General features: G+C 46.6%; 5 protein-coding genes, 2 long non-coding RNA genes and 1 pseudogene across 15 annotated transcripts; 3 read left to right on the top strand and 5 right to left on the bottom strand.

The window, feature by feature from the left end:
- The first annotated feature begins 7,585 nt into the window (after positions 1–7,585).
- LOC116660299 lies at positions 7,586–7,681 on the top strand (annotated as a pseudogene).
- A 13,056-nt stretch (positions 7,682–20,737) lies between these two features.
- ACAN (aggrecan) lies at positions 20,738–81,853 on the top strand. Of its 4 annotated transcripts, XM_032468992.1 has the most exons (19): positions 20,738–21,094; positions 47,758–47,834; positions 49,604–49,987; positions 50,926–51,100; positions 52,695–52,822; positions 53,608–53,901; positions 55,193–55,597; positions 57,458–57,632; positions 58,178–58,305; positions 59,381–59,674; positions 61,573–61,788; positions 62,593–66,951; positions 67,795–67,908; positions 74,651–74,764; positions 77,850–78,008; positions 78,439–78,521; positions 79,352–79,496; positions 80,312–80,494; positions 80,912–81,853. In XM_032468992.1, exons 2-19 carry the CDS (start codon positions 47,765–47,767, stop codon positions 80,986–80,988), a joined length of 7,503 nt encoding a protein of 2,500 aa, XP_032324883.1. In that variant the 5' UTR covers positions 20,738–21,094; positions 47,758–47,764; the 3' UTR covers positions 80,989–81,853. The 4 variants fall into 4 exon arrangements, with proteins under 4 accessions (XP_032324883.1, XP_014421408.2, XP_032324882.1 ...); XM_014565922.2 differs by lacking the exon at positions 67,795–67,908 and having other exon boundaries at positions 80,912–81,852; XM_032468991.1 differs by lacking the exons at positions 67,795–67,908; positions 74,651–74,764 and having other exon boundaries at positions 80,912–81,850.
- Positions 81,854–83,358: 1,505 nt separating this feature from the next.
- On the bottom strand, positions 83,359–94,871 carry HAPLN3 (hyaluronan and proteoglycan link protein 3). The gene is made up of 5 exons (XM_032469471.1): positions 94,718–94,871; positions 89,686–89,868; positions 87,754–88,122; positions 85,055–85,357; positions 83,359–84,332 (listed from the first exon to the last, which is right to left on the bottom strand). Exons 2-5 carry the CDS (start codon positions 89,807–89,809, stop codon positions 84,046–84,048), a joined length of 1,083 nt encoding a protein of 360 aa, XP_032325362.1. The 5' UTR covers positions 89,810–89,868; positions 94,718–94,871; the 3' UTR covers positions 83,359–84,045.
- A 3,084-nt stretch (positions 94,872–97,955) lies between these two features.
- MFGE8 (milk fat globule EGF and factor V/VIII domain containing) lies at positions 97,956–110,944 on the bottom strand. 3 transcript variants are annotated; one of them, XM_006192566.3, is made up of 9 exons: positions 110,782–110,943; positions 108,106–108,231; positions 107,572–107,703; positions 105,157–105,338; positions 104,597–104,752; positions 103,787–103,931; positions 100,131–100,315; positions 98,901–99,056; positions 97,956–98,778 (listed from the first exon to the last, which is right to left on the bottom strand). In XM_006192566.3, the coding sequence occupies exons 1-9, from the start codon at positions 110,852–110,854 to the stop codon at positions 98,641–98,643; spliced, it is 1,293 nt and encodes a 430-aa protein (XP_006192628.1). In that variant the 5' UTR covers positions 110,855–110,943; the 3' UTR covers positions 97,956–98,640. The 3 variants fall into 3 exon arrangements, with proteins under 3 accessions (XP_006192628.1, XP_032325359.1, XP_032325360.1); XM_032469468.1 differs by lacking the exon at positions 108,106–108,231 and having other exon boundaries at positions 110,782–110,944; XM_032469469.1 differs by lacking the exons at positions 107,572–107,703; positions 108,106–108,231 and having other exon boundaries at positions 110,782–110,944.
- A 6,077-nt stretch (positions 110,945–117,021) lies between these two features.
- LOC116660218 lies at positions 117,022–126,739 on the bottom strand. The gene is made up of 3 exons (XR_004315623.1): positions 126,547–126,739; positions 126,034–126,148; positions 117,022–117,070 (listed from the first exon to the last, which is right to left on the bottom strand). It is a non-coding gene; the product is annotated as an uncharacterized LOC116660218 (long non-coding RNA).
- A 13,180-nt stretch (positions 126,740–139,919) lies between these two features.
- On the bottom strand, positions 139,920–177,897 carry LOC106730676. Of its 3 annotated transcripts, XR_004315539.1 has the most exons (6): positions 177,768–177,897; positions 176,790–176,964; positions 147,124–147,173; positions 143,736–143,818; positions 141,910–142,103; positions 139,920–140,448 (listed from the first exon to the last, which is right to left on the bottom strand). It is a non-coding gene; the product is annotated as an uncharacterized LOC106730676 (long non-coding RNA). The 3 variants fall into 3 exon arrangements; XR_001367127.2 differs by lacking the exon at positions 147,124–147,173; XR_004315538.1 differs by lacking the exon at positions 147,124–147,173 and having other exon boundaries at positions 139,920–140,354.
- A 128-nt stretch (positions 177,898–178,025) lies between these two features.
- On the top strand, positions 178,026–267,823 carry ABHD2 (abhydrolase domain containing 2, acylglycerol lipase). Its single transcript, XM_006192568.3, has 11 exons — positions 178,026–178,263; positions 200,852–200,956; positions 203,042–203,241; positions 225,624–225,799; positions 228,908–229,075; positions 244,046–244,229; positions 253,160–253,252; positions 256,065–256,175; positions 258,314–258,383; positions 259,900–259,984; positions 261,941–267,823. Exons 3-11 carry the CDS (start codon positions 203,048–203,050, stop codon positions 262,135–262,137), a joined length of 1,278 nt encoding a protein of 425 aa, XP_006192630.1. The 5' UTR covers positions 178,026–178,263; positions 200,852–200,956; positions 203,042–203,047; the 3' UTR covers positions 262,138–267,823.
- Positions 267,824–271,381: 3,558 nt separating this feature from the next.
- Positions 271,382–280,915, bottom strand: RLBP1 (retinaldehyde binding protein 1). Of its 2 annotated transcripts, XM_006192569.1 has the most exons (9): positions 280,664–280,763; positions 279,705–279,708; positions 279,132–279,214; positions 278,729–278,857; positions 277,329–277,533; positions 275,541–275,719; positions 273,319–273,477; positions 272,278–272,388; positions 271,382–271,946 (listed from the first exon to the last, which is right to left on the bottom strand). In XM_006192569.1, exons 3-9 carry the CDS (start codon positions 279,141–279,143, stop codon positions 271,788–271,790), a joined length of 954 nt encoding a protein of 317 aa, XP_006192631.1. In that variant the 5' UTR covers positions 279,144–279,214; positions 279,705–279,708; positions 280,664–280,763; the 3' UTR covers positions 271,382–271,787. The 2 variants fall into 2 exon arrangements, with proteins under 2 accessions (XP_006192631.1, XP_014421420.1); XM_014565934.1 differs by lacking the exon at positions 279,705–279,708 and having other exon boundaries at positions 271,423–271,946; positions 279,132–279,211; positions 280,656–280,915.
- Between the last annotated feature and the right edge of the window lie 5,352 nt (positions 280,916–286,267).

Raw genomic sequence — 286,267 nt, 5'->3', positions numbered from 1 at the left:
TATAGTTTACCTTAAGGTTTATCAACCGTGTTGGCATTTGCACTGATGAAATAAAAACAGTGGTGGGTTAAACTGCTGAGGACTTAGCACCTGTACTGATACCATTGTTTGCTCAGGTGACATGCTCTCCCGGGATAAAAAAAATAAAAGCCAGTTTCACTTTAGGATATCCTTGACAAAGAAGTAGAATTATTAACTTTATTAAATCTCAACATCTTTTTTTAACATGACATTTTAATATCCTATGTGCTGAAATGAAAAGTATGTATAAAGCATGCATGATGTATGAAAATGGTTGTCCAGAGAAAAAGCACTAGTACAATGATTGCATTGCAAACTAAACTAGCAGCTTTTTTTTTCAGGGAACATTATTTTTATGTGAAATGACAATTGCCAAACTATAGTTATTCACACTTGTATATTTGGCAGACATTTTCTCAAAAATGGACAAAGTAAGCCTGTCATTTCAAGGAAAACAACCAAGAGTGTTTGTGGCCAATGATGACATTCAAGCTTTCATACAAAAATTCCAATTTTGGAAAACTTGTGTCTGACGCCGTGACTTTGGCAGCTTTCCAACAGAAACTTTTCGGTGGTGATATTAACAAATGTGATTTTATTTTTTGTTGTATAACAAAATGCGTCAACATTTGGAATGTGTGTGTGCTTAGTAAACCAGTATTTTCCAAATTATCACAGATGTGTAGAAGATCCACCCACAGAGAAGGTCCACCAATAGATTTTCCTGCAATAGGATATGAAAAGTTCATTGACCTCATTTCAGATATCACATTACAACTAACCTTTAAAAAACCACCTCCAGAGGGGAGGGTACAGCTCAGTGGTAGAGAACGTACTTTGGATGTATGAGGTCGTGAGTTCAATCCCCAGTGCCTCCATTAAAAATTTAAAAAATAATAATAAATAAACCTAATTACCCCCCCAAAAAAAAACTTTAAGAAAAATAAAATTAACTGTTTAAAAAGAAATCTCTTGTTGAGTTTTAGTGTAGTAGTATCAAAGAAAAATATCCAATTATATGAAAGGGCTATTCAAATACTCCTTTCTTTTTTCTTTCTTTTTTCCCCCCAACCTTATTGAGGTACGATTGACAAAATAAAAATTCTGTTAAGGATGTATAATACAATGTTTTGATACAGGTGTATATTGTGAAATGATGCAACTGAGATAATCAGCGCATCCATCAACTCACACAGCTATCTTTTGTGCGGTAAGATTTACTCTCTTAGTAAATTTCAACTATACATTACATGACTACTCCTCTCTTTTGCAACGAGATACTCTCATGAAATGTTTTTGTATTAGAAAATATACTAATTTCTCATCAAAACATATTATGTTAACATGTAATAGGTCTATTGTTATTTTTAAAAGAATTAATAAATAATTTTTTAATTTTCAGCTTTAATTTCTAACTTGGTAATATTAATTGATATAACACATAGACAAAAACTTGTTAGAGGTCCTCAGTTTTTAACCATCCTGAGACCAAAAGGTCTGAGAACTGCTGGCTTATGCCCAATCAAGATTCACTCTCTGGTGTCCAAGGGTTGTCCAACCTCCCCAGAAGCACATGGCTGCCTTGGAAGTGGTCTGCTACAGCGGCTGCAGAGTGAATGCTGACCTGGACCAGGGACTCCTGGGACACCTCTGGCCAGCAGGACTGCGTGAAGCCCAGTACATGCTGTGGCCAACGGTTGGAGTAAGAGACAGGGGACCTTTCTCCTGAAGCACAAGGAGGCTTTGTGAGGCATGAGGCATCTGCCCTGCAGTGCTTCATGACCTCTTCTGCAAATGGGCAGCCCACGGGCTGTGCAGGCCCTTCTCTATGAAGTGCAACTATGTATTTCGACTCTCCTTACAACACCTCCTCATCCCATCTTTTCACCATGTTTGCAAAGCAAAAAGCCACAGCCAACAATTTAGTTCTCCTGCCTAAACATACAATCATATCACTTACCCATTCAAAACTCAGAAAAATCCAGTGTGTACAGAATAAAGCCCAAATTTTTAACATGCACTTAAAGATTTCCACATTGTGGCCCTGGACTGTCCTTCCAGATTTTCAGAGTAAGTTTAACCTAGTGGTTAAGAGCATGCACTTGGGAGCCAGGCTGTCAGGGTTCAAGACCCAGGCCTACCAACCACTCACTGACCGAGTGCCCTAAGCTGCGATACCGGTGAATGTTTAAAAACAACTGGCTCTCAGGTGGGCTTGACGCCCTGACCTGTAGCATTTGTCAGTTTCCATGGCGTTAATACTTCCACTATGGCCAGTTTTAAGCTACCAACGTGACATCACTAAATTTAGAGTTGAGAAGAGAAGCTTATAATTTGCTCTCAAGAGCCAGTGCAAGCCAGCTCCAGCAGCTCTCTGGACCTTGTGTAAGTTACCTACTCACTCTGAGACAGCTTCCCCATCTGGACAGTGGGGATAATGAGGGCCTAGCTATGGCATTGTTGTAAGCATCAAATTGTATGGTGTAACGGGTCTCAAGCTTTAGCATGCATCAGAATCATCTGGAGGGCTTGTTAAAACACAGATTGCTGGGCCCCACTCCCAGAGTTTTTGATTCTGCGTGTCTGGGTCAGGCTCAAGGGTTTTCATTTCCAACAAGTTTCCTGGCAGTAACATTTTGAGAACCACTAGTTTGAGAACCACTGAGCTCAGTCCTAGCACAGAGATGTACACGCACGTCTCCTCTGTCTGATGCATCCCCACGCATCCCCCACTGTAGCTACCCTGAGCCTCCTGTCTTTCTCTGAACCCACAGTACACTTTTTGCTGCCCCCTTCTCCCTGAACCTAAATGTCATTGTCTCTGCACCACCAATGCTTTTTAAACACCACCTCTCTACTAAAGCCTTCCTTGGATCTTCTACTTAGAAATAACTGTTCCTAACTTGTCTCCAAATTTGCAGTCTCTCTTATTCTTCTCATCAAAGTCTGCCTCCTATTGGAATGACTGCCTCGATACTATTTCTCTTACTCAAGTGTAAGTCCCTGCTGTGCAAAATACTGTCACATCCATCCCTGTCTCCCTAGCCCAGCATCTTATATATAGAAGGAACTCCAACAATGGTAATTACTTTCAATCACCTCCCTGTGAACAAGACTCTTCCCAGCGAAGGTAGGTGCCCTGTTCAGGGATATATGACCCATCTCTCAAGCTGCAGGCTTCCTCATGTTCAGCAGAGTCGTGCTAAGGGAGCTCTCAGGCATCCTCTGGAGCTGAATCAATGATACATACATAGAGATAATAGCAAACAAATAAAAATGTTCTTAAGTTAAGGGAAAACAAAAAGTCCTGTAAGGAAAGAAAATGCATGACAGTATTCTACATGGCTCAGCTGTGAAGCACATTTTCACCTTCACAGTAATGCCCTCACTGACATGTCCAAAAGTATGATTTAACTCTATTAGGCGGATGACGGGGACAGAGGGTGTGCGCATATTGGGAGACGGTGGTGAAAGAGAGTTAAATCTTTATTGTCAACACGCTGAGAAGTCAATAGATAATTCCTAGGACCTAAAAACTAAGTAGCACTATGTTCATATCACTTAAGGATATGGAGATGAATTCCAAATGAAAAAGATAAAAGAGTTGAAGTGGTTACCTCTGGGGAATAGAAAACAAAGACGGGCAGGGTCTGATGTGAGAGGCAGGGTAAAAAGCCTTAAAGTATAATTGCCTCTTTAATTTTATTCATGCACAGACGCAAACATCTGTGAAAAAAATAAAAAACTAAATGTTTTTTTTAAAGTGACAAAGAAGAACTTATTACAAATCTATGATAAGCAAAACAGTGTGGCACTGTCATAAAGAGAGACACATAGACCAATGAAATAGACTAGAGATCTCAGAAACAAACATGGTCAAATGATTATCAATAAAGGTGCCATTCAATGGAGATCATTCAACAGAGAAAGGATAGTCATTTCAACAAATGTTAGGAAAGCTGGATATCCACATGCAAAAGAATAAAGTTGAACCTTACATCATACACAAAAATTAACTCAAAATAGATCAAAGATCTAAAACTATAAACCTCTTAGAAGAAAACATAGTAAAAAAAATTTCATGACACTAGGTTTTGCATGGATTTCCTGGTTATGACACCAAAAAAAAAAAAATAGGCAATAAAAGAAAAAATAGGCAATAAAAGGAAAAATAGACAAATGAGACTACAACAAAATTTAAAACTTCAGTGCATCCAAGGACACAATCAGAGTGAAAAGGCAACCTATAAAATGGGGGAAGATATTACAAATCATATATCTGATAAGGGGTTCATAATCCAGAATACATTTTAAAAAATCTTATAACTCAACAAAAACCACAAATCCCCCAAATAACACACTTTTAAAATGTGCAAAGGGCTAGAATAGATGTTGCTCCAAAGAAGATATACAAATGGCCAACAAGCATATGAAAAGATGCTCGACATCACTAACCATTAGGAAGATGCAAATCAAAACCACAATGAGATAGCACCTCAGATACATTAGGATGGCTGTCAAAAACAAACAACAACAGAAACAGAAAATAACAAGTGCTGGTGAGGATGCGAAGATATTGGAACTCTTGTGCACTGTTGGTGGGACTGTAAAAATGGTGCATCTGCTTTGTAAATAGTATGGAATTTCCTAAAAAAAAAATTGAAAATAGAACTACTGTACAATCCAGCAATTCCACTTCTGGGTACTTATCCAAAGAATTGAAAGTAAGGTCTCAAAGAGATATTTACACACCCATGTTCACAGAAGTATTATTTATAATTCAGTGGTTGAATATACGAAAGAGACAAGGGATTACCAGCATGAGGTCCTGAGAAGACGACAGGTTAGGGGGTGGTGCACAAGCCCCCCAGGTGAGCTGGAGGGTTGGCCTCAGAGAAGCCGAAGGAGGTTCCACTCTGGCAACAGGAAGTTGGCAGAGAGGGCAAGTGAGGACACTGTCAGGCTTGGAAGTTGCAGAATGTTAATCCACAGCTTCACCTCTCTCTAGGAAATATGAGGGCGGTGCAGGAGTTTAGGGGGCTGCCAAAAGTGGTACTGAAATGATAGGCTGAGTAAGAGGAAAGGAGAGCACTGAGGGCCAGGAAAAGGCGAGATCCCAGTGACGGTGTCAAGGGATGGGGGCCAAAGGTGTGCAGAAGGAGAGAGCGCTGTGGTCGGAAAGCAGGATGCTTGGACTAGGGGTTTGTGCGAATGATAAGCCCAAGGTGAGAATCAGGGAGTGAGAGGCGAGGTGGGCACAGGAGAAGCCTAAAAATTGAGGCTGCAGCCACCAAATGAACCAGGTCTCATGAATCACCACCCTGCTCCATCAGTCATCACCAACCCTAAGGATCGGTGCAGCACACCGAGAGCTGAAAACACAGAGCCAAACAAATCCCATGCCCTTTGCACCCTGTTCCCCAGCCTGAGGGAGTATATGCTGTACCCAAAAGGTGATCTTAGAGCTAGAAGAGTATCAGTCAAAGCTGGAATAGAATTTAAAGAAAGTGGGGTGATACTCCTGTACTTTTAATAAAAAAACAAGAGACAGTGGCATGCTTTGTCCAGGAAGGCACGTCTACCTGGCTGCTTTCAGACCCGCCCCCCCCCCCCCAATCTGCCTCACCTCGTCGCACTGGTGTTGTTCCTTTAGCACAGCTGTTCTCACCCTTTGTAGCATGTTGGAATTACCTGGGGAACTTCACAAAAACCATGGCCCGGGTCCCACCTCCAGAGATTCTGGCTGAATTGCAACTTCAGAGCTGGAGCAGCTGCCTCCCCCAGCACCCAGGCGACACCCACTTCCAGGGCACAGCCAGTTGCAGGAGCAGCCAGTTCTGGACCATTCTAGAGAACAGCAAATAGGCTTCCCTTCGCCTTTCAGAACTGCAAGGCTCTAGCCCAGACCAGAAAGAAAACAGCATAAAGCTGAGTTTGGTTAATGCCTTTGGGGCCTAGATACCCTGCTGGGTTTGTACATTTTGAGCAATCAGGCTGGACAACGTTCCCCAAAGAACTGATCAGGTGGAGGAGGGCAGGAAGAAAGGCCAAGTGACTTCAGGAGTGGTATGAAATTGAGCAAGAGGGACAGTCAATCCTACTAGGAGAAGTGACCCAGACGGCAAACAAACAGGGCAGGGTGGACTGAGACCAAGTAATGCGGACAGCTCAGCGGTCACAGAATGCACCAGAACCAACAGAGCTGCATTCTCTCCGCACCTCCAGAGACCGAAACTTTCCACTAGGGACAGAGCATTTGGAGACAGCATGACGTGGCCATCCCAAGACAAAGCCAGAAAGTCAACGAGTATAGGGGACATAACATACAGTCTTAACCTCAGGAAGGAATTCATGCTTAGGCTCGAACCAGCACAGGGGTGGAGCCAGACTTCATGGGGGCTTTTGCAGGGCAAAGGGAGGCCTCCCTGTGTCCCTAACTGCATCATCCACAGTGGTACCCAGGACCACCAGATTCACTCACTCCTCCCACAAGGCTCTGTTGGCCACCATCTGCACCCCACACATGGCCTGTTTGCTTATCTCTGCGCCTCCCAAACCTTGTTCACTGAGGCACCTCAGAGCCCAGCAAAAGCGTCAGTCGTTAAGTTCCTAAGGAACACATGAATGAGGAGAGGATGTATCCACTGTTCTTAAGCAAAGAATCAATAGCTCTTAGTTGGGGGAAGTTTTTTTTGGGGGGGGGGGTTACTCCAGAACTGCTAAAGCAGACCCTTTGGGTGATTATCACTTATATTCCTAGTTAGGAATCACTGCCCTACAATCGAAGGGTCTCATAATTTAGCCAGTATAAGAATCACCATAAGTGCTTGGTTAAAATGCAGACTTGAGCCACAGACTATTTGGGAAAAAAACCTAAAAAATAATATCCAGTAGTATCAAAAATACATGATCCATCGGGTGGGTGAGTGGATAAACAACCTACATGTTTATTTTCAACAAAAGGACCAAGGTAAATCAATGGTGAAAAACTAGTCTTTTCAACAAATGGTGCTGAAAACCTGAATATCTGTCAGAAAAAAAGTTAACCTTAACTCTTACCTCACACCACACAAAAAATCACTCAAGATGTATCATAGACCTAAACATATAAGTTAAAACTATAAACTTTCTAGAAGGAAACAGGAGAAACTCTTTGTGACCTTGATAGGTAAAGGTTTCTTAGGATACCAAAAAACACCAACTATAAAGGAAAAATTGGAAATCTGAACTTTATCAAAACTGAAGACTTCTGCTCTTTGAAAGTCACTGTCAAGAAAATGAAAAGGGAAGCCACAGACTGGGAGAAAATATTTGCAATACTTATATTCCACAAAGGACTTCATCCAAAATGTACAAAGAACTCAAAGTTCAGTGAGAAATTCAACCACACCCTGTACATACACAACGGGCAAAAGACTTGCACAGACATTTCATAAAGAAGATATACAAGTGACCAACAAGCACACCAAAAAAGTGCTCAGTATTAATCAATTAAGGAAATGCAGAATTGCAACCACAGTGAGGTGCCTCTATACACTCATTTAAATAACTAGAATTTAAAAGACTGACAGGCACACATACAAAAACTGGAATGATACAGAGATTAGCGCGGCCCCCGCGCACGGACGACATGCAAATTCATGAAGTGCTCCGTGTTCTGATAACAAGACTTGGGCTGGTAGAAATTGTGAAATAACATTTTGAAGAATTATGTCTGGTTTTCAACGCTTAAAATTTTAGAAAATAAAAATGAAAGATTTCAATACGTCTACAACTTTACACTTGACTAAATATCTACATTTTATACCAAATATCATTTGGTTCATATTTAGGTATCTTCAGAAATAAACTGCTCAGTTTCTGATTTTCCAGTAATATTAGAATATCACCTTTGTGCATGAGCTTGTCATGAACTTTTTGACTTTTTTGTTTTAGGAAAAAAAGCATTTTTTTAACAAGTAAATTTTTTAGTTAAAGTTAAATATATATGTACGTATATAATATATATGGCCATAGGTACATATATATTATCTATACATATATATTAAACATAACCCATAACTCCAACACAAATACATATATTTATTATACATTATATATTTTTAAATTAAAGTTAAACTATATATTTTTATTAATTATATATACATATAATACATATTACATATATAATAAATAAAAGGCTGACAAAATCAAGCGCTGGTAAGAATGTGAAGCACCTCAAACTCTCATATATTGTTCATGGGAATTCAAAATGGTACAACTACTTTGGGAAAGTTTTTGATTGTTTCTTATTAAATTGAACATATGCTTACAGTATAACCCAACAGTTCCACTCCTTGATACTTACCCAAGAGAAATAAGACACAAGTACACACACATGAACATACACACAACTTGCTTGTAACAGCTTTATTCACAATATTCTGAATCTAGAAACAATTTAAATATTCACCAACAGGTAAAATGAATAAACAAAAGCACCTGCTCTAACTCTGATTTCTCTTAAAGCCGTTACCTGTTTTCCAGGTGGGCCCTGCCCTGCACAGCACAGCTACGGATGATCAGGCCTTCTCCTATGACTTGGCCCTTGATCCCCACCTCCATTCCCCATTCCTGGCTCTTCCTAGGTCTTGATAGACTTCCTAGACTCTCAGGGATGGACCCAGGCCAACACCCCATGACTTCCCTGGACCAAAAATGAAACAATTTGAAGCTTCTCAGGCCCTAGTCCCAACACAACACCCTGGATTTTGTTATATGGGCCTTGCCTAAGGAGACAGCTTGGAATCTCTTAGCCTGTATCCTCCCCTTGTCCCAATAAGCCAGGAATTATCTCCCTCCCTTGCTGAGTGAGGAAGGGCAGGCTTCCTGGAGCCAGGCCGAAGCCACAACTGGGAAAGCTGAGCCCTGTGGCTCCAATTATGCCTCCCTGAGTCCTTGCTCTCACCACAAGAGCTGCTCCATTCTTTTCTTGTAATCATACTCTGTTTGTATCATCTTTAGGTATCAGTAGAGCTCCTCAGTGACCAGCTGAGCAGGTAAGCCTGCAAGGGGTTCCAAAATGGGAAGTCTGTAGCCTGCAAGACCACAGCCAACTCCAGTGATGCCTCCACTTTTGGAAAGCCCAGTGGTCTCCAAAATCTGATCCCAGAAGACAAGGAATAAAGCCAGGAGGAAGGAATGGGGCCTTTTGAGGAGCTAACAGTCCTAGAGCCAAGAGGACACCTCACCCTGGCAAGCACCTGAACCCACTGCTTTGTGTCAAAGACTTGAGCACATCTTAAGTGGGGCCTCCAGTCCCCAAATGCCCAGGCAAGGAACACAGGGAGGAGGTGGCTCTCCTCTCTTTCCAAACAGCAGGCCTAGACCACAGGCAAATGGCTAAATGTTCCACCAAATGTTCAAGACCCCTATCAGAGTATGAAGGCTGTTCTGGCAACAGGGATCCAATGATGGGCTCATCCAGGACCCCCAGTGCAACATATCACCCTCATCTATTCTGGGAAACATTCTGACACCTAAAGAAGGGATCCCAGTGATTGAAATAGCCAGATGGAGCCCAAACCTTACTCCACCACTGAAAGATTGACTAAAAGCAGTAATTATGCCTTTCACAATATTCCAGCTTTTCATCCACCTGGCACATAAGATTACATTTTCTCTCCCCCAATAGCTGGATGGGGTCACATGACTAGTTCTAATCAGTGAACTGCAACCGGAAGTGACATGTGCCAATTCTAAGCTGGAGTACTTGATTGCTGATATACGACATTTTGGAACTCTCTTTTCCCTCTGCCACAGAAACCAGCAATGTTCCAGATGGTGGGTGCTCCGTCAGCCTGACATGAAGGATGACAACCTGATGCAAAGCACCCAACTATTCACAGCGGACATGGGCAGAAACTAAATCTTTGTTATTTCAGGTCACTGAGATTTGGACACTGTTGTTACTGCAGCATAACCAAGCCTGTCCCAACTGAAACATGGGCCAAAGGCCAACCAGTACAGCACAAGGTCAATATCACTACTCTCTATGACCCACACTGCCTTGTACTCCAATCATCCACTTTAAATTTTGGGTCCAAGTCAATACCTTAGTCTTAACAAAATGAAAAAATAAAGATGCCATAGAATCCTGCCCAGCTCAAAGACTCCAAGTCAATGATCTCTGAGCCAAAGGTATCAGCTCTTCAGGATTTGGTAGATTCTGGTGGAAGGTTAGGGTCAGGGTTAGGCAGCTACAAGTGGCAAAGCTAAGGCTGCCGACCAAATACCAGAAGTTGAACCATGACGTGTGAACGGATGTCTGACATCAGACTCTGGAGCTTGAACATTTCTTGCCTGATGAAAGTAGATGACTCTACCTCTTCTGTGGTTTCATCTTATTCAAGGAGAACTCCCATCTGTGGGTCCTGGCTTGATGGCCCTGCTAGGTCACCATCCTCAGCTTTATGTTCTCATGAGTCCTAGCAGTGCTCCTGCTCTCCCATCAATTTTCTAACTTGCTATTTCATGGGATTTGTAGTTTCTAGCCTTTCTTTGCTCTCCACCCTTGCCAAGTCAAGCCCCAGGCCATGGCCTTGGCCTGTCATCACCCTTCTCTCCCATCATTTAAACATCTCCCAACCACACCATCTCCAGGAAGTTCTCCTTACTGATAGCGGCTGACTGGTCAGTACTGAGGCCTCACCCCACCCACCCTTACAGTTCCCATCCATTCCTGTTCGTGATTATATACTTTACACATCTTTACTGTCTTATAAAGCTCTAATTTGACCCTTTCAATCAAGTGGGCAGGGAAGGGGAAAGAATAAACGGAAGTTTATGAGTCTCTGCAATGAGCTAGTTGCTCTCTTTCACTCAATCCTCATTCAGGCAAGATTGTGAGAGGTTAAAGTCACAGTCTCTGGAAGCTAATTGTCTGGCATTGAATCTGCTCTGCCTTCCACTTGCTATGATTTAGGGCAAGGTGCTTGACCATTTTTTTGTAAAACAGGAATAATTTGTGATGGCCATTAACAAATCCTAAGATTACTATACTTATTAAATGAGTTACTAGACATAAAATGCTTAGAACAAGGCTTAACACAGAGTGCTCAATGCATGTGAGTTATTATGATTCACTTATAGAGTCTCTAAATGTGCCAGACACAGGAGACACAAAGGAGAACAAAATAGACCTATTCATTCATTCAACAAATATGGATTGGGAGGCTGTGTATGGGCCCACACTGTGGTGGGAGCTCAGATGTGTGTCCCTACCCTCATGAAGCTCAGAGTCTGGTAAGAGAGGGCAGTGGACACTATACAAGTAAACAGCTCAAAATATACACCAGCAAGCAGTTGTCTAGACCAGGAAGGGAAGGAATGAGATGCTGTAATAGAAACTGGGGGAGGCAGAGAAGTTGAGTGGTCAGGGAAGGCCTCTGTGACATATAAAGTACAATCTCAAGAAGAAATGGAGCCAAAACACAGAGGAGAAGCACAAGGTGACTTGTGGGGAGATGAAGTGAGAGAGGCAGGACTAGGTCATTCTGGCACTATTGGCCATCGTGTCCTGAGCGCAACCAGAAGCCACTGGATGCAGAGAAGCAGCAGGAGCCCACCCTGCATCTTTCTATGGGATACTACCATTCCTCTTTTACTGAGGAGAAGACTGAGGTCCAAGGTCACATCGCTGGTAAATGGTGCAGCTGGAACTAGAACAGGTCTCATAAGCCCTAGTGAACTTGACAATTCACCCTGCCCTGCTTACTCACTCCTGTCCTGTACAGCAAGAACCAAGTGCACAAGGTAACAGCTTGTTACTTCCAAAAGCCCTTCACCTGCTCGTAAGGTCGTGGTGCCTGCCTTGATTTAAACTCACACCACACCCAGGACTCCGCCATGTGCAATTGGGTGTCCACCAGAAGTCTTCATGCCAATGGCTTCGGCAAACGAACTGCTTCCCCGCACCTCTTCCCACCATTTTTTCCATCCCCTGCAGCCACCAAGAGTTGACACCCAAGCCAATAACCACAGGTAAACGTGTTTCTCCCTGGGACACAGAGTTAAACACACAACCACAGAGATGAGTCTTGGGCCCAGAATGGAAGGGACCAAGGTGCCAGGGATGACAAATCCCCCGAGAATCCAGCTCGAAGCTCCCCCGAGAGACACCCCTCCCCAAAATAGGCAGAGGGGTCAGGAACACCCATACAAACAGCTGATCCACAAAACCCCACTGAACCCACGGCTTTCCCCACCTCAGCCCCTTCTATTTTTATCAGGAGGGTGAGAGGGGGTTGCCAGGCGGGGCTACACTGCTGTTTATGTCTGAAATTTGAAAAGATGCACAGTGTACTTGGGAGAAGACGTTTGCAGTTAAAGGAATTTCGAAGGAGAATTTCAAACCCAGCGGGGTGAATAGGTGCCTTGTGTTCTGGCTTTTGACTCTGGAAAAGCCACGTTTCCAACCCAGGCCTGCAGAGGGGCCAGGAATGAGGGGGGAAAATGCATGGGTGTGAGATTTGGACAGGCAGTGGGACCCAGCTCATCTGGGCACAGGCAACAACTGATTTTCAGACTGAGGGTGCTTGGGGTGGAAGCTTTCTGCTCCTCCAGTGTAATTTCTATTTACTTATCCCCCGGGTAATTCATAGACTTTCCTTGCCCTCTTGGTCTTCCCTGATTCACTCCACTCAGTGCTAAACTTTCTCTTCTCTGCATCTATCATCTATTTCCTCTTGATCAGTGAGTTTTACCAAGTATTAATTTTTATATACATATATATATATTTGTTTGTTACGGCTTTAAGTCACTCTAATTTGTCAATTATCTGTTTCCAAATTAAATTGTAAGCATCCCTTTGGTAGCTACTAATCTTCTGACACACACACACACACACACACAACTTAGGACCTGATCGAGCATTTTATAAAACTCTGTAGGCACAATAGCGGAACTCGATGGCCCTATTCCTGCAATTGTGGAAAATGGGAAGCAAGAAAGAGAAACAATTAAGTGACACCCCCACCCCAATAAGCTGAATGAATTTTATCACGTCTCTTTTCTCTTCTTCATCCCTCAAAGGTTAAACTGGCTCTGACACAGCTCTGTGGAGAACTTCTAGCCTGAATTACATAGCCTTTATTAAGCCAGGGATCTTCAGGAAGGCTGATGTGACTTTTGAGGGGTTGAAAGTCTGACTTGATCTGGGGCCTACGGTTGACTTGGTGCCATGGTTCCATGATGAGACCTGGCCAGTGTATATAAGAAGATTATAGCTGTTGATCTTATTTCTTTGCACCTAAGGGTAATGCCACAAAGCACTAGCCTCATATATGTGCCTATGGCTGCAAAAATGCAACATTAAAAATAATTCATTAGCCACAAAGCCACAAAATGCTGTTGCCATGCAATCAAACTCTAGCTCTGTCTACACCTGACAAAAGTTCATCGCTTGACACTTGTCTACATTTCTTTTCCTCTAGAACTCCCTTGCATGCATCACTTTTCCTTGGTGTCTCAGGGTCTCTGATATTCCCTCCCTGTTTCTGAGTATCCTTGCATTTCTGTACAGCAACCTCTCTTCTTCCCCCTTTTCTGTCCCTTTACTTTCTCCCTTAATTAGTTAGAGAATGCAATTAAAGCATTATTTTAGCATTTGTTGACCCAAATTTAGCGTTGCCTATTCTTATACTAAAACCAGATGCGTGGAATTGCAGGCTGAGCATTTCCCCAAGCCCCAGCCCCACGTTTCCCTCTGCCTGCTGGCCACCTCTCCCTGGATGTCCCTCCACCTTGGAAAACCCAACTTGTCTACAAGGGACTCGCTGTTTTTACTCCCCAATCCAGCTGCCCTTCCCGACTTCCCTGTTGCTGACAGGGACTCCCCATTCCCAGTTATTCAGCTTCAGAAGGTTGAGGCCATATTTGATTCTTGCTTCTCTCTCTCTCCTTCAAGATCAGTGCCTTTGATTCTTCCTTTTAAATGCCCCTTTCTGTCCATTCTCACTGCCAACATTGTAGTATTTTCCCACCTCCCATAGACGGGTTTTGCCTATCCTTCAGTGTTTTGACACACATTATATTTTAAATTTTTAAATTAATCCTCATTTGATATTTCATAAAAATCTAGATATTTGGCTTCTCAAGGAAAACAACAATAACTACTGCTACTACTGTTACTACTGCTAGTCCCTGATCCAACAACATTAAGCCTGAACTTCTGAATGGCGACATTCAGTTGGAGCTGGCTAGCGGCTGTCCCTTTGGATGGGGCACACACTCTCCAGTTTGCCTCTGGTTTGAGTGAAAGAAGCCAGACAAAAAGGAGTACTCGTGGGAAGATGACATTTCTACCAAGCAAAAAATAGATAAAACTGGTCTGTCAGTGAGGTCAGAATAGTGATCTCCCCGGGGTAGGGAGGGGCTGGGGGATACAGACTAGAAGAACCTTCTAAAGAGCTAAAAATGTTCTACATCTTGATTTGGTTGCGATTACAATGGTGTTTGTTGATGTAAAAATTAACTGATTGTATACTTCAGATGCACTTTATTCTATGTAAATTGTATATCAAAAGAAAGAAAGGGAGGGGGGAAATGTTGGTAGAGTACCTAGCCTAGTACCAGGCACATAGTAGGTAATCAGTAAACAGCTGATATTAACATTCTCTTTAAGTATGAGGGCTCTGAAGCCAGGTGGCCTGGGTTAGACGCCTGGTTCTGTCATTTAGCAAATACATGAACTTAGCAGCTTATTACCTTCCCTGTCCACAGTTTCTTCAGCAGTGAAATGGAGCCAGCAAGACTTCACAGGGTCATTGTGAGGTTTAACGAAGCACTCAGCACAGGGACTAGCACATAGTACGTACGCACTAAGTGTTACTGTGAAATAGAGAAAATTCTGACATATGCTGCAACACGGAGGAAACTTACAGACGTTATGCTAAGTGAATAAGCCAGTCAATAAAGGATTAATACTGTGTGATTCCAGTTATATGAGGTACTTAGAGTAGTCAAATTCATAGAGACAGAAAGTAGAATGCCAGTTGCCAGGTGCTGGAGCGACAGAAGGAATGGGGAGTTAGTGTTTAATGGGTACAGCGTTTCAGTTGTGAAAATGAAAAAGTTCTAAAGATGGATGGTGGTGATGGTTGCACAACAATGTGCATGTACTTAGTATCACTGAACTGAACTGTGCACTTAAAATAAAATGATAAATTTTACGTTATGTGTATTTTAACACAATAATGAATAAATAAATAACAAACAAATAAACAATAACTATAACCATGATGATGAGGCTGTGCTAGCCCATGAAAGAACTGAAATTCTATTTTCTTAAACTTGGGATTTCGAGGCTAGACAGAGAACCCTACAGCATTTTGATAATGCCTATTTTTGATGACTATTTCAAGATTAAAATGCTAACAAGTAAATGTCCTAAAAATAAAAGATAATCAATCTGCTTAAATGTGGATTTTTCCCTGTATATATTCTGGGTTTTCTCTCCGTAAAGGAATGTTCATTAAAAGAAAAAAAAAACCGAATAAACCAAGAGCAGCAACTAAAATGTCAAGACGACTGTTCCCCAGCACTGCGTACCAAATGAGTGCCCAGTTTTGTGGGGGAAAAGTCACGCCCGTGTCTTAGCAGATCACTTTCAAACTATGGGGTTGCTGTCTATCCCTCTTATATTTCATATCTAGCAAGCGTTTGTTTGTGGGACACCATATTTGTTCATTTTATATGCATTCTGTATCTAACCACACTGTATAAAAATCTGAGACAAAAATTTTTCCGAATGACCCAATGTTTATCAATGAAAGAAAATAAAAACATCAAGCCAATGTGACAAGGGCTGAGAGGTCCATCCCAAAAGACTGACGGCTGGAATAAAGGAAAGAGCAGGGAAGAGCCAGCTCAGGTCTGGGGGTGGGAGGCGCCCTATAGGATTCAGGGTCAGAAGAAAGAAGGTGAGGAGGCTCCCAGGAGCGTGGCTGGGGCTGGGGCTGCCTGGGGAAGCATCCTTCTATCCCTCCTCTTACCCCAGACCTGCTTGAAAAATGTTGTAATTGGTGACGATGATGAAGACGATGACAACTATGATGATACAAGCCAACACGGTAACACCCCACTTAGCATCATTCCCTGCGTATTCTCACTGATAAAACACAAGTGAGTCACACAGTAACAAGTAAAATGCTTGCCATCATTTCCTTTTTTATAAATGGCAAGGTTTATTGAAAATAGAACCTGTGATGAATTCAGGGGGAAAAAAATCAAACTGAATCTTCAAGAAAGGAGAGTTTCCATAAATGTGCCCTTCAGTTTCCATGTCTTAAGTGACACAGCACTTTCCTGTGACCATACGTCATTCTTCCACACAGTCCTGTGTGGAATCATAAGTGTTTCATTAACTTACCCCATGCTTTTTATTATAGAACACTTCCTTCTGAGTTTGTCTCTCGCACAGTGTTAAAGAAATAAAATGGTACTTTTCAAATGTTCTACTAGTTCTCAGAAGACTCCACTCCCCAGCCCAGTTCTGCAATAAGAAGGCTTTTCTATATCATATTTCTATGGCCCTTTGCTTCCAGAAAGGATCACAACATTTTTCTACACACATTACATATAGTATTAATCACCGCCAACACTCCTATGAGGTGAGTATTTTTAGTTTCTTTTACAAACTCAGAAACCAGCGTGCAGAAGAGAATGTACTTTTTCAGGGACATCGAATTACAGTGGAAGGGGGCAGGGAAGAAAACACCTTGAGCCAGATCATTTGCTAGGTGCTGACATCCCAGCTCTTATTCTAATTCTCACAACAATTCCATAAGGTAGCTCTGTTTCACAGATGAAAACACCAAGACCCAGAGAGGTTACAACACTTGCCCAAGATCTCTGTGCCAGAACGGGGATTCACATCCAATGCTCTTGAGTACACAGGAAACCTCCCCTTCCTCAACTCTGTCTTTCTTCTTGAGAAAGGAAGCCCTTTCCTGGTGGCCAGCATGAACACAGTCTGATGGTTTCAATTGTTCACAAGTTTCAATATCAACCAAAAGCTTGACGTAGCCCTGAAACTCAACAATCTTTGGCAGCACCAGCAGGAGTGAAATGCCCAAGTTGTGAGACGGAAGGTTGTCCTGGCTCCACCCTGGTCAGGGCACAGCTGGGCTTGAGCATCAGGTGATAGGAGTTACATGTTAGAGGGGCATCTACAAACAGGAGTTTCCAGAGAGCGAGGAAGCCAGAGGAAACACCTTTGGGAAATAGTTGAGGGACCTACAGGCATTCTGCTGTAAGGAGAGACATAGAGGGGTGATATGAGAATCCCCTTTGGCTAAATGAAGGCTGTTCTGCAGAAGTTGGGACACAAGTGTTGTCCCAGAGAGCAGGCTAGACCACTCGCTTGTACAGGGGTATTGGAAAGATGCTTTAGAGGAATTCTGCAATCATCTTGTACTGGGGCTTAATGAGACACGCCATGGTGATACAGTTAGACAGACTGGGAGACTGGCCATCCTCTAAGAGTCAGTTTAATGGAGAGTGGAAGCCAGCCTCCAAGATGCCCCCCAGCAATCCCCTCCCCCTGGTTTTCACATCCTTGTATGTCCCCTCCCGCACTAATTCAGGGCTGGCCCTGTGTGACAAACAATACAGTGGACATGACAGTGTGTGACTTCCAAAGCTAGGACACAAAAGCATTATGGATTCCCCTTGGCTTCATGTATCACTCACTATGGTGGAAGCCAGGCATCATACCATGAGGCAGATCCACTGGCAGGCACCGTATGGTGAAGAACTGGGCCACTGGCCAACAGCCAACACCGACTTGCCAGCCAGGTGAGTGAGCTACCTTAGACATGGGTATTCAAGCCCCAGTCAAGCCTTCAGCTGACCGAGCTACAGCTGACATCTGACTGCAGCCCTATTAGACAGCCCAAGCCAGAATGCCCAGGTGAGCATCTCCCAAATTCTTGACCCATAGAAACCATCAGAGATACTAAATGACTCTTGCTGTTTTTAGCCAATAAGTTTTGGGGGTGGTGTGTTACACAGCTATAATAACTCCATAATACTACGGAGCCATGGCCGTAGTGGTGAAGGCCGTCTCTGGTGCCCTGTTCTAGAACACCATCCCAGGCTGAGAAAAGACACAAGAAAAATTGTCCTCAACATTGTCTAAGAGCCCTCCCAGCTCTGAGATTCTCTTCTTCCGTAACTTGGTGATTGAATGAGTAAACCTGCCGAATGATGCCAGCACAGTGCTTCCCAAACATCAGCAGGCATAGAAAACACCTGGGAGATCGTATGAAAACGCAGATTCTGAGTCAGGAGGTCTGGGGTGGGCCTGCGAGGCTGCATTTCCAACAAGCTCCCAGCTGACAATACTGGTCTGTAGACACTTTGAGCAGTGAGAGGTTAGAACTTGCCCATGACAGCAGACCGGATCAGGAAGCCTGGAAAACGCAGTGGGCAACTACAAAGTATTCAAGCAGAGGAGAGATGCCCAGGATCAGAAACACTACACAAGGAGTTCCTTGTGTAGACTCCTGCATTGAATGGGGAGCATCCATATGCCACCAAGGGCCTTCTGACACTAATGTCCTTTGAGTCTCTGAACACAGTCTTTAAAGTGTCCAAATGCTTCCCCATCACACTGGGTTTTCAGTAGCCTGTAGGGCATGCAGTGTGGAGTCATGCCAACCTGCACTCATTCGCTACCTGGGTGGCCTCTGAGTCTCAGTTTCCTAGTGTGTAAAATGGGAATAAGAACCACCTGCTAGGCCGTTGTATCAAGTTGTGTCTGGCACATAATAGGTGCCTACTATATGCTTCTTAGCCTCATTACAAACTAGATGATCAATAAACATCCTCTCCCTTTATTACAAAGATTAATTATCTAATTAATATTTGTCCTTAAATTGAATTGTCCTTCACTAACCCCACATGTCCTGGGATGTATGTCAGATATGACCCCATTTTACAGATGAGGGTGTGGTTTGTTCTTACCTAGAGCATCAAGTGAATAAATACTGACATAAGAATCCATGACCCTTCTGTTGGAATTTTAAGAACTGTTTCTTTTCCTAAAGGATCATTTCCCCTGGTCTGGACATTGGGGTCAGTAACTAATAAGATTTCACCCCATCTGTTTGTCTGAGGAAAGACACTGTTTCTCCCTGAGGGGCTCTGGTCACCATGATGCCAGCAGTACCCAAAGTGCTCTGACTTGGAGACCTGACTTGGAGACACCAGCAGACTCAGGTAGAACAAGGGTCAAGCAGAGAACTGGCAAGCGATGAAACACCTTAGCCCCAGTTCCTGGGCCCAGTGGGTGGAGTGGGCATCACGCCCTTCCCAGGCTTCACTGCCCTGTGCAGGGAAGAGGGGCACTCCAGAGAATATGCTGGCCCAAGGCCAGTCCTGTCCCCCCCAGCAGAGACAGCTAGTAAAAACCCACACAATTCCAGAGTCGTCACCTTGGGGAAACTGAGGCACTCTGGCTCCTCTTTATCAAGGAAAAGCTCAGCCTGTTATCTCTGTAACAGGCAGCCCACAAAGATCCTATTTCTTGCCCTTCATTCAGTCCTGCCCAACGAAGGGTCAGGCGGCTTCTCCCACACTGACCAAGGTCACTAAATCTTAATGTCAGTCACCAGCAGCTTCCTCCATAAGGATCCTGATGGCCACCAGCCAGCCTAGGTCCCCCCAAAAGTGCTGCGGCTGAACTAGCAGCTTGTGTAGCAGAGAGAGCATGACCTTGGGTCTGAATTCAGACCCCACCTTGAGAGGTAACTCCATCACCCTCTGAGCCTCAGTTTTCACATCTTTTGCGGTGGGGGTGGTTGTAATATTTACCTCATTGGGCTCTTTGAGAAAATTAAATGAGACATTAATGTATGTCAAGCAACAAGCTCAAGAGCTGTAAGTTCTTTTATTCTTTTGCCTGGAAACAAAATTATTGAGGAGGGTGCTCCCTGGAGCTACAGAAGTACTGGAGAATTCCTCCTCCGTTTGAGACGTCCTTGGTCTGTCCTGGATTTTGAAGACCCTCACTCAGCCTTTGGCCCTGAGGCTCCCAGCCCCCAGCACTACTCTCCGCTGCCCCCTAACCTCCTCCGCTGCCCCCTAACCTCCTCCTCTCCCCGCACTACGCGGCCAACTCGGCGCACTACATTCCCCAAAACTTTCAGCCAGCTCTTCACGAGGGTCCTTCCAAATCGTGGCCTGCGGGTAGAGGACCGCGCCCCTCCGGATCCCGTCTTGCGGGGCATCAGCTGCAGACCCCGCGCCGGCGCCGGGAAGCCGCGTCCGGCAGCGACGACCGCGGAGCCGGGTCCGCCAGGGCTGCTGTGCGGGTGCAGCCTTCCGGGGCCCCTCCGACTGCGGAGCGGCCGACCGCATTGCAGACGCGGGCCCTCCAGCCCTTCCCGCGCCGCCGTCTCCCCGCGGGCCCTGGAGCTGGCGGGGCCGCGCCGCGCAGGGAGCGCTCCTCTCGCGCCCTGCGCGCCCGGCGGCTTCCCCAGCGGCGCGCCGGTCCGGAGCCGGGGTCCAGCGCGCTCCAGACGCCTCTGCCTTCCCCTCCCCCGTCGGCCGCCCCAGGGTCCCCCGGGGGTGGGGTTTCCCTTCGCGCTCGCCCCCTCCCGCCCCCCTCCCGAGCCCTCCCCTCCCCCGCCCGCCCCTATGTATGTGTCACCGCGCGCCGTGCCCGCCCACCTACCTTCCCGCCGCTCCAGAGGGGCTCGCAGAGCTGAGGACGCGCGCGGCGCTGCTCAAGGTCTCTCTCTCCGCACCCTCGCCGGCTGGCATCTGACGCGGCTGTCAGGGGGCTCCGGACGCCTTTCAGTGTCCCTTCCCTCAGCCGGCCGGGACTCCGCAACCCAGACGCTGCCGCTGCGGCCACCGCCCGAGGGGACCTGCGGACAGGACGCCGGCAGGAGGAGGGGTGCGCAGCGCCCGCGCAGAGCGTCCCTCCCGCGGCGCACCGAGACCCGGGCCTCCCGGCCCCAGAAGCCCCCGCCGCCTCGCCAGGTGTATGGGACTGAAGTTCTTGGAGAAGGGAGCCCAACTCTTCAAGGTAAATGTCTCTTGCTCTCCAGAGAGAGGGCGCCTGGAGAGCCAGGAGCGGTGCTGCGGCTGCCCCCTCTGTGCGGGAGGCTGCTCCGCCTCGGTCTCCCCAAGAGGAGGTGTGTGCTGAGGGCTCCGACATCCACCAGCTGCGTCCGCAGTGAACTTGAGCAAACTTTCTGGCTGTTACAGGCAGAGTGAATGGGGTGAAAGAACACGTGAAGAGGGCCTCTTGTCTCCTGGTCCCCAGAATTAAGGAACAGAGAACAAGGCAGCCTTCACTCCAAACTCTCTCCCGTGTGTTTTCAAGCCCCAAAGTTTGGGAGGAGCCATAGCTGACAGAGTAGTGGCTTCAGAGTGCGGGAACCGTGAGTTCAAATCCCACTGTACTACTTTTGAGCTGGAGGAGTTGCTCCATCTTCCTGAGCCTTGTCCTGCCCTCCATCAGTGGAGAAGGAGGAGGCCTCCTTGGCAGAGTGGAGAATAAACGAAATGACACAGGCAGTGTGTCAGGTACCTAGCAAGTGCCTAAGCAGTGGCTAAGGGAACCCTTTGGTCCCACTTCCTTGACCACTGGGCACCAGGAGGGGAAGGGAAAAGCCAAGAGAAATTGGCAGAACCTGGGACAGGGCTCCTGAGCTGCCAGCAAGGGAGACAGGAGCAGTGCTCTAAACTTGCTGCCAAGAAGGGGCAGTTCTCAAGGAAGAGAAGGGAAGATGAGGACACATGGCCATGGGTAGCCTTTCTATTTCTGGGTTCCTCTGCAGATGAAGCCAGTGATGGTGGAGTAGGAATCCTTTCTACCCCTGGGGTTAGGTGGGTGGTTGTCAATGTCAGCGGCACCCACATTCTAAGCCAGAGCAAACTGTAAGGATGGGGTCATCTTCTGTTGGGGGACAGGATCCAACTCAAACTTTTTCATCATTCTCTTCCTTGCAGTCATAAGCAGGGTTCTGCTGGAGTTCTTCTAGTGTTTCACCAAGAAGCTCTGCATTTTGATGGATGCATAAATTCCAGTTCTGTGGGGGTGGCTAGCTGCCAGGAGAGGAGGGAGGAAGATGCAAAGCTGAATTGGGTTAGTGTGGCATTTCAGATTGTGGATGCTGCAGTGAGTGGGTATCTGACAATCTGGGGGAACCCTGAGCCTTGGAAACACCCTCATCTCATCTCACAATGAGAGAAAGTGAACCCAGAAAAGTATGATGATTCACTAAAGGTTGACTGTGGCTTATGAGCAGGAGTAGGACTAGAATCTAGGTTTTTCTGAGGCCGTTGTCAATCACTAGTCCTGATTGAAGTTTCCAGAGGTCTGGGCTCTAATCCTTCTCTCTCTTCCTTGTCTTCTGGATTGCCAAGGAGAATGGGCCATCAGGTTGCCTGTGCTCCTCGGCAAGGAAGCTTAGAAGGCTCTGTGAAGATGGATGTGGGAGTATTGGCCTGTCAATCACCAAGCCAGGAAGAGACTGCCCCCCATGGAAGGGCAATGGGGGAGAAAACCCAAAGGCCTGATAAGAGTGGGAGTGTAGGGGAAGGAGAGATGTTTCTAACTTGAACGAAAAAATTACAGAACAAAAATCCATCCAGTTTATAAAGTTTTGGATGAATGAATTACCAAGGGTGGAAAATATCTCTCAGAGAAATACTGAATTCCTTAGGTTACATCGACTTGTGTTTAAATTAGGTATATTATGTGCCATTTCTAGCTCAACACCTGGTGTGTTCATTCATTCTCTGACATCTATGAAGTGCCACCTAGGTACCAGGTCCTGTGCTCAGTGCTGGCCCACAGCAGGTCATAAATGGTAGCTGTGACATGACCTAAGCAAAGCCTTTAGTACAGTGCCTGCCACCGGATAAGTACCCAAAGCTGTTTGATATTATTTTTTTTTATTAAGTACTTTTTCTTTTCCTAGAATTTTCAATGAAAATCATATTTAAATTAGGATTCTTTCTTTATTATTTGAAAGCCCCCTGCAATACAGGAGCAAAGAATTCAGAGGGGAAAACAACAGATAAATTATTACTTCTTTGGAGGGGGAGTCTCTGTGTGCTTGAGTGGTGCTTGAGATCTAGCACTGTCTGGTGTGAGCCACACCTGACCTCACACCCATGCACACATTTTGCCCCGCTAGCTGTCTCACACACACACCCTCATCCCAGCCTGCACCCCTACCTGCCAAGATGGGGCACTCTCCATCCTCAGGTACCAGAAGGGCCTGTCAAAGTCCCCAGGCAGAGAGGAACTCCGAGAAAGAGCTCACCTCCTGAGCTGGTGGAGACGGGGAGAGCCACGTGGGCAGGCAGCCTGCCGGTCAAGGCAGACCCGGGATGGAATCCCAGCTTGGCCAACTACTAGCTACATGACTTAGCCTCCCTGAGGCTCAGTTTCCTCTTCTCTGAAAAGGAGAGGAAAACCTCCGATTGGGGATTTTTGTGAGGATTAGAAGGCATAATGTGGTGCCTTGCTCGACTCTCAGCGGGCACCACAAACCTGAGTTCCTCCCCTCCAGTGGGTTCTGTCCTCCACAGGGTCACAAACCCTAAGCTCAGGATAGCACTAATTTAGAACATTCTGTCTTAGTAAAAGGCTGTGGGTCCTGACTTTTGGGGTGGATTTTTTTCATTATCCCTTCTAGAACCTGGTACTGTTCAAAGCCCTTCTTGTTGGGCACTTAGGAAGACCTCAGCTGAGCCAGGGGGAGCCCACGGCCCCTGCCTGGAGTAGCATTTTTAGTCAGCTCCCTCAAGAGCGTCTAGCACAGGATTTGTTCAACTGCCAGTTTTGAAACCAATTTAGTGGAGGTTTAATGACATAGGAAAGAGTAATCTCATAGTGCATGTCATATTGTGAAGGTAAGTATTGCTTCTGGAAACTTTTATGTCTGATATATATTTTGCAGTTCTATATGAGTGTACATGTGTTGATAATATATATGTATATTCACAAATAGACACAAATTTGATCATTGTATATTGCATTTTTTCCTGCGGGTTGTGATCAAAAGAGTGTGAAAGAGTCTAATCCTGTCCCTGAGAAATTCCTGCTGGTAGGCGCTGGGGCACCCTTGCTGCCCCTGTAGGAACATACCCTGAAGTATCTTGGGAGTGGTGGCAGCAAGGGATGGAAGCTGGAGGTGGGAGTGAAAGGCAAGTTCCAGGAAGAGGACAGGTCTGCTCGCAAGTAGAGCAGAAGAGGAGACAGGACCTACGGGCTGCCCTGGGAAAGAGGGTCTGTGAATGGGAACACATCTTGAGCCGTCCTCTCCTACTGTCACTAGGCCATCTCTTGGCCATGCTCTGAGCCCTGATAGGAGCTTCACTGCCCTGCTCCATCCTTAAGAAAGCCCTGTTCCATGGGGCATAGATTGGGCTGTCTGTGTGGCATCTCCCCTGGGGGGCTGCTTTCCCTCCTCCCAATGGGACAGGACACTGCCATCCCTGGTGGGTGGGAGACAGAATGGAGACTTCAGGGGAAGGGCTGCTGGGGGTGGGGCCAGGGTAGGGTTGAAGGGAGGGAGCGGGACTGAAGCAAAGGGAGGACCAGAGAGAGGGGGAATTTGTAGGGAAAACGGTTCCTTTTTCCAAAAGTTGAATCCAGGGCAAGAACGGAAACGGTAGCGTTTACTTTTAAAAACTCAGAGCCTTCTTGTAAGCGGCCGAGGATGTGAGTGTGTGTGTGTATGTGTGTGTGCTGGGAGGGCGGCCCTGCGGGCTGGCCTGGGTGTGTAAGAGGCGACTTTTCTCCCTCTCAATAGCCTTACAGTGTATCCTAAAGAAGCTTTTTGTTAAACTCATGAATAGGTGGATTCGGGGTGTGCGATGCTGGGCATCACGATTTGGATATTTGGTTACCTTTGAGGTTACATGTTTTTCCTTTTAAGACACACACCCAAAAAAAGGAGCCACCTCTGCTGCATAGGGTCTTGGATGGGAGGGGTGGGCATTTGCCTGTCCTGTCTCCCTGTAATTGATTTGACTTGAGCAAAGGTAGGAAGGAGAAGCTCAAGACTGGGCAGATCTCAATGTCTAGCCTGGGAGACAACACCCCTCCTCTGCCCCTGGACTCAGGGCCTCTGAGGTGGAATATGGCAGTTCCCAGACCACAGATGTCCAGGGCCTCAGAGTCTGTGAGGACCTTCATTTAAGAGATGGCAAAGAGGACCGAGGTCCAGAGAGGAGAAGGCATTGTGCCCCAGGCCAGCCCAGTGCAGGTTGGTGAGGATCTGGACTGGAACCTGGGCCTTCAAGGCCCTCATCCTGAAACATACTACAGCTGCAAAAACCATTCATTCATATTCATTCATTCATTCATTCATTCATTCTTCTTTAGTAGCACTTGCCACATGCCAGGCACTGCACTAGGCGTAGGTAACACAGCGGCGAATAAAACAATTCAGTCTTCCTGCCCTCCAGCTGCTCATGGTCTAATGGGGAAGACAGGCTAATCAACTTCACTCTGACCCCTCATTTCTCTAAAGCAGTGGTTCTGAACTGACACTGCTGGCACCTAGTGGGTGGAGACCAGGGACGCTGCTAAACATTTACAACGCACAGGACAGTGCCTCCTCCTCAACAGGAGAGAATTTTCTGGCCCAAAATGTCAATAGTTCCAAGATTAAGAAACCCTGCCCCAGATCTTCATTTAGTCATTGGGGCAGGCCATAGCCAATTGTGTACAACAGCAGGAGGGTAAGCTGAGGGTAGGAGGGTGAGAAGGGAGAGTTCGGCAGACAATAAAGAGCAGACAACAAATGAAAAAAAAAAAAAGTCAGGGTCACAGAGGTAAAGTAGAAAGAACTTGGACTTTGGTGGCCCCAATCCATATTGAAATCCCAGCTATGAGCACTTGGTCAAGTCATCCTCTCTGAGCCTCAGTTTCTGCATCTGTGAAATGGGACTTGTGGGACGTTTGAGAGAATTCAAGGTAAAGCAAATAAAGGACCTGACGCAAAATAGACCTACAATAAATAGCAGCTGTTATTTTTATCTGAGGCTATTAGAGGTCCCACTATGGAAAGTTACAGCATCAGCAGGTGTGGACATGGGATCAAGGTTGCTGTTTGGGACATGGTTGCCACAGTAATGCCTTCTGCTTGTAGGAGTGGGGGATCAGCACCTCCTCACACACACAGATCCCAGCAATGGGTGAGAAGATCCAGGAAGGGTTTACTCCAGCGAGCAGCCCAATGTGTTCATCCTCCAGTGAGTGCAGTGGGAGGAGCACTGGACTTGGAGTCACATGAACTGGGCACTGACTGGCTGTGTGATGGGGGAAGTTGCTTTACCTCTCTGAACCTCAGGGTTCCTTATCTGTAAAATAGAGATACTAAGGCCTGCCCTCATAGGTGGAGGTCCAGTGTGAAATTACTGTCCAGGGAAGTGCCTTGTAGGGGTGCCTGTGAAGCCCAAGTAGGAACCTTTTGTCTCTGGTGTGCATTGTGCCTAAGCCAGTGCCAGGCACACACAGCTGAATGAATGAATGAATGAACAATTCAGTGGACCATTGCATTATAAATTCCTTTCAATTCTTGACAAAGAAAGTGCCGGCAATACCCAGATGGGCATCCTCCACTTTGCCACGCCCCTATCCCAAGAAAGCCAGAAGCCAGGACCTTTGGTTCCCGGCGCCTGCTAGGGTCAGGTTACTGCACCAGGCAACAGCGCCCTCTAGAGGGAACTGTAGATACAGCAATTGAGCTGTGACAGCCCCAGGGCAGGATCCCCAGGGGAGAGGGAAGTAAGAATGGGACTTCAGAAATGAGGAAGCTGCTAAAAAAGAAGGCCATATCAAGATTAGAAACCAGAGACTTAGTGCAGGCACGTCACTGAATACCTTTATTTTCTGTTCTGTAAAATGGAGTCGTTACTTGACCTCATGGAGTTGAAATCACAATAAAGTTCTAACTGAAAACCACTAGCTGAATAAGTGGGTTTGGGAAGTCAGCAAGCTTCCCTAAGCCTTCTCAGAATCATGAAGCATCAGAGCAGAGACAAGAGTTAGGGGACACTTAAATCACCTGCCTTCTCCATCATGCAGGTGAGGAGACTGAGTCCCTGAGGGGGAGGGTACTAGACTGGGGGGACACAGGCTGCTCTTGGCAGAGCCACGGCTTTAATCAGGCTGCTGAAGCTCCACCCTCCACATCACCCATCATTCAAACCGGTAAAACAATGTGGCAGATCACAGTAACACTGTGTCAGCCCATCAGACCCCAACTGTGGACACATTTTGTCCTGGAACCACCCATTGCCCACCTTCGAGCCACCTTCGGGCCACCTTCTAGCTCCGTCCCTCCAGATCCTTGCTAGTCCCAGGGCTACTTTGGGGAAGAAAGCCCTTTAGAAGAGAAATGTCCAGTGCAAGGGGGAGTCCAGCCTCCCCCTCCCTCAGAAAACCTGGGCTTCCTTGTCCAGGCCACCACCCTGAGTCATATGTGGAATTATTTACCCCAACAAAGCCTGATCTTGGCCTGACCTTCCCCCAACCACTTCCCTTCCCCATCAAGGGTGCTCCCTTCCTCCCACCAAACCCCCTCACTTTTGACCTGATTATCCAGTGGCTGGGGGGAACACCTGGATTTTAAGGATGGCTCAGGAATGTAGCGGATGTTTGTCACTGAAAAAGGGGCCTGGAAGCTGTCACCAGAGGTCGCCTCTGTCCCTAGAATCAGAAGCATTTGAGGAGCTTTTGAGAAGTGTGGATACCTGGGCCTTAGGTGCCCCCAGAGATTGTTTGCGGGGAGGGGGACAGGATAGGAATCTGTGTGTTTCAAAATCACCCGAGGTGATTGTAATGCAATCTGGTTTCTAAACCCCTAGTTTAAAGCCCCAAACTGTTCCTCTTGTGGCATTTGGTTTTAAGCTCCTCCCTCTAGCCCTGCCTCTCAGGGTGACTTGCCCTCCTTTCCCTGCAGGCAGAACTACAGCCTCTGCCCCCACCTTTGTCCTTTAGGGGCGTGAGAAGGTGAAGGCCTGCCTCCCTGTCCCCCCTCTCCTGCCTGAGACAGGGGCCCTTCTTCCTTGACACAATTGTCCTTGACCCTGGATTAAAGTACATTTGTCCCAAGAGGCAGAAGAAGCTATGCCAAGGCTCCCAGAAGTAGATTCTGCAGCACATTCCTTCCAGAGGTGTCAGTAGGCATTGCATGTAAAAAGAATCTCATCCCCAAGGGTTAAACAGAATAAAAAGTGCCTCTTTCCTGCAGGACTTCTCAATGTTCTAATAGGCGTTGGAAATCGCCATCAAGTACCTCACATTGAATTGGACCAGAGAGCTCTTCTTCCCTAGAGCAGATTGAAGGACTCGGTCTAGAGATGCTGATCTAGACAGTCAGCCAGGTCTGATCCTGCAGCAGAAATGAGGCTGCTGCACCAGGGCCCCGGGGCCAGCCCAGGGCAGCGGAGACCCCACCAGGGAGGACCCTAAATCACTGTCACTGACCCAGGAAGCCCTCTCTACCCTCAGGACAAGGCTAGACTCATCCTCTCCTTTTCAACCTCCAATTGGCCACCTTCTTTTTAAAGATTGGCCACACTGGGAGCTCATTTTAGTCCCTTTTTCCCCTGGATTTAAAAAAAATAAAATGAGGAGAGAGGTAGAGCATTCAGTGTGGTTTACTGAGGGGCAGGGGGCCCAGCTCCTGAGCAGAGTCCTCCCTCTGAACGTGTTCCCTCTCTGGACCCGGCTGCCCCCCAACCCCCAGCCCACGGGCCGCAGGCCTCACCCTGTGTGCTCCACTCGCTGTCCGACTCCAGGGGGAGCCAGTCTCCGGGAAGTCTTTGAACGGCGCTCTTAAAAGGGGAATGGCGGCCCCAGAGCTGAGCAAGGAGGTTCCCTGTCTACCTGCCTGTCTCTGCTGCCCCCAGCCTGCCCTCACAACTCCGTCTGTGGCATCACCCTCACCCAGGCCCACATAGCCCTACCAGGGGGCCTCTTGGTCCCTTTCCTCAACAATTAATTCCTCTTAGGGCAGCTCCTTCTGGGATTCCCACTTGCTTCCCAAGCCCAGCCTGCAGTGGCTTCTGCTGTGACTTGCTGTGCTGCTGTTTTAACTGAGAGGGTCCCCCTGGTGTGAGGGAACCTGATTGCTTACATCGTCTTCACACCCATTCCTGAGTGAGGGCTGTGCTGTGTAGCCAGGCTGGGGTGGGAGTCGCTCTGTTAGTCAGGGAAGGTCCTAGCACTGGCTTAGAGCCTCGGCCTCCTACTGCCCTGTTGGCCCACCTCGGCCTCCATCACTCCTCTCTCTGGGAGCTCCCACTGCCCATTCAGGGCCTCAGGGGCCCCAGGGCTTTACCCACAGGGGTCGGTCAGACTCTTATGTACACCAGATAAGGCTCTGGCAACTCCAGTGGCTGGAAGATGGCAACTAGTCTGGCTCCCTCCTTAGTCACTGCAATATGTGTGGAATGACCTACCCTTAGGTGCAGGCAGGAATCACTGCCTCCTCAGCCCTCTGGGGATTGCAGGGGCTCTTAGACCTCAGAGATATGGTCCTTTCACACTTAGAATAAAGCCCAATCCCCATTTTTGGCCCACAGGCCCCCAGGAGCTGGTCTCCTTCCCCCTCAGCCACCCGGATTCACTGTCCCCTCACCCACCACCCTCCAGCCCCTGGCCTCCCACTCCAGTCCCACCTCAGTGCCTTTGCCCTCGTGGTCTCCCCTGCCTGGATGCTCTTCCCATGTGGTTTTGTGCAGCTGGCTCATTCTGGTCATTCAGGTCCAAGTGTCACCTCCTCCACGAAGCCTTCTTTGACCACCCAGTTTAAAGGAGGTGAACACCCTCGCCCCGACACCCCAGCAGTCCTGTAGTTTATCACTGTCTAAAAGTTTCTGGTTGGTTGTTTTCCTTGGTAGTTGTCTGCCCCTTCTCAGCCCCTCCAAGAACAAAAGCTGCGTGGGACAGGAGTCCTGTCTGTCTTTATCATCTTCCATCTCCAGCACCTAGAAAATGTTTCGCATGCAGTAGGTGCTCAGTAAAAGTCTACCGACTGGACGAATGACTTCAGTCTGGTGCTTTTCAAACCATGCTCCAGGGAGTCAGAGTCGGGGACAGGTGTCTCTGACACCCTACAGGGGCCGCAGAAGTAAGTAGAGAGGGACAATGGTTGTGGGGGGGGGGGGGCTGTGTCAGATTCTATGAGAACAACTCTGATTTTATGTCTTTTGAAAGCCATTGTCTGGTGACCCTGCTCTTGTCATAGATATGAAAGCTGGGACCTAGAAAAGAGTGTGTCCTGCCTGGTGCTGTGGCCCTGGATGCTGTCAGAGCTGGAACCAGGGCCCAGTTTCCCAGCTCCTAGTGCTCTATCTGCTGAACTGGGCAGCTGTCTAAGAACAATCCCCACCAGCCCTGGGTACCTCAGCATCCCTGTCCCACCCTGGCCAGAGTCAGAATGGCCACCACTTGGGCCAACTCATGTTCTGCCAACAGTGGGACCCAGCTGAGGAGAGGAAGGAGCTCGCCCTCCAAGCCGCCCCCAACCCCGAGTAGTTCATGATGACTCAAACATCATGGGGAAGCAGCTGCTTTTAGAAATAAATTCACATTTTTAGGTTCTGCTGTGTTTGGAGCCACAGGTTCTATCACTGGGCTACCCAGCTCGGGCCATGGGCCATCTTTCATCTTATTTTCTGTACCTCTTTCAAGCTGCAGGGCCCCAGCACTCCCCATGACATGGTAGGAGGCAGGCCAGGCACCAGGCAGAAGATGGAGAATAGGACGTAGTACCCCTGGTCTCAGAGCTTAGAGTCTTCATGATTCTAAGACCTCAGTGGGCAACTCCTCTCAGTCTTCCCCGTCCGCATGGAACACCATAGCCCTCCAGCTCTACGCCTGTGCGCTCAGGCCCTGCCCACGGAGGGCCCTCCCTGGACCACCAGCTCCATCTGGTCTTTCTTTTGTGATAGAGAATCTAGCACGTAGTCACCTACATTTTATTCCCAGCTTCCTTCTTGATGACATCTAGCACTTGGACTCACAAAGGAATCCATCAAGCCATTGTCTTCCAGGAGTGGAGTCAGGTAGAAGGGCTCCAGGTCTAGTTTGGCCAATCACCAGCAGTAGGACCTTGCCAGAGTTGATAAGTCTTGCATGCCTCAGTTTCTTTATCTGTAAATTGGGTATAATGACTCTCACCTTGTAAATTTGTTGGGAGGATAAAACAAGAACATAGCTAAACCAAGGTACCTGGCACAGAGCAAATGCTCTCAAAGCAGTAACTTCTATTCATCATGAACATCCCAGGCCCATTCCTGGTGTCTCAGAACCTGACATTTTGTAGAGATGGGTTGGATGTAATGTGACTGCCTCCTCTTGCCCCAACTGAAGTTCCTTGACTGCTTTCCTACCCGCTTATGCTCTCAAGGTAGTCATACAAGCTTGGAGCAGGAAGGGACCTGAGGAATGCAACAAGAGCCCTATGTTTTCTGCCACCTTGCTGCGGGCGCAGGTGTTCCGACACACCTGGCAACTGCAGCAAGCCCTGTTGTCCGATTCTAATGACCTCATCTTAACTTGATTGCGTCTGCAAAGATTCTGTGTCCAGATGAGGTCATGGTCACATTCATGGGTACTGGAGGTTAGAGCTTCAACATATCTTTTTTTTTTTTTTTTTACTGGGAGGTGGTGAGAGAGACACAATTCAACCCATAGCATCCTTTATTGACTTGCTATTGTATTTTAGATACATGCTTCATTTGTAAGCTATAAAGGAAGATTTATCAGGGAAAGCAGATTAAATAAATGATGAATCCTCCAATAGGTCAGTGCTTTATGCTAACTAGGGACTGAGCGAGGTGAGTAGAAAGGATATAAACTCCCTCCCATGACATGAGCCAAGCTCCCCCCATACACGCATTTCGTGCTGAGTCAGCAGAAAGCTCTATGAAGCAGGTCTAAACTAAGTGTCTCTGTTTTATATATAGTGACACTGGGGCAGAGCTGGTAAGCGGTAGGGCCAAGAGTTGAACTCACGGTCGTCTGATTCCAAAGTTCATGGTTTCCCGGCGATTCCATGCCCTGTGCCCTGAGAGAAGACCCTGTCATCTAGCATAAGAAAGGAAAACAGTGGGGCTTCTCGCTCAGCCTGGGGCCCATCCTTCAGGGTGTGTGTGTGTAAAACCCTGTTTATTCCTGCACATCATGCCCCTGAACTTCATGGAGATTCCTTGGCTCAGAGTCAGGGCCACTTCCATGAAAGAGAGCCATGAGCTGGAAAGACTTTGGTCCCAGAGTCTGTTGAACACTGTGATAGAAGAAAATTCTGTTTCCCAGCAGGTTCTCAAGACTTTTAACACATAGAGAACTTTCTCTCTCCTCCCTTCTCCACTAAGACACTCCTCTCCACCCTCCCAACCCCAGCTGGCTGTCACCTTGGTCACTGGGGAGTCTGTTGGCTTTGACACACAAACTTCAGTTCTCCTAATGGCCTGCCAGGACTGGAGTTTACTTTCTCCTGTAACTATCTTGAATGTAGATATTTTTAAAGGATATAAAATTTCACTTTATTTTTAGAAGCAGTTTTCCTTTGAAAAGTAATAAACGTAGAAAGTTTAGAAAATAAAAATGCTCAAAATGGAAAAAATTAAAATCTACTATAAACTTTCCATCCAAAGATAACCAGAGTTAAATTTTCTGTATATCTTTCTAGTCTTTTTTTTCCAGGGATAGATATACATAAAAGTAGAATGGAATCGCGTTCTACATATGATTTTGCAACTTGCTTTTTGTGCTTCATAATACAGGCTGAACTCGTTTCCAAGTCAGTAAACAGCTTTCCATAATTGGAATATTCTACACGCCAGGCTCTCTGTTGGATATGGTAGGGAATACAAAAGGAGGAATGAAAAGTGTTCCTTGACTTTCAGGAGAGCCCACAGTCTAGGTGGGACAGAGAGCGTGATGTCTACTGGTCAAGTGATGCAGAAAGTGAAGAGAGCCCGGTTCCCTGCCCTCGTATTGCTGCTGATTGTGCAGCTGTGGGTGAATTTTTCCATCAGGGAAAATTGGCACAGCTGCTCCCATCAAGCTCTGCTGGGTTTGAGGCTCAGCTACAGTGCAGTGACTGGTCACTGAGAGGGAACATACGTTAGTGAGAAACTCAGGCACAGGCACTCCGCTGATGGGTCTGCGTCCCCAGAGAGCCAGAGAAAATGGGCTCAAATTTGCTGCTCCCAGAGTTGGCCTCACAGTGTGAGCATTTTGAGGTAGGTGCCAAGCATGTATCTAGTGTTTGATGACACGTATTTCTCATACAACATGGCCCTCCTAACAAGCCAACTATTTATCTGCTGCTCAGATAAAGAAACAACATTCCCACCCAATAATGGGAGAAAGATGATTGTGTTCAGCTCATTTGGAGGGAATGTGGGAGCCTCCACCATGACACCTTCTTAAGAGATTTCCAAGGAAAATTTTGATCATACCTGGTTTCCGTCTTGCGTGCGGCTTTAGAGCCCAGCCCCATGAAGGTGCCGCTCCTCTGTGGGGTATGTGAAAGCATCCTAGGATGCCTAAGCAAAGCGGTACCAAGGAGGGCCCTGAGTATTCGAAAGCCTCCTTGGATATACAAAACATTACAGAAAAAAAAAATGGAACCTGTCCAAATTGGAATAGCATGTAAAGATCTCTAGATATTGTGCCAGATAGGGATATAGATTTGCCTGCTCAAAAAGAGAGAGAGAGTTGTCCAATTCATAGAGACAGAAGGTAGAATGGTGCTCCCCAGGGGCTGGGGGAGGGGAAATGGGAGCTATTTAATGGGTACAGAGTTTCAGTTTTGCAAGATGAAATGAATTCTGAAGATGGATGGTGGTGATGGTTGCCAAACAATGTGACTGCACTTAACGCCATTGAACTGTAAAATATATGAACTTAAAAATAGTTAAGATGGTAGATTTTATGTTACGTGTATTTTACCCAACTTTTTTTTTTTTAAGAATCAGTTTTTTTTAAAAAAGGAAAGGTAGCTTTTTGTGAGGACTGTGTCATTGAAGAAAGTGTCAGTGGGAGGAGCTGGAGGCAGCAGACAGCATGAATCCCTGGAAGGAGCTTTGACGAAGGGCGCTGCTCTGGCATCCTGTCGGGAGGCCATTAGGCACCATAATCCTGACAGTCTTGCAAGGGACAGTCGCACAGCCAGGAAAGAAAGGCTGGCAGAGAACGGAGGACACGCTGGAGACAGCTGGAGAGGGAGGAAATGCGAAGAGAGGGCAACCTTCTATCTCGTCAATGTTTGTAGCTCTTCACCGACTGTTCTGGAACAAGTCCAAAGTCAGAGGGATCCGGGAGGGGCTCAGAGAGCACACTCTCTGCTCTCATGGGGCTTCAACCTGATTCTACAGCCCCGAGGTGCCTTGATACTTTGAGTCAAACCTTGAAGCTAAATGCAGTCGCTGTGAAGACTCCCTCGTAGGAGGCTCACCACTGTCAGTTCATTGAATTCGTGCGTTAAAGCTGAGGCCACAGGTTGTCAAAGGTTTCTGGGTGACAAAAACAAACCCCAACAGGCTCTATCCTTAGCACCTACCCCCATCCCTGGCACAGACGTGGGAAGCAGGGAACTGGTTAAGAGCACTGGTTTTGGAGTCAGACTGATCTGGGTTTTTGATTTCTGGCTCTGCCATTTCCCTGGCTGTGGGGTTTATGGTAAATTATTTACCCACTCTAAGCCTCTGTATTCTCTGCTCCAAAAGTAGGACTAGTAACAGTGCCCCTCCCAGGACAATTGTGAGCGTTGATTGAGATGATTTGTTTGTTCACACTGCTGCCGGGCACCATGCCGACCTGGGATCAACCTTCAATACACGGCTGTTTTTAGAGGACTTAGTTATGATAGATGCTCAGGGATGAAGGAGACCTAAGGGTGAGCAAGCCCATGCATACCCTGGTAGGCACAGTCTCCTTGCAGAGGCTTGATAAATGCTACAGGCAGCGTGTGCTCCTGCTGTGATGGAGGAGGGCGACCTCAGTGGTGATGGGGACCTCACAGAGCAGGGGTCAGCCAGCAGAGATAGTGGGGGCCGTGGTTTCCTCCTGACACACACCTGACATCAGGTCATTCCCCAAACCCCCAAAAGCCCCCCATCACCTATAGAATAAAGCCCAACTCACTGGCCCAATGGAGGCTCTTTGGTAACTGGCCAGTTTGGTTTTTAAGTTTATTTGATCCTGCACCAGCTAGATCTACTCCATTATCCATGCCTTTGTTCATGTGATCCCTTCCTCCTAGAATGCCCTTTCCCTACCTCTGCATGCCCATAGTGTCCTTGTCTGTCAAGGCTCAGCTCAAAAGCTACCTCTTCTTCAAAGGTCTCCCAGGTTCCCCCACAACTGGGGTGATTTCTGCAACTTCTCAGTTCTCGGAATCCTCTCATTGAGAGAGGCTCCCCTCTCCTATTGTAGGATTTAGTCACATGTCTCATCTCGCATCCCACACAGTGGCGGGTGTTTGACAGAGGAAACGAGGGAGGAAGGAGAGCCAAGAAGCACTTGGAACTTTTCCAGATGAAAGGCAATTACTCCTTCCACACGAGGGCCAAAAGAGAACGCTCTGCTCTTCAGGGCACATGCGCCAAGAAGGGAAAGTATTGCCGTGGGATGAAGAGGCTTGTTCACTGTCCACTCAACCCACACTGAACCACCCTAGGCAGGACAAGCTAACCTGATGGAGCAGTAAGGTGCAGTTTCAGGAGGTCTCCAAGACCACCTCCTGGTCCAGTAATTCACTGGAAGGACTCCTAGAACTCAGCAAAGCTGTTACACTCACAGTTACAGTTTGTTACAGCAGAAGGATACAGATCAAAATGAGCCAAGGGAAGAGGCGCACAGGGCAGGGCCCCAGACAGACCAGTCACGCGTGGCCAGCTGCGCTCCCCCAGGGAGTCGTGCGGACAACACTTCCTTCTCCCAGCAGCAGCGGGTTACAACAAGCACAGAGTATTGCCAACCAGGGAAGCCCACCCGAGCCAGGCTGTCCAGGGTTTCCTTTGAGGGTTGGTCGTGTAGCCGTGGCTGACCACCCACTTGGCTGACCTTAGTCTCCAGCCCCTCCAGAGATCAAGCTAGTACCATATGACCCAAGACGCCCACTTTAAGTCACAGTGTTAGCATAGACTGTTCCAAGGCTCCCATGTCAATAAGAGCTTAGAGATGGCTTTCTGGGAGCCAGGTCCACAGCTCCCATTGGCTCTCAAAGAGAAGCATGACCCCAAAGGGGACTGAGTGGATGTTCCCCATGAAGTCTTCCCAGTCCGGGAATCAGGGCCTGCAAACTAGAGTGAAAAGAATGAAGTTTGATTCTAAGTGGCCCATCTTCTTTCTTACTCCTGACTAGATCCCAGGACTACAATCCAAGAACATCTGCCCCCAAAGTTTACGGGATTGGGCTAGGCACCCCTTGCTTCCTTTCAGCTGCATCCCAGGTGCCTCGCCCTCTGCTTTGCCCAGGAATCTGGCTGTAACCCCAAACGTCTGGTGGCCCATTCTGGCCAGGACCTTCAGCTTCCAAAAGCCTTTACTGAAGATCTTTTTTGAAACCTGGGCTCAATTCCCACCCAGGGAGGCCACCGAGGAGTCATGCTGAGTCCCCCAGCCCCCTTCCCAAACTCCTACAGGAAGGAGCGCTCTGTCCTGCCAGGTTGGCGGTCAGCACCGAGTTAAGGGAACTCAGTTCTTGGCCCAAGATTCCTGCCCCAGGAAAGGTACTTGTGCCTGATGGAAACTTTGGACTGAAGGATACTCTTTTCCAAAATCCTAGGTCTGATATTTACACAACGTCTGAAATTAATGCAGAGAAAACCTCCAAGTGCCTGGGCTGGAACAGAAGGCTGAGAACAGGAAGGGGCAGGTCCCAAGTACTGGGTTTTTTTCCACAAAGAGAACAGGGCAAAGCTCCACATCCCTGGGCGAGTGAATCATGAACCATTAATCCTGCCATGTACCTCTCCACTTTATACTGGTTTTACTGCGATTTTGAAACCTAGAGTGAGGAAAAGTGGGAATAATGGGGAAAGTTGATCGTGTTGAGTTGAATTCTTCCCTCGGGTACCCACCCTGGACCAGTCATATGCTTCGGGGCCAGGTTTGGCTGCAGCCCCACTGAAGGCAGCACCATCAAGGCCAGCCTTCCTTCTCAACTTCCTTCTTAACTTGGCTCACTCCCAGCCCCTTGGAAATGCAGCCTTCCTCAGGCTGCCAGCATGGCTCTGAGTTTGTCCCTGGATGCTGTCTCTGGAGTTACCCACCACTCCCTGCTTGGCAGCCTCCAGGCCCATCTTGTCCACTCCTAGTCCTCTCCTAGCAGGAGTGGAGGGTGAATAGGTCTTTCCAGGGGCCACGTGTATGCTCCAGGCAACCCCTGACAACCGTACTCAGAGTTACCCTCCCTCCTAGGGCTTCTAAAGTGTTCCAGAGCTGAGGAGCTTAGAAATCAAGTGACTTGCAACCGTTATGATCAGCCTTAAGCTTCACACTCCTTCCATTCCCAACTTAATCCAGAAGGGACATAGCCCATTCATTAAGCGCCGTTCTTTCTTTCATTCAACAGATATTTACTGAGCACCTACCATGTGGCAGGCACCGTTCTAGGCACCTGAAGTATAGTAGTGAGCAAAGCGGACCAAAGTCCCCGCCCTCATAAACTGCATATTCTCTTGGGGGAACAGACAATAAATGAACAGAAAGGGGCAATATTTCTAATAATGATGATGATATAAATAAACAATAATAGGGTGACATGCCAGGGAGGCACCAGTAGGGGTGAGGGAACAGGGTAGTGAGAGAACAGGGTGGTGAGAGAAGGAACATTTGAACTGAGGCTGGAGGATGAAAAGTGGCCAACTAGGGAAAGATCCAGAAATGTGTACCAAGAAAAAGGAAGAGCAGGTACAAAAGCCCTTAGGAGGAAACAGATTTTTATGTCCAAGAGTGTGGCTGGGAATAAAGGTATGAGATGCAGTGTGAGTAGGAGCGAGGGCAGATCATGTAGGGACTTGTAGGTAATGGGAGAGGGTGGACTTTACTCCAAAAACTTTCATCCTGTTCTGCCATGAAACATTGACTAAGATTCCTTGTGCTTTAGCCATCCCTTCTGACCTGAGTTAAGCATCCCTGGCTCTTTCAAGATTCCAATGTGATACAAGCTCCTTTCCTCCCAGCTCCTCCTGCCACCCCACCCAACAGGATCAGACTACTCAGAGGACACAGGACTTCTGTTTGATGATCTAGACGGAACAAGAAGAAGTTTAGAGCAATCTGACATAGGAATCATCATTTCCTGCCTCTTCTCCTAACTGGAAATCAGCAATTTCCAGAGGCCGCGTTCATGGGTATTCTGACCAGAGCTGCCAAGAAACTTGCCCAGATAGCATATGATGGGTCCAAGCTATGAATTCAGATTGTATTTCTAAGGTACCCACCTTCTCCTGTACTGTATCATATCCCAGGAAAGTGAGAAAAGGCCATTTTAGGAAATTGCATACCACCTGTGTTCAAAGTGGACCCCAGAGAGAAGACGAAGAACAGCATATTTCTTGTAATAGATCCAAGTCACAGTTATCACTAACAAGGACGTTTATCAGAGGCTGAAAGGGAATCAAGACAGAAAAGCTGGCGAGAGGAGAAACTGAAGTTTTCTAAAGTATTTAATGTTCTCCGTGCCCTGAACCAGGGTCTGCTCCTCCCAGTTTCTCATTGTGCTCATCACCCACCTCCAAAGGCAGGGTCTTTACCTTCAAGCCCACGTAAGCCTTCAGCAAACCAAGGCCAGCGCTGTTTTTATTGTGGGACCAGCATCCTCCAGGCCCCTGGTAAAGACAGTGAGTTTGGCCACAGATTGGCAGTGGCAGAAATAGCTCACTGAGCTGATGTCTGAAGCTGAAATTCAGAAAGGGCTTCCTTCCTTTGTCTCACCTCTTCCTGCAAGGAGTTGGCTGGCTCTTCCAGCTGCTGGAGGCAAGGGTTCTCACATGGCAGGGCGAGACTTTAGAAAGGTCCAGAAGACCCAGCCCAAGGGAGGGCTCTACTGACTTTTCTGGTGAGTTGACTGATAAGGAGGCCAATTACTCATGAACAAGTGACGTTCATGCCTTTGCAGATACTGGCTGAGCCATGGTTCATTCAATCAGGAATGACTTGATTGAAGCTCTTTTAAAAACTGGCCCTAAAAACCCCTGGAAAGAAGTTAACAAGGACCACCTACAGCGCTGCAGAGCAGAAGTGGATTTGTGTAGTGGCCATCTTTTTTGGAGCCCTCAGGCAATTTACATGAAGGACTTGGGGGAGAAGCCAGCCACCATGTTGGGCGGCAGGGGCCAGTCCTCCATTGGAAAGATAGGACTTGGAGCTCTAGCCAGGTTCTTCCCTGCTGATGGAGAGTCCAAGAGTGGATTAGGACTCTTGGGAATTTGCCTCCTCCATACTGGCCTCTGTGTTATTATTAGATACCCCCAGCTCTGCCCACATTCCAGGCACCCTGTAGTCCTGGGCGGAGCTGGAGTAGATGTTGGATTTCTCTCTTATGAACTAATTAAGGATTCATGTTACCCTCTACCAACCCCTAAAACCCTCTGGATCTGAAATTCAATGAGAACATCTCCCCTCTTCCCTTTAAATGAAATATTTGTTGACTGAAGAATGGAATGAATGAGTAAAACTAGGATGTAGAGAAGCTGGGAATGTTGAGGAAAAAACATGGAATTTATAACCATAAGACATGGGTTCCCAGCCAAATTTAGCCACTTACTATCTGTATGACTTTCGGCAAGTTACTTAACCTGAGTAGTCATCTCACAATCTGTAAAGTGAGGATAACAGTACCCATCTGTGAAAGACTGTTTTAAGCATGACATTATGTACCATTGTGATCAGAGCACAGTTCCTGGCACATAGTAGGTCCTTCATAAAGGTAGTCTTTAGATTGTCCATGAAACCACTGTATAAGCTGATTCCAACTGTAAGATGCTAACTCTTGCCTGAGAGTGGAAGGGGGATGGCTGCTCTCACCCAGTAACCATGGAGAAGCTCTGAGAGTAACGAGTCTTACGTCACTGGAGAGGACACCAGCAGCATTAGGATCTCACTTACAGTCCAGAATTTTATTTGAATCCATATACCCCATGCAGGCTTGGGTGAACACAGGAATGAGCCCTAGGTTAGCCAAGTTGGTGGCGGAGGCGGTGGGGTCGTCCATTGCTATAATTGTAGATCAAATGATCATCCACAGGTAGGGTGTCATTTAAATTAGATCTAAGTATAAACTGTATTCGGGTGTAACTTCTTATCAAGCCAGCATGTGCAGGTTGAGGGGCTACTATGTGCAGAGCCCGGTGCTCGGTGCCCACGGAAGGTGCTCAGTGCGTCTACACTAGATTGAATGCAGTGATGAGCGTAAGTGATGCAGCTGTTCTCCTTCCTTAACGAGGGCGGATCCAGTTGGACAAGATTTAGGAAAGGAAATGGAATTTACTGAGAGCCATACAGTGTCTTTTATTTAATCCCCACAAAAGTCCTTTGTTGTTATTTGATCAGCACTTTAGAAGTAAGGAAATTGAGTCTTCAAGAGGTTAAATAATCGGGCCAAGATTTTATGTTCACGTGTAAGTATCAGGGTTGTGATTTAATAGGATCTACATGACTCCAAAACCATGATTTTCCCACTAGCAGCCCTGCACCCCACCCTTGTCCTCACCACTTCCCCACCCACACACCCTCGTAAGTGCTGGGCCTGGGACTTTAAAATAACCATGGGAAAGAAGTCACAAGCTGGGATGTGCTGGTTTATTAGTTGGTGGTAACAACAAGGACTGACAGGGGCAGAAGGGAGATGGTTTCAGTCTGGGTTACCTGGGGGAAGTTCCCGGAGGTGGCATTTGCACTGGGTTCAGAGAAGGCCATGATTAGGTCAGAAGCAGAGCTGTTCTACAGATGTAGAATCTTCTGGAAGGAACAAATTATGTGAGCAAAAGGAGGGAGGGGAAAGGGCAGGGCCAGACCCAAGCCAAGGGCACTGCTGGGAATCAAACGTACGGCCACGTTAGCAAAGGGTCTTGAGTACCAATGTGGTGAGTACGTTCGGGAGGTATGACTCCCTCTGGATCTGTGTCATTTCTGATTTCTTTTTTTCTCCCAATTTCTCCACTTGAGCCTTGCTCTTCCCTTCAGAGCCTCCCCTAACTCCTCTGAGACTCAGATAGGACCCTCACAACCTCACAGCATCTTTGCATCCCCCCACCCCTCGCTTCTTCCCCAGCACATCAAGAGCACAGGGGCATCTTTCCAAGTGGGCTTGAGCCTTCCCAGAGAATGCTGACCTGGGTGCAGGAGCAGAACAAGCAAGAGATAAGCTGGGCCCTACCTGTGGGGGAGGCTGTGATGAGTGAGATGTGACTCACTCTGACCTTGTGTCAAGTGAGTCTCTCTTCTGCACTGTGTGGAGCTCGTATTTAGAATCTCAGAGAACTCCAGGGCCAGTTTTCCCACTCTGCTCCATGTCAAAGATGGAAAAACTGAAGCTCGGGGTCATGCAGCCATTCCAAGCAGGGTCAAGGCTAGGACCCTGAGCCCACTCACTCATGTCTGCTATCTCTGCACAGGTTTATCTCCACATTCGATAAGCAACTCAGGGGAAAACCCTTCCTCCCCCTCTCACCGTGCCCCTCTGTCTTAGCACAGCCCTGCTCAAGGCCAATCCTAGACAAAACTGTGGGCTTGAAAAGTTTATCTGCAGCACCCCCAGCCTCCTGCCAATAGCCTTTCTCGGTGGACCCTCTTAATTGCCTAGAAAGCAGAAAAACATCTGCAGTACTTAACATGCTTTGGTGATGACAGAGCCGTCATAAAATAGGAATAAGAAAATAAACAATATGGGAAAAGACATAGAGAATAAGGAAGAAGGGGAGAGGAGAAAGAGGAGTAAATACAAAGAAGTGTTAACATCCCCCCAAATTATCTTCACTATGTTCCTGGGGTGACGCTTGCATTCTGATTCCAGTGTGCAGATGGGAAAACTGAGAGCCTGCATGAGTTCCCGTGGAATCAGTTTCCTGGCTCCCCCTTTTCCACACCCTTTCATGTGTCTGTTTAGAATATGTAGAAAATTAGCAGCTGCAGTTAGGGTCACTCTAGCCAGATGTGTCCTTGGTGTGGGATCCCTGCCACTTTCTCTTTGCTGGATTTAAAACCAGCCTCAAGTGCACCTGCTTTTATGCACAGATCCATGAATGATAAGAGACGAGGTACGACTGGGGGATCAGCCGGCAAATAAGTGATGTGCTGGAGGCTGGAGGCTGGAGGCTGGGGGGATGGCTGACCTTGATCCTTTTGAATCCCTCCCCAGGAATTAAGTCACAGACACAGAGCCCCTTGGGTACTGGCAAATCTTACTGGTCAACCAGTCTGCTGAATTCCAACATCCACCAATTCATTTGACAAGTAGATGTGAAATACCATTGTTCATTGTAGCCCCCACCCCCCTACCACCACCCCTGCACTGTGTGAATTAACACAGGAGGACTTCTTTTTTTTTGACTTAAGGCTTGATTTTAAACCTTGAGGAAGTCACAATCTGCAGGATAAGGCCAAGGTAGCCTATAAAACAACAGAAAAATTAGACGCCTAAAAAAGTGACCGTAGAGGCAGTCACAGTTGGGAGAGCAGAACCGAAGGGCAGGGCCTGATCAGCTTCATAGAGAACACAGGAGCACAGGGTCAGGGAAGGGGGAATAAATCCATCCACTTATCCAGCAAGCATCTGCTGAGTCTGTACTGATGTGGCTGTCTGGCTGGGCCTGGGCATCTGACATGGAGGTGAATGTGACCCTACCCTGCCTTCAAGCTGTCAGACTGGCCTTGGTTTCAGGGTCACCTTCAGAACTTCTGCAGGACAGCAAAATGAACGAAGAATAAGTCTTCATTGGAAAAAGAGAAGTGCCCATTATCCTCCTCCTTTTTCTTTATTACTATTAGTAACTTCCAGCAATGTGCTGGTAAACCCACTCTCAAAAAAGGAAAGAAAGAAAAAAAAGAAAGAAAAGCCCTCGTCTGTAGTGTCTCCTGATTTCCAGAGTGTTAATACCCTCATCGTGACCATTTTCAAGCTGCTGATGTGACGTCACTGAACATGGAGTTGAGAAGAGATGCTTAAAATTGGCTTCAGCTCAACACTGGTTCTCCCTGGATCCCTGGGAAGGGAAAACCCTGGGTGTCACACTCCTCACTGCACATGGACCATGACCTCCCCAAGGTCACATGTTGTACTGCTGTGCTAGCATTAGCATTGCTATGTGCATCACAAGCAAGCCATATATGTCCCTGGCTGAGATTTATTGACTGCAAACTGGGAGTGGCCTTACCTCAAAGGGCTGTACCTCTCATGGGTGCTCGACAGATGTTGTCCTCCAGGCCCATCCATCCTCCCTTGGCCTAGAATTGGAGGAGGTGACTTCTAAGGTACTTGGGCCTCCATTTGTTCATTCATTCATTCAGCAGGTATTTTCTGATGGCCCTCCTTCTGTGCTGGGCATTTTGCTGGGGGCCAGGGAGAAAGTGAGGAACAAGACAGACAAGCTCGCTGCTCTGTAGAGCTCACAAGCCTGGGATTATGACTGCCAGTCCTGAGAACTGGGGACCAGAAGTCTGGTCCTGACTCCATCTCCAACCTACCATGTGGCCTTGAGCAAATAACTTACCCTCATTGGGCCTCAGTTTCTTCACCTGCAAAATGGAAGCACTGGACTTGATGTTCGCCAAAGTCTAGCCCAACTCTGACCTTTTGTGGCTCCAGGGAGGGAAGAGAGGTCTGGAAGCCATGTGAGGAAGACTTGAAGGAACTAGGAATGTCTCCATAGGAGAACAGCGATGGGAGAGCAGATCAGACCCCTGGAGGTCCGGCAGGAGTCCCATGAAAGAGGAATGGCCCCTGAGGGTAGAACTCGGGGGTGGAAATTATAATGAGGAGGGTCATCTTGACTCTGTCTTAGAAGATGCTGAGCACAGTTGGAGCTGCCCAGCAGTGGTGGGGGCTACCCTATTCAACCAGAGGCTGAAGACCACTTGCCCCAGCCACATAGACAGGATCCCTGGCAGGGAGGTCGTGATTGTAAACCCCAAAGCAATCAGTTTTGAAGAAACCACCCCCCAAAAAAGTCATTTGGTCCACTGTGCTACGTGGAAAAAGCAAAAAGGACACCAAATGATTACAATTCCACAGAACACAAGTGAATGCCTAAGGAAAAAGACCAGAAAGATAATTATCAAAACATGAATAATGGTTGGATTAGGATTGAGGATTAGGATGATTTATTTTCTCTAGTTCCCTATTTTCCAAACGTTTGGTAGCTTGGTGATGTTATTTTTGAAACAAAGGCAGTTTTATCCTTTATGGAAAGTCATCTAGTCCAGCCCTCATCCCAGGGCACGAAGCCTCCCTGTAACCGCTAAACTCTCTTCCAGTCCCTTCATTCTGAGAGGCTCACCCAGGCCTGACACCAGCGAGGTGGGGGGAGAGTGGTGCTGATGGATGCCTGCTGAGTGCCAGACCCTGGGCTGGGTACCGAGCCAGAGACACAGCCCCTGCCCTCCAGAGGTGGGGGGGTGGGGGGCCCTGCCTGGCATGTTATCTCGCTCGGCCTCTGAAACAGCTGTGGGGGTGAGTCTTGTGCTGTTAAAGCAGGAGGTGGCTGAGCCAGGACCAGGGGATCCAATGCACGTTGCTGGAATAGGAATTCAGGGCAGGCAGGTCAGGTGCCCAGTCAAGCCCCTCAGCTGATGGAGTAAAGGCCAAGGCCCCGGCAGGGCTGGCAGGCATGGGACAGAGTCTAGCTGACGGGGAGGTGGAGGGAGTCCCTGTCTTCAACTATAGATCTCTCCCTCTCTCCCTCTCCCTCTCTCTTTCTCTCTCTCACACACCCACAGCCTCACTCAGGTTCAAAGCACTAACAAAGCCGCCATCAGGCCTCCTAATATTTCCCTCCTGAGAAAGCCAGTTCCTTGATGATGAATCCAGCCCCACAGAAGTGCCACTCACACACCTCGCCTTCACCCAGCATCCGCGTCCTGCTCCCCAAAGCTCCTCTTCCCTTAGTTTCAGGCGCCCCCCTTCCCCTTCCACCAGCCCAGCTACCCAGGCCCCTCGCCACCTTTGCTTCCCATGGAGAAAGGCCTCCCTGTTGACAGGCCTGGCAGGACCCATCTCCTCACATAAAGGCTCAGTGAGTCCTGGAGACACTTGGAGTCCAGACAGAATGGAATTTCTCCCTATTTTCTTTACAGCTGAGAAAACACACACAAACACAAGAGCATATTTATTGCAATATTTCTATCCCAAAGTTTGTCTTAAAAAAAAGAAGAAATAAAATTAGTTTCTCTGCCCACATCCCCCCCACCCCAACACACACACATACACACACACACACACACACATACACACACACACACACACACACTCCCTGCCCTTTTCATTGCTGGCCGAGGCCAGGGGAAAAAACTGAGTGGGCCCAGGCCCCACAGAGAACCACTGCGTCCCGGACAATGTTGGGCTTGTTCAGAGAGGGAGGGAAGAAACACAACTCCAAAAACATACACAGAACTGCCCAGTGAAGGGTGTTCTGAAGGAGAAGAACAGGCGGGCCTTGTGTCTGGACGTGGTTTCCCTGAGGCTCTGGGAAGAGAGTGGCCTGGGAGACGAGCCCCCTTCTCACTGTGGAGACTCTTTCTTGGCTGTCACTGCTCACACTGGGCCTGAACCAGAGGCCCCTCAAATGCCAGAGCCTGGAGCCCCAGAGATTTTTTTTTTTTCTTTGGAAGACAAAAAAAATCCCTGAGGAGAAGCAAGGAGCTACTTCTTAGGCCTTCGGGATTTTCCAGACTTCCTACAACATGAGGGAGACAAGCCTCAGACGTTCATGTCTGGAGCCCAGCAGCGCCCACACAGACAGCCCTTTCCTCACTCTGGGGACCGGCGTATGTGGAGTGAATGGAGGATAGTGGTGGAAAGACCACTCAAACGACAGGCCGGGGTCACCCAAGAGGGTCCCCAGAGTCCTGGGTCCTGCCCGCTCCTCCCCCACACATTCCTGAGAGGAGGACCCCAGGAGCCCCTCATCCTTAACTCCATCCCGCCGCAGCCAGTGGTGACCGAGCCAATAGCGACGCCTGCTGGGCCGTCCGATACTGGCCGAGTCAAGGTCCCAGAAGCGGGCGGCCTCAGCTGGGCACTACTCTCAGCCACAGAAAGCGCTGTTCTTGTCTTTAGTTCCCTCCTCCTTGCGGAGCATCTGTGAGGCAAACACTTTTTAAACCAAGACTAAATGCTCACAGACTGAGAGGAGGGCAGGGAAGATACCAATGCAAGTCTGTCCAACAGAACAACTCAGTAAACATCCTCAAGTATTCGCCATGGGATGCACAGGTGTCTACGGTGGGACTGCGTACCCTCTAGGCAGTGGTGCCCCATCCTAGGGAGCTTTTAAAATACCTGAGGACCGCTGAAGCCCAGATGATTTCAGGGAGCAGCCAAGACTAAGAACCAGCTCGCTGGTTGATCTCTTGTAAATTCAGTTGGGTCTTCTGGGGGTCTACCTGCACTGGCCCACTTGGAGTCAGGGTCCCATTTGTGCAGGAGAAGCCCTTTACAAGTCATTGTCACAGATGAGTATACTTAGCATGACAGTTTTCCAGCAGATGACAATAAGGAAGGTTTGTTTCTCTAATTCACATGAAGTCATTGTTTGGGCCAGCAGGAGGGATCTAGGGGTCCAAGGCTTTCATTTCTCTCCTAAATTATTAATCTGTCCATCCCACAGTCTCCTCAAGAACTCTCTGGGTGAGCATCCTTCCCTTGACTTGAACCAGGCCTCTGAATTTTGCCCCAAAACTTGGAGCAATCTCCATCCTAAAACACACAAGATCCCTGAATCTGAAGTTGGTGGCAGGTCCAGATTTCATCAGGGATGTTGGGTAACTCACATCACTTCTCAGGGTCTGGGGGATTGTGTTAGTCAGGGTTCTCCAGAGAGGCAGGACCATTGGGATATTTGCATACCTATAGAGAGAGACTTATTATAAAAATTGGCTCACACGACAATGAGGTATTTGGCAAGCTAGAGAGCCAGGGTTCCAGCTGGAGTCTGAAAGCTTGAGACCCAGGCAGGAAAGACTATCTCTTCTTCGGGGGTGGTTCAAACTTTTTGTTCTATTCAGGCCTTCAACTGATTAGATGAGGCCCACCTGCATTAGCAGGGCAATCTTCTCTATTCAGTCTACCAATTCAGATGTTAATCTCATCCCAAAACACCCTCACAGATGCACCCAGAATAACAGTTGACCAAATATTTGAGCACCCCATGGCCCAGTCGGGTTGACACAGAAAATCAACCATCACAAGCATCCTTCAGAGTGAGCCTTTGTTGGTTGGAAAATGAGAGGTCTCCTAGAAAAGGTAGCAGAAGGTTTCCAGCCTCACATCTGTAATGAAACTAAGAATCTGTGAAGGTTTTGTGAGGAGGGAATTCTTGGAGAAGATATCTCCCAAATCAAATGCAACTTCCTTACCTTGGTGTGATTTCAGATCCACGGGTGTGGAGTTAATCTCACTCGTCCTGTGACAAATGCCCTCAACTTCACTGTAGCTGAACTTCCAAATAACACCTCTGCTTCTGCCTCCCCTCTTCCAGGTGAACTATGACCACTCTACTCTTGGTGTTTGTGACTCTGAGGGTCATCGCAGCAGCTATCTCAGTAGAAGTTTCAGGTGAGGACACTCCCACGCATGCCCCATTTAACCAGCAGGCACTGAGGATTGGACTCTGGGGATGGAGAACCAAGCCTGGCACTGCTAGTCCTGGTGCTTGCTCTGAACCATCACATCAGAGAAGGGACGCCCTCTGATCCTCCTCCAGCCCCAGTTCTCCCTAAAGGATGAAGAGTCTGGGCCAACAAGACTTGTCCACTCAGATCTGTGCTCCCTCTGGGTACCCAGGATGTCCAGAATTCCCTAAAAACTGGACCCAAGTCACTTCCAAGGCTGCATGGGTCTCTCCTTTGAGTCTATCCTCTCATGAGGGGACCACACCCCTGGTGTGAGCTGCCCCTAGGACGGAGGGAGAGTGAAGGGGTGGCTGTTCGGGTGTTGACAGAGCTGGGATGTGAGGCCCGGGATAAACACCGACCTCTCACAGTGCAGAGCAGTGACGGGACGACAGGCGCCCTGATTTCCCCTCCTCCAGCTTGGCCACCACCTCCCAAAGCAAAGCTCTAAGGAATCCAAGAATTCTAAATTTGAATCTGGCTTTTCATTTTGAAAGGTATCACTGCCTAATAAGAAGATAGAATGTATTTTATTCAACAAGCTGATTTATAACTTTTAAATATTTAGACATACAGCCTATGGGTCTCCATTTGTACTCTTGCTCTGGGACCCACAAATATTCAGCCCCGGGCTATAACCTGGGATGGCTTACCCACACAGGCCAACCAGTTTGCTTGAGAGCTTTAAAAGCTGCAGAGCTGGACACTGCTATCACTTTCGGCTGTCCCCAGAGAACTACCACCCACTAAAACCATGCTACTTCGTCGTGTGCTAGGACTGAGCGTTCACAGGGAGATTTGTGTGGAAGGGCCTCGTGGTGACCGCCCAGGACCTCAAAAGGTTAGGGCTGGACCCCTAACATTCCCAAATCTCCATTCCTTGCTTTGTTGTGTATCTTCCACCCACAAATATCTGAAACATTTTTATTTTCTACCTGTAGGCTTTCCTGGGAAAAAAGTTTCCATAAGTATATAACTCTCTGTGAAATGTACTGTTTTGTGAAAGCTGTTCCCTTCCCATTGCAGGGAGATCTTTGCCTTCTAACGGGGTTTGGCAAACATGCTGCCTCTTCCCTATCAATGCCCTACGTGAATTTTGGTGGAGTCTAATCATATCCCAACCCCACCTCTGTCTGACTCTTTGAAGACTTCAGTGTCATCCTCTCTGTTGCTTCTCCAGCCAGACCCCAATCCCCCAATAGCTGAAGAGAATGACTTGTCCCTCTGCCAGATCCTGATGGAGCCCAAGCAGACCTCCTCAAGTGGGACACATCTTTGACATTTTTGTATCTTAGCTTTAAAAGTTGTGTGGATTTTCTTTTCTTCCCCATAATAATTTTTTTGACCTCCAAATAATTTTTCCACAATCTTTGAGTCAAGCAGTCACTCCAGGAAGATGCCTCCTGTTTACCCTATGGCTTGGCATCCCCTAGGGTACCCCAGTCTGAGAAACAGAGAGATGGTCTCCCCTCTGAAGTTCCCCCTAGTCCTCTGCAGCCTCTACTGGCTCCATAGCTCCTGTCTTGAGGCACAGAGACCAGGGTCTTGAGGAAGCTGCTCTGGAAGGGAATCCATGTGGCACAGGAACGTCCCTCAGCACAGACACACACGTGTTCATGGGTCATTGTCATTTCCAGAAGGACTGACAGGGAAGCTGGGTGGTCCTCTCCAGGCACTAACAAGTCTGTCTCCCACCCCATGTCTCCCCCACAGACCCTGACAACTCGCTGAGTGTCAGCATCCCTGAACCATCCCCCCTGCGGGTCCTGCTGGGAAGCTCCCTCACCATCCCCTGCTATTTCATCCACCCCGTGCACCCCGTGACCACCGCCCCCTCCACCGCCCCTCTCGCCCCGAGAATCAAGTGGAGCCGTGTTTCCAAGGAGAAGGAGGTGGTGCTGCTGGTGGCCACCGAAGGGCAGGTGCGGGTCAACAGTGCCTACCAAGACAAGGCCACGCTGCCCAATTACCCGGCCATCCCCAGCGATGCCACCCTGGAAATCCAGAACCTGCGCTCCAATGACTCTGGGATCTATCGCTGTGAGGTGATGCACGGCATCGAGGACAGTGAGGCCACTGTGGAGGTCGTGGTGAAAGGTGAGAGCCTCCCACAGGGACGCTGCTTCACCTGCGGATGGAGCCAGAGTGGCATCCTCACTGGTGTGCACCCAGGCTGGCTGGCTTTCAATCCCAGCTCCTCCCCAGCTGGTTTGCACCCCAGTCAAGTTACTTAACTTCAGTTGCTTCCTCTGTGACACAGAACTGGTAATATCACTCTCTCTGGACTTTGGGGAAATTAAATACTCCCTGGTCATATTCACACTTAAATGACAGTCTTTGCTTCCTAACAATCCTGTGACTCAGTGACCCTTGTGATCATCCCCATTTTACAGACAAGCAAACTGAGGTTCAGTTACTGCCTGAAGTTTCCCTGGAAGTGAGCCAGAGCAATCTCCCGACTCTCCATCCAGTGTCTTTTCCCTCCCCCACCTCCAGTTCCAGAAGCCAAAGAAAGGGATGGGGACTCCCTGGTTCCCTTTCCCTCCATTGCCCAAGGAAAATGCTTATGTCCTTGGTTGGCTTCAGAACTTCAGTCAGCACTAGATTTTTCCTGTTGGGAGGCTCTGCCACAGATGGTCCACTCCTGTGAGAGCCTTAAACAGGACTCCCACTAAGAAGCCCCTGGGCTTAAGGTGCGTGAACATCTAAGTGTCTCTTTCCCCAAAGCAAATATGGGGTCCTGGAGTGACAACAAAAAATTATAAGGAGACCGATTTTAGGTCAAGTCAGAGAAATTTCTGATGGTCAGAATTATCACAAGTATTCCAGTATGTCTTGTGGGGTAGTGGAGATGAGTTATGGGAGATGTTCCAGCAAAGGCAGAAGGACCACGTGAAGACGTGGAGAGGGGATCCTCAGGGAGAGGCCAGACCAGATGTCTCTAAGGTCTCCATGACCATCGTCATAATTCTGCGAGGACCTCCATGGTGAGAGGCTGTGCCTGACCTGCTGTCCCACCCTCACGTGTCTTGCAGGCATCGTGTTCCATTACAGAGCCATCTCCACGCGCTACACCCTGGACTTTGACAGGGCCCAGCGGGCCTGCCTGCAGAACAGTGCCATCATCGCCACGCCCGAACAACTGCAGGCCGCCTATGAGGACGGCTTCCACCAGTGCGATGCCGGCTGGCTGGCCGACCAGACCGTCAGGTTAGCCCCCAGGCCACCGTCAGAGTAGGGTGGGCAATGGGTTGGAACGGTGACCAGCACTGAGCTGAGACCAGCCTGACACCGTGGCCAACCCAGGCTGGGGCTGGAGGGATGCCTTGGCCAATTCTAAGTCAGACACCCAATGACCTGTCCCAAATCCTTGATCTTCTGTCCTGCGGTGGAGTGAGTAGCCACTAGCAACTTGGCCCTACATGAGCATTTTCTCCATGGAAATTACACATCATTATTCTTCCTACCCATTTTTTCCCTTTGCCACCATTTCTGTGCTTACTTCTTCTTTAAACATGGGTGATTACATATTTTTGTAAACCACTTTACATCCTGTTTTTTTTTTCCTACAAGTACAATTTCTTTATTAGGATTTAGGATTTTGATTCACATGAAAGGCTTACTTTTTTTATTTTTTTAAACATTTTTTATTGATTTATAATCATTTTACAGTGTTGCATCAAATTCCAGTGTAGAGCACAATTTTTCAGTTATACATGAACATACATATATTCATTGTCACCTTTTTTTCTCCATGAGCTACCATAAGATCTTGTATGTATTTCCCTGTGCTATACAGTATACTGGGATTTCAAAATTGTAGAATACATCCTGTTTGTTTTTAATAAGGCAAGACATACATAAATTAAGCTTCTTGGCACATTTTTCCCTGAGCACAGCTGCTGAGGGATGGGTTGCCCACAGGACAGACAGAGCCCTGCCTTCTAGGGCTCTCAGTCATGTGAGTGAGCCTGTTAAGGCAAGATGAGACAGTTCATTCGGGGTGGATCAGAGCCCTGAATGCAAAAGCCAGAACCACAAAGCCACAAGAAGAAAACAAAGGAAAATATCTCTGTAATCTTGGGGTAGGCAAGACATCTTAGGACACAAAGCCCATCAACAATTTTTAAAAGAGCAAAATGAGACAACAGCCTGACATGGTGCAGAAACCCACACCTCAGCCTCAGAAAGAGCTGGGCTCAAACCCCAGCTCCGACACTTGGAAACTGTGTGACCTTGAATCAATTGCTTAACATCTCTGGGCCTCTGTTTCTTCCATTTAAAATACAGCAATTATAGCACTTGCTTCATTAGGTTGATATGAGACTCAAATGGTACAGAGCAGGGTTCAGCAAACCATGGCTCATGGGTCAAGTCCAACTTACCCTTTGTTTCTGTAAATAAAATTTTATGGGAACACAGTCACGCCTATCTTTTTAGGTTGCTTTGCACCGCAATCGCAAGGTTGACTGGTCACAATGGAGACCCTGTGGTCTGCAAGATCTAAAATATTTACTCTCTGCCCTTTTATAGAAAAAGTTTGCAAGCCTCAAATAGAACATGCTTGGCACCAATAAATATTCAGTCAGGGGAGCTTTAATTACCAGTTATGGTGAAAACATATATCTCAATAAAGCTGGGGTAAAAACTGTAAAAGCAAGTAGCCCACAGATCTAGGACAGAGACTGGCAAACACATCAGTAAGTCACCAGTTTCCTCCCACAAGAGAGGAGGATACAAGGGTACAGTCTCCCAGCCCCCTCTGTGCCCTGAGTGTCACACCTCTACTTTGGGTTCCTGACAGGTACCCCATCCACACTCCGAGGGAAGGCTGCTATGGGGACAAGGATGAGTTTCCCGGCGTGAGAACCTATGGCATTCGTGACACCAATGAGACCTATGATGTGTACTGCTTCGCGGAGGAGATGGAGGGTGAGGCTGCCCGCCCCCTTCCCCAAAGCCCCCCGCCCAGCCCCTTCATCCTGCTGACACTCAGGATCACACAGGCCTCCTCGGGGCAGGGCACTATCCCAGGACACCACACACTCGACCCCCCTCTGCCATGCCCAGCTGGGTGGGGAGGGAAGAGTTGGGGAAGGAGGGGTCTGGCCCCCTCACTCTCCCCTTTGACGAAGGCCTCAGTGGCCCCAGGCACCTGCAAAGGTCTGGCCCACCACCCCACCCCTCCCCCAAGCACAACCTTGTTAGGTTTTCAGAAATAGTTAGAAGAGCTCACAGGCATCCCTAACGCCCCTATGGACACTTCGGGGCCTACAGACCCCAGTTTGGAAACCACTGCTCTGAGGGTCAAAACCTGATGCTTGCTTTTCCCATCAGAATTTGGATTTTTTTAAAGGATTGCTCAAGTGGACAATGTTTGACTCAGGAAAGACGCCCTAGTGGTGGGAAGTGCCACAGCAAAGTGCGGGCGAAATGCTTTCCAGCAGGAGTTTCCATCCGGGCTTCACACTGCTCTGAGCTTTCCTCACTTCTTTGCCTTTTCGGCGGTTTTTTCTTGGTTCCCCTGTTTTAGGAAACCAACGTCACCCTGCCCAAAAGCCCAAAGGAAGTGGAGGGCAGGATCTGAGATACGGACCTATGGGACCAGGGCTCTGAGAAGTTAGAGGCCAAGCCCCAGGGAACGGTGTGGATCTCCTTGGGGATGTGGGGCAGACATGGGAGGGAGCTCCTCACCCCGCCGGCTCTGTCTTTCACAGGTGAGGTCTTTTATGCAACATCCCCGGAGAAGTTCACCTTCCAGGAGGCAGCCAACGAGTGCCGGCGGCTGGGCGCCCGGCTGGCCACCACCGGCCAGCTCTACCTGGCCTGGCAGGGCGGCATGGACATGTGCAGCGCCGGCTGGCTGGCCGACCGCAGCGTGCGCTACCCTATCTCCAAGGCCCGGCCCAACTGCGGGGGCAACCTCCTGGGCGTGAGGACCGTCTACCTGCACGCCAACCAGACGGGCTACCCTGACCCCTCATCCCGCTACGACGCCATCTGCTACACAGGTGGGGCTGGGTCGGAGTCCGGAGAGGAGCTCCAGCCACCGTAACTGGGGCTCAGAGGACAAGATCTTAAAATGGGGGGTTGGTTTTTACTTCCATTAAGGGACCACTAGGTACCTGAACCCCATGCCTTAGCACCTCCCTATTTTCACTGGTTCCTAGAAGAGCTAAGATAGAATCACTGGAGGCTGCTGAGCACCCAGCCCTGTCTCCTCAGCCCAGAACAGAGAGGGAAAAGCATGAGATTTTTAGTCTGTTTTCTCAGGTTTGAATCACCCCTTTGCTGCCAGCTACCGTTCAGCTGTGGCAAAGTCAAGGCCCTGAGCCTCGCTTTCCTCCTCTGTCTAGTGGGAAGATGGTGGTCCTGCATGGAAGATGGGGGAGAATGCTGGCTCTGTCCTTTCAAATTGAATACACTTCAAAAGGAGAACAGAAGTGTTATTGAAAAGGGTGGGGGAAAGTTTTGGCAGGGACTTTATTTTGAAAATTTGGACTAAAACTTTTAAAAATAAGGTTTTTATCTTGTATTTTACACAGTCTAGGTTATAATTAGAATTAACTGCTAATTCTTGGAGGGAAAAAAGCAATGAATAATATGGAGGTGCATAAATTTTATCACAAAATTGGTGCTAGCACGGTGACATAGCTCATTTCACGTTTAACTTTCACAGCCCTATCTTACATAAAGAGGGTTATTTTTGCAAAAATGATTAGGATTTTCCCCCAAAGCCTCTCTTAACCTTTCAATATTCTCACCACCCTGTCTGAAGTAGTAGCACCTTCATGGATGTTCTCTTTATTTTAATTACTAAGTGGCTCGTTTCTGCCAGACTCCCGTGTGTTCCTGACTGAGGCGGGCAGTTCTCTCCTGTCAGTTTCATCGATTTCATGAACTTCTGCATCTTTGGGAAGATTTTTCAGGTTCTCTTTGTAATTGACTTATGTTAGCCATTGGCTAGTTACAACATCACACGGCCACAGGATACTCACAAGATAGGTAAGGAGGCAGCTGGCATTGATCAGGAAGGGATGTTGGAGCAGGATGCTTTCACAAGCACTGAGCTGATTGGTCAGTATCCTGGGCTGTGATGAGTACATTCTCTTTTAATCTGGAAACCGTGGGCGCCATTATAATAAATACTCAAATTGTTGAGGGCCTCTGAAAGGGGCCCGACCAGATGCCAGACACACAGTGGGTGCTTTCCTTCCTTAGCAGGGGAGGAGGTGATCTGAGGCTCATCTCTGAGCCAGCCCCAGGCTGAGCACTAATGCGTGTCTTTGTCCCCTGCCCCAGGTGAAGACTTTGTGGACATCCCAGAAAGCTTCTTCGGGGTGGGTGGTGAGGAGGACATCACCATCCAGACGGTGACCTGGCCTGAAGTGGAGCTGCCCCTGCCCCGAAACATCACCGAGGGCGAAGCCCGAGGCACCGTCATCCTCACGGTGAAACCCGTCTTTGATGTGTCCCCCACTGGCCTGGAGCCTGAGGAGCCTTTCACATTTGCAACTCACGTAGAGACCACTGCCTTCCCAGAGGCTGAGAACAGGACAGGAGAGGCCACCAGGCCCTGGGCCTTTACCGAGGAGTCCACGCCTGTCCTGGGCTTCCCCACGGCCTTCACCAGTGCAGACCTTGTTGTGCAGGTGACCGCAGTCCCAGGTGCAGCTGAGGTCCCAGGGCAGCCACGACTGCCGGGGGGTAAGTGCCCACCCCTCAGGGGGCTGCAACGGGGACTGGTGCAGAGAACTTGGCCTTTGGGTTTCTATGCCTTCAACTTAACCTGGGACCTGGGACCAGCCTCCCTCCTCTCAGACTTGGCTCTCCTCTCTTGTGAGGCAAGCGGGATGGACCAGACCAGTGATGCCCATGCTAGTGTGTGTGTGTGTGTCTCTTTCATTACAAAGCATTTCCTTCCAATGAAGTCACAGGTGGAGACTAGTGTATGTATCAACAGGTAAAGGCGAAGTGCGGTGGAGAACGGGGGCTCTTCTTTACAGGGGCCCACCTCACCCCATCAGGCACTTCCACAGAATAGAGCTGCTTGAAAACAGCTGCATTGGGTGACCCCTGGACCCCTCACAGCACTGAGCCTCCAGGTCAGAGGTCAGCAAACCACGGCCAGTGGGCCAAATCCAGCTCACCACCTGTTTTATACAGTCCATGAACCAAGAATTAAGAATAGTAGTAAGAATCTTTTTAAAGAGATGAAGGGAAAAGACAAAAGAAGAGTAATATTTTGTGACATATCATGAAAATTATATGAAATTCACATTTTAATGCCCACAAATAAAGTTCAGCTGAAACAAACCCACATCCATTTGTTAACATGTTGTCCGTGGCAAATTTAGGGCTATCATGGTAGGATTAAGTAGTTTTAAGCCACAAAGCTTACAATGTGTTCTGCCTGGCCCTTTCCAGAAAACGTTTGCCACCCTTGTTCTGGGATGATGGTATTTCAGGTGGCTCATAAGTGTCTGGGGAACTGGGGTGTCACATCACAGGGAGCTCAGCTGGTCCCCAAGCTCACGTCCATGAACAGGAAGGACATTCTGGGGCCTCCATCAGGGCTTTGGTGATGTCTCCTCCTGGGGGAGGGGCAGATGGACGCTGCCATCCACCATCACACCCACAATGCCACCAAGTGGGGTTTTAGCCTGAACTGCCCAGATAAATACAGTATGTTGAGAAGGAAGAATTGTTGAGAAGTTTGGGGTAACACCAATGATGTCTGGGTCCCAGGGTGGGTCCAAGGCTGAAGGGACCCTCACTCTCTCCACATGGCCACCACATAAGAAGGTGCCAGTGGACAGATGAGCGTCTAACACAGGATAGGACAAAGAATGTGGAACAGACTCAGCCTGGGGATCCACAACTGTGACATAAACTGGCCAGTCACCCAGGGAAGTGTCAAAAACAAGTGTGCATCCAGCTGAATGCAGTGGGGAGGCGGAGTAAGTAGGGGCTCAAGGACAGGCTGTGTGGACCCCAGCCCCTTTGGGAATCTGGCAAAGCTATGAGTCCACTCCCCAGCAATAGTGCCTGCTGCACCCACACAAACTTTACAGCCACTTTCAGGAAGGCCACCCACCCCTTGAACCCGGGACTCTGGGCCTGGTGGAGGAAATGCCACTGATTGTTTGGTTTCTTCCTTCTCCTTCTCTATTGTTTCCACATGCTTTGTAATGATCGTTTGTTCTTTATACAATAAGAAAAAAAATGCATTTGTTCTAAAGAGTAAAGGGACAAATGAGCACCCTGAGAGTAAGGAGCCCAGGAAGGAGGGTTGGGGAGGTCTATGGCAGAAGAGTCCTAGAAGGCTCCCTCAGAGGTGGATTTCAGGAGCAGTTTGAACAAGCAGAGAAAAACCACTCGGCTGGGAATCAGATCAGGAGTAGGAAAGGAAGAGGGATGAGAGGAGGTCACTTCTCAAGAAGCCAGGGCTCTCTCCACACCCTCAGAGCCTCGAGAATCCAGCCCCATGAGCACCAGCACTGTGGTACCCGGTCCATGCCCTGAGCCTGCCCTGTCTCTCCTTCTCTCCCTCTCCTCCCCACCCAGGGGTTGTGTTCCACTACCGCCCGGGCTCCTCCCGCTACTCGCTAACCTTCGAGGAGGCACAGCAGGCCTGCCTGAGCACCGGGGCCGTCATCGCCTCACCGGAGCAGCTCCAGGCTGCCTATGAAGCAGGCTACGAGCAGTGTGACGCCGGCTGGCTACAGGACCAGACCGTCAGGTGACAGACGAGCTGGGCTCCCCTCCCAGCCCAAACCCAACCCTGAGAGATCAGGCTTGGAGAATGAGAGCCTGCGGCAGCCAGCACAGAGCAGGCACCTGCCACACTGTGGGTTAATTAATTAATTAATGGCTCATGGTCACTCCTTTAATTTCTCCCCTAGACAAGATATATACTGAGACTGTGGGGAAGGGCCCTGGGTGACATTAACTCATTGGTCATTTCCCCCCCTTAAAAGACATAGAGAAGGAGAGCCCCTCCTCAAGCCCCCAGTGCCCTCCAGTTTGACCTCGTGCCCTGCCTTGCCATGGAATCTGTTCTGAAGCCAAGAATCCCTCCCTCCCCACCCAAAGACCCCCAGACCCTTTCCCTCGCCATGCAAGGAACTTGCTGCATGAGAGGTTCCTTCCTGGTTTGAATCCCATTGGACAAGAGAAGACACACCTGCCTGAGTCCTCAAGTGACCTTCTGGCCTCACCCTGGGGTCCTGCATCCCCCAGCCCCCAGAACAGGCTTTCATCCATCCCTCCCACCCTCCTCTGCAGATACCCCATTGTGAGCCCACGGACCCCATGTGTGGGTGACAAGGACAGCAGCCCAGGGGTCAGGACCTACGGTGTGCGGCCACCATCAGAAACCTATGATGTCTACTGCTACGTGGACAGGCTCGAGGGTACAGGCCACATTCTCACATTTCGGGTTCTAGACAGCAGGGGTCTGACGGGAAGCCACAGAGGAGGGGAGTTACCATCCACCTAGTCGCATTCCCACCTGGGCGGGAAGCGGGGGGCAGAGCGTGTTTAAGAAAGAAAGCCCCCCCAGCTCCTCTCCCAGGTCAGGCCCCTTCTCTCCCCCTCAGGTGGTTCACGAGGACTCCCCAGCATTGCAGGAGAGCATTGTTTTCTTTAAAAAGCAATGAGTTCTGTGGATAAATGAATCAATTCACTTATACCAAGAAGTGTTATATATACCAACTGCTTCATAGAGAATCTCAATGCACATGAACAAATCAAAGACTCTAAAAAGTCCTTCAGTAAGAAAAAGTCTCTAACTCTGCTTAACCAAGCATTTGACCAAGCTTATTTAAACACAGACCCTTTATTTGGTTTTATTTTATTTCTTTTCATTTCAATTAAAATCACCAAATTACTGTTTCACTGAACCCAATTTTGGAAATGCTGGCATTCTGGAAAGATTTCAGCATTGCCATTCACTTGTTTTGGAACCTGGACAAATTACTTCTCTAGGCCTCAATTTCCTCATCTGTAAAATGGGGTTGATTTATGCTAATACCAGAGACTTTTTTTGAGTATTAAATGAGATGTCCATGAAAAGTGCCAGGTATAAGCAGATGTTCAGTAAATGTGAACTTCCTTCCCCTAAATCAGACAGGGACCTGGGTAGAGTTCGAGGTGCTGGGACCCAACACCCAACAGTGGCAACGGGACCCACCGCCTGCCCTCCATGAGTTCACAGGGTGGGGTGAGGGTTGGGGTGGGGCTGCAGGTCCACAGCATTCGGTGCTTGATGATTTCATGCTGTGGTTTAGAGGAACACAGGGTACCCAAGGGAGTACCTCTCCTAGCTGGAGGAGGGGGTGCCTAAGTGCGACTGGAGAATCTAGAAAGGAGGGAAGGAGGGGAGAGTGACCACCTCATCGTGATTCAGCTGCCCTGCCCCTGGGTGAGCAGAGGCTGCTCTGGCCATGGGGGTGGAGGATCACACCTGCCACCTGCCTCTGCCCCCAGGGGAGGTGTTCTTCGCCACACGCCTGGAGCAGTTCACCTTCCAGGAAGCCCAGGAGTTCTGTGAATCCCAAAATGCCACACTGGCCTCCACGGGCCAGCTCTATGCTGCCTGGAGCCGTGGCCTGGACAAGTGCTATGCCGGCTGGCTGTCCGACGGCAGCCTCCGCTACCCCATCGTCACCCCAAGGCCTGCCTGCGGTGGGGAAAAGCCAGGCGTGAGAACCGTCTACCTCTACCCTAACCAGACAGGCCTCCTGGACCCATTGTCCCGGCACCACGCCTTCTGCTTCCGAGGTATGTGTCCTTACCTCTCTTCCAGCTCCCCTTCTGTCTAGGGGGAGTGACTCCCCTGGGTTCACTCCTCCTGACCTCTGTCCATCCATCAGAGCAAAAAGAATAGGCTTTGACCCCAAGGCAAGTGCATCATTCTAAGGTGCCCCTAGAGGCACATAGAAAGAAATGAGTAAGAACTTGGGCTCTAAAATCAGACAGACCTGAATTATGGCTTAGTAGCTGTGTGACCCTGGGCAAGTCACTCAACCTATCTGTTCCTGTGCTTCATCTTTTTTTGTTTTGTTTTGTTTTTGTGAAAGAGGTAATTAGGTTTATTTACTTATTTATTTTTTAATGGCAGTACTGGGAATTGAACTCAGGACCTTCTGCACATTAGGCATGCACTCTACCACTGAGCTATACCCTCTGCTCTGCTTTGTCTTTAAAATAGTGATATAATAGTTCCTACCACAAAGACTTGCCGTAAGGATTAACTGGGATAATACATGCAAAACACTTGGTATAGTCCCTGGGACATTGTAAATGCTCAATAAATGTTAGCTTTATTGTGATAAATAAATGGCATATATTAAAAGGTGTACAAATTAAAACAGTATATATATTCTTTTAATTTGTACACCTTTGTCAAATTTTACGCCCACTTCTAAATATTTTTGTGATGAGTTTAGTCAAATTACTCTATTATTCTTCACTAAGCACCAGAAATTCACATTTTTAATTGACCCATGCTGAGGACTTGATGCCATGTTACCAAAGGTCTGAGAGGGATGTCAGACAATTCAGTGGGCCTGGCCAAGACCTCACTGGACTCTGATTGGATGAGTTCTCACAGGGTCCATGAGTCTAGATGCACTGACTAGAATGTAGATTGCAGTAATGGCTTGTGCCACATTTAACATATTATACATCAAAATGCAGTATATTTGTAACTTCCTATGAATTTGTAATTATTTCAAAATAAAGTTAATTAAAAAAAAACCCCTGAGTGTCCACAAGTTTCCCAGACTTCCAGCATCACCTTTTAAAACCTAATTCAAAGTAAGTTCAGTCCCACTCTGCCAGTCCCAAGAAAGCCAGTTCCCTTCCAGAAAGTTTGATGAGACTCTTGCCCTCAAACCCCTCTCCCTGCTCTGGGCATCAAAAGCCCAGCCAGTTAGCCTCCCAGTAAATTCCCAGCCATGCAGAGGCACCATCCATCCACGACCCTCCATCACTCAGCCTTTCATATAACTGCCATGAAGTTTGGCTTCCTTCTTCATCAAGCCCACTGCTGTTCACCCCTAAACTAGAACAGTTACCCTCAGCCAATGAATCCTGCCTTTGTCCCTCCAGTGTCAGGATGGCTTCATGCATTTTAAATAGCACTCTCCTGATTTTGACCCAGACACACTTAGTATATAATTTCTGTCCCCAAGAAAGGCAGCATCGTGCAGTAGTTGAGAGCAGAGTCTGGCACGAGATACTTGGGTTCAAAGACTAGATCTACCACTTATAAGCCACTGACACTGAGCAAGTCACTTAACTCTGTGCCTTAGTTTTCTTATCTGTAAATGACATCATAGTTTGTATCTCACATGGCTGTTACGAGATAAAATGATTTTATATACATAACACCTTTAAAGAGTGCCTGGCATATACAATACAGTCTGCAGAAAAAGTGCCCCAGATCGCCCTGAAATAAAGTGCTGATGGTGTGTGCATATTGATATAGGCCATGCAAATGGCTCTTATTAATTGGAGACAAGAGCCATCTCACTGGACTGGGTAGGGGTGGAAAGTCGAGGACCAGCAAGGTTTGTACACAGGTCTGGCCCACCCCAGAGTCACCTAGCTCCCCTGAAGTATGGGGATGGGTCACACTGGTAAGAAGGAACCCTCACCATCCACATCCCTTTTAGGTGTCTCAGTGGCGCCCTCTCCAGGAGAAGAGGAGGGTGGCACAGCCACACCACTCCCTGGCGTGGAGGACTGGATCGCTACCCACGTGGAGCCCGGTGTGGCTGCTGTCCCCGTGGGGGAGGGGACGACTGCAATCTCAGAGTTCACCACTGAGCCAGAAAAGCAGACGGAGTGGGAAGCCCCCTACACCCCAGTGGGCACTTCCCCACTGCCAGGTCCGTGGGGCTTGGACTCAGGGGCGCGTCTTGATGCTTCACGTGCCTGCGGGCCTAGGGTGTGCTGTAGGGGGTGGTGTGGTTTCTTTCCCTGGGACCTGTGCTCTGTTTCCCCAGCTCTGTCACTAGGCACCTCAGCTGGCCTCTAGGACCAACCCCCACGGGTCTTCTCTTTTTCTCTATTTTCCAAATCCTCTGTAATAGGGCTCTCAGAATTAAAATAGTTGGTGTATTTTTGCAAACACCGCCTGGCCCTCCCAGCCTCAGAGGGATGGGTTCCAATGAACAATTCTCACATCCAAGGAGTATCAGCATGGTCGGAAGAACTTATTAAAACACGGTGTGCCGGGTCCCACCCCAGAGTTCCTGATTCAGTGGGACTGGGGTAGGATCTGAGAATTTGCTTTTCTGTCAGGCTCCCAGGTGATACTGGTGCTGATGGTCTGGAGACCACACTTTGAAAGTCATGGGTTTAGATAAATGAGATGATACTGTAGAATTACTTGAAAGGTGACCTTGATTGCCTTCATTTGGCAGTCAGGCCCCCATATCCTATGGCTTGTATGGATGGCACCCCCTAGAGACTCACAAAGCACAGCGTGAGGGTGACAGGGAGTTTCCTGGTCCCCATCCTTCCCAAGAGGCTGTGTGAGGTTCCTAATTAGAAAATGTCTGGACACATCCCTGAGCTCTTGAAAGAAAAGTTTTACTGTGGAAGGAATGGAATTCAGTTTCTCTGCATGAGCTTAAAATGGGGCAGAGTTACTAAATCCACATCTCATCTTTCTTCTTCCTTTCCTCCAGGGATCCCTCCTACGTGGCCTCCCACTAGCGCACCAACAGAGGAGAGCACAGCAGGCCCTTCTATAACAGAAGTGCCCTTCACCTCAGAGAAGCCATTCCCCTCAGAGAAGCCATTCCCCTCAGAGGAGCCATTCCCCTCGGAGAAACCATTCCCCTCAGAGGAACCATTTCCCTCGGAGAAGCCATTCCCCTCAGAGGAGCCGTTCCCCTCAGAGGAGCCATTCCCCTCAGAGAAGCCATCCACACTTTCAGCCCCAGTGCCCAGTAGGACCGAGCTGCCAGGCTCTGGGGAGGTATCTGGGGTACCCGAAGTCAGTGGTGACTTCACAGGCAGTGGAGAAGTTTCAGGACACCTGGACTCCATTTGGCAGCCCTCAGGGGAAAGTGCAAGTGGACTGCCCTCTGAAGACCTTGACTCTAGTGGGCTAACCTCTGCAGTGGGCTCAGGCCTGCCTGTGGAAAGTGGACTGGCTTCAGGGGATGAGGATAGAATTATATGGCCCAGCACTCCTAAAGTTGACAGGTTGCCCTCAGGAGGTGAGGTACCAGAGGTCTCTGCTTCTGGAGTAGGGGACCTCAGTGGGCTACCCTCTGGAGAAGGTCCAGAAGTCTCTGTTTCTGGAGTAGAGGATCTCAGCAGACTTCCTTCTGGAGAAGGTCCAGAAATCTCTGTTTCTGGAGTAGAGGACCTCAGCGGACTTCCTTCTGGAGAAGGTCCAGAAGTCTCTGTTTCTGGAGTAGAGGACCTCAGCAGACTTCCTTCTGGAGAAGGTCCAGAAGTCTCTGCCTCTGGAGTAGAGGACCTCAGCAGACTTCCTTCTGGAGAAGGTCCAGAAGTCTCTGTTTCTGGAGTAGAGGACCTCAGCAGACTTCCTTCTGGAGAAGGCCCAGAAGTCTCTGCCTCGGGAGTAGAGGATCTCAGCAGACTTCCTTCTGGAGAAGGTCCAGAAGTCTCTGTTTCTGGAGTAGAGGATCTCAGCAGACTTCCTTCTGGAGAAGGTCCAGAAGTCTCTGCCTCTGGAGTAGAGGACCTCAGTAGACTTCCTTCTGGAGAAGGTCCAGAAGTCTCTGTTTCTGGAGTAGAGGATCTCAGCAGACTTCCTTCTGGAGAAGGTCCAGAAGTCTCTGCCTCGGGAGTAGAGGATCTCAGCAGACTTCCTTCTGGAGAAGGTCCAGAAGTCTCTGTTTCTGGAGTAGAGGACCTCAGCAGACTTCCTTCTGGAGAAGGTCCAGAAGTCTCTGCCTCTGGAGTAGAGGACCTCAGTAGACTTCCTTCTGGAGAAGGTCCAGAAGTCTCTGCCTCTGGAGTAGAGGATCTCAGCAGACTTCCTTCTGGAGAAGGTCCAGAAGTCTCTGTTTCTGGAGTAGAGGATCTCAGCAGACTTCCTTCTGGAGAAGGTCCAGAAGTCTCTGCCTCGGGAGTAGAGGATCTCAGCAGACTTCCTTCTGGAGAAGGTCCAGAAGTCTCTGTTTCTGGAGTAGAGGACCTCAGCAGACTTCCTTCTGGAGAAGGTCCAGAAGTCTCTGCCTCTGGAGTAGAGGACCTCAGTAGACTTCCTTCTGGAGAAGGTCCAGAAGTCTCTGTTTCTGGAGTAGAGGATCTCAGCAGACTTCCTTCTGGAGAAGGTCCAGAAGTCTCTGCCTCTGGAGTAGAGGACCTCAGCAGACTTCCTTCTGGAGAAGGTCCAGAAGTCTCTGCCTCTGGAGTAGAGGATCTCAGCAGACTTCCTTCTGGAGAAGGTCCAGAAGTCTCTGCCTCGGGAGTAGAGGACCTCAGCAGACTTCCTTCTGGAGAAGGTCCAGAAGTCTCTGCCTCTGGAGTAGAGGATCTCAGCAGACTTCCTTCTGGAGAAGGTCCAGAAGTCTCTGCCTCTGGAGTAGAGGATCTCAGCAGACTTCCTTCTGGAGAAGGTCCAGAAGTCTCTGTTTCTGGAGTAGAGGACCTCAGCGGACTTCCTTCTGGAGAAGGTCCAGAAGTCTCTGCTTCTGGAATAGAGGATCTCAGTGGACTTGCTTCTGCAGGAGAGCGTCTAGAGATTCCTGCTTCTGGAGTAGAGGACCTCAGTGGACTTCCTTCTGGAGAAGTTCTAGAGACCTCTGCCTCTGGAGTAGAAGACTTCACTAAACTTCCTTCTGGAGGTGAAGATCATCTAGAGACTTCTGCTTCAGGAGTAGGAGACCTTAGTGGACTTCCTTCTGGAAGGGAAAGTCTGGAGAGCTCTGCTTCTGGAGCTGAGGATCTCAGTGGGTTGACTACTGGAAAAGAAGACTTGATTGGTTCAGCTTCTGGAGATTTGGACTTTGGCAGAATACCTTCTGAAACTCTAGGAAGTGGACAAGCTCCAGAAGCAGGTGGCCTTCCCTCTGGATTTAGTGGTGAGTATTCTGGAGTGGACCTTGGAAGTGGCCCATCCTCTGGCCTTCCTGACTTTAGTGGACTTCCATCTGGTTTCCCAACTGTCTCCCTAGTGGATACTACGTTGGTGGAAGTGGTCACAGCCACCACTGCCGGTGAACTAGAAGGAAGGGGAACCATTGGCATCAGTGGTGCTGGAGAAACATTTGGGCTGCCCTTCAGTGAGTTGGACATTAGTGGGGGAGCAAGTGGACTCCCTTCAGGAGCTGAACTCAGTGGCCAGGCATCGGGGTCTCCTGACATTAGTGGGGAAACATCTGGACTCTTTGATGTCAGTGGACAGCCATCAGGGTTTCCTGACATTAGTGGGGGAACATCTGGGTTTTTTGAGGTCAGTGGGCAGCCATCGGGGTTTTCTGGGGAAATATCTGGCGTGACTGAGCTTAGTGGACTATCCTCCGGACAACCTGATATCAGCGGAGAAACTTCTGGAGTTCTTTCTGGCATTGGTCAACCATTTGGCATAACCGACCTGAGTGGAGAAACATCTGGGATCCCTGATCTCAGTGGGCAGCCATCAGGGCTCCCCGGGTTCAGTGGGACAACATCCGGAATCCCTGGCCTGGTTTCTGGTGCCATGAGTGGCAGTGGTGAATCTTCTGGCATTACATTCGTGGACACCAGTTTGGTTGAGGTGACCCCAACTACATTTAAAGAAGAAGAAGGTTTAGGATCCGTGGAACTCAGTGGCCTCCCTTCAGGAGAGGCAGAACTCTCAGGCACATCTGGAATAGTGGATGTCAGTGGACTATCTTCTGGAGCAATTGAGTCCAGTGGGTTTACATCCCAGCCTCCAGAATTCAGTGGCCTGCCAAGTGGAGTAGCTGAAGTCAGTGGAGAATCCTCTGGAGCTGAGACTGGGAGCAGCCTGCCCTCAGGAGCATATGACGGCAGTGGACTTCCATCTGGTATCCCCACTGTCTCTCTTGTAGACAGAACTTTGGTGGAATCTGTAACCCAGGCTCCAACAGCCCAGGAAGCAGGAGAAGGGCCTTCGGGCATTTTGGAACTTAGTGGTGCCCATTCTGGAGCACCAGACATGTCTGGAGATCATTCAGGACTTTTGGACCTAAGTGGGCTTCAGTCTGGGCTGGTAGAACTCAGTGGAGAGCCATCAAGCACTCCATATTTTAGTGGGGACTTTTCTGGCACCACTGATGTAAGTGGGGAATCCTCTGCAGCCACAAGCACCAGTGGGGAGGCCTCAGGTCTCCCAGAAGTGACTTTAATCAGCTCTGCGTTTGTGGAGGGTGTTACTGAACCAACTGTTTCCCAGGAACTCGGCCAAAGACCCCCTGTAACGTACACCCCCCAGCTTTTTGAGTCCAGTGGAGAAGCGTCTGCATCTGGGGATGCACCAAGGTTCCCTGGGTCTGGGGTAGAAGGGTCATCAGTCCCAGAATCTGGCAGTGAGACACCTGCCTACCCTGAGGCCGAGGTGGGGGTATCGGCTGCACCTGAGGTCAGCGGAGGCACTTCCGGGTCCCCTGATCTGATTGAAACCACCTCCGCCTTCCACGAAACTGACCTGGAGGGAGCCTCAAGCCTGGGAGTGAGCGGCAGCACCTCAGCCTTTCAGGAAGTCCCCAGGGAGGGCTCAGCCACCCCAGAAGTGAGTGGAGAGTCAACCACCACCTATGATGTGGGCACAGAGGCATCGGGCTCTCCGGCCACTCCCGTGGCTTCTGGAGACAGGACTGAAATCAGCGGAGACCTGTCTGGCCACACCTCGGGGTTGAATGTTATCATCAGCACCACCATCCCAGAGTCTGAGCGGACCCAGGAGACCCAGCGCCCTGCAGAGGCGCATCTAGAAATTGAGTCCTCAAGCCCCGTGCACTCAGGAGAAGAGACCCAAACAGCCGAAACAGTCACCTCCCCGACAGATGCTTCCATCCCAGCCTCTCCGGGAGGAACAGATGAATCAGAGGCAACCATGGCAGGTATTGTTGGGATTGTTTTCCTTTAAATGGATTTGGGTCGTTCAGACTGTAGCATAGTGGGAAGCAGTGTAGATTCATGGTTCTGAGCACAGCTCCACCACAGATTAGCTGTGCCGCCTCAGGCAAGTTTCTTAACCTCTCTGAGCCTCATCTGTAAAACAGGAATAGTACCAGGAAGATTAAACAAGATATAAATAGATAGAGAACAAGCACTTAGTATCATACTTTGCACACAGTACACACTTATAGATTAGTGATTGTTACTGTTACAGGGGAGTTACATCACTAGAACATTTATATGTGAATTCAACCACCTCTACTCGGCACAGGAAGCACTATTTAGATAGTGCTGGCGATCCTGCTCATGCCCCTTTCCCAGTGAGTGAATGTGAGATGAGAGAATGAATCTACTTATGACATGTGCACTCAAACAATTACTTTGTACCAGGTTAAAACCTGCACAATTTAAGGAATTTTGGCTATGCCCTGCCTTTAGACCCGTGTCCCCACCCCCACCCTGGTGCAGGTGACTCATCTGTACTGTGATAATTGTCTCACTCCACACAGCCCCAGCCCCGAGCACCAGAAGCTGATGATTTTCCTTTGCTTTTTGCTTTGGGATCCCTTGCATCCCTCTGTGTGCTGAGAGACCTTTCCCATTCAGAGAGCACCCCCACCCAGATGCTGGGGTTTTGGGAGGGACAGAGTACCCAGAATCATGTTGACCCAAAGCCAGCCTTGTGGGCTTCTGGGGCCCTGGGCCCTGACCTCAAGGTCTTGGAGGCCACAATGCACCCTAGGCGGCTATGTTCTTGATGTTCAGCCTCTCCCTGGGGGTTATAGCCCCTGCCAGGTCCTGTGCCGAGGAGCCCTGTGGTACTGGAACCTGCCAGGAGACGGAGGGACACGTCATATGCCTGTGCCCCCCTGGCCACACTAGCAAGCACTGGGACATAGGTAAGACCCTCATCAGCCATGGGGGGCACAGGCAGAGAGGACCCCTTCATCCCTAGGAAGAGCCGCAGGTGGAAGGTGGCAACCAAGGTCAATGGAGGCACAGGCTTCGCAGACAGGGAAGGAGAGGTCCACAGTGATGCGCTGGGGTAGCAGCCATAGGTAAACAGGGCATGTCTTTGTGGAGAATCTGTTCTACACAGCAGTTTAGGAGAAAAAAGTAAATTAGAGAAGTAGTTTGGGTTTTCTCAAGCCAATGATTGTGTTATGAGTAGAAAGGAAAATGTGCTTAAATTTTGAAGATAAAACTTGAGGCTTCATAGAAATGTTGAGCTAGAGTATGTACTGAAGAGAGCCAATCACAGCCCACAGTCCCTGGGAGGGAAACGGCAGGGGCGGTTGCACCATGCAGTGTGAACCTCTTCAGGAAAGTCCCTACGGTCCCCTCTATGCTTAGGTCTGGGCAGGGTTTGGGACCACTTCATGCCCCAAGGGAGATAAAACAGACAGTGCTTGTCATCCCCAGCTCCAGGATTCATCGCTGCAGGTCAGCTGTGACCCAGCAGTGCCCCACCCCGGGATCTCTGTCCTTAGTCATGGGTCAAGCAGGTTGGGGGATGAGTGAGGAGCCTGGGGGGTCTGCTGATGGGAGGTGGCCCCCCAAACGAGATGATTAGAATCTGCCTGTCACTCCCTGAACACCTTGAGGCCTGTGGCCAGGAGGACATTTCAGCTCACTAACATCTCCACTGTTGAGGAAAGAAATGTCCAGTTTCCTCCAAGCTCATATTCTTGGGTTAGCATCCACTGCCCCTACACCCTTACCCCCTCCTCTGACTGAAGTCAGGAACCAGAGACCCAAGGCCTTTCTTAAAAGCACTTCATTCCTAGGACATATATAAAATGCCTTTACATCGTGTACAAAGAAGGATTCCGTGTTTACAGATATTAATATGCAAAATAATACCTCATGGTATATTATATATTCATATAATATAAATATGCTGTATACTTGGCACTTACACAAGAAATATATATTTATATATAAACCAGGCACTAGGGTGGGTATCTATTCACTCTCTTCCCCTCTGGGGTCAGCCTCTGTGGGAGCCATGACTGAGACCACTATGGGCCTCCATGGCCAGAGAGGGTGGGCTTTCCTAGGAAGGTCCTGGCCTTAGTATTTCCACTGGACCACAGTGACCCAGGGGTTGTAAACACAACCCCCTGTCATCCACCCCAATGGGGAGGGCAGAGCACTGCCTCGTCGTAGGAGAGGCTGCCCCCGATGAAAACCTGGAGGAGCCCTTGTGTGCTTTCGAGCAAGCGGGACTGAGTCCTCAGTCAGCAGTGGGAGTGGCACTGTCTGTTCCACGAGCAGCGCCCCTGATGGACATCTGGCCAGGTGTGCATACACTTCCTCCCCTCTGGCTGTGCAGGAAGAGAGTGGCAGGGCACCCATCTTGAGTGAAGCATTATGGAACTCAGCTCTGTTGGCCAGCTCAGCCTGGGGCAGCGAGGAACAGACGCAGAGCCCAACAGGACTTCCGGGAATGAGGTAGTTGCCAGGACCAGAACCCCTTTGCCCCCTTTTAGTGTCTTCTGACACCTCTCTCCATTCTTAGCAACTCCTTCCCCAACCTGATACTTGAAGCAAAAATGTGACACTATATCAGAAGTCGCAGCCAGGCTGGTCTCCTGGCACCTCTGAAATTAGAAGTAGGTGACAATGGATCTTAACTAATCTGCTGTAAGGATGGCTTTTCTCTGATCGTGTATATTTCCAAACAGCTTCCTTTCCCACGATTTCTTCCCAGGGAGCTCTGATAGCTTGGTAATTATCTCCATTTGAAAGTGCAGCACAGAGGTTAAGTGATTTGCCTAACTCCACTGAGTGAGTCCAATCAAGAATTGAGGTCTTCACTGTTTAACACACTTGGCAAATAAGAAACCCTGTCTTGAACATAATAACCAGTTACTGCTCTCAAAGAGCTAGAATCCGAACTTCAGAAGGACCAGAGTGAAGAGCGACTGTAGAATTGGAATTGGTCCAACCAGACACTCACAGCCAAGTCCTCACTACGTCATTTGTAAGTAGGGTCAAAGGTAGTGGTTCTCAGCTTTAAAAAATTCGGATGCCTGGGTCCCATTCCCACAGATTCTGATTGGAATGGTCCTGTGCCTGGCACTGGGGTTTTTTGAACTCCCAGGTGACTCTAATGTGCAGACAGAGCTGAGAAACACTGCTGTGAGGATTAAGATCATCTGTGTACATCTGACCGGTTCCCCTTCCCCATCTCTCATTCCATGGATTATGAAAAGCTATGTCATTTCTAAAGAGCAGGTGGTAAGAGCCATTGAAGAGCCCATGACTGTACCGCTAGGGTCCCAGGTCCCTCCTGTTCAATTTAGCTTAAGACTTGGTACTTCCAAAAGGACTGCAGATAAGTGTCCAGTATTCACAGATGACCCACCTGTCTGTCATCTTGCACTAGAACCAGGAACCATAGGTCGTTGAAAGACTGCATACATCAGTGTCATCTTGTTTAGTCAGTGTTCCATAAACGAGTTCCATAAACAAGATTAATAAATTACTAATCTGTACTCTTCACATCAAAATTAACATGTTTAATGAATATTCAGATTCTTTAGCAATTAAAAGCAGGACTATCCTATTTGGATGCACTTGTAAAGCAGAAACATCCTCCCACCTCCTTTGCAATTTCAGTATTTCCTGTGGGGATTCGATTTCTGATTCTGAGGTTTCAATCCTGGCTACTCCTTAGAATCACCTGGGGTGCCTTTAAGAAGCACCACACCTGGATCCCACCCTGAGCTATTCTAATTCAGTTGATCTGGAGAGGGACTCTGGAGTTGGTACTTTTTAAAAAATATTTAAATTAAAAAAAATTTTTTAACTACCATTGTAATTCTTATGTGCAGCTAAGGTTGAGAAATACTATTCTATTCAGATTTCACATCAAATTTCCCAGGAGTCACTGGCGTTGCATGGATTTCTCTAAACTTCTTGGTTAGAAGGGCATGAACTTAAAATTTAATCAGCCTTTTTTTCTGTTTTACTGACATTTTTCACTTTGTGGACTTGGGGTTCTGATCTGTGGTCTTTCATTGTCTCCTCCCCTGTGTTGATGTTTGAATTCCAGTGAAACATTATCCCTCAGGGGTAGGGGAAATGCTTTCAAAACAAGTGAAAATACAGGGTTACAAGTGAAAATACAAATTACACCTTACTGACTTGATTTAACCAAGTTCATGGGCAGATGTTAACAGGTAACCAACTGAATTTGAGAAGTAGGATATCAAAGTTACATTCAACATCAACCTTTAAAATATAAAAGACTGGATAATCTCAAGAACTATAACATTTTAATTTAATCATGTTTGTTTTCAAAGCAAATTGGAACTGATAAATATGTTCTTATAATCCTTCTATCAATTGTGATACACCAGAAAGTGAGTATATTTACTCAAATCTGTTCATCCTGATTGACCCTAAGTCTTTGCAGGGTGCAGAGCATCTATTGAGTTAAGAAATTGTCTTTTTGCTTCTTGAGGGGATTTTTCTCTATCCTAGTCCAGTAAAGTTATGTTCAAGATCACCACATACAGCTGCACAGGTTGTGCACTGAACAATTTGAGGAGTCTCATTCATACCATAGTCTTTGAGTGCTAACCCTTTTAGTTGGGTATTACTTGAGTAAAAGCACCAGCTGTCACTCTTCATTCAGGCTTTTCTATGCGCCAAATTAACTTGGAGGTCCTGGGCTCTGACATAGGCAACAGCTGGACAAGACCTATTCAGGGTGGAGGGCTGAGGTCTCCAATTCAGAAAACAAAGTGATTGTTTGCAAGTATCTTTATTCCCCTTGCTTGTATCAGGAGGCTCTCAGTTATTTTCTCCCTTAAGTTAGAGATATCACAAGGGCCTTCCTTGTTCAAGAACACACCATCCCTTTTGGTTAGAGTAGTGGGAACAGGACTCAGAGTTCTAATGCTCCCTAGAGTCCCTGCTCAGTAATGACAGGTGAGCCCTCAGCTGGTGCAGCAGAAATGGTAATGACATGCTGACCTCATGATCTAATTCTCTCCTCCTTCTCCTCCAATCTGTCTCCCCCACTTACCAGTGTGGACAAGTCACCTCATTTGTCTCCTTATCTGTAAAATGGCACAAGATGCCCATGCCATAGGGCCGTTGGGAGGATAACATGTGTGTGAGACAAAGTGTTGGGCTCAAAGATTCTTGAGAGATACTCGCTCCCTCTCTTTCCTCTCTTCCTTCACACAATTTGCCCAGAACTCTTCCCATCCTCCATCTGCTGTCACCTTGTCTGAGGTCCCCCAACTACTCACAGCAGGTCCCAGCCCACTCTTCTCATGATTCCAGAAGACAAGCAGTATCCTAATTGCCTTCACAGAAAGAGGTGGGCGATTTAGGGCTGGAGCAGCTCTTCAAGCCAGAGGAATAGGAGAGGAGGCACCACAGGCCTGAGTGACTAACAAGAAAGCCCCACACAGGATGCTCAGCCTTCTTCCTAGTGCTGAAAGCCTTTCTAAGCTGCCCCAGTGCCACTCATAGGCTCTCAGGTCTTCATGATTGTGCCCCTCCCTTCCCCCCTCATCTGTGACTCCAGGGCCCTGCATAAAACAGTCCAGGAGCCTGGTTCCTTAAGTTTCAGTCCCTGCAGCCTTCTTAGATTCTGGCCGAACACCAAAGGAAAACAACACTGCCCCTGGACTTCAGGCCACCTAGGGGGATGAGTGATGTGAAATAAGCCCCTGGAGCAGCTGGAAGCCACCTGGCCTGACCTCCCTCAGGGCCTCTCCCTCCCGCCCTCTCCCCCATGGGTTGGCCAGAGGCCCCAGAGTTCATGTCTGGCTCTTCTCCCCACGGGCCACTCCTGTCCCCTGCTCTATACAACTGCTTTAGCGCCTCCATTTGCTTAATACCCCCTTGCCCAGTGCTTCCCATCTCCCATAATGATGCTAATGGACGAAAGAGAACAGTAGCTTTTCTGAAGCAGGAGAGCCTCCCCCAGCTTCCGCCCAGCCCACCAGCCTGACCTATTGCTGCTACTGCTGCTGCTGGGAATCCTGGTGCATGCTGGGAATCCAAGTGCATGCTGGGATTTCAGTCTGTTCCTCCATGCATTTTGGGTTTGCTTGGAACAGTTTCAGACTTGAAACTGTTGGTTTCTAGCCCATGGTGTACAGTCCCTGAAATGAAGTTAAGAATTTTGTGGGAAGAAAGAAATACCTGAAGACTTGAGATTTCCAGGCCATCCATTGCACAAACTGAACCCTGCTCTAGATAACATCTGTTACGCACTAGTGAAAAGGATCCAGAAGAAAGCGCTTTTACCTTCTTCCCAGAGGATTGTCTTTAAGATCTGGTCTGCTCTCATGAGAGGTAAGAATGAAGTCCTGGAACATTATTTGGGACGCTGCTTAAGTGGAGACCACCCACAGACACATCGGGTCCTGAAGGTCGTAGGAACACAGTTGCACATATTATGCTGCCCCTCGAGGCAGTGGAAACCATTCATTGCAGAATTGTATTGATCTCCTGGGAAGAGGAGCTTCACAGTACCTTTTATCATGCTCCCAGGGGAAGTAACTCAGAAAAAAAACAGCAGGTGCCTTTGAAGAACAAATAAGACAGTAGAAGAGAATCTCTAGATCTCTGACTTCACTGAAAGATGCAGAGAAAACAGATTAGGAGATTCAGTTCTCACCTTGGCTAATGGGTGAAAATTTGAGGCAAAGGCCAATGACTTACCAACATAAGTCCCACAAAGAAGTCGGCTCACAAAGAACATCTTGGATCAGAAGGAAAGAAGAGTCCTCTGGGGAACAGAGGCTGCTGGGGACCTGCCTGTATCCCCGACTCATGCTGGTGGATGGCCACTCATAAAGTGCCCTGTAGGCTTCAGACACTGGTCTCCCACGATGCAGCCCTTCTAGAAATCGTGACTCATTGGAAATGTCCATGTTCTGAGGTCTTAAGCTGGAAGATTACATGGGAAAATATTAGGCTGGGTTTCTGTCCCTCCTCGTAAGAGAATGATGTTGGCTTCATCTTTAGAAGATATTCTAGAATCTTATTTACTGAAGACAAAGAAGGTGTCTGCAACCCCCCAAAATCTAACGAGTCTCATGTGAATATCCCATGCTGCCACTTTCTCATGGGCCTGTACTCTGTGAACCACTTCTAGTTTGTCTGTTCAGTATTGCACAACCTTGTCCTTTTTCCTTGGTTCATAACTATAGAGAAAGCTCGGAAAAGAAAGAGCTCTAACCAAGCTTCAAGAACTTGACTTCCAGTGTCCTTGCTCACTGCTATGTTCAGAGCCAATTCAGACCCCAAGGCCTCTTGAAATATTCACAAGAGAAGGCATCTTGGAAAAACTCCAACCTCACCCTCTCAATAGACATTTGCCTTCAGAAGCACCAGATCTCTTTACCCACTGTGAAACCTGGCTCCAATGCTCCAAGCTTGCTAACCAAGAATCACACACATCCAAGAAAACCCTTGTTGGATCTTTGGCTCAGCACTCCAAGATGGCGGCAGCAGCAGCAGCAGCAGCAACAGTTCTTAGGAAATCCAGCCACCCCTCCCAGGGCTCTGGAGAGCAGCAGGGTTGGCCACCCATAAAGAAGCTGCAATGCAATTGCGAAGCTGGAGTTGCCAACAGGAGTCCTAATGGTGGCCCTTGGTTTCTTGCAGACATTGACGAGTGCCTCTCAAGCCCTTGTCTGAACGGAGCCACCTGCCTGGACGCCATCGACTCTTTCACATGCTTATGCCTTCCCAGCTACCAAGGGGACCTGTGTGAGATCGGTACGACCGTCTCGGCTTCAGCTAATGTTACTAACGCTGCACCCCCTCTTCCTCCCTCACCCTTCCCTGCTAACCACAGGTTCTAGGCCCTGGCTGGGGCCCCAAGATCCATCCAGACAGCCACTTCAGGGGCCACAACTGAGAAGTCGGCCCCACTCACTCCCACTCCTTCTCTTGCTGTTCCCTGCGGAAACCCTCCTCTGGGGCACTGGCTGATCTGACCGCAGAAGAGACATGCAGGCCAGACCAGCCTGCACTTTGGAAGGTGGGGCTCTGGGGGCCTTTAAAACACTAACTTTCTCCAGGGCTTCCAGATGCCACCATCAAAGCTGGTGCATGCATCAGACTGAGAAGACAGAGTCAATTCCATGCATTTGTCTTGAAGAAAGCTGTGGGTGGGAGTCACTGGTTCTTGCTCCGGATGACAGCCACGGATCTTCCCAGCATGGTCATGGGCATGTGTCTGCCTGTTGTATTGCCCATGGGACCTTTGTGGCCCCTCCATGGCCTTGGGAGCCACTGTGCCACACAGGCCAAGCTGCCTTTCTCTTCCTCTCTGGCAGGAGCTATGGTTTGTGTGTCTGAGAGCTCCCATGTCATCAGCATGCTCAAGTCATGCATGCCCAGGGACTGCTGCGTGTCACTTGTCCTCATCACCACTGTGACAGCTGCCATGTCCATGCCACTCCTGTCCATGCTTCCTTTCTCCCCCGACCCCTTGTGCAAGGCAAAAAGCTGGCCAGAAAGAACAGAGCCTCATTGCAAGGAACAGGGGCTGCATTTCCCCTCTTGGGCCTTGCCAACCCCTCTGCTTCTGCCCCTGGGCCAGGCCCTGCCAGGGGGAGCTGTGGGCCAGAAACTTCCCAAGACCAGACTGAGCCTGCAGCTCTCTCACCTATGATGTTTCCTAGCCTCCCCATCCTCTTGGATCTCAGGACCAGCCCAGCGCAGAAAGGGAGATGGGGCTTGCGGTCACTGGTAGCAATGGTCCGTGCCAAACTGGAAGTGTTCAGGGGCTCAAAGCCATTTTCAGTGAGCTCTCAAGTTAGAGATCCCAGAAACTTCCAGACAGCAGCTGAAACTCCTAAGAAGTCTCCCTTTGATCCTGTGGGGAGGTAGTTTTGGATTGCATGTTCCTTGGAGGCATTGCCAAGGTTACAGACTAGAGGAGGAACTCAAGGCTTCTGGAAGAAAAAGCCTGGACCCTTCTCCTTCCCTGCAGCCTCCCACCCTCTACCTTCACTCCAAGACTCCAAGAAATCGGTGCATGGGATCTTGCCTGGGATGGGAGTGGAGAGTTATAAGGATTTTCTCTCCTGGGTGTGATAATAGTTGCCACAGAGAGAAGGGTCTGGAATGTCCACGCAGACAACAGTCCTTGGGGGCCAGACTGGGAGAGGAGGCGCTCTGCCGGAGCCCACACAGCGCTCTGCATTCTGATGGAGCAGAGAGAGGGTGCCGGAGTCCCCCAGCTGGGCCCTGGGCCTGGGCGCCCAGCTGAGCAGGGTTGTGTCTCTCTTTCTGTTCTAATCCTGAACGTTCACCACCTCACAGGCACTTCATGCCTTGCCTCTGGCCCTGCTTCTTCCAGTCTTCCTGGAATTCTGTTTCCCCGGAGCCTCCATCCTGCATGGCCCTGGCTCCTCCCAGCCCAGCTGCACCCTCCAGCTGCAGCTCAGCCCTCAGGCACCGAGGTGGCCCAAGAACTGACCCCAGAAGTCAGCCTGGGATGATATATCTGGTCTCCTCAGGCACTCAGCTACCTCTGAAGCCTCTCCACCTTTCTTTCCGAACCGTTGGGGAAGGCACTGGCAGTGGGGGACCAACGGCTTCCTCCTTAGCCCTCCTGCCCCTCTGCCTCTTTCCTCAAAGGCTGCTGGCCTCTGACTCTTCTCTCTCTCTGGTCTTCCCAAGTGTCTGCCTTCCAGCCCTGCCAAAGCACCCACCCCTTCAGCATACGCATCCTTCCCCTCAGGTGCTGGTCTTTCCTTCCTAGAACAACCAGACCGGGGAGTCTGCCACATGGCCTGAGGGGTTCGTAGCCCTACACTCAGCCCCAGCGCCCTGGGGGACCACCCTTCACCTGGGAGGCACCAGGGGAAGAAGAGAGGGTCTTGGAAATCCCTCTCTCCAGAGTTGTGCTGGCAGATGTTTAAAACTGGCTCTCAAAGAGGAAGGAGGAGTCCTGATTTGTAGCACCCACCATTTTCTGCGGTGTGGCACTCCCGCCAGGGCCAGTTAAAACTACCGATGTGATGTCACTGAAGGCCGAGCTGGGAAGATACACTCCTGAGGGCTCCCCCAAGCCTGAGGAGCCAGCTCCATCACGCCCCTGCCTCTGTCTGTCCCTCTAGGTGGCTCCAAGAGCTCCAAACCAGTCCCTTCTCCTGAACTCAGAACCCATTACCAGTACAGGTTTGGGTGGAAAGAAGCCCCTCCCCTCTTCTCATCTGCCACCAAGAAATAAATGAAAAGCCAGAGTCCCTGGGCCATAAACTTTGAGCCAGGTGTTATGTGCTCTAGAGGCAGCTCTGAGCAGTAGACTTAGAGCTCTGTGTCTTATTTCAACCTAAACAGACCAGTTTCTGCTCCTCTGTCCCCACCCAAGTTTCCATCTCACGCCCCCAGCGCTGCCTGCTGCTGCCTTCACACACTTCCCCACAGCTCGCTCTCTCCCTGGAGCCCCTCAGAGCCTCTGAACCATGTTTTTCCTTAGGCCTAAACACCTCCTATCTGACCTCCTCTTTTCACCTGGCCTGCTGAACCCAGCCAGCCCTGCAGAGCCGGCATCAACAGGAGAAAAGCTTTTTTGTGTGGGGGGAAGGGGAGGTATCAGGAAAAGAAAGGGTCCCTGGCATTTCCCAGAGGGTGGGAACATGCCCAGGGGCTCCTGGGGGTGGGCGGGGGCAGGGCCAGGCCTCTTGGCTTCCAGCTTGAGCCTCCATCCAGTTGGGCCCTCCCTTCCTTTGGGGTTGTGATGTGGAAGGCAGGGTGAATGCGGGAATCCCTGCTAGGAGACTGGCAGCCGCCACCATCCCCAGTTGGCCTCCAGGCCCTCTCTTCAAGCTCCTGACCTGTGTTGCAGACCAGAAGCTGTGTGAGAAGGGCTGGACCAAGTTCCAGGGCCACTGTTACCGCCACTTCCCCGACCGGGAGACCTGGGTGGATGCCGAGAGCCGGTGCCGGAAGCAGCAGGCACACCTGAGCAGCATCGTCACCCCAGAGGAGCAAGAGTTTGTCAACAGTGAGTGCGCTGGGGCCTCGGGGCCTGAGAGGAGAATGGTCACACAGGCAAAGGGCCCCCCTCGTCAGAAGTCAGCAGACTTGGGCCAGTGAGGCTGCAGGGCTGGGGGCAGGGAGGGAGGGAAGGAGGGAAGGGCATTTCCACAGCCTGAGGGGCCAGCGGCTGTGGCTGCACCCAGGACAGCCCACTGTCCATCAGAGCCAGCCCCACACTAACCCTGTGGCTGTCACCAGTCCCTGTCAGCTCTGGGAGGAGGTTCAAAGTGCACTCCAAACATTCATGTGCTAAGAGTCCTGTCAGGACCTTAGAAGCAGGTGGCACACTCCTAGGAGCCCAGCCAGCTGCTGCCACCCCTCCATCCCCTCTGCCTCTATGAGCTCAAGTTTCTCAGACACCCTCAGGGTGCCCAACGACCACATTCTCTCTGCAGACAATGCTCAGGACTACCAGTGGATTGGCCTGAATGACAAGACCATCGAAGGGGACTTCCGCTGGTCAGATGGACACTCCTTGGTGAGTTCTGCTGGGGACACCCGGGACAGTTGGCAGCCCGGAGGAGGTGAATAAAGACCCCCCAGAGAGAGACACATTCAAACCACATGCAGACGTTGACTGAGCAGCTGCTGGCCCAGGAGCCCTGAGATCAGGGATTGTCTCGTTCATCTCCCCTTTAGAGACCAGCCCAGGGCTGGACAACTGAGTAGTAGCATGAAGGGAAAGGTGGGGGATGAGGAAGGCAAGGAATGAATGAAGGCAAGCCACCAAGAGGCAGAATGGAAGCGCTACAGGGTTCCTTGCCCACAGAGGCCTCGAGTCTACTCAAGGAGACTGACAGACAGAAACATAGGGGCCGGATGAACAGTATACGTAGTAAATGCTAGAGGTCAGCAGAGCCCCTCAGGGAAGGCTTCCTGGAGGAGGTGAATGTGAATAAGGTCATGGGGGAAGGGAGCAGATAGATTAGAGGAAAGGGGACTCGTTTGTCCCAGAGACAGTCTACAGGGAGAAGCCTGGGAAGGCAGAGTCTGGACTTGGGAGCCATGTCTCTACCACCCAGTCCTACCCACGCAAGGCAGCCTGTGTGACCAGCCCCATCGGCCCATGTGGAAGAAGAGAGTGGCCTCAGCTCATTAACAGGGACTGTGAATCCCGGAGGCCCTGAGTTCCTGAGAAGGACCCAGCCAAGCTGCATGACCTGTTCCCTGGAGGGCCTATGGGTTGCACGGCTCCTAGGACAACCCTGACTGGACTCCTGGCAGTCTTGTGCCACTGCCAGGAAGGGGCTGGACGGGGGCCGTACTGCCCCTGCCCTCTCCTCACCTCTTCCCCGCTCCCACCCACAGCAATTTGAGAACTGGCGCCCCAACCAGCCTGACAACTTCTTTGCCGCTGGGGAGGACTGCGTGGTGATGATCTGGCATGAGAAGGGCGAGTGGAATGATGTTCCCTGCAATTACCAGCTGCCCTTCACGTGTAAAAAGGGCACAGGTAGGCAGCAGCCTGGGAGGGGTCCAGCGTGGATAGAATCAAGACTCCAGGCTGTGTGACCTGGGGCGAGTCACCTTGTCTCCTGGCTGCTGATGTCACCTCACCTGCCCACAGGCCGACTGGAGCTGACCTGGGGGGCTGATCCCAGTGCCAGCATCTCAGAGCCACTGGAAAGGGCCAGCCGAGGTGGGGGGAAGGAGGGATATGGGGGACCATTACAGGGAGAGGGTGAAGGTCACAGGCTTGAGAACTGACCCCCACTCCACACACACAGTGCCTTGGATATCAGCACAGAAAGTCACCCACGATGGCACGTGGGGTGGGGGCCTCCCTCTCTGGGGTTCCCAAGTCCATGAGTCAGAGTTGTCAGGTCCTGATCCTCAGTTCTAGGTCTGCGGACATGGAGGTGCAGGTAGCACTCCTCACCTGCTTCTGGCCTTGTGCCCCCCGCCCTGCCCCCCAGGCCTCCTTTAGTTCCCACTTTCCCCCTGCGCTAATGTTTTCATAAAGAAGTCACAGAGTCTGCCGGGCCCTCACCCTCCTTCCCCATCTTTCTCGCTTTTGTTCCCTTCGTGCTGCTCTAAATCACTGGGGAACCCAGATGTTAGAATCAGGTTTCTAGAGTCTTAGCACAGCAGGAAAGCACCCCTCGGCCGGCAGCCAGGGGTCACAGCTGGGTGTCCAGGCTCCGTGTCCCATCCTGGGGCTCTGAGCTGTGTCATCACAGCCAGAGTGGGCCACAGCAGCTCATCACCAGCAAGAGTCATTACAGGAGGCCCTCTGAGAGCCCTTTCTGAAGGATGTTTGCCCCTCAGTGGCCTGCGGAGAGCCCCCCGTGGTGGAGCACGCCAGGATCTTCGGGAAGAAGAAGGATCGGTATGAGATCAATTCCCTGGTGCGGTACCAGTGCAATGAGGGCTTCATCCAGCGCCACATGCCCACCATCCGGTGCCAGCCCAGCGGGCAGTGGGAGGAGCCTCGGATCACCTGCACAGACCGTGAGCAGCGCCCCACACAGCGCCAGATCCCGCCAACACGTCCTCTGCCCTGTGCCCGGAGCACAGCAGTGGCCGGCCCTCTCCCGGGATCCTGAACTCCCCCCGTCGGCACCATCTGTGGGCTTAGTCATATCGCCGTCCCCTGCTCCCGGGGAGGGCTCACTTTCACCAGAGGGATGAAGGTGAAAGCAGGGTGGCCCACTTGCCTTTTCAGCACCAGCCCGAAGCCCCTTAGCCCAAGGTGGTGCCAAGAAAAATCAAAACCAGGAAGTGGGTAAAGCCTCAGGCTGCCGTCACGAGCCTCTGATTTCAGCCAGGAGGGGAGCTGGCGGAGAAGGGGCAAGATGGGGAGAGGCTAGGCTGGCCCACTTTCTTCTCAGGGTTCACCCAGATTTTTCTATTTCCCTTTCACCCCAGCCGCCACCTACAAGCGCAGACTACAGAAGCGGAGCTCCCGGCCCCTGAGGAGGAGCCGCCCCAGCACAGCCCACTGAGAAGAGCTTCCAGGACGTGCCCAGGATGCTGAGCCCAGGAGCCTCGCCAGGCTGACATCCCACACGGATGGTGTCCTCTCCTTGTCGCTTTCTGTCATATAAGGAATTCCATTAAAGAAGGAAAAAAAAATCCCACATTGTGTATGCACCCGCCCACCCCCCAAATCGCCAAAACTGCATCTAATTTTCCACCCAAATGCCAAAGCAAAGCAAACGTATTGTAACCCGTGGACTGAGTTTAGAGACATTTCTTCAATCTCCCGTCGTGCCTTTCCAGGGACCAGCGCAGGGATAGGGGGAGAAGGGGAGGGGTTAAGTTAAATAAAGAAGATTATTTTTTGTTTCCTGATTTTATCCAAGAGCAGTGCAATTGTTGGTTCTTTCACTTCCAGGGAGAGCTAGGGAGGAGGGAGGAAGGGGCAGAGGCCTGAGGGCGTGAAGAACTCGGAACCGCAGCTGAATGTATCGGATGAGAAGGAGTTGGAGGGCTGCACCATCGGTGTTGGGGAGAAGCCTGGGGGAGGGGGGTTCCGGCTGGCCATGGGTGAGCGTGCAGGAGAAAGCCATGGAGGGGTCTTCTGCTGCGTGGGGGCCGGAGTCCCTCTGAGGGTCCCTCTTTCAGAGTCCTCTCACCCAGGTCTGCCACCCTAGCAGGTATCCATCTCGGCAGGACTGGGTGGGGGGCACTGCCTTCCAAGTGGGAGTGCCCCCCACCCCATATCCCTCCTTCCCCCACCCCCGGGACCGTGCAGGCACCAGGGTTCCGTGCACCTATTTATATTTTTGAAACCTAAAGATTATGATAATTATAATAATAATAAAGACATTGGAAGAGATCTATTTCTTTTCTTTTCCCTTCTTTGTCTAATTTAAAGAGAAGGCCACCATGGTCCAGGGTCTACTGAAGGGGCTGTTAGGAATGGGGGCAGTGATCAAATGGCCCCAAATGCATGTGACTCCTGTTTGTTCAGAAAGCTTAGGAGTCACACTTGTGGTGCTTTATTGTTATGAAGGTGCCTGTGTGTATGATGGATTCTGTGTGTGTCTGTCTGTGTGTGTGACAGCCAACCGGTGCTTGTCTGGCTTTGCCAGTTGGCACACTGTCAAAGAACATCTCCAATGAGGCATCTGGCCACTTACCATAGTTTGGCCCTTTGATTTACACTGTTTGCTCACATAGGAGGAGTCGATTGGTAGAGTGAGTCCAAAAACAGGCAAAATCAGGATTTATAAGAGGGAAGAAAAAAAATGCAGAAAGCCTGGGAACCGTGAATCTTGCTTACACATTTTTGGGGTAAACTGGATAGCTAGCCACTAGCAAAAAGGTCTGGGAATCCTGCCCTTAAGCAGGCTGTAGGATATCAACAGAAACAATTTTGATTGTTTATGGATTCTCCCAACTGACCTTGAGTCGAGCTGGAGTGTGTGTGCCCAGCAGTGTCCTTCCACCAGCCTCCTCCTTAGGAGGCCAGGTCAGCGCCACCCCATCATCACACTTACTCACCTGGCATCGGATTTGTGTTTGTGAAGGTGTCTGGGTGTTTGCATGTGCCAGTGTGAGTTTGCTGGTTGTCTTTTTGTGGTTGCATGTGGCTGAGTATTTGTTGGTGAATATATATATGGACTCAGGTGACCTATCTCTGGAAAGAATGAGTGGGTAAAAGTAGAGGGTGCAGAAATGGCCACATAGCAGGAGCTCAAGAATTATGCAATTTATCAATTAATTTACTGATTCATTGGGAGCATAACTATGTCAGTGGATTTCAAACCTGAGCTTGCATCAGAAGCGAGGGGGTCTGCTGGGGCCCACTCCAGAGTTTCTGATTTGGATGTTCTGGGATGGGGCGCAGGAATTTGCCTTTCTAACATGTTCCCAGGTGAAACTGCTGCTGCCGGTCACAAGCCAAGAAGCACTGGGTTACATGAAAAACTGGCTGAGTAACTGATTGTGGGTGACGGGGATGCGCCTGTGCAGGGGCACAAGGTCTGGTTTCCTGAGATTGGCATGGGGTTGGGGGCAGAGGGTGAGGCACTGGTGGGGCACAGCCTCCTCTCGTCTCTCAAGAGGCACCAAGAGGCATCCCCCCACTCCTGTGCCAGGCCCACACAGACACACAGCTGGGGCATGGGAGGGTAGGAAAGCCAGACGGGGCCTCCAGCTGCTAGACCAGCACCCAAGGCAGCGGGTGCCACAGGGCAGGCAAGGCCAGACCAACTCAGCCTGAAGGGCCAGCCCCTGGAGTTCCCTGCCCACCCCAGTGGACAGACCCAGCCAACCTTTGACACCTGGGACAGAGCTGGCCCTCCGTGCCCACTGGGCAGGGAGCTGGGCCCTGAGGACAGAGAGTGAGACACAGAGGGGGCTGGGGATGGAGAAAGGGGTCACAGCACCATTTATTGTCCAAAAAAGGTACACACAACCTGAGAACACCCTCCCTCTCCAGAAAAGGGAAACATAAGAACAAACTACAGATTCTTTGGAACCAAGATAAAAGGAAAAAAGGCGAGGGAAATGTCTCTCTTCCCTAGGATCTCACACAGAAGCCCAGGGGCCGGCTTCCAGCCCTAGCTCCTCAGCCATGCCGATTTGGGCCAGCTGCTTCGTGAGAAGCACGATGGGGCAGGAGACTGCAAGGCCCAAAGCCCAGCTCCAGAGGCCCCCTGGGTGCCCTCGCCCTCTCCCTCCCCCAGGGCCACCGTGCCCTGGCCCCTTGTGTCACTGCCAGCTCTGGGCGCCAGCGGCTACCCAGCAGGAAGAGGGGCTGGACTCACTGGCTCACAGGCACTGAGCCTCTGTGAGCCTATGAAGCTCACGTGGCCCAGAGGAGAGGGGCAGGGGGACTCCTGGAGAGGGAGGGCCTTGGGGTGTTTACCTGAGTAGAGGGGGGATTGGGGATCTGTTGGATTTACCAAAAGATGGTATTTTAAAAAACCTTTAAGTTGCAAAATATAAAAACAAAATGAAAATTGCCCCAACCTGCAAGGGAAAATGAACTGCTCAATAAATACAGCCTGCAAAGGAGGGGCAGGGGTGGGTCCAGGGCTGGGGCCCAGGGGCTAGCGTGGGAGGTAGCAGTAGACACCATACTTGCGGCTTTGTGGGTCTGGGAAACCGAAGTTGCGGATACCAGGCTCCAGGGACCCACAGTGGGGACGTGGGTGAGCCACAGGGTAGCGGGCGCTGCCATCCGCCAGCCAGCCAGCATCGCAGCGGTCCAGGCCACGGAACTTCCAGGCAGCAAAGAGCTGACCCACCTTGGCGATCTGGGCACCATCTTCCTGGCAGGCTTCCTTTGCCTCTGCCAGTGTCAGCTTCTCAGGGTGCTCCAGGTAGTACACCTGCCCTGTAGGACGTGGGGTGTGAGGGCTGGGCAGGGGTGGGGACAGCCAGAGAGGACAACAGGGCCTGGAGCAATGCTAGCCCATCCAGACCTCACCAACAAGCTCCCAAAGACCTGACAGCTATCTAAGCTGAGGGAGCCCCCAGGCTGTAGGCATCTGCAGTGGATAATTTTGGGAGCTAACTGCTCAGTCCTCATCCCCTCTGAGAGTTCCATCCTACCTGCCATGGAGCTAGGGTCCCTCCAGTCACCACTGTGCTCTGCCCCAGCTTTCCCTAATTGCACCCTGTGTGGGCACTCCACCTCTGCTGGACCAGTCAGAGTCTCTCTCATCCACTCAGTCATTTCTTGAGCACCTACTATGTGCCAGGCACTTTTCTAAGTGCTTGGGATATAGCACTGAACAATTTTTGTTTTTATTCATCTTCTCATGAAATAAGCTATTTTCTGAGGACAGGCTGTATTTAATTTACCTATGATGTCCAGAGCTCAGTCTTGGCCCCAGCACATAGTAGGCATTCAGGAAATGTTTGATGAATGACCAAACCAACGATTGGTGTGACGCAACAGCAGCAAAACCCTCAAAACTCAGCTGGACGTGGCTTTAACGTCCACAGGTGCTCCAGACCTCCAGGTAAAGGTGCCAGCAGGGGGGCAGAGAGGTCTGAAATCTCCCCAGATACTGCCCTCCCACCTGTAGGCTTATGTGCGGCCATTCCACTCACCCTTGAGGGCAGCAGCAAAGCAGAACACATCATAGCGGTGCAGGCGGCGGTGGCGCGGGCCGTAGCTGCGCACGCCCGGTGCCAGGCCCGGGCCACCGCAGGGGTGTCGGGCCTGTGTGATGGGGTACTGCACCGAGGCATCCTGCAGCCAGCCTGCGTTGCACCAGTCCAGGCCCTCCTCCCAGGCCCGGAATAGCTGCTCAAAGGAGGCCACCACTGCATCCTGTTCCTCGCAGGCCTGCTGGGCCTCATGGAAGTTGAACTGGTAGCGCCCGTGGGGGTGCTGGTAAGGAAAGACCACACCTGGGGAGGGAGGAAGGAGGGGCTTGAATGGGTGGGCAGGGGCCCCGCTGGTTGGAGACCCACCTCCACTGGGACAGATGCTCTTCCCAACACACACACATACACACACAGTCCTTCAGAGAAGCTCTGCACACCTGTCACCTCCTGTCCAGTGTCAAGTCCAAGGCAGCGTCTATATCTGCTTTACACCTCCCTCCCAGGACTAGCCTGGGTGCACAGCAGTACTCAGAGAACTATTAGCTTGTTAAGGTAATGGATTAATGAGCCAACAAATATCCTCAACTGCAGAATGGGAATAGTACCTAATTCACACTGCTGTTGCAGGAACCCCAGTGCTGTGGTCTAATGGGTTCCCCCAAACTCGTATGTTTAAATCCTAATGCCCAATGTGATGGTATTAGGAGGTTGGACCTTTGGGAGGTGATTAGGTCATGAGGGTGCAGCTCTCATAAATGGGGTTAGTGCCCTTATAAAAGAGACCCCAGAGACCCACACACACCCAGCATTTTCCATTTTATGAGGACATAAAAAGAAATCTTAGAGCTGGCAGAGGGCCCTCACCTGACCATGCTGGCACTCTGATCTCAGACATCCATCCTCCAAAACTGTGAGAAATGAAACTCTGTGGTTTATAAGTCACTCAGGCTATGGTATTTTGTTACAGCAGCCTGAACTAAGACACCGGCAAGGAGGTGCTGCCGTCTACAGGAGACAGCGCACCCCTGGGCTCTGGCTCTCCCTCTCAGTGGCTGAGACCTGATCATCTATATCAACGCTAACATTAATGGGGAAGCCTCTTAGGAGAACGCAAGAAACCTCCCACGTGTGACAGATGATTTTCAGGGGAAGAGGAGGGATGGTAAAAGGTCTTAATAAAGGAGGCTCAAGGTCAGGGAGGTCTTGGGCAGGTGCCAGGGGCTGGTAGGGGCCACAGGCTCCCTCCAAAGTCATCATTCATGTTTGAAGTTTTACCATAATAAAAAGGTTTTTTAAACACCCGCGATTCAGTATCTCCCAAATCAGATGAAATCTTAAGGAGAAGGGGTGTCCCCAGTGCCTGGGACTAGTGTTGTTCAGAAGCAGGGCCTGGAGTCCTTGGACACTCTTTCCTGTGGCCGGGGAGGCCTGAGAACATCCTGGGCCCCACACTCCCAACTTCACTGGAGGCAGGAAGCCAGGCACCTGGGTAGAGCCAGGCTGAGGGGGCAGAGAGGCCCATGGGGCCCAAGGATCAGCACACAACCTCCTCATGTGTCTGCTGAAGGCTTATTTCATGCCTGATTCTGTCTCAAATTCTTGCCTTTCTAGGCCCGGGAATGGAGTGAGGGCTTCTTGTTTCTCTAGGGTGCCCCTGCGGTTCCCAGACAAATGACTCTCACAGGCTCTCACCCATCCCCCAACATTCCCAATGTCAGGGACGAAGCATGTGGCAGCTCTGGGCCACCACCTAAGCCATGTGGACAGGGAAGGTGGGTGCTGACAGCAAAGGTCTGCCATTGACCGACAGGCCCTTGACCCACACTCTATCCTCATCCCCTCAGAAGGAGGTGAAGGAGGAAATACCCTTATCCCTCATTTTGCACACAAGGGGACCGGAGCTCTGGGCCTGAGGCACTGGCCGGGGAGGGTGCCACAGCTGGAAAGGGGTGGATGTGGAGTCAGACCAGCTGCCTCCCTAACATGTAGGGAGCTATAAGGACACACAGCTTCATCCTAGGGACAGAGAAGGTAGAAGTCACTTAGAGATCGCAACTGGGGCCACACACAAGATCTGGCTTGTGGGGTCTAGCTGGTTTGGACAGCAATGGGGTTTTTTAATTAGGAGACTTCTACATAAAGATCCAGAGATTTCACATAAACATATAAGCCTCTGTTGTCAAGTCAGAAAATCTGGCTGTACTGGGCCTGCTTCTGGTGTGGCATCATCAGCTGGGCCTGAGTAGGGCAGCTCCCTTCGGAAGGGACAAGGGCTCAGAAGTGTGCCCCAGCCCCCACCACTCCCTATCACTCACTCTGGGCTGCCACACTGGTGTGTGTTGCCTGCCAGACCTGCTTGAATCTCAGCTCTGACTCCAGCTGTGTGATCAGCTCCTATCTCGCTCTCTCTGAAAAGGATGTGAGCAAAAGGGAGTAAAGCATAGTGAATTCTGGAGCCTAACTGCCTGGGGTCAAACCCCTCCTTTGCCATTTATGCGCTGTGTGACCTTAGATAAGTGACTAGAGCTCTCTGTGCCTCAGTTTTCTCATCTGTACAATGGGGGTGAGAATAATAGCAGCTTCCTCCTCGGGTTGTTCTGAGGGTTAAATGTTTATCTGCCCAAAGCACAGAGGCCTAGATGCTTTCTCGGGGCCCCCTCCCCACAGCCCCCAGGACCCAGCCCCAGTCCAGGTCTCACCCCGCAGCTCCAGCTCCACCAGGCCGCTCTCATCCTCCAGCCCATCAATGACCTCACAGCGATAGCGGCCGTAGTCCTCCAGCCGCAGGTCCCGGATCTCCAGCGACACTTCACGCTCCCTCTCCTGCCGCAGATGCACTCGGCCTTGGTAGTCTCCGAAGGAGCGGTGCCTCAGCCCGATGGCCACCAGCACATCCTGCTCCAGGGCCCCATTCTCCGACAGCTTCCACCATTTGATGCGCACGGGCCGCGGAGAGAGCAGGTCTGGCTCGTAGTGGTAGTGGCAGGGGAGGGTCACATTGGCCCCTCGGTGGGAAAACAAGGTCTCCTCAGGCGTGTCAACCACCAGCTTCACTCCGTTGAAGAGGCCTGCAGGGAGAGGTGCGGTGCAGCTGGGGACCTGCTGCAGCACAGCTGTACCCCTGCAAGGGCCACCCCCCTCCCTCATGCCCAGCTCCTGCCAGGCTCAGGAGTTGTAGATTGCAAGAAGGGCCACGATGCTGCCTGTCTCCCTGTATCCACGCACTCTGCAATATGACTTTACATCTCCTTCCATCAAGAGGTGACTCTATGCCCCTTCCTCCTTGAATCCGTGCTGGCCTCGCCACTTGCTTTGATCAAATGAATGCGGCAGAAGTGACCATTCCATTGTGCCCGTCCTGAGCCAAGGCTCCAGCAGGCCCGACTGAGGCCACTCTTTCTCTTGGAACTTTACCAACCACCATGAGAACAAGCCTGGACTCACATACGCTGGAGGATGAGAACACACAGAAAGTGGAGACAAGCCATCCCAGCTGAGGCCATCCTAGACCAACCAGCCCCTGGCTGACCTGCCCACCAACCGCAGACACAGCCAAGGCTGAAGAAATGGAGCCCAGCCCAAAATGCTGAGCCATGGAATCACAAGCGAAATACACGACTGCGGCCCTAAGCCAGTAGGTTTGTTATGCACAAGAAGCGGACTGGTGCAGCAGGCAGCCAGAGCACCTCCAGCCGGGCGGGTAGCTAGGACTCGGATCCCCCTGAGTCTCCTTCCCTGACACACTGGCCACAGGAGGGCACAGTCTGCCCATCACTCTCCAACAGTCCACCATGACTCTTCCCAAATACCTAAGAAGCACGGGTGAGATGAGGCCAGGACTTCTAGAGAAGACTACAGTCAGGGCTCAGGGTACAAAGAAACACAGAGCCTAGCATGCAGCACAGGAAGCAGGTGTATGGGCTAGGGCTGGCTCATCTCCAGCTTGGGACCCCCTGTGGGGCCTCATGGTCTCGTGACCTTGGGTCTGGACTTGAGATCTTGGAAGCACACAGGGTGAGGGCAGGGAGTAGCATTGGCGTTAAGCAGGAGACAGACAGGGAGGCTCCCTGCAGAGGGTCTCATGCTGAAAAGGGCTACACCTAACAAGCCCTTGCGTGTGTCAGGGTTTCTGTGAGGATCACATGAGGTAATGAATGTAAGGCACCCAGAAGCGTGCCTGGCGCATAGTAGGTGCACGACAACCACAGATTAAAAAGTCCACCTGCCCAAAGCCACGTAGCTAGTAAGTGGGAAAACTGAGATTCAAACTCAAACATCTCTCCTAACCCCTAGCCCCCTTTCCACTGGGGAGACCAGGGGAGGTCATGTTTAAGCTGGATTTTTAAAAATTGGCAGGACTTTGGAGAAAGAATAAAAAGCAAAAGTGATCATCCTCCAGTGTATTCGGGTCCGTGTCTGAGGGGCCAGCAAACACAGAGTAACTGAACTACCTTTTCTGCTCATCTTAGAAATGAGGCTGGACCACTCACTGCACGGGTCAAGATGGGAGAGGGGCTGCTGGCTTCATGCCCTGGCCCTCGTCCCAGCCTGGAACCTGCATATCACAGCAGGGGCCAGGAGAGATTTTGGTCACCTGGCCAAGCAAAAAGCCGACCCAAGAGGCCACCAACCTTCACCGTGGCCATTGCTTGGGTTCCGGCCGTTGGGACTGTTGGAGTAGTAGAAGCCATTGTAGAAGGGCAGTCCTGAGACGCAGCACAGCAGGAACAGCAGGACCGGGAGTGGCAGGTGCATGGCGTCACACTCAGTGGCAGCGCCAGGGTGTCCCGAGCAAGGCTGGAACCCAGGGAAAACTGGGAAGAGGAGAAAAACAAGCCAGTGAGAGAAGCCCTGTGGCGGGGGGCCAGGCACCCCTGGGTTCCAGCACCCACTCATTCACGCGCAGGAAATTGCAGAGCATCTTCTGTGCACCAGGCACCGTTCTCCAGGCTGAGAGGACAGCGGTGACGAGCTAGATGAGGTCCTTGCTCTCAGGGGACTGCACCCTGCAGGCAAGATGGGCGACAAGCAAGCCAACAATTCCTAAGCAGTAGTTAGGATGCAGCAAAAAGACCGTGGAGAAAATTGAACAGGACAGTATGACAGTATCAACAGTTTTCAAACTGCAGCATAGAATTGGAAAGGATGTGAGCAGCATTTTTTAATGACATCGAAGAGACTAGACCAGACTAGAATATACCAGGGTGCATTCGTGGTTAGTGAAGATGAGTTCTGCACTGCAAAGCTTTTGTTTCAGTCCAGAAACATCTGTGGGAATGAGGTGGAAGTGGGTCATGATGTGAAATTTATTTCTTATCCTGGGTCAAGTTCAAAAAAAATTTTTTTAATACCATGCTAGACTACTTCTGGGTTTTTTTTTTCCAGTTTTAATGGACACTCAAATAAAATAGGCAGCTGGCCCATGGACTGTAGTTTGTTGATTTGATTTGTTTTTATATTGCATCAAAATAGTATATCTTGATTATTGAGTTTTTGGCACACACACTTCCCCCCTTAAATCTGTACCCAAGGCTATGCCTCACTCACCTCCCCCTCATCCCTGCCCTGCTTATCACCATTTACTGAGCACGCACAATGATTAAAAGACCAGGTCACACCTTGGAGGCGCTCAGTCCAGGTGGGGGCAGAGTCATAGGCAGGAGATGTCCTGTGGGGAGTCCAAAGATAAGGTACAGAGTACTAAAGACACATGAGGTAGCCAGGTGGGAAAGGACAGCAGGGGCTGCCCAGCAGGGGGGCACAGCAAATGCAAAGGTGCAGGTGGGGGAGCCGGGTGTGCCACAAGTTGTCCATCTCTGCCCTTCCCCGCCCTGCACAGATCCCTGTGTGTCACTTCTCCCAGGCCCTCAGGCCCTCTGGCTTCCAGTTGGATTCTGCCAATGGGAAGCACACACAGGAGCTGGGCCGGAGGGGAGAGAGAGAAGTCATTTCTGCTGTGCCTACGTCCCCTCATGACCACAGCTCCGCCGGGCGGCTCCTCTCCTCCACACCTGCTCTCATGGGCTCTGTAACACTCTTTCCTCCCTTTTCCTCTCGAGGCCTGCTTGTCTCTCACTGACACCCTAGCTCGTTGTCTAAACCTCCTCTCTAGATACTGTCACTAGAGTCTCTTTATTGGAAACATCTAGGGTGAATTCTGCTTCCCACCAAGGCCCTGGCTGATATAGGGGAGAGGAGGAGAGCGGGGTTGACAGGACCAGTGTCTAGATGCCCCTGGGTGTCCTTTGTCCCCCAGGCCCTGGAGTGCCAGTAATGGTTTTAAGCAGGGGGGCCACAGGATCAGATCTACATCTGAGAAACATCCCTCAGGGGCTGAGTGGAAGGCGGACTGGGGGGCAGCAAGACCAGAGTCGACAGGAGGCATCTGGACATATAACTATGATTATCATGCAGCAACGTGGAACATGCTTAGGGTGTAATTTAAAATAGACAAAGCAGAACACAGAATTGCCACTCTGCTCTGACTGTAAGTATGTGGCCCTAAAAATGCCTGTGTTGTAGGAACCAGAAGAGGGGGAGGGAAACGGCAAAAAGAAAGAAAGGGGGAGAGAGGGAGGGAGTGGAGAGGGAGAGAAGGAGGGAGGGGAAAAGCAAAGCCAAGCGAAGCACCGGCCTGTAAGGGTGGTGGGATTGTGGAGAAAACATTCTTGTTTCCAAATCAGTTAGGAGCTCTTGCTGGAGAAGGAGTGGACGTGGAGGAAGCTGACAGGTAGAATCCACTGTTCCTTTAGATGTCTTTGCAGAGCTACTGAGGCCCAGGCTTGCCCTCTGTGCCATGCATTTCAGAAGGATACTGTGAGCCTCGCCTTTTGTCCAAGAGGAATCCCCAAGTGACACCTACAAAGCCTCTTGGTGACTTGAATCTGGGCAGCCCAAGTACAAACAAGCTAACACAGAATGTGGGGGCAGGAAGCTCTGGGTTCAAATCTCATCTCCACTACTTACTAGCTGCATGATTCCAAGCAGGAGTCCTCATCTGTGAAGTGGCAATAATAAAACTCACCATGGCATATCTTTCACCAATATGTTCTACTTTTCTCCCAGAGTGAGCGAGTTCTAGACAGGTGCATGACCAGGCAGCTGAAGGCTGTATTTCCAGCCTCCCTTGCAGCAGGGAGAGGCCATGTGACTCGGGACTGGCTGGCAGCAGAGAGAACACATGCCACATGCAGGTCCTATACCTAAAACAACCTGCGATATTCCCCTGGTTTTCTTTCCCTGACCCTGCTGGCAACCAGAGCAGCCCCCTTAAAGTCAGAGATGGAAACTACAGAATGAATGGCAGGGCCACCCTACCATCCCTGGACCTCCTCCACCTACACTGCGTCATGAGAGAAAAACCAAGTCCTAGTGTATTTAAGCCACCACACTTGAGTGTCTTTGTGAACGTAGCATAGCCACACACAGCCTAACAAATAGCTCACTCCAACAGGGTTGCTGTGATCAGCATTAAAATATTAACAGAATACTAACATCTGAGTTTAATGAGCACTCACTGTCTCATTTAATCCTCACCACAAACCCTAGAGGTGGGACATAATGGTATCCTCATTTTAAAGATGGGAAAATCAAGGCACAGAAAGATTAAGTTATCTGCCCGAGGTCATCCAGCTAGGCAGAAGCAGAGCCAGGATTTGAACCCGCTCCAGCTCTAAATAACGCCTGGAACCACCATGGCAAACTCAGGAAAGTGACATGTAGAAAGTACAGAGCAGGCCCTCGTAGGAGTCAGTTTCCCTTCCCTTCCTTGGGGTTCCGTGTTTGGAAACAGGAGGGAAGTAGAATGAGGACAGAGAGGCTTATTGGTGCTGAGCTGGATGTCCCAGGGTCCACCCTGTCCCTGGGCACCCAGAGCCTCCTCCTTGAGTAGACGGGCTCTCCAGCCTCTGTCTGCAGTGTTTCCAGCCTCTTTGCAGCAGCTCATCCGGTACAGATGCTCCCCAGTGACAAATGGCTTCCCCACGCTGAGCAAATGCAGGCATTTCTGCCACAAAATATTTGTATGCCTGGAAAAAAATGTGTATTTTTTGCAAAATCATGCATTAAAAAACAACAAGGTTAGATGAAAAACAAGTATGAGGCAGACTACTCAAAAACATATACAACTCTCACCAGAGCACTAACAAAAGCAAGGGTGATCCTAATAAAAACCATCATCACCATTAACTCTCCGCTGACACTGGTACCCGTATCCCATCAGTCAGTCCTTTGCAGCCTTCACCAGCAGGGGAAGTACTTCCTCATTCAAGATGTAGGTCCTTGGGGGCATTGGATTTCAATAAACACTAGATTTATCAAAATTAAAAATTAGACACAGAGTGAAGTTATCTTCTTTAATCATTTTTTTAGCACAGAGGAAATGTCTTTGCAACTTCTTCAGCTGGTTCCTACTTTTATCAAAAAACTTCTAAGTTCTGTTAAGCAACTATACCTGTTATACCAGTATCCCTCCCATGCCAAATCTATTGCATCCTTAAGCTGGGATGGTGAGAGTTTGGGTGTTGAGAGTTTGGAGAATCCAGGTAGGAAGGGATACTGTGTTATCCAAATCCACCTGGTTCCTGAGTATGGGACAGTGAGTAGGAAGAATTTGGAGCTCCACCGACTATCCTGACTGTCCGATGGGGGAGTACACGTCTCCCAGACACCAGCAGAGGGCAGCATCGCCATCCAGGTCTCCACCAGCCCGGCTGCCCGAGAGGAATTTGACTTCGGTGCCCCTGGATGGGCAAGGCTTATTAGAGCCTTTGAAAACTGCGGTTCCCGGAAAGTGGAAGCCGGAGGTGTTTCCTACCAGCATTCCCAGCCTGCTGGCCCGAGCAGGGCCGCGGTAGAGGGGCCAGTGCGCCTCTCATTCACTTCCCCCTGCTGCAGAGGGCAAAGGCACTCCAGAGGTCAGCACTGGACACCACAGTGCAGACGGGGTCACAGGAGCTGGGTCCAAGTGCCCCGCACTGTTTCCCTTCTGGCTGCTCAAGAGCCCAAAATTCCTCCCTGAGGGACCCCATTTCCCACCCAGGGCTCTACCCTCCTCCCTCCCTAGCCCTCTGGTCTGCTGTCCCTAAGGAAGGAACCCCAGTGGACCTGAGGCCTGAACCTGACGGGCGTTTGCCCTGGGATGGCCAGAGCCGGCCGGCAGAGGCCAGGGGCGCAGGTCCGCCCGCATGTTGCCTCACGAGTTATCCCCAGCCGCTCGCAGGGTTCCTGTGGCCCCCGGAGCATCCGAGCCAGGCAGAGCCGGGCACGCGACACGCTGTGCAGGAAGAGAGACAGGATGTGACGGGAAGGGACCCGGTGGCTCCCCGTGGGAAACGGGCTAGTCCCGGGCGGTAGTCTCGGGGGCCACGGGTTTCCCTCGGGATTTCTTCCTCGCCGACAAGGGTCTGCGCAGAAGGATCCCGCGCAAGTCAGCCCGCGCCCCGCGCTGCTCTCAGCCCACCTGTGCCTGGGGCGCCCCCCGTCGGCGAGCACAACCCAGCCCCGCCCCAGCCCCGCCCCAGCCCCGCGGTGCCCAGCTCACTCCTCTAGCCCGCTTCCCCAGACCCTGCCCCCGGAGGCGTGGGGCCTGCAGGAGACCCACAGCGGGAAGGGGAATCGGCCCACGGAGGCCCCCAGGAGCCTGGCCACCCCTGAGCCACGTACCGTCCCCAGGCGGCTCCTCGACGGCTCGCCGCTCTGGGCTACGGGCTGACCGGGCTCAAGGAAGCAGGCGGCTCTGGGGATCTTGAATGGCCAGAAAGAAAACGGCTGCGGACACACTTCCGTGCTCCCGCCGGGCCAGCCCCTTAAAGGCGCACACGTCCCTTTCCCTCCCATGGGCTGGACCCCAAGGGAGGAGGTGCTACAGACTTGGGTTGTCTCCAGTCTCGGCCGGAGACCACCCCCAACCCGCGGAGCTGCTGGCTAAGCTGCGAAGGGAGTGTCCAGGTGTTGAGGCTGTCACATCTGCGGGAAGGAGGTGAGGGAGGGTGGCAGAGGAAAGTTTGTAGAGGGGGGATCTCATTAGAACACATTAGGTTCACCTAAAGCAATGGGACTAAACAGGAGGAGCCGCTCGCCACACTGCAGGCGGGCTATGGCTGCCCCCCACCTTCAGGAGAGGGCGGGGTGAGCATTCTGTATGCCTGCCTGTCCCCCCATAGAAGGCAAGGGGGCACTGACGTCCCTCCTGCCCCTGAGTTTGGAGGTCATGAAACCATCAGCCAGCCTCTTAGCGTCAGGCACAGGGATGCTGCCCCAGTAGGTGGGGCTTGAATGAGTAGCCCTGGGGGAAGGCAGGGCCCAGGAAGCAGGCTGGTGCTCCCAACAGCCTGAAGGGACCCTCAGGCTTCTGACTGGTCCTCCAGCAGGGGTGGAACCCTGCCTTAGAATCCTGACATCTGTTAACAGCCATCCAGCAGCCGCCTCCCAGGATGCCTGTGTTTGGACAGACCAGCAGGAGGCCTGGCCTGTACAGCCCCGTCTTATCCTCAGCAGCAAAGCCCAAGGTGGTCCTTCAGCCTTAGCTGGGAGATGGGCCAAGTGGTCACTGAACCCCGAGCCTCTCCCTAAACATACCTTGACAGCCTCTGTGTGTGTGTGTGTGTGTGTGTGTGTGTGTGTGTGTGTGTGTGTGTGTGTGTGTTACACACGCACAGCCAGGAGCAAATCACAGCACAAAGAGCTGCAGTGGACAAGGCTAAATCGCACCTAAAGTGAATGCCAGCTTGATGGGCAAAGGGAGCCAATGAAGGTTCCTCCAAAAGGAAGAGAGACCTGTCTGAGCCCCGGGTGCAGGATGGATTGGAGCGGGGGATAAACAGGACACGAGTTCCAATCAGGAAACTCACACAAGCTTTTCTGACAACAATGATCAAAATTTTTGAGGCCTTTGATGGGCCAGGCTTTGCATCAGAATTATATACCTTCTCCCCATTAGTCCCAACGCCATGGAGTCTGTCCTATTAATTGCATTTTACTGATAGGGAACTGAGACCTAGAGAGATTTAAGTCAATTGCCCCAAGTCACTGAAAGTCAGGATTTGAACTCAGGTCATCTGATTTGAAGCCTTGTGCTCCTAATCCTCCACTATATTTAAACCAGGAACAGAAAGAAGACTAGACTCCTGGTGGGGGGGGGGGGTGGTCAATAGGTCCCAGTGCTGACAGCCACACGTGTAGGGAGAGGGATGGGCAGCAGGGGAGGTCAATTGTGTTACAGAGAAGCAAGTTTAACATCCCAACCAGTGGCAGGTCTGGCCAGCAGGGGGAATCTCAGAGCCGGCTCTCTGGACTGCAGTCAGGAATAAAAAAGTAAATCCATGGAGGTGATGGTGAAATCTGTGGAAATGGAGGAGGCTGCCCAGGGAGAGGAGCCAAGGACAGAAGGGGTCAGGAGTGAGGGGGTGCCAGTCCAGGGTCCCAGGAGGGGGTACTTTCAGAAGGGTGTGGCTAACACATCCAACACAGCAGAGGTGAGCAGAAGGGACTGAGAAGTGGCTTAGGAGTTACCCTGGGTCTCCTGGACCAGGCAGGGGGCTTGTGACTACTGTCCACCAGCCCACCCGGCCAGCCTGCCGAGACTGGCCCGCAGAAAATATTCACTGCCCCCAATAGGGGCAACTCGACAGATGGGAGAGAAGCTCTGTTCCTCCTTCTGCAAGTGGGAGTACGGGATTCTGGCCAGGCTCAAGCTACAGTTAGTTATTGGGGAGGCAGAACCATCCCAGATCAGAGATGTGAGGTGGGAAAAGATGCTTCTTTCATGGTCTGCTAGTCCCCAGGAGAGGCCAGACCAGGTCTGGCGTAGGAAACACTCCCAGGAGGGACTCCTGAAGCCAGCAACCACCCAGTAAGACTGACGACAAACCAACCCATGCAGCTCCACGGAGGAGAGCTCTGTAACAGGGAAGGGTAGGCCAAAGGACCCCCGGGGTGGGGAGCCCCACATATCTAGCTCATTCAGAGACCACAGCCCGAGACTGTTATTCTGTCCCTGCTCAGCCAAGAAGCCCTGGCAACGGGAGCTCTCAGGGAGGAGCCACTTCCAGTCTAATTTCCCTGACGAAGATCCAACAAAGCCACACCCTCCTTCTGGCAGCCACATGGCCAGATGTGCTGCCCAGAGGCGCCTCTGTGTATTAGTGTGGCTCTCAAAGTCTGTTCTGGAAAATTCGTCGTATGTCTCAAGGCATTGAATAGTAGGGTGGTTTCATATGCCCCCTTCCCAGCTAGTCAGTCCCTTCTCTATCTGCCAGCCCCCTTCCCGGATCATCAGGGTGCTGGCCTGCACTGCCCCTCCACTGGCCACTTCCTGATTGCCCCTGCATGTGGCAGGTACGGGGATGGAGAGGGGTACCCATGGGACTTTCCTCCCAGCCCTAGAGTGAAGATGACAGTGGCCTCCAGGAACTAGTGTGCTCAGCCAGGAGGCCTCGTGCCCACTTGGCAGAGGCCTGACCCCTCCCATCCCACACTGCACCCCACCCTGGGGTCCCCTGTAGCTCTGAAAGCAGCCCAAGTTCACTGAGTTTCTAATAGTTTCTCCAGCCCACTGCTCCAGTTGCAAAGAAAATGGAAATTGCCAAAGGGGAAAACCAGCAGCCTCTGTCTGCCCCCCTGGTGTGGGAAGGAAGCAAAGCCATTCCTGAAGAAAACCTCCGTGCAGGTCCCCTGGGCCCCTCACCTGGCAGCAGCCATGGAACCCAGGGCTGCACAGTCTGGAGCGAGAGAACTAAGGGCAAGAGTCCAGACCCCTCCAGTGTGACCCCCCTGAGTCTCCTCCCTCTCTGCAGTCAGGCAGGGGACACAAGGATGCTGTAGCTCGGGGAGGCCTCAGGGTGGGGACACTTGCCCAAGTCAAAGCTCATCTCGATGGAGCAATAATGAACCACAGCAAGAGTTCAGGGGGTGATATAAATATATTTTGGAAGCTACCCGTGTCCTCTGGGGTGAAGAGCCAGCACAGAGGGCCCCCCACGCCCACCCACCTCCTCCCCCATCTCTCCACAGACCCATCCCACCCACTTCTGTCTCTTTCCAGGCTTCAGGGCAAGGAGTAAGAGGGGTCTCTGGGGAGCTGAGGGGGAAGTGTCAGGGGACCGGGTGGCAGCAGCAGGAGTGGCAGCGTCATGCCTCAGAGCTGAAGGGCATGAGACTGTTCTTTCCAGCCTGGGGCCCCAGGGCCTATTTCTCCAGGGCCATGGGAATGTGGGGTGTGGGAGCAGCACTAGGGAGGTCATAGAGGCCAGAATCAGGGACCTGGGGAGGTGCAGGTAACCCATGCTCCCTACTTTGCCCATCCAGAACTACTTGTCCATCCCAGAACTACTCAACTCCCACAGTGCCTAAGAGAATGGGATGGCATGAGGGTTGGGCATGCAGGAGCGGGAGGGGGAGGGAAAGGAGGAGGGAGGGAGGGGGAAGGGTGGGAGGGAGTGAGAGGTGACTGAAACCCCGCCCCTAGGTCAGCTACAATCAGGAGGGCAGGAATGGGTGGGGAGGCAGCAGGTCCACTGAAGGCTGGGAGGACCAGGGAAGGGGCAAGTGCCCTACAGCCCTTCCAGTCACTTCAGCCGGGCCCACCACTAACAGCCCAGGAGCTCCACGCGCAGGGTGATGCGGTTGTGCCAGGCCACGGGCAGGATGCGCACAAAGCGGGCCAGGAAAGGCGTCTCAAACATGTTCTTCTTGTGCGAGTTATTATCGAAGTTGCCAGGGAAGATCTAGAGGCACAGAGGGTGTCAGGAGGACTCCAGAGCCAGCCCCCCCTCCCCTCGGAGCCCCAGATCAGACTCACAGGGCACTCCTGGAGTGGTGAGGGCAGGACAGCTGGACAGACACTCACCTTGCCTTCCACAGCCCCCTGGTCCCTGTATTCAGTCCAGTTCTCACCATCATCACTGTAGGCCACCCTGTAGGCTGCCACATACTGGATATGGCCAAAGTCTCGGGCCCCCTGGGTGATGATGCCGGTCACTCGCCTCAGGGAGCCTAGGTCAATCTATAGGAAACAACCAACCACGTTTTCTTTATTTGGACCAAATCCAGTAAGATAGAAAAAGGCAGGCACATAGGGGCACACATTTGAGTTTCAGGAAAACTACTTCACTTGGCAGAGCCTCAGTTTCCTCATCTATAAAATGGGCATAAATAATGCTACCTACTTTGTCAGACACCATTAAACACTTCACTGCAATGAAGCCTAGGTTTCAAAGCCTGGGCCCTGACCAACCCACGGCCAACCCTTCGTACAGTGAGAACAGAGACAGAAGAGACCACAGCCTACAGGGGCAGGAACTGCTCCAGAGGGCCCCTGCAGGGCCGTCCACAGCCTGACACCGTCCTGGGGAAGTCGAAAGGCTGGCAGCTCTCCCGGAACCCGGCCCCACAGGCTAATGTGCTCCCCGCTCCCCTCCTGACGCCTGTCCCTGCCCATCCCAGGGAACCTGCCACCTGCCCCTGGGCAGGCAGTGCCAAGACCCAGGCTGCAAATCCAACTCACTGCCAACCAGTAGGGGAGCCCTAGGCATGAATCCTCACCCTGGCAGAACCCCGTTTCCTCATCTATAACATGAGTGGATGCTTTCATTTCCCATGACTCTCCTGATATCCAAGGGCTGTCCCATGGCCTGTTCTCAGACAGCGAGTTAGAGAGTGTCTGCTCTGAGCTCAAGCAGAGAAATCCCGAGGTGCCTGGGTCAGGCATGCCTCCTGCAACCTGCCCTGCTGTCTACGGGCTCAGCCTTATCACCCTGCGGCAGCCGATGGAGGTAGCCTTACCTCTAGACACACATGGGCGCGCACACTCCCACACACAGACATTCACACCACCTGGGGCTGGGGGCCTTGGTGGAAGCAGCACTAAGCTCCCCCACTCTCCCCCCTCTGAAGTTACATAATCAGGAAAAAGAGGGGGCGTGGGGGACATGAGAGGGCAAAGCCAAACAAAAACAAGGCTATGCAGAAACTCCCTCCTGGGGAGCAAAAGCCTGGGCTGGGCCAAGGTCAAAGATCTGGCAGTCCCACCCAATCCTAGCCTACCCCAGCCCAGCATCCCAGGAGGAGCCTGACCCACCTGCAGCCACTCAGAGGCAGAGTTGGTCTGGGCGGTCCAGGCGTTGAACTTGCCCTGATTATCCAGCCGTGCGTAGAACGGATACCAGCTAAAGGCACTCAGGCCCCAGGTCTTGTAGAAGCTGGAGGCTGTGATCTGCTTGTCGGGGATGGTGCTGTCCTTCAGGCCTAGGGGTTCGGCGCATCCTGCCAGCAAGGGGGGGCTGTCACCTGGATTAGGGATCCACAGCCTCCCAGGGGTGTGAGCACGAGGCAATGAAGGGGAAAGAACTCTGTGGCTCCTGACCCATCCGCTCAGACGACAGATAGAAGCTCCTTCTGCCTTTCAGAGCCAACCGTCCTACTTTCTTACTGCCAGCCCCACCCACTCCTAACCTCACCTCCCACTCCCAGCCTCACGTGCTCTTCATGGATCACCCACCGCTCTTCACCCTCCGCACTAGCACAGGCCCTGATCCACCACCTCTCACCCACCCTCAAGGCCTGACTCGTGAAACACCTCCTCCCAGAAGCCTGCCCGGACCACCTCACTTGAGTGGGACTTCTCCCTCCTCCAGACTCACAGCACTTCCTCTGTCACTCCTACAGCACAGCCGCTATCCACACCACTGAGTCCTGGCATTACCAGCATCTCACTGATTCAGTGCTTACATCAGTCATTTAATCTACCACACAAAAACCAGGACAAAGAGGAAACCAGTAACCCCATTCCAGAGATGAGAAAATTGAGGCTGAGAGACATTAAGCACTGTGACCAAGTCCACCCCCTCTAAACACACACACACACACACACACACACACACTGCTAATGACCATGCCACTCAGTGACAATTCTCCACCATTTCTGCACCCACCAAGAGCCAGGAAGGCCTGCCTGGTGGTGACCCAGGGATGAACAGGAAAACCTCCTGCTGTGGAAGCCAAAAACTCAGAACTGCTGGGGCTCAGGACCGACCCTGTATCCCTGCCCAGCAGCCCCTCCCAGGGAGTTCACACACTCACTACTCTGCGTGCTGTCAGACAGGCCTAGGAGGGCTGCCTGAAAAGCTGGCCTTGGTTTGACACAAGCCTGCCCAAACACTCAGGAATGTGCCGGGCTGCTTTGTCCTCATTGTCTGCACCTGCAGGTGTCCAGAACAGTCAGGGACAAGCAGGGGATAACCTCCCCGGAGAATGATGGGCAGATCTTACACATGGCAGAGTCCCCACTCCATTTCATCTGTCCCTTTGCAGAATCAGGGGTGGAGGAGTGGGCCTGGAAAGCCGTGGCTCCCTCTGGAAGCAGACTGTAGTACACAGCGCTCCACACCACTGTCTCCCAGACACTCGCATCCTTGCCACTAAAGACATCTGCCTGCAGAGTGTGCTGATGCCGACCAATCATACCATCTCCCCGTGCGGGCGGTGCACCAGGTAGCCTCCACCCTCCTCCCACAAAGAGAGGCCGCTGGGCTGGGAGGTGGCTCATCTCCTGGGCCAGGCCTGGAGGGCGTAGGCCCAGAGCCCTCTGCAGAGGACTCCGAGGCATCGTCTGCTCTAGGTGGACCCTTCTACAGACCGTCTGCTTCCAGCAGTTCATCCCCCCGCCCCTCACTTCTGGGCCCCACCCCAGGAAGTCAGACTGCCTTCCAGATACAATGCAGTTGGGTGGGGCACCAAGCCAAGGGCAGGGCTCTCAGCTCCAGCACTTGCTATGTGACGCTGGGAGCTCCCTTCCCCTCTCTGGTCCTCAGACTGTAAAATGAGGTACAAAAGCAGTGCGCCTCACAGATCAGCTGGGGACCTTATTAGTGTAAGGATTCTGTCTGTGCAGGTCTAGGGTGGAGCTGGGAGTCTGCACTTCTACAAGCTCCCCGGTGACACTCATCCTGCTGGTCCACAGAGCTCACTGAGTAGAAGTCTCTAATCCATCCACTCCATTGACCCCCCACCTTGGTCCAAGCCACCTTATCTTCCCACACATCCCTTGCCTGGAATGCTCTTTCCAAGTTATTCACATGGCTTGATCTCCATCATTCCAACCTCTACTCAAAGGCCATCCCAACAGGGCAGTCCCTCACCTCACCCCAAATCACCCTCGTCACATCACCCTCTCGTGTTTCCTTCATAGTTCTTACTGCTATGTGAGCTTTCTTTCATTTGCTCCCTGTCTCACATCAGCCTCACCTATTAGAATGCAATTTCCATGACCTCAGGGATCTCACCTGTATCATTCTCTAGAGCCAGGTACTCAGAAGGAGCTTAATAAATATCTTAATAAATGTCTATTGAGTTGAATAACTAATCAATTCATCAAGGACACCATGCCCACCAGCGAAGAGGAATCCTGAGGCAGGGCCTGCCCAGAAATGCCTCGACCTCAGCCCCACACACGTGCACACGTGTACACACACAGGCACACAGCAACACTCTCCAGCTGACTGGAACGCCTCCAAGGGAAAGGAGGTGGTCCAGTCCTTGAGCCAAGCAGACAGGGAAGCCTCACTTCCTCAGCTCGCCAGTCTCGCCTTCTCTTGGCTTTAGAGGGGACCAGCTGTGATAGACTCAGGCAGGCAACGTTAACAGCCAAAGGCTTCAGATTATGACAGTGAGCAGCGAGGGACTCCAGGGAGAGGCGCCCAGGGTGGGGGCCCCCAGACCTGTCTCTGTCCTTCACAAATTGCCTGAATCTCCTTTTAGCAGAAGTCAAAGTCTTTACCTCTCCCACTTAAAATGATTAGGCTCAAAAGGCAGTGACCCTGAGAGTAAGAACTGTGGAAAGGGGGCACAGAGGGTGGGTGTCGGAGAAAACAAGAAAGGCAGAGCGCCACCTCTGCTCTGCAGCTCTACCTAGTGAGCCCTACAGTTCTGCCAGTGGCCAGCAGGTGGCACTGTAGCTGCAGAGAGGGAAATACCAGGCCTCAGAGAAAAGACTGGGCTGGCCTGAGCTGAGCAGTGACAACGCCCTCAACCCAGCGCCTGCACCCTGACCACTCCAATGGCCAGTTTTTCATGGCTCAGCAGAAACCTGTCCCTTTCTGGTCCCCTATCCTTTAATCCGAGAATGTCCGCGGAAAGGACAACAAGAAGCACCAGCTCCAGCCCTATGACCCTAGAAGCCCCCATGTTTCTCTTGAATACAGACCACAGGCTTCGGGGAAAAACTGTGGATGGGTGGGTGTCAGAAGCCCAGGGATCTAGACCAAGTTTTAATACCTACCAGCTGTATACCCTTGATAAATAATTTATCTGGGCCTCACTTTCCTCATTCATTCATTCATTCACTCACTCACTCACTCATTCATCATTTATTGAGCACCTATGATCCAGGCTCTGTTCTAGGCACTGGGAATGCAATGGTGAACAAAACAAACTCCCTGCCCCCAGGGAACTGACATCTGCAAAAGACAACTAATGCTACATGTTCTAGAAGCTAAGGAACCAATCAGAGTAAGTGAAAATATTTTGAAAACTGAAGTGGTATCTTTTTCCTCTACCAACCAGAAGAGAGCAAACACCTGGGCAGGGCTGCTGATGGCCAGGTGATCCCTCTAGTGACCATCTCCTGTGTGAGCCCAGGTTCCTCCGCCTTGCTGCCACCCTACCAGCTCAGCATGGCTGAGAAAAGAGGGGGCAGGGAAAGCAAGCCCCTAGGATTACACAGCCCGCAGCACTCACCATTCAACTCACAGCCAAGGAGCTCAAAGCGGAGGGTGCAGCCCCGGTGACAGATGACGGGCACCAGCCTCACATACTGCACCTCCAGAGGGATGTCAAACAGGTTGACCTTCAGGCCGTTGTTGTCCATATTACCCACAAACACCTACGCGGGAAGAGGCAGGTTGCAGGAGTGGGTCAGCAATGGGCAGCCCCACTTCCTGGGGTTGCCTCCTCTTCCTCTTCAGGCAGGAGCTCAGTCCTTCCTCTGGCCACCTCACAGCCCTCAACATGATTCCCCTTCTCAGACCTTCCGTGGTCTCCATGGGGCCTGGGCATAAGCTCCCATTTTTTACACAGGGCCACCTATGACCTACAGGGTGCCTCTGTGCAAATTAGGAAAAGGTACTCCTTTCTCAAGACATTTTATTCTAACAATTGTCCCACAGAGAGAAGCACACAAACATCTGATGTCTATATTGTAAGTGGTGCTTAGTAATGACATCTTTGAGCAGTGTACAACACGTACAACTGTACACAGTATCCTTGGAGGCTCTGAATGCATCCCAGCTCCACCACTATAGCCACTCTCAAGTCACTGAACCTTTTTGAGTTTCACCCCTCTTATCTATAAAGTGGGGCTGTTACCTGTAATCATAGGCCACAGGCACAATCTGGGTTTCCCGATTTCTGCGAAGCAAGAGGCATCTGAAAACCCACCTCGTGGCCCATTACCCAGGGTACCCTCCCCTCACTGGGGGCCCTCAAACAGCACTGGAGCCCCAGGGGTTGCTGATCACAGCCCTTCTTTAGGACTCCAACAAGCCTCACCTTATCTCCTGAGCCCTCTGTATTCTGGACGAACTGGAACTTGCGCCCATCGACACTATAGGCCACCTTGAAAGTCTTCAGGTACTCGGCACTGCCTGCGCGGCTGGCACCCTGCGTCACCACACCTGTGACCCGCATCTTCCGCAGCAGGTTCACCTGGACCAGGGCAGGGAGGATAAAACCCTTATCTCCCAGGTTCTTTCCACCCCTACCCTCTCCCCTCAAACCAGCAGAGAACAACCCAAGCATGACAGAGAGGGGCTTTCTCATCCGGGCTTTGGACCCAGCACACTAACAGGGACAGGTCCCCAGAGGCCTCATCCAGTGCCAACAGCCCCTCCACAGCCTAGCGTTCGCTCCCTCTCATCCTGCCCACCCACTCCAGGTGCCCCAAAGCTGCCTTCCACTTAAAGATGCTTCTACCTATGGGAACCTGCAACCTTGCTACCGGGACCCCAGGTATGAACCTTGCTACTGGTGATCTCACATGGTGACCCCCAAATGTGGGCGCCCTCCCCTCACCTTCTCCCTTCCCATCACACTGCCCACCCCTTCCATACCTGGATCCAGGGGTTTCTGTCATAGTTGCTGGATGTCCACGCATTGACGATGCCCGTGCGGTGCAGGCGGGCCAGCTCCGGGGCCCAGCGCTGCAAACCCATGAAACCCAAGTGCAGGGACGAGGCGGAGATCTGGGAGTCGGCGATGGCGCCCGTCTCCATGCCCAGTGGCATGGAACAGACTGGGGGGGGGAGGGAGCAGTCAGAAGGCCACCCAAGCAGGTGCAACCCAAGGGACACGAGAACGAAACAGTGTGGCCTCTGTCAAGGACCTGGAGCAGAGACCACGAAGGGACCATGAGGGCTGAGGAATAGGTAACAAGAAAAGGTGAGTGGGAGGAAAAGAGGGGCCGGGCAGAGTCGCGGGGGGTTGGGACCCAGGGCTGCCAGGAGGTTCCGAGCCAGGCCAGAACTCACGGCACTGCCATAACTGGCAGTCGGAGTCCCTGCCCGGCTGCAGTAGGTGGTCTCATTTTTACAGGGCATCGAGCAGCAGTTATTTCAATATGGAGGCTGGGCTGGTGAGAGAATTTCAGTGTGGCCTCCTCTTCTTCCATGTCCCCACCCCACCAGGAGGACCACCCCATCCAGCCCAGCCCCTGGCTTCCTCAGGAGGATGGTTTTGGAAGAAAGGGAGCCTCAGATGGCGCCTCAGAAGGGGCGCCTCATATGTTCAGTACACATATGAACAGTACGTGTACTGCACATAAAGGGTTGAGCACCTCTGCATGGAGTTTTCTAGAATCCCACTGGCAGGAGTTTTCTGGGTGAAGTTTGAGTGCCATTCTGTTTTCTCTCATTCCCTTTGCCTCTTCTAAGTACTGGTTCTGACCCAGCCATCTGGGAAGCTGTCCCTAGCCAGGGCCCATTGCCTTCACCATTACCCCAGCGACGTGGCCCTTGGGAGCCAAGCCTGTGCACCTGGACCTTAGCTCCAAGGTCCTCAGCAGAGAACGCAGGGACAGGTCCACTCTTACTCCATTCCCCCGGGCTCACGTCGAGCTCAGTGTACAACACTCTTGCAGGGAGAGTGAGGCACAAAGCGAGACCATACGCCCCAGATCAGAGCCAGCCTGTGGCTGAGCAGAGATCTGAACCCAGGCCTGCACTGTCCCCACCCCCATATGTCCACACCCAGATGGCCCCACATGTGCATTCTTTGGGTCTGTGGGGTCCTTGTGGGCTCCAAGGAAAGACACCACATAACAAATACGGAGGGGCTGCAAAGAAAAAAAGTGGGGCAAGGGTTGGGGGAGTTCCTCCACCTTTGCAGTCGCCCCTGCCTTCTGCCCCAGGTGTTACCACATCCAGCCCAGGACAGACCCCAGGCCGAGAAGCAGAAAAGAGGCTAGATGAGTAACTCCAACTCAGGCACACCCAGGGTTACCTGGGCTCCCAGCCCAGTAATTAGTGGGCCCACTTGGCCTCACCAGGGCTCTGTCGGTCTTGGCAATCCCCCTCCAGACATACACATGCTTCCTCTCCCTAGTATCTCAGATTGGCCTCAGCCCAAGGCCCAAGGCCCTCAGTGCTGTCTCCTCTGATGTGAAGGGGGAGGCAGACACTTTACCTGCCCTCCCCCAGAGGCTGGCTCCCACCCAGCTGGCCCAGCCCTCCCCCTCCTCCCAGAGACCATCCCCACATCTGCCTACAGCAGAACTGCCTGCCCCCTGGCCATGATGCTCAGTGACAGACCAACTGGACTGCAGAAGTCTGCCCCCCACAACCCCACTCCACCCACCCTAGGCCTCCACGTGGACAAGCCCACCCCACAGCAGGTTAGAAAGAGTCCTAGGCCAGGAGGGAGGATGGTGCGGAGAGCCGCTGCTGGCCAGGCCTGCTTGGTTATCCACTGGGCCACAGAATGGCCCTGGGTGGGTGCCCAGCAGGCCAGGCTGGTCAGCCCCTCTGCGCACACCGGGCCTCTGACCACCTGACCGTGAGGGGACGGTCCCGTCTGCCCAGGCCTCTCCCTCCTCCCTGAGCTCTGCGATGAGGCCAGAGGTCAAACCTGGGCCGGAACTGTCAGACCCTGAGGCCCAAGCCTTATAAACTGACCTCCGAGGCCCCCAAAGACTAAGAATGTGCTGGTTTTCTCCTCTTGGTAGAAAATTCCCAAGACTTAACCCTAATACTGTGCGTCTGGTTCATGGTGATCCAGAAAACAACACTCCCACGACCTCTGGGGTCACCACCGCCCCTCACTCCCCACAGGGACGTCAGGCCTGGCCCGCAGTCCCAGGAGAGAGGGCCAGACAGGAAGAAGCCTGAGGGGGAACAAGCCCCCACCCCCGCCTGGCTGGGGCTCTGTCCCACCCCAGTCTACCCAGAGGAGGCCCTGACACAGAGGTAAGGCCAGCACATGGCCTGGGCTGCCAGGACTGTGGCTCAGGGTCTTCCACCCCAGACACTCACCTATCTCACAGTGGATGCCTGTGTGGCCATGAGGGCACTTGCAAATGTACTGGGTGAAGACATCCCCTCGGTGTGAGTCATTGATCACCTGGCATTCGGCATCATTGTGGCAGGGATTTGGGAAACAGGGACCTGGGGGGATGGGGGGCAGGAAAGATGGGACAAGGAGATGGGTAAGATGGGTAAGAATTAGCTGGGGACAGAGACAGGCAGCAGCAGGTGGGCCAAGCCCAAAAGGACCCTTTGCCCAAACTCAGCTGACTGCCCACCTCCCCCCGCCATCTCCTCCTTCCCTCAATCTACCCAATGGGGCCTGGGCCAGCCTAAAGCCAAGGATAGTCCTGTGTAGGTGAGTCAGCGCAAGTGAAGGAAGCATCCAGAATTCCAAGTGGCCTGGGAGCTTCGAGGGAAAAGCTGGCAGACAATGGGAGGGGTGCTGGGGACCAGCACCTGCTTCGGGATCAGCTCAGCCCAGCAGCCTGGGCTGCAACTGGGAGCCAGTGGGGAGCGGCAGGCACAGCCCAGGGCAGGTACCTTTCTCAGTCTCATTGCATATAAGGCCCGTGAAGCCTTCAGGGCAGAGGCAGTAGAAGTTGGGTTTGTCCTGGTCCAACAAGCAGGTCCCACCATTCAGGCACTGGCTGGAGTCACAGAAGTCACCTGCAATGGCAGTTCTGACTCAGGAACAAGCTGTTCATTCAGTAAATATCTGGGGGGCCAACTACCATGTATGTCCTGCGCCCTTGAGACAGGGAAGTCAGGTGCAGTCCAGGCTCAAAAAGCCAGGGGAAGGAGGCGGACAAGTCACCAGGTTATAAAGAGGCACCGTGAGCTCTGACAGCTGCCCGCACATGGGGCCAGTGGAGGATGGTTTCTGCCAGGGAGCTGGAAGTTTCAGAGGTGGGGACATTTGAGCTGGTCTAAAAGTCAGAGTGGGAGGGTGCCAGACTGGGGAACGAGGAAAGAACTTTCTAAAGCAAAGCAGAAGCACAGAGGACAAGTATGCTGGAGAACAGTACGACATCACTGAAAAGGTAGGTTGTGGCCAGACTGAGAGGGACCCTTGAGAACAAGTTTAGACTCTTCATCCTGCAGAACAGGGGCTCTTAGTCTTCCTTCAGCCTCCCCACCATCGTCCACCAGGGAAAAATAATCAGAGACTCTCAAGCTTGAGGTGGGAGTGGGGAAGCCATTTCCAACTTGGGGAAGGAGAATGTCAAGAAAAGGCCACCTGCAGAGATGCAGATGGGCTGCCTTGGGGTAGGGAGGCGTCTGGTAGCTACACAAAGATCCCTCTGGCTGTGTGCAGAACTGTGACTGGAGCGGGTGAGAGAGGAGACCAGGAGGGCATCAGGGAGGCTGTCACAGGCCTCCTGGTAAGAGAGAAAGTCAGGCGAAGGGGTGAGGAGGAAGGGCAGATTTGAGAAACACTGGACAACGACTAGAGAGGTGGGAGGAGGGCTGAAAGGACATCACAGCTTCTGGCTAGGGGCCTGGGTGACAGATGTGCACTGTTAGCCTGACCCCAGTCCTGTGACTCGGGTGAACCTCAGCCCACTAGGTCAGCCAGGCCTGCGGAGCATCTTGTAGCTGACCTTAGCATCCCAGAAGGGCATCCCCCCCGACCCCATACCCAAACCCTTCATTTGGGGTAAGACATGGGAAATCTCTTCTCTTCCCCACGGAGTCATGCCGTCCCAGGCTGGAGGGCCCTCCTGAAATCCCAAAGCCCCAGAGAGCTGGGTCTGGGCTCCAGAGAAGGAACACCGTTAACGAGTGATGGAGGCCTCGGAGCTCCACCTCAGCGTGGGCCTCGAGAGCTTAAGGCAGCTCCCAACGAGCTATTAGTCATTGGCTTTAAATAGCAGGTTAATCCCCTCCCTGACCTGACAGGCGGCGGGCAATGCTGCGGCAGAGGCTTGGGAGTAGCCAGAGTCCTGGGCTCCCACCCTATCAAGGTCCAACCCCCCTGTGTCCCCTTCCCAACCTCACCCCTGCCTACACTGCTCCAGGGCAAAGCAGCGAATGGGGAAAAAAGGAAAGTGAAAGGTGCCCCTCCCTGACAGGCCCGTGACTGACTCACCTGCGCACTGCGGCGCTTCCCCCTTCCTGAAAAGCCAGACCACCCTCTACAAAACAACCTGTGGGATTTCAGGGTCCTGCCCTCTTTGGGAGATTTCCCCAGGGACATTTTGCCAGGGCTCAGGCTGTGGGGACAGACAGGAGTGGAAAGGGACTTTGAAGACCCAGCCACCAGTGCCTCCGGGAGAGCCTGGTGTGGCCTTAAGGCTTCCGCTCCAGGCCCAGGGATCAGACTGTCACAGGATGGCAGAGTCAGGGCTCAGCTGTGACCCTCCCCCCAACCTTGCTTCAGTCAATCTTATTTCTTTGAGAAAATGATGGTGGGGGTGCCTGAAGTCTTTGCCATCTGCCCCCATCCCATGGGCACCCTTTCCTCAGCCCACTGTGAAGGGGATGGGACATCCCCATGACCAGCCTGCTGGAGGCCCAGCTGTGAGAAGGCCTCCTGGGCGGGGGAGGAGGACCAAGGAAGATAAAGCTACAGGCCAAGGCCATGGGGGGGGGGGGGTGGACGGTGTGTCAGGAGCTGCCACCTCAGGGAGTCCTTTTCCAAGTCCCTGCCCAGGCTCCTGGGCTCCACCTGGAGCCCCATCCGTTCCACCGACTCCCCAGCGCTCCGCTTCTCTGATCAGACACCTTCTTTTAAGCGGAGGACAAAACTCCAGTGAACCCACCAGCAGCCAGGGCTTGAGAGGGAGTTACCAGGGAAAGTTGGCTGGAGAAGACTTATCAATACAAGAGTCCTAGAAACTTCCAGGTGAAAGGCGAGCGCGAGTCAGACACAGTTCAATGGCCTCATTTTACAGATGGGAAAAGAGAGGCCCTACACAGCGGATTCCTTTGTTCTGTGTAAGCCACATCCCTGGGGGAGGCTGGGCTGTCACCCAATGTCCCGAGTACCCGCCCAATGCTCAAGCTTCCAACACCGGTCAAAAACACCCGGCACGGAGACAGCCGAGCGCATCCCTGCCTCCCGCCGGGGTGCGGCGAGAGAAGTCGCCCCTCCGCTCGGCCCCGGCTCTTTGACCAAGTTTGTAAACAGTGGAGGCAGAGGGAGGGCGCGGCGGCGAACTTCCGAGCCGGGCGGAGAGGAGGCGCGGGGGCGAGAAGGCGGCGCGATCCACTCACCCGAGGCGGCGAAGAGTCCCGAGGCGCAGAGGAGCGCGCCGCAGAGCGCGGCCAGCAGACGGGAGCCTGGCATGGTGTGCGGACGCGGGCGCGGGACCCGGCGCTTCGGCTGGTCAGACCCGCGGGTTCTCACTCCTTCTCCTGGACGGGAATAAATCAGGCAGCTCAGCACCTCCCACTGGGCCACGTGCTCCGCCCAGGGCGGCCAGAGGCGGACTCGGGGCGGGGTTCCGCGGCCGGGGAGGGGAGGGTGGGGAACCGAGGGGTCCGCGGCCGCCACCTCCTGCCTGGGCCACGCCCAGCGTCCCGCGTGGTGCTGGTGACCGAACCCCCAGTCCTGGGTTGACTGGGCAGGAAAGGGCTCAGAAGGAGTTGTTTGTTTTTTGCTTTTGGGTTTTGTTTTTTTTTTTAATTTTAGGCTTAAGAAAACCTGCTAAACTTTATTCATAGTAAGAAAAATGCAAATTAAAAGTACGACTACCATGTTTTCAATTATCAGATTGGCAAGTACTGAATTAACTAGCGCACTGTTAGTGCGTGGCTGTGGGGAACAGACTCAAGCATGCATTCTTGGAGAGGCTGTAAGTTGGCTCCACTTCTCAAGAGAGCTGTATGGTAATATCTATCAAAATGAAAAATGCTGAGACCCTAAGATCTAGCAATTCCGCTTACAAGAATTCATTCTACCGAAAGTCACACGTATAAAATGACATACACACAAAGCTATCATAGCAGCATTCTTTGAAGTGGTTAAGACTTTAAAAAAAAAAAAAAAGGAATCAGCATGCTTTCTCAGTAAAGTGCCAGATAGAAGGTATTTTAGGATTTGCAGGCCATAAGGTCTCTGAGGCAACTCTTCATCTCTGCCCTTGCAGCAGGAAAGCAGCTCTAGACAATATTCCAGGAAATGAGCATAATGGTTGCTTAAAGGGAAGGTAACCAGGGTGTCCAGGTGGGAAGAGACTTGCTTGTCATGGTTGACTTTTTCCTAAATGATTCTTTTTTTATCATGTACAGGGATTACCTATTTACAAAACAAAACAAAACAAAACAAAACAAAAAACAAACAGAAAAACTTAATAATTGTGGTCTAGTCAGACTAGCCAAAAAAAAAAAAAAACAGAGCGGCCAGATTAGGTATCTCCCTATCAGTTATGTTGAGACCTAGGTTGGGACTAGAGTCAGACTTTACTGGCTGGAGACCCTTCTTAAAACTATTCAGAAGGAAAAACACTACATATGATCAACTCAATGTCCACAGAAATAGCATTTGGTAAAAAATCAACACCCTTTTGTGATAAAACAATCAACAAACTAGGAGTAAAAGGGAGCTTTCTCACCTGATAAAGGATATCTATGAAAACCCACAACTAATACCACGCTTCATGGTGACAGACTGAATGTTTCCCCTACAATCAGGAACAAGATAAAGATATCTGCTCTTACTCCTTATATTCAACACTGCCGTCGAGGTTCTAGCGAGGATAATTAGGCAAGAAGTAGAAATAAAAGACATCCAGGTTAGAAAAGAAGAAGTAACACTCTATTTACAGATGACACAATCTTACATATAGAAAACACTAAAGAATCCACACACCAAAAAAAAGAAAGTCTATTAAAGCTAATCAATGAGTTCAATGAGGTTGCAGCATAAAAGGTTAATACAAAAATCACATGTATTTTTTACACTGGAAAGGAACAATACAAAAATATAATTAAGAAAACAATTTCATTTACAATAGCATCAAAAAGAATAAAATACTTAGGAGTAAATTTAAAGAAGTGAAAGGCTTGTATACTGAACAATACAAAATATTACTGAAAGAAATTAAAGAAAACCTAAATAAATGGAAAGACATCCTTGTTCATGGATTGGAAGACTTATATTGTTAAAATGACAATACTCTCCAAATTGATTTACGTGTTCAACACAATCCCTCTCAAAATTCCAGCTGTCTTTTCTGCAGAAATTGACAAATTGATCTCAGAATTTATATGGAAATGGAAGGGACCCAGAATGGCTAAAACACGTGGGGTGGGAACAAAGTTGTAAAACTCACACTTCACAATTCCAAAACCTACTACAAAGCTACAGTAATCAAGACTGTGCAGTACTGTCTTAAGGAAAGACATACAGATCAGTGGAATAGAATTGAGAGTCCAGAAATAAATCCATACATCCATGGTCAACTGATTTTCAACAAGAGTGCCAGGACAATTCAATCAGGAAAGAATAGTCTTTTCACCAAATTGTGCTGGAACAACTGGATAGTCACAAAAAAATAAAGTTGGACTCCCATATCACTTTATACAAAAAACTAACTCAAAATAGATCAAAGACCTAGCTGTAAGAGCTAAAACTGTAAAACTCTTAGAAGAAAACAGACATAAATCTTTATAACCTTGGGTTAGGCAATGGTTTCTTAGACATGAGAACACAACCAACCAAAGGAAAAAAAATAGATTCATTGAACTGCAGCAACACTTAAAACTTTTATACTTCAAAGGACACTTTCAAAGGTGAAAAGACAACCCACAAAACAGGAGGAAGTATTTGCAAATCATTTGTCTGATAAGAGTCTAATATCTAGAATATGTAAATAACTCATAACTCAACTACAAAAGGACTAATCAATTTTTAAATGGGCAAAGCATTTGAATGGATATTTCTCCAAAGAAGATATACAAATGAAAAACATACATGAAGAGATGCTTAAGATCATTGATCAGCAGAAAAATGAAAATCAAGATCAAAAGCATGTGACATACCACTTCACATGCCCACCAGCATGGCTATAATCAAAAAGACAGATAATAAGTGTTAGTGAGGATATAGAGAAATTAGAACCCTTATATATTACTGATGGGATTGTAAAATGGTGCGGCCACTGTGGAAAACAGTTTGACAGTTAAACATAAAGTTACCATATGACCCAGCAATTCTACTCCTAGGTACATACCCAGGAGGACTAAAAACAAGTTCATACAAAAACTTACACATGAATGATCATAATAGCATTATTAATAGCCAGCAACTGGAAACAACTCAAACGTCCATCACATAATGAATGGATAAACCAAGAGGCAGATCCACACAATGAACCATTATTCAGCCATAAAAATGAATGAAGTACTGATAATTGCTGCAACATGGATTAACCTTGAAAATATTACACTAACTGAAGGAAGCCACACACAAATGGCCACACACTGTATAATTCCATTCATATAAAATGTCCAGAATAGGCAAATCCATGGAGACAGAGAATAGAGGAGTGGTTGCCTGGGGCTGGGATAAGCGGAGAATGAGGAGTGGCTGTTCATGGATACAAGGTCTCTTTTTGGGATGCTGAAGATGTTCTGAAATTAGCAGAGAAGGGGATTTTCTTTTATGATCTGACCCTTGTAGAGATCAGTAGGATGGAATCTCCTTGGCCTGAATGTGTTCCTTATCCAGTACTAGAGCATCACAACATTACAAGATTTGGTTGGATTTTTTTGACAGTATCATAATGTGATCATTTTTAACAGGTAGTCTACATTAAAACTTTCAGATTTTTGTTCCTATAGGTGACAGGACACCAGGTATATCTTTATTTTTTAGACATGCCCCTACACGATCAAAAAACATAATTTGTGTTCCAGAAACTTAACAAGAGTCAAGTAAATTGACAAAATTCTAAATTAATGGGGCTTTGGGGGAATAATTCTATTCATACCTAATTGGTGGACCTACAAGTTGATTCAGTCTCTCTGGATCGCAGTCTGACTGTAGCAAGACTTACAAAACTTGACCTGGTATCTGCCTTGGGCAAATTCACTGCAAGGAAATTACCCAAATAAAAAGTAATATATAGAGATGAGCATAGCATCATTATTTATGATTTTGAAAAATCACTGATAATCCAAAATGAATTGGCAAAGTGGAATACTTGCCAAAAGCAATGTAATTTTTCAGTAAGAAAATAAAAATGTAACCAACTATTAAATATCACTGTAGACCTACCGGAATGACTAAAATCCAAAAAATTTGATCATACCAAATGTTGACAATGATGCAGACCAATAGGAACTCTCATTCATGAGGATGGAAGATGGTACAGCCACTTTGGAAGACGGTTTGGTGGTTTCTTATAAACTTTAACATAGACTTACCGAATGACCCAGGAGCAACTACACTTTAGCTACTTACGCAAGTGAATTAAAATGTATGTTAACATAAAAACCTGTACACAAATGTTTAGAGCAGCTTATTTCACAAACAAAGACATCATGGTTAGATGTCTTTCAGCAGGTGAATGGGCAAACTGTGGTATAACCATATAATGGAATATTTATCTGTGATAAAAAGTACTGAGGTATTGATTCACACAATAACATAGATGAATCTTAAATGTGTTTTGCTAAGATAGAGAAGACAAACCAAAAAAAGCTACGTGTTTTATGATTTCATTTACATAACATTCTGGGAAAACTAAAACGTATAGGGATGAAAAACAGATGAGTGCTTGCCAGGGGCATGGGGAAGTGGGAGTGGTTAACTGCAAAGGGGAAGCATGGGGGAATTTTTAGGTGATGGAATATTCTGCATAATACTGGGGTGGTAGATACATGGTGCTACCCAACTGACAAATCCACAGAACTTTACAAAGAGTGAACTATAACATATGTACATTTTAAAAATTCAACTAGGATGCTAGGGAGCCCCAGACTGTGGCCAAAGAATCTAATTTTATTGCAAATGTATGACAAAACCTCAGTGCAAGTAGTTGGTGGGGGAGGAGTGAAGGCGTATGGAGAGAAACTGACCTAAGTAACTTTGAAAAACAGTGTTTTGACTGGAAACCATAAAGCTAAAGACAAAAGGAACTGTATAATCCTTGAACCCTAGTCAGTAAAGTCAGTAAAAGTAAAGTTATTTTTCATGGGGATTCAGGTTAACATGTGCATGTACACTGGGCTTAAACAAATGGGTAAACGGATGGTTGATAGTAGGAGTCAGGTTTCTCACTGTTGGAGAAGGAAGCTATAGATAAGCAAGGAAGGAGGCTGGAATAAATCACATGGTGTTAGATTAATCAGAGATATTAATATGAATTCATGTTTAACAACCAAATACAGATGGATAGGTACAGAAATAATTATAGATATGTGTGTATACAAGGGTTATAATACAAATATTTATTTCCTAGCTCTGTCTGCTAAGAGGGCCTAGAAACAGTGATGTAGCAATGAGCACCTAGGTGTTCAGACTTTGGTCTCTAATACCATTCTCCAATTTAAAAAGATCAGAGTTCCTTGGAGAAATGGCTGATTCTAGGGCAGGGAGAATACAGGATAAAACTGAAACATCCAGAACATGCTCAAAAAAGAAACCGGTGCTCTCCAATGATACCAGCTGTGTATGCGTTGGGAGACTGACTGCTGTTGTGGAGGGTGGGCTTCCTGTGACTGGAGGGATTTAGGCAAAGTGCATGTGTGATCTCTGAGGTCTACACTATCTCTAAGATACTGGCTTATATTACATATTTGTCAACACTGCCCAACTCCATCAATGTGGAAAGGAAGGAAGAATTTGTTCGGTCTAGCCCCTTGTCTTCTGCTCTTTAGCATCTGTGAATGCAGGCATCACGTGACCTGGAGCAGACTGCACAACAGCCCCACACTCACACTCTCTAAACGCACACCCCCTTCCCCAGACCAGTTGCTCTAAGCACACATCATGATCTGCGAGCAAACATCCCAGCCCAGGGACTGAACAAACTCCTTTTGTTTTTAAGCCAAAGGCCAAGGACCAGGGGCCAGTGCTGGGGAATAAATATGCTTTCAGTTTAAAAATGTAAAAGTGTTTTCTCACTGAAACCAAAAGGGTGGGCCAAATTCTGAGGTTCCTTTATATGATTTTCCTTACTTCTGTTGGGGCTTCTGTTGACCACTGTCCTCACTAATTTCCCTGGCGACTCCCTCCACCCTAACTAATTTCCCCCTCTCTGAACTCCTAAAGCCCTGTCACTCAGAACTCCTGTTCACCATTGAGTGGCGCCCTGAGATGCCTCCTCACCGGTTTTGTCTGCTCCTCTGAGACAGGCAGCTGGGTGTTGTACAGAAAGATTTAGACCTGGGACCTGGATTTAAGCCCCAGCTTCACATCTTACCTGCCTGGTGACTCTACCAAGCTGCTAGTCAGGCACATTTATTTTCTTCATTCGAAGTTTGCCTCCTTCCCAGGAGGTAACTGGCATCAAGGGAAGTTGCCTGGCTGGCCCAGAGCAGTTCTAGGAGTCAGCATCTGGTGTGGAAAAGAAACACACCCACACCTGGGTCAGAGATTGGGTCTGCAGAGTAGAAAGGATGTGGAAGAAATGCCTTAGAAAGGTTTGTTTATATAGAGCTCTGCTCAAAGCCTTTCTAACCGGGCCAGCTGGACATCTGGACAACCCATCTCCTGCCTGAGTCCAGAGCAAGGCCATTTCCGGAAGAACATCAAGTCCATTCTTGGAAATCAAATCCAAGGTGGGGGTTGGAGCCAGAGCCCAGGTTGGGCAGGGTCAAGGGGTGGTTAGTAAACCACAGGCCCCAGAGGGTGTGTCACTGGCTAACCCCCCTACCCCCCCCCCACCCAACGCTCTCTCATCCTCCAGCTGGAAGGGCCCCCCTTTAAGGATACAGGCACCTATGCAAAGATCCCTGACCTGTCTTCTTTCTCCTACGACTGCCCTCCTTTTCAAGCCAGCAGCCCAGGAGAACTTGTCAGACACTCATTTTGCCATTTCTCCCAAGAAAAAATCAACCTTCTTGTTAAACAAGAAACAACAGGCCCAAAATGGAACCACTTGTGTTAAAGCCCCACCTTAGCAAACCAAGAATTAATACCTAACCTAATTGCAGTTACAGTCTCCCCCCAGAATTGTAATCTTTAACCAACTTGAAATTGTTTGGTCAGCACTAATGAGATATTCCACCCAAAAGGCAACCTTGCCTGAAACAATGCATTTTCTGGCTAATAATTTCCTTTTCCTGTCCCCCCTCCACCTTTAAAAATCTTTCTTTTTCTCCAGTTCAGAGGAGCTCCTTTCCTCTTGCTATGTGGGATGCTGCCCAATTCATGAATTGCTTAATAAAGCAAATTAGATCTTTAAAATTACCTGATTGAGTTTTTGTTATTTAACTCTCAATGAACTGAGTAGCAGGCTTAAAATTTCTGATTTCTTGCTCCAAACCTACAGCTCTGTAGCTCTGGCCTCAAAGCCTCTTAGAACTCAACTCCCAAGTACTAGCAGATGTCAGATGAATGTTTGTAAACTCGCCAGGTGAACAAGTTGGTCTGCTCAAACTTTGCCAGATTCCAGATATGCCGCTGAGCCCAGAGGGAGCCCAGCTTGGCTGTATGGGGCAACTTCCTCACCAGCGGAGGGGAATTTGGACCACATCTCCTGCCCCAATCCCAGTGTCACATGTGCGGCCATCAAACAGCCTCCCTATCTAACTCCTACTCTGGTCATTCATTCATTCACAAATATTGATTGAGCCACTGCCAAGCTATGTGATGTAAGGACCCACTCAGAACCCCAGAGTTGGTATAAAGATTTTTTTTTTTTTGAGCTGAAGACATTTGAGATACAATAGATGCAGAAGAAGCCTTCTCAGAGTTTCCCTGACCCAAAGCAGAACATTTTGAGAAATGAGGATTGCCATAAATTCCTTCTTTGGGGTGGGTTTATTCCCAGGAAAGAGACCAAGATTAAACCTACCATAAACCCCTCTCTGGAAGAGTTTTAGGGCCCTAAAGAAGATAGAAAGCTCACTCATACATTTACACACAAACATTATCACAAACATTCTTATGTCCCCTTAGTTCTCCTAGAGAAATCTATTCCTTCCACGGGAGCTTTTTCCCGCTCTCCCCTTTCCCCTACTGAGTTAGATCTACAAGCCCCTAATTCTATCCCACTTTGGATTACTCATTATTTAGCACTCCTATGTGTAAATAAATTCTTGTTAATCTGTCTTTTGTCAGTTTAATTCACAGGCCCCCAGGAACCAATCACAAGAGAATGGAGGAAAGGTTTTTTTCCTCTTCAACAATGGGTTTTAATGAATTTTGTTTTACCCTTCAATTCTCAACAAAGCCTAGAGCCCCTCACCTAGCGCTACCAACCTCTTGATCCTAAGACATGAAATTCTTCTCACGGTGCTGGGGGTGGAGGTATGCCAGTTCCTAGCCTTGTCCCCTCCTGTCCTCACTCTCCAAGGTGTGCTAACCTCAGCAGAGGAACTCGTTGAGACACGGGCCTTGAGCCAGAGTCCACTCCTTCCCCCAACATATCCATAGGTCTATTTGTCTTTCTATTTGTCTTTCTAGAATTTAGATTCTAGAATCTGTTTGTCTTTCTAGAATCTAGAATGTTGATTAATGCGTTGGGGACTTCTGTTTGACAGTGTGGTGGCCTTTGGCTGGGGGAGCTTTGGCTCACAAAGCCCAGACCCCTTCAAAGTCTCACCAGTGAGATGACTTGCAGAAAAGCCTCTTCATTTTCCCAGTAATCCAGCTCATCATTGCTGAATCTGAGAACCCCATGCTTCCAAAGGGCAAACGTTCATTCTCAGAAATAGCACCACCTAACCCTTAAAGAAGACGGAACAATGTTCCTAAGGGCCCTGCAACTTGCGAGGCTGCCTCTCAGATGCTGAGTTAGCATTCACACCATCCTGCCCCCAGCCCCCTGAGCTGCCGGGAACTAGAAATGGTCACAGCAAGAACAGACTCCCTAACGGCTGCTCTCAGCTACACACACAAAGACCCAGCTGATGCTTTGAAATGACCACTTTTAAAGGCGCAATTGCATTCTTAGCCGAGGGGGGCCCTCCTCCTCCTCCTTTGCCCCTCAGTCTGGGGGTGGTGGGTGGAGAGAGGTTGTTCTTCCGGTGATCTTTGCATTTGGGAATGTAATGCTGAGATGTCTGAGGCATCCAGGAAGCTGGCAATAAAGATTCTGGGACCCAGCTGATCCATTCAGATAGAGGTGTGAAAATAGGGGCGCTCCCTTGGGAACCTGTGTGCTTTCGCCTCCTGGCTCTGCAAAGAAGCTCTCCCTCACCTCGGCCCAGCCCCCCTGGATACTTGAAGGAGAAGAGGCAGGAGGGAACTAAGAGGTTTTGAGTGCCTACTTGCCCTAAGGCAACATTAGGACATGAGAAGGCCATGGAGTTTTGCATCCTCCGAAACAGGATGGAACCTAGCGCTGCCATTTTTGCAGTGGGGTAATGAGGACTAGCTACATAATGTATGGGGCCCACTGCAAAATGAAAGTACAAGGCCCTTTGTTAAAAATTATTAAAAATTTCAGGATGACAACAGCAGAGCTCTAAACCAAGCATAGGTCCTTCTAAGTGAGGGGCCCTGTGAGATGATACAGGTCTCACACTCATGAAGCTGGCCCACCTTGGGCCAGTCCCTTTCCTCTGATTCTCATATTTCTCAAAAGGTTAATATTAAAGGAAGAAGTTGTAACCCACAAGGGGAAGGCACAGAGAAGGAGCTAAAGTTGGTTTTGTTCCCATATCCTTTCTTTATCCACAGGATTGTTACTTCCTTGAAGGAAATGATGCTCTTTGCCATCTTTGTGATCAGTGCCTGGCGTACAGTAGGTGCTCAGTAAGTGTTACAGAAGCATCAAGTCCTCAAGCTCTTGCTATACCCAGAACCTGCCTTCCTTTCAAAGAGGACTAGTCTGCCAGCTGCTTCACTCATTGTCCTATTTCCTTGCTCAAGTCATGGGGACCTTGGGCCTTGACCCCCCTGACCCCCACCCCTTCCCCAGGGATCAGACTGCTCACTTCTCTAGTTTTCTTCCACTGATGAAAGCTTAGCCATACACTTGGTACTTTACCCTCTAGTCACAATTCTCAAGAAGATGTTATAGATTCTGCCCTTTACCTGGAAAACAAATCTTATTAGTTAATTATGAATTTCATTGGATGGTGCAAAACATTACTTTTCCTGTAAGGGCATACTTGGACAGAGACTCAGGCAGTCCTTTTCCTCTCTGGTGTCACTTCCTTTCCCCTTTTCATCTTCTCCACCCACTCTGCAAGCCTGACTCCACCCTGGCAGCTGCCTATGTGGTCCAGAGACCTGGGATATTGTTCTTGGTTCCATCCGAGGCGGGTGGGAAGGGATGGGGGCTCTAGAAGTCTCAAATCCTTAGATTCATCAAGATGAGAGTCAGCTGCTCAGGCAGACCTTTCATGTTGCCTCTGAACTTGATTTTGCTGCATTATTATACTAAAATACCTCTTTCTGCTAGAATGGGAAAGGAAGGAAGTGAGGTGAGGAGGGATACAGAAAACCAGCTGGACCTCTCAAATTACAAGCCACAGTTGATCCAGATTACTTATCCACGCTTGCAGAGTGGCCCTAGAAAATCAGATGATTCATTAAATTCACCATCCTCATAATATGCATTTAGCATCTGCCAGGCCTGGTGCTGAATGCCAAAGCAACATAAAGGTGACCAGAAGGGGCTCAAAGCCCAGTGGAGAAACAAGTTCATCCAGGGCTAACAAGGCAGACGGCAACACATTCTGACACATTCTGACACAATCTGACAGAGACCACAGTGTCTCAGAGACTGGACAAATGATGGGAATCACACACTGCACCCTCCATGCCTCTCTCCATTAGGCTTTCCAGCAGCAGCTCTAAAGCCTTCAGTGCCAGGGACCTCAGCAGAACTGTGAGAACCCATTTGCTCCTTGAAGTAGCAAGTAGATGCCCACCAGTTGCGGGAACTTCCTGGTGAATGTGGAGGGAGGGGGTCTCCCAAGACCCTCCCCCTTCAGAGTTACACCTGTTACCGGGCTCCTGTGTCCTGGGAGTGACAGTCCCCAGTTGGCTTCCCCAGCGCCTCCCAGAGAACACGTGCCCACCTGCTGTCCTGCCACCCCACCCCCTTCCCCGCCCAGAGAACCAACAGGCTCTTTCTTGCCCACTCCAAGCACCCCAACCGTTTTTCCTGCTGCTGTTACTGAAATCTCCAGCCTGCATTACCTCCCTGAGCCGTCCCTGCAGCCCCTTTGAACTCACATTGTGCTGCTCAGTTCAGGGGGCGGGCCCTACACTCTGAACCTGGATGCCCCTCCTTGCCATCCACCAAAGGGGCAGGCCCACTGCTGAAGATGCCCCAGGGGTTTGTCTCCTTAAAGCCAGTTTAGAGGCCCACTTCCCCCAGGGCGCACGTGTGGACCCCAGCCGACACAAAGCCTCTCTTCTCCCCACCTGTTTCTGCTCTTCCAGCAAAATTTCTCCCATAAAGACTCCGGCTGGAGACTGCCCCTCCCCCTGTTTCATCTGAGCTCCCTCACCGTCATCAAATCTCCTTCTTGTGCCCATTTCACAGTTGGGAGGATGAGGCCCAGAGGAGCCTCCCTCCTGCTATTTGCTCAGAGACACAGCTGCAGGCCGTTTTGCCTGGAAGCCCAGGCTCTAAAAGCAAAAAGAGTCCATCCTGGCTTGGGACACTGGCTCTCCTGGGAAGAAACCACATCAGAGCTGTCAGCAGTGGGCAGCTACCCCCACACCCCCGGCTCCCAGCACTTCCCTCCAGCCCGGCACCTCCCTCCCTCAGCCAGTAGCTGGGACCAAGGAGGCTCCCTGGGAAGCAAGTGCACCGGATGCTGCCGGCAGCCTCCCAGCGGACCTTTCAGACTGAGTGTTGTTGAGGAACAAAGAGCCTGGGGGACAGCGGGTGACAGAGAAGCCACAAATGGGGCTTTTTGTAGGGAAAAGCATAAAAACACACTTAACTACAATTGACATTTCCTCATCAGCCTTGGCTGGCCCTGTCCCCCCCTCCCCATCCCAACACCAATTCCAGAAGGCCGGTTGGCGCGGACCTCGGGCACGGAGAGTCCCTTCCAAGCACAGCAATTAGATCCAGACACGGAGCAGATGCACATTCTCAGGGAGGCCGGGTCCCCAGGCCTTGGCAGGGACCACCGCAGCTGTCCACGGCCTGCAAGGCCATCAAAGGAGGTGAGGCGTGGGAGCGGCAGCCTTGGAGGGACCACCACAGGACCCGCCGGACTGCCATCAGGTCTTGGCAGGAAGAGAAGACTCTTTTGCTCTTATAGAGAGCAGAGAGAAAGGCAGCATGGCCAGGCAGGCCAACTTCTGCCAGTCTTCAGAGGGTGAAGAACAAAACTCTTTTTTTCTCCAGGTCCTGGAACCTTCTGCCAGGCAGGGCCATTGGTTCTTTCCCAGCTCTCTTGGCACCGGGAGGTGTGACGATCAGAGCTGCTCAGGCCCATTGAGGAAAAGCCCTGAATAGGTACCCTTAGCCAGCGGATGCTCCCTCCCAGAGTCAGAGCCTCTTGGGCTTTGCATTCTGACAGACCTGATTCCCCATCCAGGATCCGTAACCTCAGGGTCCTCTCATTTAAAACAATGAGGATCGGGTACTTTGCTATGAGGTGCAGACTGTGTGGATGGCGTGCCACCATTCGGGAAGGTGGGAGAGGGGACGTAACATTTGTACACGCTTGTTTGTTTGTGCATGAAGCGTCTCTGGAAGGATAAACAAGAAATGGGCTGTTTGGGTAGCTGCCTGGAAGGGAAATTGGGCAGCTAAGGGTTAGGGGAAGGAGGGGGGCTTTTCAGAGTGTGCTTTTTGGAGCTTTAAAGCTTTGAGTTGTTTCAATTACTATATATTAAAAAAATAGAATTTGAATTGGATAAACAAAGCCCAAGGGTAATAGTGAGTACCTCGCTGGTTTGCTGTGAAGATGAAGTGAGTTAACATAAATGAAATGCCAGCAGGATGCCTGGCATGTGACAGGAAGTGGCGTTAGAGCCGTGGGAGTGACAAAGCACTCACACACACACACACACACACACACACACACACACATGCACTGGCTTGCACTGCTGGGCAAGGAAGGGTGCAGACAAAGCACAGGTGGGACCCTGAGGTCCAGAAGGGACGTGCCCTAGGTCACCCAGCTAAAAGTGATGGATGATGGATCTTGGACTGGAATCCTATTCCCAGGGGCCTGGGATTATTTGTAGAAACGAGAAAAACTATTACAATCTTTGGAGACACCAGCACCAAGTGAAAGCCGCACCCTTCCATGATGACATGACTTCCAATGCCAGCCTTCGGAAGAGTAAGGGGCCCAGTCCTTGGTTGATCAGAGCAGGACTTTGGGCTGGGGCCTGATGGCAATGAGATTGGATCTAGAATCCAGCTTCCTGCAAGACCAGGTTCACCCCAGAGGCCCATTTGCAGAGGGAACACAAGCTTTTACCTGTGGTTTCTCCTCCCAGCCCCAGCATCAGCCAGAGACGAATCTTTTCAAAATGCTCCCAGCCCCTCCTCGATTCCTCCACTGACATTGCATGGCCATTCTGTACTAGCCTTTCAGCCAGGACATTGGGGCATCGAGAGGTCTAAGACACTTCTTGGAGCTTCTAGTTTCATCGGCACAAAATGTTAAGAGACTGGTGTCTGTTCTTGGAGTCCTGGCTCTGCCACTTCCGAGCTGTGTAGCCTCAGGCCAGATACTTCACTGCTTTCAACCTCTTTTTTCTTGTCTGTAAAATGGATTTGATAAAAGCAACTGCCTAGCTTGTTCTGAGGATTAGCTGTGATAATCCATAGAAGGCATGAAAAACTCGGAAGCAGAGGACCCGACTAAGCTGTGCTCAGACTCCAGACCCAAACAAACTGTGAGATAATAAATGTGTGAGTTGTTTTAAGTCACTACGCTTTATAATAATGTATTATGCATCAATATGCAGCTAGTAAACTCTGTATAAAATTTTATAAACTTCTTTTAAAGCCTAAACTAAAAACGTAAGCATTCTCCTGTAAGTCTGTAAACACCACCTTTGCTTGTTGTCCAGTGTTTCATCCATGATTTGTTTAACCATTCTACTATTGTGGGACTTTTGAATTATTTTCCAGTGTTTACTCTGTGATGGACACTGTTATGCATAATGCATTGTCCTTAAGATGATTTCCTCAGAGCAGATTTCCATAAGAGTCTGTATGTGTCAAAGAGTGTGAAACATCATTTGACGATAAGAGTTCTGATAAACTTACCACCCTATATATTACTTTTTACCTTTTTTTTTTTTTTTTTTTTTTGGTGGAGGGCAGGTAATTAGATTTTATTTTTAGAGGAGGTACTGGGGATTGAACACAGGACCTCATGTATGCTAAGCATGCGCTCTACCACATGGGCCATACCCTCACCACTCTATATTTTTAAGGTACAGTTTATTCTCTTTTAAATCCTGGATCTTGACAAAGTTGCCTTAAATTCAGACTGAGACCCAAGAATTTAACTGGGGTTAGGGATTAAAATTTTAGAGAAGCCATAAATCAAAAGGTTCAGTTTCAATTTTTTTTTTTTCCAAGAGCATTCAATACTGAAGGAGACTGAAGGTAACCTTCTAGGTTCTGTTTACTACAAAATCAAACTATATTTCTCAGCAAACCAGTCTCTCAGGATTCCTATCTACTGCTGCATGATCTTTGGCAAATTACTTAACCTCTCTGTGCCTCAATGTCTTCAGATACAAAAGTTGGGAGTAAAAATAATACCTTCATCACAAGGTTGTTGTGAACATTAAATAATTTAAAATATGTACAGTACTTAGAACAGCGCTGGCACATGGTCCATGCTGTGTGTGTATATTCTCATTCGCAGAGAAGGGCAGTGTGTTGCTGAAGAGTCAGGCAGAACTGGCTTTAAATTCCCTGTCTACTGATTACAAGCTTTGTGACCTTGGACAACAGACTCAGCCTCTCACAGATGCAATTTCTGCATTTGCTAAGCTAACGATGCTTTTGGACCCCTCATTTGCCAAGACTCTGGACCTCATATTGTATTTACAGTTACCTAACTGCAATTTAATTTTTTAAAAGCGGGCCCCCCAATTTTATAAGCTTCACAGACCTGGATCCATCCCTAAGAAGGGCAGTAAAGTAATAGCACTTACTGCATGGGGTGGATGTAAAGATTAAATGAGGCAATGCATTTAATGACTTAAAATCCATGTCTGACAATAGAAAGCTCTGACTGTGGAGCAGCTGCTTCTTTGGACCATGTGAGAGGAGAGTTTGCTTTCCTCCTTTTCTTCCTTTCTATGTGTAACCACTTCAGGAAACTTAATTTACAAAAACCTAAATTTGGGGAGAGAGGATAAACCAGAGGATGATCATTCTAGTTATAAAATGACTCACTGACCAGTGTTAGGCACTTGACGTTTTCAGCTGGTGTCTGAAAAGCAGCAATCCATCCACCGAGCAAACCGAATTCTTGAGATGCGGTTAAGTGCTATGAAATCCTGGGAGCACAGTCCCTGCAGAGGGATGAACAGAGCTTTAGCAGCCTGTGCTGCTTCTGCTGAAGCCGGAAGAGGCTCCCAGCTCACTGGGGAGCAGACAGCTCCACTACCTTCCCAGCTAGACCTCGAGCCCCTCACATTCCTTTAACATCAGCTTCCCTCAGGCCAACCCCATCCATTTGGAAATTCCTAGAATTTCAGCCTCATCCTCCCCCAGGAACAAAGCTGCACACAGCTGGAGGCCAGCATTTCCTGCCTGGCTCTAGACAGGAGTGAGGGCCCTGAATCAGATAACCGCGGGCATACCAGGTCAGAACTTACCCTCTGGCTCTGAGCAGTGTGGCATGAACCTCCCCACCATCCCTGAAGGCCCCCCAAAGCAGCAGCCACAGCCACAGCCCCTGCTAGAATACCTCCTTGACCAGATGATCCATGATGCTGGGGTAACTGGCCCGAGTCCAGAGGTGAACTGAAATTCTGTGTCAATCCCTGGTTCCCTGGGCAGGAGTGTCATCTGGGAACAGAAGCCTGGGCTACCACTTCCTTTCAAAAGCTGCATATCTCCACACCATCCCTAGTCCCAGTGAAAGCCCAGCGAACCCTGGACTACAGTTCACACACCGAGGGAACAATATCATAGCTAAGCCTTACATAATAGCAGCTAACGCCCATAGATCGCTTAGCAAGAACTCTACTTGAAGTCTGTGTTAGTTTCCTGTGGCTGCCGTAATGAATAACAGGCCACAAACTCAGTGGCTTAAAACAACAGCAGTTTATTCTCTCACAGTTCTGGAAGCCAGAATCCAAAGTCAAGGGGTCACTTGGGCCACAATCCTTCCAAAAGCTCAAGGAGAGAATGCTTCCTTGCCTCTTTCGGCTTCCGGTGGCTCCAGGCGATCCTTGGCTTGTGGCTGCATCACTCCAAGCTCTGCCTCCATCTCCACATGGCCTTCTCCTCCTTCTCCTTGTGTGTCTCCTCCTCTTCTGTCTCTTGTAAAGACACTTACTGGGTTTAGGGCCTGTGTGGGTAATCTGGGATGATCTCATCTTAAGATCCTTACCTTAAATACATCTGCAAAGATCCTTTTTCCAAATCAGGTCACATTCACAGGTTCTGGGTATCCAGACGTGCACATACATGTTACATGTATTAAGGCTTATGAACCTCACAACAGCCCTATGAAGATGTGCTCATTTTTCTAGATGGATAACTCAGGCATGGTTTAAGGACGGTGACCCAGGTGACACAGCTAGAAGGTGGTGCAGGCCACATGTGAGCCCAGATGTCAGCAATCACTATACTATGTTGTGTCTCCTGCATGTCTCAGGGCCCCAGACACATGAGTCCTCCCACAGTGACTTGGGGTGGCGGGGAGAGACGTAGTAAGCCAAAGCTTATGAAATAACATCACAACCCCATACACACCTGGACATTTTTATTAGACAATTGAAATGATACTAAAAATGGACAGTGAGGGTAGCCATGGGCAGGGGTTCAGATAAAAGGACAAGTGCCCTTTTGTTCACATTTCTTATCCGAAACAGTGCCTGGAACAGAATAAACGCTGAATACATGCTGACCGTTACCATCACTGTTGTCCACACCCCCTGGCACCGAGGCGGGAAGGGGGTGCAGGCAGCCCCACGGGGGAGATAGGCTCTCTGCCCCTGCAGGTGGCTCTGGCCTGGCAGGCGACTCCGGTACCACTATGATCTGGCACCCCTGCCCTCCTGAAACATGGCTTGGTATCTCTCTACATGTTTTCTATGAGGGGATGACATTAAAATTAAGATTCAAATTACATGTCAAAAATCAAAACAGGGTTCCTCAGTAAGTTAAGCATAGACTGATCATATGAGCCAGCCGTCCCACTCCTAGGTATATTCCCAAACGAATCAAAACCAGGTGTTCAAACAAAGACACGCACACAGATGTTCATAGCAGCACTATTCGCAATAGTTCAGAGATGGAAACAACCCAAATGTTTATCTCCAAGAAGTGGATAAACAAAATGTGATCTATTCATACAAAGGAATATTATTCAGGGATAAAAATGAATGAAGTCTGATGTGCACTGAAACATGGATGACCCTTAGACGCACTCTGCTAAATGAAAGAAGACAGACACAAAGGGCCACACACTATGTGAGTCCGTGTATGTGAAGTGTTCAGAACAGGCAAGTCCATAGAGAAAAAAAGCAGATTGGTGGTTGTCAGGGGATGGGGGACAGGGGAGCCAGGAGTGACCACTTAATAGATAAGAGGGTTTCCATTCAGAGTGACAAAATGTTCTGGAACTAGATAGCAATGCTGGTTGCACAACACGGTGAATGTACTGTCACTGAGCTGTACACCTTAAAATGGTTAAAATAGTGAATTTCATATTATGCGTATTTTACCAAAACAAACAAACAAACAAAAAATATCAGGCCAGAATCACAGTTCTGCTCCTTCTATTCAGAAGTGTAATTGGTGGCCACGCACACCTTTCCAAGCCTAGGTGACAGGACCCTACTTTGTTTTTGTTTTTTGTAAATATCCAGATGACTTATTTTTCCCTTTTCTTTCCTTTCCTTTTCTTTTATCTTTTTTTTTTTTCTTTTTTAAGAAAGTCACGGAACAAAGAGCCAAAGAAGGTAGGTGTCACTCACAGTAAAACCCCTGGTGATAACACAAGACAATAATGAGGAGGTTTGAGAGCAGAAGTAAACAACAGTAAAAGGAACAGTGGCCGATGGAATGTGGGAGGGGAGGACCCCGGAGAGGGGGGGCCCAGCAGTGAGTCAGCCTGGAGGCTCAGGCGGTCCCTCCACTCAGCGGCCCCTAGTGGAGGCAGGGCTCACTGAGGGACACGCCTGATAAACCCAGTCAGGAGCCCAGGGTCCCCTGAACCCCTTCCTGGACCTGTTCCCTCCCTCCCTGATTATGGCCCCCCCCCTCCACTTTCAGCCTCACAGGCTCAAGAATCCAGCCTCTTACCATCCAAAGCCAGAGCCTGCGTGAAGAACCTGTCTCTCCCGATAGCAGGCATTTCATACCAGCTCTGTCCACCCCTCCTGTTTATGCGGCCCCCTCCAAACATACCCATGTGACCTCGGGCAGTACTCACATTTTCTAGACCAAACAGATCCCCCAAAATAGAAGATTCCAACCCCCAGTGGCGCTGGGTAACAGAACGGCAAAGGCCCTGATGCCTTGGGCATGCATCCCGCTCTCCCTTGTGAGGCCTTGAAGGTGTGTTCTTGATGATTCATGTAAATCCTTCTCTCGGCCGTAAAGTGGGGGAAGTGATACTCACATGGCCCCCCTTACCTGAGTGCTGTGAAGATGATATGGGTTGCTGTGTGGGACAGTGTCTTGCAAATGGAAAGATATATAATGAAGATAAATTGTGGTAATAAATTCGGGGAATTTCAAGTCCCAGTCTGGCTGGGCACATCTGCCTTCCGCAGTGACCTGGAAATGCTCGCGGACCCTCTCCCGTACCCCAGGGTGTGTCTGTGTATCCTTGGCCACTGCTCAGCGAGGCTTCCTCAATGCCTGGTTGGATAGTGTCTGGAGCACGTCCTCTGACAGCCTTCTCCATGGGACCTGGCTCCCCGCCTTCTCCTGATTTCCTGCTGATACCCAGCCCCAGGACCAGAGCCACTGGAAGGCAGCTCTCTGATGGTACAGACTCCAGCAGTGTCCGTGTCCTCACAGAGTGAGATCAGCTTCCCAAAGAGAGGTCTCAGAATCCCTGTCTCATAAAATGCTCAAAGAAAACAAAAGAGGCTCTATGTTTGAAACAGAAAATCTACTGACCCAGGTCTAACCTTCCCCACCTTTCCTTCCTGCGCATCAAGGAAACACACAGTAACCTGTGAAACGGGGACAACATGGTGGCTAAGGGCATAGCTGGTTTGTTTCGTTGTTGCTGTTGTTTGTTTTCTCCTAAGGCAGTTTTCAAATACACACAACTAAGGTGAATAGTACAATTAAACCCTTTGGCTGTACCATCCACTTTCAACAATTGTCAACATTTAAGAACCTGGGAGAGGAGGGATTTGGGAATCAAACCCATGTTGGAATTCCAGTGCCACCACCAACTAGTGCTGGGACCCTGGGCAAGTCCTTCAGTCTCTCCAACTCTGTTTCTTTATGCATTAAGTGGGAATGTAACCGTATACCTGAAGGGATTGTTCTAGACTAAATGAAATAAGATAGCTCTAAGGCACTAGCTGAATGCTCCCCCCATCTCCCCTCAAGGTAAGCACTCAATCAGTAGTGATAATCATTGCAGGAAGGAATGGGGTGTAGGCTGAGTGTGGGTTCTGGAGCCCGACTGTCAGGGTTCAAATCCCAGCTCTTACTCTCTTCTCGCTGTGTGACCTTGGACAAGTTCCTAATCCTCTCTGTGCCCCAGTGTTTTCATAGCAGTATCTACCTTTCGGGTGCTTTGTTAGGTAAGTACAGTTAGAGCATTGGGAACAGTGCTTGGCCGGTAGTAAGGACTCAATAAAGGTAGGCTTTGTTAGTATTAACACAACCTGTTGAATTTTATTTAATTTGGCATTTCGTACATTCCATTCACACCTGTAAGCATTTGCCTTCTGAAGAGGAATCTCAGAGCACCAGCTTTGGGAAAGTCTGGATGAAGGAAACAGAAGTCAAGTCTCGGAGGCTCACTTCCCCCAGACCGCTCCACTGATGCTTCACCATTTCCCAGCAGAAATGCCAGACCCGCAGGCTCCAGAGTTTTATGTGTTGATTTGCTTGCTGGGTGTGGGGATCAAGATTATTTATGGGACATCCAAAATGCTTTTCCATTGAGTTGACACAATCTGGAAAAGCTGGAGTCACAAATCAGGAGAAGCATCACACATCACTCGATATACAAATGGAATCTCAGATCTTGAAGACCTTTACCCTGCTGCCTGACCCTTCACTGGGAGCCTTGTCGCCTGGAAATTCTGGAGTGGGATCCATGGATGAATTTACTCTGTTATTCTTCCCTCATTGAGCACACACAGACCCAGTACCTGCTGGGCGCTAGGTGCTGGGGTGATGGGATGCAGCATGCCCAGTTTTCCCTGGGGGACCTCAGGCTGGCCACTTACCATATCTGGGCTTTCTTTTTTCAAGAGGCTACACCCAGATGATATCCAGTGTCCTTTCTAATCTTGTCTTTTATGATTATATAATTCTATTTTTGATCTGAAAGTCTACTATTCTAAAAATCTGATTCTTTTGCCAAAACAAGGTTGCAGGGAGGCAGGGAAGTCAGGGCCTGTGGCTTCTGGAGAGTGTGGGTCTCCTCTTAGTCTGCATCTGCCCACACGGCCTCTTGCATCCAGATGTTTACAGCAGTCGAAACCACAGCACTTCTGGAGGTTTCAGACAGTGTGGCCAGCTCATCCCATCTGACCCCTCGCTTTGTTTATTAGGAAAGAAAAACACCAAAAAAAAAAACCCTACCACCAAGATCCCAGACAGGCTGAACCCATAACCCCGGGGAGGGCAGTGCCCTGAGCCTGGGCCAGCGGGAAATCCCAGCAGCCTCCTTCTGACATGATGGCTAGAATATCATGAACTGATGATATTGGAAAGATAGCCCTCTGCTCAAGTTTGGATCTTGTTACCCAGTGCCTGTGGGATAAGCTGGGACCTGGGATGTTTAGTGTAATGCTTGCACCTGGACGAATGTCTCCTCAAGCAATAGAATACAAAGAAACTATAAGGGACTAAAATAACTGCATTCATGCACAGTTGGGGCAAATTATGAATAACAAAGTACAAAAAGGCCAAAACCCAACGGCCATTTCTCAGGTACGGGAGCAAAAGCAGGGGACTCCGCATGTTCCCTGCACACAGCACCACCCCTACCCTCACTCCCATTTAAGGAACCAGCTTAGGCCCCACCCTCCAGGAGTGAGCAAGGGCCCTATTACTTGTTGTCATTCCCTCATGCTGCAACATGAATCCCAGTAAAGCCTTGCCTGAGTTTCTCATCTGGTCTCTTATCAATTTCCATTGATTAAAGAGGCCAAGAACCCAGGTCAGTACCACCAGGTTTTATTATTGTGCTCCCAGGGACTCCTTGGTATAAAATGACTTTCTTCACTTGTCAACTGCATTCGATAAATTACGCTGTTAAAGCAAGCCAGCCCGGCATGGGATACTGTGTTACAGTTCCCATTATCCACTGCCCCGCTTCCTGTAAAGGGATTGTTTAGCCCCACCATGAGATTTGTGGGGCCCCCCTAAGGGAAGAGGATACCTTCCCCACCCCATTGTCAGACCTGGCGCTGTGAGTGAGATGGGAGTACAAGTGACCTATGCCAGCTCCAACAGAAACGTGAAGAGGCATCGCGTGACTCTTCCAACATTCTTGGTCTTCCTTTTTGCCGTGGGAATACCAGGTTCAAACAGGAGATCCTCCTTCAGCATGGGTACTGGATGAGAAGTCACATGAACAGAGCTGTAGCCACTGACATACAATGTGAGTGGGAAACAAGCCACAATTGTGGTAAGCCACTGAGATGGGAGTGAACTGTTACTGCGTCATAACCTAGTGGACGCCAGCAAACCCAGCACTGTTAACCCCAACATGGTGTCATGACTTGCCTATTGGCCTGTCCTGCCTATTCCTCTTAAAATTCAAACACTGAAAATAATCTGTCTCCATTCCATAATTATCCAACACCCAGCTGAAAAGCACTGGTCCTGGGAAAGCACCTGGACTTCTGGGAAACCAACTCTAACCAGAGTTCAAATCAACAGGAGCTAAACCTTAGGAAACTTCTTGACTTTCATTCAAAATGGTGAGTCATGTGAAGACACCGCCATTTTCCATTCCCTGTGATTCTCTGATGCCTTGAAGTAGAAACACAAAATCTGGTTGCTCTGTTCCCCACCTTACCTACTACGATGGTTAATTTTATGCATCCACTTGGCTAGCATATAGTAACCAGTATTTAATCAAATATGAATCTAGGAGCCTCTGTAAAGCTATCTTATAGATATGATTAACAGTGACAATCAGTTGACATTTAGTAAAGGCGATGATCTTCCATAATGTGCGTCAGCCTCATCCCATCAATCTAACGCCGTAAGAGCCAAACCTGAGGTTTCCTGGGTAAGAAAAGAAACTGCAGCACCAATTCCTGCCTGAGTTTCCCGCCTGCCAGCCTGCCCTAGAAATTGCAGACCTATCAGCCCATCTCTTAAAATAAATCTCTCTCTCTTCCTCCCACCCCAGTCCTCTCCAACTAGAACCAATTCGGGTTTTACTGTATTCCCAGATCTGAACTGTCCTCACTATCTGTGTGGCTTCTGGGACTGAGGCTCCTGGTCCCAGCAAGTTCTGCTCACATAGGGATGTGAGGGGGGCTTTGAGAAGGAGGGGCTCCCCCAGATTGTTCTGAAAGGCCCTGCATGGAGTGAGCTGGGGAACTCTCTCCCCTCTTCCGGGTCCTCCTCTCCTTCCCTGACCCGTCTACATTCACTCCTCAGCAAGCTGGTCACCCTTTGCTGACTTCTTTTCCCCTTTAAGGCTGTCCGTGAGTGTGATTTTATCTGAATTGCAGCAGCATGAAAACAAGTCTATGGATCAAAAGGAGTTTGAGATTTACAAATGTTAGCTGCTATATATAAAAACAGATTTTAAAAAAGTTTCTTCTGTATAGCACAGGGAACTGTGTTCCATATCTTATAATAACCTTTAATGAAAAAAATATGAAAACGAATATATGTATGTATATGCATGACTGGGACATTGTGCTGTACGCCAGAAATTGACACATTGTAACTGACTGTACTTAAATTTTTAAAAATACATAAATTAATTAAATTAAAGTTTAAAAATGCATTGGCAGCCTTCCTCCTTCAGGAATGGCCCATCCCTCCAGTCTCTAATCTTCCCTTCCTTCCTCCTTTCCTTCCTACTCCCTTCTCCTCCTCATTTCCTCCTATCTATCTCTTCTCTCATTTCCACAAAAGTGAGGACAACGGAAGCAGTGGGACAGAGAGAGGGAGCCCCATAGGAGGTGATTTTAAAGAACTAGGGCAGGAACCAAGCCATACCCTGCAGCACGGAAAGGTGGGGACTGGCACAGGTGTAGGAGACTCTCCAGAGACCCAGGGGACAGAACCCAGCGTCTCACAGTGTTGCAGAAGCTGCCTGGGTGGTGATGCCATTAAGTGACACAGGGAGCAAAGGATGTGGACAGTTGGCGAAGGAGTGGTGTGATATTGTGATTTATAATAAGAATATATATTTGGTCTCTCCTCCCTGGCTTTCTGGTGCAGAGCTCCCAAAAGTCCTGGAATTTCCTAAGTGAAGAGAGCCATAAAGATCCTTTTGTTATTCATAACAAGCCCCTTTCAATCACACAAGAGTTTATACTATGAGGAGGCTTTTGGGAAGCCCTAGTATGGGCTGGTTGGCAGGGGAACCAAACTGGTGATCAGTGGGTTGGAAATTTCAGCCTCAGCCCCAACCTGGGTGGAGCTTGAGAGGGGGCTGCTGAGTGTGTTCAGTTGCCAATGGCCAGTGACTTAATCAACTGTGCCTGTGTAACAAAACCTCCATAAAACCCAAAAGGATGGGTTGGTGAACAAGAGCACATCCATGTGCCAATACGGCTGGCACACTCCAGACTGCATAAGGTCAGAAACTCCTGGGCTCAGGACCCTTTTGCAGCTTGCCCTGTGTATCTCTTCATCTAGCTGTTTCTTCTTCCTTTGTAATAAACCAAGAACTAGTAAGTAAACTGTTTTCCTGAGTTCTATGAGCTGCTGTAGCAAATTAACTGAACTCAAGGAAGGAATGGTGAGAACCTCCAATTTATAGCCAGTGGGTCAGAAGCACAGGTAACAACCTGGACTTGCAATTGGCAGTGGGTGTCTGGCGGTGGGAGGGGCTTAACCTGTGGCTCTGATGCTTATCTCCAGGTAGATGGTGTCAGAATTGAGTTAATTATAGGACATCTGGCTGGTGTCACAGCATTGGTTAGTATGGGGAACAACCCCCCATATACACACACATATGGTGACCAGAACTGTCAGAAGCATCCTAGTAGAGTACTGAGAGGCGTGGAGACACATAAGTGTGTTTGATTTTTTACAAGTGAGAAGAAAGTGATTTTGCCTAAGATTTTAAGTTATCTGTGAAGTACTGTGTGGACTGAGCAGGTAGAAGGGATTTGGGTCTGAGATCATGAGACTTGTGGAGAAAGGCACAGGCCTCAAAACAGGAGAGAAGTAAAGCTGTAGAATAGATGTGATCATCTCGAGAGGATGTGGGGCATGATAAGACATGTTCTGGCTGGTCTCTGGGGAAATTCCAGCACTTCAAGGACTGGCAGATAGGGAAGTTCCAAAAAGGGGGGGGGGGGGGAATAAGGAACAGGAGGGCAGTCCATCTGAAAGTTCCAGAGAAAGAGGAGGAAGAGAGGAAGGAAATAGTGAGGATGAAAATAATAGAAGAAAATATCCATAAACTGAAGAAAGTCACAAAATCTTCAGATTGAAAAGGCTCATGTCTCAAGTAAGATAAACAAAGCAACAAAACAAAACCCAAACAAAATGCCTAGACACAGCCTCCATGATATTACAACATTCTAAGGATAATGGAAAAAATCCCAAGTTTCTGGGGAGGGAAAAGCAGGTCACCTGCAAAAGAATAAATAGCCTTAGCGGCAGTAGTGGATTCTAGAAGGTGTAGAGACAATGCCTTCCTAGTCCTCAGGAGATGTTGTTTTGATTCTGTAGCTGTATGCTCAGCCAAAAGAGCAAACAAAAAATTTTTTCAGAAATGTAAACACTCAGAACATTGACTTCCCATGTGCCTTTTCTGGAAAAAAAAAATTCAAGGACAAACTCCAGCAAAATGAAAAAGGAATTAAGGAAAAGAAATCCTAGAATGACAGTTGTCCACAGACCTATAGATGAGTAGCTCAGTTACAGTAAGAAGTCAAGGAGTTACATGAAGAGTGCTTTCAATGAGAAAGTGGGTTTCAACCAACAGATAATATTTATGAAAGAGGATGAGTATTGCTCCGCCAAAAAAAAAAAAAAAAAAAAGGTAGCAGGGGGAGAAGCAATTTTAAAACTCTAGGGAAAACAAAAAGTGATAAGAGGAAGTCACCACCTATATATAAAGTGTCAGGGAGGAAAAACTTTCCATCTACCTTTCTAGGTTCTTCTGACTGGTCTAATAATTAAATTGACATGAGACACATTAACAGGAGAAAATCAAACTTTAATTTTGTATGTATGGGAGTTCCCAGAAATATGAGACGCAAAGAAATGACCAAAGCAGGTTAGATTTTATATCTTTTAGACAAAGAAACAATACATTTGTGATGAACTGAAAAAAAAAAACAAAAACAAAAACAAAAAACTGTGAGAAACTGACAAGACAAATTTAGGCTTGGGTACTAATTAGTGAAGAAACAAAGCAGAGTTTGTTTACTTGGCCTTCTCAGCCCTGAATTCCCTATCACAGGCGATAAGAATGTCTCTTAACCTCCTGGTGCAGGGAGGGTACCTTTCATGTGGGAGATTTATTTCCTGTTTTCAGGGGAACAAAGAGAGGGTCAGAGTGTCCTTTTTTGCACTGGCTCTTTCTCCAGTAACTTTAATTCAAAATAGTCAATATGCCAAAGTGGATATTTGGAGGCAACCTGCCCTAAACCCTATCAGAATCAAGCAGTTTATTTATTTAAAATTGAGCTATAACATACATGTGGAAAAGTACTCAGATCTTAACAATACCACTCAATCAGCTTCGACAAATGTGTACTTCCATTACCCCTTACTTACACCACTATCAAGATGAAGAACATGTCCATCACTCCAGAAAATTCTCTCATGTCCCTTCCCAGTCAGTCCTCTCTGCTCCAAAGCAATCACTGATCTGAAACGAGCTCATTTCAAGAAATAGAGGGAGTGTAATAAACAAGAGTCCATTTGACCTTGATGCTAAGAACCTCTCCTTCAAGAAGCATAATTGTAGTGCAAAGAATTACACTTACTTCTTTGTGGATCCAATCACAATTTTTTGTCCTAATACTATAAATGATAATATATTTATGTATTAGTTTCCTAGAACTGTAACAAATGACCACAAATTTGGTGGCTTAAAAACAACAGAAATTTGTTCTCTGACAGTTCTGGAGGCCAGAAGTCTGAAATTAAGGTGTCAGCAAGACAGCTCTCTCCAAAGGCTCTAAAGGAGAATCTTTCCTTGTATCTTTCAGTTTCTGGTGGCTCCAAGTAGCCCTTGGCTTGTGACTGCATCACTCCAACCTCTGCCTCCGTGGTCACATTGCCTCCTACTCTCTTCTGTGTCTTCTCCTCTGTGGGTCACTTATATGGACACCTGTCATTGCAAATAGGGCTCATCCAGATAATCCAGGATGATCTCCTCCCCTCAAGATCCTTAACTTAATTACATCTGTGAAGCCTTTTTTTCTAAATAAAGTCACAATCACAGGTTTGGGACATGGACATATTTGGTGTTGGGGCAGGGGGGTTACCATTCAGCCCACTACAGTTGGTTTTCAATTTTTAAAGCCAACATCTAGACTGGTGCTGCCAATCGAAATATAATGTGCACAACATATGTAATTTAAATGTTCTAGTAGCCACATTACAAACGTAGAAAGATATGGGTGATATTATGGGCTGCATGTTTGTGTCCCTCAAACTCATATGTTAAAGACCTAACCCTCAGTGTGGCTGTATTTAGAGATGGGGCCTCTAAGGGAGTAAGTTAAGTTAAATGAAGTCATAAGGGTGGGGCCTTAATTTGATAGCATTGGTGTCCTTATAAGAGGATGAGACACCAGGGCACTGTTGGTGGGGACATAAATTGATACAGCCACTACCGAAAATAGTATGGAGGTTCCTCAAAAATTTAAAGTAGAACTACCATATAATCCATCAATCCCACTTCTAAGTATTTATCAAAAGGAAATGAAATCACTATCTCAAAGAGATATCTGCACTTGCATGTTCATTGCAGCATTATTCACAGTAGTCAAGACATGGAAACAACCCAAGTATCATCAACAGATGAATGGATAAAGAAAAATGGGGTTTATATACACAAGGGGAAATTATCAGACCATTAAAAGAGAAGGAAACCCTGCCATTTGCAACAATATGGATGAACCTTGAGGGCATGATGCTGAGTGAAGTAAGTCAGACAGAGAAAGACAAATTCTGTATGCTCTCACTTGTGTGTGGACTCTTAAAAAAGCTGAACTCGTAGAAACGGGTAGTAAAATGGTTGTTGCCAGGGGTTGGGGTGGGAGAAATGAATGGGTGGTCAAAGGGTACAAACTTCCACGCGTAAGTTGGGTAAGTTCTGGGGATAATGTACAGCATGATGACTATAGGAGCTACTGTATCCTATACATGAACTTTGCTGAAAGAGTAAATCCTAAGTGTTCTCACCACACACACGGTAATTATGTGAGGTGATAGAACTGTTAACTAACCTTTTATGATAATCATTTCACAAGGTACTTGTGTACTAGGTCATCACATTGATTAGGTGATGATGATAAGGTGATATCGCACCTTAAACTTACACGTTACATGTTGATCTCAACAGAGCTGGGAGATGGGAGAAAAAGGAGACAACAGGTTTCTCGCTCTCTCTTTACTCACACAAAGAAGGGGTCCTGGGAGCACACAGAGAGGTGGCACTGACCCACAAGCCAAGAGAAGAGACCTCAGAATGAAACTTGCTGGTCCCTTCGATCTTGTACTTCCCAGCCTCCAGAAGTGTGAGAAAATAAGTTTCTGTTGTTTAAACCATTCATCCAGTCTGTGGTATTTTGTTACAGCAACCCAAACCACTTATACAGGTAAAGTTAATTTTAATAATATATTTCATTTACACAAACATACTCAAAAAACCACTTAAACATTTAATCAACAAAAAATATTAATGAGATACTTTACCTTTTTTTTAGCACTAAGTCTTGGAAATCTGGTGTGTATTTTACATATATAGCACATATCAATTGGCTGGACACATTTCAAGTGCTCAATAGCCACATGAGGCTAGTAGCTACCATATTTGAAAGAGCAAAGCTAAATAATGCAGAGAATAGTTCATTGCACAGAGTTTATATGCACAGAATAGTTTATCTTAAGTATAAGATAGAATATACATATTTAAAACATTGACAAAGTAGAAGTAATGATATAGCCACAGAGGTTGGGAAATGTGGGGAGATAACTAGGGGGGAAAAAGCACAGTCTAAAGGCTGAGAATTATGTTTTATTCAGCAGATTTACTGAGGACTTAAGCCCAGAATATAGCCTCTCTGATAGCTCTGAGGGTCTGTTCCAAAGATGTAAGGGAGTTTTTACTGGGAAAAAAAAAAATGTAGTTGAACATCAAAAGATTACTGCTAATCACAAAAACAGACATCTCAAGTTGATGATTATGGTGCATTTCTACATATGGGAAGAGGCAAGAGTCTGGGTTTACTGAAATATTCAATATGCATCTTAACTGTCTAGGGCCAGTATCCAATTTTGTACATCCCACAGGTGTGACCTGAAGGGCAGCTCCAGTGGCTGCAGGCTTGATAGCCACAACATTCTTTGTACTGAAATGGCAGAAATGGCAGGCCACATTCTTTGTCCACAACAGGATAAACAAATTTTTATTATACATAGTGGAATCAATAAATAGAAGTTTAAGGGGTACAATTTAAAATTATAAATTAGCCATGTGTTTCAGCTACCTATTGCTGTGTAACAAACTGCTCCAACATTTAGTGGCTTAAAACAGCAATCATTTTATTTGTTTATAATTCTATGGGTCACAAATTCAAGCAATGTTCAGTTGGGTGGCTCTGCTTCCCGCAGCGTTGGCTGAGAAGCTGGAATAGCTGGATGCTCCAAGATAGCCTTCCTCATATGACTAGCAGGGGATGTTCATTGCCAGCTTAAAGCTCAGTGGGGAGCCCTGGCCACAATGTTACACGTCGAGCTGTGTTCTGCTGGATGTCAGCCTGTCTACTGTCTGCTTTGGCTTCCTCACAGGATGATGACAAGTTTCCAAGAAGAAACATTTCAAGGTGAAGACAGATGTTGCAGATCTCTTAAGGTCCAGCCTTGGAAGGTACACATTGTCACTTTTCTTGCATTTCATTGATCAAAATGGGTCCAGGGGCAGCCAAAATTCAGAGGAAGGGGAAACAGACTCCACCTCTTGATGGAAGAAAGGTAAATTAATATTGCAAGGGAGAATGTGGGATGGGAGACATTGTTGCAGTCAACTTTGAAAACACAATCTATCATACCACTAGGAGGAAACAAACAGATAATTGACATTAGGGGAGAAGAAAGGTGGGAAGGGAGCCAAGAGTGTGAGCTTGAAAATTACTTCTTCTAGATACAATCAAATGTTGATAAATCAAGAAATATGAAATGGCTAATACATGTCATTACGAGTACGTCCAAACCCATAGAATGGCCAATGCCATGCGTAAACCCTAATGTAAACTATGGACTTTGGGTGATTACTATGTGTGAACATAGGTTCATTAGTATTAACAAATGTGTTGCTGAAAGATGGGCCCCCATCCCTGAGGAGCCAAATAACTCAGAGACAGGGTTTTGGAACTTAGAAGAAAAGAGACAGCTTTATTGTTTTGCCAGGCAAAGGTGACTCACAGCAGGCTAGTGCCTTCAAAACTGTGAACCCATCTTGAGGATGGGGCAGAATGATTACATAGCCATAGCTCAGACAATAAAGCATCGATAACAATCAACAGAATTATTTTCTTCTCATAAGACAGAGTGGCATCATGGTGTCTCCAGGTGACCAATTCTATAGAGGCTAGTGGTTGTCGCTCTTTCCATCTCTTTATCTTATAAGCACCCAAGGCCTGGTCTTCTTGGTAATTCAGGCTATTTTATGAGGTTACAGTCCTGTGACCTTCTCCCTGGAGAAGGACTCAGAAACCAAGCATGATTGTTACTTTTAATTACTGGGATAGAGCAGAAATAGTAAAATCAATAGCTTTAGTTTTAACAATGGGCTTGGAGCTGTGAGTAGTAACGGGTCAGTCAGGCTTGCTGATCATTCTAAGGGCAAGCATAAGAATAAGCAATCTGTTAGCCTAAGTGCGGCCATTTTATTAATTCTCCTTCAAACATACCACTCTGGTGGGGGGTGTTGATAATGGAGGCTATGCACGTGTAGGGGGCCAGGGTATATGGGACATCTCTGTACCTTCTGCTCAGTATTGCTGTGAACTCAGAATTGCTCTGAAAAACAAAGGCCCCTAAACAGAGTCACAAAACAGAGATGCCAAAATGATTACCTCTGGGTTGTGGACTGGGGTCTATGATGCAGAAGACTTTGATATTTCATGTTATAATTGGTTTACTGAAGGCACTACTATTTCTCTATGGTGTACATGGATGATTTTTTAAATGCAAATATATTTTAAGAAGCTGGGTGTCAACTAAAAAATGCACAACCTAAAAGCTGAGAATTATGTTTTATTCAGTGGACATACTGAGGACTTCAAGCCCAGGAGACAGCCTCTCAGATCACTCTAAAGGACTGTTCTGAAGAGGTAAGGGAGGAGCCAAGATATATAGGAGTTTTTGCAAGAAAGACCAGGTAGTCAGAACATCAAAAGGTTACTGTTAATTAAATAAAATCAGACATCTCGAGTTAAGGACTTTAGCACTTTTCTATGTATGGGAAGATGCAAGAATCTGGGCTTATTGAAATCATTCCTTTGATATGCACCTCCACTCTCTAGGGCCAGTACCCTGTGCTTTCCCATCCAGAATCTCCTAAGGGTGCACTGTTGGGGGATGGCTGCAGTGGCTGATGATGGGCATCCTGTCTCCATCCTGAGTTCCCTCAGGGCTCACAGTCAGGGGCAGCTTCAATGTGATGGCTTGATGGTAGGCAGTATTTTTCATTCACATGGGTAAAAACTAATGGATGGAAAAAGGAGACATATGACATAAGATAGAAAGAATGCGTAAAATCTAGCAGCCTTTAAAAAGGATTATACAACATGACCAAGTAGGATTTATCCCAGGAATGCAAAGTTGGTTTAACATTAAAAATTGATCAGTGTAATACACCATTTTAATAGAATAAAGGACAAAAGCCACACAGTGATTTCAACCAATGCAGGAAAAGCATTTGACAAAAATCTGACACCCTCTCATGATAAAAATGCTCAACAAAGTAGGAATAGAAAAGAACTTTTTTGCTAAAAAACCAGCCTCTGTACCCTGATAGCTGAATTGAGACTTGGAGGAAGAGTTTTGTGAAAATTAGAAAAGAACAGCTTTATTGCTTTGCCAGGCAAAGGGGAGTCACAGAAGCTAATGCCTTAGAGACTGTGAATCCATCTTGGGGTCGGTGTCCTGAGGTTTTTAGACAAATTGGATGGAACAGAAAGGTGACAACAATCAGGGCATTTTCCAGGGTGCTGTATTCTTCTTAATCTTGATGAATCCATCCTGGCATCATGGAGAAACTCCGGAGGGTCTGTTCATTCTCCTGAGACTATCAGCCCATGACCACCTTTCTGGAACACAACGTCTAGGTTAAAGGATAAGGTATACTGGGTAAAGAATGTATAGGGAATGGAGAGTGTAATGGAAATGATCCAGGAAAAAATGGGGCATGAGAGGATGGCTGTATCCCAGGTTTCAGTCAAGTCCTTGGGACACGCTCACCAAGTAAGTGTCCTTGGCTTTGAGAAGGAAAGAATTCAAGAGCAAGCCATAGTAGAGTGAAGGTAGATTTATTCAGGGAGATACATGCTCCATAGACAGAGCGCAGTCCATCTCAGAAGGCCAGAGAGGGCACGAGGCATGGGGGTGGGTGTTCAGTTCAAAGTAAAAGTAGGTACACATTCCATAGACAGAATGCAGATCATCTCAAAAGGCAAGAGGCAAGGCCTAGGGGATACACATTCCACAGCAGAATGCGGGCCATCTTACTCAGAAGGGAGAGCAAGATCTCAGGTCGTGGGGTTGGCTAGGAAAAATGAGATCAGCCCAAGGCATGGGGGTTGTTGGTTTTTTATGGGCTCAGTCATTTCACATGCTAACAGGTGGGAGGATTAGTCCAACTACTTTGGTGAAGAGGCTGGGAGTCCCAGGAAACTGGCCATCACCCACTTTTTGAGCTTTTATGGTCAGCCTTGAAACTGTCATGGCACCTGTGAGAGTGCCATTTAGCATGCTAATATATTACAATGAGTGTATAATAAAGCTCAAGGTCTACTGGGAGTTGAATCTTGCACAATCTTGCTGCTAACTTCTGTGTCATTCTTTTAATGGCCCCTTCCCTCCTGTCTCAGAAAGGCTGGGGGCTATTAAGCACAAAAGCAGTTGAGCAAGTGAAGCAAAGATGGGAGTTTGTCAGAGAAAATAGGAAAACAAGTTGCAAAAATGTTAAGTCAGAATCAATCAGTAAACATCTTTAGCATCAGGGAAACCATTTTGTTAGTTAGTTTCCTACTCTTTCACTTTCTCAACCTGATAAAGGGCACCTACAAATAACCCACAGATAACATCACACGTAATGGTGAAAGAATGAATGCTTACCTACTAAAATCAGGAAGAAGACAAGGATGTTTGCTCTCATCACTTCTATTCAGCATTGTGATGGAGGTGCCAGCCGGGGCAACCTGGCAAGAAAAATAAATAGAATACCTCCATATTGAAGAGGAAGAAGTAAAACTATATTGACAGATATCCAGAGATGACTATCTCTATTCACAGAAAATCCTAAGAAACCCCACCCACACACACACAAACTATGAAAACTAATGAACTCATCAAGGTTGTAGGATACAAGATCAATATACAAAAACCAACTGCATTTTTATACAACAGAAATAAGCAACCAAAAAATAAAATTAAGAAAATAATTCCATTTATGAGAGCACCAAAAAGAATAAAATCCTTGGGAACAAATTTTTTAAAAAGCATAAAATTTCTATATTAAACACTATGAAACATCATTGAAAGAAATGAAAGAAGATTTAAATAGGTGGAAAGACATCCATATTCCGGGACTGTAAGACTTGTGTTGTTAAGATGCCAATACTCCCTAGATGAATGTGCAGGTTCAGCTCAATCCCTATCAAAATTCCAGCTGCCTTTTTTGCAGAAATTGACAAGCTGATCCTAAAATTCATAAGGAAATGCAAGGAAGGGGTCCAAAACAGCTAAAGCAATCTCAAAAAAGAACAGAGTTGGAGGACTCACACTTCACAATTTCAAAACTTACTACAAAGCTACATTAATTAAGGCTATGTGGTACTGGAATAAGGATAGACATAAATCAAGGGAATAGAACTGAGAGTCTAGAAGTAACTCCACATATTTATGGGCAATTGATTTTTGACAAGAGTGCCAAGACCATTCAATTGAGGAAAGAAAAGTCTTTTCAGCAAATGGTGCTAGGACAGGTTGCCATCCAAACGAAAACAATCAAGTTGGACCCCTACTTCATACCATGTTCAAAAATTAACTCAAAATGGACCAAAGTCTAAATGGAAGAGCTAAAATTAGAAAACTCTTAGAAGAAAACATGGTGGTAAATCTTTGTGAACTTGGGTTAAGCAATGGTTTTTTATATACGATATTTAAAGCACAAGCAACAAAAGACAAACTGGACTTTATCATACTAAAACCTTTCATACCTCAAAAGACACTATCAAAAAAGTAAGTAAGACAATCCTCAGAATGGGAGAAAATACTTGCAAAGCATCTGTCTGGTAAGAGTCTAATATTCAGAATATAAAGAACTCTTATAACTCAACAACAGAAAGACAACCCAATTTTAAAAATGGGCAAAGGATTTGAACAGATATTTCTTCACAGAAGATATACAAATGACCAATAGCACATGAAAGATGTTCAATATCATCAGCCACTTGGACAAATGCAAATCAAAATCACTATGTGATACTACTTCACCCCAACTAGGATGGCTGTAACCAAAAGGACAGACAATAAAAAGTATTAGTAAGGATGTGGATGAACTGGAACTTTCATACATTGCTAGTGGGAATATAAAATGGTGCAGCTACTTTGGAAAACAGTCTGGAAGTTCCTCAGAAGATCAAGCAGAGGTGCCAGATGATCCAGCAAATCTACTCCTACACATTTACTCAAGAGAAATGAAAACATATATTCACACAAAAACCTGCACATGAATGTTTATAACATTATTTATAATAGCCAAAAAGTGGAAATAACTCAAATGTCCATCAACTGATGAATGGGCGAACAAAGTGGTATATCTACACAATGGAATACTATTCAGCAATAAAAAGGGAATAAAGTAATAACAAGCTACAAATGGATGATCCTTGAAAACATTATATTAAATGAAAGAAGTCAGCCACATAAGGCCATATATGGTATGATTCCATTTATATGAAATGTCCAGTATAAGAAATCCATAAAGATAGAAAGGAAATCAGCATTTTTCAGGAGCTGAGTGCAGAGAGGAGCTAGAGTGACTGCTGATGGGGACAGGGTTTCTTCTGGGGGGTGATTAAAATGCTCTGGAATTAGATAGGGGTGATTGTTGCACAATTCCATGAGTATATTAAAAGCTACTGAATTGTACACTCTAAAAATGTGACATTTATGGTATGTAGGGAAAAAAAGAAGAAGAGAGAGAAAGGAAGGAAGCAAGCTGGGAAGAAGGGAAGGGAGGGAGGGAGAGAGGAAGGATGGAGGGAAGAAAACATAAAACTTTGAAGGAGAAGAGAAGGAAGTTCAGGATTTAACTAGGTCCTGTGTTTTCTCAGTGAAACAGTCATTCATTCCACAGACCTTATCTATTTTTTTGTTGAAGTATAGTTGGTTTACAATGTTGTGTTAGTTTCAGGTGTACAGCAAAATGATTCAGATATATATAGATATAGATATTCTTTTTCAGATGCTTTTCCATTATAGTTTATTATAAGATATCAAATATAGTTCCCTATACTATACAGTAAGTACTTGTTGTTTATCTATTTTATATATAGTAGTGTGTATCTGTTAACCCCAAACTCCCAATTTATCTCTCCCCTTTGGTAACATAAGTTTGTTTTCTATGTCTGAGTCTGTTTCTGTTTTGTAGTAAGTTCATTTGTATCATTTTTAAGATTTCACATATAAGTGATATCATATGATATTTGTATTTCTCTGTCTGACTTCACTCAGTATGATAACCTTTAGGTCCATCCATGATGCTGCAAATGGCAACATTTCATTCTTTTTTATGGCTGAATAATATTCCACTATATATATGTATGTGTGTGTATATATATATATATCTCATATCTTCTTTATCCATTCATCTGTTGATGGACACTTAGACTGCTTCTATGTCTTGACTATTGTATATAGTGCTGCTATGAACACTGGGGTGCATGTATCTTTTCAAATTAGAGTTTTCATCTTTTCTGGATATAAGCCCAGGACTGGGATTGCTGGATCATACGGTAACTCTATTTTTAGCTTTTTAAGGAACTGTTCTCCATAGTGGCTGCACCAATTTACATTCCCAGTAACAGTGTAGGAGAGTTCCCTTATCTCTACACCCTCTCCAGCATTTATTATTTGCAGATTAAGAAGGGGTTTGGGGTTGAGAATTTTAAAAGGGAGAAAGTTTCCTTTGACCTTTCAAAGCACAGGGGAGCACCTTTGGTGTGTTAATTATCCCGGGCTGTGGTCTGTCTGTTGACTATTCCAGGCCATAGTCTGTTGCCCAAAAGGCTTTTTTAGGGTCAGGAATCCTTTGGTTGGCTTCTGCAGTGGATCACCCTGCCAGTGACAACATTAGAGCAGCATCGGAAAAAGACATACTTCCAGTTCTTGGGTATAATGTCTCCATAGTCTTGGTAATTAAGTCCTTTTACCATTTTCCCAATAAATGACTCATTCTCCTGGAGGCAGCTCCATGGGCACTTCCTGGACACCCACTCACCTGGAAAAACTGAAGTTGCTCTTGTCCTGAAGCAGGTTTCCTGCTGCTGCCTTCAAGGAAGACAATGAGGTCATTGTAGGTAGAAATGGCTGCCTTCTCTCTCCTTCCTCACACTTACCTAATCCCCTCACTGCCTGGGGGACCTGCCCCCAGGGCCTGAGTGAGACGGAAAGAACGCAGATTTGGCTTAGGTCTGGAGAACTGGCTAGGACAAAGAGAATTGTAATGAAGCTAAGAGACATCACTAAAGCTTAACCACAGAGGCGGAACTTCCGGGCCTTTCCTGGTAGCAGAAGCCTCGGAATGCCCAAAGCACAGACTGGGTGGTGCAGTTCTGTTTCCACTCAATCACCGGTGGCTGGTGGCCACGAGCTTCGATCTCTATCTGCAAAAGAGGCCCCACTTCTGGCCTTTGAGATGTCTTGAGGACTGTGTCACGCACCCAAATTTGAGATGTCCTGCTCCCTGGCGCCCTCTAGTGGCTCAAATGGCCCACTGCTTTCTCACCTCCCCTTCAACCACCCGAGCTGAGGTTCTCAAGATAGGAGGGACTCTTGCAAGTCAGAACACTTTATTCACGGTATCACACCCTCACATATCCACCCCATCTCCCCACAAATTAATGACAGTAAATGTACTTGAGAAAATGTTTTTGAAAAGTTGCAATTACATAAGTAGATAAAGCATGTTATTTGTCTGCTGACAACGTCCTTGGTGTGTGTACATGTGTGCACCCAGCTCCCTCGCTTTAATTTCTGGAGCTTCCCAGGGCCTTAGGACCAGAAGTTACTAGCCACAGGCCCCTCTGGCACTTGTGATAAAAACAGACTGTAGCCACTGCTGTCCGTATTTAGGGTCTTACTGTCCAGGGCTCAGTTCGTGGGGTAAGTTCCAGAAGCAGCTCTCCTCTTTAGCCAGGGCTGATTGAAATTCCCCAGGGAGGAGGAGGTGTTGTGGGGAGTCATGAGCAACCTTAACTTCCAGGCTGGACTCCAGGCTGAAGGGTCTCTGTTTCCACGTGACCTTGTCATCCGTGTGACTCGCAGGGTTTAAGAATGTTACAGTACACGAAGTTAGTGGGTTCCTCTGATGACATGGTCATTACTGTCACCACAATCCCCAGTATTTTGCGAGTTCCGACCGGGTGCAGAGCACTTTTCAGGAGCTTTTAAAAAGTAGAAAATAGTGTCCTTGTCCTCCAAAATCATACAGATTTGGGGGAGGGAGGGGATGATAATTTGAGTGTATGTGAGAAAATAACTAAAATTCTATTTAATTCACATCAAAACAGTTGAATACTTGTGTAAGGAGTCGTAGAAGACATTTTAAAGGTGCCTTGAAAGAGCTGAGCTAGAATCTTGTGAGGACAATAAGGACAAGGGACAGGACAGTATTAACATGTAAAGGTTCATGGTAAAAATCAGGGCAAGGTCTTGTCTATACTGACCAGGATGTGTTCTGCTGTAAATGCCAGTTATGCAAACTCACACAAACCAAAACAAATAAAAAAATGTATTGTTTCACTGAACCAATAGATAGAAAGGGTCAGAATGGGCTAGCTTCAGGGACAGCTGGATCCAGGACTGAAAGGCCTGGAGGAATCTCTCCCACCCTCCCCCTACCCCCGACCAATCTCCAATCTTTTCTTTCCCGGTGGCCTACATGGAAGGGGCTTTCTCTGCAAGGCAGGAAAATGGCTCCAGGCAGATCTGGACTGATATCTTTGGCTCTCTGCCAAAGGGGAAAAGAAATTTTCCCTTCTAGTACCATTCGAAAGGGGAAAACCAAAAAAAAAAAAAAAAAAGAAAGAAAGAAAAGGATTTGACACCTCACTCGTCTGGGCAGAGTACTTTTACTGGTAGCCCATTTAGAGACAAATAGTTGGAGTCAGGGAGAAGTGTCCCCTGAAAGAAGGGGGAATGGTGGTCTTGGCAGACAAAACAAGGGAAGCCAGTATGGGCCATGTGATTGTTTTTCTGGGATAAGGGTCCGAGGTTTTTTAACCAATTGTCAGAGTTCCCTAACCCTGAAACTTAGCTCCAGAAGGAACTTTGGTGACCAGCCAGTTCAACTTCCCCACTTTATAACAGGGCATACTGAGGTGCAGAGAGTTTAGGCGATTTGCCTAAGATCACACAACTGTGGTGGGATCTTATATTGATTTGATGTAGGCTGGGGAAGGGGGGTGTGTGAGAAAGAAGTCAAAACCTGATCTGAAGTTTAGAGTCAAGACAAATACTTTTAAAGTGATGATAGAATATCAGAAGGAGAGGATGATGGGGAAAATAAAGCACAGAGTGAGGTGAGGTTTATTTTTAAAAAAGAACATTTTTTAAATCCTCCAAGGTCAACAAGGGCTGCTTTGGTTGCGTTCCAAGGCCCCACCAATGTTTGTAATCTTTGAGAAATTTTTAAGAATGGGCGAGGCTCCACCTGACTAGAAATAGGCAAATGTTGTTATTTTCCAAAAGAGGAACCAGCAGATACTAAGAACTGTGGGCTGGTGAACTGGGACAAGGCTCCAGTGTGGGCTGGAGAAGACTAGGGTATGCCAGACAGGACGTGTTTCCATTTTTGAGAGAGTTCTCCCCTGAGAGGTTACTTGGGGGAAAACACTCTAGACTCCAAGACTTCTGGCTTGTTAAATCCGAAAAGAATCTTTAGGGATTAAAAAAGCGAAGGGTGCCAAACTAGTGACTCCCAGCTGAATTCAACCCTCAGACACTTTAAATAAATGAATTCTCCGTCAAATCTGCCTTTGTAGCTTCGTGAGGATACTGGCCTACATTCCTGCCTGGGTATCACTGCCCAAGAGGTAAAGCATGTACATGCAGACTCCATTTCACCGCAGGCTCCATCGTTCCCTATTGCCTCACCCGCAGACAGTTTCATCCATTCATGTGATCTGTCTACTCCAGCAGGCATTGGTGTGTGTGGCCCATCTACCCCATTATTTTGTACAGACTCTGAGGAAATGGGTTGGGGGTGGAAGTACACCTGATTCTCTGCGGGCCACAAAGTCAACTCTAAAGTAAACTGCAGAAGCAGAGAGAGGCTTGGATCTGAGAAACAAACCTAAAAATCATGAGAGCTCCCAGCAAGACCAAAGGTTGTGGTAAACTAGTGTGTGTGTGGTGGGAATTTGGAGGGTTGGGGGCGAGGCATCAACCTGGGGGTAGAGCTGCCCCATACATCAGTGGGAGGCTGGGTTGGAGAAGATCTTTTAAGACTTTCTCAGGGGACAGGTATAGCTCAGTGGTAGAGCGTGTGCTTAGTGTGCACAAGGTCCTGGGTTTAATCCCCAGCACTTCCATTAAAAATATTTTAAAAAAGAAAAACCTAATTACCTCCCCCTCTCTCCCCAAATTTTTTTAATTAAAAAAAAAAAAAAAAGACTTTTTCTTGCTTCTTCCCCACATTGATTGGGACAGTCATTGCTGCTTCATGGCCTCTGTGTGACCAAAGCCAGAGCAATAGCTCAGGTTTCAGGTGTGGGTGGGGTGCCATCAAGACACCCCAGTAGTTCTGCTGGGGTGAGAAGCTGGTGACCACAGGTGTGGCTGACCAGCTTCCCTCAGACATTCCTTTCTCCCTCCTTCTCTGTCCCATCATCAGGGCTGGCAGTGTCCCTCGGGGAAGCTTCCTCCTCACAGCACTGCCTCTTTCCAAAAGTTCAAAAGCGAATCCCTGAGCAGGGGCTTTGCTTGGTGGCCCTGCAACAAATAAAGAGGAAGGATGGGGATCTGCAGCAGTTGCTCATGCCTGGGGCTCCCTGCCTGGCTTCATCCAAGCCACTCTCCTTAAACATCACGGGGCAAAGATTAAAGCACAAGTATCCCCAAAAGACAGAGTGTTAAATACTGTCATGGAAACACTGGACTTAAAGGCCAAAATACCAGATACCCGACAGGCACATATTCCATCAAAAAGACAACACACACACAGAAAATGGAACAAAATATATCACATGAAGCAAAATTAAAATGAATTTAAAATAAGAATCTTCAAACTGTTAAGAGAGAATATTAGTAAATAGGATGGTTTTAAAATATACACATAAATTCTTTGATAATCCTCCCTGAAGGAGTGACTGAGTCCCCCCTCCTTGAGTGTAGATTGAACTCAGCAACTCACTTCTAATAAACAGACTATGATGGCAGTGACAGTGTGTGACTTCCTGGATTAGGCCATTAAAAGCATTGTAGTTTCTTCCTTGCTCTTACTCTTTTGGATCATTTGTTTGGGGAAAGCCAGCTACCATCTCATGAGAGCACTCAAGGAGCCCTTTGGTGAGGCCCGCGTGGTGAGGAACTGAGGCCACCTGCCAACAACCACGTGACTGAGTAATCTTGGAAACAGACCCTTCTGCCCCAGTTGAGCCTTCAGATAACTGCAGCCCTGGTTAACATCTTGACTGCAACTTCATGAGAGATTATGAGCCAGAACTATGCAATCAAGCCACACCTAAATTTCTGACCCACAACAATAACAAGGCAGAATTCTAGAAGACCCAAAACATAACATTGGCAAGCTTGAGCTATGAGATTACATGGAACTCTACAACCCAAATCAGAGAGCGCATGCTCTGTTCCAGCACATACAGGATATTTATAAAGCATTTCCTGTGTATTTGGCTGCAAAGGAGGCTTTAATAAATACCAAAGCATCATCATTACACAGATTACATTCTCTGACCAATAATTATTATTGGAGGGTAGGAGAAATGGTTGAACTTTTGATTGTTGTTGGGTTTTGTTTGTTTGTTTTTGTGTGTATGTTTGTTTAAATAAATTGAATTTTAAGAAAAGAAAAAGAAGATGCTTCTCCTCTGCCACACTCCAACCACATGTAGTAGTAATTGAAGATATACAAAATTAAAACAATAATATTCACCATTGCATCCCCATCAGAAGGGCTAAAATTAGAAAGCTGGACCACGTCTAAGGTTGGCAGAGATTTGGAGGCAGAAGAACCCTGATTCACTGCTGGTAGGTGTCCAGGAGGGACAATCTGGTACTACTTAGCTGAGTAATACACACACTTAGTAACCAGCAATTCTGCCCTTAGGTAAATTTCCCAAAGAAATTCTTTTATAATTTCATGTAGTATATATATAAGGATGTTCATGATAGCACTGTAATAGCAAAGAGTTAGAGGCAATCTGAGTGCCCACCACTGGGGGAGTAAAGAAATAAAATGTGGTATATGTGTCCATCAGAAGTAATGGATTAGATGCATATTTAGCGAACTGGATGGATATTAAAAACAGAATGTTCGAGGAAAAAAAAGATAGAATAAGGCCTACAGCACAATAGCATCTATGTAAATTAAGAGCAGATGCCCATAAAACAACACTACACATTCTGTGAGAGCACATGCAAATAAAAGGAAACACATCAAACACATGAGAAGGCCTCATTAGGGAGATAAAAGCAAATGTCATAGAGTCCTCTAGGCCTCACCCATAGGCTACCTCCTTTCCTCTCAAACACATGGGAGAATTCCACCCCTCTGCCCACCTTCACCCGTAGCTGGGCTGGGCTGTGGGATTAGTTCTGTCTGAGGGGCCGTGAATGGAAGTCATGTGTGCCAGTTCAAGACCAGAGCATTTTTTCATTTGGTTTTTTTTTAATTTTGTTTTTTATTGAAGTGTAGTTGATTTACAATGTTAGTTTCAAGTGTACAGCAAAGTGATTCAGTTATACATATATATACATATTTTTTTCAGATTTTTTCCATTATGTTATTACAAGAAATTGAATATATTTCCCTGTGCTATACAGTAGGTCCTTGTTGTTTATCTATTTTCTATACAGTACTGTGTATCTGTCAATCCCAAACTCCTAGTTTATCCCTCCCCCACCCTTTCCCCTTTGGTAAGCATAGTTTATTTTCTATGTCCGTGAGTAGACCAGTGCATTTAATTTCCAGTGGGAGATCACCCAATGTTCTATTTCCCTACATGTAAATGCTTGTAAAAGCACAATTTGAGAAGAAACATCTATCAGCCTGGACCTCTGAGTGAAGACAAGGATATGACCCCCCCCCCTTTCCCCACCCTGCCAACCTGCATTGGACAGTTAGTTTTAATGAGAAATAAATTTTTGTTGTTTTAAGCTTCTGGGATTTGGAGGCTGCAGCACAATCCTGGCCTATTCTGATTAGCACAGGGAATAATCAATTAAAACAAGGGGTCTGTTTGGGACCATTGGTTTGGAGAGGGATCTTTAATGGACCAAGGATGACACGGAGAACGACTAACTCAAATGTGTGCACCTGAGCTTTCCCTGCCACACCCAAGAGAGATGGAGGAGGAAGACAAGGCAGTTGCCTAAGATCCTACAACCTTGAATTAGGGCATGACAACAACCCTCAAAAGGGTGAACAAGAATGAACACTGTGCCTGCCTAGATTTCAGCAAGGTTTTCACAACATTCTCTGTGCTGTTTCTAGGAACAGGCTGAGGAGCCTGGCTCCTGGCTTTCTCACTGACAGAAATCCATCATATCCTACAAGGGCTGATGAGTGGATCCATGTTAGCCTGAAGCTTCTTGCTGCAAAGCTGGGTCCTCAGTCTCTTCCAGTTCAACCTTTTATCAATGACTTAGATGAAGAGACTGAAGACAGGCTGGGAGGGACAGTTAATGTCTGGAGAATGACATCATGATTCAAAAGGACAGGCTAGCTAGATCAGACGAGCACCATCAGCAACACCTGGGAACTTGTTAGAAATCCAAATTCTTGGTCCGGACTCCAGATTTACTGAATCAACCAACTCTGGGAATGGGGTCCAGATATCTCTGTTTTAATAAGCCCTCCAGGTGGCTCTGATGCACACTAGAGTTTGAAAACCAAAGTTAAAAAAAAAAAAAATGGGCTAACATCAACAGCATCCTGTTTAACAAGGATAAATGTAAACCTCCTCCCTCACTCCACCTATCCCACCACACCCAAAAAAGAAAAAAAAAATACCTTATGGACTTAGAAGTTTTAGAGGTTTTGTTTTTTGTTTGTTTGTTTTTTACTATAGCCTCGAAATGAACTACTAGTGTGTGAGGGAGCCTTCCAAAAAGCCAACTCAATCCTTAGGTTACATTAAAAGCAATGTCTAGTACCACTGAGGAGCCAAGGGTGACTTAGAGATTTTGGTCTTGGGTCCTCGTATCACAAAGCAGATTTTGTTAAGATTGGAGCCAAGCGTATTAGTTAAAATATAAATGTATAGATATATTTGTGAGATGTTATAAATTTGCAGGGCTCAAAACTCAAGAGATGCAAATGGGTATACAATGAAATAACTCCCTCCCATTCATTCTCCAGCCATCCAGTTCCTTTCCCAGAAGCAACCGACTCTATCATATTTCATTGACTTTTAAAATACACATCTTTTTTCATATTTTAACATCTCTGAAATCAGGATGTGTCTTACAATAACTGTCAGCCAGGTGGCTCTCATCACGACGATGCCATTGCCCACACACGTGCAAACTTAGTTATAGCTTTGTATTGTCACCACTTTAAAAGATTTATGTGCACTGCTGATACTACACGGGCTGAGTTTAATTGCTATTGAAAATGTCTTCAAAAGGATTATACTCTGATTCAGCACTGAAATGAAAGGTCACTCTGGATGCAGAAAGTCACGAAAACAACAGAGAGGTGTAAAATTGCTATTAGTGAAGCAAACGTATGAGTTGCTGGAGAAATGACCTTAATTCCATCTATTGTTACAGAACAACCACAGGGTGCTTTCCTGCAGCAGTGCTTCTCCAGCTGCAAAGTGCACATGAATCCCCTGGGATCTGGATAAAATGCAGATTCTGATTCACTAAGTCTGGTACAGGTCCAAGATGCTGCATTTCTAACAAGTCCCCTGGTAATACTGATGCTGTTGGTCCATGCTTGGTCCACTTTGAAAACTCAAGAAAGGAAGAAACCCAAAGTAGGCAAAGAGATGTTACACATCAAGATTTATACAAGAGGCTCGCTAGACAATGCAACCTAAAGCAGGGGAAATTGCCAGATCTCACAGAATAGATGCAAGAAATTTCAAAGCAGTGAAGGGCTAGTGTGACTGATTTTTGGTCATGCAGGAAGACTATTGTGGCATCATGGCAGATAGTTCATTGGCAGTCTCTTTTTGTAAAAAATATTTTATTTTTAGAGCAGTTTTAGATTCACAGCAAAATTATGAAGAAAGTACAGACAGTTCCCATGTAGCCCTTTTTCCCCGCAGAAGTGCAGCCTTTCCCACTATCAACATTCCACAGTCCTCCATTTGTTATGATCAATGAACCAACACTGACAATACTGTCACCCTAAATCCATAGTTTACATTAGGGTTCACTCTTGGTAGTATACGTCCCATTGGCTTTGACAAATAGATAGTGACATGTAACCACCAATAGAGTATCATACACAATAGTTCCACTGCCCTAAAAATCCTCTGTGCCGCACCTATTCATCCCTCACTTCCCCCATCAACCCCTGGAAATTACTGATCTTTTTACTGTCTTCATAGTTTTGTCTTTTCCAGAATGTCATATAGTTGGAATCATACAGTATGTAGTCTTTTACAATTGGCTTCTTTTACTTAGTAATATGCATTTAAGTTTCTTCTCTGTCTGTTCATGGCTTGATAGCTCATTTATTTTTAGCACTGAATAATATCCCATTGTCTGAGTGTGTCACAAATTTATCAGCTCACCTACCGAAAAACATCTTAGTTGCTTCCAAGTTTGGGCAATTATGAATAAAACTGCTATTAACATCTGTATACAGGGGTTTGGGTGGACATAAATTTTCAATTCCTTTGGGCAAATCCCAAGGAGCACAATTCATGGATCATAGGGTAAGAGTATGTTTAATTTTATTTAAAAAATTGCCAACTGTCTTCCAGAATGGCTGTACCACTTTTGCATTCCCACCAGCAGCGAAAGGAGAGATCCTACTGCTCCACAACCTCACTAGCACTTGGTATTGTCAATATTCCAGATTTTGGCCATGCTAATAGACATGTCATGGTCTCTCATTGTTTTAATTTGCATTTCACTGATGACATATGATGTGGAACATCTTTTCATATGTTTACTTGCCATCTGTATATCTTTTCAGGTCTTTGGCCCATTTTTAAAATTGGGTTATTCATTTTCTTATTGCTGAGTTTTAAGCGGTCTTTGCATATTTTGAATAACAGTCTTTTATCAGAAATGGCTTTTGTAAATATTTTCTCCCAGTCTGTGCCTCTTCATATTCTCTTGACAGTGTCTTTCAAGAGCAGAAGTTTTTAAATTTAATCAGGTATAGCTTATCAATGATTTCTTTCATGAATTGTACGTTTGGTGTATCTAAAAAATCATTGCCATATCCAAGGTCATTTGGATTTTCTCCTGTGGCATTTTCTAGGAGTTTTATAGGTTTGTATCTTACATTTAGGTCTGTGATCTACTTTGAGTTAATTTTTGTGACAGGTTTAAGATTTGCATCTAGATTCTTTTTTTTTTTTTTTTTTTTTGGATGTGATGTTCAGGTGTTACAGAACCATTTGTTGAAATGACTGTCTTTCCTTCATTGTATTGCCTTTGCTCCTTTATTAAACATCAGTTGACTACATTTATTTGAGTCTGTTTCTGGGTTCTCTGTTCTGTTCTATTGCATTGGTCTGTCTGTTTTTTCACCAATACCACACAGTCTTGATTACTGCAGCTTTATAGTAAGTCTTGAAGTTGGGTAGTGTCAGTCCTCCAACCTCGTTCTTCTCCTTCAATATTGTGTTGGCTATTCTGTGTCTTTTGCCTCTCCATTTAGCAGTCTTTTTTCTTTCTTTTTGGTACACAAAACAGTGGAGCTTTTTGCAATTGATGGCACCTTGATTTGATGGAATATGATAGTTCCTTATGGATATTTCCAGAGATACCTTGTGCATATAATGAAAAATAATATGAAAAGGAATGTATATATGTATAAATGAATCACTATTCTGTACACCAGAAATTGACACATCATTGTAAATCTACTATACTTCAATTCTTTTAAAAAAAGGAAATGAAAACACACTAAATTCTTTTGGTTAAAAAAAAGCTATAATGAAATAGGATATGTATATATGTATATAATTGAATCACTTTGCTGTACACCAGATACTAACACAACATTGTAAATCAATTATACTTCAGTTAAAAGAAATAATACAATCTCCAAATGTTAGCTGACTTATGAGAAACAAAGTTAAACCTCATGTGCACCTGAGCTGGCAAACTGAGATTTCTACCCAGCACACCTGTTCTCACATTGTGAGTCCTGGGGACCAAATCTGTTCTGTTCTCATTGGAGCAGGGAAGCCAGCAAACTCGCTGGGTCCCATCTGCTGGGGTAGGAGGTGGAGAGGAGGGGGCTGGCTTTCCCTCAGACACCAGATGACTGTTCCCTAGGGAGCGAATCCTGCCTCCTGCTCAGTTCCCTCAGCCCTGGCGGAGGCAAGGGCAGTCTGAATAACACCCATGAGTCCAGGAGCTTGGGAGAGCAGGGCCAGGAGGAAGCCGGGGGAAAGAAGCCTTCATGAAGGCTGTCATAGCAGGGGATTCAGTCCATTTAAGAGTTGTCTACTGAGCATGTAGTATGTGCCAGTCCTAGGCTAGGTGCTGGGGGAGAAGTAAAGAAAGTATGCAAGAAAGAGCCTGGCACATAGCTTCAGAAATGCTGTATTCCTCTCATTCTTCCTAGAAGGATATAAGGATGAAAAAGTACTGTTTCATTCTCAAGGATTTTAAGATCCTGTAAGAGGTCAGGACCCTTGCACACAGTTCTCTAGAACCCAAGCAAAGCAAGGTAGGCGTTGCAACCCAGGCCCAAAGAGCCAGGGCTTTGAGAGAGGGAGAGAAAAGATGTGGTTCAGGCTTCAGAGAAGAGGTACCATATGAGGGTGGAATGTGTGTATTGAGGAGGTGGGAGGGGAGAAGGGGGACAGGGGACAGGACTCACGGGAAGCCATCGAAGGCTGAGCTACAAGGGAACACATTCTGGTTCCTGACCTCCAGAGTGAAAGTTCACATGCAGATCAGTTGTTGGGAATTCGGAATGCATTTTCCCATGGGAACCAGACCATAAATGGAAGCTAGGCCAGAGGATGGAAATGGATTTCCCCCAAAATGTTATTCAACTAGATTACTCAGAGCTAGTCCATAGTTCACGGTTTAGAGAGACGGGAGCCTGGTGGCATAACTCCTTTCAGGGGCAGGCCATGCCTCCCATAGGCCAGGGACTTTTTGTCTGGGGTTTGGTATGGTTTAGGAGGCGATTAAACCTGAGAAATCATAAGAATGGTTTTAGTTGTGTTTAATAACAAAGCTATCAGCTGACATATATTTATGATGACATATTAAAGGAATAGCCCATTTGCGGGAGCTAGAGATGAAGTAAATTCTAAATTACTATCGAATCAGCAGGCAGGCTTGTCTTAGAATTTCATAGCAGCCAAAGAAGTTCTGTCTGATATAAATGTCTTCTAATCCCTAATCCAACATGACTCATGTCCTTCTAAAAAGGAGGAATTTGGACACAGACACACACACAGAGGGAGAACACCAAGGGAAGATGACAGCAGTGATCATGGTGATGTGGTTAGCCAAGGAAGTCTAAAGATTGTCAGCAAACCAGCAACATGGGAGAGGCATGGATGAGATTCTCCCTCCCCACCCTCAGAAGGAGCCAATCCCACCCACACCTGGACCTCAGACTTCTAGCATCCAAAACAATAAAACGACAAATCTCTGTTATCTAAGTTTGTGGTACTTCGTCACGGCAGCCCTAGAACACTAATCCAGCCGTGACAGTCGTCACAGATAATGACAGGCAGCATAATCCCACCACCCGGGATGTTTGTCACCACTGGCCGGGTCAGGGGTCTCTAACAGAGGCTGACCTGGACTGCTGCGAGAGCTACGTCCAACCGGAGCTCCCAGTACTGGCCACCCAATCAGATTGTCATTCTTGAGGGGTTTAAAGAGAAAGCAAGACTCTCTGAGAAGGGGAACACAGGTGGTAGAGAGGGGCTGAGACCAAGAGACCCACCTGCAGAAGCCATGGAGGAACTGGTCATAAGCAGATCCTTCAAGAGACGAGACGAGATAGGCGTGGGGAACAGCAACAGAGATAGAGACAAGCGTGAAGCAGAAGCCAAGGCAAGAACACGGAGGCCAGGACGCACTTGTGGGGGCCTCCCTTAGAGCAAGAGCACCCCCACCGCCCTTGAAGGCTGAGAAGATGCTCACCCCACTGCTCCTAGGGGACTGCCAGAGCCACCACTCTCCTGAACCATGAGCTAGCTTCCAGGATGCTCGGCATCCTTGCCTCCCCCATGGAGCCTTAAAATAGCCTCAGCCCCACCAGCTGAGACCCTGAGCTGGTCTCTGACCCCCTGCAACGGGAAAGCGATGAACACATTACTACACAGGCAGCACATGATCCCTGCAGGCATTTTAGAAAAGATAGATGATGCAAAATCAGAAAATAAAGGTCACTTGTGACCCCCCACCACTCAGAAATAACCAATGTTAATATTTCAGTTATCTTTCCTCAAAGTCTTCTATTCTATGCACGTATTTTTACAAAATAGGGTAATACTACATGTGCGGTTTTATAACATGGCTTTTCTCTAGACAGTATCTAATAAACATTTTAAAAACCAACAGAAATTTATCATTATTTGTAAGGAAAGTTCCATCCCACTGTGTGGGATGTGTGCTAATCAATTTCCTGTTGTTGGAAATTTAGTTTGTTCCATTTTCATGTGCAAACACTTTGATCTAACAATCCTACTTTAAGGAATACATCCCGCTGGTTTCTAAGAATGTATTTACAGAGACGTTTATTGCAATATTATTGACAATAGCAAATGTTGGTAGAAACAACCTGTATGTCCACCAATATGGGAGGACTGAGTAATTTACAGCATGTTTGTGCTATGAAATTTTGGACTGCTATTAGGAATGTTATTTGTAAAAATGACCATGGTCTACTACCAAGTAAAAAGTAAGTCACAAGCTAACTGGATGATGTGAATTTCGCTCTTGATTCAAACTTTGTAAATGGAAGTGGGGAATCCAGATACGTATTTTTACAAATTTCTATTCGTATCTCTATAAGGAAAGTAATAGCAAAAAATGCACACAACTGTTAATACTGTTCACCTTAGGAGGTGGTGGTAGAGATATTTGACTAGTTACAATAAATATGTCCTGATTTTGCAACTTGAATAATGTAATAGAATACATTTTAAGAAGTAGCAGAAAAAAAGAGCATGCTGTCCCAGGGCAGGGATCGGGGCAGGGATTTGAAAGTTTAATCCCTTCAGAGATGCTTCCAGGAGATAGAACAGCGCAACAAAAAGAGATGAGGCAGATTCAACAATGCTCCTTATTACTGCGTTACCTTCAGCAAGTCATTAATCTCCCTGGGCCTCAACTTGTCTGTAAAATGAGGACGATAACAATCTCTACCCATCAGGGTTGATGTGAGGGCAATGCCAGGAAAGATAGCAAACAAGCATTGGCATTTTGTCACACTGTTCATCCAGTTTAATTTATAATTGGTACAATTCAAAATGAAGTTCAGTGCAAAGGAAAACAGACCTATTTAACCCCCTCTGAGGGCATGGAGTGCTGCTCAAGAGGCTGCCCCAGGACAGCTCTTCTAAGCTACTCATGGCTTCATCTCAAAGTTACAAGGGCACTTGGAATTGGGGTGGGGGGCGGTTCTGGGGATGGGGAGAAGCAGGGGTTACACAGGGACCATTGGGAAGCTGGGGGCTGCATTCCTTGGGAGCTCTGAGGATTGATTTTTCACCATTTGTAAATAGCTGAGAATTCCCTGGGGAGCTTCTTGGAGGAAAATGCTATTTTGGGTAAGAAAAAAAGTAAAACCTCTACTGTAGCTGTGGCTGTGGAATCGAGGAGGGAGCCTATCTGGTACTTCAGGCTCTGAGAGGCAGGCCCCCTGGTGGGGGTTGGTGGGGTGGGGTCACTCAACGCTTCCTGCTGCCATTCCCACCCTGGACTCAGGGTGGCACTGCTCCCTCTTCAACGATGGTCATTTATCCCTGCTATGCTGTAAACGGTAAAATCAGCCAGGGACTCTCCAACAAGGCTGTCCTAGAAGCTGAAGAATAACAAAAGGGAAAGACTCAGAGGGCACCCTGAGTTAGAACTCTAGCTCACCAGTGTAGCTCGTTCCCTGCAGGTCACAGCCCTCTTCCCTCTGCACCAGGGACCCCAGGACTAGGACTCCTGAGTTCCCCACCTCCAAATCTCAGGCCCCACTATATTTGTGGGGCCCTGGGCAAGAGGACAAATGGAAGCCCTGGTGCCAGTTGGGCAGGAATCCTGGTACCCAGAGTCTAGTCCGGGAGTGTGTATTAGTCTCCCAGGGCTGCTGTAACAAAGTACCACCAACCGCGTGGCTTAAAACAACAGAAATTTATTGTCTCTCAGTTCTGAGGCTAGAAGTCCAAAATCAAGGTATCAGCAGGACCACATCCCCTCTGAAATGTGTAAGGGAGAATCCTTCTGGCCTCTTCCTAGTTGCTGGGGGTTTGCAGGAATCCTTGGCGCTCCTCGGCTTGTAGCTGCATCCCTCTGATCTCTGCTCCATCTCCTTCCAGGTGTCTGTGTCTCATGGGAACTAACTACAACTACAATGACCCTATTTCCAAGTAAGGTCACAGTCTGAGGTACTGAGGGTTAGGATTTCAACATATCTTTGAGGGAACTCAATTCAACCCATAATAGGGTGGGTGTATAGACTCCTTCCCCCATGGGAAGGGATGCAACCTGAGGAAGTACTGAGCAGGGGCTTCTCTTGCTCTGGGCCAGGACAGTCCTGGGGTTGGGCACAGGGAGAGATGACATCCTTAACCTCCCACCACTGGGGTATACCCTGAGACATCTGGACTCCTGGAAATCTGGATCATGAGAGGCCAAGTTTCCTCTCGGTGCCTCTTTTCTACTGTGGACCCACCTCACGTCCAAAGATTGACACCAGGAGAGACCTCACCCTTCAGGCAGGACCACAGTAGCTGACCCCAAAGCCTTTCTCTGTCAGCCCTTGACAGTATCTCAATAAAACAGCAACCAACCTCATTATGAACGATCAAGTCCTACAGTAATGAGGGGCAGGTGTAGGAGCTGTCCTTCCAGGAGCACAGAGTGCTCCTCCTCTCTCAAGGGACAGATAATTCTGGCCTTAATGCAATGCTTCATCTGCTCTGTCTCCAGCTGCTGGGAAAGCAGGCTCCAAAGCAGCCCCAGTGAGAGATAAGGGCTCTTTGCCTGAAATGAAAAATTCATGAAGGAAGACTAGGGATCGGGCACTCGGATAGCTGCCAAGTTGCTGTGCTCTGGGGACATGGCAAGAGGCTGGAAAAGCCAAATGGAAATTTTCTCTCCTCTCCAGCACCCTCCGCTTCATTGTTCGGTGGAGCTCCATCTCTGCTGTACAGGCTCGCACCTCCTCAGTCCCAGCCCCCAGGCCAGCACCAGCAATGCTCATATGCCAGGCTATTCAGGGAGAGGGAGATCTCTCCTTAACTCAGACCAGGCACCCACCAGCAGCCTCAGCAAAACGTGCCCTGTCGCTAGAGCAAGCTGGCACAGTCCTGACCACCTGCCACTCCCAAACCTGGAGGAGCCCCAAACTGGCTATGATATACCCCTGGGAGGACCCCTCTAGATTACTTTCTGTTCCAATTCCCTGCCCCGGAAATCTGACCAAAATTCACAAGATGGGTCAGATGGTCGTTAACTCACAACTTGGGGAGGAAGCTTTGGATCTGTTGTCGCCATGCTGGGCAGACAATGGTTCAGATGGAGCTAAAAGGGAAAAACCCCTCAAACATAAGAGTTGGAGAATTTGACTCTAATGTGGGGATGGGTTGAGAAGAGTCACTGTGATATGCAAAATGGCACAAGAGTCACAGATGCCAGTCCACAGATGGTGAGCACAGGGGACAGTGGCTGACCCCCAGAAATCAGGTAGGAGAACAAGCAGCTATCGCAGAGGAATCGGCCACCCGACTCCGCTGCTGGCGGAAACCGGGAACTCGAGTCTCCTGTTGCAGGGCTTCCTCCTAGTCACAGGTGCCACAGGAAAACCTCACCCCACTGTCCCTGCCCAGGGATTAGCTGGCGCCCTCCAAGGAACATGCCTTCCTGCATGTGTGTGGGGGCCCATCCCAGGCTCCCAGTGCTTTGACTCTGGATCCCCAGTTCTTTCAGGCCTTTCCCATTCAAAGAGGGACCTGGGCTCAGGCAGCTGCCTCTCACTGAATAGCAACCCTGGGTCCCTACTTCCCAAAGTCCCTGAGAACCACCTCATGGCCTGTTTTTCAACACCAACTCCCAGAAACAAAGGATTCATTCTGCTGTTTCCTCCAGATTAGAGCTCCATAAAGATGAGCACTGGGAGAGGGTATAGCTCAGTGGTAGCGTGTATGCTTAGCACTGCATGAAGTCGTGGGTTCAATCCCCAGTACTTCCATTAAATAAACTAACAAACCAACCTAATTACCTCCTCGTCCAAAAAAAAAAAGATGAGCACAGATCTCAAAAACCCTAACACCTACCTGCTCTCCACCCCGACATAAACAGGAATCTCTCAAAAAAAAAAAACAAAAAAAAACCACAACAAAAAGACAAAACACAAGTTACACAGGCCACCCTGATATACTTGGGAGCCTTGCCCTTCAGACTACGACACCAAGTCCAAGTGTAATTGAGTTATTTCTTCTTCTATATGTGGAATGTCTTTTGGAGCTTTTTCCTCAGATTATAAAAGTGATTTATACTCACATGGAACACTTGAAAAGTTAAGTATAGAGACAAATGGGGGCAGAAAGTAGCTATAATCTCACCACCCAGAGACAACTTATTAATATTTTGACATATTTCTTTTCTGGTTTTGTCTTGTGACTTTTTTATTTCACTTGAAATCAAACCAAATACATAATGTTGATCAAGAGTATTTTTCCCATGGCATTAATGATACTTCACAAACATATTAATGGCTGCATAACTGTCCACAATATGTATGTACTAGGATTTGCTTAATTTGATCAATCCTCTGCTCTTGGACATCTAGGCTGCTTCTGTTGTTTTGCTAACTTAATTTAAATGGTTCATATTTCTGCATTAATCCTTGTCCATCCGTTTAGAATATTTCCTTAGGATAGAGTCCTGGAAATGGAATTATAAGGTCAGAGTTTCCAAGGCTACAAACATTTTCAGGATCTTCTTTCAAATTTCCAAATGACTTTCCTGGAAGCTTATACATCCCAGCAGTGCATGAAAAGGCTGTCTCTGCAAGACTGAATTCTAAGCCCCACCAGGTCCGTCAGACCAAAGCTCCACCAGTAAGGGATGATGGGGCCATGACTGAGAGCTGGGGTGAGGGACAAGTAGACCCAGCTGTGAGGAGCTGAAACAGGCAGAGCTGGCAAGGTCAAGGCTCATGGAGACCACCAAAATTTGAGGGCATGTTTAAGACATGAATTCTCGAAGATACAGCCATAAATGGAAAGAGAGAAGCCTTTGGACTCCAGGACTGAAAGGAAAGACTGTTGGAGTCCTGAGGCCATGCTGAGGTCCAAGAAAAAACACAGTGAGTGAAGAAGGGTGGTGAGGGCCGTGGAGGTGTTGTTCATTCAGGAATATTAAGGTCATTTGGGCATGATGTGCACTAGGGGTAAGTCTGGAGGAGGCTGAGGAATTGATTTTAAAGACAAGACATTCCAGAATGGATTGGTGGGGGGGGTGGTGGTTCTAACTCTGCCAAAGAGAGAATAAGCCTAGTTTCAGATGTTCTATTGTAAAATGGGCGTGAATATGTCACCGAGGAGACCTAAAGCTGGCCCGTCTCACCTTACTGATTTCTACTGTTGACTGAATGAGTCACGCTTATTGGAGAAGAGTTTCCTTTTAATTTTTTTAATTTTGCTTCTTTGACTAGGTCAAGTCTCTTTAATAATCACAGTTGCCTCTTCTTCAGAGAATGTGGAATCCTTTCTTTTTAAATCAGGTTTATTGTTTTCTGATTACACATGCAGAATTTACTCATAACCCAAAAACCATAATATACAGAAAAACATTAAGTATGAGGAAGAAATCTGTAACCTGAACACCAAAAGATAACCATTGCAGACATGTTGATAAATGCCTGCCAGATTTTTTCTTGTACACATTTTCTCTCTCTCTCTCTCTCTCTCTCTCTCTCTCTCTCACACACACACACACACACACAGTACACACAGAAAGGTAACTGTATTATACCTATAGCCATTTCTTATTGTGGTAAAATATATATAACATAAAATTTACCATTTACGTGAGTCTAACGTATAACCAGGGTGGAATGCTTTGAGCCATTCTCCTCATCTGAAAATGAAGACTGTACAGGGATTAAGTAAAATAAAGAGGGAAAGGATCTGGCATGAGCAGGGACTCCAAGGGCCTGCTATTACTCATCCTCTCTCTACTGTTGTTTCTACCTTAGGGGAAGAGTTGTCTCCAGGCATGTCCAGGGCCCATGTGTCCCCCCTCTCCTCAAAAAAACCCTAGTCACTTTTCTCATCTTGCTTCTGGATCATTGCCCACCCCCACCTCCCCCAGCATCTTAAGTCTATTTCCCACTAGCTCCTCCCTATGTCTTTTAAAATACTCTGGGCGCCTGCGTCACTCATCTTGCTGCCATCCTGTTTCCTGCCTCTTCTCATGGATACATTTCTCAAGCACATGGCCCACAACTGGGCCAATTCCTGCATTCTCCTTAATCCCTGGGGAAAAGGGCTAGTCTATCTACCTCTGACCCTAAACTTTACCACACAGACACCCAAACATTATCAAAAATGTTCGAATAGTCAAACCCAAAGGTCTTTCTCAGTAATTATTCTACTTCAGTTCAATTAAACAAACATATTTAGTGCCTAGTACCACTGGGGTACAGAGATGAATAAGTCACCATCCTCGGCCTCAAGGCGTGGAGAATAGGAGTGGCTATTATGTAAAAAAGTAATAGTACTGGTGAGATAAGAGCTATGATGTAAAGTGTGAACTGTGTGAGTTCTTGACCTCAGCACCTAGCCTTAGCACAGGGCCTTGAGTACAAATATTTTTTGAATGAATAAACTCCACAGGAAGATGAGGAAAGACTTTATCAATGAAAAGACCTCACAGCAGAGTCCCAAAGGATGAATAGGGTTTTCCAGGGGAGGAAGTGTATAGGTATATATTCCAGATGAGGTCAAAGGCATGGGAGCAAGAAACAGAATGGCATATTCCGGAAATGGTGATGATGTAACTGGATAACACGGAAGTGTGAAATAGGAGGAGGGAAGGCTGGACAGGGACGATAGAGAGGAGGTGGAAGGGCAAGGAGAAGCTGAAGGACCTCCTGTGCCTCCAGTAAGAGTTTGAATGTTATCACTTGGGTAACAGAAGGCATTCCAGGGTTTTAACAAGGAAGTTGGTTGATTAAAATTGCATTTTGGAAGACAGCCTGGCAGCCACTTAAGCTACTAAGAGAGGATGAAAATACTTGGGAAGGGTGTAGGGGAGAGAAGAGCAGAGGGCAGAGGACAGAACCCTGGCTGAAGAGTCAGATACAGGAAGAAGGGTCCACAGTACAGACTAATGGGGGAGGCAGGGAAAAGCAGAGGTGCCTGCCACCAGAGTCACCAAGACACCAAGAAAACAAGTAAGGGGATCTGAAAGATGTGACAGTGAGTGGGGGTTATGGTGACATCATCAGAGCCGGTCCAGTGGAGCAGCAGGGGCAGAGCTAGAATCAAGCAATGGGCACGGCAGACCATCCCTCCTCCCCTGGTCTCCATGACTAGGTGCCTACTCTCTCCTGTCTCTCTCCGTGGAAATACAAACTTAAAAATATGAAGCCATGGGAATCAATGCCTTTGCCGGCACATTGAATGTTAGTTTCCTCTTTTTTTAAAAAAAAAAAAAAAGTCTTATCTAAAAAATATTCAAACATATACACAAGCAGAGAGAATTTTACACTGAAACCCAGGTAACCATCTTCTACCTTCAACAACAATCAACTCCTGCCCAGGCTTGTTTTACCTCTATGAGTACATCGTGTTATTTTGAAGCAAATCCCAAACATCACATCATTGCATCAATAATCATGTCAGTATGTACCTCAGACACATAAACACTTAAAAAAAATCACAATACAATTGATATACCTAAAATTAACAATTCATTAATATCATCCATAACACAATCTGTTCAAAGTCCCCAATTGTTTCATTATTTTATTTTTTATACTTTGTTTTAACAAGACGAGTATGTTGCATTTGGCCAATCTATCTCTTAAATTTGTTTTACATTTATAATTTTATAGGATCCTCTCTACATTTTTCTTTGCAATTTTTTTTGCTGAAGAGGAAACAGGACACCTGCTGTATTGACAGCTCAGTGGTTAAAAGGACATGTCCTCCAATCATATGGCCTAGTTCTATTTTGCTTTCTTTTGTTTTAGTAAACTTTTTATTGAAGTATTACCTATTACACCAAAGTACATAAATCATAAGTGTGCAGCTTGATGAATTTTCATAAACGAACACACCAGTATAACGGCCACCAAGGTCAGGACACAGAATATTATGGGATCCCCCACATGCCCTCTCCCAGTCTCTACTGCCCCACAGAGGCACCCTGACTTATCCACACCATAGATTCGTTTGCCTTTTTGAACTTCATATAAACAGATTCATACAACATGTTCTCTTTTGAGACTGGCTTCTTTTGCTCAACATTATGTCCATGCTGTTGCTTATGGCAATGGTTTGTTCATTCTCAATGCTGTATAATATTCCATTGAATGTGAATATACCACAGTTTGCTTACCCATTCTAGTCTTGATGGACATTTGGTCTGTTTACAGTCTTGGACTATTACAAATAGTGCTACCATGAACATTGGTAGCACTTTGGGTGCACACTTGGTATGAATGTTACACATGCTCATGACTGCCTAGGGTTTACTTTTGGCTCTACTATATACCACTTGTATGACATCGAGCACATTATTTCACCTCTCTGGCCTCAGTGGCTTGATCTGGGGGAAATGGGGATTACAATACTCACCCTGTGGAGTTATTGTAAAGTTATTGTAAAATTCAAGAAAGCATGTAAAGTTCTTATAACAGTGATTGGCTCTCAGTAAGTGTTTAATAAGGGTGGGCTGTCATTATTCCCATCTTTCTTGTGCTAATTTCTCAATCTCCTTACTGTTTTCCTTCTGTTGCCTCTTAAATGTCCATTCTCCCAAGTTTAAGGTAACCTGATCTATTTTCCTCTCTCTTTGAAATTTATCTATTCCCATGACTTCCACTATCATGTATGTGGGCAACTTTGCAAAGTTTTACATAGAAAATTTGACTCCAAAAACCCTTGCCTACAAAACTCAACATCTCCCCTAATCACCAGTTCTGCCTTTCTGGACACAGTGTACTATTTGCCTTATTCCTTGAATATTTATCTGTTACCACAACAGATCTAAATCAGACTTGCCTTTCCTCTTCCATATTAGCATCACCTTGGAGTCTTCTCTGACACTTCCTTCTGCTTTGCACCCCAAATTTAATCTGCAGGAGGACCTGATGAATCTTTCTGTAACCACATCACTCTGTCCTTGTTTTTTACTCCATCAAGTTCATACCTTTATCACTTTACACATAAACTAATCAATCACCTGCTAACTCTTCTACCTGGCTCCAGTCTCCCCTACACTATTACCATGAACACAGGTCCAGGCTAACTTGATCAAGACACTACTTCATGAAAAATAATTACAACAGAGCATATGACTGCTGGAACAGTCTCCGTGAACTCTCTCCCCAGTGAAACTACCATAATTGGTGAAAATTACTTAAAAAATTAAAACCCCAAACACAACAACTTGTAGCCTCTGAAAACTGTTTAAAGAGCCCACAGTAAATTAAGAAACTTTTATTCAAGAAAATCTATTAAAGAAAATCTATTAAATCTAAGAAAAGTGAGTCGTACAACATGATGAATATAATTAACATCGTTATATGTTACATATGAAAGTTGTTAAGAGAGTAAATTTTTAAAGTTCTCATCACAAGGGAAAAGTTTTTTCTACTTCTTTAATTTTGTGTCATTAAACTTACTGTGGTAATCATTTTATGATGTATGTCAAGTCATGCTGTATACCTTACACAGTGCTGTATGTCAATTATATCTCAATAAAACTGGAAGAAAATAGGTAAGATAGACAGACAGATAGACAGACAGACAGATAAGCAGATAGATAGATAGAAGAATAGTGAGAGTCAGTGACATTTGAGCGTCAGACCTCTCCCTTCTTCCCCCTTCCAGTTCAACAGGACGGAAGCTCCGCTCTAGGCAGGTGAAGTCAAGAACACAGAGTTCCCTCTTCCCTTAGCTCTCAGTAATATCTCCCTGCGAGGGGCAGACTTCCAGCATTTCTCATCCCCTCCAGCTCCATGTTGCAAAAGCTCTAGCCCAAGCAAAACTGGCTCAGAGGTCTGGGGCTCTCTTCCTACACTCAGCTCCCACTCACAGGGCATAAGCTCTACCCCAGGCATGGCAAGCTGAGAACACTTGGGCCTTGATCACCCTCGCTCCAGCATGATCACAGGGCAGAGAGTCCATACAGGTTGAGGCAAGCTGAAAAGACTAGAGGCCATTGCCCTTGTCCAGCATCCTTGTCATAAAGCATTGTTGTCACCTGAAGATAAGAAGTTCATGTCCCTCCCCATACTCTCTTAGCACAGAGGTTTTGCCTAGGAGAAGCAGGCCATAAGAACAGAGGGCTCTAAAGCTCTCCCCAAAGGAACTGACTTTATTTGGAATACACTGTGGGGAAGTTCAAGTGTAAGGGTGCTCTCAAAAATAATGGACATTTTGTTGGTAAACAGGTAAGAGGAGTCTGGAAGCTCCATTAGAGTAGTAAGTTAAACTTGAGACTAGCTAGAAAGTGTACCAGAGAGAACAAGGGAAAGAGACGGCTAAGAAGAGCCCTCTTGGTTGGAATAAGCCCCAAAGACTACCCCTGCAAAGAGGCCCAAATTTAATTGGACAAGACTGTGGAGCAATTTATGCCTCAGGACACTGTCAAATAGAGTAACCAGCCAGCAGGTGGTGGAGGCTAACAGTTGGATATGATACCATTAAAGGGAGAAAGCTTAACAGAGAAATCAGGTAAAGTGACAAAGAGAGCCCATTATGACCTCTGTCGTCTCAGCGAGACTGTGCACATACACAAGGATGCACCCTCTGAGGAATGACATCAGAGTCTTCACAACGTGGGGAAAAATGTCTTCACTAGAATAGCCCAGTCCATGTCACTAAACAAATAAACAAGCAAACAATAATAACAACAAGCCCCAGAGGGGAAATGAATCCATATCCAAAGTTATTATATTACCTAAAATATCCAATTTTCAACAACAACAAAATCAACAGGTGCAAAGAAATAGGAATGTATGACCTATACACAAGAAAAAAAATCAAACAAGAAAAAAAAAATCAGGCATCAGAAACTGTCTTTGAGAGGGCCCAGATGTCAGACTTAGCAAAGCCTTCAAAGCAATTGTTATAAGTATGCTCAAAGAACTAAAAGGAAACCATGTTTAAAGAAGTAAAGGAAGGTCTGATGACAATGTCTCATTAAATAGAGAATCTCAGTAAAAAGATAGAAATGATAAAAGAGAACTAATGGAAAGTCTGTGGTCAAAAGTTCAATAACTGAAGAAAAAAATTCATTCAAGTACCCAGAATAACTGAAACAACGTTGACAAAGGAGAGCAAAGTTGAAGGACTCACACTGAGACCAATTTTGAACTTACTACAAAACTACAGTAATCAAGACAGTATAATACTGGCATAAGGAAAAGCATATATATCAATTGAATAGAATTGAGAGTCCATACGTCTCCCCATACAACCCATACATCTCTGGTCAACTGATTTTTGACAAGGGTGACATTCAGTGGGAAAAGTCTAGTTTTCTCAACAAATGGCGTTGGGACAACTGGATATTTACATGCCAAAGAATGAAGTTGAGGCTCCTTCCTCACATCATACCCCAAAATTAACTCAAAATAGATTATAGACCTAACTGTAAGAGCTAAAACTATAAAACTCTTAGAAGAAAATATACAATTAAATCTTCATGGCTCTTGTGTTAGGCAAAGCCTTCTGAAATACAATATCAAAAGCACAAGCAAAAATAGACAAATTAGACTTCATCAAAATTAAAAATGTTTGAGGGGAAGAATATAGGTCAGTGGTAGAGTGTGTGCTTAGCATGCACGAGGTCCTGGGTTCAATCCCCAGTACCTCCATTAAAATAAAAAAAAAAAATTTTTTTAAAGCCAAATTACCTCTCCCCCCCCAAAAAATCACAAAAATAAATACATAAATAAAAATAAATAAATTTGAAACGTTCATGCTTCAAAGGACATCATCAAGAATACAAAAAGACAATTCACAAAATGGGAGAAAATATTTGCAAATCATATATCTGATAAGGTACTTGTATCTTGAATACATAAAGAACTCATAACTCAATTTAAAAAAAGGAATAAAATGCTGACCTGCTACAATGTTGATGAACCTTGAAAACATTACTTTAAGTGAAAGAAGACAGTCACAAAGGACCACATGTTGTATTATTCCATTTATATGACATGTCCAGAATTGGCAAGCCTACAGAGACAGAAAGTAGGTTAGTGGTTGCCCAGAGCTTATGGAATGAGTGTTTGGGGGAAATGGGGAGTAACTTCTACTGGATAAGGAGTTTCTTTTGGGGGTGACCAAAATATTTTAAAATCGATTGTGGCTATGGTTGCACACCCTGTGAATAGACTAAAAACCATTGAATCGTACACTTTACATGGGTAAGTTGTATGGTATATAAATTACATCCCAATAAAGCTATTAAAAAGTAATTATGATTAACAATGGTAACTATCACTTATAAAGCACTTACCATATACTAGGTACCAAAATAAGTGTTTCATACACATTATCTCATTTTTCAACATCACGAATTAGGCATTATTTTCTCCATATTGTGGGTGAAGAAACCAAGACTCATAAAGTCTTAGTTGACTTCCCCAAGAAAACACAACTAATAAATGCCACAGCCTGGATTTCAATTCAGATCTTTCTGCTTCCAAAGCATGTGTTCTTCAGTTGCTTCTTATGGCTTAGAAGAAGATAAATCAAGTTCCTATAATTTTATTCCACAAAAGTTACTGACCATGTATTGTGTAGGTTTCATGTTTTCCAAAGTGGAGTGAGATGTTTCACAGGTGATCTTGAGAAAATAACTTAACTTTTTTTTATTATGGTAAAATATACGTAACATAAACTTTAACCTCCTGACCGTTTTAAAATGTACTATTCAGTGGTATTAAGCACATTCACAGTGTTGTACAACCATAACCATCATCCAACTCCAGAACTTTTTCATCTTGCGAAACAGAAACTCTGTACCCATTAAACAATAACTCCCTATTACCTCCTTCCCCGTCTCCCGTGCCTTGTAGGCACTATTCTACTTTCTGTCTCTATGAATTTGACTTTTCTGTGTTCCTCATATAAGTGGAATTATGCAACATTTGTCCTTCTGTGACTGGCTTATTTCACTTAGCATAAAATCTTCAGGGTTCATCCATTTTGTAGCATGTGTCAGAATGTCCTTCGTTTTAAAGGTTGGATAACATTCTGTAGTATGTATGTACCACATTTTGTTTATCTATTCATCCATCAATGAACATTTAGGTTGTTTCCACCTTTTGGCTATTGTGAATAATGCTTCTGTGAACATGGGTGTACAAACATCTGTTTAAGTCAAGTAGTGCATGGAAGAACATTTTAAAATTTAATAGTTATGAAATTATTTTAATGTAATATAACTAGCACATCAAGTCTGCAGTATTGTAGATGTTATTGCTTAGGTCCACAGGGATTCTCAAATTCTGCACCACTGACATTTTGGGCCAAATAATTCTTTGTTGTGGGGACTGTTCTGTTTAGCAGATGCCTCTGGCCTCTACCCACAAGTTGCTAGCAGCACTCCCTTCAGCTGCGACAACCAAAAAGTGTCTCCAGACATTGCCAAGTGTCCCTTGGGGGTTGAAATTGCCCCCCAGTTGAGAACCACTGATTTAGGATGATGCTGAAGAATGTATTTAATTTAAAAAGTGAGTGAATTTAATGAAATGATTGTCAATAATAAGTAGATAGTAAAGAGATATGGTCAGAATTATGAAGGTGATATGCAGGTGCTTGGAGATTAGGATGCCTGGGGCTTGCTGGGCACTGCGGTAGGATATCCAAATACTCAGGCAGCTAAGATGAAGCCATTAACCTAGACGACGATATTAACTGGCCTCTGTCACTGGCCCATTCTACCTTCTCATCTTCCCTCTTATTGATTCTCCACTTGGACTCTGCTCTAGACAACTGACTGGTATTCTTCCACTTAGAGGCTTCTGTCCCTGTAGTCGTCACCTACCTGGAATGCCACACCACCGTCACTGTGACTTCAGCCCATAGACCTTCAAGGACCAGCTCAAATCTCCTAGAATCTAAATCAGAAGAAACTATCCCCTCCTCTGAATAATTGTTCATGATATTGATTACACTTTATTGTTTACTGCTCAGTCCTTTTAGTCATCTCTTCAAGTATTTCCCCTTTGTCCTATATACGGATGGGACTCTGCTTTATGGTTCTCTCTCTCTCATCCTAAACGTCTTGCTCTGTTAAAATATTTATTCTCTTGTTAATTCAAATATATGGTAAAACAAGATAGGGATCTCTGCTAATGTAAACAGCTTAAAAGTAGCTCAAGAAGATGAAATTATGCAAGAAAGGTTGTGCAAAGCACTTACTTAATGCACAAGTTTTACTGACTCCTTCTGAGTTAACAGCATGAAGAACTCAATTTTTATTACTGTAATTAAGGGTGATATCAAGAAGATGAATGCATCGTGACTCAGAAGAAGTCATCTTTAGCCAACCACCTGTCTGACACTCTGTATGTATCTGATTATAAGGCTGGAACAGCTTTTCTCCCGTATGTATGTGTGTGTGTGTGTGTGGTGTGTGTGTGTGTGTGTGTGTGTGTGTGTGTGTGTGTGTGTGTGTGTGTTCATGAGCATTTTCAGTCCTGGGTTCTATGTATGTACATATAAGTGTTACCATATAATTCATCATCCAAACTGAGACGATTTGAGGGTGAAAGGGGGACACTGTTAAAATTTGGCCAGGACAATCGACATAAATCAAGACTGCCCTAGGCCTACACCACCCTATGATTGTATTATAGACGACTTCACATGTAGGTTTAAGGAAGCAGCTCAGATCATTGGCAAGGTTATTATTCGTCACTGTTTGACTAACCAGCAGGAAGCTTTCCTAATAACAAAAGAGGCTAACTATGAATTTCATCATAGTTTGTCCTCATGGAACCATTACATGCCAGGACTTAGAACTTCTAAACACACTTCATCTCTGTTATCAGTCAGCAGCTAGCCAGGAGGCCTGGCCATGGGGCCTTCGGAACTCACCGCCTAGACTTTACACAAGGCAGCACTGGGTGTGACAATAAAGTGACAATTTTGGATTCCTCAGAGCCTGAGCTCTTTGGGTCTCAAGAGGAATTTCATGAGCCCCCAGGCTGCAGTTTCTAGTACTATACTATTATCTCAGCTACAAACTTCCCCATAACCCTCAGAGTGGTTATGTTGATGAGGTCTGGTCTCAAAAACCTTCACTCAGTCCTCTGAACCCTCTATGGTAACGATATTCCTACAGAAAAGCTTCTCTCACCAGGTGGTAGATATGACTAGTAAAAAAAAAAAAAAATCCTGCACCTGCTGGGGGGATGAGTAAATGGAAACTTTCTGTACTTTCTGCCCAATTTTGCTATAAATCTAAAATTATTTTTTAAAAAATAAAGTCTATATAAAAACAAATCCTGAATCCTGTGACCATTACTTTGGAGGGACAGAACTTAGAAAATGAATCCGCACTCGGAGAAAGGTTCTTAAACGGGCTCCTATAATAACTATGGCAAAACTTTGTTAAGAGCTAAATATGCGGCGGACACTGTTTGATGCACTTTACGTCTACTAACTCATTTGTTCTTCACAGCACCCCGAGAGGGAAGTACAATTACTGTCATCGGAATTTTACAGAAGAAATGGGGCACAGAGAGGAGTGGTCTTGCCCAGGGTCACAAGGCTGGGAGAGGTGTTGCCAGGATCCAAGCCCCAGCAGCAGAGGCACCCTGTTGCTTTCCCTCCTCCACTAAAGAGACAGAATAATGAAAATGACAGAGTGAAATCACTGATTTTTCCAGAAGAGAATAAATAGAGCTTACTCTCTGCTCTGAACTGCTGCCTGCTGTCTCTCTGAGGACCTTGAGGACTTTCGCACATCCTGCTGAGAGGCCCCAGGTGAGTTTAGGGCCACTTCAGTTAAGTGATGGAGCTGTAGTCATTCCCGAATATGAGTGGGTGCACACGCTGTCCCTCGTTCTTTATAACAAGGCACTCTTAATGCTTTCAGAAATGTACTTCACAGCCATATCCTAACTGCTCATTATCCTAGGCCAAGCCTCACCAAATCCTCAATCCCGACAGGGTACTAAGCCTAAAGGCAAAAATGAGTCCATTCTGCTTCCTAAATGGCCTCCTACAGAAATGCTTTATAGACAGAAACCAGAGACCAACAAGAAAACGGTTCTATGTGTTGCAGAGGATAGTGGATCTTTATTTAAGCCAGCCAGAGCTGCGAAGAAGATGCACCTGTTCTTTCCCTCTTCCTCTTCTGCTTGGGCTCATTCTGCACCTTTTTTTGAACCTTGGTGACACAACTGCATTCTAGAATTCTTGAACTAGATGGACATCCCTTTCTGGAACTCTTGGCTGAAACTATGTTCCTGACATGGGTGGGGAAGGGGAATCCCTTTGCACAATGGTAGGTCCATCTGCAATTTACTCCCAACAGTGGCTTTCTGTGGCTCTGAATCAAGCTGGAGGAATCTTCCTGGATCTCAGGAGCCACTTTGTGCCTTTCAGGGCCTAACAAGACATCTTAGTCTCCTTTAGTAAGTGCAAGCAGGAAAAAACCTGTATTGGGCCAGGCCTATTCCCCTGGCATGTGTGCAGACATGTGTACGGCCACCAAGCAGTACTATTTAAAGACACAAAAAAGTAGAAAACTATGGAGCAGAACCAAGTGCATGTACACACACGTGCACACACACACATCCCACTGGCAACAGATCTAAAGCTCTTTTCTGGAATCCCAAACTATTTTAACCCAAAGAGTCAAAACTATCGGGGGCCCACACTAAAATCCTTTGATTGGGTTTTTCTTTCCCCAAATGTAACAGAATATACAGAAATAACTAAATGATGAGGTAAAACTTTCTTTAGGTAACATGACAACGAATGAAAAATACAGCAATGGCAAAGGATTCTCCCTCCACCTCCACCTCCACCTCCACCCTAGGACACCCTGGGTGTGGGTTCTCTCAAAGACAGACCTAAGAATATGGGGCTAAATTCAGGCTTCAGGGGCTATTCCTGTTCATACCTTCACAATGGGGACTGGGTTTCAGGAGGTCCTGACAGATTTTCTGCAGTGGTTTCTGGTCCAGTGCTGATCAGCTTTCAAAGGGATATTTGGTCGCACTCCATGAAACTTGAGCCACTGGATCCTTGGATGGGTAAACAGCAAAAAGGAAGCTCCATTTTTCCTTGTCATAATCCTGAAATATATTGGAAAAAATTTAACATTGCTACAAGTGCCATTTCCCTTCTCTGGCTAAATTGCTATTCCCATCTCATGCCCTGGTCTCTCTTCATGCCCTACTGTGCCTTGGTAGGGTGGCCCTGTCTGCCGTAAAGCAGTTGCATTTCAAGCCAGTCAAGTGTTCTATTCTTGGTAAAAGTACATGCCATTGTAAAAGCAGTTTCAGACTCACAGAATTTTAGAACTGGACCAAATTCCATAAATCGACGGGTGAATGGGTGGGGAACCAACCAGTCTTGATTGAATGTCCACTGCGTGCTAGGCCCTGTTAGTGTTTACCAGAGTTATTTAATCTTATCATCAACTACTGTTACTCCCAGTTGCCAAATGAAAAAAAATAAGGATGCATACATAAAGGGAAAGTGACTTGCTCGAGGCCATGCAACCTGTACTTGACAACAGGGACCTCAACTTTAGATCTGATTCCAAAGGTTACATTCTTCCATGCTGCCTCCAACTGGGCAAGGGTCGTCTCAAGGCCTGAAAGAGCAGTGGGAATATAACAGGTTCACACAGCCTGACACATCCCTATTACTCTTTTCTAGCTGGAAGGGGCCAGAGGCCTCCACATCCTTTCCTCTCCTTGCGGCTTGGTGATTCACTATCCTCCCTTCTCTCTCCCGAGGCTCAATCTCAAATTTTGCCCCCGGTATCCTGGACTACAGGTGAGTCCATTGGTCGGCCTGGAGCCATCAGACCCAGCAGCTGAGCTACCAGCCGGCCTTCCCCCTCCCAACCCCAGACGACACTTGACCTTACCCAGCCCCCAAAATCAGCTTGCGGTCACAACTGCCTCCCTCTCTGCACCGCACTCGCATTAACATCAAACACGACCATCTTTTAGCCCCCCCCCTTTTCCCCGCCCCCTCCGGGCTGGCTTCACCCTCTGGCGTCTTGGCCGACCGGCTTAAGACGTCAAGAATAACCAATTGTCGGGGAGCTCTTCGCTAAGGGCTTCGCCTCCACTCTGAGAAGCAGCTCCGCTGGCCAATGGGCTACCCTCTGGGTGTAGCGACCGCGCTGGGCTCGTAGAGCAGCTTCTGGGCCGCCCAATGAACGAGCGAGTTTCCGTGGTTGGGGCGTGGCAGAAGCCGTCGTCAGGGGCGTGGCGGCAGTTGCTTGGGCGGGGCCGGTAGCGGCGGGAGCTGCACTGGCCAGGGGTTCCGGCTGCATTTCCATGAGCGCCGCCGGCAACCGCGGAGCTGAGGGAACCTGACTGACGGCGAGCTGGGCCGCTGTAGTCAACCACGCACAGGTAAAGCCACGGCCTAGAGAACTCCGCTAAGCCGCGATCGAGCCTCGGATCAGTCGGGCCAGACCCCTGAGCCCCGCGATCTCTATCGTGGCTCGGCCCTTCGCGCCGCTGCCTGCGCGCCCGGGATCCTCGGGGGCCTGTCACCTGGCGCCGCGGGGGTCCCCAGGCCCGGCTCTCAGTGGAGGGGAGGGAGGCAGCCTGGAACGCATCGGGTGGGATGCGCCTTCCTGAAAGCCCTTTGTCCCCTCCAGCCTCAGGTACTGAGGTTGGGGACATCCCCGACTGCGGCCTCCCAGCCAGCCATCCGTCTACCGGTGCTCATTCTTGGGACCTCGGGGATCTGGAGATGGGGTCTGCTGGCTTTGTGTTGGAGGTACGGGATACACACTTGTAAAGAAAGGGTCAAGGGGCCTGATTACAGCCCCGAATATCCTAGGGGCCTCTGCGTTTCTGGGCTCCAGGGGGAACCGATGGATTCTAGCTATAGGGAGGCAGCGCCCACTTATTGAGCTTGGCCCCACTCCAGGCACTGTTCTAGGCGCTTCGTGGGCTTTCCCAACAGCGAGAGCTGTCCAGCAGCACAGGCCCTGCCAGGAGAGACAGCCAGCACTTCGACCTTGGAAGTGACCGGGCAGAGGCCAGGTGACAGCCACCTGTCAGGGATGCTTAGAAAGGACTCCCAAGGGAGGACTGCATGACCCATCTGTAAGGCCCTTCTCCACTCACAGATGCACTTCGGGTGATCTTTAATGCCTAGCTTGAGAAGAATAGTGCTGGGGGTCCGTTAGTTTTAAAGTGGGTGTTGAATTCATCCATAATGAATTTTGTGGTCTCAGTTCTCAGGACTAGGTGTTAGCAAAGAGAATGCACCATACCACCAAGATAAGGTTTATTTAGCCATCTTCAAACTCCTTAATTTGAACTGCCATGGGCCTCTCTGAATTTTCCCAGTTCCTCTCTTTTGGTTGGTTGCTCCACCTCCATTGTGTCAGTTTCACCTGCATTCCAGTAACTGGATCCAAAGGCAGATTCCAAGATCAGATTCATGAGAGGGGCCTGGGGGATGGGGGTGGACTGTAGGTTTGGCAGAGTTAATGTGATCTGGCCCAGAGTAGAGTCCAAGAGAGAAATCTTACAGGACCCCTTTCACTACCTTTTGTCATTTGCCTGAATAGAGAGGACATAATAATCTTCTGAAGGTCAAGAGGCAGAGGAAGAACCTTAACACAACTCGCTGCCTGTTTTAGGATGAATTAGCTTTTGAATAACCAGTCAGAAAACAGACCAGGCCCTACAATGCTGACCATCAGCATGGACATTGTTTTAGAGCTGAAGATGCCTTAGACAGAGCTTATCTAATCTTTCTTCTCAGTGCACAGGTGAGGAAGTGAAGGCCCGGGGAGGTCACAGAACTGGCGGGTCATCACAGAGCCATGACTAAGGGATGATCTGTTGACCCTGGATCTAGCCAGTGCATGACTTGTATTTTACTCCTAGCCTACTTATCTCACTCTGAGTGTTCAAATTCTAGGGGAGTGCAGAGACATTAAGAGCACAGATTTTGGTGCCAGAGTGCCTGGATTTGAATCCCAGCCCTGCTTCTTACTAGCTGTAACCTTGGGCAAGTTACTTAACCTCTTTGCGCCTCTGTTTACTCACCTATAAAACAGGAATAATAATGGTGCTTAGAAGATTGTTTTGAGGATTACTGTATCTGAAGCATTTAGAACAGTGCCTGGCACACAGTAACCACTGTGGATTTGCTAAATACAATCTTTTGTTGCCTTATAGTTTTTCTTCCTACCTACCACCCAATATTTTCTTTCAGGAGCTATTTTTCCCCTTGCCTCCTTTCCCCTAGTTTATTAACTATATTGCAGATTTCATTGTAGCACAGACATCTGTAGGGTTTTCCGAGTTACACTGCATTTTATTTCTGATTTTTCTGTCTTGTATTGAATCAGGTAATTTGTTTTCTCTGTTAGCACTCCCCTTGTAATTATGCCCTTTTTAGACTCCAAATCTCATTCTCTCTAAAAAGGGGGGGAAAATCCCTCAAAGTGATAAACAATGTCCCTGATGATACCAGTCTCTATGGCATCCTTCCAAATAGCTATTCCTCTGTTCAAGCCCTCCTTCCCAGTTGTCAGTGTGATGCAGCTTGATTATAAATGGGTGAACATTTTTAGATTAAGATTTCATGAGCCACGGTATTAAGTGCTTTTCGGAAGTTCAGGGATCGTGTGTCAAATGCATTTAAGTAAGTTACTTAGTCATTGGAGCAGGGGGAGCACCAACAGCGCCTTGCCTGGCCTGGCAGAAACACAAGTGTGTGACCAGTTCTTGCTGGTAATCTCACTTGTTCACTGGTTTTACTGCATTTTAACCCCTGTTCTTTTCTTGAGCTTGAAATAAACCAGATGGCACGATGTGCAGTGGAACAGGCTTTTCTTCTCGTTTTATTGGGGGAAATTCCCTTTCCTTTTTACTTTCACCTTCATTTCCTTTATCACCTTCACAAGTCTGACAAATATCTACTCTCAGTTTGCCATCCAGTTCCCTTTTAACTAGAAGGTACGTCTCACCTTTATTTATTGTGGGAATCTGGTCACTTTTGGTTTTCCCGTCTCTGTTTTTACATTTTCTAGAATGAACCAAAGATGATCACTATTCATCAATTAGCACCTTCCTGAGCTCCTTCTGAGTTGGGTTTTTTGTTTAGGACATTCTAGAGCTCAGCCATCTTAGAATAACTGTTTTAGTTTCTTGTTGTATTAACATGAGCCCCTTTCTCTCTCTCTCTGGCTCTCTTTTCTCATAACGTCTTGGTGAAAGGGCTTCTCATTTGCTGTTATTCCTTATTTCTTCTGCTTCCACCTTTCTCCTGGGAATCTCTGGTAGGGCCCACAGAGAGTATAGTGGTTCCTCACTTCCCTTGCCCCGAGCTCCTGCCCAGAGCATGAAACAATTTCTTTGGTCCTACGGAAGACTGGGGTGAAGTCTGTCTTATTTTTTGCCTCAAACCGGGCTCTTTGAAAAGTCCTAGGAGAGAGAGCCTTCCAGTATAATGGAATTTCACGTAGCAAAATTTCTGCTATGACCTACTGCTTAGAACCTTACGATTTTTATTGCAGTATGGGTTTTGAGTACTCCTTGTCCAATTTAAGAGTGTAGGTAACTGGGGCATGGGCTGTAAGCCTTCCTGTTTCATCTTGGACAACACTGTCCCCGGAAACCAAGCTCAGGGAGTTCAGGCTGCCTCTAGATGTGCTCTGGCTTTAGGATTTTAGGATTTTATAGTGACTCTGCATATTCCAACCTTTTAGGCCAGTACATGACATTTTTAACCTTCATGCTTCTATTTCTATATTGATACCCTGCAGATGCTGGCATTATCTTCGTCAAGGATCATTTTCATTTCTGCACGTTTGTTTTTGTTGTCTTGGTTCCAGGGCATCATGTTTTTGGATGAAACATTTTCTATTTATAAAATGGCTGGTGTGGACGGATGATTGGACCTATTGTTATCTGTGAAGCTTGTGCTCTGGACCCAGTTAGGTGTAGGGCTTGTTACACGAGGACCCATTTTCTGATTTTTGGTGATAGTTAAGTAGCAGACAGATAAAGAGCTTATTAGAGAATTAGAACACTGGCACCCTTGGGTTTGCCTGGTTTCTGCTTTTCTTTTGTTGTCTTTAAGTGGAGGTTCATTAAGTTCAACAAACTGAGCATCTGGTGTGTGCCAGGAAGACAGCTGTCCAGATTAACAAGCATGTTTGGTTTGTTGCATAAAGACCATTTTGTTTTTATTTTACATTTAAAAAATTTCAATGTTTTTAATTCAAAAACTTTTAATAGTTAATGCATTACATGATGAAAGAAAATATTCAAAAGGCACAAAAGTTAGGTAGTAAATACATCTCTGTCCACCCCTGACTCCTGCCACCTAGTTTTGAGCCACCAGTGTTACTGATTTCTCTATCCTGCAGAGATATTCTGTTCACAGCCAAGATACCATGTCTATTAGCAAATTGATTAGGACTATCTTTCCCTTTTATGCAAATGGTAGCATACTATACATCTATTTGGAACCTTGCCTTTTTTCACGTAGTGTTTCTTTGCAGTATGGAAAGAGCTTCCACGTCATTTTTTATGAAGGTAGCCTATTTTAGATATCTGTTTTCTCTTTCTAAGTCTGCTAAGAACCAGTTTTATTTAGGCAACAGCTTCACATGGAGATCTTAAAGCATTTTGTGGGTATTTGAGGGCAAATATTTTTCTTCTCTACGTCCTGCAGCTCTGAGCCTGAGAAGAGTGTGGGTGAGGTGCAGGGTTTCTCCTGAAGGTCATCCATGAAGGGAGAGTGGGAGCATTGGAAAATGAGGAGCATTGGACCTTAGGCCCTTTGCTTGTCCTTTGGACAGAATGTGCCCTTAAACAGTGCCAGCTGTTCTCTTGCTGGGCCCCAGAGAAAGCTCCTGGCCTTCCTGATACACCTGAGCATCTCTCCCACAGCTAATGTTGTCTCCTGCACCCCAGCCCTGGCTCTGTTTGTCCTCCTCTCTTTTGGGCACCAAAAAAAAAAAAAAACCCTGCCCTTCTTGATGGGACTTTCTGTTCAGACAGCTTTGTTAAATGCCCCACCCCTTCCTTTCTCTCACCCCAGGAAAAACCAGCTCTCACACCTGCACCTCTGCGAAGCATCTTTCCCAGACATTTGGGAATATGATTTTTGTTGCTCTCTTTAGGCGTGTTTCCCATTCTCCATATCACTTGAGCATTTCCAGGGTCTCTGACCCTCTCTCGGCCTCTCTGAGCTTTCACTGGTGATGACCCTAAGAGTACAGGGGTTCTTGTGTAACCTGTCTAGGGCTGCACTTATGTTTTGTGTAACCACACTGATTTAAACATGTTCTTATGGTCTTCTGTGGCTCTGAGATCTTGCCTGTTGTTTTGTTTCTCTCTTTTCTTCAAATGTGCCTTAATTTTCATCTTGCTTTTATTTACCTCCGAGTCTAATTTAGAGTCACCTTGAAATTGAATTAAATCTTCAAGATGTTATTCAGCCAGTCTAATCTAGCATTATTACTTTCTGATCTTTGCTCATTGCTGGACGTCCACGTTATCAATCAGTTGTACCATAGATGCTCTGTTATGTAATAGGAGGAGAGGGAGGTGATGTTATCAGTCAGCCTCTTTCCAGTCTCTCTAGGGTAGAAGAGATAGAAGCTTTGAAAAACATCCCCCTCCCCAAGTCTGCACAGTCGCTCCAGGCATGTATTTGTGTCCTGTTTACTTAGTCATCTCAGTGAGAGCAGTAAAAAAAAAGTCAGGAAGTCCAACATAGGATTGCCAAATTTCAAGCTTTTCAAATAAGGCAACAAAAAAGCCCTGTCACCTCCCATCATGGCCATCATTTAAGAAAAGATGTTTTAACATCAAAAATGTGGGAAGGTCAGTATCCCAGAATAAAGAGTGACCTTCTAAACAGAACATATTTAGATTGATGAAAAGGCTGAGTTAATGGAAATTGAATCATGGCGTATGAGAGGGCCTGAAGCAGAGGATTGTCTTCAAGGAAGGTTCCACTTTTTCAGTTTCCCTAAACAGTGCCAGCTGTTCCCTTGCTGGGAAACCAGGCCATTCATTTAGCTGTGGCATCACTTGGTGTGGTGTTGTGCCCAGCTTTTTTTCAGGTGGTACAGACTACAAGATATCGATACGCAACTGTAGCATCTTGTAGTGACGTGAGCTGATATTGGAAGTTGTTCTTGGACTTGGTGAAGTCTGGATTTGCTCATGTCTAAAGTGCCACGTTGTGGCTCTGAAGGACGAGGAGGAGTAGGGGAGACTAGGCGGGATCTCAGCAAGCTGTGGGGCTGAGGCTCTTGCACGGGATGTGTTTACACGTCATTTGAAGTGTATGCTTAAGCTTATTAAAGTCTTGATTCAGTATGTCAGGTGGTGGCTCATATTGTTTCTGAGATATAATGGGACTCCTCCTCTGAGTCTCCATGGCACAGTTTGCTCTCCACCAGTAGCACCATGACATTGCTTCTTATGTTAGGGGTACTTCCCAATCCAAGGCCAAGGATATATTCTTGAGTTTCTTCAAGTGCTCCTTAAATTAAGAACGCTTAGACTTTTTGGTTTCTATGTTAACGATAATTGGAAATATTTTAAAAGCCTATGCTGGGTCACTAAGATTAACCTAATTGTATCAGGGTCCAGCCACACCACCTCAGCGCCCCTTATTTGTGTGTGAATTTCTGATGAGTTAGAGCCAGGTGTACCAGCTACAGAGAAAACTATGGAGAGGGACTTAGCATGAAGAAGATGAGATGGCGTCAGGTGAAGCCAAGTGTGCAATGGAGGCTGCAGCAGCAGTCCCAGCAGGGGAAAGGGGCGTGAGAACCCTGAGGTCGCCACACTGCGCGTGGTCCTCACAGGATCTGCCCAGAAGCGGGTGGGAGCACTTGACATTGTCGCAGGGATTTGAAATCTGAAAAATGGCATCAGCCTCATTCCGTTACTGTAGTTAATCTGACTTACACTGTTTGGGTAGTTTTATTTGTATTTTATTTGTACATTGGTTTTAGTCTCCATAATTGTAAAAGTGCCAAAAGAAGTTTATGTCTAGTTTAAGAAATCTTATAGTAAATAATAATTGAATAAAAGTAATTCAATTTAAATTTAAGAATCAAACCAAAAGTCCCCAGGGGATCTGGTGGGACTGTTTTTTCCCCTTAGAGGGGGACTGCTAGCGCGAGTCTGAAAGACCTCAGTGTAGGAATCTAACGTCAGACAGAGGCATCTAGGCATTTTAGCAGATTTCCACATGTATTGTTTAGCATCCTATTAACTTTTCTCAAGTATCCAATTATGACATTACTGCATTCTAAAAATTGAGGGAAACACAGTATTCCTAGGATGGTATGATTGCACTGGAGTCTTTCATTTGTTCAGTAAACACTCTGCCATCAGGCTCTCCCCTGGAGCCTGGATATCGTCTGCCCCACTGTTGGCCCCATCCTTGGCCCAGAGGTGGCTTTCCATGAATGCCTGCTGGGCTCCCAGCCCCTCACCCCTAGCTCCCTGTGTGGCCTAGACTGTATTCACACTGTCGACTTCAGCTTCTCAGATTCCAAATACCCTGGCTGCGATTCCCTTTTCTATTCTGATCATGTAAATGGAGTGCTCACTCACTCTTGTCGATGACACTGAAAAATGTGCCCTTCTAAATAGCAGGATGATGGGACATGCCAAGTAGATTATAGCCAAGGCTATTTTTCCCAATTTAGAAAGCAGTCCCTTTCCCTTGGTCTATCATTAATATCACCCAGCAGTCTATTGACTCTACGTAGAAAGCTGGAGTTACACTGCAATTGCAAGAGAAATCTTGACTTTGCCACCAAAGAGCTTGTGAGAGGAATGCAAATTTCTTTAAGGCTGTCTTTGGATGGGAGAGGACTTCCAGAGCATCTGTCAACAGGGCGAAAGGGGTCAGGATCATCCAGCTCTGTGAAGGGGTTCCAAGATGGCAGGTGCCTCGTTCCTTTCCCAGAGCCTTTCCCAGGCCTGGCACCGGGTGGAATCTGCAGGCCTCAGACTCCTCATTTGCATGAATAATAACTCTCAGAACCAAATGAGTACCAAATGAGGTAATGTCTGAGGACACACTTTACAAACAGTAAATTATGTATTGGGCTCCACTGTCAACACCAGTGCACTTTGTGACATGTTTGAGGATGAACTGAGGTAATGTATTAAATCATAAGCATTTGATAAACTGTAGTGCTACACAAATAGGAATTTTATTTTTGTCTGGTTCTACTCCTTCCTTTTGAAGATGTGATGCCTTGTTAGTTAGCATCAGTCAGAGAGCACTTCCTGGATCCCAGGATGAGGGTCTTTGATCCTCAACCTGTGGTTCACAAACAATATTTTCTCAGGGGGAAAGGGGTTTATAGACAAGCTAAGAAACATGTAGTACATGTGTGATCTATTTGTCACCTACAGAAGATGGTTAAATGGAGGTTGGCAGTGATGACTCCTAGGCAAGTCCAAAAACTGGACTAACCAGGCTTGAAAACCCAAACATTTGACTCTGCCCACACTGGGACCCTCTAGTCTTATTGGATAAAGCAAGCTTCTGTTCTGCCTTCTCTGGTGAATATACCATTGCTAAGTCATTGTGTTTGCACTTTAAATTTTTACCGTAATAGCAGAACACTCGTTTCATCCCCATTTTAATGGGTAAGGAAACAGAAGTGCAAAGAGGTTAAGAAACTTGTCCGAAGTCATACAACCAGCAAGTGGTAGAGTTGTGATTCAGGCCAGACCTATCTGTCCCCAAAGCCTGTCCACCGTATTGTGAGTGGCCTCTCTACACCGCCATCAGGACATACCCACAGAAAGCATCTCAGTGGAATAGGAATCTTTATAACAACACTTAATCTGACCTGTTTATACAAACCTGTTTCAGATACCACAGATATTTGAGGAAGGATTTTTCTATTTTTCTTAGATCCCTATTTTTAATTCCACTAACCTCTTAATCTATGTTAACCTAGGATTAATTGTATTCAGATTTATTTTTTCTGAATCAAATAAGCTCATGTCAGATGGAAAATGCCACAGACAATTTTGTGGCATTGGATATTTTGGAGTGAAAAGCAGAACTCGTGGGTCTTCCAAAGGCATTTCGGCATTTATCTGAATGCCAACTATCAATGGGTAGTTTTCTGCCTATTGAAAACCCTTTGGGCATTTTCCCTTCCTTCTGCTACATAGAACAGCCCAGTTTTTGCTTTGAATTCTCTTTCTTTTTTGTGAGCTGTTTCCGAGGTGGATTTATAACTCTTTGAACCTTTAGACAAACAGGGGAAAAGGCAAAAAGAAATATGGCATTGGACATTAGCTTCTCTGAGTGATGAAAAGTGGAAAACTTTCAGTTCAGATGGATAATTATTTGCCTGAACTTCAAGATGTTCTTTAAAATATCCAAAACAACTACCAGCCCAGGGCACACTGAGCTTTTTTTCTCTTGACCCACAGTAGGGTGGCACTTACTCATAATGGCCCATACTTCTCTGCCTAATGTAATAATCTCCACCTGAGAAAATTCTGCCCAAGGGATCAGAATGGTAATACGTCAGACCTTTTCCACAGGCTCAGTCAATCAATAAATATTTACAGAGGGCCCACCCCGTGGTCCACGCCCTAAATTTAAATTTGCGTAGAATTTTACACTGAGGATTCAATTAGAAGGACGTAGACCAAAATCCCCAACAGAGATTAAGGGTATATGAATCATCACTTTCATGTGGAGAAAAGGCTTGCAGATTTTCTAGTTATGAGAAAGTATTGGATTTTCAGGGCCTGGAGGGGCTGGCCCTCAGATGAGTGTCCCTGTATCGTTCAGCAGGTTGTACAAAAACTACTTGGATACCATGGGGGGATAGGGGTGACATTCAGATGGTGAATGACAACGTTTGTCTAACATTCCATGGGTGAGATTGCACAAGCCAAAAAAAGGCTTCTCACAACTTCTGCGGCATGTCAGTCCCCCAGTGGGCCGCCTCGGTGAGCCCCACTATAGCGCCATCTTCCAGGCTGATGTCTGGAATTCCCCCTGGAAGAAAAGCCCTGAAGCTTCTTCCACAATGACTCACTCCCACTGCTCCCAAACCCGTCCCTCTTGCCCTGCCTGCCAGTCTCCTCACTGCCCAGCATTCACCAGCTTGGCTCAGCCTATGAGCCCAGCCTGAGGTCTGCACCCACACCTCCTTCCCCCTTCTCCTTTTCCATCCCTTCCCGTGGTTCTCCAGCCATCCAAGCCCACCTCTTTCTTCCTTCTGCCTCCTTTGTTTGAATTCCTCTAGTATTATATATGCAACTTCAGGATTTCATACTTAATTATACATGGGTTTGCATTGTTTTTAATTATTTCCCGGGTGCCATGTATTATACTTCTTTCATAGTCCTCACAGAACTTACAGTGAAGCTGATGCCTTTGGTGTCCGTGGGGAGCAGGGTAGAGAGTCAGAAGGGAGTGTATAGTTTTACAAATATCCCCCCAGTGATACTGACACACTTTTTGGAGGGTGGTCTGTCCTCTTAGTTTACAAACCACTGTTTTATCCATGAGGGTGCTCCCAACTTATACAAGTAAATCAATTTGGAGGAAACAGGATCACTTTCTTTTCCAATCATGGAGAAGCATTTCCTTCATTTCCAATTAAGTAATCTTCCTTGATGGCTGGTTCCTCGCCTCCCAGGAAGCTGATGATTGATACCGATACATAGAGGGAAAGCCTGGCAGAGGAAGAACTCCTATAAAGAGAGCTCGTGGCTGAGTCTTTGCTCCATGTGAGGCAGAGGGAGATGGAGATGGACTCAGAGCAAATGCCTGCCTGATTCAGGCAAAATTTAGACAAAAACCAAAGGAAGAAGGCTGCTGGGTGACTAGGGGTGACAGCTGGGACTTGCCCTGGGGCTTTAAAGAAGGCTGAGAAAGCTCGCTTCCCAAGTGGGAGGCACAAGGGAGAAAGGCCCAGAACAACAGTGGGATGTTTGTGTTGGCTGCATGGGGAGGCAGGAACGTTTGAGGGTGTGAACCTACTTCTGTCTCTTTACTTGGAAAAGCCATCTATGCAGCTAAGACCTCAAAATATATGAACCCAGAAGACTGCCCTTTTCATCTCAGAGCCTTTGGATTTTTGTTTTTCTAGATTTTCAGTGTCCTTAGCAGAAGGATCTGATAAAGTCAAGCTCAAGACTGCCTGGGGAACAATTCCCATGTTCTTCACACATTTAGAATTCCCTAGCTGTTTCTTTAAAACCAGCATTTTTATAATCTTGAAATAGGTAATGAGGCATATTTCCCCTAAAAGCTCAAAGTATTTTATAAGCCTTATCTTGAATATATCTGCATTTTTTAATTATAAACCTTTTTTTAAAACCTACATACTTTCATCAGCTTCTTTCCCTCAATGGCCTGTAATGTAACCTCCCCTACCCCATTTTATAGAAGAAAAAGTAAACGTTCATAAAATTTAGGTAGTACACCCCAGGTTACTCAAACCTAAGTCCTGTGATTCTAAAATGTTTGTCATTTGAACCCGATTTTAAAATGCGCAGAGGATCTGAATAGACATTTTTCCAAAGAAGACACATAGATGGCCAACAAGCACATGAAAAGATGCTCAACATTGCTAATCATTAGAGAAATGCAAATCAAAATCACAGTGAGATATTACCTCACACCTGTCAGAATGGTTATTGTCAAAAAATAACAAACAAGTGTTGGCAAGAATGTGGAGAAAAGGGAACCCTTGTGCACTGTTGGTGGGAATGTAAATTGGTGCAGCCAAGTGGAAAACAGAATGGCAATTCCTCAAAAAAAATTATGAATAGAACTACCATATGATCCAGCATTTCTACTCCTGGGTATGTATCAAAAAAACCCCATTAATTAGAAAAGATATATGCACCCCTATATTCACTGCAGCATTATTTACAATAGCCAAGATGTGGAGGCAACCTAAGTGCGCATCAGTCAATGAATGGATAAATAAGATTTAACATATATACACAATGGAATATTACTCAGCTATAAAAAATGAAATATTGACATTTGTAACAACATGGATGGACCTTGAGGGTATTATGCTAAGTGAAATAAATCAGACAGAGAAAGATAAATATTGTACAATTTCACTTACATGTGGAATCTAAAAAAACAAAACTAATGAACAAATATAACAAAATAGAAATAGAGTTATAGATACAGAGAACAAACATGTGGCTGCTGGAAAGAAAGGGAGTGGAGGGAGGAAAGAGGTGAGAGAGAGATTAAGAGTACAGACTTCCAGTTGCAAAATAAATGAGTCACAACTATGAAACATACAATGTGGGGAATATAATCAATAACTGTGTAATACCTTTGTATGGTGACATATTGTAACTAGAATTATCCTGGTGATCATTTTGAAAAGTATGGAAATATTGAATCACTCTGTTGTGTAACAGGAACTAACATGGTGTTGTAGGTCAATTTGACTTCAAAAACAAAGAAAAAGGAAAAAAAAGAAAGAAAGAAAGAAAGAAACTCATAGAAAAAGAGACCAGATTTGTGGTTACCAGAGGCAGAGGTAGAGCAGGGGGTTGCAGGGGATTGGATGAAGGTGGTCAGAAGGTACAAACTTCCAGTTATAAGATAAATAAGTACTAGGGATGTCATGCACATCATGATAGGTATAATTAACCCTGCTGTATGGTATATATGAATGTTAAGAGAGTAACCCTGAGTTCTCATCACAAGGAAAAAGTTTTTTTCTATTTCTTTAATTTTGTATCTATATGAGATGATGGATATTCACTAAACTTGTGATGATCATTTTGTGATGTATGTAATCAAATCATTATGCCATACACCTTAAACTTACACAGGCTGTATGTCAATCATATCTCAATAAACTAGGAGAGAAAAATAAAATCTCTGTCGTTTGATTACACCATAGGGGCTCTTAGGGTAAGCTTCAGAATCCCCAGAGAGGGCAAGTGATATGCCCCAAGCTGCACAGCACAGCATGCTCAGAGGGGAGAATAACTCCAGATGCCATTGGAAGCAAGTTGTGTGGAGACACAAAAGGGATCCCCTCCCTCTTCTGACATCCAGAATCCAGCATGTCTGGGTCCTTCCACTTGGGTTGTGACCTAGAAGCTGGAGGCAAGGGTCTGGTTAGCTCTCAGAATCTCAGGACTGATGGCAGAGGCTGAGTAGGGGGTTTCCCAGAGGCCCAGGATTGGGGCTGGCTTGTTCAGCCCCCCTTAAAAGGGTGACTATCTGGCAATACCCTGTCTTTCATTTTTGGCCTACAGGGCCTGAGAGTGAATCGGTCCTTCGTATTTATCTGTTTGTAGCTGGTGGAGTCTGTCTTCTAGGACTTAGGGCACTTGTCACAGTGGAATCCACGTGACCTTTCAGCCTACTGCTCCAAGCAGGCAGGAGATCCAGTTTCTACCCAGGGCGCCCGAGGTATATAAAACAGAGATAAGTAAAGCATGCCTTAACATTCATGCAAACTGTCTATGCTCTTGCCCCTAGAACCTTCTCTCTGTCTCGAAAGGAAAGGAAGGCCAGAACCTTTCCTGCTTTCTAGGCCGAGTCCGGAGGGGAGCTACTGCTCTCACAGCCGGCAGAATTCATCATCAGAGAGCCACAGAGCTGGGGGAGGCCAGCAGCAGAGGAGCTCAGCCCTGCCCAGGGCAGAAGTATCTCTCCGTAGAGGAGGGACAAGGGGCTTAACCTGTTGCTGGGGTCTTCTTGCTGCCTGCCATGGTGAAAGGCAAGTGTCAGAATTATAAAGGGCCACATGCGGTAATGCTCCCATTACAGCTTTAAAGTGTGTGTATTAGCCAAGTGCTAGTGCACTGATCTGGCTCTGGGCCCTCAGGACACCAGAATGCTCAGGAGTAGGGACTCCTGATTATTTTTATTTTCTCGTTAACTGAAGGTAGCTGTAAGGCCTTTTCTGTTGCAGCTCTGGGTGAAACCTTCTCTGCTTTAGTAAGTTCCTTGGGGTCAGTGGTTCCTCAGTCAAGGGCTGTGCCAGGCTCTGGGTCTTGCCCTCCAGCCCCTATCCCCCAGTTTCCTCCTTCTGGAAGCTTGTGTGCAGACATAGAAGACTGAATGGGATCCTTACTGTTCCCAGCATATGTCCCAAAAGCGTCTTCTGTGCAGTAAATCTGGAGATGCCCATCTCTTTAGTTGTACCTGTCTCTTAAAAATTTCAGTAAACTAGGCTTTGGGTTTGTTGGGTTCTGGTAAACTGAGATTTTGCTTTTGATATTACAAAATTTAATTACAGTGTGCTTTTAAACACAATGTTTAGAGCTATCAAATCTCTCCATTAAGGTATCTGTCCTATTAGAAAATTCTAGAATCTCTGTAGAGGGAACACCTGGCTTAGGATTTTGGATTTGTTCTCAGGTATGGATTGAATGGTTTCTTGATGGTAGAAAAAGCAATTTTGCTTGGGATTTTATTGAGTGCTTTACCCATTGTCCTCCAGTAGAAAGCACTGCTCTCTGAGCAAGTCTATTTGCTAATGGGAGAGGCCAGCTCCTTTTCAGTATTTTCGTAAAGGCATATAGAAGTGCTCAATTAAATGTGCATGCCTAACTGGTGACTCAATCTCTAGCTATTTTTAGTTTAGTGACTTTCTTTTGTGAAAGCCCATGGGTTAGTAGCCATTTCTGATGTTTAAACATAAGGTTCACATTCTCTCATGTAGGGTGACTTTCCTTTTACCAGAACCTTGTACGACATTTTCTGAAATTTCAGCATGTGGAGTGTGTGACCTTATGACTTTGTGGAAGAATATGGTTAAATAAAACTGTTACCCTGTTACCACATGAGTGAGTTTGCGCAAAAAAGGCAATTTCAAGATCTTAAGTTTGAATACAGCCAAGCACGTTGTTAACGTAAGTGCATTTAATTATCTGTAAATTCCCTTCTCTTTACCAAATTGTATGTGACTTAGGACAACAGTCCATTCACCTTATAGGACCTGTTCTGTAAGAGCCTTGGGACTAGATCTTGCTTTCAGTCTTCCTGCCACCAGCTATGTCCCAGCACCACAACCCCGCCCTAAACCCCCAGGGCTGCTCCCTGGTTGGATCTACTGAAGGACAGGGTCTAGGTACTTGATGCTTAATGTTCAAAAATTAAACAATCAATCAATGTCTCTTGGCATCTTTTGAAAACGAGGTTGTCCCTGTCATTGCCAGGGCTTTCCATCATTTGGGGCTGGAGGTGGTGAGGTCGGGGTTGGAGGAGGATTTCAAACCAGTTACCCTGAAGACTCAGGCAACAGAACTCTCCTTGCAAAAAGGACACGCAGGACTGGAACAGCCTGGCTGTGCTGAGATGCAGTTCTGTGAGCTGCTGGCAAAGGCGCTCACCCAAGGAATTTAAATCTCACTGTGAGGTCAGAATGGCGCCCAGATCGGCCCAGAGCACAGTTCTGGGTAGACTAGGACCTATCAAATGCAGAGAAACACCTCAAGTCAGGTGGTGGGCTTTGTTCTAGCAGTCTGCTCCAGGCTTGTTTCTCCTCGTCTGCAGAGTGACTTTTTTTTTTTCTTACAAAAGCTCTGATTTCTTTAGTTAAGTGGCAGATAAAGGGGGAAAAAACTGGCCCTTTTCCTCCCTGCTTTCTCCCCAAAGGTGTCATGTTGCCTACTTTTAGAGTTGACTACTTTAAACTGCCACCAAAAAGGCTGACAGATTAGGATGACGTGAGGTTTTTGTCGGCAACATGCCGTGGACTTCTGCTGTCCTCCTGACACTACTCACAGGCCGTTTTTGAGGACAGATGCCTGCCTGAGGCTTATGGTGCCGGCCTAGGGGGTTTTTGTTATTGTTGTTGTTTTTGTTTTGTTTTGTTTTTTATTATTGAAGTATAGTCAGTTCCAATGTGTCAATTTCTGGTATATAGCATAATGTCCCAGTCATGCATATGTGTATATACATATATTCATTTCCATATTTTTCATTAAAGGTTATAATAAGATATTGAATATAGTTCCCTGTGCTATACAGAAGAAATTTGGTTTTTCATCTATTTTTATATATAGTGATTATCATTTGCAAATCTCAAACTCCCAAATTTATCCCTTCCCACTCCCTTTCCCCTGGTTTTATTTCAAGGCATTGAAATAATGGCTTAGGGTTTTATTTCAAGGCATTGAAGAGGTTTGCTAGGAGAGCCGGGCCAGGCAAGGGTGGATTTCCCTTCAGGAAGGAGGTACGGATGAAGGAACAGTCTCCCCTCAGGAAGGAGGGGCCCTTCGGCAGGAGAGAGGGCATCTGCATGTATCAGAAGGAGGGGACCAGGCTGTGCGCGTCAGACCCCTTTTAGCACAGAAACAAGAACACATCTTGCAACTGTTAATGGAGCTTGATGATGAATGCTTGTTATCCAGCAGTTTATTAAGTCTAATGTGGCTCCGTGTTAGAAGAATCCAGAGTGTGTCCTGGGATTAATTTTAAACTTGTTGGAGGAGGCCCAAGCAGTGGATCCTCTAGTTATTTCATTGTTGATGAGGCCTCTGTCTCAGCTGGGAAAGAGTATCTTTTGTGGTAATTTCTACCCGTCCAATTAGGGCATTTACTAAGGCAAAATGGAGGGGAGTTTAACAGTGGTGGTGGGATAGCTAATATTTTGGAGATTCTTACTCTATGCCAGGGGTTGTTTTCAAAATTCTCTGCATTAACACCTTCAGTTTGCAGATGAGGTCCAGAGAAAGTAAGAAATTTGCCCAAGGACAAGCACCAGGACTGGTGGGGCCAGGACTTGATATTGGGCTTTCTCACTCTGGGTCCTGAACCTAATCAAAATCCACTTCAACCAGACTGGAATTGGAAGAGAGAAATCCTTTAGGATTTTGGTTTGGTCTTCCTTAAGAAGCATTTGCCGTGGGACCCACATATGTGTTGAAACTTGCCAGTGGGATCCTCTAGGTTGTAAGGAAGAGAGGGCCCTCCCCACCCGCCCCACAATATCTCGGTCTCTGGGCTCCCTCACTTTCTTGATAACAGGAGAGTAAAGGATGGTCCTGATAGCTGAACCACAGAGGCAAAGAGGCTAAGCCAGTGAATATTTGTGCATAGAGTACAGTATGTCCGGTGTTAGCAAGTAGCCTGCGGGTGTCATGTTGTTAGCTGATTACAGTCTGTATTGGTTGGATCTTGTCTGGGTAACAAAGGCACCTTTGGAGAAGGTGTGGCAGAGGGTCTCTTCAGCCTCTAAAGGACAGAGATGTGGAACTGCTGAGTCACGAGAGATAATGTGGACCTATTCTGCTACAGTTCTGGAGGCTAGAAGTCTGAAATCAAGTGTCGGCAGGTGGGTTCCTTCTTGAGGGCTCTGAGGGAGAGTCTGGGCCTGCCTCTCTCCTAGCTTCTGGTGGTTGCTGACAGTCCTTGGGGTTCTTGGTTTGGAGCTGCATCACCCCAGTCCTTCCTTGCATCTTCACATGGCCTCTCCTCTGTGTTCTGTGTCCAGATTCCTCTGTTTATGAGGACACCAGGCGTGGAGTTAAGGGCCACTCGGACCGGTATGACCCCATCTTAACTTGATCACATCTGCAAAGACTTGATTCCCAAATAAGGTCACATTCACAGTCTCCAGGTGGACATGAATTTTGGGGGAACAATATTCATCTTACAATACTGGGTAATGAAATTTTCTGTGTTCGAAGTCTCTGCTTGGTTTTGTCTCTTTTCTTCACCCTCTAAGTTTTAGATTTTCAATGAACATTAATATTCCAAAGCTGAAATCATCACTCACTCATGGAGGTGGCATGAATATGACAGAATTATGGGCATAAATGACACAGCTGAAAAATCTATAACTATTTAACTTATTTGAAGGAAGAACAAAGGCCCTCAGGGCTATTGGTTCTTAGGAGTTTTGTTTAATGTTCCACTAAGTAGACTGGAAAACAGGGCTATCTTCTGTTACAGAGCTCAGAGAAAGCATTTCCTGCTCTCTTTAGCCAAGGACTGCAACTCTAACCCTAGAATCTCAGAAATTTTGAGCTGAGAGAGGCTTTTGGCATCATCTATTTCTAATCTAATCCTCTCATTTTACAAATGAGTTCTTTAGGGCCCAGAAAGTTTAAGTGACTTGTTCAAGGTCACCAGCTAAGAAGGGGTATTGCAGGCACTAGGACCCAGGTCTCAGAACCCCCAGACTGGGGCATCTCGCAGAATCTGTGCCTCGTTAAAATAACACCCTTAGTCACTGGAGAGCAGTGAGAAGCCCCGGCCTTCACACTGGTGGAGATGCCAGTGGAGCACATCTCAAAGACCGAGGGCAATACTGAAACTTCCTTTACTATTGGGCCTTTGGCAGCACCTTGGATTTCTTCATTACTGTAGAGACGAAAATGGAATTTTAACCATCATTTACAGCCCCTAAATCCCACTCATAGAACGGCCGTGGTGGGAGCTGGGAAGGGTGGGGCTCGCCGGGTGAGGAGCACTGATCAGGTACACAGTAAGCTCAGCCCGTCGTGGAGACGGAGGTAAGGTGGGGTGAGATGTTTCCTTTGTCTTCCACATCCCCAGCCCTAGGCCGCCTGACGTTCATTTTAACTGGATTTTACCTGCCCAGAAAGGGAGGGGGGCACACACAATAGTACAATAGAAGCAACGTTTGTGATGTCTGGAACAAGTTCAGAACATTAATTTTTAGTGACAGGTCGAACTTGGAAAGAAAACACCATAAAGTAAAATGAGTATCAAGAGTTTTATTCTACAGTTGTCAGTTAATTCCTGGTTTAATGTATATAGTATGCGTGCGCATGCACACACAGTTTTTTTTTTTCTTTCATGGAGGAGTTGGGGAGTTTGTAACCATCAGGCTGTGGACTGGGTTAAGCAAGAAGCCCCAATAGATGTTGAAGCTAGAGAGGAAGTGGTTGGGGAGCAGGGTGCTTCCATGGACTCAGTTTCTCCCTACCGACTGCTCATTAGTGGTCAGAATTTCAGTGGGATAAATGCACTCCTTGTATTCTGAAGGCAGGGAGGACAGCCAGAGACCTACACTGTATGTACTCAGGATTTTGCACCACGATGGCCTGAATACGCAGCCTCCAGATACAGCTCCCTCCAATGATAAATCCCACCTGTAGGGCTGGAGGGATCTGAAGCCCCTGCAGTTGGACCTGTTTTGCTGTCACACAGCCCGTAGGGATGGATGGAGGGGGCTGTGCCTCTTGGGCCTTAGTCTTAGTTTCCCCAGCTGCAGAATATGAGCCATGAATTAGATGATCCCCATCGGACGCTTCTTAAGCCAATATGCTCCCTTTCTACATGCAGGGGAGCCCAGCAGACACATGGTTGGCCAAGGAGTTTTGTAAGCAGCTGAAAAGTTTTGAAAATTCCACAAGAATGATTCTCAGCAGGGCAGAATTAATGTCCTGGGGCAGAATTGCCTTAGCTGATTGTGAGTGATTTTTAACTTGCTCAGACTTGCCTGGACTGGTTACAGTCAGTGAGGTGTTGTGAGGAGCCCCCAGGGAGCGTGCTCCAGGTCAGGAAGGGCCATCTCCTCCCTCGGGGAGGCCACCTTGGTTGTCCACATCCCATCTTCATGCATTTGGACCATCTCTGCAGGTACCTAAGGAGGGGTCCAGAAGAGCCTGGGTCCTAAGGCGCGCACACACACACACACACACACACACACACACACGCACACGCACACACACGCACACGCACACACACACACACACGCTTATGTACTACTCTTCTAAATCCCATACTTCTCTAAGGCCCAGTTTTAGTTCTAGCTGCTCCATAAGTCCTTCCCAGTTAATTTTTTCATGGACTATTTATTCTTGTCTCCATGTTTCTAAAGTGTATGTAGCCTTAACATAAACTTCTTTCCTCCCCAGTTCAAATGAGAATCGTACTTAATCGTGGTTCTACACAATGCTTAGCACAGTGCCAGGCACACAGTAGATCGTCAGGTCCTTAAGCCTGCTCAAGTTCAAGGGAGGTGGCCCTAACGACATGCAGTAGAACTGCCCCAGTCCTCAGGACTTCAGTGCAAACTTGGATCAGGGCTGTATATTTCTAATACTTAGAAACCTCTCATAGGATTACCTTTATGAATTGAATTCAATTTTAAACCCTTGGCATTTTTCAGGAGTTGAAATTATTTCTTTATTGCATTTGCTATTAAAAAAGTTATAGGAGGACACTGCCTATCACGTCACTCAAGGTCCCCTTATGTAAAGGCCTGCAGAGTTTTTTGGTTTTTGTTTTTTTCAATAAATCTGTGCCAGGAAAGCCCTGTTTTCCCTGAGTATCTGCTGTGCTTTCTCTGGATGAGAAGAACATAATACCTGTGAGCTCTGCATTTTGGAGAACCGTAGGTCTGACTAGGTTTCCCTTTTCCCCCTGGCAGTCAGAAATCTCAGATACATTCTAGGCTAAATCCTATGCTTAATTGTTGTATATCTTGACACAGAGATTTTCCTTGTCCAGAGTTTCTTAAATTCTTTTTAGATTTTGTTAGTTGCTCTTTTAAAGCTTTTTTGGTAATAAAAATATGTGTAGTCATTACGAATTTTGGAAAAGAAAAGGAAAATTGCCTATGTTCTAATAATAACCCAGCCAGTGTAGCATCCATAAAGATTTGGGGAGATAGTACTTCCTTCTGTGTCATTAGAAATTACAGACTAAAGGAGTCTGGAAATAACTAGCTTAAACGTGCAAGGTTTCATTCTCTCATATAAAAGAAACAGGCAGTCCAGGTCTGACATGGTGGCTCCATGGAATCATCAGGGACCCCAGGCCTCTGTCTTTCTCTTCTGCTGTCCTCCTAATGTGGCTCCTCAGGTTACTTCAAGGTCAATTCATGGCCCAGGATGGCTGTCAGAGTTGCAGCCATGTTGCCTGCATTCCAGGCAAAAGGGCAGAAGAAAAGTTAACTCCCTGCCTTTTAAGGCATCTGCCCAGAAAGCCCTTCTAGAATTAGCCCACATTTACTCACACAGACTCGCCTTCCTGCAAGGAAGCCTGGGATCTGTAGCTTTTTTTTTCCAAGTAGGCACATTTTCCAGGTTTCTATTGTGAAGAAAGAAGGAGAGATTCCTTCCTGGGAAGCCGTCAGCAGTCAGCTGCATTTCTGAATCTCTCTGTGAATGTCTGTTCAGCGTTTTGTGGAAGCTATCTCAAATACTTTGTAGGAAGGATAAAGGTGTAAATAAACACCAATGCAAATATCAGTAAATTAAAACATACTGTATCTTGTTATTTGCTACTCTGCCTTTCTGTTATTCTTTTTTTTATTAATTTCTCATTTATACATATACTGAAAGTGTGTATTTTGAATTTTCAGTCAATACAGACTTATCCAAGGCTGCCTTAGATAAGTTTCTCAAGGGATTGGATATTCCATGCCTACGGGGACCATTCAGGTACCATCAATGTTTAATTCGGCCAGGGGTCAGTGTTGAGGACCATGATAGGGAGTGGTGGGGACTGTGGCAACCTGGAGAGAGCATGGCCTGCGTAGAGGGGGCAGCCCCACTCAGCTTCATTCCCTGCTGCCATGTGAGAATGCTGGCAAAATCTTGCCAAATCTTCTGATTTTTTTTTTTTGCAAGAGAAACCAGAAATCCAGATTTTTATCTGAAAATCTGGTGTTTATAACTTGGAAGCTAATAAATTCAGTTTTTTAAAGTGCCAGCCAAATACAACACTGCCCTGTGGGCTGCCAGTCTAAGATCTTTGATCTGGCACATCCCTGATTGTTTAGTTGGCAGCCGAGCCCTGGAAAGGTCAAGTGGCTTGTGATGCGGCTGGATACATCACTGTTTAGTCCCCACCTCAACAAAGCCTGGTCCTCTGTGGCTAATTTGTCTCAGAATAGGAAGGAATAATCAAAAATTGAAGTTGAGCAAGGCTACTCTGAAGGTTAATTGAATCTCCTCTTTAACTGGCTTTTATTTTCCTTTTAAATCATTTTGGTGTGCTGGAATCGAAAAAAATTGGCCTTGCATACCAACCCTCCTATTTTACAGCCGTATGACTTTGAGCAAACTTTTGATGTCTCATTTGTGGTTTTCTGTACCATCCATTTTCTTTCTTGTTTCTCTCTTTTACTTTTCCTACTTTCAAGTAGCACAGCATAGGAGGATTCCTGGAGCCTGATATGAATCTTGGTTTCTCTGCCTGCTAACTGTGTGACCTTGGGCAAGTTACTCAAGTTTTCTATGCCTCAGTTTCCTCATCTGTAAAATGGGGATGATGGTAGTTCCTACCTCAGAGGTACTACTAAATGCATTAGTATATGCAAAGTCTAAAGAGCAGAGCTTGGCACATAGAAAGTGCTATAAACACTGGCTCGCTCTCTCTCCCCCTTTCTCTTTTTTGTTTCCTCTGCTTCTTTGGAAGCCATAGATCTTCAGCCCAGTGGGCCCGGCTGTGGTTCCCTGTCTCACACTGAGCAGCCTCCAGATGCCCCCTGTATGGACAAGACCCTGCAGGTGATTCGGCTCCCCAACCCATGACTTTCAGTTCTCTTCTGTTTCTGAAACTACAGTTTTTGAGCCCATCTGTGCCCTTTTACTTTTCTCAGCTCAAGTTTTTCTTCTGTCACTGCTGTATGTTTGGAAGGGATGGAACAAGTCACCTGCCTGCTGTCTTGACATAAACCTGGCTTGAGCTATTTCACTGGTCACACAGAGATGGTACCTGTCAGGCATGTCTGAAGATTCTGTTATGAGATAAAGGGGAAAAGCAGGGTCAGTGTGCTTTAGCCAGAGTTCTGAACGCAGCAGGTAACTCGTCGTGCAAACCACAAAGTACCTCTCGGTCCTTGGATTCACAAAGGCTTCCCCCAGCAGGTCCGTCCAAACGGCCAAGAGTGTGTCACACATGTTAACTAAAGAAATTGTCTTTTTCCCTAAAGATGTTGAATGCAGAAAAACTTTGACTGTGCTTATATTGCCATTAAATTGCTTCCTTCTCAACCTTAAAAACATCATCATCCAATCTTTCCAGCTTTTAGATTAATTCCAAGAAGAGATCTGCCCTGACCAGCCCAGCCACACAATTGACTCTTCAAGATCAGTTCTTATTGGCAGTGGAGAGGAACAGGCGACACAGGTATGTATTGCCAAGACATGGGTTTTTGCTTCTTCTCCCCACCTTCCCTTACATTAGTTAAGTACAAGTCGGGAGGGAGGGACTTACTTTATGTTTTTAATTCAATTAGGCTTCTCTAGACTGGCCCGGAAACTGGTAAAGCCACCCAGCTCATTCCTCTGCTCTTTGTAAGAAAGGGGTCAAGAATGATGTCTATTTCAGTTCCTTATCACCAGCATCAAGTCAGAGAAGCTGGAATTCCTGCTAGATTTTGGTTTGGGCCCTTCCCTCACTACACTTAAGAATCCTTATTAACAAGCTATGTCATCTTGGATATTGGTTTCTCATCGGTTTGGCAAGCATGGGTGGCAGGGCTCTGGAGAGATGAGGACATGGGCCACGGGTTGAACCCGTGGAGCATCTTTGAGTGTGGTGCTGTGTACTTTTTTAGGTCACAGGCCCCTTGGAGAATCTGACTAAACCTGCAGATCCTCTCCCCAGAAAACTGTACATACACACACCCTTTCATGTATGATTTCAGGAGGTTCCTGGACCCCAGGATCCCATAGGGAACCCACAGACCCCAAGTTAAAAATCTTTGTTTTAGGGGTTTATAAATAGCCAGCTTTGGGGGGACATGGCCCCAGGAGTGAGGTGACATGTCCCCAGAAGTTAAGTTTTAAGGAAATCATCAGTTAATAAAGGCTCAAAGGTTCATACAGCTGAAAAGCATATTCTGAGGTCCAGCCTTGATTCTAAATTATGCCACATAAATTTTTCAAAATTATTTTCTTGCCCGGATGAGGAGTTAAGGAACTGGGATCTCTGATTGCCTTTCCTCACTGAGTTGGGAACCCCTGCCAAAGGTCATCTGCAGTGCTTTTGGGTCCAGTGTTTGCCAGACTCACCTTGATTTTAGAAAAGGGCTTCTGAGACCTCCCTGGCCTGGCTGTAGGTCTCAAGGGAGTTCATGTGGTTATGCCCCAAACATGTTTTTGAGAGACTGCTTTGTCCTGTCTGTTCTGTCTGCACTGCTGGCCACCAGAGTTCCCGTGCTGACTGTTTTTAGCAGAGGCTACTTGAAACCATTCCAGGGGAAGCTGTTGCCATAGCTACCGTGGCTGCCAGAGTTACCATTTTCTCCTCTTTGTTAGCTTGTGGTTTCCCTGACTTCTAGGGTAACAGCTGATGTTCTGTTTTTCTGCCGTGCAGCAAGGAAAAGACTGGATTTTTGTTACTTGTCGACATTTGCTTGTATATGTTTGGTGGGGTTTGGGGGTGTGTGTGTGTGTGTTTTGTGTACAAGATAAAGCTACCTAAAAGAATGAAAATCCAGATATGCATATACATTTTCTGTACTCCAGTTTTTACTTTTGGTCTAGCAGTTGAATTTGGTTCACTTTTAGTCCAATTTTGGACTAATGGCTACAGTCAGGTGCCTTCAGTGGGGGAAAAAATTGGCCAAATTCCATTTCACACTGTCTGCCACCCTCAGGAGCAAGGACACTGGGACCTGGGCTGAGTCTGAACTTGACTCCAGCACCAGAGCTGCCTCCATGGGGGCAGATGGCTGAGTCAGGCCCTTCCAGCTCTGAAAACAGAGGTGGGGCCAGCAGGCAGTACAGCCACACCTCGTGGCAACAGCAGCCCCACCTCACAGTCTCTGTCGGAGGCTGTCAACCCAACACCTCACGCACACCTGGTGCACCAGGTGCGGGTTAAGTCTACAGAGATTCGAGGCTGCCTGTTAACAGAAATAAAAGCAGGCCCTCCCGGTCCCACTCGTACCTCTCTGACTGGACTTCTTTCTCCTGCTCTTAACGCAACACTATTCTCAGTATTTTCCAGTTTGCTTATCTTAGAAATAAATGTTCATAAGATTAAAAAAATAACACTCAGCCCAGTTTATCAATGCCCAGCACCGTTTGTGATTTGGGCTGTTGCCAGTTTGTTGGCGGCTCTAAGGCGCCAATGGGAATCTGCCTGGGTGGCTTCTGTGCACACATCTGGAGCATGACATGCCATCGTGGGCTTTGTCTCTTAGTGTGATGGGCTCTTCCCCTCCCCACGTGCTGCTAAACCTAGACGTGTACCCCTGCTCCCTAGATCAAGATGAATGCCATGCTGGAGACCCCCGAGCTCCCGGCCGTGTTTGACGGGGTGAAGCTGGCTGCCGTGGCCGCTGTGCTGTACGTGATCGTCCGGTGTTTGAATCTGAAGAGCCCCACAGCCCCGCCTGACCTCTACTTCCAGGACTCGGGGCTCTCGCGCTTTCTGCTCAAGTCCTGTCCTCTTCTGACCAAAGAGTGAGTAGACCTCAAACCCACCTCCTAATCTGTTTGACCTGTGCAGTGTTCAGAGAAGAACCTTCTCACAAGGTGGCCTCAAGGCATCTGTGTAAAGTGGTGGCATTGGTGTGAAAATAGCCACAGTCTCAGGAGGAGTCTGGCGTTTGAATCCTGGCGGGTAGGAGACAGAATCAGATTTTTGTTGCCTGGAAACGTCCCTTTCTCCACGGTGTGGTGTCATCATCTGTGACAAGGACTTTGCAGAAAACAGTAGTCCTTTTTAGGTAGAGACAGAAAATTCGGACAGTATTCTAGCCCTTTAGCAAATGCTCTGTTGCCAATTCTAAGATAAAGAAACCCTCCTGACCCAAAATAATAAGTTAAAAAAAGCACAGGCTTATCAGTGGGGTACTCTCCATCTGCCTTATTGAAAGCTATACTGAACTTTAGCTCAGAGAACCCCACTTAAAGAGAATGTTTTCATTCCGAGTGAACCAGATTTCCCTGCAGGAGCCCCAGGTCTATATTTTGGAGGTGGCAGGTGTGAGCACTGCTTCTGATAGAGGAAACCATCATTGTAAAACAAAGGAAACCTGCATTCCACGGACACATACTGTTTTCAGGAGAAGCGTTGTGAAATTTTCCCCCATTGACGTCTCCTGAATAACTTCGTCTTCCTTCAGGGCTGGGGCCGAGCCTCTCACTTGAAGCATTCCATGCTCTCCCGGATCTGACTTCATTCCTCCTTTCTCATCATTGCTCCTTCACCTCGCTTGTGCCTCTTCAAGCTTATTTCCTTCTGCTAGGTCTGCCTTCACAGACAGAAGCTGCTCGGAGAGCTTTCTTACCCAAACTGTGTCCCCTGAGCACCTAACAGGGTTTCTAATACCCGGTGGATAGTAGCAGAAGCACTTCCCTCTATCCCGGTATAACCTCTCACCCCCTCATTTGGGTGAATGATTTTCTTCTAAGAGCAAACAGGCAGCACAGGCATCTGAGAGTTTGGGCTCTTGCTTTGCCCTATTTGGTTGTCTAGTTAATTTTTATATGCAGTTAGCCAAGGATGAAGAGCAGTGGACTGTGGGTGTTTGGGGTGTTTGTGTACAGTTTGCTTATAGTTGTAACAATAATGCCATGACCCCCCAAAAAGTGACTGTCGAGTTGAGAGAGATATAACTCAGTCATATTGCCTAACACCACGTACAGTAGAAGTGTCATCATATTGGGTTTGGAGCCACCCCTGCTGAGGGGACTTTACATTACAGTAGGTTCCACAGTCATCAGACAAGCGCATGGTCTTCTTATTAAGCATGTTTGCAGTGAAAATCTCCTCCCTAAAGAGTCTGCACAGAATCTGTATGTTTTCAAAATTGTCCAGCATTTTTCTTCAGTACTTAATTTAGATAATTCACTCATCTGGACTGGCAAGGAACCTTTGCAGCTACTTTCAGATTGAGGGGGACCCTGCTAGACCCAGATCCTGGGTCTTCTCTCATAGAGAGCTTTTGAAAACCAAGGCATTGAAAGCCCTACAAGATTATAGACAGATGAATACAAGTTTCCAGTCAGCATTGGTTCCTGAGTAATTAGAGGAAGCCCTGGGGAGACTGCTCCTGTCCAGGCTCTGGAAAAATGTCACACAAGATTTGATTCTATACTAATTGTACAAAGTGTTAGAAAAAAAAAAAAAAAGCTGATTTTGGCAGGTTTTTGGTTTTTTTTTTTTTACCTCTTCTTTTCCTTTGAAATATAACCCAGAAACATAAGTCTGATAGTTTCTCTTTGCCTTTTCCCCTTCCTGGCACACTTTCTTGATGAGCCTATGGCACTGGCCTGACACCACATGATCTCTGTTGCAACGGCCCCCACCCACCCTCCTGGTATGGAAGTGCGTCCTTGGTTGCAGAGTCTCCTTGGGACCCCATGGCTCTGGCCAACCCCTCAGCCCCTACATTAACCAGTTGCCACCCCTCTTCCTAGTGAAACCCAAATTAGGGAGGGTGGAAGTCAGCCTAGGCTAAAGGCAGAGCTGAGGCATGTTTAGGACTCTGCCATGGATTGAAGGTGGCTGTGAAGGGACAGATTCCCCATAAACTATGTAATTCCAAGACCTGTGCCGTCAAGCAGAGGACCAGCCCTCATAGAGCGCGCTGTAACATGCTTAAGCAGCTAAATGTTTTCTGACTTGATTGTGACAAACGATTATTAAAGGGCAAAAGGATTCACTTTTTCCCCATCCATCTTTTAACTAACTTCTTTTTTTTTTTTAATTTAGAGTCTAATTGGGGGAAAAACTATCCTGCATTCATGTCACGTTATCACCAAAATGTTTTCCTGTGACTCTTGCACATCACCGCATTTAAAATTTTGAGTCATCTCTCAGAAGTGTTATGCTGTTGAGTCCTCTTAACAACTTTGAGGTTGGATTCATTTTTCCTCTATTTTGAGGATGTATCAGAAAGGGAGACTGAACTCAAGTCTGACCCCCGAACTGGCTTCCATCTTTTCCACAGGGAGGGGGACAGAGACCTTTCTCAGGGTGCAGGTGAGAGACGTGGGGCAGAGAGCAGTAAGGGGCCAGCCCACGATGAGTCCTTAGCAGGACTGGCGCCAGAGTGGCCTTCCGATTCCTGTAGGACCCTTGTTCTATTTTAATCACTCTGTCGGAAGCCACTGTCCTTGATGTTCTTTCTCTGGGTGGCAGAGATCTGTAACAGCCTCCCATATATCTGAAGCTGAGGGCAGGAAACACATCTGTTAGGGATAAAAGTGCTTCTCCTGGGACTTTGAAGATTTTTTTTTTCCTAGAGGAAGCCTATCTGCCACCTTCATAAACAATCATCTAGGCTAGAAATTTCAGTTAATAGCTTTACAACAAGCTGATGTGTTACTCAGCAACCCTGACTGCAATTGGCCGGTTATTACAGTTTATGTACGGAATCAGAACATAACCTCTTGCTGTTCTCGTATAGAAAAAAAGTTGGTGTAAGGTGAACACTGAAAACATGTTAGGAGAAGAGGGATTTTTTTCCCTCCTTTCAGCTTTAAAGTCAGTTTCTAAGTCTGTTTTGAGATCATCTATCCAGAGATACATTAGAAATGAATCTTTCAATTCATTTCAAAGAGGAAAACTTGTCTTAGATGGGATGATGCGTCTCTTGTTCACTTAGCAACAGATCAATATTTACCTAGTGATTCTTTTTTCTGTTGTTCTCAGGAGGTGTTTGCTTTCAGTGAAACAAGCAGACTAGAAGCTCATATCAGAATTATGAGAAAATCTAGATGATGATACAGATCTCCATTTTTTTTCCTGAAGAAAAAAATTGAATGTATATTCTTTTATTTTTTTTGAAATGGAAAATAAAGTGAAGCACACAAAAGTCACCTATAAATCTCCTTCTCAGAGAAACATACCATTAGTACTTTGGTCATCGTCCCTGTGGGGTTTTTTCTGCTGCATATACCTTCCCCCAATAAAATCAGTGGCGTAGGCAGCATTTAGTAACCTGCTTTAACCCTTAGCATGCCATGGACATTTACCCACATTACTCCATTATCTTCTAACATTTGATTTGATTTTTAACAGCTTCAGAATTCTGTAAACCATTCACATTTCCTAATGGCTATTGGCAGTAGTGGTGTGGAGAAAAAGCCTTGAATTGAAATGTGGATTAGGATGCAAACCGAGGTCGTCTTCTAAACTAGCCACGGAACCCTGAACCAAGCAACAGGCCCTTTGGTCCTTGGTTTCCTTCTATGTAAAATGAAAGAGGCAGCTCTCCTGCAGTGCCCTTCAGCACTGACATCCCCCGAGTCTAGGACCACTGCCTTGTCACCACGCATTGGAAGAGTTTCTTAGAGGAAGGACCCTGGGGTTGGGGGCCCTGGCTACAAGGTAAGGACAAGAACCCAAAGAGAAGGGTTTTCTTGTGTATCTGCCCTCTCCTAACTCTTCTCATCCCCCATGCTCTAGGACGAGGGGACATGGGCTCCCTTGGGCTTTTGTTCTTTTAAGACCCTTTTTGACCTATTGTTTACATATAGTAAAATTCACAAGCCTTAAGTATACAGCTCAGAGCCTTTTACAAACATATTCACCTGTGTAACTGCCACTCCCTTGGGCTTTATAGGGCTGTCCGGAGTCTGACTCTGACCCACCCATCCATCAAGAACCACTTGAGTTGGATTCCTCAAGCAGTCCAGCACCCAGGGCATTACAGTGTGACCCCAGCCCAGCCTCACCACCCACGGCATTCTCCCATGGCCCATTAAGTGCCTGCGCCTGAGGCTCTCACCCCCAGCTCCCCCAAATCCCTTCTTTCTCTCTCCATCAAAATGTCTCTTATCCTGTATCTAAGTAGCTTCTATTCTGAGAAACCTTCCCTGACTTCCTCCCTACTCCTCTTTGGTCAGAACGAGCCCCTCTCCCATCCTCCTACCCATGCCCCCCCAGCATGTATCTTCTGTGTCCATTTAGCACAATTCATCCTGTTCTACAGGGATTTGTATCTGTCTCTTTTCTTCATCAGTGAAGTACATGGACCCCAAATCAAAAGCCATACTCTCGACCAGACGGAACAGGATCCCTAGCAGGTTCCAAATCTTAAATGTGCTGTTCTGTCTCTTGTTTTCCATAGACAGGTGAAGATGTGAGATGTTCCCATTTTGGCGAATGCCATGTGTTTGAGCAAAAGAAACCACACTGTCTCCAGCTTATGCTGTCAGTGCTGCTCCAGGGTACTGCTACTCCAGGGAATCAGGTGTACCTTTGGCTCTGTTCAAATTTTGTTTATTAGGAAGTCACTATGCTGTTTCTGAAAGAAGATGGATTGATTGTTTGGTCTTAAATTAGGGCAACCCCAGGTAGATGCTTTAAGGGGCAGTTTGCAGCCTCTGCCCTTCCCTTGGGCCTCGCTGAAGTTTCCATCACCAGGTCCTGGTTAGAAAGCAAAGATGGGTAGCAGGTGGCCCATCTCTGGAAGCCTTCTATTATAATGTACATATTCCCTGTGGGAAACCAGGCTTCTGCTTTTTCGTTCATTAGCAGGTTTGTGGGTGTGGATCGTGGTACAGCTAAAGATGAAGGCATTTAGGAGGAATATGATGGAGTGCTAAGCTAGTAGACAAGCACAAAAGCAGAGAGCTGAGGTGTTTTTACTGGACGCAGGAGACACTTGTGAGCCCCTACAGGGTCTGGAGAAGGGAATCAGTTTCTCAGCCACATGCTTGTGGGTTCTCTCTTCCCCAGAGACAGAAACATAACAGCTTTCTTCTGCAACCAGCTGCTACCAGGATTAATAAGAACTGGATGTTATTGTTCTCCGTGGGTTTGAGAGAGACCTGAAACCTGGAGAAGAGCGTCACACCCATTCCAACACCAAGTCAAAAATAGGAGTTGACTCACCTATCCCGTGGTGCTCTCTCTGAGCATTTCCTCTTTGAAGTTGCTTCAGACACTCATCAGAGAATGGCAGAAACCCCGTGACCTTTCCATAGATCATAATGGGTTCATCTTCTGTGGTTTTTCTATTTCTCTCCTCACTCACCAGAGTATGAACTCCAGACAGGAATCCTATTGAAATGTTGTTCCCATCAGAATGAGTCCAGATCTTTAGTTTCCTGCCAGTAGTCATCCATTACTCTTGGTTAATGAACATTTGAGGCTCTACTTCTCTGAGACTTCATTGTTAGGAGGTATTGAAAAAGGATCATTTTTTTAAAAACTTTTTCATTGTAGAAATTTTCTAGGGGCACTTTTTTGTTGGTTTCTGTGCAACTCTGCTTCCTAATTATTTCTGATAAGTCAGAGCAAATCTACTTTTGATTTTTCTCTCAAATAATACCAATTCCCTCTCTATTGCAGTCATACATATTCACTTCCTAACAGTAATTTTCATTTTTCTTTTCTTTGTCTCAAATAAAGGCCTGATCCTATATATGTAAGTACATATACATATATGTATATATATGCAAGATAGACTATTTTGTCCTAGTGTACCAAGGACATATTAAATAATTAGAAGTACTCTACAGAAATGCATGAATTCACATCGCTCTGACAGTGCACTATATGGAGTTATTTTACTGATCTGAAGAGCAAAGGACTCAGTATGTAAACTCCTCTTCTGCCTCCCATTTCCTCTCTTGCCTCCTTTTTATTTTACTGTCTGTTTGCAGTGGCAGTGCCAAAGGGGAGGCTAGGGCAAGGGTCTTGGATATGGACAATTGGTGTTTTCTGAGTCTTAAGTAAAACACCATGCAAATGCAGCTTTGCATACTCCCTTTCAGTCAGATGGCCACCCCTAGGCACCTCCTGGGTAGAAAGTCTGGAGCCAGCACAGCTTATTTATAGTGAGTTAAAGTTGAAAAGAATTTCATTATCTTGGGCTTAAATTCTTAATTCCCTCTTGCTCACAGAGACATTCCAGATCAGATTTAGATCCTTTCCTCCTTGGCTGAACACTAAAGCTTTGTCCTTTTTATAGGATAATCTCCTAATTGCCAAGAATCTTAATTCTATTGACCTCATTTTACCCATTTTAAGAACTGTGCAAATATTTCCTTAGATGCTTGTGTTAATGGTTTACCCATTAACAATCGACAAGTGGATCTGTAGCACTCCAACATACTTATTATGTAGGCACCAGACCTTCAGAGCACCTTTGTTGGGAAACTTCCATTGCAAGAGACTTCTTGAAAGATAAAAGACCTAAAATAGTCTTTGCGGAAACTGATGATTGATAGTTAGCTTCAGTGAGGTCACATTTTCAGGTGACTTCATCTTAAAATTGCTTGTGTTTCTGATGACATGGCCCAAACCAAAACTGTCAAGGTGAGAAAGTTGAATTGCTAAACTTGGGATCCTGTCCTCTGTTGCTGGGCTGACCAAACATCCTGGTTTTCCCAGGGCCAACAGATTTCCTAGAATATGGGACTTTTGATGCTAAAACCAGGGAAGTACCAGACAAACGGGGATGCGTTGGTCACCCTCTGTTACTCACTGTTTTCTGCCATCAGATAGTGAGGTTTTTATAGGTGTGTGTTGCTTTAGCAGAACTTTCTAGAATATGCTTATCTGTATGGTTTTGTGATGCTCTCTTGTCGTGTGGACCGGGATGAAGGTTTAGTGCCTAAGTTGCTGTGAGCTGTCACAAGGGTGGAGTTGTTGACTTTTTGAGGAAATACTTTTCTGTTCTCATGCCATAGGAAAGGGCTGCTGTTTTAACAGGGCTAAACCACAGCCATCAACAGTGGCTTCTTTAAGCTTTTTGGAACTGTGTTCCTCTTATTGAAAGCTCCAGGGCAGCTGCATCATTTCCTTCCGTTTACATTTCTGCTCAAAAAGCAGGGTCTGCATTTTCCCAGTAGTTTTCTCATTAACCAGGAGAGTCTGTGACTTTGTTTTCTCCTTCAGTGTTACTCTTACCATCAGCAGGCTGTTAGGTCAATCAGAGTAGTTTATAATAGTTAAGTATGTCATAAACATCCTTAACCCCTAGATAGCTTATATTTATTTTTTAAAATATAGGTTACATTCCCGTGAAAAGACTCCCCCAGCCACCATCCAGTTCCCTTCAACCAGTGTTTCCAGTTTCTTGACTATTTTTCCAGACATATTTTATGCGACAACAATTATGCACACACACACACACACACTCACACATACTTCTTTTCCTTTTATTGCAGAGTAGCATGCTGTATACTCTTCTGTACTTTGCTTTTCTGTATGAAATACCGCTGAGAGATTCATCCATATGAATGTAGGAATAGCTTCCTCCATGTATGTCTTGGCTACATGGGATTCCATAATGGACCATCATTTGTTTAATTAGTCTTCTGGAGGGAGGTTTCATTTATTTCTAACCTTTTGCTTTCACAATGCTGCAACAGATAGTTTTGCATTTGCATCATAATGTACACGTGTCTGTGTAGGATAAACTCCCAGAAGTGGAATTGCTGGGTCAAAGAGGATGTGCACAAAACATTGTGTTAACAGTGCCCTCAAGCCTGTCCCCACAATCACCGAGAGAATGAGTGCTGTTTCTCCCAAACCTTGCTAAGGGTTCTGCTACTCTTTGACATTTGCCAATCTGATAGGTAAAAAGTATTCTCTCACTGTGGTTTTAATTTGTATTTCTCGTATGGAAAAAGCTGCGCATCCTTTTTACATTTAAGAGCTATTTTTATTTCCTTTTCTCTTAACTGCCTATTGGTAGCCACTGCCATTTTTGTGATGGTTGCTGGTCTTTTCAGAAGCATCTGAGAGAGCTCTTTATGGACTAGGGAGATTAGCCCTTTGTGGTATGAGTTGCAAATATTTGTTCTCCGTTTGTCATTTGTCTTGTGACTTTGCCCAGGGTAGTATTTGCCATGCAGAATTTTTTTTTAACATTTGCATAGTCAAATCTTTGGATCATTTCTTTTGGATTCTGGGATTTCTGTTTTCCTTAGAAAGGTCTTCTTCATTGTACAATTATTTTAAAAAACCCAAACTTTCTTGCAGCACGCGTATGCTTTCATTTTCTCTTTTGAAATGTTTGATCTCTCTCGAATTTGTCCTGGTGTGAAGTGTGGCTCCAACTTAATTTTTTTCTGGATGGCTACCCATTGCCCAACATCATTTATTGAACAAGCCATCTTTACCCCATTTACTGAAATGCCACCTTTTTCTCCCACTAAATTTCCTGGATGTATTTAGGCATTTTTCCAGTCTGTTCCATTCTGTTGATAATCCTGAATATATACCATTAGCAGATGTGTAGCTTTTTAGTAAGTTTTACTTGGGCAGTAGAGCTGGTGCTGGTACCCCGTCACTACTCTTCTTTTCATAATTTCCTTGGCTATTACAGCTGGTTCATTTTTCCATATGAACTTTAGAATGCTTGTTTAATTACAGATATGAAAATTCTATTATTTTCTACTGCATCTCTGTTACATTTATAGATAATTTAGGGAGAATTAGCATGTTTGCAATGCTGAGTTTTCCAGTGCAAATTCATTTGTTCGTCTTCTGAGCTGTAAAGAGCATTATACACTTTTGTACTTATCTCCTTCTCATGACCGTGAGTTCCCTGGGAACAGGAATAGAGCCAGGTTTTGAGTGTGGGGTATTAGTAATGATAGATATAATTACTGACAAAGAAGCGTATTTTTCATTAAATATTTTAAGAACCCATCTTTTTTTCTCACGTCATTGTTCTTACGTCATTGTGGATTCTTTTCTGCACATCAAAGAAAGGCAAGATATGAGCCGAGGTTGAATGTTAACATTTTAATTCTTATAGTAATCTCTTGGTTTAAGTGCTCTTAAAAGGACATTTCATGTAGATAATCCAGAACTTCACATTTAACTATTCTAGTACTGCCCCCCCCACAGGAATAGTATCAGGTATGATGTGATAGTTCAGCTCTCATCTTCCCTGCTGCTCAGCCCCGGCCTGAGGTGATGTTGGCCTGGTGTTTGCCAAGAGTGGTTGAGCAAAGTGCAGACATCTACATGCATGTCCTCCAGGAAGGAGAGGGGTGACCATGGAGACAGGGACAAAACAAAGGTCCTGTTTGGTCAGCATAGGCAATTTTTTCCAATCCCTGATTTAGCAATAAGAAAGGTGAGGTGGCGGAGGGCAGTGGGGTATAGTTTAGCATCTTGGGTGCCAGACTGTGATACAGTCTCCTAGCGAAGTAACTAGTACTTGACTGCCTCTCGCCAGGACTAGTTCTTTAATGGACGGCACTTGTCAGTGGAACCCTAGAGCCTCGTAATAAACTACAAGCCCACGTAAAGCATTATGTCAAAACCAGGTCACACTATACATAAGGAGAGAGGACTGTGCCTCCTTCCTTCTGTGTACAGAGGACTGTGACCAGTGCTATACGCAGTTTGTGAACAGGAAGATAATTGGATGTGATATATTTAACATCTGAATACAATTCTGAATAGCTTTAACTGGTTTTCTTTGAACTTTAAAACTGAGTTTATTTTTCCTTAAAGCAAAAAAGTGTGGTTTCTTTTTAAGTGGTTCTGTTGTAACTTGTCCTCGCTAACATTCATGTTTCGCGGCTTACACAGCCACACGATGGGTCATAGATGCCCCGGTGTCCTGTACTTAGAAACCAGTTACAGGAGCGGAAGATGATTTCTCTATCAGTTCCTCAGACCACTTGGGTCATTTTGGAGGAAACCAAACAGCCTCTGCCTTGGAATTTTCCTGTGCATAATCCTGCAGTTCAGGAATAGAGCATCTAGCAGCAACAGTGAAAATGTACTGGGTGACAGCTGGGGAGAAGCAGTTGCCTCTGGTGGGGAAAAATGCTGTGTTCAAAGCGTATTTCCGATGAGCCTGTTAATGGGTGTTGGGGAAGCTGAATAAGCTACTTGCCATTTTGAGATAAAAGGCCCAAGATGTTTGTTTCCAAGGCTAATGATGTCTCCCAGCCTCAGCCTTGCCTCCACACCAGCACTGGTGTGACATGGTGCAGGATCTCCTCCACATCTTGGCCTCCTGCAAAGAAGGGGCTCCCGGGGGGCTGTGTCCTAGTGGAGGAGGGTGAGGCCCAGTGGGGTGGGCTCACAAAAGACCTGCTGGCTTCAGGTCAGCTAGGCTGGATGATGGAAGAGAGGCCACAAAGGGAACCAAAGGGGTCTATGGTAGGAGCAGCAAGATTCCTGGGTTCAAGGTCAATGAAGGGGAGGCTCTGACAGTTCAGGGTCCAGGATAAGCGTCTACAAAATGTTCCCTAAACTCCAAAGGGTTCTGCCCCTTCCCTGCTTCCTCACCTCTGTGTGCACACAAGGTTGTGCGCGTACATGCACGCGCGCACACACACACATATATGAAGGCCTGAGTCAGTTTTCTGACTTCTGGAGCTGCCACAAAGCTTTGCTCCCAGTGTTCCCCCCACCCCACCCCCCGACCGCTGATTAATTTATTCTCACTCATTAAAGTAGGATGAGACTGCTTCCCCAAATCAGACACCTCTCCCCTTTCCAGAAGCCACTCCAACCTCTTGTGCTCACTCACGGTCATGACTCTGTTGGGTCTCATTATCTTTGGGGAGAGATTCAGAATGAGTTTATTAACATTCTGGCCTCATCGTGAAATAATCAAATGTGAATAATAAATTAATTACCCTCCAAATGGATCTCCTGCAGAAAAAAAAAAAACTTCACTAACATAAAGGAGTTGGTTGCAGTTGTGAAAAACATGTAAAATCAAAGAAATGTTTTTTGTTTAAAGTATGTGAAGAACACTGAAGAGAAGTTCCAACAAATTCAATTATCAGTTTGGAGAAACATGATTTGATATAACATTCTGACAGTTGATCAGACAGGAAAGAACAGACGCAAAGATGTTTAATTGTTTTAATTTACAGTTGAGGGAGCTGATGAATCTCCTAACCCTAATAAGAAAAGCTCTGGACAGAAATCAGATATCTGTTGCTAATCCTGACTTTGTGATACCAAGCCAATCAAGACTCTGTTTTTCTCATCTGTAAAATGGGGGTGATACAATCGCTCAGAAGTGTCGTGAAGATTCAATGAGAGGTGTGACCAGCCCAGTCCCTGACTCAGATTGGATGTTCAGAAACTTCCCCACTCTTGGAGAACCTTAAACCCCCTGTCTTAGTCAGCCTGGGCTGCTATAACAAAATACTGTCGACTGGGTTGTTTAAACAACAGATATTTATTTTTCATAGTTCCAGAGGTTGGAAAGTTCAAAATCAAGGTGCTTGCCGATTTGTTTCCTGGTGAGGGCCCTCTTCGTGGCCTGCAGATGGCCACTTTCTTAGTGTGCCCTTGTATGGCAGAGAGAGAGAGAAAGAGAAAGCTCTGGCCTCTCATCCTCCTCTAAGGACACTAATCCCATCATGGGAGCTCGACCCTCACAACCTTATCTAAACCTAAATACCTCCCAAAGGTCCCACCTCCAAAAAACATCACGTTGGGGGAGGGGGGAACATATGACACAAACATTCAGTCCTTAACACTCCCCATCATGTACTGGGTTAAATCGGTACTTCTTAGCCACGTGATCACATCTCCCCATAACATCATCCCATCCTGGCCTTCTGACCCCAATGCCCACTCCTCCTCTCTGTTGCAATAGTCGTCTGTGTATTCCTCATGTGCTCCCACCCCCAGGTTGTGAACCCTGCAAGGGCAGGCGCTGTGTCTTGCTAATCTCTGGATTCTATTGACAACATGTAAGAGCCAAAAGAAAACATACGCAGAGGCAGGCTCAGTCCTGATAATGTCTTTGGTTGGGTCCCAGATGCCAGCCACGTGCTCCTAGAGCCATTCCTGGTCCATGTGGTCACTCTCCAAACAAATCTCTTGGTTAGAGTAAAGGTCATCTCTCTTGTCAGTGGACAAATATTTTTCCTGAAATGGAAAAAAAAAATTTTTTTAACCTGAGGGTATGCTTTGAGCAGGGTGGAGGGCCTCTTGAGAAGGGCTTTCTCTGTGGAAGCTGAGGAGCCATCCTGAGCCCATGTCTCCCAAGAGTCCCAGCACCTGCCCTGAGCCCAGCCGGCGTCTCAGCTGAAGGCCAGCAGAGGACATCATCGGCCACTCAAAACCGAGCTTGTCAGGAGAGAAACTGGAGCAGCTGTGAGGCAACGCCCTGTGGGCCTGACCAGAGGGAGCTTTTCTCTTGGGAGGGCTTCCCGGGACGACGTAACCCCCCTGCTTTCTGCCCCTGTCACTGAGGTGTCCCTTCGGGCTTGGCTCTTTGCGGACATAGAGGGAAACCAAGGAGCAGGGTGTCAATTGACAGAGCCGCGCCTGTGGAGTGAGCCACCTGTGCTGAGAACAGAGGCAGGGCCTGTGCGCTCGTTGGGCTTCCCACAACAGATGCTGACATTCGGAAGTCACAAACTTCTTGAGGAGGCAGCCACTCATCTTGCCGGATGACCTTTTAAACTTCGAGAGTGAGTTCTAGGTGAATCCCAGAGGTGCTGTGGATGCCTAGGGGATTCCTGCAGGCAGATTGCTCTGTGCTGGGACTTCCTTCTTCTGCCCAGTGCCTGGAATTTAGGCAGGGGGTAAATTAAATTACTATTCTTTTCAAACATTACATGTTTAATTCTTACCCTGATCCTCTTTCTCATATTCAGTGGAGGTGCATCATATACAATTTAACTTGTACGGATTCAGCTCTTTACACCAAGAAAGGCACACACACCCACACACGTGCACATACACTCACTTCCTTGGTGCAGGCCCTCATTGCCTGTGAGCTGGGAGTCTCTCGTCCCCTCTGGCAGCCACGGCCTGTGTGCCTCTCCTGCAAGAGGGAGCGTCTTGCTGCACCTGGCATTTAAAGATTTGGGCTTTTTTTGTTTACAACACAGCCCTAACCTCGGGCCCCCAATGCCATCTGTGTTTAACGTAATCCCAACCATCTGCCTGGCCCTGAAAGAGAGATGCCTGGGCTCAACTTACCGAGAAACAGTATGTTCCTTCCCAAAGGGTGTTCAGGGGGTGATGTGACTATAGTTGATAGTTTGACCTTTTAACTTGAGGATCAAGCTATGGGTGAGACACGACCCCACCATGCTAACAGAATGACCCTGAGGAGGAGAGAGCAAAAGTTAAAACAGGAGAATGGGTCACTGTCAAATGACCCCTTGGCCATGACTGTTGTGCTGGCCAAAGCCCCAGAGCGCGGTTGGAGTGTTTGCCCTTTCTCCTGTTTATTGCCAGCGCCTGGCTTGAGAGTCCTAGTTCGGTGTTCTTCAACGAGCGGATTTGTATCGGGAGTAACTACCAGGGCTTTCCTTGTTGCTGAGAAGCCGCTGTTTGGCCATAGCCTTAAAAATGGACAACTCTGGAACACACACATGCTAAATTGACATTTTTAAAGCTAGAGGCTGGCTGTTGACTGCGTAAGATATGTTAAGCCTCATTTACAATGGTTCTATAGATAACTAATATTTTTAAAGGATGACTAATTGTGTCATAGGAGGCTCTGGAATGAAAGCATCTATTTGTCCTCATCAGGCCTATTTTAGCATCCAGATAAGCACTGGACGCAGTGGTCAAGGCCTCAGTTGAAGTCCTAACTCTGCCCTTGATTAGCAGAGGGACCATGGCCAAGCCTTTAACTCCCTGGACCTCAGGGTCCCCACAGTTAACAACAGCTGCCCATTTCACAAACTTGTTATCAAAGGCCAATGGAATCCTGTACAAAAAAGGACTTTGAAAAACTGTGAAGTGCTTTAGCTAAATAAAATGTTCTGCGTTCCAAGAAGGAGGTAGATAAATTCATGGTGCTGGAGCCATAACTAGTACCTCTAATACTCTTGATTGCCTTTGGTAAAGAGCTTGAGGGAACATCCTTAATGTGCCCAAAGTCACTAAGGGAGAGGCCCCAGGTTTCACTCCAGGTGATGTTCCTTTGCTCTAGTAAGAGTCCAGTGGCCTTTGCCTTCACATGTGTCTCATCCTTGCAGATAACTAAAGCCCGGTAACTCTTTCCTCGCATTCCCTTTTGCTCTGTGAAACCATGGGTCCTATCACTTCCTTGTTATGGAAGAGAGCAAGATTTCTCAGATGACATCCATGGATCTCCACAGCCCCTGTGTGGACCTTGCATTTGAGACTTTCTCTTCCACCCGGTTCCTTATTTTTTAGTTCATATCATCTCCTTTGCTGGCCCCAAGTCTTTTGTCTGGGTTGGGCTGGAAAGGAGGAGCATTCAGGAGTGGAGCTCTAGTTGGGTTCTAACCACCTGCATTCCCATTAGGAAGAGGCTTAGGAGAGGACATTTGGAATACAAATATTTTCATCAGAGTTATGCTAACATTAAAGAGTTTTAGAGAAATTATTTTCAGGAACAAATTGTATTGAGCCAATTTGATTCCATGATGATTTTAAAATATAATACAGTTAAATTTTATCTTCATCATGTTTGTTTTCTATTCAACTTTTACTACAAAGCATGGGATCAGTTTTTTGCCCATATTATATGTTACTGACCATAGCTGCTTCTCTAGAAAGTTCTCTTGTGGCTATTCTTCTCACCAAGACAAATTCTCTAGGTTAAGTTTTGCAAGTCTAAATGCTTGTGTGAAAACTGGATTCTTTTGTCAAAATTTAGACAGTACTAAATTATACCACATGCAGTTTTACCTGTTGCCAGTTTTATTCTAATTTGATTCTATCAGTAATAGCCGTTGTGAAATGAACAGGAGGCTATTAGTATGCATATGTTTATCAACTAGTTTATCTTTTAAATTGTGATTAATATTAGAGATAGAGACAGAAGTAGAGCTAAAGGGGAAGAAAGCCTAGAGTCAAAATGGCAGGGATGTTCAATATCATTAATCATTAGGGAAATGCAAATCAAACCACAAGGAGATGCCACTTCATACCCATGAGGACGGCTATAATAATTTTTTCTATGGAAAATAACAAGTGTTGGCAAGGATGTGGAGAAATTGGAACCCCTGTACATTGCTGGTGGGAATGTAATATGTTGCAGCTGCCATGGAAAACAGTTTGGAGGTTCCTCAAAATGTTAAGCATAGAATTACCAGAAGACCCAGAAATAACACTCCTTGGTATACACCCAAAAGAATTAAAAACAGGTATTCAATCAAAGACTGGTACATAAGTGTTCATATCAGCACCATTCTTAATAGCCACAAGGTGGAAGCAATCCAAGTGTCCATCAACAGATGAATGGTTAAGCAAAATGTGGTATATCCATGTAATGAAATACTATTCAGCCATAAAAAGGAATGAAGTACTGATATGTGCTACAACATGAATTAACCTCAAAAACATAATGCCTGGTGAGAAATAGCAAGACCAAAAGCAGATATTGTATGATTCCATTTACATGAAATATCCGGACTATGTAAGTCCTTAGAGACAGAAAGCAGATTAGTGGTTGCCAAGGGTGGGGGTGGGGGTGGGGGATGGGAGAGAATGGGGAGTGATTGCTTAACGCATGTAGGGTTTCCTTTTGGAGTGATGAAATGTTCTGAAACTAAATAAAGGTAATGATTGCACTATGTTGTGAATGTATTATATGCCACTGACTTGTTTACTTTAAAATGGTCATGTTATGTGAATTTTACCTCAAAAAGACAGCAGGGGTAAATTGATGGGTTGTGCAAAGTGTGCTATTTTAAGACCAGTAAAGACCAGGAGTTATAAAAACTCTACTTTCCTAGATGTCTCCTTTAGAGAAAAAAAACTTTTTTAATATAAAATTTGCATTTACAGAGATGGATATATGAGGAAAAAACACTAGGTAGCTTGTTTCTGATCTGCATTGTGTTATAGGTAAAGCAGATGCTTCAAAGTAGACACCTTTGAGAAGGATGTGAAATACTAAGAGTTGGGACCAGGTTTGGGGAACAGAGACAGAAAGAAAGAGGTGACTTTTAAAAGAACTAGAGGAAACTACATGGTTTGATGGGGCAGTGGGGTGTTAGGGGCACTGAAAAAGCCTCTTAAACTAAAGCCAAGTCCAGCTAAAAAGCTTGTAGGGGACATTTGTCACTTTCCTGCTGCCCAGCATCCATTCTTCTTCTCCAAGGACACACAGATTTCCTCTGGGGGAAGTTCTTCTCTCCGATGAATGTAGGTAGTGAATCAAGGTGTCCTGCCCACCTACTCTGAAATTCCTTTTTCTGGACACCTCATTCCTGGGACATTGACTCTTTCAAAGGGGTGATGCTGCAGACTGTGTAAAGGGCACATGCCTAGAGCAGCCCCCTGGTTTCCTTCCTGCCCCCTGCCCTCTTCAAGACTGGTTCTCCAGCCTCTTGTCCATTTGGTGAGCACTCCAGCATCCCTCTACAATAGTCCCTCCTTAAGTTAGTCAGAGTTGGGTTTTGTTGCTTTAACCAAAGCGTCCTGTTGGATACAAACTCAAAATGCCAAGGAGCAGCTGCTGATGGGCATTTGGTTCACTGGGAAGGACTTCCTGGGAGTCATGGTGGGAGCTTAATCTCAGACAACGTATCCTAAACACCTACTGTGTGCCAAGCCCTCGGCTGATTTGGTAGAGAGGTACTGGGGAAAATCAAAGGGAGTAACAGCTAAGCCAGCGTTTAAAAGCTATAAAGTGATTTGATCTACAACCAAGGGACCCAAGTCCCATAAGGAAGAATTGGTCGCCCACAGATTTAGGGCAAAGATGAGCATTAGTCAGCTTTTTTTCCAATTCTCTTTTAAATAGCCCAGCAACCATCTGTCTTTGCTCATGTGAACTCCATCTGCCCAAAGGCAGTGTGTACATATTTCTGTGTGTATAAGGAGGGGTGTGGGTGGGGAGGAGGTGCAGATTTTCCCTTGTGTTCTTTCCCATTGGGCAGTTCTGTTAGTAGAGCCAGAGGTTGATCATAAATAGGTTCAGAAGATAAAGACATGCTGGCCTCTGTATTTTGTTGTGGTCTTCTAGCTTCTTTCTTAGTAACGAGCATTTATTAACCATGGACCACAGCACAACACTGGACAAAATACCATCTAGATAAGAAGTAGAAGACATCACTTCTGCTTTCTGGGAGTTAGGAGTAAAACATGGCCAGATGCTAACTCTAAGAATAGCTTTAAAAATGTAGAAATGCAGGCAAATTAGCGTGGTAAAAACTGCGTATTGAAGCATGAAGCAATTTTACTGTCAGACATAAGTAATTGAATAATGGAGAGATACACCATGTTTCTGAATAGGACAAGTCAAAATTGTAAAAATGTCAGTTCTTCCCAAAGTAGTATATAAGTTTGGTGTATTTTCAATTTAAAAAACCCCAAATTTTCATAAAACAAGCTCATCATATAGTTCATTTGAAAAATAAAATGCCAAAAGTCTGCCAACAAAAATTTTGGAAAAGTAGAGTGAAGTGAGCCTTTACTGTCAACTCTCGAAATAGTCCATAAAGCCATGTTAATTAAAGTGGTGCCGTATTGGCACAAGAACAGACCAAGAAATCAGTGAACCAGAACAGAAAATGTAGAAACAAATCCAAATATTTAGTTGAGAACTTGGTATATATTTAAAATAGCAATTGAAATCAGTAGGGAAAGGATGGGCCATTTATGGTATAAGGACAATTAGCTGCCCAGAAAAAATGAATTAGATCTCTACTTCGCATCATTTACAAAAATAAGTGGATTTAAGGGTAATACATTTTTAAAAGCTATAGGAATAATGGAACGAAATATTGGAGAATATGTTTATAATTGGGTGTTGCAATAGCTCTTTTTATTTTTTTAAGTTTTAAAATATTTTTTATTATTAAACGTTACAAACGCCAAAAATGTGATATGAACACCTATGTGAACATCTTCTAATGTTATCAGATCTTATATTTAGCCATAATTGTCTCATATTTTCATTTAAATTATAAGATGTTACAGATACATTTGAAGCCCCTGGTATACCAATCTACAAACTCACTAGCCTCCCTTACTCCACAGAATAACCACTAACCTGAATTTTGATGTTCATCATTCACTTTCATATTTTTACTATTTTACTATATATATAGTAAATAATATATAACATATATTTATATAATGTTTTAAAAATCTCATGGACATGATAACTTATCTACCCTTTGGAACAGCTCCTTTTAAAACCAAATGTAAAACACAAAGGTTTTAACAGAAAAAAACTAACAAATTTAACCACAAAATATAAAAGTTATATAAAAGATAAATTTAAAATACACAATAGACTGGGAGAAAACCTTTCCAAAATATAATATATAAAGACAATATAGGAGTGATAAAAATAAAAACGGAAAAAGAAAAACATAATAGAAAAATGCACAAAGGCTATGAACAGAAAATTCACAGAAAAGAAATACAAATTACTAATAAACATATGTATCAGGGAAATGCAAATTCAGATAAGAAACTTTTTTTTTAACATAGGTTGGACAAACCTTAAGAAACAGAAATTGAAATGAAATATTCATTCTTTGCCTATCAAAGTGGCCAAAACTGTAAAAGATTGAAAACACCAATGATTGATGAGAATGAGGAAGACAGGTACTTCACTACATGATTGGTGGGAATGTAAATTAGTCCCTTTTTTGTGGGAGGCAGTTTGGTGATACTATAAAATTTAGAATGCATGTAGTTCTAGATTTTATTTCTCAACCTCTAGGGCCCCTTCCATATTTCCCCTCATTACTGGGTAATCAAGACCCAGCTTCTTTATAACAAAGCACCAGGCTTCCGAGTAGGTACAGGCAGAAGCCGCCAGACCTCAGAAGGGCCAGATCTGCACAGCAGTCCTCCCACCATGTTCTACCAGCCCAGATAAGTCGCAGGCCAGCCTAGACTCATGGCGGGTGGAGAGGTGTCTACCTCCTGATGGGAAGAATTGTTTGCAGGGACAGGAATAGGTGGAATTATTTGCAGCTGTATTTTCAGACAAACTACTGCATAGGTAGAGTAAAACATATCCCTCTGTGTACCGTTTCAGCAGCATCTCTTAATTGTTCCCACATTTATATAAATTTGAAAATATTCTATTGTTTTGCTCTGTATTTCTTCCCTGACCTAAACCACGTGACTAGGCACCTATTCTGGTTTTTTTGTTTGTTTCTTAATGTTTCTCTTGAGATCTGTGGATAAGTTATGTAAACAAACAAAAACAGTAAAACTCCATGACAATAAATATGCTATGCGAAAACTCAATTTTATAAGCCCCAGTGTTGTGTTATTGCGAAGTTAATTAAAAACCGTGTTTTATCAGTAGGTGGTATCGTCATAAAAAATTATACATTGTCAAACTTCCACTGTGCACAGTTGACCTTACGCTGAATTAAGCAAGTCTCAAGTGATCCTGAGGTAGTCGCTTATTCATGCATGCACACACGCAACACACACACACACACACACACACACACTCACACAACTTGAGAATTTTATCCCAGCCCAGTCTGGGAATGGTGCTCAGTAGCCTGGAAAGAGAACAGTAGCCAAATACCAATCATGCCACAGCTGAATTCACATGACTATGGCGCATATGATATTTTAAGCATATTTTTGTCTTTTCAGATTTGTGAGTCTGTAGTCTGTTCAACAGCAAGCCCTCCCTACAAGCTGAGTGTGTGTTGAGTGCCCTGGGGATTGACACAAAGGATAATAAGCCTGGCTCCAGTGGGTGGCGGGGAGGAGTGTGCTTGAAAAGAGTGTATTTTAAAAATCAAGCCTCGTGGGTGTTCTGTGCAGGGTTCTTTGCCAGGGGCACAAAGAAGGGAAGCTCCCCCAAAAACCTGATTAGAAGTGACTCTTAAAACACATGTAGTAGCTGGGCAGGAGAAGAATTGAGTGTGGAAGGACAGGAGAAACAGCTTGAGCAAAGGTACTTGGGGTAAAATAGCTCAGTACAGAGGGGTGGGTATAGCTCAGTGGTATAGTGCATGTTTAGCATGCACAGGGTCCTGGGTTCAATCCCCAGTGCCTCCACCGGAGGGAGGGAAAAAATAGCCCAGTACATGATGTGCCTGTTTGGGGTGGAGGCAGCCAGGCTGGTGGTTCAGGTTTTTTGGAGCCTGGATAAGAAAGGTAAGCAGGCCCCAGGCTGTGGTGTGCCTCCTAGGCCAAGCCACTGAGACTCAAACAATGAGGGGGTGGAGGGGCAGGTTTGTGTGTTAATTATCCCTCCATTGGTGGGTGGAACAAGACTCAGTGAGAGGCCACTTGGTGGGGCAGTTGCCAAAATTCCCTTGAATCAGGAGCGTGGCCTCAGGATGAGCCCGTGTGTCATGATTCTGTGGGAAATCTGTGAATAGCCAAAAGGAAATTTTATTCTTTTATCATAGCTTCTAGAATTATACCATATTCTAAATCAGATCAGAAGATAGGCCGATGAGATTTAACCCATTCTTCTGACATTTTTAACATCAACATATTTCTATTTTTAATTTATGTTATGAACAAAATTTTCTTCAAGCTTTTCCTCCAGGAGCAATCAGAAGTTTGGTTTCTTGGATCACACCCCTCCCACTACATACAATTTATTGCCCAACTTGGTAGTCTGAAACCCTTTATAAATTCTGTTATCTAAATCTTGTTTAGTATTCAGTTGTCCAATTGACATTATTTTTACAAGCCTGCTTTTTATTATTGTCAAAATCCACTCATCTCTTATAAATGCCTTCGCCTGCTTTCCAAAGGCCATGGCCTCTGCACTGAGATTTGCACCTGTGGTGTTATGCTAGCAAGTGGTTTCCTGTCCTTAGATCTTAAAATATTCTTCCTTCTTCCTCCCTGCCCTCAAAGAGGAAGCTTGTCTGGGAACTGGCTTGCTTAAGATGATAATCTCCCTTCTCTTAAATTTGTAGATTTAATGAATTATGATTAAAAAAAAAGAGTAAATCTGGTTCAATTTAAGAAGAGCTTCTAGGATCATCTGGTCTGACAGAAATGATAGGCACAAATCACTGTGATATGATGCAGAGATGAAGGATTGATGTCATTACCATTTTATATTAGTATGTCTCTCATTTATATAGAACACAAATCCTAGTCAATCATCAAGCTTGGGCTCAAAGCCAAGGAAGAGAAACCAACAGCACTTTCAGTAAATGGGATCATCTTGCACTGTGGTTGTGAACTATAATCATTTTTTTTTATTTAACTATAATCATTTCTTAATTGTAACTTGGAGCACCTTGTTTTCCCAGTAAATAAGTAGTTTATGATCTCTGCACTTCCTACCAAGGCCCAGAGTCACTCTGTTTTCACAAAGGACAGTTGTTAAGGTAGTGTCATGCCTTGCTTATGCTAACAAGCCTTTATCCTCATTAATCCAACAAATATTTATATTGCTCTTCCCTTCCAGCACATTCTCCAGAGCGTACAGTGCCCTCCATCCCTGACACACACATGCACAGGGCACTCAACAGACTCTTAGAAGGGTTTGCAGCCTTTCCCAGTTTAACAGAAGCAGCAAGTTTGATTAATGGAGTAACCCCTGCAGCTGTGGTCCGCCTTGTGTGGGGAAGGCAGAGAAGTGAGCATTTAATGCGCGTAGGCGCCATGCTAGCTATTTTATATACATTAGCTCATTTGATAATGAGGCTAACTCTGTCAAATAACATGTGTTCAAAACGTATTACTTGCTAGCTTTCTATTCTGCATTATGGAAATAACCCGCGTTGAATTAATTAACACCTAAATTTGAAATCCTGTCTATTTAAGCGTGTCCTGGTTGATTTGTAAAGCTAATCTGATGCAAAAATGTGGAAAGGGGATTAGTTGTGGCATGGATGTAAGGTTTAAGAAAAAAAAATCACATATTTGTGCTTAGTGTACAGAATTTATCAAGGGAAAACTTAATAGGTTGAAAGACTTTTGCTGAAAGCTTTCTTTAGAGCATTATTCAAGGATTATGGGGAAATTGACCTCTCCTCTCCTTTTTTCTTAGATACATTCCACCGTTGATCTGGGGGAAAAGTGGACACATCCAAACAGCTTTGTATGGGAAGATGGGAAGGGTGAGGTCACCACACCCATATGGGCACCGGAAGTTCATCACCATGTCTGATGGAGCCACTTCGACCTTTGACCTCTTCGAGCCCTTGGCTGAGCACTGTGTGGGAGGTGAGCTAGCCTAGGTCATATGATTGAGCCATCACTCGGGATGGGCACTAATCATTGAGGGAGCTGGTGTAAATGCTTGGGGCGGGTAGGAAGTCTGCTGAGGGTCTGCATCACTTAGGAGTAACGAGCAAGAACTGGCTCCTGTGTGTGCTTGCCGGGCACTGTGCAGGGTTCTTCAGAAAGCATTGTCGAATAGTTTTTAAATCCTCTCGTGAAATACAGAAGCTTGGATGTATGAACTTGGAGCCCAGGTTCCGCAGGACCAGGCCTCTTGTTTGATGACAGCAGCAGAAGCTAGACTATTGTATGTGCTTTGTATATACTATTATCTCATTTAGTCATCACAGTAGCCAGTGCCTTATTCTCCTTATTTTACTGATGAGGAAACTGAGACTTAGAGATGCAATGTAGGCTGGTCTTGTTTGCTGGGTAACAGCAGACGACAAAGACTCTCGAAATACCCTCTGCTTAGGTTTCTAGGGATCTGGAACACCTATTTCTCAGAAATAGCCACAATTTCTGTTGCTGATGGAACTCAGATTGCTCTGTCCAACTTGCACAATAAACATTCATAAAAAGCTTTACAATGAGGACTTTGAGGGAATGGAATTAGATGACAGCATCCTTTAAGTGCTGTTCCAACCAGAAGAGAATGTATCTCTTGAGTTCTATAGTACTCAAAACACCTAGTTTTTTATAGGAGCTCAGTAAATATTTAAGAGTAAATTCCTGTAAACATATTACAACTCTCAGTTATTTAAAGCACTTAGAACTGCTGAGTAGCTGGTGACAACTCAGCTTATGTTCCCTCTGTCTGGAATGCTTGTCCCAGAACTTCACGTGACTGCCTCCTTATCACTTAGCTCTCAGCTCCAGTGCCCCCTCCTCAGAGGGATGATCCCAGATTCCTCTAACTAGTGTTTCCTTTCTGGGAAATCCATCATGCCTTCCTGCTCTAGTTCTTCACAGTACCTGCCACTCTCTAAACTTATCTGTGTAGTTGTTTATTATCTGTCTGGGGATAAGAATCCCCAGAGTCCAATAAACAGTCACAGAAGGAATGAATAAATGAATAGATTAGGAGTTCACATTGTGTTTATAAGTCTGGTAGCTGATCTTTCAAATATTTATTTCTCTACCATACCCAGTGAAACGTTTTTTTCCCTTGTTTCTAACGCTCTGACTCCTTCTACTGCTAAAGCACAAAACTTAATTTAACCAGTCTGCTCCTCCAGAACTGAGATGGAAAGTTGAAATGGGCGAAACTTTGATTCTTTTTTGTACTCATCCTTGTCTTTCTAGCACCCCTGTCCCCAGAAAGGATTGATGGAGGTGGTTCTAGAAGACAGTATTTGCTTCCAAGAAATGCTCTAAGAAAAGCAGCCTTTTTCCCTTTTTATGACTTTTTTCTGACTACAAAAGGAATAAATACTTGCTGTAGAAAATGCAGATAAGAGAGAAACATTTAAGAAAGAAAATAAGAAAAGAAAGAAAGAAAATAAGAATCATCTGTAATTCCACACCCAGCATACCATTGTTAACATTTTGTTTGATTTACTTGGCAATTCTACACCAAGTCTTTCCAAAATTTAAATTATTATGCATTACATTTTCCCATATCTATTAAAAGTCTAGAAGTCTTCAATAACAAATGTTTAATGATTGCTTAATATTCTACAATGTGGTCATACCATAATTTAATCATTCTGGGTTTGGACATTTAGCCTGCTTGTAATTGTGTTATTCTTAAATAATTGCTTGGTAAGTATCCTTAATCATAAAATTTAAGGCAGGATTCCAAGAATTAGAATTACAAGGTCAAGGTTTATAGAAATTTTAAAGTTCTGTATGTATATTACATAAGAATGTTTAAATTTTTTTTATCTTAACTTTTGGAAGGAAAATTTATGATTAGATTTAATAACCTAAACACCACTACTTTTCTTTTAAAGAAAAATACATATTCATATTTTCAAGTAAGTAAGCAATACGCATGATAGAAAATTCAAAAGGTACTAAAGGACGTCCAGTGAGAATATAAGTCTCTCTCCCACCCTTATTCCCCAGTGGTACCCACTGTTAGGATTGTTGTGTATGATTCCAGAGCTAGTGGATGCATTTATAAACATAGATGTCTTTTCCCCCCGACACAATCAGTAGCATATCATAACCTTTTTCTGCACCTTGTTTTTTTCTACTTAATACATATTGGAGAGCTTGCTGTATCAGTGTATACAAAGATGTCACATTATTTTTTAAGTATTTTATTTATTTTTTGTTTTTAATATTTCAATTAATTTATTTTCTGTTTTTAATATTTTTAAATTTGTTTTTGTTTGGGGGGGGTAATTAGGTTTCTTTATTTACTTATTTATTTTAATTGAGGTACTGGGGATTGAACCCAGTACCTGGTGCATGCTAAGCATACACTCCACCACTGAGCCATACCTTCCCCCAAGATGTCTCATTATTTTTAAGGGCTACGTAATATTTCATCATTTGGATATGCAATAATTTACTTATCAAGACCCCTATTTCTGGACATTTAGGTTATGGCCAATCTTTTGCCTTTGCAATCTGTACTGTACATACATTGTTTTGCATATGTACAGTGTACCTATAGGGTAAATACCTGAAAGTAAAACTGCTGGATCAAAGAGATCTTTGCAAACACTGCTTTTTATTTTTCTATTCATTCATTCATTCATACAGAACTTCATATAGAAATTAAGACCAATGTTCAGAAACATATAGCACTTTGACAGGGTGATTTTATATCTGTTGAAGCTAATAATAAAAAATTGAGATTTGTAATTATTATTTCATTTTTCTAGTAATTAATTTTTATTGTATTTTTCAAAAGTGTCTGTCCACAGTGGATTGGAACTTTTAAAAACTGACCCGCTGACCCTTCACCATAAATTGTTTGAGAAGCACTGATACAGACAGTTCCAGCTAGAAGGGAAAGATATTCTTTCCCAGAGAATTGAGTGAAAGGGTCTTGTTAAATTCTCTCCTACTGCTTTCTAAGCCAGTGAAGTATAATTGTGTTCATTTACCATGTCACTGTTTATTGGCTATCTCAGAATCTCTTTCTCCACCCTGTAGATGACATCACCATGGTCATCTGCCCTGGAATTGCCAATCACAGCGAGAAGCAGTACATCCGCACCTTTGTCGACTATGCCCAGAAAAACGGCTATCGGTGTGCTGTGCTGAACCACCTGGGTGCCTTGCCCAACATTGAACTGACTTCGCCACGCATGTTCACCTACGGTAAGCTTGGGGCATGGCCCTGTGGAGGAGCCCTCATTTCTGTTCCCACTGCAGGAGTGCTGCTACTTCTGCTTCTGCCTTACTTTTCTAAGTTTAGAATATATGCCCATCTACAGGAGATGGCAGGGCACCCAATTATAATAGCAGCCAACTTGTACTGGGCATTTGTGAAGCCATGCCTCACATCAGCCTTTCAGACGGGCAGTGGGACCACTCCATCTTCTCCCATAGAGGCAGAAACTGAGAGAGGCAAAAACTGAAGCTCTAAGGGGAAGGTCTTACCCAAGGTCCCCTGCTGGTTAGTTAATGCCCTTGTCCCCTGTGCCCTCCTGACGCTCAGGACTCTTGGGACTGGAAGGCAAATGTTGTGATGAGGCACATGGATGTCAGGGGAAGGAAATCTGGCACATTAACAACTCATTGGATTTCAAGTTCCTTGAGGACAAGAACTTGAGCTCATGTTTTGACAAATGCTTCTTACCTTTAATTGAAGTACTGTGTTAGCCAAGGCTCTGTGCTCTGGACCACTCACTCATTCTTGACTCTTATTTAGCTCTCCCTTCAGATTATATATACAAACATAAATAATAAACACTTAAAATATGTGTCTGTATGTGTACCAACATTTGGGATTTTTATAACCAAATCAATTATAGTGTGTTTTCATGGGAAACAACTGAAAATTATGTCTACATTCTCACCATAACTAATTTTCTATTTCTTTGTCCTTCCATTGTTTTATCTATGTGTGCATAGTTTTTATTTAGGTGCAGTCATAATGTGTATATCTATGGTAACTTAATTTAAATAACTTTGTATTCACTAACAGAGAGATGCAGAGTCATTACATTTAATCTTTTTTAAGAGCCATGTTGCCTTTAAGAGCTACGATTACCCTGTTGTAATTTATTTAACCATTCCTCTTTGTAGCCATTTAGATTATTTAAAGATTTTCAGTATTTTAAATAATGATGTGCTATAAATATCTTTTACAGGGAATTTTTTCATCTCTTTAATGACTTCTTGGGAGTAAATTTCCAGGAATAGAATTTCAGAGTTGGCATTTTTTATGCACATTTGTACTCATTGTCAGATTGTCCTCCAGTGAGGTTGTTCCAGTTTATGCTGCCGTTGGTGGAGTATAAGGGCAGGTAGGGAAGCATGAGCAGGGCACCTGCTCTGGGCCAGGCTGGGTGCTCCCCATCCCACTCCTCCTCTGTGTGTACTCCCACCTAAGACACCCGCTTTACAGACTCTGTTCTGTCCTAAGTTTGGTCAATGACCTGAAGATATAAGTGAAGATCCAGATTTACACATTTAAATAGTGAGTAGGTGGGGAACAGGTTTGGATCCAAAAGGCAAAAACAGGGAGAATCTAACAAAAATGAAAGCTATGGGGAACAATTATAAGGTCCTGAACTTGGATATACAAATCATCTGCACAAGTAGAGCATGGGAAGTCGTGGCTTGGCCGCAGGGCCTGGGATGGAAACTCGGGAATGTGAGCGAGCAGCACAATGTGCCAGCAACAAGAAATGCCAGCATTACTGTGTGCCCAACACAGCACCACTGTTTCACATGGACGTAATCCCTTCCATCATCACAGCAGCTTGTAAAATTGGGATGAAAAGACAGAAACAGAGAGGCTAGGTAACGTGGGCAGGGCATAGAGCCAGTACATGGAAGAGCCGAGACAAGAGCCTGGATCAGGCTGCCCTGGCCTCCAGAATCCTAGGAGAAGAGCTGGGTCTGTGTGGTCCAGGCTCCCGTGGAAGGAAGGGTTGGTTCTCCCAGGAAAAGGATTTGAGCCAGGTCCTCAAGGTGAGGAGAGGTTGGAGCTCATATACAGAGGGGAGTGGGCTGTGGGAGAAATAGCATTTACAGCTGCCTTTTAAGAGCATGGCCCATCTGGTCTGGGGAGAGGGCTATGAGTGAGGAAAGTTCATGGGGTGAGGCGAGTCCATCAAGGGCAAGCTCAATCCCCAAGTTTTTCATAGTAATTTGTTTCCTTTTTTATTGTTGTTACCATTTGTTTCATCACAATTTTAGAAGTAAATTCCTATAGCTTGTTATAGTTTAGTAGTTTTCCAAAAAGACAGGTGACCTAGTAGATACGGGTGATTTTTCTAGCTGTGCTATTTAGTTCTTTGGTTTATCTGTACGTCTTTTAACTGTTGAGGTGCATTATTTAACCTTGGGGTGATAAGATCAAACAAATGTGACCTTAGGTCAAAAATCCAGAACTCAGACAGTTTGTTGAAATCCAGACAAGAAAATATCCTTGGTAGCTTCAAGAGAAAGCATTAGTGCTTCCTTAAGTCTGTTGATGTGACTTTAGTTTAAAAAATGGGTTTTTAGAGAATGAAATTTTGTCATTTGCAGCATCATGGATGGACTTTGAAGGTATTGTGCCAAGTGAAATAAGTCAGACAGAGAAAGACAAATACTGTATGATATCATTCATATGTGGAATCTAAAAAATACAACAAACTAGTGGATATGACAAAAGAGAAGCAGACACAGATATAGAGAACAAACTAGTAATTACCAGTGGGGAGAGGGAAGGAGGGAGGGGTGATACAGCAGTAGGGGCTTAAGAGGTACAAACTATTAGGTATAAAATAAGCTACAAGGATATATTGTACAACATGGGGAATATAGCAAATGTAATAACTATAAATGGAGTATAACCTTTAAAAATTGTGAGTCACTGCATTGTACACCTATAACTTGTATAATATTATGTATCAACTATATTTCAATTTAAAAAATAAAAAAATTAAAGAATGGGTTTTTAATAAATGTTTCCAGGGACTGGTGAGTAAGGAGCAATCCTTCAACAAAGGTGGCCTGATACATTAGAGCAAAGCCCATGTTTGTCACTTTTGACTGGTAAACTGAGGCAGCTCAACAGTTAGCACACTAGAATTGAAAGACCTTCATCACAGTCAGTCATGTATTGAATAGCTGTCTATTTATGGACTTCATGTACTTCAGTACAAATATATTTGTCGACTTTTATTTCTAAACCCAATATTATTCATTTTTAATTACTGTTGCTTTGTAATATGGCCTAATAGCTGATAGGATTCACCCTGGCTCACTGCTTCTTCAGCATGTGTTTTTTCCCTCCCTGCATGTTTATTTTTTTCAATTGAATTTCAGAATGATTTTGTCAGCTTCTGTGTTGAATTTCCATACCAGTCAAGAAGGACTAGATTCTGTGGTGGAAACAACCCCCAAATCTCAGTGGCTTAAAGACAGATGTATTTCTTCCTCACACTACAAATCTTATATGCCCCATCACCACCCGTAACTCAAGGACCCAGGGCAAAGGGGCAGCCCCAGCTGGAGCGTTATCCACCTCAGAGTGGAAAGAGCGTGGCTCTTGAATCTTCTGCCTGGAAATGATCAAGGTCACAATTTATTGGCCAAAGCACCTTCCATGGTCAAAGCTAACTTCAGTCAGGCGGTGGAGGGGCATTCTTCCTAGGGAGGGAAAGTAGATTTTGGTGAATCACAATTTTTAATAGAAATTTTAATGTATAATATGGAAAAGTTTATTTTTTTTTTCATTCCTGAATTAGTCTACTGCTTAGGTTTTCTTTTTTTTTTTTTTTTTTTTTGGTTTACAGTGTGTTATTAATTTCTGGTGTACAACCCTAGTGATTCAGTTATACTTCAGTTATACATACATGTGTACATATGTTCCTTTTCATATTCTTTTCATTAGAGGCTATTACAAGGTATTGAATATAGTTCCTTGTGCTATATAGTAGGACCTTGTTGTTTATCTATTTTATATATAGTAGTTAGTATCTGCAAATCCCAATTTATCTCTCCACTTTCCTTTCCCCCTCAGTAACCATAAGTTTGTTTTCTATGTCTCTGAGTCTCTTTCTGTTTTGTAAATAACTTCATTTGTGTCATTTTTTTAGATTCCCCATGTAAGTGATATCATATGGTATTTGTCTTTCTCTTTCTGGCTTACTTCACTTAGTATGACAAGCTCCAGGTCCAGCCATGTTGCTGCAGATTTTATTATTTTTTATGGTTGAGTAGCATATATATGCCACAACCTCTTTATCCAATCATCTGTCGATGGACATTCAGGTTGCTTCAATATTTAGCTATTGTAAACGGTGCTGTTATGAACACAGAGGTACATGTGTCTTTTTGAATTAGAGTTTCCTACAGATCTGTGCCCGAGAGTGGGATTGCTGGATCTTAGGCTAAGTCTATTTTTAGTTTTTAGTCTTTAAGGAATTTCCATACTGTTTTCCATAATAGCTGCACCAAACTACATTCCCATCAATAATATAGGAGGGTCCCCTTCTCTCCACACCCTCTCCAGTATTTATCGTTTGTGAACTTTTTAATGATGGCCATTCTGACTGGTGTGAAGTGATACCTCATTGTAGTTTTGATTTGCATTTCTCTGATAATTAGCAATACTGAGCATTTTTTCATGTGCCTATTGGCCATCTGTATGTCTTCATTGAAGAAATGTCTTTTTAGGTCTTCTGCCCATTTTTTGATTGAGTTGTTTGGGTTTTTTGTTGTTGTTGTTATTGAGTTGTATGAGCTGTTTCTATATTCTGGAAATAGTCAGTTGCATCGTTTGCAAATATTTTCTCCCATTCCATGGGTTATCTTTTTGTTTTGTTTATACTTTCCTTTGCTGTCCAAAAGCTTGTAAGTTTAATTAGGTCCCATTTGTTATTTTTTCTTTTATTTCTGTTGTCTAGGTAGACTGCCCTAGGAGAACATTGCTAAGATTTATGTCAGATAATGTTTTGCCTATGTTTTCTTCTAGGAAAAGTTTATTAGTATAGTATTTTCTCATCCAGGAACATGGCACTTCCCTTCAAGTCTTCCCTTATTTTTCTGGTAAAGAACTTCTCATTCCCTTTGTGGAGGTCAGTGGTTATCAACATTAGAAATCCCCCTGGGAAATTCTAAAAGATACCAATGCTGGAGTCCGGCCCCCGGAGTGTAAGGTTCCCCGAGGGTTGAGAGCCATAGATGTAGATCTTACACGTCCATTATTTCCTCTTCAGTTTTTCCTTTTAACTTTTTATTATAGAAATGTTCACAATATACAAAAGTAGAGAGAATAGTGAGATGAACCCAGAATCAACCTCCCTGCTAGTGCCTCGCGCCTGCTTAGCCCATAGGAGGTGTTCACTTCTTCTTAGAAGGACAGAGGTGAGGGATGTGGACGTAAGGTGATACTGTGCAGATTAGTGTATCTCAGACAGGTGTGTCTTATGGTTATGTGACCTGCCCTTGTGCAAACCGTGCTGCCCCTGGAGCAGATGGCAGGCCTTCCAGTCACTGTGGTACCCTTTTGGCCTTTTGAAACTGTGATCTTGACCAGAGGCAAACTAAAGAGGGCATCAGCATGAAGCCTTCATTCTTCTTTTCCTGTTCTGCACCAGCTCAGAACTCTCTTTCTGAGAAAATTGTAAAAGACCTTTTCCCACTCATCAAACTAACTCCACTGTAAACCACAGAGGCGCTAATCCCTTGTTGTTGGGCGTCTTCGCTGATGGGATTAGAAACTGTTGAAAACAAATCTCTCTTGAACAGAAGAATTTCTAAATGGGATATTATACATTCTTGTGACTGAGAATCCTTCATGCTGCCTTTGAAAGATAAATTAAGGAAAATCCTGCATGACAGCAGTTACCACTTATCTCACACTAACAGTGCCAGGCACGCGCTGAGTGTCTCTCTTCCCTTGATCCTCCTGATGCCTCAGAGGTAGGTGTTGATTTCCCCACTTCCCAGGCTTAGGGAGGTTAAGTACCTTGCCTGGGGTCACACAACAAGTAAGTGGCAGAACCAGCATTCAAACTGCGTGATTCTTAACCCCAACTCAGTACCACCTCCGCCATGGTGTTCATTTTCTATTTAGGATATTGCGTATTAGAATATAGGGGAGCAGGGAGACAGTCAAGCGTTTAAAAAGATCTGTCGCTGCTATGGTGGTAGTGGTCATTACTGTTTTTATTAGTAGGTGTTGCTCACATAGCACTTGCTGTGTGCCAGGCACTGTTCTAAGTACTTTATTGGATGTATTAAATCAGTCACCCCCCACCCCTTTACAGATGAGGAAACTGAGGTTCAGCCAGGTTGAATAACTTGCTCCAGATGGCAAAGCTGATGAGTGGACGATCCAGGTTTCCAGCCCAAACAGTCAAGTCCTGGAGCCCAGGCTTTTGAACCACAGCCTCCATTGCCTTTCTGTGAAAGGGGCTGTGTCCTGCTGATACTTCTGAGGAGTCAGGAAATAGTTCCCAGTCGGATGCATTTTAGGTTTAAAGCAAAAGAGCAGCCAGGAGCTTCTCTGAGCCACAGAAATAGGCCTGGTGGGTTTGAGCTCTGGTTTTTGTTTATCTCACATCCTGCAGACATTCATGGGGCCAGATCCTGTGATGAGAATACAGGCTGGAGTCCAAGTCCCTGCTTTCTTGAAGCTCCCAGTCTAGTGAGGAACCGTTCACCATGGAAGAATCGGGGAAGCAGTCCCCATCAGTCTGCACTTACGGCTGGGCTTGTCCCAAAAGAATACTTACCAACAGGAACCTTTTTGAGGACAAGGACCAGATTTTCGCTTTCAATTTTTACATTATTTTTTGGTTAATTTCCTGCATCTAGTGCCTCACTTAGAGAGAAAAGAAAATGGTCTCAAATGATTTAAGTTACTTTTTCCTGTGAGTTAAAACAGTGAAGTGGGCTCTTCCCTTATTTTTAAAACACTTGACTCTCTCACATTAGGCATCAAGCTGAGAATAGGGGCCTGAAATCATAGCATGATTGGCGGAGGAGCTCATTAGTGTCCAGCTGGGTTTAATATTGGAATTTTTGTTTTTCAAACTGTCTTTTGGAACCTCAGTGTAAGATCAGAAAACTTTGCATTGCTTAGATGGCAGCATTTCTGTTTTAGAAGGGAGGGAGGCCCTGTACCTGGGGCAACCATATAATTTAGCATCCCAACTGGGTCACTTCTGTGAGTGAATAACTGCATCAGAATAACAGACATACTCCAGGACTCTCTCAGGCAAACTAGGATGTCTGGTCACCCTGCCATCCAGCAGGCTGTAGAGATCACCCGTGATCCAAGACATCTTGCCATAAGGAGTTGAAAACAGTGATTTTTTTTTTTAAGACAGTGATTTTTAAGGAACTTCTACTTTGTTTTTACTGCTCAATCTATCTAAAGATATGTGATTAGATCATGAACACAGATGTTTCTATAAGCTTGTCGTATCTACCACTTATGTGGGCTCCATTTCGAATCATATTCATTATTCCAGATGCCAGCCATGAACTGTGTTCCCTCTGTGATGGTCAAGTGTTATAATGGCAGAAGGACATGGTGGGAAGAGAGGAAGAGGAAATGGGTAAAGAGAGAGGAAGAGTTGGAAAGTGAATATAATGAATTTGCAGAAGCTCAAGCATCTTAGTAAAACATCTGGCAAGACCATCCTACTGAGAATCACCAAGCACTGAGATGGTGCCCAGGGGCCCAGAGTTAAGGGGACATGTTGAGGAGTAATATTGAGAGGAACTGTAGAGAAGAAGCATTGACGTGTCTGCATTTTTGGGATGAGATCTGAATATTTAACCTTCAGCCAGAAGAGGGCAGTTTTTGGCATTTCTACACCTAGGGAAACAAAACCAAAAAAACTCATTTGTGAAAATCTTTGTTTCAGAGATAAGGGCAAGGCCAACTAATATGGTGGGCAGAGGGCTCTCACTTCTATTTCTAGAGCTGTTTTCTCCCTAAGTGACTCAGCTTTGCAATAGCTTGCCCACAGCTCTAAAAAATGACTCATCTTCACTATGAAAATGACAGGGGCTGCTACGCTCCCAACTACCCGCCAGCGAGCCATGTTGCTAGCCTGACCAAATCACTCTCTTGGATTAAATTTAGTGGGAAAGATATTTAGGTACTTCTTTCCTGTCCCCTGCACAGTCACACTGGCCCATATTGTGTGCTTCCATTCCACATGATTCAGACTTCCTTCTTACCCAGCTAACATTGTTGGCACAGCCACCATGTGCCTAGCATGGATATAGAGATGACTCAAAGTCTCCATCCACAAGGAACACCACGTCTCTGTGTCCCTGTATTTGAACCTGCTTAGTCATGTTAGTGCCATTTGGGGAGAAGTGGCTTTTGAAATAATAGTTTTCAGGCAGCCTTAGCCTTGTCTTTGTTTACGAGTGGGAGGTACAAGAAAAATGTCTTTCCTGTCCTCAGCAGTTTGCTTTTCCAAGATAGTCCTGTAGCACTCATCTCTCTAAGGCTAGGTTAGTGTCTCATATTTCATCTTGCCTTAAAAAGCTGCTGCAAGATTAGATACCTAAATCTTGTTACTGATGCTAATCCTGTAAAGATTAAATACTTAGAACCTCATTAAAATCCTCCTAATATTAAAAAACAGATCACTGTAGCTCTTAATAAAAGAGCCCAGGGAGGGGTTCCCAGACACTGAGGGCGTTTGGTAACTGACATCAGGTGGAGACCCCAGGAGGACCCAGAGTCTACCAGAAGGCTGATGCCAGAGCTGGGCAGAGACCACATTCTTGCCTTTTCCTTGCCTGATAGAGATGGCAGCTCTTCATAAAACACTCAATAGCTTGTCCAGGATTAGGCAGGGCTCACCTTTTATCCAGATCAGAAGTGCTTGGATTTAAATTGAGGCTCCCAAAGTGCCTACCCAATTAACTGTAATTGCTCCTCAGTAGTATAGCAAATCTGAAGTTACAAAATCCGAGGTTTTTTTTTTAATTGAACTGTAGTCGATTTACAATGTTGTGTTAATTTCTGGTATACAGCATAACAATTCACTTATACATATATATTCCTTTTCATATTCTTTTTTATTATAGGTGATTACAAGGTATGGAATATAGTTCCCTGTGCTGTACAGTAGGACTTTGTTGTTTATCAAAATCCGAGTTTTGTTACTGCCCCAGTGACATCTGAACATCTCTTCTAAGTCTCAAATAATCAGTCTCAAACCTGGATCAAGATAGATAGGACTAAAAGGATCCGGTGGTGAGAAAGTAAGACTTTTAACAATTAAACAATAAATCCCGGCAGTACAATTACTTACATAGATGTGGGATGCCAGGCAAAGGACGTGGGCTTTGGGGTTAGACATGGTCCAAAGCCTGGTCCTCCCTCTCACTCACTGTGTGAGGTTGGGGAAGTCATTTTGTCCCTTTAAATCTGCTTCTTCATCTGTGTTTAGGTTCCTAGCACAGGACCTGGAACATAGTACATCTTTCCCATTCATTTAGGTGACAGTGATTGAGTACCTGCTAAGCGCCTGGCCCCACAGATACAGTGGTGAATCTAACAGAGGTTCATCCAATGTTAGAACAAAACATAAAGATATAAATAATTAGCCAAGGGATTAAAAAAACTAGGCAGTAAGAGGATGGTATAGCTCAGTGGTTGAGTGTGTACCTAGCATGCACAAGGTCCTGGGTTCAATCCCCAGTGCCTCCATTAAAAATAAATAAATAAAAACCTAATTACCTTCCCCCAAAATAAAAAATAAATAAATAGAAATCAGACAGAATCTCAAGGAAACAGTGGTAGTAACTTATTGAAAATAAGTCCCTCAGCACCATGTCTTATGCATGAATAATGTCCCCATCACAAGCTGCACAAGTCACTGCTCCAGCATGAGGGGTATGTTGGGTGTATTTAGCATAGTTAAAACTGGTCTAAGGAGATTTACACATCTTTTTAAGAAATTATTCTTTATTTTTACTAGATTTTTAAACCAGCTGGATTTTTTTATTGAAAAGTGAAAAATATATACAGTAAAAACATTCAAAAAGTGCAAACATCTATATACAGTGAGTCAAATTGTCTCCCTCCCACCCAAGCCCCTGGTTCTCCTCTCCAGAAAAGCAATACCTGCTACAGTTTTTCAGCAAATATTCAATCAGGTATGTGTGCGCATATAATCCCTTTAAAACCCAAGTACACACAGGAAATGTTGCCATCCCACTGCCCCATCCCTGACTTTGTCCCTCAGTAAGGTGGCTCAGAGTTATTCCAAGTCAGCATATCCAACGCCACGTCATTCTTTTTCACAGAAATTTAACTAGTCCTCTACTGATGGAAATTTAGGTTGTTTCCAGTCCTTTGCTGCTACAAATAAAACTGTATTGAAAATTCTTGCACATATATCTTTGCACACATGTGCATATATCTTTTCACATATCTGCAGTATGAAGTCCCCCAAAGTGAAATTGCAGGACCAAAGGTTTGTCCTTTTAAAAGCATTAAGATGTTACCACATTGCCTTCTAAAGGCTATCCCAGTGCCTACTCCCTCATCAGTGGATGGACCAGCGAGCCTTTACTCATACCCTCCCCAGTGCTGTGTATTGCAAACTTGTTGATCTTTTCTAATATGGGCAGTGGAAAAGGACTGAGAACTGTTTTAATTTGCACTTATTTAACTATGAGTGACATACAGCATCTCTCCAAACTGCCCTTTTAAAAGACAAAAGAAACAGAAAATTGAGGATTTCACCTACCTTTCTTGTCAACTTGGACAGTGATTCTCAAAGTGTGGTCACTGGACCAACACCACTTGGGCACTCGTTAGAAATGCAAATTCTCATCCCACCCAGACCTCCTGAATCAGAAACTCTAGAGGTGGGTCCCAGCAATCTGTGTCTTAATAAGCCCTCCATTTAAGCCTGACCCCTAGAGTTTTTGATTCAGTTGGTGGGGTGAGGCTGAAGAACTTGCATTTTCAACAGCTGCAGGCATTGCTAATGCTGCTGGCCTAGGGAGCATGCTTTGAGAACCAATGAATCAATGCAGCTTTTCTGATGCACTCTACAAAAAAGATTACCAGAAAGCAATTGTATTTAGGGCTTTAAAGTTGTTTTTGTTAGGAATTTGATGGACCCAGAAGAGGCGCCTGGTTGGGTTGAGCAGGGGCTTGCCCCCTGCGGAAACCTGGCTATGAGAAAATAGTTTGGAAAGGTGCTGCCAGGCTAACAGCCCTGCTTCAGAAGCTTGCAAAAGGCAGAGCAGTGCCCCCATGTGTGAAGGTTGCTTACTGCAAGTGGAAAGGGAAGTCTGTAAAGGGCTGGTCCAGAGACAGAGAGCATGCCTTTAAAAAATGCTTTCTCCTGTTGATCTGAGCCAGAGAGATCCTTGTTCCCTAGACATGTGGTTCTCAGCCCTGGTTGCACCTTGGAATCACCTGAAAATCCTGTAAAAAGAACACCCATGCCCGAGGCCTACCCGCATATATTCTGACTTAATTAATTTGGGAAGAGCCCAGGCATTAATATTTGTTATTGTTTTGCAAGATCCCTAGGTAATTCTAATGTGCAATCAGATCAAAGAACACTACTTTGGAGAAAAATCTAGGAAATCTAGATTGGCCTTTTCAAGTGTTAAGCTACAATTCCTTGCTTAAATGATTTTTTTAAATTGTGGTAAAATACATATAAGATTACCATCTCCATCATTTTTAAGTGTACGGTTCAGTAGTGTTAAGTACATTCACCTTGTTGTGCAGCCGATCTCCAGAACGCTGTTCATCTTGCATAATTAAAACTCAATATCCATTAAACAACAATTCCCCATTCCCCCTGCCTCTGACACCTGGCAACCACCATTCTACTTTCTGTCTCTATGAATTTGACAACTCTGGGTACTTCATATAAGTGGAACCATACAGTAGTTGTCTTTTTGTGTCTGGCTTATTTCACTTAGCATAATGGCCTCAGGGTTCATCCGTGTCATAATATGTGTCATAATTTCCTTCCTTTTTAAGCCTGAATAATATTCCATTATATACATGTACCACATTTTGTTTATCTATTCATCTGTTGTTGGACACTTGGGTTGCTTCCACCTTTGGCTATTGTGAATAAAGCTTCTATGAACATGGGTGGACTTAAATGATATTATTAAAAGAAAAAAGAATTAACAGACATAATAATAGTTAACATTGAATGCTCATTAGGCCCTGGCCTAAGCCTTTTACCTATGTCTCTTTACTCAGTCCTGCAAACAACTCTGGGAGGTGTTCACTTTTATTACCTCCATTTTACAGATGAGGAAACAGACCCAAAACGGTTTGGTAACTTGCCCAAGTTACTTTCCAAAGTTCCCTCAGGATAAAAATCATTTGGAGTGTTTGTTAAAAGTACCCATTGCCAGACTCCATCCTGTTCCGGCAGACTTTGAGCCTCCAGCAGGGAGCCCAGAGAGTACAGGATCTGCTTGTCATCATTGGGAAGTTGGGAGCATTTGGGGCCACTAAGTGGGCCTACCCTAGGCAGTGTGAACACAGAGATCTTTTACTTACCATGAGGCCAGACTGCCTCATTAAGGCTGTGTTTTTAAGGCCACTTAATGGCCTAAGAGAGGTGAACAAATATCTCTAACAGGATTTGTGAATTTTTTATTTGTTGCGTGACTGAGTAGCTGTGATGTCAGCTGAGTGTGTTTGAAGATTGCTCTTTAATGTCACATCTCCCCATTTTAAACTGAGCATTCATTCCCTAGAGAGATAACATTTCTTCTATTGCTACCCTTTTAAAAAGGGAAGCTTGAATAAATGACCTAGGTAGGGACAAAAGTCTGGCATTTCAGATTACAAAGTTAAGAGTCAAGGTTCCCTCTGAACCAGCATTTGTTCCTTCAGGAGCCATTCAGAGGTTCACCAGGACCCATTCAGAGGCCATCAGAATCCACTCAAGGCATCAGCTATTTATTGAAGGCCTATTTATTGAAGGCCTGCAGGGTGCCCCAGACTCTGCTGGGTGCAGGAGGGAGAAATAGGAGACTGGATCTCTTACATCTCACTGGAGAGGGAGACATGCTCCCTTCTCAGAGTGATGCCTGAGTCTCTCCATGCTGTGAGGGGTCAGCTCTTGGCTCCTAGTTTTTCCCTTAGTCTGAAGCATCTTTTGCCACCTTTCGAGCCTCAGGAGCTCCCAACACTTTGAGATTGTGATCATCGGTCAGTCTGGGGGATCTTGTCTGGAAAGAGGCATGAGGGGGCCTTCAGGAGCATCAGGAATATTCTGCATCTTGCTCTGCACAGTGGCTACTTGGGTGTAAACGTGTAGCTTCATCAGTTGTGCACCTTCCTGAGTGTATGTTATACCTCATTAAAAAATAAAAATAAAAATGCAGTGTGCAGTTTTATGTGTATTGTTACACAGTGGCTCCAAGACACACATTGTTAAAAAAAAAAGGTGCTAAACAGTATGTTTGCTGCCATTGGTATTTTTAAAAAGAATATAAGAAAGAACCTTTTACCATATCTTTTAATTTGAATTTTGTGCCATGTGCATGAATAACCTACTCAAAAAAATGTTTTAATGCATATTCCTGGGCCTGGCCCCCATCTTACCACATAAGCTTCTTTAAGGGTAAAGGCCAGGGATGCCCATTTCTAACACCCTCTCCAGGTGATTCGATGTGCACTGTGGGTTGAGAACCCCTGCATGAGGTTGTGCTGGCCCAGCCTAGGCTGTATCCTACTGTGAGAGGAAGGTAGATGCACAGGGGAACTTGTCCAGGCTCAGAAGTTCGTGTCCCCATGGTTTGCAGGTTAGGGGAGGAGCTGTTCAACTCTGTTAGGGATGGCCAAACCTCTGAACTGGATTGGATCTAAGTGGGAGGATGTGGGACAAGTCTGTTTTCATTCCTTTTTTTCAATGAACAAAATCTGGACTGTCATCCTGCTGGTCTTTCTTAAAGATGCTTCTTGGCAAAGTCCCTGACTTTCCCTGGTAGGTTTTATTTTGTCTCCCTGCAGAGTCAGGTTGGGCCTTAGAAAGATATGATGAATCCTTTCATGTGTATGACCACTAAGCTCCTCCTCTTAGCAGAGCTGCTGAGACATAACACGACTTCACCAACCTCCCAAGGGGATACCGATTGACATCATCTCCCCTGGGCAAACTGGGTCCAAACACCCTCTCGTTCAGAAGTCTCCTCTGTGTGTTTCTGAATAGGTCTGCACCCTGTCCCTACGTCACCAAGAACCTTTTATCCTATTCCCACAGAGCATCTTGGCCATCCCTCTGGACTGAAGTTTGTCTTCCTTTCTTTTCCCCATGCTGACAAGACGGTCCTGTAAATAACAGCCACTTGGTACTTTTCTTAACACCGTGAATCACTGTACACAGGGGTATAGCATCCTATTTTGTAGCCTAAGAAGCTAATCCCAAAGAGAATTGCTCTTGCTTTTGTTTACATCTGTGTGCGAACATATGTGCTCGTGCACACCCTGAATATCTGTTTTGATTTCCGTGAGTATCCAGATAGATTTCTCACAACCCACCTTTAAAAGAGCATTGCCCATGTGTTTGAGCCATGGTCCCTTTCCTCATGGGCACTGCTAATGCTGTGTTTCCTCTTATACGGAGGGGCATCTGGGAACATCTCTGCAGGTAGCCAGAAAGAAGTCTGGACGTACGTGTCTCTCTCTAAACACACACACACACCTATACAGTCATCCCTTAGTATCTTTAGGGCATTGGTTCCAGGACCCTGTGAATACCAAAATCCCCAGATGCCCAAGTCCCTTACATAAAATGGTGTAGTGTTTGCATATAACCTAAGCATATCCTCTTGTATTCTTTAAAACATCTCTAGATTATTTATAATACCTAATAAAATGAGAATACTATGTAACTAGTTGCTGGTGCATGGCAAAGTCAAGTTTTGCTTTTTGGAACTTCCTGGGATTTTTTTTTTCCTGGATATTTTCAACCTGTGTTTGGTTGACTCTGCAGATGTGGACCCAGTAGTTACAGAGGGCTGGTTGTATCCATAAATATTTCTCTCTCTCTCTTAATATCTTGACACCCACTTAGTAAACCTTCAACTCACATTTTCTCCAATTTTTGTTGCAGCTGAAATGATTGAGTGGTCTTCCCTCTCTGCCCACAGGCTGCACCTGGGAATTTGGAGCCATGGTAAACTACATCAAGAAGACATATCCCCTGACCCAGCTGGTGGTCGTGGGCTTTAGCCTGGGTGGTAACATCGTGTGTAAATACTTGGGGGAGACCCAGGCCAACCAAGAAAAGGTCCTGTGCTGCGTCAGCATGTGCCAGGGCTACAGCGCACTGAGGTGAGTGATTCTGGCTGTGTGTTCCCACGTCTCTCTGCCATCAGGTCCTCCAGGTAGCACTCATTTACTGAGATGCACAGTCACCAGACACTGGCCCATGGAGATGAGGGGAAATGCTGTGGCATACTGAGCAGAAGTTTCTGGGTCTTGGAGTCACCTCGTTTTACTTCCACACCATCCACTGGAGTTGTCCTACCAGTCCCCCTAAGCCGAGGATATGCAGATGTATTTGGGATCAGATCTGTAACTGAATAAGCCAAAGCTCCCCCTTAATAGCTACTGTTTCCCTTTGGAGTCTCTGTGAGATGATATAATCTGATCATACTCCAGCAGTTCTGTGGAACTGTGGGTTTATGAAAACACAGGAGACTTGGCAAACCAGCGTCTGAGAGCTGGGCCTTATGATCCCAGATTCCTTCTATTTACCAAAGAGTTGAGTCTCAGATGGCATCTGGAAGGGATCTGTGATTAAAAGGAAACCATTTAATCTGTGCCCTCACCTTCAAATTGTCATCTCTCTCAGGCATCCCAGAATCACACAAAAGAGATGCCCTACTGGGTAAAGGTTTACCTGTCCCCTCAGTCTCCTGCTGACAGAACCCTGCAGGATGAGTCCTAGGAGGGCATTATCCTCTGCTCTGAACCACCTCCACCAACATCAGTGTTTTCCTAGATCACTCCAGAGTCACCACATACACACACTCACACATACTCATCCACACATACTCATACACAACTCTCCAGGTTCTTCACATGCGTTCATATTTTTTTCTGTATTTACTCCTTATGATAATGTCTTTTGTATTACAAATGGGTATGACCAGTTATTAAAGATCTCTTGAAGAAATCCAGAATCATACAAAAAAGTGAAAAAAAAAAAAACCTGACTCCCTGACTGATCCAGTCTAAAGTCAAGCAGCCCTTATTGTTAATAAATGAATCCTTCCTTTTTGCCTCACCTATTATTTCTCATGGTGTAGTTTAAGCCTATTTTGTCATTTTCTGATGGATAGAGGCTATTTCTAAAAATATCTATTACTGGAATTTGAAGTCAACACATCCAAAGGGCAAATGAAAGCTCAGAATTCAGCCTCTGCTTGAGCCTTAAAGCTGGCCAAAAAGGAGAATTTAAATGTACCCAAAAGTAGACATGAAACATATCCCTGCTGGAACCTTTCCTGAGTTCCGGGGCCAAGGCCTAGGTTCCAGTTTTCCTCACCTGCCCGATGGGGATGACAATAATAATAAATAGTACCTCCCTCACGGCACCATTGTGAGGCTCAAATGAGTGCAGGCATATGAACTACTTGGGACAGAGCCAGGCACGTAGAAAGTAAATCAGGAACTCTTCATTATCATCATTACTCACTGTAATATGATAAGTAGGTCAGTGGATCACAAAGACCAATCTGGTGAACTGGTGACTGCCTCACTTCATTAAGAATCACCTGGAGAATCACATTAGAAATAAATTCACTTTCTTGGGCCTCACCCCTGGAGATCCTGAGTCATGAATCTGGGGCATGGGGCCAGGAATCTGCATTTGAACACATTTCACAAGTGACTCCTGAGATTTAGCCACGTTTAGTAGTTACTGGGCCCAGAGACCTCAGTGGTCTCTCCAGCTCTAGTATTGCAGGACTGAGTTCCCTCATCTTCCTGATGGGAACTCTCTCCTTCACTCCCTTCCGCACTCTGGTGAGCCAGGACATGCACCTTTATCTTGGCTTGACTAGAAATACTCAATTCATAGCCATTACGTCACCAGAGTTAACCAAAGTCCCATCCTTCCGGTGACTGGGATGATAGAGCTGGTGAGCAAAGGTCCCCCCCAGGACCCAGGGAGCAGGGCCTGGCCGGAGGCCCTGCCTGCTCTCACCTGACAAGTGGTCCAGGTTTTGGCAAGCCTTCTAGCCTCTGTCCAATCGGGCTCACTGGAGTCCCTTCCTCAACCAAGTGCGGTGAAATTACTGTGAACACTGACTTTGTGTTTAGAGAGCACTGGATTTGATAAGCAGGAGGATGTAGGACCCATTTGTTTTCATTTTTTCCAACGCACAGAATCTTAACAGCTTCCTTTCGTTTTGCTGCAGCAGCGCCATCTGCTGCTGGCCAGCGCATAGACCCACACGTCTGACGAACCAAGGTGTTCGAACTAAGGCAAAGGTTTAAAAGCTGGGAAACTAACCAGCAGCTGTGAGGTGCTGTACATTTTGCAGACATGGTCTACTTACTCCTCTTTAAGGCCTCAGAGCTCTTCGTACCCATAGTTACTTATTGTCGCATTAGGCTCCTGCAGAGGAAGGAGGCAACTTTATCCCCTAGAGCTCAGACAGCTAAGGCTCGGGCTAAGATCCCATGACCCTACGCACAGGAACGGGCAGCAGGTCAAAGCAACACCATCACCCTGTGTGTGCTGGAGCTGCTGGGGGCTCAGGTCCCCTCAACATTTTAATGAGTTCTACTCGCTGAAAGACAGTGCCTTACTTTCAACCAGTGTAACCTTTTCTTTTCCTGCCAAGGCTTGAGGGCGATGAGCCTTTTCAGCACGGGGATGATGGCAGCCATGCTTCCCTTACGCCAAGGTGGAGCAGGGAGGGCTCGCCTGCCTCTGCAGGGGCCACACAGGAGTTCATGCTTCTGGTAAATCTCTCCTAGTTGAGCCTACAGACCACTGGTCAGTGATCCATCCCCTCCCTCTGGCTTCTGGCCCCAGGCGTGCCCCTCCCCGCTAGCCACAGCCCCTCGTAGGCTCAGAAGCCAGCACCCGCTTGCTGTAGTTAGTGAAGTAGCTGCTGTTAAACAAGCCCACGTTTGCCGACATGCCGCACCAGTGAAGGAAGGAGACAAGTGCCCCGAAACTGCATGGTATAGAGCTGACTTAACACGTTTCCTCAGCACAAACAGCTGCCGGCTAACCCTGGAAACATGTGTGGTCAGACTCAGCCTAACTCTCTGGTTTAATCAATCATTTGAAGCTGGGCCCAGTCCCCAAGAGGGTATAGAGAGGTTTTCTTTTGCCTGCATGCTTAGGCTGAACTAGCTGGAGGTAATGACCTCTCTGCAGGTTGGCCCTGCCTCTGGAGGACAACCAGTTGCCAGCCTGGAGCCGCCTTCTGCCTTAGTCTCTTGGGTCCAGAGGTGCCACCATCTTCCTCCCAGAGGCCACGCTGTTTCAAGGCTGGTCCTGGTGTGGCCTCCACTGCAGCAGGACTCTTCTTGTAGGGCCAAGTTAGAAGTAGCCCACGTGTCCACCAATTTGGTGGAAAACAAAGCTGCTTTTATTTTTTTTAATTAAGAAAAATCTATAAAATGACAGACTGTGTATATTAAAAGTAGTGGAGAAGGCAACTATGTAAAACTCTGTAGGGAGAAGGAAATGGGGAGTTGTCATTTAATGGGTGTAGAGTTTCATATTTTCAAGATGAAAAAGTTCTGGCAATCTGTTATACAACAGTGTGAACGCACTTAACACATATGAACTATACACTTAAAAAGGTTTAAGATGATCAATTTTTGATATGTGTTTATTACCACGGGTTTTTTTAAAAAAATTTTAATGATTGCATATGGGTAAATCCTGGAAGGGAATCCCTTCCATCCCCAAATAAAAATAATTGTTACATTGTTGTGGGAAAATATTTAATGTACTTTGAGATTTCATTAGCATATTATTTTCAAGGTATTTTTTACTATTGCCTCAGACCATACTTAATAAATTCACCACCAATCTTAATTTGCAGGGCCCCTGCCTTCTTTGCTTTTTTTTTTTTTTTGAATATTAGAGTCATGCTTGCCCATCCCAGCTGTAGAGAACCTCTCTCTCTCGTTCTCATCCTCCATATTTTCTCAAAGACCACAGGAGAGCTGTTCAGTATTCTCAGTCTCTCAGCACTCTGAGATGTAATTTATATGAGCCAGGAGATTTGAATTCCTTTGGGTGTTAGATGCATTCTTTCCCACGTTCATTCTCTTCTGACTTTAATTCCTTTTAATTGGTGCTTTGTTCACTCATTTTGCAAGGTGTGAGTTGGAAAGTTGAGCTTTCTCTAAGCAGCACCCCGGTAGCATAAAGTGGTTGGCTGGCTCAGCCATTTCTTGCCTAATTGACTGCTCTGAGTGTAATTGTAGACCCCTGTTTTGTTTGGACCCTCTTCTAAGTGATTTAAAAATCCATCTCCTTGCACAACACCTTTTAAAATTCTTTTAACTGTGCAGAGAGAAATCTCTCACCAGCAGATGGCCGGGAAACCAGTATGGATAATATCTTATCATTTAATGTTACATCAATTAGAAATAAAGGCATTTTAAAGGAACTTTGTTTTGATATAGATAGGTAAGTAGATCGATGGATAAAATTCTTTAAAAGTCCATACACGTTAGTATGGAATAAGACTCCCAGAGAAGCCGTACTTGGGGTACTCTCCTCTTCTCATTTGTGATCTCAATGACAGAAACACTTTTTGAGGACTTTCAGGGCGCATCATCCCTTTTGGAGTCATCCTGGTTCTTGCTGAGTCTATGAAACCTGCCAACAAAGTTCACTCTGGATTATACAAAGGTTTCCTTCCTGTGATTATGACCTGGCTGCGTTCTCCCCAGTTCCACGCGTCTCTCAGCTGGTCTCTCCTGGTGGACTAGTATCTGGCTCAGCCTGGGGAGCACTTCCTGCCATCCCTTCTCTCTTCTGGAGAACATAGCTGTCCACAGGGAGGTCAAGAACTTGAAAGTTCTCCTGCGTGGCCATGTAAAGGATTCATTCAGTGTCTGCAGAGCTGGAGTCCCCTGGATTTGGTGCCCATTTTGTGGTTTGCATCAAAAAATGAAAATTCATTTCTTCCATCTGACCTGGCAGATCTCACCCAAACATTTGCCATATGTTTTTCCATCTTGGTCTGTGTTTTCTTGTCATATAGCACTTTGCTCCTTCTCTTTCTGAAAGTTTACCCTACTTTGAATAGCTGCACAGTGTCCATCACAGGATTCTTTCCAGTCCTGGTCCCATCTTAGCAAGTCTCACTGATACCTCTGAAATCTTACAGACTCCTGAGTTAAGTTCACCTGTATGTGCTCTTCCCATTGGCATGTCAGTATCTGAGACTATAAATGTCATCTTTCCCTCCCCTTTCTTTCCCATTTGCTCTCATGACACTGCTATTCTCATCAGCCTGTCATACCTGAAGTCTGTCCACCATGGTACCCTATGTCACAGTCTCATCTGAGTGTTCTCCCCCTGCCTCCACCATAATTCTCTTTAAACCTTCTTGATTGAGTCATCTGGTTCCCAGGTGGACATTCTCTCCATCCTCATGAGTTTCATGCCCAGAAGCCTGCCTATCCCTCGAGTGTCTTCAGCCAAGGCCAGAATTCAGACCCATTCTTAACATTACCAGTTGGCCAGCTCCCCACTCACCACAACCACCCATCTACGGAATTCATCCACCATTAACAGAAGCTGTGAAAGGACCCCGGGGACACCAGGGTGGCCTGTGGCAGGCCTGGGATAGAACTATAGGTACCTCAGTCATAGAGCAATCTAGGTGTGAAAATTCCTCTAGTTCAACCTCCTGACTTGGCAGATAAGGAAACTGAGGCTTGGAGAGATGAAGTGGCTTCTACAGTTTAGTGAACTACCCATTGGGGTTAGGCAGGCCCTAGTTCAAGTCTCTGCTCTAACTCTTGCCAGCCAGGTAGCCTGGACATCTTGCTAGACGTTCATCCCATTGCCAGCTCCAAGCCATGGCATGGGCTCATTTGCCTCTCTAGCCTGATTCTGTCTCCTGCCTCCTCTCACTACAAAAGCAGGGCAGATAAATTGGAGTTTGGCTTCGATGAGAGCTGCCTGAGTGAGGCTCTTGATGGAGCCGTATGTATAGTGGTTCCCGATGATCTGCTGGTCTTTTGCCTTCCCTGAAATGGTTGTTGAGGCTCACAGTTAACAGTTAAAACTGACTTTGATCTTAATTTTCAGTAGCTTATAGTCCAAAAGATTTTCTATTTTTCATCTTTTTTCTCCTCTTTCTTCTTCATCATTATGGAATGTTTTAGACACATACGAAATAAAAGAACTAGGATATTGAACCCTGTGTACCCATCACCAGCTTCAACCATGCTTAACTCTTGGCCACTCTTATTTCTTCTACACCCCGTCCACTCACCACTCCCTGGTAAACTGTATTATTTTAAAGCAAATCCTAGACATATCATTTCATCTGTAAATATTTCACTATGTAGCAGTAAAAGACTCAGGTCTTTTTCTTAAACATAATCACAATACTATGATTACACCAAAAATTAATAGTAATTCCTAATATCATCCCATTTCTAGTCAGTGTTCAGATTTCCTTGATCGCCTCATGGAAGTTTTTTAATAGGTGGTTTGTTTGAATCGGGATCTGCAAATGTCCACACATTACCTTTATTGATTTGTCTCTTAAGTTTCTTTTAGTCAGTAGGTTCCCCTGTCTTTTATTTCTTTTCCATCTGGTGGTGGTGGTGGTACTGAAGAAGTTAGGTCTTTTTTAAAATATATGAAATGAATATTTTTTAAATAATACATTGATCTTTGTTATGTTTTATTAAGCCACTATAAAATTAAGTTTAAGTTTCAGTCCCTTAATTTTATACCCCAAGGTGGTAAAAGACATCCCTTAAATATAATGAATGATAAACCAAAGATATGAGGAATCAATGGTAGCCAGCATTGGTTGGGTGAAACATGGGTCCCAGCTTCCTTATCCCAGTTCCTCCCTAAGCCCTGGGCCCCTGTGATTCCCCAGAGCCTTTCAGTGAGTGATACTTCTAGGATTATTTAGTCAAGAAATCTGCAGCACTGAAGCATCTTCTCTTGGCTTCAGTTTACCATCAGTGTCTCCTCCCTTCTCTGCCTCTGCAGTCCCGCTAATATGAAGGAGATCCTGACAAGAGCTTTCAGGAAGTCAGCAAAGGGAGAAATGGATGAGGGCAAGAGAAAGCTAGGATTTGGGGGTTATTGGCTCTCTGAGGAAGTGGCAGCTTGGGTCCTAGGTCAGAGGAGAGGGAGCTGTCCAGGCAGCAGGCTATGGTTCACGGGTTGAGTGACCCCACGTCCCTCCTTCCTCAGACCAAAAGGCAAGTGTCCACAGTCCTGCCTTAGCTGGGGCCCTGCCCACGGTGATCCAACCTGTCCTTCCTGGTCCCGCAGTGTTTGGGAGCCCTCCACCCGCCGAGCATTTATAAAATGGCCTTTAACCTTTGAAGGCAGCATTAATCTTCACTGTGAGCTTTGGCCCACTGTTTTGTGGGCATGTCACAGACCATTAAATCCACAAACCCTTTCCCTTTTAACTTTCCACCAGCTTTTATTTTTTAACCGTGATATTATGGGAAATGTTTGCTATTCCAAAATTGAAGTGTGGCAGCTTTGAGGAAATTACTTTTATAAATAACTCCCTGGATTTTTTTTTTTTTAATACCTACGAACCACCCTCCCTCTCTCAAGAGTCCCCTCTCTGGCCATCTGGGAAATGAAACCAATGGATTCTGTGTGAGAATAGTGACACCCAGATTTGTGCCCAGGGTGTAATCAGGCCTCGAGACTCAGAAATCTGCCAAATGAAGGTTAGCATGGACTCCATGACAGCTGTGTTTGGGTTCACACCCAAGGGAAGAAAGCATTGAGCAGGGAGGTCTGAGCGGCAGCCCAGGAATTACCACATCAGTGTTTGTTCACCTGACACATGGGCAGGGATATCTGGTCGCAGAGGCGTGTAGAAGAGGCTGGCCGTGCTGTCTGCTCCCGCCGCACAAGGTGGTGGTGGCCGAACGTGGGCGCCAGAGCCAGGTTGGACTCAGCTGGACTTGACTGTTCTGGTGTGACCCAGGGCAGCTCTGTCCCTTGACCTCTGAGTCCATGGTCTCCTGATCTGGAAGTGGGACTGTTACCTGCCTAGTGACCCCCACTTCAGTAGGCCTCGCTGTGCCAGCTACACACACTAGCTCTAGAGGCCATAAGACTCATGGCCCCAGCAGCCATGCCTGGAAGGGGTCGATGGCCTCACTACTTCTTCCATTCTTGCCCCTTAAATGTTAAAGGCTAATCAAAAGAAAGCTCAAATTATATGATTTTCCTTTGCCATGCAAATGGCAACAAAAGAAGTGTTTTTTTCCTTTCCAATTTTTAAAATTTTATTGAATGAAAGATTGTTTAAGTTCTATAATGCTTTATGGGGGCGGGTATAGCTCAGTGGTAGACCTCCATTGAAAAATAAATAAATAAACCTAATTACTGCCCCCCCAAAAAAACAAAAGGAATTCAGCAGTATAGTGCTTTACAATTTTCAAAAGTTTCACGTACATGATTTCATATAATCCCATAATAACCCTTTTTCTCCCCTCTACCCCTATATTGCCCCTCCCCCTTCTCTCTCCCCACTGGTCACCACTGGCTTGTTCTGAGTCTGCTTCTTTTTCATTTTCACTAGTTTGTTGTATTTTTTAGATTCCACATATAAGTGATAAAAAAGAAATGTTTTTAGGTTTTTCCCTACACAGTCCTTCTCCGCACCCACCTTCCCCTTACACTCGCCTGTTGTTAAGCCAGGAACACTTGCTTCCAGGGTAGGAAGCTGAGTAGGGAATGTGCTCAAATGACAGTTGAAGCAGACTTTGGTACTGGCAGGTCCTATGACAACGAGAAGCCCAGGTGATGAAAGAGGGAGTCGGCAGGGTTACCAACCAAGCCTGTGGCCCCAGAGAGCTTTCTGGCCAGGGCCTCACATTCAGCGACGCTGTTACAGCGTTTCTGCACATAGTTTGAGGACCACACGTTGAAGCCCACGTTCCAGCGTAGGGAGCCGGCCTCCCCAGCGGCGAGAGCCTTGCCTCCCGCCTGCACAGCCACGTCCTCCCCTGGACGCAGTCGCTCTCACTCTGGCTTGTGGTTCTTCCAGGGCCCAGGAAACCTTCATGCAGTGGGACCAGTGCCGGCGCTTCTACAACTTCCTCATGGCAGACAACATGAAGAAGATCATCCTCTCCCACAGGTGTGTGCCTTCCCTCCTCCCCTGGGAGACCCACAGGGCCTCTCTGAGCTTATTTCAGAGTCCACTAAAAGACAAAGCTCCGGTTTGTCCAGAAAAAAAAAAAAAAAAAAAAAAAAGTCAGGGATCGAACAGACTCTCAGCTGACTGCTTTGTGACTTGGTTAGAAACAAACTTGTCCTAAGCTACCAAGTTCACCAAATCGCTCTCTGCTTCCATAATTTTCAAATACTCCAGAAGGAAAGAGAAACCGGTTCTACTCCATTCTTTCCCAAATGAGGGCAGTCCTGAGGGTGGCTCATCATTGTTTAGGAAGCTTTCTTTTTAGGGTGCTTTTGAGCTTGGGGATCCAGAATCATTCTCTGCTGGCCCCTGGGGTTCTGACCAAGCAGCATTGTGGCAGGAGTCCAGCCACTGGTGCAAAGCATAGAGTCTGTGTATCCACCATACTCTTCCTGCCTGTCTCCTGCTCAGAATCCTTTGGTGGGTTAGCCCCTGACAAGTGCCTAGAGCAGCGCCTGGTCTGCAGTAGCGCTCAAGAAATACCAGTGATGATTTCATCATTGTGGTTATTGTTTGTGATATCATCTCTTTCCCCACACCTCCCTCCCCTTCCAGCTGGACTGGGCCCCTCAGAGACCCACATGCCCTCTGGTCTCTCCCACACCACTTCTGCCCTTTCTGAGAATGTCCTTCCCATCATCTCTGCTGGTCCAAACCCAGTGCATCCTTTTAGGTTCCTCTCAGGTGTCTGCCTCCGTGAAGCCAGCTCCTCCTCCCCCAAGTTGTTTTTCTGCCGCCTCCCCAGTGTGAATCCTGTGTCTTGAACTAAACTGGAAAGCACTGGAAGGCTTGATGTTTTGATTTCCCCAGAGCCTGGTACATAAGGGGCACTCAAAAAGTACAATTTTACAGGGGTTTTGACACCATCCTAGGAAAAGCAATCTAACTGAATGGTCAGTTTCTTACTCCTTTTTTTTTTCAGTGGTTAAAAGAAAATTTGGTACTAGGTGGCCAGCTGCACAGGAAGACTGGGCTTCCTGTGGGTGGGGTTCACATGGCGCCCAGGCAAGGCTGGCGCTCACAGGCCTCTCAGGCTGCCAGGCTGCGGGGAACGTCCCCAGACCTCGTGTTGGGTGGGTGGAGGACACAGGCTGGCTGAGTTTCCACTGAGCTCATGGTGTTTGAGCATCAATTGTGTGCTGGGCCCTAAGCTGGGTGTGCCTCAGCTGAGGTTGGATGGGTCCAGGGATTTGCTGAGGTTCCAGAATGGGTAAAACCTAGGCCATCAGACACCAAGTCCAAGTCCTCTGTATTTCCACACCTCTGGAATGGAAAGTGGACTTCTCGCAGGGAACATTTGTTTTGCTACAGGGCCCAGTCTTGCCATTGATTAATTAGTCCAGAAGGTCCATCGTGTAATTCTTAACAAAATGAGAGAGTCCTTTGGATGTACTCTAAGTATATTTACATTTCTTAAATATACCATGGAAAACCAAATGTCTAATAGAAAACAGACTTATGGTTACTAGCGGGGAGGGAGGGAGAGATAAACTGGGAGTTCAGGATTTGCAGAAACTAACTACTACATATAAAATAAACAACAAGGTCCTACTATATAGCACAGAGAACTATATTCAATGCAAAAGAATATAAAGAGGAATATATATATGTATAACTGAATCACTGTGCAGTATACAAGAAATTAACACAACATTGTAAACCGAGTATACTGCAATAAAAATAAATAAATAATAAAAATGAAAAAGCCAAATGTCTAGAAATTTGGGGGGCACTTTTATTATCATTCTTTTCTCATCAGCATTGTCTGTTCTTTTTTCAAATTTTTTTCTAGTTTTATTGAGGTATAATTGACATACAGCACTGTGTAACAGGGCACTTGAAATTGTGAATTCTATCCTATACGTATGTAACCCTAATACTCTTTTGGGAAAAAAAAATTTAAGAAATTTGTTCCTCTTCTTTGGGAGAGGGTGTGAATGGATACCAGAACATTCAGTTTTCATAATGAATCTTTCCCACCATAGGGCCAAACCTCAAAGCAAACTCAGTGTTCCTTCAGCTGTGTGAGCGGGAGCCCTTGCTGGGAATGGAAGTTGAAATGTGCACATTTTGACCTCTACCTTTCTTGTCATCCTCTCATATGGATCTTTTTCTTACTGGAAATGATTACTCTTCTGAGTGCACATTAGCTTTTTAGAGCTGTTGATTTGCCCAAATGCTAAATGGGTAAACCATTATCTTCCTTGTTAAGTGACACAAACAGCTCATAAAGGGAAAGGGGTTTTGCCAAAGGGGACAAAAGTGTCAACACCAGTGTAAAGATAGGGCCTCCACAACTTTGGACTGAGCCCCCCTCCACCCCCAGTGTGGCTGATAGCCCACCCCAGGCCACAGTGCCCATCCTGAGACCTCCCAGCAGTGCAGGTTTTGTAATAGTCGCCTAGGCTCAAATCCACTCTTTAGTTTGTTGAGCTGCCCCTGAAAAGGAAAATAAGGTCTTGACGTTCATACTTCTTCAGTTATTCAAAAGTCAACAATGCAACCTTATCCTCTGGGACATTCTGAAGGCTAAAGTGATTTATTCCTAAGTTCCCCACATATAATTTGTCAAAGACTCTCTCCTGGCTTGCCTCTACTGTGGTTATCTATCATCTGCTTCTTTTAAAAAAAACTTTTTTCCAGCTCTACTGAGGTGTAATTGACAAAATTACAAGATATTTCAGTGTACAGTGTGATGATTTGGTTATCATCTGCTTTTTATTCTCTGTCTGCTTTTTTTTGTCTCTTCTAGGCAAGCTCTTTTTGGAGACCATGTTAAGAAACCCCGGAGCCTGGAGGACACAGACTTGAGCCGCCTGTACACGGCCACATCCCTGATGCAGATCGATGACAACGTGATGAGGTGTGCCCACGCTCTGGGGCAGGGTGCCAGGCGGGAGGCAGTGAACCAGCGCCTCCCAGCACCAGGGGTTTCCTCTGCCCGCTTTAGTGTTAAGGGTGAAGAGCATTGTTATTATTTTTTGTTTTTTTAATATGTCCACTGTCTAAAAACTGAAGATTTCAGAGGAAAATCCAAATTTCTAATGTCTCTTGAAAAAATAGGAAAAGGCTCTGATCACTCGTTCTGCCTTCCTACACGGCGCAGCTGAGCTTGAACAAGGGCGCTGAGTGTACACACTCTAGTTGTCCGCAGTCCTCACCCTACGGGCTGTGCCTCAATGCCGGTACGGGGATCAGGTGCCACAAAATCTACATGTGGCAGTGGAGTAAAAGGAAAAGAAAATATTTCTTGTACCTGTCTGTGTCTCTATCAAAAGTAGAAACATCAAAAATAGACCAAGAGAGCTGTGTTTTGCAAGAAAAATGGACAGCTTCTCCCTCTAAGGGTGTGAAGACTCTCCTCTGGAGTGTAATATGCAAGCCCCGCCCCTTCACTCAGTTAACCGTTTCCCTGCCTGTCCCCACTAGCCCCTCCGGGACCTGAGGTCCCAACACTAACAGTGTCCCCTTTCCTGGCACCAGTAGTTTCTGATGGAGGTTAGCCTTAGCTGGAAAAGGTAAAGTTGATCTCTGACCTCATCGTTCTCTTTAAAAAAAGTCATCCTTTTTATTTAATGATCAAAAGCAAGCTAGCGTTCATCCAATAGGTAGGCAGATACTGACCTCAGGGTGTGGGATCTGTACGTCCTTCCTTAAGGGATTTTAAGAACATTTTTACATCAAGTAACCTTGAAATAGACTCATAAACAGTTACTCAAAGGAAATGGAAATGAGGAGATTCCTGATATGTTCAGAAGGAGAGAATTAATTTTACCCACCCTCACTTACAGTGGGGCGTGTGACTTTAATGTACACATTACCCTAATGAGAAAAAAAACAAACTTACTCAAATCTCATTCATCTTCCAAATTTTTTTAAGCCCAAAAGAGAGTGTTCTTCAACTCTTCCTAACACTCTTCCTTTTTAATTGTGCCAGATAGTAGCACTTTTCATGATCATAACCAATTTGGGCACCCTGCCCATTAACCCATTGCTAGTAATACTGAAAGACTGGAGTGCCTTTCTGGAGCACTGAGACCACAAAGGAACTAACTTCATGGAGACAAATGTCCTCGAGATGCTCTCTGCACTCAGCCTCTCCTATTATGTTTGGCTTAATAGTCCAGCCTGAGCATTCTGGGTCCTTTCCCAGCAGAGATGTCTAAAGAACCTGGTAGTGGAAGAGGTCCACAGCTTCAGGGGAGCCCAGATATCTTGAAGACCCTAGTCCAAAGAAACTCACCATTCAGAAACCAGAGGCCCTAATCTGGGTCAGAAATAAATGAGGTTTTCAGGGATCCTCTGAGCTGGGGCTGACTCGGCCTGCTGGTGTCAGAGCTCCAGGCTGAATCGTGCTGGCCTCTCTGAGCACAGGGCAGGGCAAAGCGGCAGGACCTGCCTGCTAGGAGCACTGAAGGGTTCGTTAAATGTCCGTGTGTCTCTGACTGATGCTCCATGGGGGTAACTTTGAATCCCCGTCTCATTTCTGTTATCCAGTGCATATTTCATTCCAATTCACAGTGACCTGGGTCACTCTGCCAGGAAGCATTCTGTTGAAAACAAAGTTCTAGTACATGCCTTTGAATTGCAGTTTCTTAGTGTCTATGGTGACATCTGGTTTTATGTCAAAAAGATGTAATAAACACTAATAATTACTATAGATAACACTTATTGAGTAACTACTCTGGGCCAGTTATTATGCTATTATATTAAAATGTCACTTTAATGTCAGAAACCTCATGGTGCCATTAAAACAGAGCCTGTCCTAAACTCCATTTTACAGAGGAGAAGCTCAATGAGATTAAACCTTTTGCCTAAGGTCACAAGGTAAGTGGCAGAGCCAGGATTTGAACCCGCATGCCAAAGCTGGGTGCTCTTAACCCCTAACTCTGGTTACTTGTGTATATTCCACTGACATTATGAATTAGTGCAGGAACTGGTGCTGTACTCAAATCAACTCAGCATTCCAATCTTGTCTTTTTCCTTTGTGTGTGTGTCCAGGAAGTTCCATGGCTATAACTCCCTGAAGGAATATTACGAGGAAGAAAGCTGCATGAGGTACCTGCACAGGGTGAGTGGCGACACTGACTCAGAGGCGGCAGCATCTCAGAATTAGCGTCATTCCATCCAGCTCAACCCAGGGTCTAACAGGCATCCCTCTGAAGTTTCCCTGGTGGAAGCTCAGCCAGCATTTGGCTCCAACCGCTCTAGTTGTTGACTTGGGTTTATTATTGAACCAAACTCTGCCCCTCTGTGACCTCCATGTAATAATCCCAGAGCTGCGCCTTAGTGCAGTGAGGACCAGCCTGCTCCCGTATCTGTGTGAAAGTCTTTAAAACTGCTGCCACACTCATTATTTTCTTACTCTTCCTTTGACAGTACGATCCTGCTTGATTCCTGCCATGGTTCCTCATAGGAGATCCGTGTAGATTTCTTACAATCCTAGACCCTTTTTGGGGCCACTGTATATTTTGTTGGTGTGGTGCCTAGGATTGAAATCAAAATTCCTGCCATGATCTGGCAAGCACAGAGTCAAATTGGTGCATTTCTGTATGAGAATGATAGAGGAGCATGTCTTTTAATGATGTAGACTGGTTTATATTAATGCAGTTTTCAGCAGCTCCAATAAACTGTGTGTGTATTAAGCTTGTGGCCAATGATAACCCCCATGTTTTTTACCTGAGCCACCACCAAACCAGTCTCTCCCATTCCGTCTTTGAACAATTACTCTTTTTACTCAGACACAGGCTTCCCATTTATCCCTGTCAGTGTCCTCCTGTTGGTGTGGCCTACCACTCCCCCAGCTAAAGCAGATCATTGTGACTCTCTGTCCTGTCGTCTGTCATATCAGCCATCCCTCCTACTTCATCGTCCAGGCTTTTTGTGTCGTCATTTAAGCCATTACTGAAACATTGAGCTGTCTAGAGCCAATGTCAGGGACATCCAGTTTAGACAACTAGTCATTTCACCCCTGAGCATGGCTGTTCAGTAATGTCTGCATTACCCCATCAGCATCATATCTGCTAAAATGAAAAAAGACGCTATTTTTGCTGTTTTGCTAAAACAGATGTTAAATGCAAATCTGCCAGGAGCTTCCTAATATCCACCAGCCTGCTCCTGTTTTCAACTTTTAGATTCCTCTAGAAAGACTCTTTTGTCTAGCGTGGAGTACACTCCTTTTTTCCTCCCCACAATATAAATTGAATGAATATGTGCGCAACTCTTTGTAAAGCCATTTTCCTGAAAGGTCTGGCTAATCTGAAACATTGTGAAGATGATCAGAAATATTTCGCGAGTGAGCGCCATGGAGTCTTTACCCGCGCCCACCAGAGCACGTGGGGCACCTCGGACCCCGAGCTTGGCTCCTGCACTGCCTGCCCGCCAGGGTTGTCATCACAGCAGCAGTTACCATTGCTGCCACTGCCAAGGGACACAAGGCGTCCTTAATCCAGCTGTTCAGCAGACTGAGCGCTGACCCTCTTCCTCTGGCTTCCAAGACATGTCTGGTAGTGAATTTGAACCTTGGCTCAGTGGGGTCTAAATAAAGGGAGTTGATCATTTAATTCTGCCTTATTTTCTTGTTTCAGATTTATGTACCCCTCATGCTGGTGAATGCAGCTGATGACCCCTTGGTGCATGAAAGTCTTCTAACCATTCCAAAGTCTCTTTCAGGTAAGTGCTTTCTTCCTGCTGCCCCCTCAACCACTCAGCAAACTGCCACAGTAAATTCTGTCACCTTCACCACGCTGTCATCTCCTGGAGACCAGGACATCTCATGGCAGTGTTCTTATTTAGTCTAGCCTGATAGTCCCGGGACTGTGATGGAGCCTAGGCAGAGCCTTTTTGTGTTCTGTCCTGGTGCAAGAGACAGGAGCATCATTTATATCCATAGCCAGGTGTGGGGAGTCCCCTGGTGTTCTATGAAATTATTGTCTCAGGGATGTAGTTCCATTAAGGCTGAGAGTTTGACATGAAGAGATGTTTACACTTACAGCTTGACTTGAAAAGCAAAACAAAAAAGCCAGTTCTGCTACCTCTTTTGACAGACAGCCTCCTCATCTGCTCTGAGGATTAAAAATACAAGCAACTGAAAAAGCAAAGAAGGTTGCTCATGGGAATGACATTGTGTCTCAGGCCAGCACAGTCGCATGCCAGGCTAGGTAGGAGCTACAGGAGAAGCTCAAAAGAGGGTAGCAGAAGGAAACACTGGAGCCACAATCCAAAATTACTTTGCATTATAATCCAGATCTAATCTGACCAAAGCTGCTCCTTGCACAGTCCTCTGTGATTATGTTTCCTCTTGTAAATATATGTGCACCAGAGGGAAGAGGACCACTTCTAGTTCTCTCATGACCCCAAGCTAAAGAGTAGATAATATAGCAAGCAGACAAGGAGCCACGCCCAGACAGCTTCGTTCGCTGCTCAGAGAGAACGCGTCTGTCACAGGTGTGTTATGTGATAAAAGCTGTCTCCTGTCAACCCGATCAGACCACAGGCTTCCTGCACAAAAGCAGCCCACCCAGCCATGGGAGCAGCAGTGAGAGGAAACAGCCACTCTGGTTTCCCTCTGCACATCTAAAGTGACATCCATAGCATTAATGCTGTCACACAGAAATTTATGAAATAGCAACTGAAAAGGAAGAATAAAGGGTGTCAGACAAGATAAGAGCCCCTGTAGAGCCAGAAATGTGCATGCCAGGAAGTGCCTCAGAGGCCTGGAGCAGCCAGCAAGGGGCCCCTTGTCAGTTATCCCTTTGGGAAGACAGATGCTTCATGTGGTACCTGACTATACCTAGCTGTCCACTTTGCACACATCTTCAGTAATGGCTTTAACTAGCCCATGTGGGACTAACTTAAACATAGACTCATAAGTCAAGCTCCAGGTTAGTAATTCTTAGATGGCCATTTAGCATGTGCCATTGAGAGCCTGGGCATCTTTTAACACAACTTGCAGCTTTATATTTCAGTCTTAAAAGTCTGTAGTGAAAAATCGTTGACTCCATTGAATTCAACTGGTACTCTAGCAAATAAGAGAGCGCTGTGAATCCCTTCTCAAAGCCTGGCCCCCACCAGTAGCTTTGGCATCATCTGGGAGCTTGTTAGAACTGCAGAATTTCAGCTCCTTCCCCAGGCCTATTAAAGCAGAATCTGTATTTTATGGTGGTAGCCAGGTGATTGGGATGCACGAAGTTGGGAAGCACCTGGCTGTACAATTGAGTCACCTGGGGAGTTTTAGCAACACCCATGCCTGGGTTCTCCTCTCACCTGTCACCCACTGCCCCCCTCAATCAGAATCTCATTGGTCTGGGTGCAACATAGGGATTGTCTAAAAACCCAGGGTGATTCTAATATGCAGCCAAGTTTGAGAACCATTTAGAGTTCTAAGGATCTCTGAGGCCCATTCTGCCCCAAAGCCAAGCTGCTCTTCCCAAACCTGCTAGATGCCACCATCTCGCCTGCCCCACCGAATCCCCCTCCCACTTTGGAATGAGGCAGAGGGAGTGGAAGTCGGATGCCCACTTAGGTGACACCTTCACCTGTGGGGAAAGCCTGGCCAGCTCGCTTTCGCACCTCCTGCCCTGGAGCTGAGAGAGGCCAGTGACTCACTCAGCTGCCTTTCTCCTGCAGAGAAACGGGAGAACGTGATGTTTGTGCTGCCGCTGCACGGGGGCCACCTGGGCTTCTTTGAGGGTTCCGTGCTGTTCCCTGAGCCCCTGACATGGATGGATAAGCTGGTGGTGGAGTACGCCAATGCCATTTGCCAGTGGGAACGTAACAAGTTGCAGTGCTCTGACACGGAGCAGGTGGAGGCCGACCTGGAGTGAGGCCCCCCAGACTCTGGCACGCTCCAGCTGCCCTCCTCTGGAACTCATGTCCCTCACCGGCTGTTTCAGGTCTCCCATCTCCCTCAATGACCTGGATCTGACCTCACCATCAGCGGGGGCAACCCACCAGGCACACCTATCTTGAAGTAGGTGGCTGTCCCTGGGAGCTCCAGGCTATTTTTGTGCTTAATTACTGGTTTTCTCCATTGCTTTGTTAGCCACGGTGACAAACAACAGGGTTCTCACCCTCCTGTCCAGTTTCAGCATCTGATTGCTTTCAGGCCAATTACATCTAGTTTCCCTATTAAAAATGTGTCTGGACAGCAGTTTTGCTTTGCCAATCAAAAGGCTTTTCCCCAAGAGCAGTGAAGGATGTGTGTTATTTTGTGGTGGTTTATATGTGTCCTTACATAGACCCTAAAAAGAGCCAATGCCGTACATGAGGTTCAGCTTGGGAGCCCGAAGCCCTGGCCTCCCGGGCCAGAGTGTGGCCTCCTACATGGCAAAGAAGATTCCCTTGAGTCACGAGCCAAGTTTCTCCCTCACTCTTTTCTAAGACAGTTTGCCCACACATTGCTGATGATGAGAGTCACCTGGGGTGCTTGTTAAAAATTCAGCCTCCCAGGTCCCTCCCCTTGAAGAAGCTGATTCAGTGGGTCTGGGAAGGGGCCTGGGGATTTTAATTTTTGACAAGTGCCCCATGTGATTCTCATCACCAGGCAAATCTGAGAAACACGGTTGTGCGGGGCCTTTAGAAACATCTCAGTAACTCGTTTTATTCAAATTCATGGTCGGAGGTGTCTCTCAGCTCCCAGGAGCCTCCAAAGCAGCAAAGCCTGTCGAGCACAGCTGCCCTAGTGTGATCTTAGTGTGACGTCCCAGAAAGGGCCTGGGTGGGGTGAAGACTTTGGGCTGAGGCTCTGCTTCTCCCTGGCTATATGACCCTGGAAAAGTCCCTTTGAAGTTTAGTTTTTTCACCTGTCAAATGGGGGACTTAGACCAGGTAAATTGCCGAGATCACTACCAGTTCTAAAGTTCAATGACAAACTCAGTTTACTGAGGTTTGAGAGAACATCCCTCCAGGGGACCCTGGGAGCTATTCTAAGCTTGTAGACATCACCACTTGCCTTTCTTTTCTTTTTCTTTTTTGTCCCTCACTTCATATAAAGAGGTTTTGGGGTGTTTTTTTTTAAGCACTCAGTTATAATTTTATTCTTTTTTTAACCCAGACCTCTCTCACGCCAGCTTTTGATACCAAACAATTCAAAAGTTGGATCTGAGTTTGGAGAAATATCTTTCCAACTGAAGACGGTGTGATCTTGAAACCAGATTTTTAATAGCTTATATCTGTAGTCTGTTCGCTAGAGCTTTCCAGAGTGTGTCTTCTCAAATGAAAAGTCACTCCAGGTCTCAAGTACTCCTATCCTCCAATTCTGTGGTACTTGAATATCTAAAAACCCGGCACTTTGAAAAATTAGCTATCTGGAACTAAGCAGGATTACGAGTGAAATGGCCTAGATACTTTAAAAAATTTTTTTTTGTTCCTGCTTCCTCTCCTTTACTCTAGGACAGACAGGAATATAAATAGTGGGTCTGTGTGTGCATGTCTAAAGGGTAAAGGGAGCCACCTGAGGGCCTGGAGGCCACCCCTCATGGCCACAGGTGGATGTAGTTTGGGCATCAGTCCAAGTCATGTGACAGTAATGTCTGTAACCCGAAGAAGTTGTTTTCTGACAATCACCAGATCGTTCTAACTAGTAACATCAAAAACAGCCATTATCTGAAAAGATTGAGACTTCTGTGGTCTCCACTTTGCTTCGGTACAATTTCTCACACACACACCAAATTCATCATTGTGACTTCCCCCCTAAGTTGTTATTTTTCAAGTGCATTTCTTTTTCATTTCTTTCGGCACAAATTGGCACTTTATCATCTACCCCTCAATTTGGAAGCTAGTCCCTCCCCTCTGTTACTGTTCCCTCCAACCAACAACCACAGCTGTAATCTAGAAGATTCATCGTCCCATTTCCATTATGTCTTGAGACTTTTTTGTGAAATTAGGTATACGAAGCAATAACTCAGTGGGGTTGAATCACCATCCCAGGAGGCAAGAGGCTCCTTTTCATTTGCCTTAGGTCTCATCTCTTATCTATTCTGACAAAGTAGTGGCCAGGTACCAGCTCCATTGAGAAGAAGACAGTGCTGTTGTCACACACATGGCAGGGCAGGGGCAGAAGTCCTTGGAGCCTGGTCTGCACGGCAGTTCTGATGCCCACGGAGGAGAGGCAGGGCTCAGGGCATAGCTTTTGTTGCTCCACAACCAGAATTTACCCCGCAGGACTGTGGGGGCCGTGTTCCAGCTGAAATCTTTTTAGTGTGTGAGTCTGAATGGCCCTTGCATTCCATTTTGGCTCAAATGAAATCAACTGAAGCCCTTTTGTTCAAGCTTCAGGGTCTCAGGCATGGCAATGAGAGTATAACTGTGGCTATCTTAACAGGAAAATTCTTGTTTGTCCCTGAATGGGAGCACAGAGGCATTGAATTTACAGAGATGCAAGCTCGCCTAATAAACAAGGAAGCATCATTTTATATGTAGGTCAGCTTTTTCCTTCCTCCCGCTTTCTTTGCTTTTCTTCATAAAGTCATTCCTTTCTGATGATAACGTGAGAGCTCTTCTTGCAATCAAGGTCCTATTTGGGCTCAAACAAGGCTGAATTGTCAGAGTATTTGAACATTATATTTTAAAATCAGATGAAGGATATAAATTGCAGGAGCCTAGACAATTGTATCGCAGGAAGAACATGTTTTAACATGTCTCTGGGTTGTACTCCCTGCCTCTAAACAGTATGAAAGCAATGATGATTAGCTGAGCCCAAATGAGGATTATCTGACTTGAAAAATGGTCTCAAGTCTCCATGATGCATTTATGTTAATAGGGAGTTTAACAGACTTGAAGAAAACCTCTTACCTTTCCTGCTGTGAGTTTACACCGGTCAGTCCAGAGCAGAATGAAAGCAGAAAGTTGTTTGCTGTCACTATATTCTTTGAACCCCGCTGCAGTGTTTACACACACTGTAAGAGTGGGAATATACCTGTAAGGGGAGCATTCCTTTCCTGACATGGTGTGATGGAACCAGGGTTCAGGAGACCCAGGTTCTTGTCCTAACTGTCTCTAATTCACACTGGGTTGTGGGCAATCACCTCACCTCCTTCACCTCTCTGAGCCCCAGTTACCTCATCTTAGACCATCTCTTAGTCCACTTCATCTATTTACACATCATTTGCCGGAACATTCCCACTTGCCTTCTACAGCCCTTGCAAGTGGAAACAGATATGTCAAGGCCTCAGGCTTATCTTGAGAGGGGACTTGAAGAGGGAGTTACTGCTTTGAGCCTTCGTTGCTGAAGACCCTTGATTTTGCCCAAAGCCCCGTGTCTCTGACTGGCTTCTCTTCAGAGCCTCCACTGTCATCTCAGTATCCTTTCTGTGCCGAGGGTGGTCTTATGACTGGGACAGGTGCTGACCGTTGGAACGAGCCAAATATCCCCATCCTTCTGTGTGACTCAGGCAAACATTGAGAGTTCCCAGGGCAGAAATCCTTCCTGCTAAGGCTTTCATTCTAAAACTATGGTCTTCATTAAAGCTGAACTTTCTGGGTAGCTGAGCTTATATGCCTGGCATCTGAATGAGAGCTCTCTTTGTCACTGTGTGGCTTGAGATCCATCTTGCCAGCTCCGGGGAAACAATACATGTGTTCTTGTTTGTGTTTGCCAGACAAGCAGATGTCTGAGATGTGAGAGGCTTTTGTTTTCCCTGGGCACCGGTTCTGACTTGGAGCTAAAGTAAAGATCACTGAAACATCACGTTGAGTTAAAAGAACTCAGGTCTTTGTCCTCTAAGGCAGGACAGGAGAGTTATTAAGAAGCATTTCCCTGCAGCATCTGCTCACAATATCATCTGGAATTGTTTTCTTTGCCCAGAAAGCCTTAACTCGCCTCTAGAGTATCCCCTGGTATTACAACAATACTGTGGCTTTGGAATTCAATTCTTCTACTGTAGATGTTTGAGGCAAAGCCACAGCAAAACCAGAGAATTCCTTCATGTGGCCTGTATGCTCCTTGTTAACGTTAGACCCTCTCAACCCCCTCAACAATATGAGTGACCCCAAACTGGCCAAACACCTCATCTCTGATGCCTTTCTTCCTTTGTGGCCTCATTCTGTGTTCAAAACCACTTTGGATTCATTGGATGCTTCAAAAAGCCATGATAAGTGGCCTGCCTGTGGCATTTAGAGGTCCAGCAGTCGAGGGAAAGGTTTCCTCCTCCCTCTATTAGCAGAGGGAAGTGCCCCTGTCTTTGTAAACTCTGATTGCTTTTGCCAAATGGCGTTTGCAGGGGAACTGGTCCCTACTGGCAGTGAGAACTGGAATGCTATCCACAATGAAAGCTCCCTCCTCGCTGCTGCCACTGCCTGCGGATGCTGCAGCCTGGGCATCCCCACCGTGTGGCCCTCGGAAGCAGGCTGCAGAGCCCAGCTTGCCAGCCATTCTCAGACCCCAGGCAGTAGACAGCTGCCCCTTTTGAAGGAGTCAGGCCCACCCACACACCATGTTTTCTAAACCAGTTTTTCCTAGCATGTATGTGGGTAAAATGTTCATATATGAATGAATAAGCTGAAGTTAATTTCTAACCAGTGGATTAAGTCTTTTAACTCAACTCCTGCCAATCAGTAATGACATCTGTTAACCTACCTTCTCCCCCTTCTGGACCCCATCTGCCAAGAAATCTATCGCCATAAGTTGGGGACAGTCCCCTGATAACACCTGCAGAAGTACCGTTCATCTCCATAGGCATTCTCCTTCCAGACCACCCACAGTTACCCAGAGTAACTGCTGAGCCCTCAGTCCCAGCGCCAGCCACTTGCTTCCCAGGCTGCGTGCGTGGGTGGACCAAGTTCCTGGGTGTAGGAGTTAGGTTTTGTTTGGTTTTTGTTTTGGCCTCCTTGGTTTATCCTAAAGCACAAGTCCATGTAGAATCCTGTCACCTCTCCGCACCAGTTCAGATGATCTGGGTCTCTCCCACTGCCTCAGGAAGACCTTCACTGTACCTGAGCTTTTGACTTCTGCCACTGCAGCTGCCTTAGCGACACCAGGGGTTGGGGGGGGCGTTGGAGGGGGAGGCCAGTTTGCATCTCCCCCTTTCCTGGTTAGACTCCCATTAACCACATTCTTCTGTTGGTAGATCTGCTTGCAGATTGATTTTTGAGAACCATCACTTTCACATTCCTAATTTATGTTTGTTTTGTTTGATTTCGTTTTGGGGGATTTTCTGAAACTTCAAATGCTGCCCTGAAGATGATGTAGTTTTGAGTTTGTGTTCTGAAAGCCTCCGTGCTGCTGGATTTAACGGGGGCGCGGGGGAAACAGAGGATCCTCCAGCACCGAGGTGTTTAAGATTTGCAACTAGCAATGCAATTTTTTCTAAATATGAGGATATTTACCTTTATTAAGAAATGATACTAAACAATCAAGGTGTCCTTGATCATTTTATGTTCTCATATTACTTTCGGTTCTATTTTGATTCTGTGTGGTGGTAAACAAAAATCATGACAAACAAAAACTGTAATTTTGTTATCTTTGATTCAGTGGAATTTCTTTACTTAAAAAAATAAAAGACTAAAAATGTACTGTGGCTGTGTGTCCTTCTTAGTGGAGATTTTCGATCTAAAAGGGTCTTCCTGTGTCTTCATCAAAGCATGAGCTTGAAAGAAATGGGCAAAACACCAAGTTCTCATCACAATTGATTTTAACCCAGCCTTGCAAATACCAAAGAAATTTTCAGGCCACAGGTGTCTTTACAAGGCCATTATCTCCAGGCAAGAAAGCCAAGGCCTGAGATAACAGAGAAAGCAGCATTTTAATCCCTTGCTCTATAAAGTGAACCACGTAGACAAAATGTAAGGTGAGATGTAAATGGTGGTTGCCATGCATGATTCACATACTCTTCTAATAGTGTTCTTTGAAAGGACTAGGTGAACGTGACCTAAATTAAGATTATATTGGGTTGGTGGAGTAATGGTGGCATTTTCTTCTCCTTTGTGTCTGTCAGAATCCAAACTAAGGGTCTCCCAGGGTCAGTCACTGGCCCAGCCAGGAGAGTTGTGCCCGTCTATGCGCCCCCACCCCAAGAACCTTGCAATTGGAGTTTTCTTCCCTCCTTGGCCATGTGAAACCTTTGACAAGCTAAGTGGGGTGGGGAGTATTGGTTTTGGAGGATGTGCATTAGCATGACCTAGGAATGCCCAATGTCAGATTTCAAAGTACGTCCCTTTCAGGTGAGCAAGCTTCTTCCCCACACCTCCCTCCACTTCCTATCCCCTATAAAATAGCCAGACCATTTTGATCTAAGAAAATCAACTTGCAAAGAATATTACCTATAAAAAGCACCACCTGGGAGAGACTTCAGGTCCAGGGTGTTAGCTGGGTCGACGCCCGCAGCTTGCCCGTGTGGTTGGCACACAGCTGTGCCTCTCCTGATGCTTCCTTATAGGTTTGTTCTTGGTGACATTTATCTGCAATCACTCGCTCTCCCAAGGGGGCTGATATATTTTTTGTTACCTTTCATTAACAGGCCCCTCAGCTCTAGCCCTGCAGGGAGTACTTTCCCATGGGCAGGACCGGACATCTAACTGGATGGCCCTCCATCTGCAGGACAGCCTCCTTCCTCATTTCTTTCTTTGGTATCCCCTCCTTAGAGGAGGTTACATGTAGCTGAGTGGTTGGGAAGACATTACAGGCAGTCTAGCCTTGAACTGCTCAATCTCTCCTCAAAGAAGACATGGTCTTTTCCTGCCTTAATATGGTTACCTTGAGAAATTAAATGTGCCCACTTACACATTTCCTGCCTGAAGGCAGGGCGACTTCTGGTCACGGCCCCAGGAGGACATTGCTCTAATTCTGGGACAGATAGCCAGGCATAAGCTGCTGCCATCCCACAGGGATTTTGCAGTCCTGCTCTCTGCTCAAGAAGAGCGAAGTGCAGAGTTTGCCTTTAAATCCAATATTAAAACTATGGGTCCTTTAAACTCTCACCTCCTCCCTATGTCAAAACACATGACTTGGAGCAGTACACATTGGAGCTACCTGGGGAGCTGGGAAAGGTCTTGCTCTCCAGGTCACACCCCAGCTTTAGTACTTGAGAATTTCTGGGTGGGGCCAAGGCCTCAATAGTCATAAAGCTCCCCAGGAGGACCTGCAAGGAGGTTGCAAGCCACTGCTTTGGACTCTCTGATTGGTCCTTCAATGTGCAGTCCCCTGAGGATCTTATCAAAATGCAGATTATGATCCAGCAGATCCGAGGCGGCACCTAAGATACTGCATCACTAGCAAGCTCCCACGTGGGGCAGACGCCCTCCTGGGAGCACACGTTGAGTAGTCAGGCTCCCAGGTATCCTGTGAGCTTCCAGACCCTGCACTGCTGAGCTTCCTCAACACCAGAGCCATGCCCACCATTGAAAGTGGGAAGAAAGGAGGTCCAATTCACCCTGAAGGTGACTCTTCAGCTCTTTTTCGGATTGACTTAAGACCTGGGCATCCCTCTTCCAGGAAGACTTTGCCAGGACACCAGGCAGCACTAGCCTCCTCCAGCGCCCCTTTGGTAAACTCAAGCCTCTAAGCAGGGGCCAGTCTTGCTCAGAGGGTCTCTAAAGCTGGTGGCCCATTTCCTTCCTGAGACCTCCACCCATACCTTAATAAGTGCTTCTGTCTCTAACAGACGATGTTTCCCCAAAGGTCCACGTGAAGATGGCAGAAATGCATCATTGTGACTTCCCAACTTTTGCTGTTCAAATTACTTTCACGTGACAGAAACCCTGCCTCTTCCCAGATGTCTCCAGAAAGGGAAGTGTTCTGTTCAGCAAATGGTTGTCATAAAAGTCATGCTTTGTTGTCTCCCTTCCCATATCTGGTGGCTTTCAAGAGTATTTTATTGTCCCTCTTCCTCGCTCTCATTAATGTGGGGGTGGTGGCCACTTGTAGGAATCCAGCATGCAGGCAGCTCGGATTTTGTGAGACCGAGCACATCAGATTTTAACATTAAAATTCATAGTCTTCAGGCATATTCTCCCAAAGGTGGCACCCTCATTCTGGCAAGGTCAGCCTCAGCCTGCTCCTGCCCAGTCTGTCCCTGCCGTTTGTCTCTGGGCATGGAGGGGCAGTGCAAGGACATGGCCAGCAGGGGGCGGTGGCAGCCCACAGTCAGGACTGACTCACTGTGTCCCAACCTTACAGCTTCTTCCTCAGAAAGCACCTCGGCTTTCCTGTCAGAGCTAGCCCTGCTGTCTTTAGGGGGGACCCTGGCATCCCACTTGGATCTGCATAAGAGCCAAAGCTGCCCCAAGAGCCTCTGCCTGCAGTTTTCTCCAAATCTTGATCTCATTTATAAATTAGAGCCCCCACAAATCAGAGGGTGGGACTAGGAAGGCTCTTGGCAATTAGGGGCCCAGGAAAGATGGGAGTCATCCAAGAGGGATCAGCCACTGTTTCCCTCAGATTTGGGACATAACTCTTACAAAACAACTAGAAGTACATCTTGAAAGTTTGAAAAATGCTCTTCCTTTTAATTTCTTTAACTCAGACTCATCCCTGCCCCTTCTCTACCAAAACCTGTGCTGTTGGGTCACCAGTGCCCTCTATCTTGGCAAATGCAAGTCTCCATTCTCTCTTTTTTTTAAATGGAGACACTGGGGATTGAATCCAGGACCTCGTGCATGCTAAGCACATGCTTTACCACTGAGCTATATACACTGTCCCTCTTCATTCTCTTTTCATTTGACCCCCTCAGCAGCATGTTTGTGCCCTCTCACACTAAACTTCTTAGCTCCAGATATTCTAGGAGATCTCTTGGGGTGATGCTGCTGAGTCCCCTTCAACCAGAGCAACAGATACCATCTGTCAATCTAAGTAAAACCATCCATTGAGGCAAGGGGTCTGGAGGAGGGAGCTTTTGGTGGAGAGACCCCCATGGATGGAAGGAGGGGCACACAACTGCCACCCTTGAAAGAGGTCCAAGCTTCTGACCATCACTACACATGTCAGACTGCACCTGACCAAGGGGACCAGACCAACCCAAAATGGAGCCACTTCAATGCTGCTTCCACCCTGGAATTCCAGGTGGAAACCCCTTAGCCTGCCTATCAGCCACCAAGAATATTGTACCTGCCAGATCACTTGCTTTTATATTCCTCCCCCTTTTATCTTCTATTTTATACTTTTACTGGGGGCGGGTTGGGGGAGAGACTTTTAAGCCAGTCTCCTTGCCTATTTTCATAGACCCTAAATAGCAAAACTCTATTACAAAGGAAATCATTGAGAAGCTTGATTAGAGTCTTTGAAACCCAGCCCTACACAAGTCTGTCCTAAAGCTTCAGAGGCGGTAGGAATAGAACTCTCCTCAATTCTTGCTCAAGGGAATTCCCCTGCTTTATTGCTCCCCAACTTGGGAGGAGGGTGACACCTGAGCTCACCCAAGCTTAGTGAGGTTCAGGGGAACCACAGTCCCCCTGAGCAGTCTTTTCCCCAGCCTTATGGGTCCAGGACAGCTAAGGAGAAGCCCGAGGATACTAACTACAGGTTGGATGGCAGGAGACGTTCTCAGAAGGCTGTGTTCTCGGCTTGGGCCCGGGGACCAAAGAGCTTCTCGGCAACAGCCTTGCCGTCATACTTGGGCTGTGTGCCCCCAAAGTCGGAGGGCAGGATGTCCTCATCGAACTCCTGGAAGAAGTCGGAGAGGTCTTCTCCATGGACAAAGACCTGCAGGGAAGCAGGGGAGACAGAGCTGAGCAGGGGATGCTCTAAGGATGGGAGTTGGAGGTAAAGAAGAGGGACAGGAGGACAAAGTCACATATGCCATCTCTGCCTAGTGATGTCCTTCTCCACAGTCCTTCTTGTTGTGCTGTCTGTGGGATCCACTCTGTTCAGGACCATGGTACAGTGTCAGAGGAGGACTCAGGTGGGGTCCTCTCTTCTTCCTATCTCATCCCTCTGGTCTCATGAACCCTTTCCTGCTACAGCCCCATTCACTCACTCGCTCACACACACCAGACGATCATTGGACATCTTCCCTATGTGGCCACACACTTACCCGCTGGAGCAATTTGCTCTTCAAGAAGGGCTTGACCACGTTGTAGGTTGTGGTGAAGTACCACGGCTGGTAGATGAAGTGAATGGCTTTGAACCGGGCTGGGAAGGAATCCTGCAGGGACAGAGAGTGCCCCACCACAAGACCCTGACCTCACGGGTTCCCACTCACTCCCCTACTGCCTCTCCTCATGACATGAGGACAGAGTTGTCTCACACTGTAGCCCCAGAGGACTGCCCATGGAAAGTTCCATCTGTGCCAGCAACTGGGGCGCTCTGGCTTCACTGCAGCCCCAAACTGCAGGAAGGAAACCCCAGAAGCCACGCAGCCCAATCCTCTCCCTGCTGATGCATAACACCTTGTAACTGCATGTGGAGTAAAGAAATTAAATGGTAATCTTACTTGGTTTTTAGGTGACTGAACTTTTTCAAACCCACTCGCGTGCTGAGTGGACTGCAAAACTATTGTAGACCAGAGGGACACTATTGTTATGCCTCACTGGCCTTCAGCCCCTGCCATGACCCCCACCTCTCACCCCTCCTCTCCCAGAGAAAGCAGATTTAAGATTAGCTCTAAGAAAGGACTTCTGACACGTCAGTATATAGGACTGAGCTGTCAAGGGAGTTAGAGATAGCCCTTTCTCAGGATAAATTCACTTTCAGAGAGAGGCAGCATGACGTATTTGGACAAAGAATGGGATCCCAGGTCAGAAGGTGTAGGTTCAAGTCCCACCTCTGCCACTTTACAGGCATGTGACCTTGAGGAGTCACTCAGATCTCTCTGTCTAGGTTTCTACGTTTGTAAAATGAAGCAGGGAAGCAGGGAGAGAATGCTTTTGAGGAGTAAATGAATTAATGAATGTGAATACTTGGCAAACTATCGATCACTACAAAGTGTGTGTGGTCAGGGCTGTGACTGTCATTGCTCTTTTTGGCACTAAGTGGTTGTCTTCTCAGGTCCCTGCCAGCACCGCTAAACCGGGCCAAGCCTCCCAGCCTCGCCGCCTGTGAGAGGCTGCTAAAGGACAGGGCTCTGAGGCCTCACCTGGAGCATGTCCACCATCTTCCTGAGATCGGAAGCCCGAAGCCCGGCAGCCTGCTGCATGGTAAAGCCCCTGAAGTTCTCGATGATGCAGAAGCCATTGATTTGAGTTTCCTCATTCTCCAGTAGCTTCTCCAGGATGAAACAATATGCCTGCAAGATCTTGGGCACAGAATGAACAGGCTGTAACCCACAAAGATAGTTAAGACTCAAGGTCCCAAGGGGAGAGCTAATTGGTATACTCTTTACCAGAGGTAATTTGTCACAGGCTTTGAGCTGGGTACAGTCCACCTCTGTGAATGTATCCCAAGAAAATAATCTTCAATGTCATACCCATGGTAAGATGCCAGAGTGTTTATCCCCGTACCCTTGTAATTGTGAAACAACCTAAATGCCCAGCAATAAGGGACTGGTGAAATTATGGCATATTCATGCTATGGAGTATTCTGGAACAGTGATATATAAGATTAATGACAGGGGTGGGTATAGCTCAAGTGGAAGAGTGCATGCTTAGCATGCACAAGATCCTGGGTTCAATCCCCAGTACGTCCTCCAAAAATAAATAAACAAGCCTAATTACCCACCCCCATTAAAAAGACTAATGGTACAGAAAGATATCCATTCATGGTATATTATTGTAGAATATGATCCCATTTTTATAAGAAAAGGTGTGTGTGTGTGTGTGTGTGTGTACGCACATGTGCAAGCACATATGTTTTTAGGTTTCTAGAAAACATAGGCTGGAAGGATGTTAGTGGTAGAAATCTCTGGGTTTCTCTGAATTGTGGATAATTTTAAACGTGATTTTTTTTTTTGGTATTTTCTAAAATGAGTAGATATCACTTATGTAGTAAAAAATATTTGTAAGTCTCCTCTTTATATACATATGTATGCCTCAGTCCTAAAGCCAATATCTTACAGAGTGGAAAACACTTACAGGCATCCTTAATACAATCGGGAACAAGATAAGGATGTTCGCTTTCCCCACCACAATTCAATTCTGTGTTGGAAGTATTGGCTAATGCAATCAAATTTGTTTCATTTTGTTTTTAAATAAAGGGCATAAGAAGTAGAAAAGGAAAAGAAAAACAATTAGCTCCATTTACAGTTAATAGGATAGTGCTCTTGAAAAACTCAAGAGCATCAATTATAAAACTGACATAAATAACAAAAGAATTCAGTAAAATACCAGGATACAAAATTAACATACAAAAACAATAATCTCCACAGATATAAAAATAATCAATTAGATATAATGGCTGAGAAAGCCTCACTTATAGCAACAACAATAAAATAAATACTTAAGACAAACTTAATGACAAATGTGCGTAACATTTGAAAGCTTTAAAACACTCCTGAAAGCTCAAAATGTGAAAGGGAGGTCATCCCTTGTCTGGATAGTACCACTGGCCAAGGATGTTGCATTCATAAAGATGCTAATTCTCTCCAAGTTTGTTATTTACATTAACGTTATCCCAGTAAAAACTCCTAACATTTCTCCTGGAGCTAAACAAATTAATTCTAAGATTCATAATGGAAAGTAAATACACAAGAATAGCTAGAAAAGCCTTGAAAAAGAGGAGCATTAAGGGTAGAACTAACCCCAACAGATATTAAACATTCTATACCATCTTTATAATGAAAACAGTGCAGTACTGGAGCATGAATAGAGAGATGACACAGAGTAGAAAATCCAGAAATAGACCCACGTATATATGAAGATGCAGAATATGATAAAGATGGCATCTCAAGTCACTGGGGGAAAAGATGGACTTTTAAATAAATGGTGTTGTGACTAGATAGCATTTTCTAAAATGAGTTTGTATTTTTTTTAAGGCTTAGTGGCACAAACCCCAATTCTGCAACTAGGGCAGCTTTCTTAAGGGCTTGACAAGTGAAATCACATACATATACAAATGCAAAGAACTCAGGCTGCTTAATAGGTTGGAACTTGTGTTTTTCAGAATCTCTCCCAGCCCACTAAGCCCTGTTCTCTGTGTCGCTCACAGCTTTCAGCATTTGGCAGGGCTGATCCCAGCTCATGGCCCATAGCTGTCACTCCCACTTGGCAGGGATACCAGGGGCAGCCATGTATTGGCCAGTGGGCCCAGCCTACAGAGCTGCTGGGTTTTCCAGCTGCCAGGAATGAAGGTCCAATGGAGGCCAGGTTTGGGGAAAGGCACCCAGCCCCGGAGATAGGAGGAGCTAGGCAAGCCCCAGCTGACCTCATCAAAGGTGATTTCTTCAGAGTCCCAGTTCTCAATATTGAAGAGGAGGACCACTCGGCCATACTTGTCCCGACTGGAGAGGACACCAGGGTAGCCAGCCTCCACAGTGCAGCGGATGGCCTCCAGGGACAGGCTGTCGAAGAGCTCTGGGTACTGCAGCCGGAAGTTCACGTAGCCTGGCAGAGGAGAGCAGAGGAGGCTCCTCAGGGAGCCAGCGCATCCAGGGGTGGCACATGGTGGGGGTGCAGAGACTTGGACTCCTGCCTGGCTCCTCCACACACCTGCTGTGTGTAACCCAGCAGGATATTCAACCTTTTTGTGCCCCATGTTTCCTCTCCCCAAAAGTGGGAGGATAATATCAGCCTCTCTCACCAGATTACTGTGGCAATCAAAAAAGATTTCAGATATGAACATCGTTTGTAAACTGGACAAACAAGAAGTGTGATTCTAAATCTGAGGACGATGATTACTTGCTCTTTTTCTCTTTCCTGTGGGTAGAGGCACAGGTTTCTCAGCTGAACACAGGATCAGCTGAGTGGGGGTGGGGAGAAGACCCCCAGATAAAATCCAAACCCCTAGCAGGACACAGAGGCCCTTTCTGATTCCAGCTGTACCTCTACCACCCACTAACCCCATCCTGGCCCATCCTGAATGGGTCCCCGCCCCTCTGCGGTTGTCTCCACTCCAACCCTGGAGGGGCCAGGTCCAGAGGAGGTCTTCCGGGAGCATTTGCCAAGGGAAAGCCACTGACCTCCTTGCTCGTCCCCAACACTCCGGGCACGCTCCCTCCACCCAGTCCTCATCCTGGCTGTTCCCTCTGCCCTACTGCCCTTCCCCCAGGTATCTTATTTCCTTTGAATTTTTCTTCAAAAGTTGGCCTTCCTAGCCACTTCACCTAAAACTTCAACCCCTCAGTCCTTCATATCCACCTCCTTTATTTTTATCATTATCCCTTCTTACTCTCTAACAGTCTTATTCATTTTTATTTTATTTGTCTGGTTTATTCTTTCCACCCTTAGAACATAAGGCCCACGAGGGCAGGCAGTTCTTGTCGGCTTTCTTCTCTGATATATCCTTTGGCCTAAAACAGTGGTTGGCAGAGCACAGCAGTGAATTAACATTTACAGAAAGAAAGAATAAGGAAGAAGGGGACTCATTAGGCTGTAGAGGGCCTGCTCAGACACGCCTTCCCTCGACCGGCCCCAAGAACTTGATTTCCTTGGGACACTTGTCTTCAACCAGTGGGTACAGCCAGGGCAGTTCTGTCCTTGGGGCTCACTCCCAAGGCTGGCACCATCTTCAGTTCCACTCTGCATGATGTTTGGGTACCTGCGGGGAGTCAGGCTCATACCCGCCTTCCCTGCAGTGCTCCAGAGCCAAAACCTAGGCTGAATGGGTCGGGGAGGGGAGGGAAGGGAAAGGAAACTCCTTCATCTTGGACACACAATTTGGGTGACTCAGTTCTATTTATTGAGTCCCCAGACTCGGAGAGAGGAGAGAGAGGGGCTAGATCTCTAGGAATCTTGTCCTGCCAGGCGCATTCATTCATTGTCAAAGCTGAAAGAGATCTTGAAGGCTATTTCACTCACACACCCATTTTACAGATAAGGATAAAAAAGGCGCAGAGTGACTTGCGCAGGGCAGGGAATTGGATGGAAGTGGAGGGGTCCATCTCCTCAGTTCCTGGGTGAGGGTCAATACCATCCTCATGACCTCCCTCCTTTACCCCCTCACTCCCCACCCCCCTCAGCCTTCCCAGGGCTGTCCTTCCAGTGCAGGCCTCACCTCTGAGCAGCTCGTAGGCTCGCCCCACGTCGAACTTGCGTGCGCGGATGAAACGCAGGAAGAAAGCACTGTCCTTTCCCTGCACCCTCTCGGCCACAGCCACTGCCAGCTCCTGCCCAGAGGCTGCCTCTGTCTGCACTAGTTCCTGCAGCTCCTGCACCACCTCCTCCCGAGTGTCCTCTGTCTCATTCAGCTCGTCCTTGGCCTGGAACAGAAGTGGGGTGCAGGCACGAAGTCACAGGTAGGCACTGGTGTGGAAGTCTCCTCCTGGTGCCAGACCCACTGAGGGGCAGAGGGGGCGGCAGCTGGGGTCATCGCTTCTCTGCCCACAAGCGCAGCATCAGCACCGGCAGCATCTCAGATTGCAAATTACAGTCATTGGAGAAAATGAGTCAAAATGCTCATCCCGGGTTTGTTTGCAGGAGATAGTCCAAAATCTACACTTACTGGAGCCCTAACTTAGCACACTGCTAAGGCCTTTAAACATGTTATGTTATTAAATCTTTGCTACAACCCATCACAGTAAGGTTGCTATTCCTATCCCCATTTCTCAGGGTGAGCAGACTGAGGCTCATAGAAGTCAAGATATTCTTGCCTCAGATCACCCAGATAAAAATGGGTAGAACTGGGACTCCTATACAGGCTGGACTTAATCACTTCACTCTGCTGCCTCCCAGGCTCATTTCTGATCTTTTCAAAAACAAAGATACCAGGCAAATGGCAACTTGCCCTCTGCCTAACATTCCTCCCCTTGGCTGAGCCTGGAGAACTCCTCAGCTAATTCTCTCTTTGGCATGAGGGGGGAAAGCAGGTCTAGGGGAGCTCAGAGCACCTTTCCCTTGAGGTGCCCAGGGAACAGAGATGGATAGGAGTCCAGGCCCAGCTCAACCCCAAGACCTCTCTGCCAGCCCACAGTCTGATAATCTCTGAGCTTGTCCAACAACTTTCTTTCATACTGAAGGCAAGACCAAGACAGGGAAGGCAGTTTGCTCAAGGTCACACAGCAAGTTGGAAGTCAATCTGATATTAGAACTCAGGCCCTTTCCTATCCATTGTGGGCAGCAGTTGGATCCCTGTTCTCCAAAGCCACTTGCAAACCAATGTTTCTCACATCTGAGTCTAGGATGGTGCCCTGGTTCAGAGGCTCTAGGTCCTGGCATTGGTTTCAGGGAGCCCTGTTGGTGCTGTAGTCTTGGAATAGGCTGGCCTGGATGTCTGCTCACCCTGGTTGCTGCTTTGGCTCTGACCTTCAAGATAGCCCCTAGAACAAGCCAGTCCATTAGGTCCAGGATGACCTGGAGAGCTAGTGCTGGGTTCTTTCTACAGGAAAGAGGATGCTGTCAACATTCCTCCTTGTTGCCTCCCTAGCCTGCCCCCTTGCATACCTGGGGCCATCTTACCTTCTGCAAGGTGTGGCGGGGCAACTGGCTGCATTGGCCAAAGACAGGCCCATGGTCTTTGGTTGTAAGCCGCTCCAGTTGGGAACGGAGTTCCTGTTCCTCTTCAGGCACCAAGCGGAATGTGCCCGCCTGGGCAGAGAGAAGCCAGGAAAAAACAGGAAGAAATCCCCATCAGCCTCAGCAAGCCAGTCAAATGGGCCTGCTCAGGCCCTAAACTAGTGCTTTTGCCCAAGGTCATTGTTAAACTGTGTCCTTTTGGGTGGGGTCAGGGACCACAGAGAGGTTGTAGGGATGAGGGCCCATAACCCCAGGCAGACCAGATGATGGAGAAATGGGAGAGAGAGGAGAAGGAAGGAGGGAAGGTGGAAGGAGGAGGGGAGCCCCAGGGCACAGGGGTACTCACCCCCTCTGACATGCTGTCTCTGGAAGACTCGGAGTACTGAGAAAAAGAACCTCACTTCTGTCCTGGCCTCTCCAGGCAGCCTCCTTAGGAGAGGAAGTCAGGGCTGCAGTGGCAAGGAGAAGCTGTTCTGTTATTGTCTCAGAACAATGGATCTCAAACTTTTGAGTGCAGCAGAATCACGTGAAGCATTTGTTTGAAATGCAGATGCCTGGGCCCTGCACCTGTGATTCTGACTCAGGAGGTCTGTCTGGGGCCTGGACATCTGCACTTTAAAGCAGCACCCCTGGTGGCCCTGAAGGTGTTTCCAGATATTCTCCTCTCCCACCTAAACATCCCCTGCTCCTGCCTCTGACCTGGTTCCTGTTGTCACCTGTTCATTGCTGATAAATGGCAGAGGTGGGTTTTGAATCTATGTCTGCCTGACACTAAGACTTGATTTGACACCTAGAACATCTCCAGACAAAGTCCCTAGAAGAGCTGGTGTCACAGAAAACCCTTTAGGGTCAGAGAGACCCCGGTTTGAATCAGGCTTTGTCATTTACCACCTGTCTGACCTTAGACAAGTTATTTAACCTTTCTGAGCCTCAGTTTCCTCTTCTGCAAATTGGGGATAATAACCATACCTACCAAATAGAGTTGTGATGAAGATCATATAATTTCTGTATGGTACCTAGCACAGTGTTTTGCTCTAAAACATTGTTCCTCTTCTCTTTCTTAGCATCATACTGATCATTATCCCAACTTGCACAGAGAGACTTAGTGGATTCCAGGCAATGTCTGAGGGTCTCCCATTTCCTGCCTCTCCCACTCCACAGCCCCAGCAAGGGAAGTTCTGAGAGCTGTAATCCACCAACAGGAACCAAATCTAAGTCAGCTTTCTGGCAGTAGACTTCCAGATATGTGGGCATAGATACAAAACAGCCTGAAATGCTGCCGTGCTGTCACTTGGGTTTTGCTGAATCAGAAATGGAGAGGCTGATAGAACTCCCCAGGAAAGGAGCTCAGATGGGAAAGACAGTGGCTAGACACCCCCAGCTAATGAAACAGATCATCACGTCAAGATCCCAGATCACAGAAATGGAGGGTTAAGCCAGTACAGCAACTCTTTTTTAAGTATGCCCAGTCTACTAACTGTGATTTTTTTAAAATATTGATTTATGAGCTGTTTACAATGAAAAAATACCCATCCTCATTCCAGGTCAAGGCTGTTGCAGATAAACTACAGAATGCCCAATTACAAGTGAATTTCAGATGAATGAAAAAATTTTTTTTGAAGTGTAAGGATAGGCTGTACAATATTTGGGACATTACTCATACTCAAAAAGTATTTGTTGTTCATCTGAAATTCATATTTAGCTGGGTATCCTATACTTTTATTTGCTAAATCTGGCATCAGGTTGGTCTAGCCTAACCCAGAGAATGGCCAGTTGATTTCAGTTTTTTGGGCAGCGTGGGGCATGGTCTCCCCACCACCATCTCCTCACCCCAGTCCTGGGTTCCCTGGCCCAGCCAGTCCCCTGCGACTGACTTACCTGTCAAGTCAGCAGCTTCTCCTTGGGGTACTTGCTGCCCGTGTCCTCCAGGACCCTGGAGGTTGCCTCCACTGGGGGCGTGGTCCAGTCAGCAGGCTGGGATTAGTGTGTCACAAGGAACCTCTCATGGCCCACAGTTTCCTGTTAAATCGGGCTCACAGGGAGGCCCAGATTGGGGCAAGTGACGCATCCGGGGGGAGAGGGGATCAGCTTGGGCCTGGCTGGAGGCCCCTCAAAGCCCTCCTTTGTGTGCGTCTGCTCTGGAGTTCCTGCTCAGCCATGTGGAAGCCGGGCTGTAGGGGTGGGATCTGGGTCAGCCTCATTCCCTTCTCCCTGTCCTCTCTCTCATCACGCGGTGGTCTGAGAAAGCACACCCCAGGGTAAGATGTGCACGAGGTGGAGGGAAATTTTAAATGTGATTGTAGATGAAATGGCAGCTGTGATGAATCCAGGCCTGTCACCCTCCCCCCAGCCCAGCAGGGCCTGGCAAGGTAGGGGCCAAGGAGTGGGGCCGGGTGGGAAATGTAGCTGCTTAAAGCTGAGTGGGGAAAGGACAAGACAGGCTGACCTGATTTTAGGCAGTAGGCTGAAGTGATAGGAGGCTGCTTGGGAACCACGCTGCCCATTTTTAAATCCTAACTCCAGCACCTTCTAGCTATGAGAAGTGACTTCACCACTCAGTGACTCAGTTTCCTCCCCTGAAAATTGGAGATAATGAGAGGACAGGCTCATGGCTTTAGTGAGGATGAAATGGCAACCAAGTGCTTAATTAGCTCATGCCTGACACTCAGTAAATGTAAATGTGCAGTAAATGTTGGCAGTTACTCCAAATAGAGAAACAATAGGCATCTGGGTGGAGGGGACTCATATTATTCAACTCTCTGCACAGCAAGAAACCCCTCTGCAGCCCCAGGTGGCTTCCCAGCCACTGTTTTGGTAATCTACCTCATGGAGGGGTGGTGGTGGTAATGCCTTTAGAATATTAATATTGTCTCTCCAGGATTCCACAGGCAGAGAGTTCCCTGTTTCCACTAAAGGACAGAGCCCCAAGCAGTCATCTATAATGTCATCCTTGGTCTTGGTTTTGCTTCCCAGAGGTGCCTGGGGGCAGAGCCAAGCTCCTGTGCGTGGGGCATTCTCCAGAATCCCCAGAAATGCTTTTAGGTTTTCCCCAGAAGTAGTTCTTTTCCAACACATCTCTAAATGGATAGGTTTAGGATCTCTTCATCCTCTTGTGCCCTCTTCAGATACCCTTAGGCTGCTGAGAGTGCCCTTGATGGGCAGCGCCCTGGGACCAGCACCTAACCTCTCCCCACCCCTACCTCTTCAGACACCTTCCTCTAGAGCCGATCATGATGTCTGGGGCTTGGATCTAGGGATGTAGCTGACTGACCAGAAGCCCTTTGCTTCCAACAGCCTGGGCTCCCTCTCTGGGTGCTGACTGGCTCTTGGTCTGCTTCTCTCCCAAGTCCTCCCTGGAGCTCGGGAATCTCTCATTTCTATCATTCTGCTCCCTGGCAGTTTAGTCCTGTGCTGTTCAATACAGAAGCCACGGGCTACACGCAAATTTTCAGCACTTGAAATGGGATAAAGTGACAGAACTGAATTGTAAATTTTATTTAACTAAATTTAAATTTAAAACCTGATAGCTAGATTAAGTTATTGGAAAATTCTTCAGTATGTTTGGAAACACTTAAGTGTGTGATTCTACCTTTTCAACTGTAAATGTTATGATCAAGTACTTTTGAGAAAAACTTAGAGTCTGAAGTGAGATGTGCTATAAATATGAAATACCTACTGGATTTTGAAGATGTAGTGCAAAAATTTCTCATTAACAATTTTTATATGGCTTGGTGTTCTGAAATGATGTTTTGGATATATTGGGTTTAGAATATATTTGAGTTAATTTCACCTGTTTTACTTTTTTTGATGTGGTCATTAGAAAATTTTTAATTTTCTAATTTTAATTTAGTGTTAATGGCTCCTATCATATTTCTAATGGGCAGGGCTGGTCTAAACCTTGTTACCACTCAAAGTTACCATCAGCATCACCTTGGAGTCTGATAGAAATTCAAAGTACCAGGCCCTTTCCCAGACAGGCTAAATCAGAACCTGTATTTTAACAAGAATCCCAAGAGCACTAGAGAGTTTCTGGCCTCTCCCTTTTCTGCCTGTGCCCAGCAGTCCCCTTGCCTGACCTCTCACTTCGCATCAGCTCTGCAGATTGGTGGCGAGGTAGATTAAGGACTACCTTCATCCACCATCCTCATCTTCTTTTGGGGGCAGGGCAGTGGGGACCTGATTGGGGGTGTGAGCAGCAGAGAAAGGAGGACAAAGAGGGAGGGCATCCTGACCTGATTCTAGGCCTGGCCCTGCCTACCACAAGCCATTGACCCTCTCTGGCCTCAGCTGTTACACTTGTAAAATGGTGTTATGAATTGTGTACCCCTTCCCCTAAATTCATATTTTGAAGTCCTGTGTGTCTATATTTGGATGTAGGGTCTTTGAGAGGTAATTAAGGGAAAAGGTACTTTATGGTAATTGAGGTCATCAGGGTAGACCCTATCCAATATGACTGTTGTCCTTATAAGAAGAGGAAATTTGGACACAGTTACAGAGGCATGAAGAGATGAAGACACAGGAAGGAGGTGTCACCTACAAGCCAAGGGGAGGGGTCTCAGAAGAAACCAGCCCTGTCAATACCTTGACTTCAAGCCTCCAGAACTGTGAGAAAATGAATTTCTGTTGTGTAAGCCACTCAGTCTGTAGCACTTTGTTATGGCAGCTTTAGCAAACTAATATAGGTGGGATGTTGAATTTTTTTTCCAGGTACTTCACAGAGTGCAAGGTTCATGGGAGATAATGGAGGTAGGGGGTTACCACAGGACAGAAATATGGAGGCCCCAGAAGAGGCTCTGTCAAAGCTGGGTCATGGAGTCCAGCACAAAGAAGAACATTCCTGTGCACCAAGGAACCTTTTGCATTGATGGCACAGCCCTGATGGGAGTGGGCTGCTGTCCACAGAGATTTTCAGGATGCTGGCAGGCCACAAGGCCCTGTTTAAGGAGCAGAGCCTTCTGAGGCATTATCCTCTGCTCACAGCCCTTCTCTGCCTCTGCCCTGCCCTTCCCCACTCCCCGGAGTCACGTCCATGCCCAGCTCCTCTGGCTGGAACAATAGTGCCACTGTGTGAGGGGGGAAGTTGCCCTCATTGGCCGGGACACCTGTGCTGGCCACATTGGCAGCCACTCTGGGCTCCCTGGCTCTCTCTGCCAGGCTGGAGGCATGGGGCGGTGGGGCTTGCGTTTACTGTGCCCCTATTCTCTACTGTGGCAGGGGCCTTACTAGCATTACCTCATCCAGTCTTTTCAGATGTGAAGTAGAGAGTAAATTCCCCCTTTTCACGGAACAGAGAACTCAGAGTCAGAGAGGTGAGGGGACCTGCCCAAAGCCACACAGCTGGCACGGAGTGGAGTCCTGGTTACTCTAAAGCCCTCTCATCATTCAACACACAAGGCTGCCCCCTTCTCCGGAAGTGAGAGTGACACAGATGTTGCTGCCCAGGGAAGTCACACCTGCCCCTGGCTCCTGGGGAAGGTGACATCATTTCACCTTCTTGAGAGCAGCTTCAGGGGACAAGAGTCTGGTCATTGCCATTCCCTCTTGGCCAGTCCTAATTCTCCTGGGCCTGGAGGACCCTAGGAATTCCTGGGCCTCAAACCCTCCTTTAAGAAACTGGAAAACCAAGGTTGAGGGACATACTGCACCTTCCTTAAAATTGCACGGTGGTAATGAGACTGCCCTGACTAGCATGGGCTGGCAGCCACCTCGTGCTCCAAAAAATTCCAGTTCCTCCAAGAGGCACGCTTAGTCGACAAAGAAGAGTCTGCACTACAGCAGTGGGGCAGCGGGAGGAGCCAGAGATGAAAGCAATGAGGAGCAGAACAATGAAATCAATCAGTATGCTTGTTCAAAGAGTATTTTTGAATTAAGTAGGTTTAATAATATGAGGACAAACAAATGAGTGCTCTCAAATGGGAAGTTGGCTTTAAGTCCCCACCACCAAAGAAGAAAGTGTGTTTGCTATGGACTGAATGTGTGTGTCCCCCACTGAATTCTTATGCTGAAGCCCTAAAACCCCCAGTTTGTTGCTGTTAGGAGGTGGGTCTTCTGGCAGATGATTAGCTTTAGACAAGGTCATGAGAGTAGGGTCCTCATGACGAGACTAGTGCCCTTATCAGAAAAGGAAGGGATCATAAGCAAGTAGCAGTCCCAGACAGCTGAAAGGCATCATTCTCTTCCAGCAGTTATATTTCTCCCAGAATTAGAGCCACTTCACTCCTGGAAACTGGGAGTCAGGCTCCCAACTGAATGTCCCCTGATATTAGCATTCCTTCACCTGCCATCCCAAGGGCACCTCACATTTGGCAAGTTCAAATGTGAAGGCCTCATCATCATCCTCAAACTTGCGCCTTTCCCTATGTGTCAGTCTACTGGCAGTATCAACCCACCCCCTACCCCAGTCATTCAAGCCTGAGTACTCCTCAACTCCTCCCATCTCTCCCCAAGCCAATGCACTCTACTTCCTAATCTCTTTCATATGGGGTCCACTCTTTTCCATTTGTCCCCATTGCTACTGTTTGGACCACCACCACTTGTGTCCAGGACAATTTATAGCCTCCTAAGAGGTCCTGCTTCAATCCCCCTACCCCCATTATCTCTCTTGAACAATCTCTGTAGCACTCACCTGCCAGAAATACTGTTCTACAAAGTGAATACAATCATGCCCTTCCACTTCAGCTGTTCCCCACTGCTCCTGATGTGAAAAGGACTTCCAAGCCCCTGCTTTCCCACCTTCATTCGAAGCAGGTTTACCTGCTGAACTAGCCAAAGGCTGGAGTGCGTGTTGCTGTCAGGCCCTTTGTACAAGCTGCCCCTTCAACTTAATACAGACTCTCAGCCCTCCCCCATTGCTCTTTGTTCCATTGTCAGTTGTTCGCTTAACAAATATTTTCTAAGAATTTACTGCTTTGCCAGGCTATGTTCTAAATGATGAGGTTTCCCATGCAAAAAGCTCCCTGGCTGGCCACATGTGACTTACATCTTAGGGCTGTTGACTGAAAGAAAAACACACAACCTAAAAGTTGTGAGTTAAGTTTTATCCAAGGACCTTACTGAGGACTGTAGCCCAGGAGTCAGCCTCTCTGATAGCTTTGAAGATTTGCTCTGAGGTTAAGAGGGGGAGCCAGGATATATATAAGATTTTGTGTATTGGGGGTGGAGTGGGGATGGACATCTAGTCGAACATCAAAAGATAACTGCTAATCACAAAAACCCATACATTTCAAATTAATGATTTAAGTGCTTTTCTATGTATGGGACAATTCAAGAGTCTGGGTTCATTGAAATTATTCCTTAGACATGCGTTGTAACTACCCAAGGGTCAGTACATCCAAGGCACAGAATGTTTTGTGTTTTTCTCCATCCTGAATTCCTCTCAGGTATAATGAGATGGGCGATTGCAGTGGCTAAGGACTTGATCCTTGTAGAACTGGAAGGGCAGGCAACATTTTTTTTCTTTTTTTCTTTACTGGCACCTCCACA

The sequence above is a fragment of the Camelus ferus genome, chromosome 27 (genome assembly GCF_009834535.1).
Source record: "Camelus ferus isolate YT-003-E chromosome 27, BCGSAC_Cfer_1.0, whole genome shotgun sequence".
NCBI classification, from domain to species: Eukaryota; Metazoa; Chordata; class Mammalia; order Artiodactyla; family Camelidae; genus Camelus; species Camelus ferus.
The sequence above is the reverse complement of the archived record's forward strand: the minus strand, read 5'-3'. Positions and strand labels throughout refer to the sequence as shown.

What these genes read in the sequence shown, in the direction of transcription:
- ACAN (XM_032468992.1), top strand. Translation starts at nt 47,765, where the DNA reads ATGACCACTCTACTCTTGGTGTTTGTGACTCTGAGGGTCATCGCAGCA. An exon ending in CTACAGGACCAGACCGTCAG is followed by an intron (nt 57,633 to 58,177) that starts GTGACAGACGAG and finishes CCTCCTCTGCAG; the next exon opens with ATACCCCATTGTGAGCCCAC. An exon ending in CTACGTGGACAGGCTCGAGG is followed by an intron (nt 58,306 to 59,380) that starts GTACAGGCCACA and finishes CTCTGCCCCCAG; the next exon opens with GGGAGGTGTTCTTCGCCACA.
- HAPLN3 (XM_032469471.1), bottom strand. Translation starts at nt 89,809, where the DNA reads ATGCACCTGCCACTCCCGGTCCTGCTGTTCCTGCTGTGCTGCGTCTCA. An exon ending in AAGCAATGGCCACGGTGAAG is followed by an intron (nt 88,123 to 89,685) that starts GTTGGTGGCCTC and finishes CTCTCCCTGCAG; the next exon opens with GCCTCTTCAACGGAGTGAAG. An exon ending in CTTTGCTGCTGCCCTCAAGG is followed by an intron (nt 84,333 to 85,054) that starts GTGAGTGGAATG and finishes CACGTCCTACAG; the next exon opens with GGCAGGTGTACTACCTGGAG.
- MFGE8 (XM_006192566.3), bottom strand. Translation starts at nt 110,854, where the DNA reads ATGCCAGGCTCCCGTCTGCTGGCCGCGCTCTGCGGCGCGCTCCTCTGC. An exon ending in GGGACTCTTCGCCGCCTCGG is followed by an intron (nt 108,232 to 110,781) that starts GTGAGTGGATCG and finishes CTGCCATTGCAG; the next exon opens with GTGACTTCTGTGACTCCAGC. An exon ending in AGGCATCCACTGTGAGATAG is followed by an intron (nt 105,339 to 107,571) that starts GTGAGTGTCTGG and finishes TCCCCCCCCCAG; the next exon opens with TCTGTTCCATGCCACTGGGC.
- ABHD2 (XM_006192568.3), top strand. Translation starts at nt 203,048, where the DNA reads ATGAATGCCATGCTGGAGACCCCCGAGCTCCCGGCCGTGTTTGACGGG. An exon ending in TGTCCTCTTCTGACCAAAGA is followed by an intron (nt 203,242 to 225,623) that starts GTGAGTAGACCT and finishes CTTTTTTCTTAG; the next exon opens with ATACATTCCACCGTTGATCT. An exon ending in CAGGGCTACAGCGCACTGAG is followed by an intron (nt 244,230 to 253,159) that starts GTGAGTGATTCT and finishes TGGTTCTTCCAG; the next exon opens with GGCCCAGGAAACCTTCATGC.
- RLBP1 (XM_014565934.1), bottom strand. An exon ending in AGCCTACGAGCTGCTCAGAG is followed by an intron (nt 275,720 to 277,328) that starts GTGAGGCCTGCA and finishes CTCCTCTGCCAG; the next exon opens with GCTACGTGAACTTCCGGCTG. An exon ending in AGATGGTGGACATGCTCCAG is followed by an intron (nt 272,389 to 273,318) that starts GTGAGGCCTCAG and finishes CTGTCCCTGCAG; the next exon opens with GATTCCTTCCCAGCCCGGTT.